This window comes from Boleophthalmus pectinirostris, unplaced genomic scaffold (genome assembly GCF_026225935.1).
Source record: "Boleophthalmus pectinirostris isolate CB_2022bp ecotype Guang Dong unplaced genomic scaffold, ASM2622593v1 HiC_scaffold_5, whole genome shotgun sequence".
In the NCBI taxonomy this organism is placed as follows: Eukaryota; Metazoa; Chordata; class Actinopteri; order Gobiiformes; family Gobiidae; genus Boleophthalmus; species Boleophthalmus pectinirostris.
In genome coordinates this window covers 6863950-7152307 of record NW_026571404.1, presented here as the reverse complement: position 1 = coordinate 7152307, position 288358 = coordinate 6863950, and the positions used below count along the sequence as shown (strand labels likewise).

General features: G+C 39.7%; 1 protein-coding gene and 1 pseudogene across 1 annotated transcript; one reads left to right on the top strand and one right to left on the bottom strand.

Moving 5' to 3' along the window:
* Window positions 1-64481: 64481 nt before the first annotated feature.
* On the bottom strand, window positions 64482-214857 carry hs3st1l1 (heparan sulfate (glucosamine) 3-O-sulfotransferase 1-like1). Its single transcript, XM_055162827.1, has 3 exons — window positions 214598-214857; window positions 131313-131367; window positions 64482-66983 (listed from the first exon to the last, which is right to left on the bottom strand). Exon 3 carries the CDS (start codon window positions 66824-66826, stop codon window positions 65894-65896), a length of 933 nt encoding a protein of 310 aa, XP_055018802.1. The 5' UTR covers window positions 66827-66983; window positions 131313-131367; window positions 214598-214857; the 3' UTR covers window positions 64482-65893.
* On the top strand, window positions 109965-110081 carry LOC129411647 (5S ribosomal RNA; annotated as a pseudogene).
* Window positions 214858-288358: the final 73501 nt, after the last annotated feature.

Here is a 288358-nt window from a genome sequence, read left to right as displayed (position 1 = left end):
TTCAAATGTTTTAAAATACTAAATAGAACCAGTTAAAAAAATTGTGCTCCCCTCCTCCAAATAACATGGTTGGCTGCCCCGGAACCTTCTTAAGGTGCTCTGGCTCCCCGGGGACTCTTTTGGCCGGAGCACCTGAGGCAGACCACACCAGAGGGAAAGTACAGTCACTTTAGAATTACTTTTACAATTTAAATGCACTTTACTTTTACCTATTTCCTTTTCTTTTTCAGGTAACTTCAATCTGCACATACATTTTCAATAAACATTTCTTAAACTTTGTTTCAGTTCCTCATTTTACCTTTTAACTAGCCCTAGGCCCAAGTAATGGACTGGCTACATTACAGAGGTATTGGATGTTTAAAGTGCAAGGTGCTGCCGCATTGCACTTTACTCTGTTGCCACTATCCCAACCAATACATATAAGCACTGTAAAAACAAAACAAGACAAGCCTCACAGGACCATTTTATACTTCCACTGCCGAGCACTAATGCCCTTAAAAGAACTGTTATCTGTTATGTACAGAGCTTTGGAACACACTCTACCAAACCTTAAGTGTTCACACGCATGGACCATGTTATAAGAAACTGTTAAAGAAATATATTGGAAATTGTACATAATTATATTTAATCGCTAGTTATGTATTGTAATTTATTGGATATATATTTAGTTGGTGTTTATGATGTAGTTACTATGGGACAGGACTTCACTCTCTCCCCCACTCTCCTTCTATCTTACTTTTTCTTACTTTCTGTCTCTTCTCTCTCTCTCTCTCCTACTCTCTTTCTGTCTCTCCCTCTCTCACCTTTTCTTACTTTCTGTCTATACTTCTCTTTTTTCTCTGCACCCTCTTCGTCTGTCTCCTTCCCTCCTTCTCTCTTTCCCTCACATTCTCCCTCTCCCTCTCACCCTCTCTCACCTTCCTTCCTCTCTCCCTCCCTCCCTCCCTCCCTCTCTCCCTCTCTCTTTCTGTCTCTCTCTCCCTCTCTCCTTTTCTTATCTATTCACCTCTCTCTGCACCCTTTTTTCTTTCCTACTCTCTCCCCTTCCTCTCTCTCATCACTCTCTCCACCACTCTTCCGCTGTCTCTCATTTTTTCTTACTTTCTCTCTCCCTTCCTCCCTCACTCTCACCCCTAATTTCATTCTCTCTCCCTCTCTCTCTCTCTCTTCTTTAATTACTTCCTGTCTCTACTTCTCTCTCTCTCTGCACCCCTCTCTCTATCTCCCTCCATCACTCTCACTCCCCCACTCTCCCTCTTTCTTTCTGTCTCTCCCTCCTTCTCTCTCCTTTTCTTACTTTCTGTCTCTCCTTGTATCCCATTTCCTCTCTCTCCTACTCTCTTCCTCTCTCTCACCTCCCTCCCTCTCGCTCCCTCACCCCCCCTTTCCCCATCACTCTCTCTCCTTCCCTCTCTCCTTTTTTTATCTATCCACCTCTCTCTGCACCCCCTTTTCTTTCCTACTCTCTTTCCCCCCCCTCCATCACTCTCCCCCCCACTCTCCCTCTGTCTCACTTTTTCTTACTTTCTGTCTCTTCCCCTCTCTCTCTCTCTCCTACTCTCTTTCTGTCTCTCCCTCTCTCCTTTTTTTACTTTCTCTCTATACTTCTCTTCTTTCTCTGCACCCCCTCCTCTCTCTCTTTCCCTCACATTCTCCTCCCTCTCACCCTCTCTCACCTCTCCCTCCCTCTCTCTTTCTTTCTGTCTCTCTCTCCCTCTCTCCTTTTCTTTCCTACTCTCTCTTTCCCCCTCTCTCTCTCATCACTCTCTCCACCACTCTTCCTCTATCTCTCACTTTTTTCTTACTTTCTCTCTCTCTCTGTACCCCCTCCTTCTCTCTCCTACGCTTTTTCTCTTCCTCTCCCTTCTTCCCTCCCTCCCACCTCTCTCACCTCTCCCTCCCTCTCTCCGTCTCTCTCTTTCTCTCACCTTGCTGGCGGTGTCATTTCTTCTGCTGGGTGCGTCTCGTGTGACACCCGGGCTCATTATTGTCTACAGCGCTCCCCGCAGCGAGGCGCAGGTGCTGCAGGCTCCTGTCACGCGTCGGACTGGAGGACGGGGGCCGAGCGGAGGAAATGTGCTGCGAGTATTTATCACACTGGCTTTGTAACACATCAGAGGTGTTACATTATGAAACTTTCCCCAGGCAGATGAGCGGCGGAGAGGGGAGAGCTGTCCCAGAGTGTGGAAGTGAAGACGGGAGAGGTTACAACCAGGAGGACGAGCTGTTCGGAGAGTTTTATTCGCAGCATTATCAGATTTGTCCATAGAAATGTCACACCAAAGTATAAGGCTACGTTCAGACTGCAGGGCTTAACGCTCAAATCTGATTTTTTTTTTTTTTTTTTGTGAAATCCGATGTTTTCGCGAGGTCGTTCACATTTCCAATTAAATGCGACTTGTACGTGATCTCAAGTGTGAACATTAAAAGAGCATTGAGCACCTGGCGATTTTAAAGTTCCTCTCGTACCGGAGCCAGAACATGTACAACTTTAAAAGTTTTGAGAAGGAGACTGAGAAGGAGAAGGACGAGGTTTTTGGCGTTCATGGCGTTTTGTGGGGCAGTCCGTCGAAAGGAACGTGCGGATGCGGAGACGTAGTGTCGGCTTTTCCAGACGTGACTTACGAGTAACTTAAAAAAGAACTCCAGGAGATGGAAAGGTCTACGTATAGAGGCTTTGCACCGTCACATGTCCCCCCCATGGCAACGGTACCTACGCCACCATGACACCAGGCACGCTATGTCATTCACTTCAGTAGCATAATTCCCTTGTTGGAGCTCCCTGATGAGTCATTTCCAGAGGAACAGTGAAGAAACGATTCGTTTTATCCCTTTCAGAGCGTCTAGAACAGGGGTGTCAAACTCATTTTGGTTCGGGGGCCGTTTCCAACCAACTTTGATCCCAAAGGGGCCGGATCAGAAAACTCATGTCATATAAACCCCAAAAATAACAATAAATTCAAATATTTGTGCAGAGAAACACAAATCTACTACAGAAATCTTTTTTAATTGATGAACTCTTTCTTTTACTAAATATTATAATATTAAGAACAACCTGAAACTTTAAGAAAAATACAATTTCAACACAAAGTTTTAACATGAACTTGTATGTAAATAGGAATAAGTCAATTTTTGTTGTAAAATCCTGCACTCGGCTCCACTTTTCTCATGTTGGACATTTTTCTGATGAGTGTGTCACGGTCAACAGTCAAAACGTCGTCCTTTAAGAGTGTTTGGAAAGAGACAAGTTTTCATTTGTGCTGCTCTGGTGGGAGGGGCCACGTACAGAGATGCTGGAGACGCTGCTGCATTTAATAAAAAATAGAATTAAAATATTTTAGTAGAAAAGCCGAGGGCCAGATTAAAGGTCTTGGAGGGCCGGATCTGGCCCCCGGGCCGCATGTTTGACACCTGTGGTCTAGAACAACCAAATACACAACAAAACCTGCCCATGTTTCTCCGATGCTGCTGAAGTCAATGACATAGTGTGCCCGGTGTCATGGCGGCATAGGTACCGTTGCTATAGGGACACGTGACGGTGCAAAGCCTCTATAGGTTTATTTTAGCACAAGCAGTTTACAGGACTAGATTCAAGTGATTACAGAATTCGGTCACCAGCGTCTCAAAATGACAGCAGAGTAGACAGCTCTTATACATGACATCTTGTTAAATATTAACTTATTGATTAGCTCGTTTTAGCAAGAAAGTTCACAGACATATTGATCAACTTGTTTTGCAGGATACTTCGCAGACATATTGATCTGGCTACTGAGTTCATGTACAACCCCTTTTGGACCTTGATTTGGGGGCAGCAACCAAAAAAGAAAACATAACAAAGAACATGTTGATATGATTCAAATAACAGTGAAACATCAACAGAAGAAAATAATTCCCACTGTAGTCAACAGTGGTGGGATAGCGATGTGCTTCGCTTCAGTGACACGGAGTTCATTAACAATTTTCGTACGACGGGAAGAAAGTTTGTGTACATTTGTCGCTTGTTGATGACGTGTAGGTGGATGAATGCGCCTTGGCCGTTCACACTGAAGTCGCATGTCAAAAGATCAGATATGTATCGGTTTCAGGAGCACATATCCAAGTGTCCTGGGTCACATTTGAAAAAATCAGATCTGTGTCGTTCAGACTGTCACTAAAAGATCAGACACAGGTCACATAGGGGCCAAAAAATCGGATTTGGGTCACTTCAGGCTGCAGTCTGAACGTAGCCTAAGACCTGATCCCACATTGTGATTCAGTGTCTCACATTTTTAGATTTTGATTCCTCATCGCAAACCTGGAGTTGTGTTTTGTTTCATTCACATGTTTAACACACAAACCCTGCACATTTAGCTGAGTTCTTCTCCATCCATCCATTTTCTTCCGCTTATCCGGGGTCGGGTCGCGGGGGCAACAGTCTGAGGAGGGTCCTCCCAGACTTCCCTCTCCACACACATGTCCTCCAGCTCTTCCAGGGGGATCCCGAGATGTTCCCAGGCCAGCCGAGAGACATAGTCCCTCCAGCGTGTCCTGGTTCTTTCCCGGGGCCTCCTCCCGGTGGGACATGTGCCCAGGAACACCTCCCGAGGGAGGCGCCCAGGAGGCATCCAGAACAGATGCCCGAGCCACCTCAACTGGCTCCTCTCAATGTGGAGGAGCAGCGGCTCTTCCCGTGTGACTGAGCTCCTCACCCTGTCTCTAAGGAAGCGCCCAGCCACCCTACGGAGGAAACTCATTTCGACCGCTTGTATCCGCGATCTTGTCCTTTCGGTCACTACCCAAAGCTCATGACCATAGGTGAGGGTAGGAACATAGATTGACCGGTAAATCGAGAGCTTTGCCTTTAGACTCAGCTCCCTCTTCACCACAACGGTCCGATACAGCGTTCTTCTCTCAAACTGAAAACACTCTGTTCCACCTTGTGATGTCATGTGATCTCAGGCTTGACTACCCTAAATTTACAACCTTTTTAAGACCACTTAAAAATGAAAATTAAAACCAATATCACACCTATCATGCAGGCGAAAAACACCAGATAAAATTCTAATAATGACCATTACTCACTGCTTTAAACAACAAAAAAATACTGTTATTATAAAGTCTCATTCAGAACTCATTTAGAGTATTATGCATTGCTTGTAAAATGGCAAAAAAAAAATCATTTTTAACATTCTAACAAGACAAACTAAGTATTGTTTGCTCATACTCCAAATTAGACATTCATTCGCGTTAAGTCATGTTTTTGTTTTAGTTTTTTTCCTCCCTCCATTTAACATTGAATTACAGCCCGGTTAAGTATATAAAAAAAATATGCTGGAGAAATTTAAGACTGTTACGACCCAGCTCGTTGGGGCCAGGGAAGTAACACAAAAAACCAAGATGTTAAATGGAATAAATTAAATAATGTTTAATTAACAGGGTTGTAAAAGGTAAGTTAACAAAACAAACTAAATTATATACAGAAAATAAAATAAACTAAGAAACAGAACAACAGTTACACAGTTTTGTGCCACAAAACAGGTCACGCAAGCTTAGACAAAAACGAGTGGTTAACTAAGGGACACACACACAAAACTAAAACAGAAGTTCCCCAAATTAAACCACATAAACCTACAAACAGAATCGAGTGACCAAATTAAAAAAGGCACAAACCAATGACATAGAGTGTCGGAGAACGGAGGAAGAAGACAAACTGAGTCAACGGCTGCTCTACCTCAGCCCACTCCCACATCCCGCTCACAAATCCAAAGAGACGTGGATGAAAGTCCGAAGCCAGGACTGGTGGAGCCGGATCGTCTGAATCGCATCAGAAGGGCAACCCAACGAGCATGCGCTGAACGACCGGAATTACTTTAACCTGTTACCACCCACCTCATTTTGGTGTGTGCACAATGGTAAGCACTACATACCCAAATGCCATAGCTTATTAAAAGAAAACCTTAGAACCCACATGCTTGTGTGAGGCACCATTTTAAAGCTTAGGCCTTCTAGTTTCTGTAGATATGTACATGAAGACTGTGAGTGCTGCCTAACCTACAGTACAGTCAATTAAAATGGAAAAAATTGTATTTTTTTGCTTTGAAAAAAAAAATTAGAAAAAAATAAAGGCCTTAGCTTGGGCATACTTCATACTAGACATTTGTGACTCACTACACTCATTGTTCAAGTTGTTGGCAACAACTGTGTAGAATTTCAGATCTCTAGGACAAAGGGTTTTGATGCTGTGAGCCTTTGTGTATAACAAAATGACAATTCGGCAGAAGATTGCCAAATTTGTGCCAAAATAATAATAATAATAATAACTTTGTTAGTGGCGAGGGCCAATAATAATATAATAATAATAATAATTGTTATTATTATAATACTAATTCTTCTGAGCTTTAGGCATGTTTTCTCAAGAAAAAAAACTAAAAGTAGCCAAAATTGTCTTCCAAGTGGAAGATCTGCCTTCTATAGCGATCGAGGAATAAAAATTAATTCATCTTTAAAATCAAAATAAACCACACACTTAGTTCGGAGTTAAGTTTAATTCCGAATAATCGTTTTCATTAGGAATTAAGTGTTTACATGGTCTTTTTAAAGCGGAATTAATTTTTATTCAGAATTATTTTTATTCGGAATTAAAGCTCTCATGTAAACGTGGCACATTCCAGGCAGAGCGAATGACATCTGCATAGAAAAGTTACAAAAAAGTCCACCAGAAGAGTTACACAATGCACCTTTAATCAATGAAAACTGTACAAACACTCTAATGACTCTTACAATTTGAACCAATTATCTCAGAAACATGTTTTTCTTTGCTCCTCCTCTGGCCAAAGTGAAAAGCGACGGTGAATACACGCTACAGCTCCTTTTCACTCTCACCTTGGTCTCCACGTGATTCAAAACGAGAGAAGAAAGACGTCTAACTATAGTAGGAGGCTGTAGTCTCAGGGCCACTGTATTAGCACATTCATGAACACAGAAGAGGACCTCTGCACATCTGATTATTAAGATGGAGAGAGTGGGGGACATAAGAGCTCTTCACAAAGCTGTTATTGAGACCATTGAGAGTGAGGTGAGTTCAAACATCTCCACTGCTCCAAGACGACACAAAACCAGCTCAGAATACCAAATATGCCTCCACCAAAAGCACCTACACTTTTAATTATCTGCAGTAGTTTATGTCGTATCTCTTTACAAACACTAATTACTCTTAATAAAGCATGAATAAAGACTATATTTTGATTATGTGGTTAGGTTTGGAGTGAGGGTTAGCGTAATATTTGAATACTAAGCCTGAGTCCTGCCTCTAGTTACTCTGTATGCTAATCTACTACCCCTTCAGAGCGTTATCACATCACAATCAGTGTGTAAACCTCTAAATCAGGGCTCATTTGGCTTTGACTGGCCAAAAGTTGTCATGGCCTATTTTCTTTAATTACTTTTTGGCAAATAATAACATGTCTACATCATTATATTTATATGAAGTATTTATATTTAAATAATACATGCATCCCAAATTTCGGACTTCCCATCCATCGTGCAATCCATACTGGGAAGAATTCTCCTAAAAAGTGAGCATCAAATCGCCATGTTTGATTTCCCAGTGGGATGTGTCTATTGGCAAAGTCGATCTTTTCAAGTCTTTTGAACCATATCGCTTTTGTTTCTGGTTCTGATATTGTCATATTTTAGTTTTGGGATTCGGACATTGTAATTGTGTGGTTGTTGGATGTTCCAACAGCGGAAAACAACTCGAGAAATGAGCTTAGGAAGTTTGCGAACTCCATAACTGCAAAATCGAATCAGATCTATGTGACTGCAAACCTCTGTTCAAACTGTTTCCCTTCCCTTCTTGATACACAGGAAGGACCTTTGGCTGTGTAAGAAATCATCCCGAGGTTGCAGCGAACATTTTGTATGCGGAGCTCAATCAACGCAAAATCCCGATCCCTCACTCAACTTTGGTTATGAATTAAAAAAGTCAACACCAAAGCGAAAGGCACCAACTGTTCACCAAGAAACACCTTCCACTGCAAAGAGACCAAGACGTGATGTTGCTGTAAAACCACAAGAACAAGAAAGTGCAGCTCAGTCTGTTTGTCTTCTGTACCTCTCGATTAACAAACGGGATTTGGAATTGCCAATCTTTACTAAACACCCATTAAACCTCCAGTGGGCAACTTTTACAGAACAAAATGTCAGAGAGCTACCTATTTTAGCAGTCACTAAGAAATTGAATAAATATAAGAGCCTCTGCAAGACTTAGACATGGAACATTTAGTTGCCTATAAAAGATAAACCAATGTTGATTTCTGTTAACCTCAACTGAACTGATTTACTCTACAGTACACTAAAATAACCATATGTTGTTGCCTTCTTACAAAAAACATTTAAGTTTTGCTTTAGTTTAGTTAAGATGGGCTCTGAAAATTTACAAAGTCTGAAGTTTCAACAATAGATATAGCTGCAAAGTTTCACAATTCCAGAGCTGAAATTGTCCAAATGATTCTAGTGAAGGTGTATGATGTTTAAAAACACAATGGAGCACTTCCTGTATTAGTGGTATTTTCTGTTTGAGAGAAGAACTGAGCCTAAATATACAAAATGCAACCAGGTAAGGTTTAGATAAAGATGTGTACTATAGGCACTTTAAATTATGAGCCAAATAATCGTTCTTAAGGTTTAGTTATTCTTTGGTAAATAAGGAGCTGTGTTTTTCTAAGGGGACTTGTTTTTAGCTGTTCAGTGTCAGGAGATCGTACGTTTCTCATGTTTTTTCCGTGGAGTTTTCTGACCTGCGATCGATGCTGTGTCGTATTGATCTGAACTGTGAGACAGCTTTAATGAAACGTGCTCAGAGCTGAATTTGAATCAACAACATCAGCAAAACATGGACCAATATCACGTCAACACGCCACCGGAGGAAATATTCAACACTGACTCTGTATACACGCAGTCGGATTTACATATCTAGTTATCAATACAGTCAAGAATGTCAACATTTACAGAACATTCAAAAGTCTTAACACCTCTACCCTATTTTTCCCATTTGAGAAAACATTGTCAGGGCCAGTACAGATATATTGTATAAGAGGCTCTTGAGGTCAAAACAAATCAGCATTCTGTCTGCATCTAATTATGCATTCTAATATCACATTACACTTGATTCAGAAAACACTGCATGAATGTATTTTTCAGACTATAAAAGAGTATTAGTCGCAAAAAATGCACAGTGAAGAAGGAAAAAAAACATATAAGTTACACCAAACTATAAGTCATACTTTTTAGGGGAAATTTATTTTATAAAATCAGAGATCAGGAACAGACATTTCACCTTAAAAGTAAGTTCTAGTAAAAACAATAGAACAGAGAACAATAGACTGTTAATGTCACATATGAACAGTTCTTCAGATAAACTATAACATAAACAACAGAACAGAACAAGTTTACCAAACTCTCCATCTCACTCCAAATCACTAAATCCATTCAATTCTTCATCCTCGGTGTCACTTCTGAGCAACTCCTCGACCTCCGGAGGTAAACAGAGCGCCGCTTCCTCTTCTGTGTTGCTGTCGTCAGACTCAGCATCAGTTCCAGTTAGAATTATTCCGGCCTTTCTGAATCCCGACAGGATGGTTTCAGTGTCATTGAAGTCCAGGCTTTGTCCATCCATCCAGTGACTTCCAGGAAAGTTTCATGTCGCATCCTCCCGGTGTCACAAGTTTCTCGCTCGCTCCAAACTTTCTTTCTGCTGCTCGATTACCGTTTTCGGCTGAATATTTCTCTACTTGCAGCTTGTAATCTGCAAAATGTGATTTTCTTTTTGGGGGCATTTGTGTTCAGTCTTCTCAGTCGTCTTTATAAGTTTGTTTAAATGTTAAATTTTCAGTGGTACAGAAGTAATGGTGCGATCGACTGACATGATACAGACAGGACAGAGTCTCTTTCTGCAGGAGACATGCACAGTAAAGTGAAGTGACAGTGGTACAGGAGGAACAGGAGCAGCAGATACTGACACACAAGCTGTCAGTGTGAAAATTTGAATATATAAGTTGCACCTGAGTATAAGTTGCAGAAAACACCCAAACCATGAAAAAAATTGTGACTTATAGTCCGACAAAGACGGTATTTATTTATTTTTCACCTCCAACTAAATAGTGGTGCATCAATTTATGTGCAAACTTCCCAAATAAGATCTCATTCTCTTGGTTTATTTTATGTTGATTGTTGTTAAAACTTTTTGGATTTGATAAAAAACTTTTCAAAGTTCTGATGTTGCTGTTTTCCTAATATTGTTTACTGCGCTGTGGCTGGGTAAAAGTGGGTCATGCCTGGATCAGAGGCCTGGCTGTAATGGGAGCCTCAGACAGAGGAAAGCAGCTCTGAGTGCACACAAGGGGACAGGAACATGAAGAGAAGACCCTCCCACTGACCTCCACAGCTATTACTCCACTCACTATATCATGCTTTAGCTTTTACTGCTCTTTATACTTTAATGTTTTGAGTTGGTGGTAATTTAATTCAGTACCCTTTAAGGACACAAGACAAACATCAGAACTCAGGCATAATACCTGGTCCATTGGGATATTCTTTTTATTTCCTATAATTACAAAAGATATTGATAAAAAAGGTGGTTCCATGGTAAAGTCCAGAGCGACGACGAGTGTCTGCGTGCACTGATGTGTGAACGTGTGTGTGAATGTGTGAGTGGTTCATTGATGTGAAGTGTTTCGAGTGCCTTGAAGATGGAAAAGTGCCGTATTATGAATGTATCCGGACCAATAGTAGATCTAGTCCCATGGTAGCCACAGATCACCACCATTTAAATGACTTCAGTTTATGGGTATATGTCTATAAATTCACCTTATCAATGGCACTGACACAAAAAGACCTAACTTTCTAAACACAGAAGTGTCCTTGGGTGATGTATTTAACTTATTTGTAAAGCCTGTCCACTGTTTTATCTTATCTTATGCATTTTTCATCCGGCTCCACTTCCATTCACCTTTTGTATTGAGAAAACAACATCCCTCTCTGGTGTTTTTATTTCACTACTTAGTCCGTAAATCAAATCCTATGTCTAATGTGGATCTGGCTCCAAATCTGCGTGAACAATCCCTCAGTCGTCCAGGTAGAATCCACGGCAAAAGGAGAAATTCAGTTTGGACAAAGGTTTATTTGGTTGAATATGTTTCGTTACGTTACATTTCTCATCCAAGCTAATCTGCGGAACGTCATCGACCAAATAAACTTTTGTCTAGTTGACAAATTGAATTTCTCCTTTTGACATGACTCCAAATCTGTTCTGTGTGAAATGAACAGTTTGGTTTTCCCGTATGTATAGAGACTGTGCAAAAAGCTGACTAAGGAGCTATGGACGTTTGAGATGCTATAGGGTTTTTACACCATATGTGACAGAAGACCTTCCAGAGGAAACACTCTGAGGGAATGAACCATTTCATTAGCAATCGAAACACCAGAGCAAAGTAAGAACGAGGCCTTTTCCGTTGTGTTCACCTGGCGCCCCCTGGAGGATGCTGTGATGCTGCAGAACACTGAGGAGGGGCACTTTTGGCTCTTCCACAGGATCTGCTGACCCTCCCTGACCAGTCCTCCTATTAAACTGTACTGAGACTTTGACTTAAACACAAAGGCAATGAGACGCACAGTGGAAATGTTGCTCCAGCAAAACTTGAATTTCCCCTGAGATCAATAAAGTATCTCTCTATAAGTGAACTTCACACTTACTTCAACTTCTTTATGCCGTGTATGATATTTATTAATTAAAGCATGACTCAGCAAAAAACCCATAGAGATATAACTGGACAGTAAGTAGTAGTGTCGTATTACTCAAGACCGCATTTTTACAGTCTTGGTCTAGTTTTGGACTCGAGCGTATTTGGACTCAGTCTTGTCTCAGTCTTGATGGCGCTTGGTCTTGGCCTTGTCTCGGACTCGAGGTCTGACACTTGACGAGTGTGATCATATTTCATTGTGGCTGGTAAATGTGCAGAGGCTAAATATCACTGCAAAACCAGTAAGAGAATGTACCTGTAAATGTTATAAACTTGAAAAAGTTCACTTGATTCACTTTGAAGTTGTTTTGTGTAAAGTGCCAGTGGAAGCAGGGTTAAAGAAGGGGTTCTCAAACTGTGGGGGAGGGTCCAAAAAAGGGGCGCAGAGTGTTTCAGTGCAGTACAGTTTGCTTGGCTTATTTTAAGCTTAAATGAACATTAATCAGATCAAATGAAGATAGATTTATAAAAACATTGATATCAGTGTGTCAAAATAATTGTAAAATACAAATAAATATAGAAAATGACAAAGCTGGTCTCGATTTGGTCTTGATGGGCTGTGATCTCGGTTTTGTCTTGGTCTCGACCTTTAAAAGTCTTGGTCTTCTCTGACTCTTGACTCTCAGAGGTCTTGGTCCTGTCCTGGTCTTGGGACCCTGTGGTCTCAGACTAGCCTGATTCATCAGTCTGACCTCGCATCATTAGGATTCGTTCGCTCGATGGTAGACGGTACTTTTTTTATTTAACCAATCGCTGCTATTTGGTCGTGACGTATGTAATGTGCCGGAACGCTCAGTGGTGTCCATCAGCAAACAAAGCAGAGAGTGAACAAGTCTGTCAACGATCATTGTCGTTTCTGTGAGATGAACTTGCGAATTAAAGGTGCAATAAAAAATGCAAAGTTTGTATTTGACAAAGGAAGTCCAGAGGAGGAGAGCGTTTGCAGTCTGTTATCACAACTCGGGTTTGTTCAGCTCTTAGCTGGTTGGCCGGTGCACGGTCTACAACTTCAAGGGTTCTTGCAAACCGTCTAGTGTATTCTGATCCCTGACCTAGTCGCTGGAGAGAAATGAAATTGAGCGGAGGCAGTAGGTGTTGCCAGCCTGTCTCGTCGTGGTCTGGTCTTAACAAGTAAGTAGTGACTCTAACAATGACCTAACCATTCACTGTGATGAGTCTGTTACTGTCTGTGGGTGAATAATTCGTCCCGATCTCTGTCATTAGAATAATTACATTTCTGTGATTGTCAGTGTATTCCCCATATGAGACTCAAGCAAAAACTCCAGAAAACAGACAAACATACAGTAAGTGAAACTACTCCCAGTTTTAATATTAAATTCCGCAATTAAAACAGCAATAATCTGTGCCTCTCCGTTGCCTTCTGAGCAGCGCCGGCTATAAATAATTCTCATTTGCCGCTGCTGTGAAAGTGAAAACAGCTGTGAGGAGAAACAATTTCCCCTTTTCTGGGCCTTTGTTTCTGTTTAATTGACTTTTTAACAAGACCGCGTTCAACTTGACCAGCTTACACCCTCCATCTCCACACACACGCTCCGCTCGTCTCCGATTGGCCGAAAAAAGAAACTCATTAAAACTGTGCTCGCATGTGGGTGCTCGCTCTCTCTCTGCCAATTTGCGAATCAATGGCGTATGCGGCGAGGAGTATAAATGAATGTTTACAGCAGCGGTCAGCCCGGTAATGCATTCTGACTGACACATGGGGAGCCTCTTGGGTGGATTTAAAACAAATTATTTTACAGGATTGTCATGAAGGAGGGAGCGTGAACTAGTGGTTTAATTTGCCGGGCAGATGTTGTGTTTAAATAACGAAGGCTCCGAGGCGAGGGAAAATCACTGCACTAAACGACTGTGTCAGATGGACAATATTTAAGTCTGCTGAGCTCCCACAGCAGCCAGTGTACTCAAGCTCAGAGCCGGGTTAAAGAGCCAAACATTGTAATTAAAAGGTTCACTGTGTAACTTTTCTGGAGAGGGTCGGCAAACTGTTTGTCTCCATGGAGATGTTTAATGCTTTGGTTTAATATCATACTGTGGACAATTTAAACCAATCTGTCTCGCATCCATCCATTTTCTTCTGTTTATCTAGGGCCAGGTTGCAGGGGCAGCAGTCTGAGCAGAGACTCCCAGACTTCCTTCACCATGGACACTTCCTCCAGCTCCTCCAGGGGGACCCCAAGGCGTTCCCAGGCGAGTCCAGAGACATAGTCCCTTCAGCGTGTCCTGGAATTTCCCCGGGGCCTCATTCCAGTGGGACATGTCTGGAACACCTCCCGAGAGAGGCGTCCAGGAGGCATCCGGACCAGATGCCAGAGCCACCTCAGCTGCTCCTCTTGACTCGGAGGAGCAGCGACTCTACTCCAAGTTTCTGCCATGTGACGGAGCTCCTCACCCTATCTCTAAGGGCCCAGCCACCCTGCGAAGGAAACTAATTTTCACCGCTTCTATCAATGATTTCGTCCTTTCGGTCATTACCCAGAGCTCATGACCATAGGTGAGGGAAGGAACATAGATTGAGCTGCAAATCGAGAGCTTTGCCTTTCAGCTCAGCTCCCTCTTCACCACAACGGTCCAATACAGCCACCGCATCACCGCCGACGCTGCAACGATCCACTTGTCAATCTCACACTACATCCTCCCCTCACTCATGAACAAGACCCAGAGATACTTGAACTCCTCCACTTGAGGCAGGAACTCTCCACCCACCTGCAGAGGGCAAGCCACCTTTTTCCAATCGAGAACCACGGCCTCGGACTTGGAGAACCTGCTCTTCATCCCAGCCTCTTCACACTCGGCTGCAAACCGCCCCAGTGCACATTCCTGGTTTGGTGAAGCCAACAGGACAACATCATCTGCGAACAACAGAGATGAGATCCTGTGGTCCCCAAACCGGCCCCCCTCCGGCTCCTGACTGCGCCTAGAAACTCTGTCCATAAATACAATGAACAGAACCGGTGACAAAGTTCAGCCCTGGCGGAGTCCAACATGCACCGGGAACAGGTCTGACTTACTGCCGGCAATGAACACAGACCAGACAGTCTAAATAAACAGGACCGACCAGAAAAAGTAAATCATATCTGAAGGAGCAGTGCAAGAAACACAAATGTTCAAATCATTTTATACGGTCAACATAAAGATTTTAGAGAGACTTTATTCACAGTGGAAAGCGTACCCAAGACTTTTACTGAAGTGAAAGTTACTTAAAACAAAATATTATTCTTGTAGGAGTAAAAATATTGTGTCTGGGACGTTACTCAAGTAAATGTAAGTGAGTAAATGAAACTTTGGGTCATTATTATTCAACAGTAGTTATGTTGCAGACACCCGGACCTTGACCGTCCCCGTAAAACACCTTCTCCTCACTCTGCAGATGTCCAAATGAAGCCAGAAAGAACAGAAACATCAAGTGATCCTTTACACCGCGAGACAAGAGCACTAACTTCGGTGAGTCCATAGAATCAGAGTTGCAGTTTAAATCTCTGTCTCCTCCGTTCTTGCATTTCCTTGCCCAAACTCTTGTCAGTTAAAATAAATGTGTTTACCTGCTTTCTATTTTACCAACGCGCCTCCTGACTTTAATATCACACCTGGCTAAAACCTCTGCTCGGTCCCGTTGTTCAGAGGAAACAGGAAATTACAAAAGTCTTGGGGAAAAAAAAAGTTGAAATGAAAAACTTCTGCCTCTCTCAAACTCCCTTCGTGTGACTGTGGCTCTCTGCTGCGGTCTGATAACACTGGGTTTTACCTCATGCCGTTTTCAGGGAGAGCCAATTATAATGTACCTTTCTCCGGTAATTATGAGATTATAGAAGGCCAGAAATGCATGATGTTTGTGGCTCTTATCGAGAATTCGCAATGTTCAGTCTCAGGAACGTTGCCAAGGATTTTAAGCGCGCTTCCTATTAATCTACGACCTTATAAACGCTGATATGGTAATAAGAAAAAAATATTATGAAAGACTGAAAGTGTGTACTGCTACTTCACGGTAATACTGCACATATATCATCAGCCTTTTCTTTTTTTCTCACTCAATAAAGTCGTCTTAGGTCTATTCAGCAATTTGATGTTTATGTCTCATTTGGACTCAGACTTAGACAAACTTTATTGATCCAAAAGGGAAATTATTTGGGCACAGTAGCTCACTTATCCCAAAATAACATAATAACAAAAAGTGAAAATATAAATGGTAATGATAAATTCGAAATAAGCAGCAAAAAAGAGCAAAAGACGGGTGTCAAATAAGATATAATTATATAAATGTAAATGTACAAGTCAAAATAAAATAGAAAAAAAAAAAGTAATAAACTATAAAATAGAAAAACAGTGCAAAAATAATATGATGATTGACAGGGTTATCTGTTACATAAATTAAGGGTGAGTTGTTGTACATTTGTAGGGACTATTATCTGTTACATAAATGTGAGTTGTTGTACAGTTGTAGGGAGTATTATCTTTTACATAAGGGTGAGTTGTTGCAAAGTTGTAGGGAGTATTACAGTATGAATGTAGTCCTGTATCGCTCACTGTTTGAGCGGAGCTATAGGAGCCTGTCCCTCTATAGTCTGGTGCAGTGTTGTACAGTTGTAGGGAGTATTATCTGTCCCTCTATAGTCTGGTGCAGTGTTGTACAGTTGTAGGGAGTATTATCTGTCCCTCTATAGTCTGGTGCAGTGTTGTACAGTTGTAGGGAGTATTATCTGTCCCTCTATAGTCTGGTGCAGTGTTGTACAGTTGTAGGGAGTATTATCTGTCCCTCTATAGTCTGGTGCAGTGTTGTACAGTTGTAGGGAGTATTATCTGTCCCTCTATAGTCTGGTGCAGTGTTGTACAGTTGTAGGGAGTATTATCTGTCCCTCTATAGTCTGGTGCAGTGTTGTACAGTTGTAGGGAGTATTATCTGTCCCTCTATAGTCTGGTGCAGTGTTGTACAGTTGTAGTACATAGTTGTAGTGGAGTATTATCTGTCCCTCTATAGTCTGGTGCAGTGTTGTACAGTTGTAGGGAGTATTATCTGTCCCTCTATAGTCTGGTGCAGTGTTGTACAGTTGTAGGGAGTATTATCTGTCCCTCTATAGTCTGGTGCAGTGTTGTACAGTTGTAGGGAGTATTATCTGTCCCTCTGTAGTCTGGTGCAGTGGGTGAGCAGGAGTGTCCATGATGGAGAGCAGTTTGTCCAGTGTCCTCTTGTCCCTCATTGTGACAAATGTCTCAAAATTTACATTTTGTTGATTGTAAAGTGCAATAGTAATCTGAAACAACTTAATGCCACACTATGTCATTTTTTTTTACCAAAAAAGACACAAAAATAAAAGTGTTTTTCATGATTTTTACTGCACTGAAAGACAGAAAAACACATTTCCATGCTGTGACACAGGGCTTGTTTCCATGGAAATTTATAATAATGGCATTATGATATAATCACCTATCGTCACAAAGTATGTTCTGAAGTATGGTTTTAACTCTCTATTACCATGGAGTCATGCAGGTGACATGCCACCTCCAGAAGGTTACATGCTGTCATAATAATAATATAGAGGATCCATTGATTTTCTGTACAAAACTGCAGAATTAGTTTTATAATTAGTCTCTGTAGTGGCACAGAGGTTTGCAGTTACAGCAGCAAATTTGGATCCAAGTTCTATATTAGGAATTAATTTATGGACAAAATTGTGAAATTAAAACACCAGGATTAAGTAGAGTGGGTTAATAGGAACATTTTAAGACCAAAATGACAAAACTCACTGCAAAAGTTACAGAGAAATGGGTGACAGTTTTTCAATGTAACGAGAGTCAGTGGAGCCGGAAGCGCCCCCATGCTCACTTCCTATTCTGGAACGCAGGTGACTTGTGGATAAGCTATGTCCATTTATATACTAATATACAGTCCATGGGAGCAAGCAGCAGATTTTCCTACTTGTTTTTATTGTTGACAAATCAGATTTTTCTTTTCTTTTTTTAATAATCACAAGTATATGGGTATCACAAGTATAATGAGTTTAAGTTTTATTATTTTAAAACTCATAATTATGTCTTTTAAACTCATAATTATGAGTTTCTGTAAAGCTTTCATTTTTATTTTATTTTATTTTTTTATTTACTGGAGGAAATGGGCTTCCATACAAATAAGTACAGAGCAGTGGGCAGTGATAGGAAATCTTGGAAGCACTCAAGAGTCAAATTGCTGAGTTCCAGATGACATGATGTTGACGTCACAAAAAGCAGATGGGGATCAGGAAGTAAAGACAGGCGCACAGAACCGTGTTAAGCTCTGTTGACTCGGTGCCAAAATGCCTCATTTCTGTGCTGTCTATGGTTTCTGCAACGGCTCTAATTGGGAGAAAGACAAAGGTTTTTTTTTCGTGTACTGAAAGTGATCATCACAAGGGAGTTATTTTTAAAAACTTACAGAAAAAAACATGACAAAAGTGGATCAACAATCGCCGGTTAAAAGCAGGAGGCACGGAAACGGACAATGCTCGAGTTTGCAGCGACCACTTTGTAACAGATAAGGACTGTGACATTTATGAATTCATATTTTCAATGCTTTTTTTTTTTTTTTTTTAGACAATTATTTAGAAAGTCAAGCATTGTAAGTGACAGGTAAACTGTTGCGTTATAGGTCCTGCGCAAGCTGAAGTTTGTAGCAGAGGGTAAAAACAGAATAATGGCACAACAAGGAGCTACAACAGCGACCAACAAGTGGGTTAATTCAAATTTATTGTAAAAATGTCTTGTCTTGCCACTTTGAAATTGGGAACTGAATGCTGCTGTGTAATATGTGTAGAAATACCTCCTCTGAACTGGAAATTGCACCTATAGGCGAGTTTCAGCTGACGTCATTGTTATTAAAAGCCCGCGTTGCATGCTGGGAAATATTTTGGTCGGAGGCAAGAAACAGGATAGCGTCAAACACAGTGCGTAACCTCACGTATTTATCCCCGATAATGGTAAATTCCTGCTGCATTATCAGATGCACAAATAGAAGCACGGAAGAAGGAAAATGTCTTTTTCGTATTCCGAGTGAAAAGAACCACTAACAGTGAATTAAACGGCTTTCAAACATTCGCAGAGCAAACGTAGAAGATCCTAACAAACCGTGGACTCCAACAAGTTCAACAACACATCGAGACTCTTGGAGGTTTTCATCTTTTCTGCTGTGAATGGCCCAGGAGTTTCCACCAAGTCATTGTGGATATCGCCGAAGTGAATATTTGTCCAGGTAGTTGGCGATTCAGACCAGAAATTTGGTTTGTTCCACCTTTTGTCGGGGTTGAAAAGGGTGATTTGGCTCCATCGATGCTTATGACCAATTTCTGGTCAAATGGTCTTGGGTCCTCTGCCGTTAGAGTGGATAAATAACCGGGATCAATACCCTTTACGTGCTTTCTCGCTCCGTCCGTCATGTTGAATTAGTGTTTCTTGCCGCCGACCAAAATAATTCCCAGCATGCAACAATGAAACTCGCCTATATCTTAGTAGATAACATAGTGGAGCCAGTTGGCGAACATCGCAGTCTTGATCTTGATCGATGTTTCTTCTGCTCGATAAATAAAGTCTGTGAAGTGATGACGTATTTTTGACAGTGAAGTCCCGTCTGTGAATTCGTATTCGTACTGATGAAAGCGTAATCGTAAATTTTCATTTCGCGATTGTAATTCTTGACGTCGTAACTTTTCAATTCGTATTCTGATGGATAAAATACACACAATATATTTTATGTGCACCTGGACTCATTTGAGGGTTTACGAATATTTATTTTAAGCGCAACTACAGTCAAATATGCACAGATTTCTATTTTATGTGCACGGATATTTCTGAAAGCTTTCTTACTCCATAGAGGATGTTCTAAAATGAACATCGTAATACAGACAATAGTCAAACATCCATGAATCAAACACTTATACAATTCATAAAAGTTGATGTTATAATCTGTCCCTTTTAATGAACTTGAAATGAAAGTAAATTACAGATCCATGATGATCTCTTAGTATAAAACTGTTACCATGGAGACGCAGGATTAACCCAAAGCCCTGAAGGTAAATCGTTCACATTGTAACAGAACTTCTGAGATACTGATCACCTCCCTGAAGTCTTACTACTGCTTTTAACACGATTTATCTGCACATCTCTGCTCCCTCGCTCGCAAAAGAAAAGACTTCACCGGGGCAGCGCTGAAATAAATTACCAACACGAAGGTGCCCAGGCAATTTGCGAAGTTTAATTAGTAAAATGCAAATGGTGGCACTAAAAATAAGGCCCTTGTCCAGATTTTAACAGTTTTGTCACACTTTGATCCAATGAAATTTGACAGGATGAAAAATTAGCATTGTCAAAATGTCGCCGTATCCCCTGCAGCCGCCCAGTCAAACAATCATTATACAGGGCATTAATATGAGAACAGAGTGGCCATTGCAATTACTAGAGAATATGACATGAACATTAATCAGTTTTAGATGTTAGAGCCATGAATTATTTGAAGAGACGAAAGCCCAACCCTGACATTAGGTAAAATTTGTGGCGGTATAATAGATTAGCGGAGACAGTGAATCCGGCTAAGTGGGAGAATCTGATTGTGGAAAGTATAATTTGGCTGTGAAATGTAATGTGCATGTAAGAAATCATGTCCTTTTGAAAGTTATTAACATAGAAACGCATAAAAAATTCAAGATCACATATGGCTGAGGTTTGCCTATGGGTATTCAACGTCCTCACCACAACAAAGTGCCCATATTGCGCTATTTTCTGATCTGTTAAAATGTTGTTGCTTCATCGAAAACATACCCGGAGTAGTGTTTTGTTTATTATTTACCACATGACATCACAAGGTGGAACAGAGTATTTTCTGTTTTGAGAGAAGAACACAGACTAAATACGAGGGTTTGTGTGTTAACACTTCCAGACCGACAGTATCATATACAATCATTTTCCAACCATAAAAGAAAGAAACACGCTGCATGATGATGTCAGGAAAATGAGTGTCCAATAGGAACTTTGTTTTCCGCCAAACTCATGTGCTCCATCCATTTTGATTGGCCCAAACTTTGCCAAAGAGTGTAGTGAGTCAAAATGGTCGATTGCTCTGAGCGTCTGTGTTCGTAACAATTGAAAAAGCTGTGCATTTAAGAAGTGCAGTTATAAGTATATAAAATAATAAGTATAAGTCCAAAATAATAAAATAATAAAATAAAATAATAAGTAAAATATTAAGTATATAAAATAATAATTTTAAGTCCAGTAAATAAGTGCAGTTATTTCTCAAATAAATGGAAAATTATGCATCTTGGTCTGCGTAATTGCACATCCCTTGCTGTTTTTATTTGAAAGGTTTATTTCACTCAAAATGTATAAATACAAATGTATGGAAATGCAGGAAGTGATGTGGCTCTATGTCCTGAACCTGACATGAGCTGTTTCCATGACTGGCACCAGTAAAGTCATGGGGCCATTGGCAAAGGAGAAATTCAGTTTGGTCGACTACATTTTGCAGCTCATCCAGGCTGCTTGTTCAATTCTTCTTTTCTGAACTGAACAAGCAGCTTGGATGAGCTGCGAAACATATTCAACCAAATAAACGTTTGTCCAGTCGACAAACTGAATTTCTCATTTGCTGTGGATTCTACCTGGACGACTCGGGAATTTTTTTTACAAATGGGGCGATTGCAAATGGGGCGATTGCACTTTTTTGTTTTTGTTTTGAGGCAATAAGGATATTTTAAGTTTACTTTCAGACTTGATATTTTACACTTTTGTAGTTAAGGCCGTAAATGAAGCATTTTTTATGTCCAAAAAGTTGTTTATACATGTTTGGTGACTGCTCTTCCAATAGCATTTATGTTGAGCAGAATTCAAACCGCCAACCTTTTATTAAACTTTAAACTGATCTTTAGTTGAACATAATCTGACCAGAATGAGCTGACATAGCTGCAACAGATTTGAGATGTGAGATGTGATCTGATTTGTGCTGTTTAAAAAGTCTCTCAGACATAAAATTACAGTTAGACAGAAGCCAGCATTAGTCACCAGTTTTTCAATTTGTCATCTTTACTTTTTAGTTGAAAATCAAACACCTAGAGGGACCACGAACACTTTTGATTGATCACACGCTCCCGAAAATGTTCTGTTTAAATCCATTTTATATTTTCTTCTTCAGTCTTCCAACCATCTTAAAACGTATTTTACCGTGATGTAGTAACGTGTCCACTGTGTCACTATGGCAACTCCTAAACATTCTACTAATAGACATACATGTAAAACACCCCCAGCATGATTTATCTGTACTGGGGCAAGTCAAATTTTACCATACCAACTTTATTTAAGTTATTTATTTAAGTGCCATACACAAACTTAGACTACAAAAGGACAGTCAAAGTCGCAATACAACTACTAAAAACATAGAAAGCAATAAGATACTCAAGTTAATTAACAACAAGAAATATACGTCTCACTTGTTAAAAGCAAAAGAAAAAAGGTGGGTGTTTTTTTTTTGTCAAATACATGCTTCTTATTGGGATACGGGGCCTTGAAGAGAACAGGCTCAAAGCTCTTGTGTTGCTTGGCGTGTCTCATCTCTCGTGTTGTGTGCATCCTCTGAGCGCCGCTGATACGCCACATCCAGCCGACACCGCTCCCCCCTCGGACGCTTTTATCCCTCAATCCTCGCCAGCAGCTCTTGTCTGTTCAAATCAAGGGCTGCCGGAACGCTGCCAGAAGGCATTTCACCGCCGAATATGAAATCCAGTCTCCTTTGGGTGCTCGCCTCAGCCCTGGGTCCCCCCTCCGAAGCCAAACAACAACATCTGAGACAGGCAGAAAAGCGTCGCGTTTCACCACTGCCTTTTGCTCCGCGTTCAGGGCCCACAGGATCCAAGTGTCAGAGAGAAGTGCTATTTCTATCCTCGGCTCTGAACGGGGAGCTGCACATGGCGAGGAGCGGGCTACAGGGAGCAGACTGAAGCGCGAGGGTCTCTGGAGCTGTGCGTCTGTCACTCGGAGAAGATTTTCACTCATGCCAAAGAAGGAAGAGGCTCTACTGTAGCTCGTTTGATCTCGAGTTGTCGGGGCTGGAAGCACAGAGGAAATAAAAAGCACAGTATTCACTTTTATAATGGAACTTTCTTATGACATTTTGTATTTGAAAATCTGCACTGTGTAACTGTCGGAGATGTTGTTGCTTTGCCTAATATCAGGGTAGCCGCGAGGTCTTAAAAGTCTTAAAAAGGTCTTAAATTTCATGTTCCTAAGGCTGCGTTCAGACTGCAGCCTGAAGTGACCCAAATCCGATTTTTTGGCCCCTATGTGACCTGTATCTGATCTTTTAATGACAGTCTGAACCACACAGATCCAGTTTTTTCAAATGCGACTCAGGCCACTTGGATATGTGCTCCTGAACCCGATACATATCTGATCTTTTGACATGCGACTTCAGGGTGAACGGCCAAAGCGCATTCATCCACCTACACGTTATCAACAAGCCACAAACGTCACTATTCTGGGCTGAAGTAGGCGAAACAGGGCTTAAAGCTCAATTCAGATTTTTTTGTGAAATCCGATGTTTTTGCAAGGTCATTCACATTTCCAATTAAATGCGACTTGTATGTGACTCCTGTGTGAACATTAAATGGCCCGAAAGTGTCCCACATGTGCACTGGAGACACGACGACGTCAACCGCAGCGAGCGTGCTCTGTGTTTACAGAAGTTGTCCAAACATGGACGTGAGCATCGAGCACCTGGAGATTTTAAAGTTCCTCTCGTACCAGAGCCAGAACATGAACAACTTACTTGTTTTAAGGAGGAGATAAAGAAGGAGAAGGATGAGGTTTTTGGTCGTGGCGTTTTGTTGGACAGCGGCAGCGACGTCTGTTGAAAGGAACGTGTGGATGTGGAAACGTAGCCAAGAGTGGTGAGTGGTGATGTGCTTCACTTCAGTGACACAGAGTTCATTAACAATTTTCGAATACTTCAGCGCAGAATAGTGACGTTTGTGGCTTGTTGATAACGTGTAGATCAAATGAAAGCGCTTTGGCTGTTCAGACTGAAGTCACATGTCAAAAGATCGCATATGTATCGGTTTCAGGAGCACATATCCAAGTGGCCTGGGTCGCATTTGAAAAGATTGGATCTGTGTCGTTCAGACTGTCATTAAAAGACCAGATACAGGTCACAGGGGCCAAAAAATCAGATTTGGGTCACTTCAGGCTGCAGTCTGAACGCAGCCTTAGTCTTCACTTTAGAAAAGCTCTCAAAAAGACTTAACTAACAGATAATAGCTGCCTGAATGATCATTGCATTGCATTATTAATAAATCATTCTCTCATGGCTTATTATTCATTAATAAATGCTCAAATGTGTACTTAAAATATGCATTTGTAAATATGCAAATGGATAGTTGATGAGTAATTTAGTAGGAAATACTTATGAGTAACTATTTACAGCACAAGCGAATTAAGCGCAAGTTAAGTGCTAATTCAGGTAGTAATTAAGTAGTTACTAAGCGTGAATCATTATTAATTAAGTCTTTGTTCATGCTTTATTAAGGCTAAATTAGGTGTAGTTATTATAAAGTGTTACCGAAATATGTTTTAAGGATGTGTTCAAAATATTTATATCAGAAGATTATTCAGAGACCATATATGAAGGTAAAGTGCAGTAAATCTTATTATTCAGCACAAGTGGACAGGTTCGGCACCTGTCAGTAAAGTCCAGAACAGTGTTTAAAAATGCATGTGCGGGCTCCTCTGGATCAGCTGGTGCACTGGTCATACAGAACAGTGTTTGGGATTCACCCGGTGTCCGTCTGTCCCCTCCCACGCTCTGCTCAATGTTTCTATGGAAAGACTATTCATCTGTAACCTGCTTTTTGAAGAGAATCACTATTTAAAGGTGCATTGTGTAACTTTTCAGGTTGGGGGTCTGCGGAACTATGGTATTAAATGTATATCAGATGCATTTATTCAATTATAGGTGTACTTATTGCTCAAAAATACATATAAAAACATGCGTTCTTACTGTGAGTGGGGTCGCCTCTTCACAGATCTCACCTGTAAATTGGCCTGGGGGCAACTAATGCTTGTTTCTATGGAGACTGAAAAGTTTGCTGCCATACTTTGAAAGATTGTAGGTAAAGTAATAACATCTCCATGCAGACAAGTAACCAGAAAAGTACCAGTACCAGAAAAGTTACAAAGCGCACATTTGCAGGGCCCATATTACATTATTTTTCTTGTCACAAACAAACCTGGAATTGTGTTTTGTTTCATTCACACGCTTATCCTTTCCAGACCTAAGGGAATTTTCTGTACATTGGATCTCACATGGAATTTTTTCTTAATTTTGCTATTAAAACTCCCCCTTTTTTTTTTTTTTTTTTTTGGTACAACCTGTCATTTCACAATCTACTGCTGTAGTTGTGTCATATGGCTTTAATAGAAGCTATAGGACCAGAAATACAAAAAAAAAAAAAAAATCTGTAGAATTTAGATGATTTCAGTCCTTAGAATTGCCAAACTCTACTGAACTGAAGGTTAAATGTTAGGGATGTAACAATAACCAAAACATCGTGATATCGTATCATCAGAGTTCTCACAATAATATTGTGGATCATCATAATACATCGAATTACAAGTGTCTTTGCTTAAATTAAGAGTTATGATGCAGCAATAGCTAAAAAAAGACAGAGGGAACTACATAGACCATGATCCTTTGCTCCATTTCAGTGCAGACTGCAAGAAGAAATAACCGTTTTAAGCACTTAGTTCTTTGGGTTAAGTCTTGTCAAGGGATTTTAAGAGGAAAAAGTCACATATTAACAATTTTGTTAGCCTCCATAAAATATAGCAATAAATATCGTACAGTGAGATTTGGATATTGTTACATCCCTAATCGTGAGCCTCCCCACAATATCGCAATAAATATCGTACCATGAGGTTTATACAGTGACGATATTGTATCGTGAGACTTGGATATCGTTACACCCCAACTAAATGTAGCTGTTAACTACCGCTGTTTGACATTGATACTGTGAAACTCTTCACTGTTTCTGTTCTCTTTCCCGTCCTTCCCGGGAAGCTGATGGCTGGAGAGTATGGTGCTTATTCTCTGCCCAGGCCACCTCATCTGTCCAGGCCAAACCAGGACTAAACCAGGACCAAACCAGGACTAAACCAGGACTACACCAGAACTAGATCAGAAGTAAACTAGGACCAAACCAGGACCAAACCAGGACTAAACCAGGACCAAACCAGGACTAAACCAGGACTACACCAGAACTAGACCAGAAGTAAACTAGGACCAAACCAGGACCAAACCAGGACTAAACCAGGACTACACCAGAACTAGACCAGAAGTAAACTAGGACTAAACTAGGACCAAATCAGGACTAAAACAGGACTGAACCAGGACCAAACCAGGACTAAACCAGGACTACACCAGGACTAGACCAGAAGTAAACTAGGACTAAACTAGGACCAAATCAGGACTAAAACAGGACTGAACCAGGACTAAACCAGGACTAAACCAGGACTAAACCAGGACTAAACTAGGACTAAAACAGGACTAAAACAGGACCAAACCAGGACTAAACCAGCACTAGACCAGAACTAAACCAATTTTGTTTCAGGAAAAGGCAGAGTTCATTTAAACCTTGTTACATCATGAAGTCTCTAGCACCTGCCTAGTCCGCCAGCTGACTCCTTTAATTTTTAGTTTGATTCATCTACACAAACACACACTACTGACCCACACTTTGACGTTATCTTTATTTAAATAAATCTGGGTAAAATTGCTTCTTGAGTAGAAACACAGAGGATTTTGAGCTTCCGAGACGTAAACAAACCAATAAAAAAGGTTTGTTTGTCCTGTAACTTGGTCTGGTTTGGTCTCTGTCTCATGAAGACAGAAAGCAATAACATCTCCGTGAAAAATGCATTTGATTGACCCTCCGCCAGAAAAGTTACATAATACACCTTTAACCCTCAGAAAAGTCAATTTTGCTTAACATTGGACTTTTAAGTGAAAGTCAGAATGCTGATGTCAGACTGATAAAAGGATCACAAGTGTATTTTAAGGATTGGAGAGACACACACTGATACACAAATATATAAAATATAAAAACCTGTGATCCATTATTTATAAAGAAGTTCAGATAAAGTATATTAAAGCGCGTTTGCCCAACACTTTTGAAAACTCAATAGTCCAATTCCACATAGACTTCAAAGTGATGAGCCAAAACAAAAATGGAAGGATAGGTGATGTATGCAAACTCTTTGAAATCTGTAAAGGAAACATTTTCAGAGATAGTGGATAAGAACACTATAACTTTTGCTGAATGACTAAATTCTGCAGAAATATTGATAGTGTTAGGTGAAAAATGTATGAATTATGTAAGAGCAAAAGCTAAGATACACTTTAATTTATCTATGGGGGATTGTACCGGCATTGTACGCACTTATCACTGTCTGATCAACCACTGTGCAAGTTTCCGTGACCTAACTTAAGTTATTTTTCTATTTTATATATCCAAAGAGATGCAGTCTGGTCCCTGGTCACATCTCCACAAGTTCAGATTGACATGATTGATAGGCGAAAAGTCTCTTCATATCAAACAAACATAATATAACATAAAAAAAGAAAACCGAACAAAAGAAAACCACAGATTTCTAAAGAACTAATGTGCAGAACTACAACTTGAGAAGAGAATAAGCTTGTCACAATAATTACTAGGGATGTCGCAATAACCGAAATATCATGATATCGTATCGTCAAAGTTCTCGCAATAATATCATGGACCATCACAATATATCGAATTACAAGTCTCTTTGCTTAAATTAAGAGTTATGGTGCAGCAACAGCTAAAAAGACAGAGGGAACTACATAGACCATGATCCTTTGCTCCATTTCAGTGTAGACTACATAATATAATAATAATAATAATAATAATAATGCAACTGTTTTATATAGCACTTTTTTGGACACTTAAAGATGCTTTACAGAGCATTATTCATTTACTCCACATCAGATGGTGATGAGCTACTATTGTAGCCACAGCTGCCCTGGGGCAGACTGACAGAAGCGAAGCTGCCAATCTGCACTATCGGTCCCTTCGACCACCATCATCTCTCATACACTCACCATTTTCATAGTAGGCAATGAGGGTGAAGTGCCCTGCCTAAGGACACAACAACAGTTTTCGCGGCTGGCGCCCCCCTGTGGCACATGATTTTCCCAGTGGTCTCCCATCCAAGTACTGACCAGGCCCAGCCTTGCTTAGCTTCTGAGATCTGACGGGATGAGGCTTTGACAAACTGGTATGGCTACATGAAGAAATAACAGTTCTTAAGCACTTTTAAGTCTTAGTTCTTATATATATCGTGAAAATATCGTACCAAGAGATTTGGATATTGTTACATCCCTAATCGTGAGCTTTCCCACGATATCGCAATAAATATTGTACTGTGAGGTTCGTACCTTGACGACATCGTATCATGAGACTTGGATATCCTTACACCCCAAATAACTACTATATTGACTTCAGGCCGCCACACGCTACAGGATTGTTCAATCTTTTTTTAAACGTGTGACAAAAAGTGCACAACACAGACATAAGGAGAATCTTATGAGATTTTAAATCATGTGAGCGCACTGCGTGCTTGCTTTGAAACTCTTAATAAACATGCTCTTGGGCACCTCTGCTTTGTCATTTCTAGTTCCATTTAGAGCATGAAATAGGCCAATTAAAGAACCACATATTATTGCAGCTTCAGTGCTCCCTGTACTAGGATCTGGGAATTAGCACTGGGAAAAGACTTTAAAGGGACGGTCTGGAATTTTGGACATAGGACCTCATTTCCTAGTGAGCCAGAGTGTTGGAGACATGAGGAGACAGTTTTTTAAATATTCCATCCAGTCCTTGTATTTGCAGAGGTCGCTGGTGCTAGGCTAGTGCATATCAATGGCCATAGTTATCCTGACACTAAAAAGTGTGGAGTCTTACCCACTCCACAAAACACCTGAAGTAAATCTATTATTACACCAGACTGTCCATGTAAATGTCTGTGTTGACAGAATAATGTTTTAAATAAATTTAACCTTGCATTGCATGAATCGTCACATGTTGAGGGACTATTTTCTCATATATTAGTCCGCCGCATATGCAAGGTTGGTTTTACTTCTAAAATTATTCTATCAACACAGACATTCACGGCGACAATCTGGCGTAATAATAAATTTTCTTCAGGTGTTTTGTAGAGGGTAAGCCTGTTTTTAATGGCAAGATAACTATGGCCATTGACATGCACTAGCCTAGCACCAGTGACTTCTGCAAATGGTGAGAATGCTGGTGGCCACTTCCTTCTATTTGCCTGAAGGGGGAGCTAACTACACTGAAACTACTCTCAAACTAACACACCTACATGTTTCGAGTTTCTGTTAGTTGGGTCTACTCAACTGCACTGAAACTGAAAGCTCCATTATGGCCCTGAATGGTTATGCTAATAAGACTCCCACACTCAGTGCAGGCCCATGGTAATATAAGCAGACAATTGTGAACATGATTTTGACGGCAGAAGTACTTTTGCAATTCTGGTGATGATTTACAAACTTTAAAACTGTGCAGGGTTTCTATTTGTGACACAGCGCCCGAGAAAATTCAAATCACACATTTTCTTTGGGTGTGTTCAGAGTTGTCATGATTTCATCCAAGTTTGAGAGTGGTTTAGTCCTGATGTAGACTTGGTTCAGTCCTGTTATAGATCTGGTTTAGTCCTGGTCTAGTTCAGGATTAGTCCAATCTATGTGTAAAAGTCTCTTATAGAGTGCATATACATGCACATCAATATCCCGGTTATGATCGGGTTTTTTGAGTATCCCCTTCATGGTGCATGTAAAAGCAGCACCCCGGTTTCAGTATCCTGGTTATTAGAAACCGGGATACTGTAGCTGGTTTATTCCGATTGTAACCGGGATACTGTGGCATGTACACGCAGTATCCCAGTTACTGCAACATGAAGTGGAGTGCACATGCGTCCAAAAGACTCTTTCCAGTCTTTTCACCGCAACAGTAGCGACATAAATAAAGTCACCAACATAAATAAGGTGATCAACATAAATAAAGTGACCATACATGAGTGAAATTACTGTAGAATAAAAAGCTGCGCTAAACCTGCACACGTACAATCTGCACTCTTATGACCTGCACGAGTATGATAGCTGAAAAGTTAAAACATGAACTATCTCTTATACGATATATGAACAAAACAGACTCACCATCATTAGCACCTCCTCTGTCACAAAAAGAACACACATAATCCACTGAGTCATGAAAGAAGCTGATCGCATCAGCGGCACAAAGAGTGAGCTGTTTTTATCAGCACCAACAGTTTATGCAAATTAGCCATGCGGTTTTAAGTTTCGTTTCTGTAAAACGTAAACAAATGTGATCAGAGCTGAATTATATGATCAAACGGGCTGATGTGGCTCTATAGTGTTTATGGTTTATATGTTGTAAAGTTGAGTTTATTTATGCTGAAGATTTTAATGAAGAATCTGTTCATGTGGATTGTGGGAGATCTCGTAGCTCCTTACCGCTGGTTAAACCTCCCAAGTTTCCTCTGCTAAAGGAGCTCATGGTTTCTATTTTTCTTGGTTTACTAAATTGATTTAAGTAAATTTTTGCACTTGCACATTTGCAAGATTATGTCAAGAAACCGGGATACTCCATTTGATCATGTCACAGTGATATGAGTGTCCCGGTTTCTCAGCGCTCATGTAAACGCAGTATCCTGAATACTGACATAACCAGGATATGACTAATAAAAGGGATACTGATGTGCATGTATACGCACTCATAGATTGTTGAAACCAGCGTGAATGAAGCAAAAGACATCTCCAGGTGTGTTTTTGATGAGATAACAATGTTTAAAAGTTCTAAAAAGTCAATGTTGTCTTCTTTAAAGTTGAACGGGGCAAATCAGAGCACCTCGACTTCAACCACTAGACCCGAGGATAACCCACAAACTCCACGCTGAAAGACCCCACCGAGGCCAGGAACTGAACCCAAGACCTTCTCAACATGTGGACCAAAACGCTGCCATTACGTTTGCCAAGAGGATTTTTAAGTGACAATTGAACCACTTCTTCCGCTCTCCAATCAGGTGGACACGTACAACAGTCCTAGATACAATATAATATTATAATCATGAATAGAGCTCTTCTCTGACCTTAACAACTAAAACTATGTGAGTGCCTCAAAGGAAAAAAATTAATTCAGTTTGAAATAAATTGACATTCCTTCTGCTTTAATCCTCCAGTTTTATTATCACAATGTCCGGAAGAGCTAAACATTCAAAAAACAGACACAAACAATAATTTATCACTACAAGCAGAGTGAGTAATGCATTTTAACGCTCCTGTACTTGATTTTTATAGTCTGCAACTTCATTTTTAAGGTCCTATATTACGCATAAACTGAGTCTTGTGAGCTTTAAGTCGTTTTATAATGTAGTTACCTCCTCAAAAAACATACCTGGAGTTGTGTTTTGTTTTATTCACACGTTTGAGTAAACCTTTTATTAATAGTCTGTCTACATCTCCAAAGCTCAAAATGCTCTGTTCCACCATAGTTTTCAAGAGATTGCGAACTCCAAATTATTCTAGTGAAGGTGAATGGAGTTTAAAAACACCATGGAGCACTTGCTGTATCATTACGATATCACAAGGTGGAACTGAGTGCTTTGAGAGAAGAGCTGGAGGGTTTGTGTGTTCCTCTAGCCTGATTCATCAGCGGGTTTCACTTCGTGGAAACCGTCTGACCTCGCAGCATTAGGACGCGTTGCTCGATGGTAGGCGGGTACTTTTTTTTATTTAACCAATCGTTGCTATTTGGTCGTGATGAAATTGCCGGCACAACAGCAAACAAAGCAGAGAGTGAACATGTCTGTCAACGATCATTGTTGTTTCTGTTGTTGTGAATTAAAGGTGCAATAAAAAATGCGAAGTTTGTATCGTCTACTTCCATCTCGACCACTTTGTTTACTGTTGTGCTGAACCAGGCGCTTGAGTTTGACGTCATGGCTTCACAGCTCTTCGCTGATTGGCCGGTGCGCGGTCTACAACTTCTGGGATTCTTGCAAACCGTCTAATATATTCCAAATCCTGACTTAGTCGCTGGAGAGAAATGAAACTGAGCGGAGGCACTAGGTGGAGCAAACCTGGTTAGTGTTTCTTACCTTATACCTCATTAATTCTGAACAAATTATTCACTGTAATAAGTGTGTTTCCTAAACTTTCAAAGACCTGTCATGGTAAAGCTAACAACAACTACTTGCATGCTAATCACATACTTCCTGATTACATACATTACATTACATCTACACTTGATATTTAGAAATCCAGAAAGCACACGGCAGATGTATTTTGACTTCAAGAGCTGCTTATACACTGTATCTGTACTGGGACAAGACAAATTTTGCTCAAATACATGGAAGAAAATCAGAAAATCAGATTCAGGGCCTTTAATATATAATTTGATCAGTTATTGTTTTGAATGACGGTATTCAAAAGGCATTTCTTCCGTGGGCTGCTTCACCATTTAGTGTTGTTTTCACAATGTACAATATCCATGTCTTTCTACAGGCTTTTGGTATTTGCAGCGATATACACTGAGAAATAGCAAATTAACCTTGAATGCCTTCTAGGTTGAAAGAGCTAAACAGAAGTGTTTTTCTTTCTGCACAAAAATGAACCTTGACGTTAAAGAAATAGTTTCATGGAATAAGATTATCCGCCTGTAACCTTGCCGTATTGTCTTGTGCTTATACTCTCTTAGCTCGCGGTGCAGGAAAGCGCGCGGTGCGCGGTGCCTTTCACAATTTTACTTTTCCCCGCTGTAAAATACCACAAGCCCTGCTCAAGTTTCTACCATTCTTTGTTATATTATCGAAAATTCAATGGTTTCTATCTGCACTTTAAATAATATACATTTTCTGACCAAATTGGCTGTTATACATGTCACAGTTTCACTAAGACCCACGATCAAAAGTCACAATAGGTAAGTCAGTGAGTGGTTTACTACAGTAATTGTGTAGAATATTGTTACACAGGGAGGTAGGTAGACGGGCAGGCATGTAGGCGCCTGGACACAAGAAAAGGCAAGTCCAAAAAGTACACAAAAAATCCGAACACTAAGACTGAGCCAACGGTTCACTAACTGGTAGAAGAAACAATAAACTGGCGAGGAGTGGTTGAAGAGCCAGGCTTCGTATAGGCGAGTTTCAGCTGACGTCATTGTTGTTAAAAGCCCGCGTTGCATGCTGGGAAATATTTTGGTTGGAGGCAAGAAACACGATAGCGTCAAACACAAAATTCCTGCTGCATTATCGGATGCACAAATAGAAGCACGGAAGAAGGAAAATGTCTTTTTCGTATTCCGAGTGAAAAGAACCGCTAACGGCGAATTAAACGACTTTCAAACATTCGCAGAGCAAACGTAGAAGATCCTAACAAACCGTGGACTCCAACAAGTTCAACGACACATCGAGACTCTTGGAGGTTTTCATCTTTTCTGCTGTGAATGACCCAGGAGTTTCCACCAACTAATTGTGGATATCGCCAAAGTGAATATTTGTCCAGGTAGTTGGCGATTCTGACTAGAAATTTGGTTTGTTCCACCTTTTGTCGGGGTTGAAAAGGGTGATTTGGCGTCCGTCGATGCTTATGACCAATTTCTGGTCAAATGGTCTTGGGTCCTCTGCCGTTAGAGTGGATAAATAACCGGGATCAATACCCTTTACGTGCTTTCTCGCTCCGTCCGTCATGTTGAATTAGTGTTTATTGCCACTGACCAAAATAATTCCCAGCATGCAACGTGCGCTTTTGTCAACAGTGAAACTCGCCTATATTGGCTCTATTCACGCTTACGTTACAAACCAGGAAGACGTTTTATTTTGAAAGATACGATGGCAACTTCCGGTGGGTTCTAGTTGTGATAGTCAGTCTGACAAAATCTAAAAATTAGAAAATGGCCCAGTTTTCTTCATCTATATGTCACTGCAGCATTTCGTTATGTTCAGATAATCAACAATTACAACTAAGGCTGAACAATCTATAGTTTTGGACCAAAAATTGTGATCGCAGACAACACGATTTTGGGTGCATCAAAAGCCCAATTTTAAGGGTGAGGTATAGTTCTGCATCGACTCAACGCACACTGCCACTGTCGCCTTGCGTTGTGGTCTACGCGCTGCGAAGTAATTCACCACCACAACACTAAGAGGCGAGGATTTAAACCGGGCGTTTGTGTAAAGTTTAACATGAACCATCTCCAACGTGATAGAAGCACAGAACAGACTCACCATCAGCAGAACATCCTCTGTCACAAGTAGAGCACATATATTCATGTCATGTCATTTAGTCTGACAGAAGCTGACCACATCAGCAGCACAAGAAGCCAGCTGTTTTTTTTAAGCACTTATAGTTTATGTAAATTAGCCATGGGGTTTTAAGTTTTCTTTCTGTAAAACGTGAACAAATCTTCACAAACAGTCCAGCGTCAAATCACCGGTGCAGGATTCTGGTGTGATGTAAGTTTCTGTGATGTTTGCAAATGTTCATGTGGACTAAAACTTGATTTGGAAAAAATAAAAAATAAAAAAAATCGTGCATGAAATTGAAATAGCAATATCTGCCAAAAAAAAATCGCAATTAAATTTTGTCTTAAATTCGTTCAGTCCTAATTACAACCTTACCACTGTGCACTGGGTACATGTAATTAGAGATGAAGAGACAAGGCGCCAAATTCAAGATGATTCCAAACAGCTCATACAATCTTCATTTTACTGCTGATCACATTTAATTCAGTGGATTTTATCACAGTCGGTCAGCGAGTACAGTGTCAGGAACTGTACTGGACGTTGTCATTGCATGTTTTCTTTCAGGTTTGTGATGTAAGGATGAATAGAGCCTATTGCAGTGATGGCATAATGGGAGACCATGTGACAAACAAGGTTCAGTAACGCCCAGGTACGATGGAGACAGACAGAACACAGAACTCAGGAGATGCAGAGGGGAGGAGAAGAGAAGATCCTGACGATACATATATCAAGCTATACAGTCGAAAGAAAATAAAAGCAATAAAGCCCCCTCATAAATGACACCAGTAAAACAACACAGTACCTTAAAATGTCATTACCAAATGCATGTTTAAATAAGAACCTGTAACTCCAAACTGTTGTTACATTGTTTTTAATTTTATATTGTTTTTTGTATGTTTTGAAATGTTACTTAAAACCAATAAAAACAAAGTTATTAAAAAAAAAAAAAAAAATGAAATGAAGCCCCACTGAGTAACTTTATTGTCAAATTTACTCATTTTGGATGCACTTAATTTTTTAGAAATGTTGTTCCTTTAGATATAATATTTCACGGTATGGTATGAATCCATGGAGAAATGTTCAGGAAAGTTCCAAAGTACGGTTTTAACTTTCTGTTTCCATGGAATCATGCAGGTGACGTGCCACCACCAGAAAGCTGTCCAATGTTGCTTTAAATCTATAACTTCACATTTTTCCATTCAAGAAAACCTATGTTATATAAACGTAAAGCAGGGTCGCCTCTTTACAAATCTGACTTGTAACTTGGTCTGGTTTGGTCTCGATGAGGATAGAAAGGTTTAATGCCATACTTTGAAACATTTGAGACAAAGCAATAACATCTCCATGGAGCAAAAAAAAGATTTGACAGACCTGCCTACATTTTTGTGTCCATGATGATGTAATTGCTTTGCTTGGAATGTTTCACAGTACGGCATTAAACTAAACCACCTCCCTTCTCTGAGCAATAAAAACATAATTGAATGAATGGTAGATGGTTAATTTTAATGCCACACTTTGAAACATTTCAGACAAAGTATTACCATCTCTATGGAGACAAGCAGGGGGCGGAACCTCTACCCAATAAGTTACACAATGCACCTTTTAAAGCTCTAAAAATATGTAAAATGAACTTAATAATCTTGGTCCCTACAGTCTCGAGCATTGACGTAACTGCGGTTTAAACTCGGTGTAAAGTTGAAGACGTGTCCAGATGTTCACCTGCGAGCACAGCTGTGGAACTGCTTTATTTAACCGAGAATAACACGAGATGTTTTTACCTCGACATAAAACTCTCTGAGCTCCAACTAAATTGATTGTGTCTAACATTTAGCTCAATTACTGTTCACATTATTGCAAAGTTATAGATAGATTTGACTATACAAAATGTGCTGCAGTTTTAGCTCTGATCTATGGCTCTTATGCATTTATATAATATTTCATTGAGATATATATATGTGCTTTTTTTCTTTGCTTCACAGTAGTCAGTGTTTTGAAAATCAGCTTTTATTGTTCGAACTAATTAGACTTTATTGTCCCTTTACCTTGCCTCACTTTGACAGCTCATGAGACTGCGATGTAGCATATTTGTTAGAACATTTTTTCGAGACCGGTCTTGATCTCGAGACCGGCCTCGAGACTGTTATTTTACAGTCTTGGCCTCGTCTCGGACTTGAGCGCGTTTGGACTCAGTCTTGTCTCTGTCGTCATGGCGCTTGGTCTCAGTCTTGTCTTGGACTCGAGGTCTGACACTTGACAAGTGCGATCATATTTCATTATAACTTGAAAAAAAACCCACTTGGTTAACTTTGAAGTTTAAGTTGTTTTGTGTAAAGTGACAGAGGAAGTGCGATTAAAGAAGGGATTCTCAAACTGTGGGTGAGGGTCCAAAAAGGGGGACGCAGAGTGTTTCAGTGTGGTACAGTTTGCTTGACCTATTTTATGCTTAAATGAACATGAATCAGATCAAATGGAGATAGATTTATAGAAACATTGATATAGATGTGCTAAAATAACTGTAAAATACAAATAAATGTAGGAAATTACAAAGATGGTCTCGATTTCGTCTTGATGGTCCGTGGTCTTGGTCTTGTCTCGGTCGTGGCCTTTAAAGTCTTCTGCTACGTTTATACGCAAAAGTGGCGTTGCGTCTTCACTTTTTATTCCGTGTTTAGATGAGCGTTTTTGGGGGGAAATCTGCGTGCATACGGTGACACAAACGTGTGTGGAATTCAATTGGGTTTGCATGCCAGGCGGCTCGGTGGTGACAGTAGGTGGTGATGTATGTGACGTAAACACATACACGACGTGAGCAGATCTGACTAGAGTTTTGCGTCTTGGGCAGTGTAGACGGAAACACTACTGCGGAGCGTATTCAACTTTTCCACTCTTGAGGGTGGTTTCAGATTTTGCGTTTTTAAGCCCCAAAAACGCCATCACCATGTAAACGAAAGGTGCTTCCGATAAAATATTATGTCGTTTTTACCCACAAGTGTCCCCTTGGCCCTTGGTCTTGTCTTGGTCTTGACCCTCGGAGGTCTTGGTCTGGTCCTGGTCTCGGTACCCTGTGGTCTTGGACTGATCTTGGTCTCGATTAGTGCGGTCTTGACTACAACCCTATGTGAAAGATTTGAGATAAAGCAGTAACACCTCTAAGGAAAAAACAAAAAACATTTGACGGACCTGAATCTTCGTTAGATTGATCAAACGTAGAGTTCCTTCACATAACTCAGTGCCCTTTTTGTCGCCCCATTTGGCACTTCCCGTACACACCTCTCCCGCTCCGTGCCAGCCGCTCTAATGTGCATCAGCTTGTCTCTAACCTTATCACGGGGCCCATTCATTCCCATCAAGGACACCTCCATAATAGACTTGTATTGTGCGACTACAGTGACCGGCTAGTTTGCAAACAGCTTAGCAGGCAGCCAGCGTCCCCCGCAGCCTCCCCTCCCTTTGCTTTGATTCTCCGCTAAGTGCTTCATCAATCACAATAGAAGACAGATCATTAGGGACTGGAGCCATGACAGGAGCAACCAAAACATCTACAGCACTGCTCCGGACCACCCCCCAAACCTTTAATTACACTGGAGTCGGCACTTAACACAGACGCATAGTGATAAGTGACTTTGTAATAGTCTCCATCAGTTACACAGACTTGTTAATGTCAAGGGCTTTTTAAATGGCTCTCTTTGAATCATATCAGAGCAAAGGCAGCAGCAGCAGTCCAAACACTCCAACACATGCGGGGAAATAGGGTTGGGTGAGTTTATTGATTTGTCCTTGTGTGGCCCGGGCGACGCCGGAGCAGAGCTGTCATTCAAACGTCACCATGTTTTAGTCAGGACTTATTGAGACACTTAGCGCTGACATTGGATCCTGTCAGAGTCGGTAATTTGGATGGTGCTAATTCACTATTCGGTTGACCTTTTTAAATCTATGTAGTGTCTAGTTGAGATAAAATGCTAAACAGAATGCATTTTTGCGTTTTTATAAGGCGTCTTTAGCTGCTGTCACACACACGCACGGACAGAGAGTTGGGGTTTCCATGCTTTTTTGGGCACATCTCATACTTACGACTTACAATATGTGACTTTCTGGAAATGATCTGCATGGACCAAAGGAAATAAATGTTGAAGGCCTCTTCCTTTAGCCTCATTTATCAACCGGTTTCACATTGTAGAAACCTTGCAGCATTAGGATTCGTTTGCTCGTTTATTTAACCAATCGCTACTATTTGGTCGTGACATACTGTATGTAAAGCTCCAAATCCCGTAGGAAGAAGTTCAATAACGTCTTTCCTCTTGATAAAATTCACCAAGCATTCTCTTTGTTCCGGCTTTAAATCCTCGATCTCGGGAATCGTTGCAAACACAGAATGTATGGCTTTTTGCTGATTGGCTGGTGTCCGGACTCACACTTCCAGGGTTCTTTCAAACCGTCTAGTGTGTTCCGATTCCTGACCTAGGCGCTGGAGAGAAATGAAACTGCATGGAGGCACTAGGTATTCACTACAGCAAATGTTGGCAAAAAGAGACATTTAAGACCAACTTTTTACCGTACGAAGTTTCAGATGACATTTTCTTGCCCAGTAATGTTTAACTGAAATGGCTACAGTTATATTTATATTGCCAACATGCAGACATCAAACATAGACTGTATATACTGTTTCCCAAAGACTGGGTCAGGACCCTCAAGTGGGTCGCAAGAGATTTTTTTGGGGGGGTCACCTTGTCACGATCTGCATGCAGGTCTGTAATATACAGTTCTACAGACTGTTTTGTTCCAATATTGCTTGAAATTCACCAAACATTCTCTTTGTTCCGGCTCTCGGGAATCTCAGGAAACGTCGCCAACACAGAATGTCTGTCTTCGTCTACATCCATTTCGACCGCTTTGTTTACTGTTGTGCTGTTCCACAAAAGGGACCCAGACAGACGCTTGAGTTTGACGTCATGGCTTCACAGCTCTTCACTGATTGTCCAGTGCAGGGTCTACAACTTCTTACAAACCGTCTAGTGTATTCTGATTCTATTCCTGACCTAGTCGCTGGAAAGAAATGAAATTGAGTGGAGACACATGGTGGCACCAGCCTGGCTACTCTTGCTCAGCTTAGCAGCAACACATAAGGGAAAGAAGGCATCAGGTCACTGTTCATATTTTGATTTAAGGATTAGAAAGGTCAATAAAAGCACTGTTTACAGAGAGAGAGGGGCAACCATTTTTCAACAGAAGTCAACTGCAACTAGAACTCGAAGGAAACACTTTGTGTCCATGCTCACTTCTTACTTGGAACGCAGTAACTCTCGTGTTTGCTGTGTCCATTTTTATACACAGTCTAAGTGGACTGTGGAATATTACAGCCAAGGAACAACATTTCTAATAAGCAGGAATAGGCCCTCCTCCAGGCCTAATAATACTCAGGTTTGTGGAGATGCAAGCCCACTCACAATAAGCATGCATGTTTGTCAGTGCAATAAACACAACCAAAATGAAAATAAATAAATACATTATATATAAATATATATATATAATATATATATATATATATATATATATATATATATATATATATATATATATATATATATATATATAATAGTACCACCACCGAGTATGGTGTGAAAAAAAAAAAAAAAAAGATCTGTAAAGCGTCTTTGTGACATATGTCTGTGAAAAGTGCTATATTCATAAAAACTTACTTACTTAAACTTTTAGACTAAAAAAGTTATATACAAACTGTGGCTTTAATTTAAACTTAACCTCAGCCTTTTTTTAAGCCATGTCAGAACTTTAAAACCCTTTTAGTGATTTTAAAAGTAGAGTATTTATGTCATGGGGTGGTCGGTTTTTGCAGGACCAAAGCACAAGTACAAAGGTTCAAATCAGGACCACACAAGTGTGAACACAACCTTCACAAGTATCTCATTTCTGCTCTTCATAACTTTTCTGGAGGAGCGCCATCTGCTTGTTTCCATGGAGACATAATTGGTTATATAAATATATTAACTGACACTTCACATACAGCCTATTATGGCGAGAAAGAGGATCTGGTTATGGAAGGTCATTTGGCATAACATCTAAATAAATGATCAAACTGTCAGAAATAAAATGAAGAGAAATAAAATTCTAAAATGAACGCACGTTGTTAAGAGATTCACTGGAAATAAATCCCCCACACACACACACACACACACACACACACACACACACACACACACACAATGCTTTTTAATGTTTCTGGTCACACTGGAAATGCTAAAGTCAAAACAAATGAGCACAGTGATCCAACAGGGCTTTGTTCTGTCTCTGAACTCTACAGCCCAGTCACTCTGGGATTTTTTAAATAATATTGTATCTAGAACATATTATGCTAAATGTTTTGAACTTTTAACAACATCAGAAACAAACCTGGAGTTGTATTTAGCTACGTTTGTGTTTGTTTCATTCATCCATTAAACCAAACTGTGTTGTCTGAGCACTGAGCAAATTATCTGTTTGCATTTTCCCAGATATAAATCCGGACTTCTCCTGTGCAGATTTTTACTCCCATAAACCATCACCAGACTCATTCTTTGGTCAAACTGTTTTCACCACAATCCCACGACTCTAACAAACCATTCACAGAGTGTTGCTGACAGCAGAAGGAGCTCGAAACACCAACATGCCTCACTGCAAACGTAGCTTTAGTTATTTTGAATTAGAAAATGTCAAGAACTTATCCCAAGGTGACCAAAGGCATTTTAAAACGGAATGAAAGCCACAACAATGCAAAGCTTTCTACCATGTTGTAACATTTTTCCCTCATCAAAAACACGCCGGGTTTTCTGAACCCTTCATGCATTTTTGATCCTGATCCTGCGGTCTCTCACGGGAACTACTCGACCCTCCTTTTGGTTAGATGTACAAGACCACACATCTTGACTAAAGCTGAGCTCACAAACTTATCTAACCAGGAAGCTGTCTGCTGCACTCCTCATGCTTTTTTTTTTTATATGTTGTTTCTGAGAAATACAGAGTTTGGCAGTTCGCTCATTATCACAGACTTTGGCTCAAAACTTATCTTTTCAGACACTTTTGACACTTTGTACAATTTGTTTTTATTCTACTGTTTAGTCTTTTGCATTTTCTATATAGCTGATTTTATTGGGAAAGCACTTTGGGCACCTTGAGAGTTGTAAAGAGCTCTGTAAATAAATAAAGATGGTGATCTGAATATGTTATGTGCTAGGAACTATTACCAGATAGAAATGTAATACACCGTCTTTAAACGAGTCGGGATGGAGCTCCTCTGACACAGACACGCGCAGGAGCAGGTGCAGATGTCCCGTAGTCGCAGGAGCACAACGCGTTGAGTAAACAGGGAGCGTAAATGAGGATGTTGCGGCGTAAGAGCACATGGCCCCTCGTCCTCCCTGCCCACCTGCTTAATGGGCGACTGTGCCGTGTCAATACATCGCACCCCTGCTAATGGCGAGGCTAATGCTGCTGATGTAAACATATCCGCTAATGTCCAGGGCTTTTACAACAAGTTTAACCCAAGACAAGACTGACTCTGCAAAAAACACAATATGCCAAAACCCCTAAGCTTGTTAAGACCCACGCTGGTAAGAAATACAAAACTGTGCCGAAAGAGAGTCTTAACGGGAGAGGTAAACATGGATAATTTGACTACTTTAACGCGGCGCTGTGAATCGAAACGTGGTATTTGTCGGGGAGAGTGTTGCTTGGTGACTTTTGTTCAAACATGAATGCGCTGTGGAATGGCTCAGAGTGTAATTCTGTGTTTGTGAATAAAAAGAAAAGAACTCAGTCAATGCATGGGCGACTTATAGGTCTGTATGTATCTTGTCTGGTGTGGTCACTCTGAAAATGTCATTTTGGGGGTGTTTGAGACCTCCTTTATTATCTGAATAAATATTGTAAAAATTATTGATCTTAAAACTGCTCTTTGATCCTTATTTGGCAGTTCTGTACTACTTTTGTTTGTGATTTAGTTCATAAATATATTCCAACGTCTCGCCTTCTCCTTTTTGTTGCGGTCTTGGCACAGGGTTTTTAGCCTGATTCATCAGTCAGTTTCACTTCATGGAAACTGTCAGACCTCACAGCATTAGAATTTGTTCGCTCAACGGTCGGCGGGTACTTTTTTTAAATTTAACCAATCGCTGCTATTTGGTCGTGACGTATGTAATGCCCCAGATCCTGTAGGAAGAAGGAAAATAGTGTCTTTCTGCTTGATAAAACTCACCAAACATTCTCTTCGTTCTGACTTTTAATTCTCGATTTCGGGAATCGTTGCCAATACAGAATGTCTGTCTTCGTTTACATCCATCTCGACCGCTTTGTTTACTGTTGTGTTGTTCCACAGAAGGGACCCAGACAGGCACTTGAGTTTGACGTCATAACTTCACAGCTCTTCTGATTGGCCGGAGCGCGGTCTACAACTTCTGGGGTTCTTTCAAACCATCTAGTGTAGTCTGATTTCTGACCTAGTTGCTGGAGACAAATGAAATTGAGTGGAGGCACTAAGTGGCACCAGCCTGACTATCTTCCTGTAGCCTTAGCAACAAATACCACTGTTGGATCAGAAAGGCCATCGAGATCCAATATCGTTGGTCTGTGGAACATAAATGGGTATTTCTTCCCTAAACAGGAACGCCTCTGGTTTTTGGCTAAAAGATATATATATATATATTTTTTTTATTTTTATTTTACTTTATGTACTTAGTATTTTCAAAACAATAGAAGGTCAACTGCTATATGTGCAATAATTTGAATACAAAAAACTGCATTCATGAGAAATACTAGTGTTACAGTTTGAGCAATTCCAGCATCATATTAAATGTACATAGCCCCGACAGCGGTGCATTACATACATCACCACCAAATAGCAGCGCTTGGTTAAATAAAAAAGTATCCGCCTACCATTGAGCATGCACGTCCTAATGCTGTGAGGTCAGAAGGTTTCCTCAAAGTGAAACCGGCTGATGAATGAGGCTACCAGGAAGAAGCCGAAACATGTAAAGCAGGTAAACAAACTCTCCTGTCTGATAAAAAATGAAGAGCTAATTCTAAGTTTACAACTGAAAGTAGAATGAACGTTTACCAAAGGTTAAAAAAGTTGATTGTGCATAATATTCCTCTTTCAGCAGTTCACTTTTTAAGTTGCCCTTCACTGAGTTCCACACTTTATAATCACAAACACAGCATTCCACACGAAGCATTTCACTCATTCATGTTGGAACAAAAGTCACCAAGCAACACTTTCTCTGACAAATCCCATGTTTTCATACTCAGGCTCATGCTGAGAATAAAGAACTCAAAAGGGTGCATGCTTTTGAATTCACTTTAATTAAAGCAGTGAGTGGTTTGTTTGGAAGGCTGTTTACACTTTTCACTTGTTAGTGTAAAATGTCATGAGAGTTGTTGTGTTTATAATGAGTTAGGCCTCAATAAAACATAAAAGAAAGAATTTAACTTGTTACGCTAACAGTTTTCTTTGTCGTCCATACATGCCAGAAAAATAACTCTGTATTGTTAACGTGATTGGGACTGTAAGAGCTTTAGTTGTTTATTGAAATCTCCCACTGTGTATATTTCAGGTTTATTTTGGTCGCTTATGTAAGACTTGTATTATTGGAATCCATCCGTCTTCTTCCTCTTTATCCAAGGCCAGGTGGAGCGTCAAAAAACATGTAAATATGAATTGTTACTGCGAGTGGGCTTGCCTTCCCACAGATATGACGTGTAACTTGGGACACGGTGCACCTTTCCGCGTTAAATAAAGCACATTTCTATTATTTAGAATTGTACAGACAGTTCTTATCTGACTGAGTGAGAGCAGAGACAGACTTATAGGCAGCTGAGAGTGGATAGAGCAGGGACAGAGTCTTATGAAAGAGCAAAGCACTCCCCCGGGACAAAGCGTGAAGTACAAGTGCCCCCTGGTGACCAAAGGTGAGGAAAAATCTGTTTCAGGATTTGATTGCTGTAGATTTGGTCTTGTCCATAGACCAATTTTTCTTGGCCCTCAGGTTTCCAGGTGAATTGTCCCAAATTAACTTAAGCAGTAGTTTTTACAGCACATTTAAATATTTCATTTGAATAGTTCACTGTATTGAGCCCCGGTCTACAGCTCTCCATCAGCCTTCTGCTTCATTTTCAGTTTAGCTCTTGGCCCTTTAAGAAAAAAGTCTGGATAACCTCGTTGAAAATATGAAGTGAGCATGGATGCAGTTTCTAGTGTTCTGTTGAAATGAGCCACCCGCATTCCCGCTTAAATCGACAGTGACGTCTATCGATTCACGCTACCCTGTCAAAATAAGCGACCTTACGTTTTCTCGTTGATGCTGTTTGCACAGGGTGATCACACCTTATACCAGGGGTGTCAAACTCATTTTGGCCTGGGGGCCGTATCCAACCAACTCTGATCCCAAAGGGGCCGGATCAGAAAACTTATGTCATATAAACCCCAAAAATAACAATAAGTTCAAATATTTGTGCAGAGAAAACAAATCTATTACAGAAATATTTTTTAATTGATGAACTCTTTCTTTTACAAAATATTATAATATTATGAACAACCTGAAACTTTAAGAAAAATACAATTTCAACACAAAGTTTTAACATGAACTTGTTTAACATTAACTTGTATAAATAGGAATAAGGAATTTTTTCTTGGAAAATCCTGCACTCGGCTCCACTTTTCTCATTTTGGACATTTTTCTGATGAGGGTGTCACGGTCAACAGTCAAAACGATCGTCCTTTAAGAGCGTTTGGAAAGAGACAAGTCTTCATTTGTGCTGCTCTGGTGGGAGGGGCCACGTACAGAGTCGCTGGAGACGCTGCTGTGATAAACACCACAGAAAATTAACAAAATTTTAATAAAAAGCAGAATTTTAATATTTTAGTAGAAAATCAGCCGAGGACCAGATTAAAGGTCTTGGAGGGCCGGATCTGGCCCCCGGGCCGCATGTTTGACACCTGTGCCTTATACCTTAGTTAAGTAAAATTTCAACTCATTTATATGAATCTGCGTACTTCATTCTGCTTAAATAGGGCTCCGACTAAAGGGAGCACAAATCGACAGGCCAGTTTAGCTGTCAAATAATGCTCCCACTGTAGAATCACCATTATTCACTCATTTATATGAATTTGGGTAGAGGAGCTCATTTTAACAGTCCTATATCGTCAATCAAATAAGGCTCCCACTATAGAAGTAAAATAAATTATTGGAAATACTGAAATCTTTATATTAAATAGTCTTAAATATATATTTTATCACAAATATCATAGGTGACAGAGTGAATTTCTAGTGATGGACGAATGGAGCTTCGTGAAGCATTGACACATTAGTCGCAATATTGTCTCAAATGGTTCGACGTGTCTGAGGCCTCGGAGAAACACTGACCTCTAGTGGACAAATTTAACCATTTAAATCGCTCTACACGATCCTGGTGTTTTTATTTGGATATTTTCTTCAATCAAGATATGAACATTCATTAACAAACAAATCAGGCGCCTTCTTTCTCCAAGGTCGCTCCTGCTAGTAACAGGTTTGATTGACAGCGCTGCCTTGGCTTCATTCAGTTCACCCCCATAACGTCTGCCTCAAGGAGCTAGTCTGTGGTTTTACCCTCTAAAGCAGAGGTCTTCAACAGGAGGGTCACGAAATCTTTGGTTAATTTGACATTTTTTTTATTTTTAATGTTTCTTCATTTTTTAACGATGAGGATGAACTGGTTTTCAGTGGGTTCTGGCTGTTCGCTCCTTCACCACGTCTGTCTCTCTCTCTCTCTTCATTCCGTTGTCTGTTGCTCCCGGTCAAACCACAAACACCTCAGTGCAGATTTTTTCATCTCTTGTTAAGGTAAATCATTTACTGTAGCTCCCAATTATGCTCATTACGCACAGCGTGTAGGGCCCCAAGTGCTTGAGGGGGCACCTCGTGAAACCTCGCAAAACTACTGCCATAGCATTCGACAGTGCGGCTCCCGGTCCTCAGTTTCAGTGGCACAGAATTAAACTCCAGGCCTGAATTAACTTTGGTCAGACTCAGGCTTATTTCTGTCATGGAACGAGTTGAGGCGTAAACGTAATACATGGACAGGTATGAGTAAAAAGGTGCATCAGAAACAGTGGATCAAGTTTTTATAAGATAAAACAAGAACCTTCAGGATTTTGGGATAGAAGCCTGGAGCTTGGTGCCTGGGGGTTTGGAGTGCTGGAGCTGGGCTGGCCGGTAACCAACTGTGATGGAATACCCCCCAGTATTGAATGTACAAGAACAGAGTAGCTGTTTATACACTAGGCCCAAATTAATATAAAACACAATTGTATGCCTTTTACTTTACTGGTCACAAACTTTAGAACACCCTCATTTTCCAGTTATTTATTGCAATTCAAGTCGTGAAAGTCCAATGAAGAGCTTGAAATGGTACAAAAGTAAAAACTGAATAGACAGGTAAAAAAGATAGAAAAGATACACAAGACCAAGCTCTGCCAAAACTACCTCAGAAAAAAGAACAAGATGGTAAAATTGAAAACATGGAGAGTCCAGCAGCACAGTGTCCAGACTTAAACCCCATGGAGCTGGTTTGGGATGAACTGGACAGAAGAGTGAAGCAACCTACAAGTGCCACACATTTATGGGAACTTCTGCGAACAGACTTGGGAAGAACTTTCTGAAGAATATTTGATTTCTGCTGTAAAAAGAACGAGCCACGAGTGTGTTCAGCTGTTATATCTGCCCAAAGGTGAACACTTTCATCAATCAAAAGTTTAGAATATATTTTGGTCTATAAATTGATTCCAAGATTTATTTTTCAACTTAAATTGCTTATTTAATCTATCCTTTCATTTCAGAGTGCAATGACACAATAGACAGTAAAAAAATAGAAAAAGTGTGATGTTCTAAAACTTTTGACCGGTAGTGTATATTGTAGGGGTCCCTGCTCCAGCTCTCCATCAGTTTGGGGATCCCTGGCCAGAAAAACTGTCCTGAAGACCCCTGATATAAAACCTTTTGGCAGCTGTTAGTTCACTTAGTTGAAAAGATTTGGTGGAGAACAACATAAACCAGGGATGTCAAGCTCATTTTGGTCCGGGGGTTCGTGTCCAACCTACTTTGATTCCAAAGGGGCTGGATCAGAAAACTCATGGCATATAAACCCCAAAAAATAGAAATAAATTCAAATATTTGTGCAGAGAAACGCAAATCTATTACATAAATATTTTTTTAATTGATGAACTTTTTCTTTTACAAAATATTAGAATATTTTGAACAACCTGAAACTTTAAGAAAAATGCAATTTCAACACAAAGTTTTAACATGAACTTGTATGAAAATAGGAATAAGTCAATTTTTCTTGGAAAATCCTGCACTCGGCTCCACTTTTCTCATGTTGGACATTTTTCTGATGAGGGTGTCACGGTCAACAGTCAAAACGATCGTCCTTTAAGAGCGTTTGGAAAGAGACAAGTCTTCATTTGTGCTGCTCTGGTGGGAGGGGCCACGTACAGAGACGCTAGAGACGCTGCTGTAATAAACACTGCAGAAAATTACCAATATTTTTATAGAAAATATAATTAATAATAATATTTTAGTAGAAAATCAGCCAAGGGCCAGATTAAAGGTCTTGGAGGGCCGGATCCAGCCCCCGGGCCGTATGTTTGACAGCCCTGACATAGACTGTATTAAGAAGTGGACTAAAGGAGTGTGATGTCAAATGAAGCTCATGATTCTTGCAATTACAAGGGACAATTTTGAGGAACAGGGATTTATTTACGGACAAAAGAGAGAAATAAAAACACTAGGATCGTGTACAGTGGGTTAATACAAAAAGTTTAATACCAAAACAACAAAGTTTACTTCAGCAGTTACAGAAAGGAGGATGACAATATTTCAATGTGAAGTGAATTGGAGCCAGAATCGATGGATCCAGAAGCACTCCCATGTCCATTTATACATACAGTCCATGGAGAAAAATGAAAAAAAAAAATCTTCTTCTATTCATGGGTTTCAACTGATATTTGCGACATCCCAAAGCCTTTTTACCAATCAAAAGATTTGCAGAATACTTCGTTTCACACAACAAAGTGAAAATAAACTACAAACCCCTGCACATCGACTATAAAAGCATCTGTTCAGGTTAAAATCTTGACAGTTTGAAGAAAGTGATTTTATTTTCAGGCCTGAGCCAAACAGCTTTCATTTGTGCAGGTCAGAGCTCCCCCTCATTAAGAGAAAAGTGAGAAAAGTTTATGTTGAACCGTGAACTTAAACTCGTGACACCATCTTGTTTTAGAAACTTTCAGAACAAGATGGAGCAAATAGATCTGGGTTTCAACACTTTTTAAATCATGACAAGAGTGGAGTTACACAGCATGATTTTTCTTGTTTGTTTAATTAAAATGGGACTAAACACCTAAACTTTGCTCACAATCAGCATGCAAAAAGAGCTGCGAAAATGAGCAGTGCCGAAGTAGTAACAGATTACATGTACTGGAGTTACGTAATCAGAGTACAAATTATGAGTAACTGTATTCAGTTACAGTTACTGTTTTAGTGATTATGTTGGAATAAATGGATTACAGAGCGGTATTTTCCTGTTTTCACATTTCAAGCTGTATCCTCAGGTCTAAACCAGGTCTAAACCAGGTCTAAACCAGGACAAAACCGGGTCTAAACCAGGACTAAAACGAGGACTAAAATCAGGACTAAACCAGGACTAAACCAGGACTAAAAAACCAGGACTAAACCAGGTCTAAACCAGGACTAAACCAGGACTAAACCAGGTCTAAACCAGGTCTAAACCAGGACTAAACCAGGACTAAACCAGGTCTAAACCAGGACTAAACCAGGTATAAAGCAGGTCTAAACCAGGACTAAACCAGGCCTAAACTAGGACTAAACCAGGACTAAAACCAGGTCTAAACCAGGACTAAAACAGGACTAAAACCAGGTCTAAACCAGGTCTAAACCAGGTCTAAACCAGGTCTAAACCAGGACTAAACCAGGCCTAAACCAGGACCAAACCAGGACTAAAACCAGGTCTAAACCAGGACTAAACCAGATCTAAATCAGGACTAAATCAGGACTAAACCAGGACTGAACCAGGACTAAACCAGGTCTAAACCAGGTCTAAATCAGGACTAAACCAGGACTGAACCAGGACTAAACCAGGACTAAACCAGGACTAAACCAGGACTAAACCAGGACTAAACCAGGACTAAACCAGGACTGAACCAGGACTAAACCAGGACTAAACCAGGACTAAACCAGGACTAAACCAGGACTGAACCAGGACTAAACCATGGACTAAACCATGCTGGACGTGTCTCCTCTTCTTCTATCAATAATATTTTTAATACGGTTCAGTAACGTCTGGGCATTTTATTTTCTTTTTGCAGACAAAACTATTTATATTACTATATCCTCGTCTTTGCTTCTCTACAGGAAATCAAGTAATCCAAAGTATTCAGATTACATTACTCACTTTAAGTAATTTAATGGATTACGTTACAAACTCCATTTTGGAGTATATAATCTGTAATCTGTAGGGGAATACATTTTAAAAGTCACCTTCCCAACACTGGATATGACATAGTACTTGAAAATACAGTGGCACACATTTGCAAATTTTGTTAGTTTACGATAAAAATTGATCAAAAAAGGATTAGGAACAGTAGACAATTCAATTAAAACAACATATACAGAGTTTTGTAGTAGAAATAATGTTAATTTATTGTTTAATTCCACTTTATTTTTATTGAATTGGCTTTTATTCCACAACAAATAACCCCAAAGGTAGTTGAAATGTTTTGCCCAATGACACAACAACAGTACAAACTTCTTGGAGCTGGAATCTAACCCCCAACTCATTTCCTAGTGAGGCAGAGTGTTGGAGACATATGGAGACACTTTTTTAAATATTCCATCCAGTCCTTGGAAAGTCTGTGTTGATAGAATTATTATTAATGTTTGAAATGGATCGTCGCACTCTGAGGGACTATTTTCTCATAAATCAGTCCGCCGCTGCCGAGTTTTCTATCAGGAAGTACAACTCGCTGCTGCTGCTCAGATATAAATCCTTCAAATACAAGGTTGGTTTTACTTCGAAAATGATTCTATCGACACAGACATTTACATCGACAGCCTGGCGTTATATTGTTTTCTTCAGGTGCTTTGTTACTGTGCAAATGAACAGCAAACATGTGTATTAAAACTATAATAAGAAAGACCTGTATTACTTTTTGTACCACTATTACCAGCCCCACCCCTCTCAATAAAATAAATGCAGGTTTTTTACTGGACTTCATGAGAAAAAAGGTTAAGGACCACAGGCACAAGTACCATATTTTTCGGACTATAAGTCGCACTTTTTTTTCATAGTTTGGGTGTTTCCTGCGACTTATACTCCAGTGCGACTTATATATTAAAATTTCACACTGAAGCTGCGAGAGGCTCTAGTCTTGTGTGTCTGTATTAGGAAAACAGCAACATCAGAACTTTGAAAAGTTTTTTTTTAATCAAATCCAAAAAGTTTAACAACAATCAACATAAAATAAACCAAGAGAATGAGATCTTATTTGGGAAGTTTCCACATAAATTGATGCACCACTATTTAGTTGGAGGTGAAAAATAAATAAATACCGTCTTTGTCGGACTATAAGTCACAATTTTTTTCATGGTTTGGGTGTTTTCTGCAACTTATACTCAGGTGCAACTTATATATTAAAATTTTCACACTGACAGCTTGTGTGTCAGTATCTGCTGCTCCTGTTCCTCCTGTACCACTGTCACTTCACTTTACTGCGCATGTCTCCTGCAGAAAGAGCCTCTGTCCTGTCTGTGTCATGTCAGTCGATCGCACCGTTACTTCTGCACCACTGAAAATGTAAGCAAACTTTTAAAGACGACTGAGAAGACTGAACACAAATGCCCCAAAAAGAAAATCATATTTTAAAGATTACTAGATGCAAGTAGTGAAATATGCAGCTGAAAATGGAAATCGAGCAGCGAAAAGAACTGGGAGGATGCACTATGCAACTTTCCTGGAAGTCACTGGATGGATGGACAAAGCCTGGACTTCAGTGACACCGAAACCATCCTGTCGGGATTCAGAAAGGCCGGAATAATTCTAACTGGAACTAATGCTGAGTCTGACGACAGCGACACAGAAGAGGACGTGGCACTCTGTTTACCTCTGGAGGTCGTGGAGTTGCTCAGAAGTGACACCGAGGATGAAGAATTGAATGGATTTAGTGATTTGGAGTGAGATGGAGAGTTTGGTCAACTTGTTCTGTTCTGTTATAGTTTATCTGAAGAACTGTTCATATGTGACGTTAACAGTCTGTTGTTCTCTGTTCTCTTGTTATTACTGCAACTTGCCTTTCAAGATGATTCAGCGTTTCAGTGTTTCCTGAACATGTGAGACGGGCCTCTACTTTGACGCTGTTTAAATCCAGGCTCAAAACAGTTCTGTTTAGTTGTGGATATGATTGAAAGGTTTTCATTTTTCATTCTGCACTCTTCTCTCTAACTTAATGTGTCTCTCTCTTTTTAATTTTATGATGATTATTTATGTTTTGATTTGATTGTATTGCGATTTTAATGTATTTCTTATTCTGTAAAGCACTTTGAATTACTTTGTGTACGAATTGTGCTATACAAATAAACTTGCCTTGCCATGAAATATCGGATCCTGGTCTCTGATTACATAAAATAAATTTCCCATAAAAAGAGCGACTTATATATGTTTTTTTCTTCTTCATTACACATTTTTGGCTGGTGTGACTTACACTCCAGAGCGACTTAAAATACAGCAGTTTCAATTAGTGCTGTCATGCGATAAAAAAAATTGAGAGATTAATTAATTATGATCTGTAATTAATTAATCTAATTAATCTAATTTTAATCTCACCTAAAAATTGCAGAGAAAAGCCTTCAATTTGAGGTATTTTCATTTAAATTCATTATTACATTATTGTGGCAGATCAAAAGACTGATATAGAACAAAAAAAAGTGACTTTATAAAGTCATTTATTGTTTAACAAATCTCTCCAAATTGTCTGTTGAGCCCAAGTCTCCATGAATAAGAAACTGTTTGCTGTAAAGTAGCAAAGACGAGGAAATCTGAACATAATAACTTTTGTTTACTTAAAGACAATAAAAAGTCCAGTCTTTCCTTAACCATATTAAAAATATTATTGATAGAGAAATGCTTTATATATATGAGATCACTGGTTTTAGTCCTTGTTTTAGTCCTGGTTTAGACCTGCTTTAGTCCTACTTTAGTCCTAGTTTAGTCCTGGAATGGATTAATCCTGGTTTTAGTCCTGGTGTTAGTTCTGGTTTAGTCCTGGTTTAGTCCTGGTTTTAGTCCTGGTTTAGTCTGGTTTACTGGTTTAGTCCTGGTTTAGTCCTGGTTTAGTCCTGGTTTTAGTTTGGTGTTAGTTCTGGTTTAGTCTGGTTTTAGTTCTGGTTTAGACCTGGTTTAGTCCTGGTTTAGTCCTGGTTTTAGTCTTGGTGTTAGTTCTGGTTAGAGGCTCACAGGAGGAAGCGCGGTTTACGCCGCGTACGCGAGAAAACACGATCCACACGCGGCTCACGGGAGCACGTCGGTGTCCGCGCAGTAACTACGGAAGGAAACGTGGTCCGCGCGTTCTCAGGTTAATGACGATGATGAAGTGTGTGTGTGTTTGTGTGTTTGTGTGTGTTTGTGTGTGTGTGTGTTGTGTGTGTTTGTGTTTGTGTGTGTGTTTGTGTGTGTGTTTGTGTGTGTGTGTTTGTGTGTGTTTGTGTGTGTGTTGTGTGTGTGTGTGTTTGTGTGTTTTGTGTGTGTGTGTTTGTGTGTGTTTGTGTGCGTGTCCCCTCATGTGGCAGGTCACTATAGGACAGTAGTGCAGACATCATGAGTCTATGCAGGTTGTTTTCACCAGTGACATTTAAGTTGTAGGTGATATTATATTTGTTATTTTCTTTTATATTTCACGTCGGGAGAATAATTTCCAAGACACGAATGCGTTTTTACCTGTGCACTGCTGCCTCTGTTCTACTGGCTCTTCCACCTCGTCCATTGTGCGACTGACGCCATAAACGTCGCTCTTACTGCGCGTGTTTTGTGTGGGTTTCCGACAATGAGTGGAATTGCCAAAATTAAAAAATGTATAAATGTGTTTTGTGTGTGTGTGTGTGTGTGTGTTGTTGTCCCAACAACACATAAAAACAGGTTTTATAATAAAGCAACTCGCAAACAGAAACACTAAAGTTAGAGATTAAAAATGAGATTAACGCGATTAAAAAACATAACGCGCTAAATATGACTGTAATTAATTAATCGCAATTAACGCGATAATTTGACACCCCTAGTTTCAATATTATAATTTATCACAATATTCTTCATTAGCAACATATCATGCTTTAAAATCTGTTATGGAGCCAGGCCTAGTATCTGGCGTGGCTTTTGACAACCCTAGAACTAGTAGTTACAAATATGGCACTGGACAGTTGTATATTTCATTCACACTTTATTTATACTATAGCGAGACTCCCACAGTACTGCATGTTCCTCTTTCTTGACTCTCCCTGTAATGAAATTTCAGAGTTGTGAAATGCTTTTGGGGGCTTTTTCTTCGCGCGGATTCTGTGGCCCCTCTAAACCTGTGTACACCGCCTTCATTTTCCACTCGCATTCTCATTTTTTCAAACCCCTGGGCTGACACCGTTCGTATTAATATTCAGTGTATTTGAAAGTAGCCGTCAGCGCGGTGCACCTCTGTATTTTAGACGCCGTGTAAGCTTCGTGCGTCGGCGCCTCGGGAGAGTTACGGAGCCTATTCCGGCAGGCATTAGGACGGAGAGATTACATGTATATCCAATCCCACCGGAGATGTAGCTTTGGCTGGTCTTTAAAGGACGATCAATGAAAGAAACATGACCCGGGCCGTCCGTCTGCGAGGAGGACAACAAGATGGTTCAGGGGAAACTGCCGGAGAGACGTGTACAGTGTGTAGGATCAAAATGATGGCGGTATAAATGATTCACGACGCCGCAGCCATTTCTGATCTTAACCCACTGATAAAATAAGAAGAGGATCACAGGTTATTACATGTTTAAGATGTGTGTCTGATAATAAAGGTACAGTGAATTTAAAGGACTCGTAGTACACTAGCTTCTGATCTATGTTATTATAATCAAAAACATAACCAGAGTGTGTTTTTTTGTTTGTTTGTTTGTTTAATTCACACAGGTTTAACACGCAACTCCTGCATCTTTAGGCTTAGTTTTTCTTTCAAATAGAAAACTGGTGATGTCATGTGGTAATACAGAAAGAGCTCCACAGTGTTTTTAAACTTTAAACGTGCACCTTCTCTAGAATCATTTGCATGATTTCAACACTGGAATTGCCGATCTCTACTGAACTACAGGTAAAAAGGTAGCTGTAAAATTGTGGAACAGAGCATTTTGAGATTTGTAAACAGATCATAGACTGTATAAAAAAGTGGAATAAGCGATTGTGGTGGCACCCATAGCATTCAGAGCTGCTCAAATGAAGCTCGTGATACTAACCGTTAAAGGAGCAAATTTGGAGCCAGGATTATGAATAGGATTTTTTGATGGACAAAATAGTGACATAAACATCAGAATCATGTATCCATCCATCCATTTTCTTCCCACTTATCTGGGGCTGGGTCACGGGGGCAGCAGTCTAAGCAGGGACTTCCAGACCTCCTTCATTCCGGACACTTCCTCCAGCTCCTCAACTTGCCCCAAGGTGTTCCCAGGCCGGCCCAGAGACCTGGTCCAATCCTCCAGCGTGTCCTGGGTCTTCCCCGGGGCCTCCTTCTGGTAGGCACATGCCCGGAACACCTCATACCCCAAGGAGGCGCCCAGGAGGAATCCGGAACAGATGCCCGAACCACCTCAGCTACTCCTTTTTACAGCTCTCCCATCAGGCAGAAGATTGCGCCACCTACAGGCCAGGACCACGAGACTACGGAACAGTTTTTATCCTGATGCCGTGAGACAGATTAATTCTGTCAGAAAAAACACTACAAAACAGCACTGACTTGGAACGCACTTTAGAAAATGGGGGCGGGTTGACATACAATATTTTTAACTATTTTATTCTTGTTATAACTATTTATTCTTATTATAACTATTTGTTCTTATTGTTATCTGTGCTGCTGTTGACCTGGACCTGAGTGCATTGTTTCGTTTGTGTGTATTTTTTATACTGGAATGACAGATAAATTTGATTCTATTCTATTCTATTTCCTCTTGACATGGAGGAACAGTGGCTCTACTCCGAGCTCCTCCCGTGTGACTGAGCTCCTCAGCGTAAGGGAGCACCCAGGATCATGTAGAGTGGGTTAATACGAACATTTAAGGACCAAAATGATGAGGCTCAGATGCTCTTCTAAATGAAGTCAATAGAAGCCAGGATCAGAAGGAGCCGGAAGAGCCACATGCGAACTTCCTATTTGGTACGTGGTGGCCAGAACGTCGGCTATGTTCATTTATACAGTCTATGAGATGGACTAATAATAAAGAATTACTCCAACATGTGTGAACTCCAGGTCTGTTTTTGTGGAGGTAACAACATTATAACATGATTAAAAGCTCACAAGAGTTGATTTTGTGTAATATATCACATTTGAATAGGTTTTCTTTGGGACACTGAAAGCTGATATAACAAAGATGTACTTGGTGGTGATAAACTCTTAGCTCCAGCTGCCCTGAGGGTGACGGACAGAGGCAAGGCTGCTTTTCCGTGTCAACAGCCTCTTCAACTACCACGATCGTTTACACTCAGGGTGGGTGAAGCGTGTTACGATGAAAAACTGTATGTAATATTGTTAGCTGGTTGCAAAGAACCAGCAGACTGTCAGTGTGTGTGGGCAACGCAACTGTTGTAACTATTATTTTTGAACTACCAGACTGACCTCTGCTGTAATACTACCAGATTGAGCTGTAGCTACTTTCCATCTGCAGTCCCCAGGCAGGTTAACAAACTCTTCAAATAGATCCAAGTACATCTACTCCACATTTGTACTTTTAAAATGACTCAAATACAAGGTCAGATGTTACTTATAAGCAGTGTTGGGGAGTAACAGATTACATGGACCGGGATTACGTCATCAGAGTACAATTTATGAGTAACTGTATTCAGTTATAGTTACTGTTTCATTGATTTGTAATTGGATTACAGTTACTTTGTTGAAATAAATGGATTACAAGGCGGTATTTTCCTGTTTACACATTTTGGGCTAAACCAGGACTAAACCAGAACTAAACCAGAACTAAACCAGAACTAAATCAGAACTAAACCAGGACTAAACAAGGACTAAACCAGGACTAAACCAAAACTAAACCAGGACTAAACCAGGTCTAAAACCAGGACTAAACAAGGACTAAACCAGGACTAAACCAGGACCAAACCAAAACTAAACCAGGACTAAACCAGGTCTAAAACCAGGACTAAACAAGGACTAAACCAGGACTAAACCAAGTCTAAAACCAGGACTAAATCAGGACTAAACCAAAACTAAACCAGTACTAAACCAGGTCTAAAACCAGGACTAAACAAGGACTAAACCAGGACTAAACCAGGTCTAAAACCAGGACAAAACCCAGGACTAAACCAGGACTAAAGCAGGACTAAACCAGGACTAAACCAGGACTAAACCAGGACTAAACCAGGACTAAACCAGGACTAAACAATATGACACTAACAGTAGAGTGAACATAATTTAAGGCAGCAGTGATTTCATACAGAAATCATTTCTCTATCAATAATATTTTTTATATGCTTAAGTAAAGTCTGGGCTTTTGATTTTCTTTTAACAGACAAAACAAAATATCTCATGTTAAGATTTCCTAGTCTTTGCTTCTCTACAGCAAACAGTTTCTTATTCATGAAGACCTGGGCTCAACAGACAATTTGAAGAGAACAAACAAGAATTTTCTGGATGTGGTTGTTACTTTCATGTCGTTTTAAAAAGCATGACAATGTCAAGTAATCCAAAGTATTCAGATTACATTACTCACTTTAAGTAATTTAATGGATTACATTACAAACTACATTTTGGGGTATGTAATCTCTAATCTGTGGGGGAATACATTTTAAAAGTCACCTTCCCAACACTGCTTATAAGTTACCACATGCAGTATGGGCGACAGTAGCTCAGTTGGCAGAGTGTTTGTCCACTGATCCGAATGTTGGTGGTTCAGATCCAAACAGGTTGGTGCTGTGATTCCAGCTTCTACAAATGAATCCTGTCGTTGTGTCCTTGACCAAGACACTTAACCCGCCTCGGCCCCCGGTGTCTGTGCACACCGGTGTATGAATGCGTGCGTGAATGGGTGAGTGGTTCCTTGATGGTCAGGTCGCTTTGAGGAAAAGTGCAAAACGAGTCCATGTTAAATGACTCATCTGTGGCTGTCCCCTTCAGCCAAAGAGCAACTGTGGTCCAAATTACTGAAAAGATTAAAGGTGCACAATGTACCTTTGCACCCGTCTCCAGCTAGACTTAGTCAGAACTAACTTAGCTGGAGGATTTGCCCTATGTACAAGCAATATATATTCATGATACACAGGGTCTGGACCTGCACCTTTAACGTTTGTACTGATGGAGTAACAGTTCTTATCACAGCATTAGGAAAAACAGAAACACGTACTCAGGTGGTCATATTGTTTTGCCTGATCACTTACTCAATACAGTCTAAATGTAAGCTCAAACCACATCACAATAAATGTCCTATATTACGCAAAATTGACTCTTATGAGCGTTACGCCACGTTATGATACTGTCAGCTTCTCAAAAACAGACCTGGAGCTGTGTTTTGTTTCATTCACACATCCTGGTTTATTAGTGTGTCTACATCTTTAAAGCTCAAAATGCTCTGTTCCAACTTGTGATGTCATGAAACAGTAGTTGTCAAGTTAACAACTTCCTTGTTTACAGGCCTTGGCCCTTTAGGTTTTTGATAATCCTGAGCTGCCGTTGCATCTTTGGTTTTTTTGTGTGTATGTATGTATCTGGACTCGGATTCGCAGGAGCTGAGACCGCAGGACGGAGGCTGGGAGTCTGATCACTCGCCGGACTGTAAAAGTTTGCAGCAAAATCAGTGGTGTTCAGATGGAGGATTTGGCCTCTGTGTGGAGACATCGGGTGTTACAAAAGACTAAGGCCACACTGAGCCAGACTAACCATGTTCTGCACTCACAGTTCATGAAAATGCCCTCTGGGAGGCGCTATGTCACCCCACAGCAAAAGACTAACCGTTACGCCAAATTTTTTATTCCCTCTGCCATAAGGATTTTAAATGGAAAGTGAATTTGTTACTGTGTCCCTGATGCACTGTGGTTTGAACGTCTGGTGTCTGTCTTTCTTTTTCTTTATTATTTATATTTATATATTGTGCGTGACCAGAGATGTGCGAACTAAATTGCCCTTTGGGATTAATAAAGTTGTTGATTGATTGGATTGGCCAGGCACCCTTCCAAGCCCACCAATCCGCAGAGGCCACCTGTGGGGACGCGGACTACAAAAGAGACCTTCTTCGCCATTTCTGTTCGGTTGTTTCATTCTGTTGTGTCTCGTTTTTCGTTGATTATGCCGGCTGGTGCTTTTTGTTATTAGATTTGCTATTGAGACACTTTAATTATTCATAGTACAACTTTAATTAGGTTTTTTTTGTTGTTGTTGTTGTACTTAGTTTATGTCTTTGTACTTTAGTAATTCCTTTTTTGTTTAAACCCCTTTATTTCACCACCACATTTCTTGGGGCTGTTTACACGAGAACGCTTGTGGGTAAAAACGACAAAATATTTTATCGTAAATGCCTTTTGTTTAGACTGTGACGGCGTTTTTGGAGCTTAAAAACTCTCCAGAGTGGAAACGTTGAATACGCCCCGCCGTAGAGTTTCAGTCTGCACTGCCCAAGACGCAAAACTCTGGTCAAATCTGCTCACGTCACATACATAAAGTAACCTGGCATGCATACCCAATCAAATTCCACACACTTTTGCGTAACGCTTGTTTTGCGGAAAAAAAATCGTCTAAACGCAGAATAAAAAGTGAAGAAGCGACGCCACTTTTACATCTTCTGTTCAGACCGTCATCAAATAAACAGTCTCAGTTTTGTTTTTAATTTCCTACTGTGTCACTTAATAAATTCACAACTTCTAGTTAAAACTTCTAACACCTTTATTTGTCTTTATTGTTGCTTCCCTTCTCCCCAAGCAAAGGTAACATAACGTTTACCTTTTGTTCATCAGAAATGGGCAAATCCAGGGGCTGAAATGATCCAAAATGATCTAGTTGAGAGAAGAACTCAGCCTAAATATGCAGGATTTATGTATTAAACATGTGTGGATGAACATTATAACATACGGTAGATCAAAAAATAGCGTAATGCGGCACATTAAACTTACTCTGCTTATGTTCAGGTGGATGGAGCTTGCGGGGCCCGTGATTTAATGACTACCTCCACACCTGTGCAAATGGTTGAACAAAGCAGAACGGTGAAAACGCAGAGGGGCCGTGCGTTGGTGCTGACTACGGAGCTTTGACGGATTTCGCTTCGGGCGCAGGCTACCTTCAATGTCTCAAACCATTAGTGATTCCTGTAGTACTAAAGCACCGCTCCAGGGCCCCCATTTCCTTGCATTAACGTCTACCTTCCACCGCAGAAAATCAAAGGCAAATCCGCACGCCGCTACCTCGCGTTGGATACACAAATCAGCCAGGTTAGAGAGGGCCGGGGGGGCTTTTTTGTCCGTCAAAATGAAACCACGAGATAAGCATCGGGTGTGTTTCAAAGCAGAACAATTTATTATCAAGAAACAATATCAAACAAGAAGGAGAGAAAAAATGTCCACTCATTTCATAAACTTGTTTTTTTGCAGAAATGTGATCAGTTCGACGCCCCCAGCTCGCACAACATGATTTATTAAGCTGGGAGATTCTTTCATTTAATCCGACGCCCCTAGTTACAATTTTTCATATTTTCTTGTGTAAATATAGCACTGTCGGTAGGTGTAGAAACCAGATCACAGCAAAGATATGAGACGCAATACAAAGAGGGGTTCCAGTGTTTCTGAGCTAAAGTGCAGTCCGCCCCCTTCAGGTTCGTGTAAGTAGTAGCTCCTCTGAGAGTCCAAACGTAGAGAGTTTCATTGGCACATGTTGTAATGTAATTGAAAATGTCAGTTTGGAGTATCTGATATTTCCATTGTGCTTGAGGAAATGGAAAAGCAGGTTGACCTGGATGCATTAATTATTCAATGTAATGATTATGGTATAGAAAAAGCCTCATAAGCACTTTTACTTGTCTGACATAAACCTGGGTAGTTCAAGCGAAATGGTATGTAGGTCAAAATGTATTCAAGATCATTTGTTCCAATAGATTTAGAATTTTAATAATGTTCAGTTTCTCATTTTGAATTTTTTAACTCTGAAAAAAGAGGTTTGAATTGTTTTTTATTCTGAATTTTAGTTGCTGTAATTTAAAGAATGCTTTTTTTTTTTTTTTTTTTAATATGTTTCACTTCAAAATGAAAATATTCAGAACAAATATTTTCAAGTCCTCAAATTCAACAGTCAAAATTCAGAGTGTAAACTTCGCAGCAATGATCGAAGACGTCAAAGCAGAAGAATCTGTGTATTATTCGTTCATTTGTTTTTCAAAATAAAACCAAAAATAAGAAATAAGAAGAGAACTATTTTCTTCATTATTTGTCTCCAAAACCAAAATTAAAAAAAAAAATGATAATGATTTGTTTTTTTCAGTTTTTGTGTTTAAATTAGTTAATGGAATAAACAATAATGGTCGTTTCCAGTTTCTGAAACTTAAACTGCGATGCCGGACTTTTGCGCCGCATACGGACTGAACTAGGACTAAAACAAGACTAAAACAGGACTAACCCAGGTCTAAACCAGGTCTAAACCAGGACTAAATCAGAACTAAACTAGATCTAAACCAGGACTAAATCAGGACTAAACCGGAACTGAGCCTTGAGATGGGCCCAGAAGTGATCAGGACTGAGATCCAGACCTGACTAGACCGGGACTAGACTGGGACTAGACCGGGACTGAGACTGGGACCAGACCGGGACTGAGACTGGGACCAGACCGGGAATGAGACCGGTTTAGTCTTCTTTTAGTCCTGGGATCGCTTCACTGCACCATTTCCTGTTTGTTACTAAATTAGATCGGATCACTTTGGATCGTTTGCTTCTGCCTTGGCATCTCAGATCTTTGGTGCGAATCTTTTTCACTGCAAATTTTACACTATGAATTTTGACTGTTGAATGAAACAGGTGATTTAATTTTTATTTATTTATTTATTTGTAGTTATTGAATTTTAAACACTTTGAAAGTGAATGCTTAAAATTTAATCAACTGCCATTCAGAATAAAAATATCTCAAACATATTTTTTCAGAGTTAAAAAATTCAAAATGAGAAATTCAACTGCATTTAAAATTCTAAATCTAATGGAACAAATTATCTTCCATAAAAATATAGATTGCAATGTTTCACTGACTCAGATAAATGTACAAATAGGAAATAGGTAGTATAATGGTGATTTTGATTGATTACAAACTGGTCTATAGTCAGACATTAGAATAAACTGTATAGCACGGTCAGCAGTGGAACGTAAAAAGTAAAAGTAGTAAAGTAAGTATGCATTTTTGTTATTGGGGGTCCTTCACCTGCTTGTTTCTATGAAAATGTCAATGCTTTGCCTGGAATATTTCACAGTATGACATTAAACAGCTCTATCTTACATTTATTCAATTACAGGCGGTGTCATCTACAGAGCCTGACATGCGCAAAAAAAGACTAAATCGTGGCCTCAAATTACTATTTTGTTCCCACCATTTGTAATTCCGACACTTTAGCCAATTTGTACACATTACTACACCGATTCTGGAGGCCTACATTTACATAAGCGTACATTTGAGCAGAGAACAATAAACATCAAAATGAAAAAAAAAGAGAGAATTTTAGCTTTACTTGTGTCTGCCAAGGTCTATATGCTAAATGAACGCAAATCTAATACCACAAAATCACGCCCTGTTTTGTATAATCAGAGGCAATTTCTTGATTTGTGGGTAAAAAATTGGCTAAAATGTGACAATAAGTTAACAAAAATGTGGGAACGAAATAGTAATTTGAGGCCACGATTTAGTATCTTTTTTTGCGCATGTCATCAAGCGGGCTCCGTAGTTATCGCTCAAAAATACCAAGAAAAACAGGTGCTCTGACTGTCACAGATCTGACCTGTAACTTGGTCTGGTTTGGTCTCCATGAAGATAGCAAGATTTAATGCCATACTGTGAAAAATTTCAGACAAAGCAATAACATCTCCATGGAGACAAGCAGACAGCACACCAGTACACCTTTAAAGTACAAATTTTAAAGTATATATTTTCAGTATCTGTACTTTACTTTACTACACTGTGCACAGCTTCTCTACCATGGAGATGTTACCTGGAATGTTCCACAGTATGTCATTACACTTATTTATCTCTACAGAGAAAGCAAGTGATGCCATAGGACTAAGTTACATGTCAGATCTGTGCAGAGACGAGCCCACTCACAGTAAGAATAGATGTTTTTAAGTCAATAAAACCACGTGTTACTGAGTAAATGCAAGATGGTTAAATTTAAAGTCACACTGGGACATTCTAGACAAAGCAACGATCATTTCCATGGAGACAAGCAGAAAACGGACCCTCCACCAGAAAAGTTACACAGTGCACCTTTAAGTAGATTTTAACGTGGATACTTATTACTTTTACTTCACTACATTTGAGAGCAGGTATCTGTACTTTCTACTCCACTACATTTTTGAAAAGTAAAAGTATTTTTGATGATAATTTGAGATGTTTTTTGCTGAAAAGGCTGAGCTTTTTTCAGCATGTTCCTAAACTAAAATATACAGTACCGTATTTTCCGAACTATAGGGCGCTCTGGTCTATTTTGAAACTTTTTTCACAAATAAACCGCACCGGACTTTAAACGAAACGCAACAGTTGGATGGGTGAGTCGGACTTTGTTTGTTTGTCTTGGTTCACGGTGACTCTGGGCTTTGTTCAGTTGTGGCGTGTAGGGAGGTGCTGTCTGGGACCGCTGGATTGTCGGCGTGTTCGCAGTGACTCAGTTGTTCAGTTGTGTCTAGGAGTGGCACATCGCATTTGCTTTTTCGGTTCGTTCCTCCGTTCCATTCCTCGTCGACACCCGAGTGGATTCGTGTTTAGGGCGCTCTGGATTGTTGGGCGCGCAGTTGTTTTTTGATGGTGTTGGAGGCTTTTGAGTGTGCCCTATAGTGCGGAAAATACGGTATTTAATATTACTAACTAAATTGTTTCTACAGAACAAAATTCAGCACAAATCATTACAAAATCACTACATTTGAAGCTTAACAAGACCTAAAAATCTGTGTAAAAATGCTATTTAAGTCAAATTTTCATGTGATACTTCTACTTTAACTTTAGTATTTTTTCGCTCCAGTATCTGTACTTTTACTTAAGCACTTACTTTAACGAAATTGGGTGCTTCTTCCACAACTGAGCACGATCATTTTCCAAATAACAAGACTTTAAATATAGAGAATCCTTTGCAAAATGTATTGAACTCTTGTAGCAGATAAAACTGTAAGGCTTTTACTGAGTTTGACTAAGTGGAAATTGTGATGGCTGCAGAATTGGGTCAGCGTATTTTCAAAACTGCAGCTCCTCCGGTCTGCATTTTCTATCAAAGTGAAAAGGAAATAGCACACAGTATTTCTACGTGTTGAGCTACAATAGCGGATTTTGTAGTTAAAGCAAAAAATACAAGTTCATCCCACTAAAGGAAAACATCTCGTCTTCTTTTATTGCCATTCAGAAAACAATACCATTATACTCTTATTCTACTCTGCATATAAAAATCCACCGAAGTTTGCTTTAAATGGCTCAGCCTCATTGATTTTCCATAAAGTCTTGGGACAGCTTATGGACAGCGCTAGACCTGCATTAATAATAGCAATTGCCAAAACAGTCGGGCAATTCATCAAATTTTAAGCAGCTAAAGTCATCCGTGATCTGCTAGGGGCTTTTTTAACTAACAGATATATAGTGGTAGAAAACGCCGGTGGTTTAGAGAAGAGTTCAGCTTTAGAGAATTAAAATTAAAAGGGCATTTTTATCTGTTAATATGTTGTTTAAATTGTCAGTCTTGTCCATGCTTATAAACCTTATATATTTAAAGCTACCATCTGTAATTAGACCGACTGACCCACACTTGTTGTAAAATATGGGCCACTTACATGCTCGATACATTACTGCAGTCTAAGGACCTGTTTACACAAGAACGCTTGCGGGTAAAAACAACTAAATATTTTATTGGAAGTGCCTTTCGTTTAGACGGTGACGGCGTTTTTGGGGCTTAAAAATGCAAAAATCTGAAACCACCCTCCACAGTGGAAAAGTTGAATACGCTCTGCCGCAGCATTTCCGTCTACACTGCCCAAGACGCAAAACTCTGGTCAGATCTGCTCACGTGGAGTACGCGTTTATGTCACATACATCACCACCGAGCCTTTCGCGGCACCATATGCACGCAGATTTCCTCCCGAAAATGCTCGTCTAAACGCGGAATGAAAAGTGAAGACTTTTAACGCCACTTTTGCATCTTCTGTTCAGACTTTCATCATATAAATGTAGCCTGATAACGCGTCAGCTTTGGCCTGACAGAAGAAAACCAGAGACAGGTATTTTTAAAAACTGAGACATTTCCCTTCATTTGTGCCCATCTTTTACACGCAAACAGCGAATTCGCCTCTGAAAATGAATCTTTCTAAAAACTCTGGCCATAGTGGAGATGCTGAAAAACTACGGTTTGGTGTTTGTGTGTAAAGAGAGATAAACGGCATTTTAGGAGCTGACGCGCCAGTAGTGTGACCAGTGTTTATCTTTGGTCTGATGATGATGATGAAGCATTCAGAGCAGCAGTCGCACTTCTTCTCAAATTTGCACACACAGCTGATGAATCTTATCCATGACCAGAGACCAATGAGGCTCGGAGGTCAGCATTTTTGCCACTTCTTTAACAGATCTGTGGAGAGGTGAGCCGCTCAGTAATGCACGTTTTTCAAGGTATTTTTGAGTAAAACTTACAACTATAATGAAAAAAAAATGCTACAGGTTTGAATCTAATCCAGGCACCGCTCAGAGGCTTGGTGTAGTTATGACGGCGCTTGATGGTGTATTTATGCAGGTTGAACTTTTTTGAAAACAATGCTGTGTGCACGATGTTATTTTGGAAAACGAAGGGAGGGAAATATTTGTTTCTCAACATACCCGGCGATGTGTAAACGTAGCCTGAACAAAAACTGGGTGTGGGAAGAGGGACCAGGTTTCACTTCTGCCATCTACTGGTGAAAAAAATAAATAATTGTACAGATGGTAGCTTTAAAGCCCTAATTAGCTGTTTTAAAGAATCAGTCAATCAGGAAAAGATCATGACTCCCTCTTTTCAAACCAAGTCGTCCAGTTCTACAAAAAAGTTTCACAACATCAACAAATCAAAAACAAATATTTTCTTTAAAAACATGATTCACAATATGTCAAATGTATAGAAATAGAAACAGTGATACTTCCAAACTGACCATTTCAATCATTTTTATACATGTACCAACCCATGACACGCCTCGGCCCCACAGAGTCCCAAGTGTCTCGTGTCTTATTGCCAGTTGAACGTGCGCCTGACCAGCCTGAAAAAGGTCCTGTTATGTTCCCTTAGGAAAGCCCTCAGCTGCTGGAGGACGGAGTTATTGACCGCCGGGTGTGGCCGTCCCTTCGACTCGTGCAGACAGCGCTCACGTCCGTCGCTCCGAATGCAGTAAAAACCTTTCGTCTGGTTGAAGTAGAAATTGGACGATACTATCCTGGGGGGCAGGTTTAGGAAGTTCTCCACTTTCTGCAGCTCTGGTAAAGGGTCCCGAATGAGCGCGTCCCCGTCTACGATATGGATCTGCTCGAGGGGGAAATGCCTCAGCCAATTTCGGATATGGATGTCGTAGAGGCTTCTTTGAATGGCTTTGTAGCGCATATTCAAAACGCCATTTCGCACGAGCAAGTTCTCAATCGCCTGCACCGGTTTGTGGTTCTCCAGGCGGTTGAAGTAGACTTGGGTGTAGTCGGAGATCACCCTTTCCGTTGGATCCCGCAAGATCAGCAGGAGTTTGATGGAGGAATTCATGGCGCAGATTCGTTCCGGAGCAAGAGCGGAGGTGAAATACCCTGGCGTTTTCTCGATCGTAATCTGGTTGGGGTAGGAGTAAGGCATCAGGTCGCGATACCACTCGAATCCTTTCGCGTAGTTCTCGTCCCAGTCGAAAAAATGGACTTCGGTGGCGGCGGCTGCGACTTCTGGATGGATGTCGAGCATTTCCAGCAACGCTCTGGTTCCACCTTTGCGAACGCCGATGATGATACTCTGAGGAGCTTTTTTGCTTGTGCCCGGCGGCGGAGAAGTTGAAACGTCCGACATGTTGCTCGCTTGGACTGAGTCAAGTTCGAGGGGGTCTACGCCGAATTCTTCTTGGAGGAATTCAGGAGGTGCACCGTGAATCTGGACGACGAACAGCAAAGCAAACGAGAGGAAGTAAGACATTTTGGGTCGGTTTAGGATCACGCGAAGACTGGTCGAACGTTGATTGTTCCTGGTTTATCCGAGTTAGTATAGTCGTATCAGGTCAGGTTGAAAACGGAGTCTCTGTACGCCATTGGAATCGAACGTGGGTTGAGACCATCTTCAGTTCATCGCTCATCTGCAAAAGAGACAAAAAGAAAAGGAAAAGGCATTCAGATTACAGGTATAGAGAGCCCATTTTACACCGAAATAGCTGCTGAGTCCATAAGTGCATTATCACAAAAGGATCATCTGTATTCATCTTTTTATGCATCGCTTTTCATCCAACCCCCTCTCCCTCCTCCGCCCTTCTCCTCTTTCTCATCGCCTCTCTTCCTTGAACTCCATAAAGTCACTTCCAATAGATACTGTAATGTCTTTGTCTGAGAAACATTTGGCCGGGCAGCGCGTTGGTGTCGAAGATTGCGAGATATGGCAACTCGCCCACGGAGCAAGGCCACAGTGCTTTGTCTTGCCTTTCCGCGGGTCAAAATTTTGGGCTAAAATCGATAGAAGTTTCGTCGGTCTCTGGTGCGTTCAATTCGAGCCTCCCCCGGTTCGGAGATAGATGCGTTTAGAGCAGGAAGCCAAATGAGTTCCCACTTCCAGGTGACTTTGATTTTCAATGAGACGAGGCAGATCAATACCGAGAGAATGAACCTTCGCAAATACAATAAGAAGGATTCGGGGTATTAAATAAGATTGGTAATATTGAAGAAGAGACTTAAATCTGTAAGAACACGGACTGTAGTGTTTGAAAACTTGGGAGACATGAAAAACTTTAAGTAGTCAAGAATTATATAAAAATGTGAGCTATTTAAAGGCTCTGTACCTGAATTTTTCTCATGTATTTGAGCAAAATTTGTTTGTCTTAGAGCAGAAATATTGTATAAGCAGCTCTTGAGGTCAAAATAATTCTACTGTGTACTGTCTACAACAAAATATAAAGCACTTTATTATTATTTTTATTATTTTTTGGGGGGGGGGTCAATTTTTTGTGATTTTTTTCAAATAACAATAGCAAGAATGAGGGATGCATTACAATATAGAAACAAAATAAATCCGTGTATCATTCGTTCATTCCTTTTTCAAAATAAAACCAAAAATAAGAAAACAAAAAAACAACTATTTTCTTCATTATTTGTCTCCAAAACCAAAATGAAAAAAACAGATAACGATTCATTTTTTTTCAGTTTTCGATTTTGTGTTTAAATGAATAATGGAAAAAAACTTAACTTAAACTGCAATGCTGGACTATTGCGCCGCATATGGACTGAACCAGGTCCGGGACCAGACCGGGACCAGGACCAGGACTGAGATCGGGACTGAGACTGGGAACAGCACCAGGACTGAGACCGGGACTGAGACCGGGACTGAGGCTGGGACCAGACCAGGACCAGACCTTGATTGAGACCGGACTGAGAGCAGGACCAGACCGGGACCAGACTAGGACTGAGATCGGGACCAGACCAGGACTGAAAATGGTTTAGTCCTGGTTAAATCCTGGTTCAGTCCAGCATCGCAGTTTCAGTCACAGAAATGGGAAACAGTCCTTCTCCGTTATCCGTATCCGTTTTTTTATTTTGGTTTAAGAGACAAATAATGACAGTTTTTTCTTTTCTTATTTTTGGATTTATATTGAAAAACGAATGATCGAATGATGATTTTAAACATAATAGTGAAAAAAAAAAAAAAGTAAAAAAAAAAAAAAAAAAGGTGTACAGGGTTTACTTTGAGAAAACCTAACACCTCAGGATGTAACGATATCCAAATCTCACAGTACAATATTTATTACGATATTTTGAAGAGGCTGATATAATTGTAGATGAGACACTTTTTTGCTTTTCAAATACCTTGACAAGATTTTGGTGTGAATTATTTCTGTCATAACCCCAAGAATTCAAGTAAAAAACATATTTCTTCATGTTTTCAGCGCTGAAATGAATCATGGGAAATGTAGTTTCTGATGTTTATAAACTGTTGCTACTATAAAACCAATAGTAAATATCACAATATCACGACACTCATGCTTTTGCTTTAGCTGTTCCTCATCTCCCACTCCCAACTTGAAAGCACTTTGTCCAGTGATCAGGAAGAGCACTGTTGGCATACTAGTTGTGGTTAACACTACCATGGTGGCAAAACTCAGCTCTCAACTCAAATCAACTTGGGATAAACGCTTAAAAAACTCATCACGGTGAATAACTAGGATGCTCTGAATGCATAAAGTAAGTGAGAAATAACTTTGGACTACTGTTTTTCGTGTTTTTAAGACAGCAAAAAAGATTTTACAGTGCCGACAAGCGACGTTACAAGGCATATTGTGCTGTGGTAAGTAACTTTAGTAGCGTCCACCACCAGGTTGTATGGTTGCCTGGAATATTTCACAATGTAGGATTGAATTTATTGGGCCAAATTACATGTCCAGTCCTAAACACACACCAGTAATTGAATAAATACAAGACATATAAGTGTAATCCCAAACACAAAGTAATAAAATATCCATATAAAGCAAGTAAGCAAGTACCATCGAAAATCTAAAATAGTTCACTGTGCATTTACTTTCTACGGAGCCTTAGTTAAACAAAGTCCTAAAAAACAAATGGAGTTGGATTAATGCCTTTTTGGCAGAGGAAGTAGGGCAGGTTGTACAAAAGTTGCCAGTTCGTGCCCCTTTCCGTTGGGAATATGTGAGTTTTTGTTACTGAGAATAGTTCATTGGTGTGAACAGAATCTGGAACATTTGCATAAGGAAAGGACTGTGATAAACACATGCCTACAGCTGTTTAACGCAAGATTTTAACAAGATTTCATACACTTTATTCACATATGCACAATTATGTTCTGTTACAATGATGTTTCCTCGTCAGACGTTGTGTTTCGTTTCATTCACATATGTTTAAAACAGATGTTCTTTCCGTAAACAGGAAACACTCTCTTCCACCTTGTGATGTCATATGGTACTAGGATCAGACCATCGACCATCAAACACTGAAGCTTATTTTACGTGACTAAAAATGAAGTTGAATGAAGAAATGATGTTTAGGTCAGAATTAATTAAAGTCTAAGCCTCAGACAGAGCAGTGCTTGCAGTTAGCGCCACATGCCCAAGAAATGTTGATGGTATCAGCCGCAAAATTAAAAAAAAAACTATTAAAATGCTCTGTTTCCATGGAGACAAGCAGGACATGTCACTCAGCTGAGTTAAAGGACAGATCAATGAAGAGACGTTACTAATCTGTGTATCATTCGTTCATTTGTTTTTCAAAATAAAACCAAAAGTAAGAAAATGAAAAAAAAAATAAAATAAATAAATTGTCTTCAAAACCAAAATGAAAAAACAGATAACAATTTTTTATTTTTTTTTTTCAGTTTTCGATTTTGTGTTTAAATCGAAACTTAAACTTCGATGCCAGACTGAACCAGGACTAAAACAGGACTACACCGGTCTCGGTCCTCGTCTCAGTACCGGTTCAGTCCTGGTTTAGTCCCGGTTTAGGACTGAGACCGAGACCGGGACTGAGACCGCGACTCAGACCGGGACTGAGACCGGGACTGAGACCGGGACTGAGACCAGAACTGAGACCGGGACTGAGACCGGGACTGAGACTGGAACCAGACCGGGATTGAGACAGGGATTGAGACCAGGACCAGACCGGGACCAGACTGGGACTAGACCGGGACCAGACTGGGATTGAGACTGGGACTGAGGCCAGGACTGAGACCGGGATCAGATCGGGACTGAGACCAGGATCAAACTATGACTGAGGCCAGGACTGAAACCATTTTAGTCCTGTTTTAGTCCTGGTTCAGTCCTGGTTACAGTAAGTCACGGAAACAGGAAACGGCCGTTATCCATTTTTTTATTTTTTTTTTAATCCATTATTCATTAAACATAAAATCGAAAACTGGAAAAACAAATCATTATCGTTTTTTATTTTTTATTTTTTATTTTGTTTGTTTTTTTTTGTTTTGTTTTTTTGTTTTATTTTGAAATACTAATGAACAAATGCTCCACAGATTCTTGCTCACAGTAAGAAATCATGTTTTTAAGGACTTTTTAAAGCAGAAAAACACTTAATAATTGCATAAACGCAGGATCTATTCGTGTAATGCCACACCGTGAAACATTCCCGGCAAAGCAATAACATTTAAAAGTATAAAACCCACGCTTCATTTATTTTAAACACCTCCATACGCCTTGCTGGCATTACTGTTTCTTGTTTTCACAACTTGTCTGAAGTGTTTTCTTCATCTCCAAGAAATAACATATGCTAAAAATGTTCTTTCATTATGTAGCAAGTGCTGAAGACTTGAATTAAATTTCCAAATGTCACAGCGGTAATTAGAGGCAAACTTTGGAGTGTGGTGCTGAGAAGGAGCAGAGAGTGCACTGAACCAGTCACAACACCGGGAGAGGTATGCAAACATGCAGCGCGCCAAAGGTCAGGGAGGGGGCGCTCAACAGGTTAGGCGTTCCCGGCGCACGATACAAAAGATTCTGTCAAAGCAAAGGTTAGATTCTGTTCACTTCATTACAAACTCTACAGTACGGGAAGTTGTTCACACTGTGGTTAATGAAGTGCTCGAATTTATTTCTAAATTGGACTATTCACGTAGCATGACTCACCGCCTGTCAGCTTGTGTTTTCAATAGATGTTAAAATATCTCTAATTTTACTGGAATGTTCTTTTGTAGGAACCACCTTGAAATCTGCGGTGGTAATAATAACAGAGATCGACGAATATGTTTTTTTGTTTTTTTTTCCATGAACGATGCTGCTAGAGTTGGAGAAACTGATGCCCCAATAAGCTCTGCCGATATTTTTGAGCCGATATGTATGGATGGTTTTAACCCTCACGCTCTCCTCGGGGTCACATAGGCCATGTTCAGACTGCAGGGCTTAACGCTCAATTCAGATTTTTTTGGGAAATCCGATGTTTTTGCGAGGTCGTTCACATTTCCAATTAAATGCGACTTGTATGTGACTCCAGTGTGAACAGTAAACGGCCCGAAAGTGTCCCACATGTGACACTGGAGACACGACGACGTCAACCGCAGCGAGCGTCTCTGTGTTTACGGACGTTGTCCAAACATGGACGTGAGCATCGAGCACCTGGAGATTTTAAAGTTCCTCTCGTACCGGAGCCAGAACATGAACAACTTACTTGTTTTAAGGAGGAGATTGAGAAGGAGAAGGACGAGGTTTTTGGCCGTGGTGTTTTGTGGTTCAGTCCGTTGAAAGGAACGTGTGGATGTGGAGACGTAGCCAAGAGTGGTGAGTGGTGATGTGCTTCGCTTCTGTGACGCAGAGTTCATTAACAATTTTCACCTACTTCAGCGCAGAATAGTGACGTTTGTGGCTTGTTGATAACGTGTAGGTGGATGAATGCACTTTGGCCGTTCACACTGAAGTCGCATGTCAAAAGATCGAATATGTATCGGTTTCAGGAGCACATATCCAAGTGTCCTGGGTCAAATTTGAAAAAATCGGATCTGTGTCGTTCAGACTGTCATTAAAAGATCAGATACAGGAACATAGAGGCCAAAAAATCTGATTTGGGTCACTTTAGGATGCAGTCTGAACGCAGCCATAGACCCAAAGAAATTATTTTTTTCCTTCCTTCTCTTTGGGGTGGGTCAATCAGACGCAAAAATGTATTTTAATTTATTTTCTCACCAGGCGAGAAAATATTCCAATATTGATGGCTAAATCATAAAGCATTCTGTGTTGCATTTTTTTGTATGAAAAGCGCTCTATAAAGTTTGATTGACAGATTGATTTAATCTCCAAACAGGTGACTTATGGATCCTTTTATTCCTGGTTCAATTACTGTTTTTCATTGATTAAAACTTGAGTAATAATTGACACGATCATTCAGTTACAATAAAATATCCTCATTAATGTTCAATAATGGTCAAATCCACCTTTATTTTGTGATTTACGAATAATGTCTATTGATGTATTAATGTCTATAACACTGCACTAAGGGAGCGTGAGGTCACCCACAGTGTTCGGCTTGAATAAAATGAAGCTCAGGATGTAAGCAGTTATATGAATGAAATTGTAGCCAGGTCTATATTAGAAATAGAGTTTTATTTACATATAAAATAGTTAAATAAAAACATCAGGATCACGTAGAGTGGGTTAATACTAACAGTTTAAGCAGTTACAAAGAGAGGGGTGACAATTTTGACAACTTTCCAATTTAAATTTAACTAGAACCATGAACATTTTTTTTATTTGGGTTCGTTATTTATCTATACAGCAACTTACAAAACAACCCAGTCACACAAATATGTATTGTTTTGTGTTTTGTTTTCTGTTTGTAAAGTGAATTTTAAGCATTTCCCATGTTTAAAAAAAATACCTATTCACCATATCAAAAATGGGACAAAATGCTAAAACCAGTCTTGGACTAGACCAGGACCAAACCGAGTCTACTTCAGGGCTAAAATAAGCTCCAACCACCTTAAGAGTCCTTACTTTGACCCCAATGTGTATAACTTTTAAGCAAGCTCAGTGGAAGGAATTTATTTTTTTATTTTTTTTTAACAAAATGCAAAACTAATTCTGGACTAAACCTGGACTAGGCCAGGACCAAATCAAGTCTACTTTAGAACTAAAATAAGCTCCAACCACTGCAAGAGTCCTTACTTTGACCCCTACTTGTATGACTTTTAGCTTTAAGTATACCTCAAGTAAAAAAAAAAAAAAAAAAAAAAAAAAAAAAAAAGGTACAAAATGCAAAACTAATCCTGGACTAGACCTGGACTAGACCAAGTCTACTTTAGGACTAAATAAGCTCCAACCATGGCAAGAGTCCTTACTTTGACCCCATACATTTATGACTTTTAGCATCGAGTGTAGCTCAAGGCAAGTAAAAAAAAAAAAAAAAAAAAAAAAAAAAGGTACAAAATGCAAAACTAATCCTGGACTAGACCTGGATTAGAACAGGACCACACCAAGTCAACTTTAGGACTAAAATAAGATCCAACCACCTTAAGAGTCCCTATATTAACCACTACTTGTATGATTTTTTGATTTAAGTATACCTCAAGGCAAGGACAAATAAAAAGGTACAAAATGCAAAACAAATCCTGGACTAGACCAGAACCAAACCAAGTCTACTTTAGGATTAAAATAAGATCCAACCACCCTGAGAGTCCTTACTTTGACCATTACATGTGTGACTAAAAGCCTTAAGTATAGCTCAGTGCAAGTAAAAAATGGGACAAAATGCAAAATTAATCCTGGACTAGACCTGGACTAGACCTGGACCAAACCAAGTCAACTTTAGAACTAAAATAAGCTCCAATCACCCTAAACGTCCCTACTTTGACTCCTACATTTATAACTTTTAGCAGCTCAGTGGAAGTAATTTTATTTTTTTTACAAAATGCAAAACTAATCCTGGACTGGACCTGGACCAGACCAGGACCAAACCAAGTCTACTTTAGGACTAAAATAAGCTCCAACCACCCTGAGAGTCCTTACTTTGACCCCTACACGTGTGACTTTTAGCTTTAAGTATAGCTCAGGGCGAGTAAAAAAAACATCTTGACAGCAATTTTACAATGAAAGCTAATTAGCACGAATGACTTATTTGTTACAGTACAGCGCCGCCGTAGAAATGAAAGATTTTGCGTCGCTAATTAAACTCCAATCACATTTGTTTTGACAGCACCTTTGGGCACACGTCAGTCACTTTCAGACCATTTGAAACAACAGGAGGAAAATATGAGCCGAGCGTGGAGAGCGCAAGGAGCAGAAGTGAGAGCGAGAGCGAGACGCAAACACAGACGCCCCGCCACGGTCCCAAATCTCATCCCAGATCCGCTCACAGACTCCAGGACAGTTCATATGGTCCATGTGCGAGAGACTGAATTAGATCTATATTATTAAAGGTGCATTGTGTAGCTTTTCTGGTGGAGGGTCCGTCAAATCATTTTATTATCGCTTTGTCTGGAATAGCGATGGGCATCATTAAGAAGTTGTAGATACGATACGTTTTTCGATACAGTGCACTTTTGATTCAGTACGATTTCATGCGATATATTTCAAATCAGTTCGATACAGTTCAGTGAAAAACAAAGGCTAAATCATGACTGTGATACTAAAAGTCTGCAACTGTATTTGTCTGACACCGTTCAGGCACCATTTAATTTTCTTTTAATCCTGGTTTAGTCCTGGTTTTAGATCTGGTTTAGACCTGGTTTTAGACCTGGTTTTAGAACTGCACTAGATCGGGTACAGACCTGGATTAGACCTGTTTTAGACCCATTTTAGATTTGATTGATTTTAAACCTGGTTTTAGACCTGGTTTTAGACCTGATTTTAGCCCTGGCTTTAGTCCTGGTTTTAGACCTGGTTTAGACCTGGTTGAGACCTGGTTTTAGACCTGGTTTTAGACCTGGTTTTAGACCTGGTTTAGTCCTGGTTTAGACCTGATTTTAGCCCTGGTTTTAGTCCTGGTTTTAGTCCTGGTTTTTAGAGTCCTGGTTTTAGACCTGGTTTAGACCTGGTTTTAGACCTGACCTGGTTTTTTTTAGACCTGGTTTTTAGACCTGGTTTTAGTCCTGGTTTTAGACCTGGTTTTAGACCTGGTTTAGTCCTGGTTTTAGACCTGTTTTAAGCCCCGTTTTATACTTGGTTTAGACCTGGTTTAGACCTGATTTTAGCCCTGGTTTTAGACCTGGTTTTAGACCTGGTTTTAGACCTGTTTTAGACCTGGTTTTAGACCTGGTTTTAGACCTGGTTTTTAGACCTGGTTTTAGACCTGGTTTTAGTCCTGGTTTTAGACCTGGTTTTAGACCTGACCTGGTTTTAGACCTGGTTTTAGACCTGGTTTTAGTAGACCTGGTTTTAGACCTGGTTTTATTTTTAGCCCCTGGTTTTTTTAGTCCTGGTTTTAGTCCTGGTTTTAGTTTTTTAGACCTGGTTTTAGACCTGGTTTTAGACCTGGTTTTAGCAGACCTGGTTTTAGACCTGGTTTTAGACCTGTTTTAGTTTTAGACCTGGTTTTAGTCCTGGTTTTAGCCCTGGTTTTAGTCCTGGTTTTAGACCTGGTTTTAGACCTGGTTTTTGAGGTTTTAGACCTGGTTTTAGTCCTGGTTTTAGACCTGGTTTTAGACCTGGTTTAGACCTGGTTTTTAGACCTGGTTTTTTAGAGCCCCTGGTTTTAGACTGGTTTAGACCTGTTTTAGACCTGGTTTTAGACCTGGTTTTAGTCCTGGTTTTAGTCCTGGTTTTAGTCCTGGTTTTAGACCTGGTTTTAGACCTGGTTTTAGACCTGTTTTAGACCTGGTTTAGACCCGATTTTAGTCCTGGTTTTAGTCCTGGTTTAGAGGCACAGAAAACACGGGAGGAGGAGCAGTCCACGTGTGGGAGGTTCTCTCTTTCGCAGTCCGGTAAAGTATCTATTTTGCTGAATACAGGACCTTTAAAGTGCTGCTGTTTATCACCTCCTTCCACTGTTTTTATTTTCATCGTAGTATCGGTGTTGAGTATCGAATCTCTTCCTCAGCACTGAGTTTGAAATGTTATTTTGACGACACTGTAGTGAACTGAAGCCGTCTCCAGGTGGTGAGTGGAGAGGGACATTGGCAGCGACAGGCCCGTCTGGTTGCCTGACTGGGAGCATTGGACTTGGCAGCTGTGTCCCGACGAGAGGCTGACAGACGAGGGGCCTGTCACAGCGAATAAGTGGCTCCTCTCTCCCTTCCTCCAGGCTCCGCGGGGCAGGACGGAGATCAGGAGCCAGGGAGGAGGATGTGGATCAATGTGCGGGGAGAGGGCCGGTGTCAGGGTCCATGTGCGAGGGCGGACGTGAGGGTGAGGGGAGAGTCCAACGCGGGTTTAGCGGCGTTTTTACATAGTGAAGAAAATAACACCACAGACACACACTTCATCTGTAGTGTCGATTTTGAAACGAAGGCGCACACTGCAAAAAAGCTTGGCCAAAATTTAAGCTATGAACAATTAAATCTATCAGAAAACGACTTAAAAGTAGTGAAATTTTCTGTCCATGCAGCAAGATCATTTTACTTCATAAGTTATCTTAAAATAAAGTACCTCTAGACTAGAATTAAATAGTCTCAGAACTAATAAGTAGATAATAAAACAAATCTGAACATCATTAACCTGAGTTTTAAAATCTTGACCAGATCAGAGAAATTTGCAGAGCCGTCTTGAGATTCAATACTGATTCTGATACCACCATGATAATACAAAAAAAACAAAAAAAACCACTCAAAATTAGGGCTGGATGTCATTAAGAAATTGCCGATACGATACATATCTTGAGACAAAGGCCACGATACGATACGTTTTTCGATACAGTGCACTCTCAATGTGATTTGATACAATATATTTCAAGTCAAATCGATACAGTTCAGTGAAAAACAAAGGCTAAAAATATCATGGCTGTAATGCTAAAAAAAAGTCTACTAAGTTTGTAGCCTGATTCACCAGCCGGTTTCACTTTGTAGAAACCGTCTGACCTCGCAGCATTAGGATTCATTCGCTCGACTTATGTAATGCGCCAAATCCTGTACGAAGAAGGACAATAACGTCTTTCCCCTTGATAAAATCACCAAACATTCTCTTTGTTCCAGCTTTAAATCCTCGATCTCGGGAACTGTTGCCAACACACTGTATAGCTCTTCGCTGATTGGCTGATGCCTGAACTCGCACGTTCGGGGTTCTTGCAAACCATATGATATATCAATATTTGAATATTTTTGTACAAGCCTACTCAAAACACACTTATGAATATGAAATCCTAGTACTTTCTTTGATATTCCCATGTGGTCTTACGTCTGTGTGATCCTTCCGTGGTCCAGGTAGGTTCCATATTGCTCCATGTGCGTACAGTATATTAGTCTACGTCACAGGTGTCAAACATAAGGCCCGGGGGCCAGATCCGGCCCTCCAAGACCTTTAATGTGGCCCTTGGGTGATTTTCTACTAAAATATTTAAATTATATTTTCTATTAAAACATTGGTAATTTTCTGCAGTGCTTAGCATAGCAGCATCTCCAGCGTCTCTGTACGTGGCCCCTCCCACCAGAGCAGCACAAATGAAGACTTGTCTCTTTCCAAACGCTCTTAAAGGACGATCGTTTTGACTGTTGACCGTGACACCCTCATCAGAAAAATGTCAAAAATGAGAAAAGTGGAGCTGAGTGCAGGATTTTCCAAGAAAAATTTACTTATTCCTGTTTGCATACATGTTCATGTTAAAACATTGTGTTGAAATTGAATTTTTCTTCAAGTTTCAGGTTGTTCATAATATTATAATATTATAATAAGAAAGATTTCATAAATTTAAAAAGATTTCTGTAATAGATTTGCGTTTCTCTGCACAAATATTTGAAGTTATTGTTATTTTTGGGGTTTATATGACATGAGTTTTCTGATCCGGCCCCTTTGGGATCAAAGTAGGTTGGATATGGCCCCCGAACCAAAATGAGTTTGACACCCCTGGTCTACGTGCTCTTAAACTTGTTCTGATACAGCTCCAGATCACTCTAAAAGTATTCAGGAAAGGTTCATTTCTATCATGTGAGTGTTAGTTTTTAGTATTGATACCTGCTCGAATGAGTGTCTAGTTTTGATACTAGTTTTAGTCTTTATTAACACCAATTCAACAAATCCCACATCAATTTAATTAGCAAAATAACATAATCTAACAAGTTACATACATACATAGGGAATAAACCAGCACACCTGGGTAGAGTGGGTTATGCTAAAAAGAAAATATTGGTGTTTTGGCAGAAAATAAAGGATACAATTTCAAGTTTTGAACCTTTCTGCAACATTCTAATCCATATTTTTAAAGAGGAGGTATTAAACTTCTATGGGGTATTAACACATAACATTTAGATCATCATGTTATCATTTATTGTTTTAAACATTCTATATTCACTAAAAACAACAAATTTACATGTTTAATAGTCGATTTTCAAACTCTGAAATTTTATGATTTAGTCGACCTTTATACTCTGAAAATCATTTCAAAGGAAACAATAATTTCCTGTCAAAATCTTTACAGAACTTGTTCAAAATCCGAAAGAGCCAATATGAGCTCAGAGGCACGGCCGTGTTTATCAAAAAGAAAATTAGAAAAATGTTGTGTATCTGTTAAAGGGGTGGAGCTGTGGAACAACTGTACAGAAAACCTAAAATTGTGCACCAGTCTCTTTCACTTTATAAAGAAGTTTAAATGTTTAACTCTGGACAGAAACATGAAATATGATACTTAGTTTGTGCTGTAGAACTTTGTTGTACTGCTTCTGATTTGTTTGTTTCCACTTGCTGTATTTATGAAGATGAACTGGTGTTAAGACGAAGCTCTGACAAAGGAATAAAGGGTAAAGGCAGAATAAGCTTAAGCTTCAGCCTGCACCTTTTCGGTCTGTGTATGTGAATTAATGTCAAAATATACCTGTGACCGAAATAAATAATCAAAGAAAGAAAGATTTTCCTCTTTGCTCTCCAAACTAAGTCACAAAACAATGAAAAATAACGAAACAACTGCACATCTCGTCAGGTTTGTGAAGCTGTCGTGTGTTGTTTTGTATCGTGCGTTTGTATATTTATGAAAAATTGTCATGTCGGAGGACGGGTGATGTATTTTGTGGGCTGAGCAGTCGACAGAATCTCGCCACTAGCCATAAGGAGGATCATCTCTCCATATAATATTACTCTATAGATGTCTTTATGCATTTTCCTGAGTGCACTTTACACTTAACATTCTGCTGCATGTTCACTCTCTCCTCTGACAGTCCATGTGATGAAGTCAGGTATGGAAATGTATGGCTCCCTATGCAGCCTCTGTGTGCCCGGATTACTGATGTGTAGGAATCAGATGTGTGGCCTGGTCCACTTGTGCGTGTGTCGGGCTGAGAGCTGCACTTGTCAGTCCATTAGCACAAACTGAGAGTGGACCGCTGCATTTGATCCACACTCACTTTAAACCTGTTCATTACAGGCCGTGCGTTCGGCTGCGCGTTGGCAGACGAGCCAGCGCCACAGGAAGTCAGGATCTCACAAATTAACCTGCGCACTGGCTCACTCTGTGTCTCCATACGCAGCAGCAGCCAGAACATAAACCTATTTTATTTTACAAGCCTATGCTCCTTATAATAACTATGCATTAGTCTTACATAACACTTTTATAGACGCTCAAAATCACTTTACAATTTGGTGCATTATTCATTCACTCTATTGTATGGCAACCACCACAACACTCACACACACACACACACCACTTTTATACAAGGCATTGTGGGTGAAGTGTCTTGCCTAAGGATACAATGCCAATTTTTGCCATTAGCGCCCCACTGTGGCACCAGCTCTCATACAAGTCCTAACCAGCCCCACCTCTGCGTAGCTTCTGAGATCTAACGAGATCAGGGTTTAAAAAGTGTGGCTGCATTATTATTATTATTATTATTTTATTATTGTGCATGCATGTTTTGATCTCTTAAATTACATTTTGTATGTATACTATGTAATTTATTTTGCTATATGTAAATATTTGTAAAGTTCTGGGGTCAATGTACAGAAGCAACCACATCATTTTTGAAACTATGTAATGAACAGGGGTGGGTTTATATAAGTTTTTCTTCTTCCCACTTCTTTTTAAGAAATGTGCTTTTCTGTTGTTTACAATGTATATGTAGTATACAGGATTATTATTTCTCTCTTAGAACAAGCGCGATATAAAAACAAATCAATCAATCAAAAGAACTGTGTTCACACTTCTCTAGATTTGGTCTTGGTTTGGGCCCAGGTGAGTTATAAAATAGATTTAGTTTAAAATGGATTATAAAAATAATACATTGGTTTTATAGAGTAATTTTCACGGTAATTCAGAGACACTTTACAATTAGTGTAACAAAAAACAAGCACAGGACAGACAAAAGAAGTAATGAGAAACAGAGTTTCCACTTTTTTCATTTTTCCATGACTTTTTCATGATCTAAAGTCACTTTTCATGACTTTAAAAGCACACTACATGTGTAGAATTGATCAGACTTTTAGGGCTAAATATGAATCTTAACGGTTTCCACTCACCTTATGGTTTGGGATTATAGTTTTTTAAGATTCAAAATATTGTCAGTGCATTTATTATCGTCTCTTTTAAACAAAATGCGCAGACGTTCAGAAATAATCACAATAGTCTCAATGAGAGATTAACAGATCTCTGTAGTTGTGTGAAAGAGATACTAAAATTTCATGACAGTGGGAACCCCAAAGGAGGTAGGTAAGCTATGTTTTTCAGATCCTGGTTTAGTCCTGTTCTAGTCCTGTGGTTTAGTCTTGTTCTAGTCCTGGTTTAGTCCTGTTCTTGTACTGGTTTAATCTTGTTCTTGTCCTGGTTTAGTCCTGTTCTAGTTCTGGTTTAGTCCTGTTCCAGTCCTTGTTCTAGTCCTGGTTTAGGCCTGTTCTAGTCCTTTTCTTGTCCTGTTCTAGTCCTGGTTCAGTCTTGGTTTAGGCCTGTTTTAGTCCTGGTTCAGTCCTGTTCTAGTCCTGGTTCAGTCTTGGTTTAGGCCTGTTTTACTCCTGGTTCAGTCCTGTTCTAGTTCCCACTTTTCCCTGTACAAGATTGAGAGCCGTCCTTGTCAGTCTATTTGCAGAACCCGAGTCGACGGCTGCACTTTTAAACCTGTTCATTACACGGCTGTGCATTAGCAGACGAGCGCCACAGGAAGTCAGGATCTCGCTAATTAACCTGCGGACCAGCCCACTTTATATCTCTATACGCAGCCGCGGCCTCACTCATCCGTATTCATCCAGCGCACCCACGCCGGCTTAAACCCAGGTATTGTACACGACAGTTTTATAGTTTTAATAGGACTCATTAGAAGAGTCAGGACAAAATAATTATTACAGCAATAAAAGTTGATTGCAAATGGAGGTTAATGGATTCGGAGGAAGTGTGTGCAAGCATATGGGACGTGCAGTTTGGGGAGTGATTTTCAGACTTCAGAGCTGGGGAACATTTGCCGCGATACAATTATATAAAATGGAAGCATCCGTCAAAACTAGATGACGATCTCTGGAGACGCGCACTGCTTAAATGAAGACATATTGTGCTTCTCTTTCGGTGCTAAACTAGAACATATGTATCATTATTTTACATTCTGTTCGTCGTAAAGCGCAATGCTAAAAATGTCCTTATGATAAAAAACAGAGTAACTTAATGTTCTAACTTCACTTCGCCGTAAGCAGTGCGTTTTCATTTGTGCTTTTACTTTTGACAAATGGATACACAGACACTTTTCAAACCCAAACGAATGACCCAGAGCCTAAATGAATTCATCTTTATTAATTAAGTAAGTGCTTAGCGTTGGGAGGAGACAAGGGATAGGTGAAAACTGGAATTTTCTGATCACTCAAGTCTCAAATGAAGGAATGTTAATGATAAAGGAACACAGTTATAACATGATTTAAAGCTTATAAAAGATCATTTTTGCATAATATGTCTCCTTTAACAAATAAAATTCAATGTACAATTTACTTTTTGACTTATATAGAGCATTTTGGACACAGATATTGATAGATATTTCATGTTATTTGGTTATTTTTTCAGACCAAGAGTTTTGTTTTCATACCTGACAGTTTTCGTCTTCCTCAGAGTCATGTGATGTTGCTGTGACGTGTCGCTCAGCTGATTTAAACAGGTTTTGGCGCTGTTTTCCTCCTGGTGGAGGCAGGACGACGGCGCCATCTGCAGTCCGACTTCCTCAGGACAGTATCCCAGGTGTGTGAGAGTGAAAAAGCCCCCTCGTCCCGGTTTATAGTCCCGTGAGCATGTTTCCGTTTTTCGTATTGGCGATGGTGTTTGTTTTCCTTGTTTGCTCCGTCCTAGTCTGTAATGTGGTTCTCTTGGGATTTTTTTTTACTCTCACACACCTGGGATTCTGTCCTGAGGAAGTCGGACTGCAGATGGCGCTGTCGTCCTGCCTCCACCAGTAAGAAGAGAGCGCCAAAACCTGTATAAATCAGCTGACCAGACACATCACAGCAACATCACGTGACTCTGAGGAAGACAGCAGGGAGAAATCCAAACTGTCAGGTATGAAAAACAAACTCTTGGTCTGAATAAAGAACCTAATAACATCAATTATCGGAAGACCAAATGAACCTCATTGTACTGTTGATAGATACTATTGTAGCCAATGGTTGCTCTGGGGGCAGACTGATGGAAGGCTGCCAGTCACACCACATGCATACTAGGCAATGTGGGTGAAGTGTCTTGCTTAAGGGCATAACAGCAATTTGCACTGACACACCACTATGACACTTGGTATTCCTAGCGGTCTCGCATACAAGTACTAACTGGGCCAAACCTCACTTAGCTTCTGAGATTTGACAAGATCAGGCTTTGACAAGGAGTAGTTATGGTCATATTTTGCTATAAAACATAAAAAGCTGTAGAAGAATTTGTTCTGTCTCCTCTAAGCTCAATCAGAATCAGTGGTTTACAATCACCGTATTTTTCAGAATATAAGGTGCACTTAAAATCCTTTAATTTTCTCAAAAATAAACAGTGCACCTTATGTATTAATTCTAGTTGTGCTAACTGACCTTGAACCGAATTTATGTGGTACACAGCGCTCAAAAATCTGTCCAAATGTTTTAGTATGACTTTGGTAAACTACGAAGCCACACCACTTGATGGACTGTCGAAGTATTACGGCTACTGTAGTCAGGAGCCTCGCGGAGTCCAACAGAAGCTGACCGCATCATCGCACAAGGAGTGAGCCGTTTTTTCAGCGCTTATAGTTTATGCAAATGAGTCATGTGGTTTTAAGTTTTGTTTCTGTAAAATGTAAACCAATGTGTGCAAAGCTGCATTAAACATATTATTATTATTGTATATTTGAGTCGTCCTCGTAGGAAATAAAAAAAACAAACTTAGATGATCCACCCACATTCACATTTATCATACACATTCACCAAGACAAGCGAGTTATGCCATGACCTGTCAATGGATCGTGGACGTCTGGGCTAAGGATCAGTCTCAAGTGTTGTCCGTTTGTTTCTCTTAATGCGCTTTACAATCCTGTGCGCCTTATGTATGAAAATAGACGAGAAAATTCAACATTACTGATATTGCGCCTTATAATCCGGTGCGCCTTATAGTCCGAAAAATACGGTAATACCAGTTTACGGATTTATAACTCAACTAGAACTACAGTGAACCCTCGTTTATCGCGGGGGATACGTTCCAAAAATAACCCGCAATAGGTGAAATCCGCGAAGTAGTCAGCTTTATTTTTTACTGTGATTTTACAATGCAATACTGAACTGCAGAATAAAACATAATAACAAACAAATAAAACCTCTTTTCAGGCCCAACATGTGTTAAAGAAATAGAAATATTAACGTTTTCTTACAAATAACTATAATAGTTTAAAGAACGGTGTTGTAAAACAATATTTTTATATAGTAATGAATACAAGGTAGGAAACATTGTCACTCGCGTATTTCACAGTCCCTCCAGCTGCGCCTCTTCGTCCTGACTCCGTTGCGCTGTAGCGTCTTTTTCTACTGAAGGCTGCGCAGGGGTCTTTCTCCGAGAGAAGAACATCGTTATGGGTAGTTGTTGGCACTCTTTCTTTTTCTGAGCAAGAAGATTTTTATAAACGGACATCCAGAACGTTTCTTTGACATTGTGGGTTTTGTCACGGAGAAAAATTGCGAACGTAAATTTGGCAGAATGTACAGAAACGAAAACTGTTGGCATGGGTGTAATGAAAAACCAATATAAACCTTTTTCACTTCTAGACAACAGTAACGCCCCTAAGCCAATCAGGATTCACTGTAAAAAATAAAGCACTGTAAAAAATTCCGCGAAGCAGCGAGGCCGCGATAGGTGAAGCGCGATATAGCGAGGGATCACTGTACTCTAAACAGGGTCAGGAAGTTCAAACTGAGCATCACTGGAGGGGACGCACATGCTCTGTGAAGAAACATAAAGGAAAGACTAAAGACATTTGATCAAGTGCAAGCAGTAATCCCTGTAGTCAGGCTAAAGTCATGCTATACACTTACACATGTGCTTTATTCACACACGCCTGTAGACAGCACTGGTGAATCTTTAAAGAAGCATTTGGGAATTTCACTATGTTTGATATAACGTAACATGAAATTTCTTTGTGGTAGAACTTTGAGATGCTTGTCAAGTTTGTAAATGATTATGGTAATGCTTCAACTTATGTTCAGTGAATTCTACAAGAAACTTAATACCGCTGGAGTCGGAAGTGAGAAAATGCAATATATGATCTCTCATTTTTTTCTCTTAAAACACAATTTGGCAAGAACTGACATAAAACTACCATACAAAATAAGAGTTTTATGAGGAAAAAATGTGGCTACAGGAGGTCACTGTTCATTAGCTCTGCCCCGGGGCTGCCTGGAGGACATGTGGTTGCCAATTTGTGCAAGTGGTCTCTGACTATCAGCATCACTCATTCACACACAGTGAAAACTCATGCACTGGCCAGATGGCAGAAGTGTCTTGCCTTAAGGATGCAATGACAGTATGCAGAATCGTTCTACTACTGACGCTATTGCCCACTAGGGATGTAACGATATCAAAATCCCTCAATATGATATTTTCACATCCACGGTTTGATTTTTATTGAGATATTTTAAGGACACTATTGCTATTTTTTTCCTTTTAAAAGCCTTGAAAAAACATTGTTGCTGTTATAATATGAAGAATTAAGATTTAAAACTGCTTAATAACAGTTCTTTCTTCATGCGGTCGGCACTGACAACACCAAAGGATAGTGGTCTATGTCAGACATGGCCTGAGGACCAAATAGATAGACTATAGAGACATTATTTATTTAAAATGTTATTATTTTATATTCTGCTTGTTCTGGATTCAGTGTTTAAGCAAAACTTTTATTAAACATTTATTTTATTAAGAAAAGGTTTAACATTAGATATCTCGAAAGAAGAGAAAACGTGCAGATGTTGTTGAAATTTTTCATTAAATATTTAGTCTGGCCCACGGCTTAGTCCCAGTTTTTAATTTTGGCCTCTGTGAATTTGAGTTTGACACCCCTGGTCTATATAGTTCCCTCTGTTTTTGTAGCTATTGCTGCAGCAAGGCAAGTCAAGGTAAGTTTATTTGTAGAGCACAATTCATACACAAAGTAATTCAAAGAGTTTTATGGCATTGTTTCCCAAAGACTGGGTCTCAGTCCTCAGGTGGGTTGCACGAGATTTTTTTTATGCTGCCTTGTCACGATCTAGGCCTGATTCATCAGCCGGTTTCACTTTGTAGAAACCATCTGACCTCGCAGCATTAGGATTCGTTCGCTCGATGGTAGGCAGCATACCAATTGCTGCTATTTGGTCGTGGACATATGTAATGCACCACTAATGGGGCTAATTGGTATATTAAGCTTTTCCCAAATCCTGTAGGAAGAAGGGCAATAACATCTTTCCCCTTGATTCACCAGACATTCTCTTTGTTCCGGCTTTAAATCCTCGATCTTGGGAATCGTTGACAACACAGAATGTATGACTCTTTGCTGATTGGCTGGTGCCCGAACTCGCACTTCCGGCATTTTTGCGAACTGTCTAGTGTATTTTGATTCCTGATCTAGTCACTTGAGAGAAATGAAATTGAGCACTACGGTGGTGCCAGCCTGGCTTGTCACGATCTGCATGTTGTTCTGCAATAGTACGTATACATACATCTCCTCGCTTCTTCTCTGAGCATGGAATCCTCTTCACTTTTTCGGCAGCACCGACTTGCCTAACCAATTTTCTGTGGGAAACACCGATTCCTATTTTTCATTGTTTAAACCTTGAGTAATACTAATTGTCCAGAGAGACACGATCATTCAGTCAACAATAAAATATCCTCAATGGTCAAAAATTTCTTTTGTGATTTACAATTTGTGACTCTTAAAATATGGGTCCCCAGAAAAAAAAGTTTGGGAAACACTGGTTTACAGAATAAGAAATACTTTAAAATCACAAAAAGATCTTAAAATCACCATAACTATTCATTTAATTGTTATTGTGATGGCCCACGATATTATTGTGAGACTTTTGACGATACGATCTCACGATATTTTGGTGATTGTTACATCCTTATTGCCCACTGTACCACAAATTCAACTTCAGCAGACTTGTTTGAGTGACACTAAGCTGCAATAACTATATTTTGTAAAATACATATTCATTCCCACAAATGATAGTCATTAGAGTGAAGAGAAATGACACTATTACAAAACGGTGGCAATTTTGCTCTTTTAAACTTTCAGTCTGTAATAGCAAAACACAAAATGACTATGTGTCCTGGGCGTCAATGAAAACTAAACTACTTTTATTGAATTGCTGTTCAAACTATTGAAAATCAGATGCTAATCGATACTAAAATGAATATCGAAACAAGCTCAATCAGAGATAGTAACCTGGTCCCCATGATGCATCAGTGGGGTCAGTTCATCACCACAGAAGCAGTTTATGAGGAGCCCAGCCCATATTACATGATCATTATATCCACAATGCAATGTGTGTATCTGTACAGGCCCATGAACATTTGTGTGATATTGGTCACATGTGAGAATGTCTGTGTTTACTAGTGTGTAAAGAAAATGTCATTTTTCATGAGTTGTGTGTATGTTAGTTGTGTGACTGTAGATCAGTGTGTTGTGTGTCACCAGAAAAAGAAGAAATGGAAATTATTTTTGTTCCAATTAGAATTTTAACGGCAAACACTGAAAGAGAAAGGAACTGTTATAATTAGTGATTACCTCAAAAACTATTAATATTTTACTAAACAAATGCATAGAATTATAAATAGATAATATTTTTTCTGAGATTTTGAGACGCTACTGTTGCTCGAGCTCGATTCTTTGCGAAGTTATGACCAAAAACGCATATTTGGTCTTGGTTACCTTGACTGGTTTCAACCTGTAACATCCAGTGCACCCCGGTTATGTGTGTGCCAACTTGTGTGATGATTGGGTAAATATTTCAGCCCGCAGATGGTTCAGAAATTGCCAAAATTGCTGATCCTTTATAATGACTTGACCATTTAATTGACCCGTGTGACCTCAAATGACCTCGGATCGTCACCAAACTTGTTTTCTGGCATCGGGCACAGGGGCTTGACCCACGTACCAAATTTGGTGACAATCGGTCCATAAATCTTGGACACACAGACACACACAGGGTGAATATAAAACCTGGTCAACCCTTCGGGGACCAGGTAACTAGATACTTATTAGAGCAGGTATCGATACTAAAAAAGTCACATTCACAACACAGAAAAGAATCTTTCCTGAGTAGTTTAGAATGATTTTGAGCTCCATCAGAACAAGTATAAGAGCACATAAAGTAGTAAATATGGACCACAGATATAAGACTGTATGGTAATAGAAAAGAAAGTTCTGATTTAATGCTGAAAATCACATTCTGAGAGTATTTAAAATTCTTGTGGGATCAGAATCGATATCTAGTTTATTCCTTAGTGTTGAAATTGAGTTTGAAATGTTAGAATCGAGACAACACTACCCTGCTGTGTACAATTTTTTGTACACCAAGCTCTCACTGTCCAAAAATCCATAAATCATCATGCAAATTTTAGCTAAGAATCACAATTTCTTCTCAGTTTTTCCTCTGTAATCTCCACATCGATCTCTCCTTATTCTATCTCTCAGCCCGTTGCTGTTAGCTGAACTTTTCTTCAACGCAATGACCCTTCCCATAATGCGCCGCTGCTCGGAACAGACAGAAACACGTGGTCCTTTTGTTCCAGCTTCACCTCCCGTGTCTTCTCCCCTTTTGGCCCTGGATCCATCTCTTTGGGTTTGGTTTTTCTCCTAAAAAGCCCTACAAAAGTACAGCAGCACCATCTTGAAATCGCTCCCACCCACATACGCACAGCTCCAGTACCTCGCTCAAACCATACACCCACGTGAAACTTCTAAATTATGGATGCGGCTCGGTTCAGAGAGGAATCCTTGACTTCGTTTTATTAAATTCTCATTGCGAAAACGAAAGGCGTGCTCGCTTTTGATGGAGGTGTAGGAGCAGCTCTTAGATACAGACACATATTAATCACTGCTATTGAAAAAAACGCGTCTGAACTCAATCATTCAGGCTTCCCCCATTCAGCTCGCCTTTACGAAAGACTGAAAAGATGTATTTTAATAACAGACAATGACTGTTTTCGATAGCATGTTTGCGCAGAGGCGAATGTTACTGTATGTGATGTAATGATTCTTGGTGATCTGGAGATTTTAACTTTAATTTAAAGAAAGATGTGAGGAAATATGCCTGGAATACATACTGTCTTTTTTTTCCATGCAATACTGCTTCACTTGTGTTATATATGCCATAGACAAAAAAATAATGTGAAAGGTTAATAATAAAGATAGTCATATTCAGGCCTGTCGACAAGGATTTGGGGAAGCACATGGGCCTCTAATATAAATTAATAAGAAATAGATTATAACACTAGAAAGCATCCAGCTGTATTACTTTTTTTTTTTTTTTTTTTAAATCTTTATATCTATCCACTAGGGGTGTAATGGTACACAAAAATCATGGTTTGGTACGTACCTCGGTTTTGAGGTCATGGTTCGGTTCATTTTCGGTACAGTATGGGAACAAAATACAAAACCATTTGCTAGTTGTTTATTTGTGTGTTCATTAAACCAGCAGTTTGTTTGTTAACATTATACAAGCGGGAAAATAACATAAATGCAAAGTGCTGCTTGGTACGGAACCCCTGAGTGGCAAGAGAAAAAAAAAAAAAAAAAAAAGGGGCACATCATTTGGGCTACGAATGACATGCCTCATTGGGGTACTGTACAACAGAACAGCGTCTTATGCCTGTAGTGTGATCAGTGATGCATCGATCTTGCTTCTCATAAAACTAATAAAAGAGAACGCAAAATTAAAACTCATGAAAAGTGCATACACACGTAATCAGGAGCAGGTGAGTCTCGAACCCCAGTCTCTCAAAGCCTAAAAGCCTAACTTCCCATCCCAAAGCCTAATGCAATGCACTATTCTTCCATGAATATACTGGGAAAACACAGTAGCAGTATTTTTTTATTTTTTCCCCCAGCCACATCAATGATAAAAAAATATATATATTTTTTAAAGAAAAATACTAATACTAATAAGTTAAATAAAATATTCTCAAATAAGCAACACATGTTTGAAATATTATTAAAAATATTCCTTGTAATTCCTTGTTTTCAAAAAGTAAAGTGCAGCACTAACAGTTCCAGCATAAAGTTTTACTCAATCTTCATATTTTTGGCCAGAAAAAAACAAACTTGTCCACATTGTCTGTAGTAAGTGCAGATCTGCGTGGGGGCAGAGATTCCGTGCTGGCAAAAGGCGAAAGTGGCGACGAGGGCAGGATGACCCTAGTTTTGCGAGCTTTCACATGGTTCGGAGGGACGGAGTCAAGGTGGGGGGCAATTTTTGTCAAGGTGGCCGCCCCAACTATAAAGCGCTGCAGGAAACACTGTTACCCCAGTCACAAACAAGTTCCCTCATGAATATTAACAGCCGAGCCTTCCGTATAGCTGCACACGTAGTGGCAGAATGTAAACACACACCAATTGAAGGAATTCACTCGTGCACAGCCCTGCACCGAACTGAACGTCCCGTACCGAAAGGGTTCAGCACGAATACTGTTACACCCCTACTGTCCACACAAACACATTTACACTTTGAGACAACCTTGAGTTTAAACAGTATTTTCAGCAGCACCTTGAGCAGCAGTAAAACAGATCTGCCAAATCCTTCCACATAAGAAGTCTGACCACAAACTGACCACGGTTCACAGAGATAATTATTCACAGGTTCAGAGTCTATAGCTGCCTCATCCTCTCATAGGGGAGTCTGCTGCTTTCATGATAAGAGCTGGAAATACACTCAAGGTCACCATTTCATAAACTCAACGATTCATTTTAAAAGGGCTTAAACTGAAAAGGAACAATACAAAAGCTAAAAGAGTGCATCCTTTAAATCCTCAAAAAAACTACAAAGATCAGTGGATTTGAAAGGCAATTTAAAGGGCCAATTTTAAGCTATTTTCTGATCTATGTTCTAATGTTTCCTCATAATAAACATATCCAGAGCTCACTGAACAAACACTGTTCCACCTTGTGATATCATCATGTGTGTCCATACACCTTAACTTGAATCATTTGGATAATTTCAGAGCTGGAATTTTCAAATATCTACAGAACAAAAGGTAAAATTTATTTGTGAGTGAAACACAAACACAACTCCAGGTCTGTTTTTGATGAGGTAACAACATTACAACACAACTTAAAGCTCACAAGAGTCCAGTTTGTGTAAAATAGGACCTTTAAAGAGATTTTTTTTTTACTTGTGAACTAAACTACAGATTGACATCAGTTTGTAGACTTTCTCGTGGATTTGAAGACTGATTTTTATTTAGTTCAAACTGGTTATCTGCGCACAGCAATGCAAATAGAAAGTACTTCTAATACTGCTGATGTGGTAATGTCTTCAATAACTACGTCTTTAATTATAATCAATGTCGTCTGCGATTTGCATTTGCAACTAAGAAATAATCCTACAAACATTGCGAAGGGGTCTGAATATAAAAGAGTTATGAGGTATTCGACTTTCCTATAGGAGCCATGTAATCGAGGTTTCAAGGTCTGCATGCTTTTAAAAATAACACAAACGTTTTGCCTGGAAAAACATGGGATAAGTCTGTCTACAAGTGGATTTGAATGAAAGCGTTTAACCTGCAAATAGTATTTTGATAATCTAATGTCCTCAGGTTTTCGCAGCCTGCTCAGACTGATCTGTGTGTCATTGTGAGCTGAGTTGTACACGTTATCAATCTGAAACGGCTCTTACAGAAAGAAATCAAAAAAGTGCTGAACATCATGACGACTGCTTGAATCTGATCGGTCAAAGCGTCACAACAGCAGGACAAGTAAAAAAAAATCAAACTTTAGTTAAATCCAGTGAAGATAAAAGCATAAACATCTTCCCTGTTCACAAATGCACTAAGTTCTTACCTTCTGCACGGTTTTCACAAATTAAAGCGTCACAATTTTTGCATTTGCATTTGTTCACCTTTGGCTTTTGCACTAACTTAAATGCTGTGACGTGATTGGTCGAACCGCCTGATTATCCTGACAGTCGGTGCAGTCCAAAATAGATTATATTAACTCAACAATATCTCGAGAATATATCTGTTAGTCTTGTAGTAGCTCTGTACTGACTTAAATCAAGCCATTTCTATTACAGAAAGATCTAAAATAGTAGTATTAACTTTATTCGGTATAGTAAATTAGTATCAAGTTACAATACTAGTTTTTACATCTATAATATTGGTGATTTTCAGATTAAACAACATTGTACTTTGGCATGAAATATCCAAACGGTAAATACACAAATGTTAAACCTCATCATTCCAAGAACTCACTGTATTACAACTATAATATTGAATCGCTCGATACTGGTGTCACGATTCGATACACATGTTTGGTATATATGCACATGTCCCTCCATGCGCATTGTGTTGTAACGTGTTTTGGTCCAAAAGAAAAACGGTTATCGCGGCATCTTCCTCAGATTCAGGAGAAAACAGCTCCATAGGAACGTACAGCTGAAATATTCCAGCAGAGTGGGTTTTATCTTTCAGTCCCTTTTTATTTTATGTTGCTAGACCCAGGAATGACAAAGGTATTAACTTTTAAATACTTTAGAATCACTTTTGGCTTTAATCAAATGTGCTTGTATACGCCCCCGTGACACGACTCACAATATATTCAATGTTTTTCTTAGACTCTATCTCATAAATTTTACTCAGAAAACAGTCTGTTGAGAAATTTCTATGAAATGTATGTTTACATTCACATAGTTTGAGTTTTCAGAAAGTAGTTGGTAGAGCGCAATGTGTCAAAAAAAAAGGAAAAGTCTGATAGTGTAATTCCCCTCGCAGTCTATATTAAGAGTAGGCTGGCTATATTAAAATAAAAATAGCCTGAGAAAAGTGTGTTCTTATTTTCACTGAATAAAAATGCTTTAAATCATTGAACCAAATGAACTGAAACTTTTCACATATAAACTACATCTTTACAGTACTATATTTTCCGGACTATAGAGCGCGTATGAATATAAGCCGCATCAACTAAATTTTAACAAAATTTTAAACTTATACATATATGGGCCGCATCTGAATATAAGCCGCAGGTGTCCACGTTTTCAAGTTCTTGCCGTCTGCTTTTATCGTCTCTGAAAGTTTTTGTCGTCTTTTTGCATTGAGTCAGTTCGTCACGCTGTCGTCGCCAAATTCTCACCATCGACTCACTGATGTCGAGTTCACGCACAGCAGCTCTGTTTACTTCTTCCACAGCCACATCAATCGCCTTTAACGTAAAAGCTGCATCATCTGCATTTCTTCGTGTGTTTTCCATGAGAGTGTGTGTATGAAGTGCAAAATAACTGTTCAAAACACAATCAAACAAGCATCTTCTCAGTGCATCACCCCGTCTCTTCCCAGGCTCTACTGCGCATGTCTCCTGCAGAAAGAGTCTCTGTTCTGTCTGTATCATGTCAGTGTCTCGGAGGATTTCAGCAGATTTCAGACTCTCTCGGGGGAGGGGTTAGTTCTGTCAATCAGGTATGAGTGGATGTCCGGCTACTGAAGTTTGAGACGTTTCTTCTCGTCATTTACACATACAGGTAAGACATATCCCCCTTACTAATGTTCACTTAGCATCATAACTTATTTTCTCACACGGCGATAAACTATTTGAATGCACTGACAATATCGTGAGCGAGTGTCGCAACTTCATGTGAACCCTAGATCCATGTTTAACCGCACAGACAGCGGCGTTTTCTGCACTCAGGCTGCACGTATCCACCGTGTTCGTCAACCGTCGACCGTATATATGAATGGACGATGTGCCAAACAAAGAATGCGTCCATAAATTCGCCGCATCGTTTTATTCGCCGAAGGATTCAAAGTGTGAGAAAAAAGTAGCGGCTTATAGTTTAGAAATTTACGGTAATGTGCTGTAATGTATGTATTTATTATTCCATTAATATCATACTCATTTGCAGAAAAAATGATGAGATTTTTTTCTTTTTGTGTCCTAAAACATTGAAATCGAATCAATATCATGACCCGTGTACCGAGATATGCATCGGATCGTGGGAAAACTATCGTCGCATCCCTAATTGCAACACAAATCTGCATTTAAACATGTTTTCCAGCTGCCACCATCTGTATTAAATATTATTGATCCAAAGAATCATCTTATTGACACTTAATGTTCATTTAAACAATTATTACAATCTGTTTTTGTCAGTTCCTTCAGCCTTTGCACAGTTCCATATTACGGTCGCCCTCTCCTCTGCTCTAAAGCCACTCCCAGCTCATTTTGTGTCTCCGGTCTGATCCCTGACGCTCATTAGAAAAACCACGGAGCGAACCAAAGCCCAGACCATCTCCAGATCTCTGCCTGTCCCATTATTGATCTCACTGCCCCATGATATCACCCGTTCATGCCTCGCGACGCATTATCCTAACCCCAATTACTTTTACTATTGGATAAAATCACAGCGCGCTCATTTGGATGTATTCTATTAATCCATGTAATGACGTCCACGTGTGTCTGACCTTGACGAGATCCACGCAGGAGAGAGCGGAGGAGGTTATGGACTGTTATGTGAATGCGGTCAGACATGTCCAACTTTGCTCCCAGAATTCCCAGGTCTCATGTTGGTTTCTATAGGGTCACTATAGGAGGAGAGCGGTGAGAACATCGGAATTCTAATGGATACAACCCAACTTGTTTTTGTGCTGTTGTGTTGAGCTCAGTGTAACACGGACAGGTGACGACTGTAGAGTAACTGAACTATTGATCAAGGTCCGCTTTTAAGGAGGAAATATGTAACTTTTCTGTTGGAGGGTCGGCCACCAGGACGTTATTGCTTTTCCCAAAGTGTTCCAGGGTACAGCATCACACACAGTCGTCCCTCACTATAACGTGATTCACCTTTCGCTGCCTTGCTGTTTTGCAGATTTTTTTTTTGTGCAATTTCGCATGCTTTTTCTTTACATCATATGAACATGCATTTTGTTCCTCCCTCTGTGTCCTGATTGGCTAAGGGACTGTAGACCATTGTCAATCTGTCTCCTCCATGCCTTGTCTCATGTATAGTACTGAATGCGTTCAGCTTGACAAATTTACATAAATGTTCGATCTTGAAGGCTGTAACAAGTAATAAAGGGTCGTGAGTATACCACATTTAATGTTTAACCACTGACATCTGATATAGGTGTTTAAAGATACTGCTGTGTAGGTTGTGTCTTTTTAAGGAAATTCTTTACAGAGCAGATGATGTAGGGTCATCCTGGCTGGCATCAAACCTAAATAGATCTGGTCATTCCCATAAACGGAGAGGCTTCAGGGAGGATCCAAGGCGTGAACCTGCTCAACATATCATTATGCATATTTCTGTGAATGTATATATACTGGGTTAAGGGACAGACGCAGGTGTTCAGACTGCCTGAAATAAGTCCTGTGTAGAAAAGGCCATCAGGGACAGTGGTTTGACCCAGAGCTCTGTATTAGAATTGTATTGAATAGAGAATACATTTTTGTGATTTTAATCGATTGATTCCAGTCATTATTTTCTACAATTGGAACACACCAACAATCTCTATCAGTGTGATTCTGAAGTGCTGTATGTTTACAAGTTTTCTCCCGGACAAAACCCACAATGTCAGTGAAACATCCTGCAGCGACAAAAGCTCCTGCAGTCACACCCAAAAAGTTAAACTTCTGGACATGCTGAAGGAAGGTAGAAGTTACACGGCTGTAGGGCTCCTTTAAGGAATAAATTAATCTTCTGAGGAAAATAACATAAGGACGACAGCAGCAATAAGTTTTAAGAAGGATACATAAAGGTTTGTAACTGTCTGAGAAAAGTGTATAAAGTGTGTGGTGAGGGGTTTTACAGTCGTAATAAATAAAGCTGACCACTTTGTGAATTTCGCCTATTGTGGGTTATTTTTAGAACTTAACCCCCGCGATAAATGAGGGACCACTGTACGGCCATGTACAAGCAGGTTACATAATTACATAAAGTTACATAACGCACCTTTAAATATAAATCATATTACAGTTAAGTATAAGTAAATTAAGTATATTTTATCTGATACTAGGTGGACAAATCCATTAGCTTACTTGTCACATTAAACAGGTTGCAAACACCACTAATATAAAATTTGCTGTAATATGCTATGAAATTCTAACCTTGCTCGGTAAGATGGATTCTCGCGATATTCGTGAGTTCACAAACTCACAAGAATGCCACCACTGTAAGGTTAAAACAAACATGGTGACGCCGACAGACGTACTTCAGCTCTTTGTGCATTTGTGGACCATAGACTGTGTATATGAGTGGACATAGCTAATGTGCTCACCACCGAGTGCCAAATAGGAAGTTTGCCAGGAGACCCTTCCGGCTCCTTCTGACTCTGGCTCCAATTGACTTACATTTGGATCTTGTGGTTCCTCTCTCTGTACCTGCAGCAGTGAGCCTCATCATTCTGGTCTTAAAATGTTTGTATTAACCTGCTCTACATGATCCTGATTTGTTTTTGCTATTTTATCTGTCAAAAAAAATCCTATTCATACCATAGAGCAGGGGTGTCAAACTCATTTTGTTCCGGGGGCCGTATCCAACCGACTTTGATCCCAAAGGGCCGGATCAGATATTTGTGCAGAGAAACGCAAATCTATTACAGAAATCTTTTTGAATTGATGAACTCTTTCTTATTATAATATTATAATATTATGAACAATCTGAAACTTTAAGAAAAATTCAATTTCAACACAATGTTTTAACATGAACTTGTATGCAAATAGGAATAAGTAAATTTTTGTTTTAAAATCTTGCACTCGGCTCCACTTTTCTCATGTTGGACATTTTTCTGATGAGGGTGTCACGGTCAACAGTCAAAACGATCGTCCTTTAAGAGCGTTTGGAAAGAGACAAGTCTTCGTTTGTGCTGCTCTGGTGGGAGGGCCACGTACAGAGACGCTGGAGACGCTGCTGTGATAAACACCACAGAAAATTAACAAGATTTTAATAGAAAATATAATTTAAATAGTTTAGTAGAAAATCATCCAAGGGCCACATTAAAGGTCTTGGGGGGCCGGATCTGGCCCTTGGGCCTTATGTTTGACACCTGTGCCATAGAGCCTGGCTCCAGATTTGCTCCTGTAACCATGAGCATCACGAGCCTCATTTGAGTGGCGCTGAATACACACTCTCTTAGTCCACTTCTTTTATACAGACTGTGCTTTTCTCTGGATGTAAAAAAAGTTTGATTTTTTGACTTGTTTCGCTGTTGTGACACCACTCAAGATTCAAATATTTGTCATGACATTCCATATTTTCTAATCACTTCAGATCCGCTCCATATTGATAAACGTGCAGAACTTCACTTCAGAGTTTCCATCAGACGTGAGTAGGGGTGTAACGATATCCAAGTCTCACAATATGATATCTTCACGGTATGAACTTCACAGTACAATATTTATTGTGATATCGTGGGAAAGCTCACGATATGGTGGCTCACGATTAGGGATGCAACAATATCCAAATTACGATATTTTGTGGAGGCAAACAAAACTTTTAATTTGCTACTTTTTCATCTTAAATTGCCTTGACAAGACTTAATCCAAAGAACTAAGACTTAAAAGTGCTTAGAACTGTTATTTCTTCTTGTAGTCTGCACTGAAATGGAGCAAAGGATCATGGTCTATGTAGTTTCCTCTGACTTTTTTAGCTACTGCTGCACCATAACTCTTCATTTAAGCAAAGAGACTTGTAATTTGATATATTGTGATGGTCCCCGATATTATTGTGAGAACTTTGACGATACGATATCACGATATATTGGTTAGTGTTACATCCCTAGAAGTAAGTCATGTTAATGAAATGCAGCGAGGAAGAAAAATGCAGTACGTATAATAATAATAATACATATAATATTTAATAAAAACATTCCCCATTCAATTATTTCTTCTTAAAGCTGCATATGTTTTCTGGTGGAGGGTTCACCATGTGCGTTTTTCGATGGAGACATTATCTCCTTGCCTATAATCCTTCACAGGCAAAGCAATAACATCTCCATGGAGACAAAAAAAAAGTGCGGAACCCCCAGTAAAAAAAAGTTCCATACTCTGAACTCTTCTCGACTCACCAGGCTGGTCCATTTATATCTCCTTCTATAGGCTCCAGAGTGAATCTCGGACACATTCAGCTCATCAGTACAAACTTATTTCCTTGTTTGGAGCATAAATTACTGTGCAGCTCTCATGCAATGCCACACGGAGCTATTTCTGTACCGCAATGAGTAAGACAATGACCTAATCTCCACCCACATGTCGGCATAGGCATTCATTATGAGCTGAGAGATAGGCCTCCTCTGTCATCCGCTGCACATCGCAAACACGGGCCTGTGATTACCGCGTTTTAGCTCCAATCGTCCAGACATTGAGTTAAACTTGCAGCAGCGATCAGCATTTTTTCACCGTCTTCTTCTCTTTCTCTTGTTGTGCTTTTTTTTGTGTTGGTTTTTTTTTTTCTTCCAGTTATGGCGGAGTTTCTGCCCACTTCCATCTGTGAACAAAGTGAGACATGTGCAACCCGACGCCAAGCATGCCAGCGCATCGTTAGCAGATACATGTTGATCCTTAAAGGGCCCATATTACGCTGTTTTCTGGGTATAATGTTGTTTTCGCATCGCAAACATAGCTGGAATTGTGATTTGTTTCATTCACACATCTTTAACATGCAAACTATGCGTATTTAGGCTGGAGTTCTTCTCTCAAACAGAAAACACTCGAGGTTTAAAGGGCACAAGAGTCAGTTTTGCGTAAATCACGACCATTTTTTAATTATGACTTGAGTTGGTGGGATAGTGCATGTAGTAAATATTTATCAGAGCTTTACATAAAGTAATTTACTTAATGGATTCGTTAATTAAATGGACATTATGTCACCAGTGACCTCTCACATAACAGAGACATGTATAAGCAATGTAAGATTTATGGCAAATACGCTTGTCCATGAATTCTCCACGTGCTCCAGTGATGTCAAAATGACACTTTTCAAATGTTTCTGCTCAACCTTGTACTGTAGACTAGGGGTGTAACAATTCACAAAAATCACGGTTCGGTATGTACCTCGGTTTTGAGGTCACGGTCTGGTTCATTTTCGGTTCAGTTTTTGGGAACAAAATGCAAAACCATTTACTTGTTGTTTATTTGTGTGTTTTTATTAAACCAACTATTTGTTTTAACATTATACAAAGGAGAAAATAAAATAAATGAAAAGTGCTGCTGGTAATACTAATAAGTTAAATTAAATATTCTCAAATAAGCAACAAATGTTTGTAATATTCTAAAAAAGAAATTCCTTTTAACGGGAAACAAAACTTTTCAAAAAGTAAAGCACAGCACTAACAGTTCCAGCCTGAAGTTTTACTCAATCTTCATATTTTTGGCCAGAAAAAAACTACTTGTCCACATTGTTTGCAGTAAGTGCAGATCTGCTGCAGTTACAATGTCCCCAGAGGTTGAAAATACACTTTCGCGAGAGACAAAGGTCAGAGGACAACAGCTGGTTGTCAAGGCGACCGCCCTAACTATAAAGCGCCACGGCAAACATTTCCACCTCAATCACAGACGTGTAGACTTATGAATATTAAAAAGACAAGTCTTCGGTGTAGCTGCTCATGTCGTGGCAGAATATAAACACACACAAATTGCCCGAATTCACTCGTCCACGGTCCTGCACCAAACCAAACATCCCACACTGAAATGGTTCGGCACAAATACATGCACCATAACTCCCTTACTGTATACTGCACATCTTTGGCACAACTTCAAGAAAAAGAGGTTTCAGAGTTTGACAGTGGCCTATAATGACTCTTGAGAATATTACTGAAAGTGCAGAGGTTTTGCAGCGCCAGTGAAATGTTTGTAAAATGTTGTGTGAGATCCTGTGTTGTCACAATTAGATGTTGCATTTATTCATTTATGTTTAGAGCCATGAATCTGAGCAATCAAATCATTTAAGCTCTAGGTGTGATTCACCTCTGACACTTTCAGTCTTGTCTGTACATTAGGGAAGTAACGATATCCAAATCTCATGGTACGATATTTTCACGGTATGCATCTCACGGTACGATATTTATTGTGATATTTTGGAAAGGCTGATATAATTGTAGATGAGACACTTTTCTGCTTTTAAAATACCTTGACAAGATGTTGGTGCGAATTATTTCCGTCATAATCCCAAGAATTGATGTAAAAAACATATTTCCTCATATTGTCTGCACTGAAATGAATTATGGGATATGTAGTTCTCAACGTTTATAAGCTTTTGCTGCTATAAAATCGTGCATTACATTTGCAATATATTGAATTGCAAAGAAACTTGTAATTCAATATTTGGTATATAGTCCACGATATTATTGTGAGACTTTTTAAGATACGATATCACAATATTTTGGTTATTGTTACATCCCTGCTGTATACATTATAACATGCATTGTATAGTTACGTTTTAATTCTTCTTATTTTTCATTTACTTACTTACTATAAACCAGATATTATGTGTTCTTAATAAAGATTGAATTGAATTAAATGATAAGTGCAAAAATATAAGAAATAGTGCTGAGTTCTAAAACAGAATCCCTCTTCCTTTGTCAACAAAATGGAAAATTCCTCCCAAAATACAGAGAATTTACACCCAAGGAAGACTTTTTTTAAACCTTGATTTAACAAAATAAAATTGACGTCATTAGTCTGAACATATAATAACTACAAGTTTTGACCCGTGTTTACATTGTGGTTGCAGGAATTATCTATATGTCGTATCTACTCCTCATGTCCAAAAAGCAATGACATTATGAACTTATGAAATTGAAAATCGATTATGAAGTTACGAAATTCGAAGTCTAACCTGTCATGTTCGCTGTTACTGACAATAAGCCCCGTGACCTTGTCTGAGTTCACACATTTATATAGAACTTTATTTTTTTTACCTAAAAATGTCACGTTATTGCCAGATCTAATTTAAGACTGCCCATAATGATATCTGTTTCCTGGGAATAATTTTCCAAGCATCAAATGACAATAGCAGGCCTCCCACCAGCGCTGGAGCTCCCAAAATAGGCAGCTCTTGTTGGAGTTGGTTTCTGTGACTCACTTGGAGAACTCACAGTCTACGGGCTCCACAAACTTTTATCCTGGATGTAATGTATGGATTCCTCACATTATTTTATGCATCCTAATCTCTATAGGCTCTGTCAGCGTCATTACCTCCTGCCCAGTTTTATTGCACATGGTTTTTTAACACTTTTATATCTGGGCCTGGTCAAGCAGAAGTAAACAACAAGGCCAAAAATTCAAGTTAATGCATCTGATATAAAAATGTATTGAACAGATACATATGTACTCTAGTTTATGAAACTGTTTACCTTTTTTCTGTACCATTTTTAGTTCTAAAGTTCCATACGTTTTAAACAGACCATGTATGAAACATGGAACAAAAATTATTTCCCAAATTTCAAAGACCTGCAAATCATGTAAATAAATGGATGTATTTCATCATATCTTGTGTTATTCCATCTTTGAACTGTTGATGAAGGTACATGATTTTTTTTTTTTATGTATTTAAAATGATAAAAAATTTGCTTGGAAGGACTGACATATTTTATAGAAATAGTTTCCTTTCATTTTGAAGTAATATTAAAGTATTCAGAAGAAAAAAGCGACAAATTATGCAAAATCCTGCACCTTCTACTTGTTTGAACAATTTTCCCTCCGTTACTTTTCCCTCCGTTACCATGACCTTTCTTAATAAAAAATCTCATTACTCAAAAAGTAAGAGGTTTTTCAACCTAATCTTGTACCATATGGTAGAAAACTATATGAAGCAAATATTCAAACCAGTTTGTTAAGGATATGTAAGTGAGAACCAAGAGTTATCACTGTTTGGATTTATTGCCCAAAAAGTGCTGCATATTTCATTCCCTCCGTTACCGACATGAGTTTTTAAATTTTTTGTCAACAACTTGAAAGAATATCACAGGTTTAACTTTACCCTGTTGGAGTGTAACTCTTTCCTACATTCTGATACTTTACTTATTTCAATAGTCCCTCTAGTTTCTGAATAAGAGACATTTGAATGTAAAAAATCTGCCCCTGTTTCCCTCCGTTACCACTTGACTGGACCCATCTTTAATCTGCTGTTGTTTCACTCTCTTAAATCTCTATTCACTGTTTCATGTTATAGTTGATGGGTGAGTGTTTTCTGCTTGTGCTTTTGTTTTATTCTGCCTCTTGGCCGGGTCGTCACTGTAAATTAGAAGGTGTTTTCAGCTGACTTACCTAGTAAAATATTGAATAAATAAAAATAAATCTCTGAAAAAAAAGAATGAATATTTAAATTTGTGCTGTCAAAAATATCATATAATATAAAAAACTATTTTAATTGTGTTAATTTTTAAAACACTTTTTTTTTTTTATTTTTTTTTATTCTGATTCGTGACCTAGTCGCTGGAGAGAAATGGAACTGAGCAGAGGCACTAAGTGGCTCCAGCCTGACTACGGAACCGAGGATCTTTCAGAGTTGCGAGTAGCTGATTTTCCGGTATGGTATTTTCATTCTTACATATGCTACCTCATATTTCAGAACAATAAACTGTATAGAGTATATAAATGGACATCTGGGTCCACCGACTCTGGCTCCATTTCACTTTACATTGAAAAACTGTTGCTCCTCTCTCTGCAACTGCTGCAGTGAGCCTCGACATTTTGGTCTTAAAACGTTCGTATTAACTCGCTCTACATGATCCTGGTGTTTTTATTTCGCTATTTTGTCCATAAATCAACTCCTATTCCCACTCCTTTATACAGTCTATGTTCAGAAATGTCAAAAATCTGAATGAAAGTGCAGGTGGTGGGTGGGACATGAGTCAGATTTTGATATTTTTCCTGAGGACTTTTACCTTAAAAAAACAAGACAAAGCCAAGATTACTCAAACCTGCATGAATCAGAGAAATCTCATGCTAAAGGAGCGATTATAATAAAGTTAAGAGCTCTTGAAAACGACAGATTTTGCAGACTTCATTGCAGTTCAGTCTGATGTGCATCTTTTAGAGCTAGTCTCCAAACGAAGGAAAAAACACATTAACAATAAAAGAGTAAAGAGAAAAGACTTGCACACTGAACAGGAATCTAATCAGACAGAGTCCTGATCATCCCCATAGAGACTCTGATGAAGCATGTCTCCTCTCCTCCATCCTTCCTGTCTCATCCCCTCCTCTCCTCGTGTCTCCTCTTCTCCCTTGATCAGCTCCTCTTCTCTTTGTTTCCTTCCTCGCCTCCTTTCCTACCTCCTTCCCTCCATCATTTTCTTCCTCCTCTCTTCTCTTCATGTTCTCTCTCTCACTTGATCCTCTCCTCTTCTTCTCCTTCTCCTCTGCTCCTCTCCTCCTTCCCTTCATCACTTTCTTTCTCTTCTCATCACCTCTCGTCTCCTCTCTTCCTTGTGTCCTCTCCTCTCTTCCTTGTGTCCTCTCCTCCCTTAATCATCTCCTCTCCTTTTCTCCCTTCTTATCTTCTGCTCTGCTCCTCCCTCCTTTCCTCCATCACTTTCTGGTCCTCTTCTCTTCCTCATTTCCTCTCCTTTTCTGCCTCCTTCTTCTCCTCCGCTCCTCTCCTCCTTCCCTCCTTTACTTTCTTCCTCCTCTCCTCTCAGAGTCTCACTTTGCTGTCTCAAAAAGGCTGACACCGTTTTGATAAAAAAACAAAAAAAAAAAAAACAACACATACAATTTTCACTTAGGGCTGTGAGATTAATCATAATTGAACTGAAATTGCAATTTGAATTAGCTGCCTTTTTTTTTTTAAGTACCATAATTTCCTTCACAAACAACAAAATCTCTTATTCTACATAAAAACTGCATAAAAACTTCCAACCTTGTAGTTTAGATCTGTACAAACATTCATTCTAAAATGTGATTCTTGCACATTTTATTTTTTATAACAGCCTAAACTGAAATTTCAAAGTCGATTTTGATACTAAGGAATCGACTTGATACCCAATACTGATTCTGATACAAAATGATAATAAAAGGTGAATGTGATTTTTGTCATGGTATGTTCTTTTATATGTCGTAGGTCCGGGTAGGTGGTCCATGGGCGTGCACTAGTCCATGTGCTCTTATACTTGATCAAAATCATTCAAAAATAGGTCGCTATTTACTCGGGACAGTCACAGTTTTGAGTCGTGTGTCCCCTGTCCCAGCAGATTTATACAAAACCAGTGATTTGTCCCAGTTTTATACAAGAAATGCCCCACCCAGGTGTCCCTATTTTTCACCAATTTGATCTAAACCAAGACTAAACTAAAGCTACGTTCAGACTGCAGCCTGAAGTGACCCAAATCGGATTTTTTCACCCCTGTGCTCCTGTATCTGATCTTTTAATGACAGTCTGAACGACACTGATCCAATTTTTTTCAAATGTGACCCAGGACACTTGGATATGTGCTCCTAAAACCGACACATATCCGATCTTTTGAGTCTGAACGGCCAGGTCGCATTCATCCCACCCACACGTCAGGCTCGGAGTCTCGTCAATGGAGGGACAGCGAGGTCAGAGAGTTCATTCATATTTGAGAGATCACTGAATTCAGGCCAAATTGGAGGAGTCTTATCGGAACCGGGCGGTTTCTGAAATGTCCGAGCGCGGCTACAGTCGGTCCTGGCTCCAATGTCAACGAAAAAATAAAGAACCTGCGAGCCAAATACAAGGAGGATAAAGACTCGCACAAACAAAGCGATCTTGGACGTGTATCCTGTCCATTTTACAAAGAAATTGATCCGTAATTTGGGAGACAAGTCCAGCGTTTAGACGACTTCCGTAAATACTGAGCACGTTCGCTGTGTGTGACGTCGTCGTGTCCTACAATGCTCATGCGGGACACTTTTGGGGCGTTTAATGTTCACACTGGAGATCACGTACAAGTCGCGTTTAATTGGAAATGTGAACGACCTCGGAACAAAATCTGATTTCACCAAAAAACCGCGACTTGAGCATTAAGCCCTGCAGTCTGAACGTAGCCTAAGATTAAATCAGGATTACATCAGGTCTAAACCAGGACAAAAACAGGACTATCCCAAATTTTGACTAATCTCATCTCCACCAACACTAAAGCAGATCGTAAATTCTCATTTGTTTCACCAAAATACAGAAAAACGTGTTTGCGAATGATCATAAAGCAAAAAAAGCAGCGACCGAAGCCCCTCAGATTATGAAGAAAACACAATGTTTACACGCTCTTTTCTCAAATTTATTCATACCAACCCAGTTTAGAAATTTGAAAATCTGAACACCCCAGGAAAGCTTCATTTCTGTCCTGTGAATGGGCCTTTTTTAGAATCGAATGAATATCTAGTCTCGATACTTGCTTTAAGACTCTATTAGTTTGAGATTTCCGATACTTTCAACAACTCTTCTTCTCCGTCTTCTCGCAGTAACACAATCTCTCCTCACCTCATCAGCATCTGCACGCGCTCCCGATTCCTCTACACCCATTAAAATAACTGCAATTTGTATCTTTCTTTCTCTCTCCGTCTCCTCCGTTCGTACGATGAGTTTGATCTGCGCTGTGTAAAGTAATTGCTTCGCTGTTCATCTCGGAGGGAACACTTTGAAACCGGGACTTAATCAAAACAAATGTGCCAACTTTCTTCGCACTTAGCCTTTTGAAAAATACAAAATCTTCTCCTCCGCCATCCCTCCTCATCCCTCTCGCCGGGGCCCGAGAATCTGGGTATACACATGCATAATACATGAGTGACGTCAAGTAAAGAGTAGCTGTAGTAATGAACAGTGTGGATAGTGTTAATTTTTGATGAGTTTATGCATAGTTAACGAAGAAAACTACTAAGAGGCTGATTACAAAGTTATTGCGTATCTGGGTTGGGAGCGTGCTGCGCGTTGAGAGGGTTTAGGCGGAGTTTTGTTTATTAAAAAGAGCGTGCGTTTTTGCAGATTTGGGTGAAGAGAAAATGGGGAATGAGAGGAAACGGGTCCCAAAGCAACGCGAGACAAAACGCAATGTCCAAAGCGTTTTTCGTAAACATGTTTTCGATCGTTTTGGGTGGATTTCAAGAGATTTGAAATGGGTTCACTGAATACGAGATGTGTTCAGAATGTCAGGGTTTATAGAAGTTGTAAGAAATGTTTTTTTAAAAGTACTTCCCTACATTATTGGTTTTTGTACAAGTTTGTTAATGTCATCGTTGATTTAAAAGTGCAGTTTGTAACTTTTCTAGAGGAGGGTCTGCCACCTGATGTTACCATGGAAATGTTATTGCTTTGTCTAGAATGTTTCTAGCCTGATTCATCAGCCGGTTTCACTTTGTAGAAACCATCTGACCTCATTCGCTCGACGGTAGGCGAGTACTTTTTTCATCATTTAACCAATCGCTGCTATTTGGTCTTGACGTTTGTAATGCTTCACTAATGAGGCTAACTGGTATATTAATCTTTTCCCAAATTCCATAGGAAGAACGTCTTTCCCCTTGATAAAATTCAACAAACACTCACCAAACTCTTTGTTCCGGCTTTAAATCCTCGATCTCCGGAATCGTTGACAACACAGAATTTATGGCTCTTCACTGATTGGCTGGTGCCTGAACTCGCACTTCTGGGGTTTTTACGAACCGTCTACTGTATTTTGATTCCTGACCTAGTCGCTGGAGAGAAATGAAATTGAGCAGAGGCACTAGGTGGCACCAGCCTGGCTAGAATGTTCCATGGTATAAATCGAACCCGCCTATCACAAGGAAGACAAGCAGGTAACAGCACTACGCTACTTTACAATTCAGATCTGCGGAGAATAGCGATGGGCATGATTAGTCGACAAATCGATAACTGATCATTAATAATTTTGTCGATCACGTTCAATTTTTAATCAACAAACCAAATGTAGGTTGCTGTGCGTAGTGTAGCGCAAGGAGATGAGGCTGAGTCTGACACAAACACTGGAGTTGTGTCTCACAGTTCCACGTTTGGGCTCTGGCTCCTTGGAGACACTGTTCCACTCAGTGAGTGTGTTTACATCACATCAGTGTCCCGGGTTTGATCAGGTTTTTTGAGTGTCCCGGTTTCATCATGGTGCATGTAAACACAGTGTCCCAGTTACTGCAACATAAAGTTGAGTCACATGTGTCCAAAAGACAAACACTTTTCAGTCTTTTCATCACAGCAGTAGTTAAAATAAATAAAGTGACCAACATAAATAAAGTGAAATGATGTTAAATAAAGAGCTGCACTAAACCTGCACACGTCTGATCTCTGAAAACATGAACCATCTCCAACACGACACACACACAGAACACACTCACCATCATCATCATCAACATCCCTCTGTCACAGAGAGAACACTCATATTCCACTGAGTCATGTCCTTTAGTCCGAGAGAAGCTGAACCGCATCAGCGCACAAGGAAAGAACTGTTTTTTCAGCACTTAGTTTATGCAAATGAGTCATGTGGTTTTAAGTTTTGTTTTCAGTAAAACATAAACAAATGTGTCAAATCTGCATTAAACACATTATAATCTCAAATGGACTGATGTGGCTCTAGAGTGTTTATGGTTTATATGTTGTAAAGTTGAGTTTATTTATTCAGATTAGTCATAGTAATAATAACTAGAAAAGCACTCAGAGAGCGCAGACCTCCGCCAAGGACTACCCCCATTTTTTATATAAATTGCGATAAAATCAGTCTTCTGGATCAGATCCGGATCAGCCTTTGGAATATGAAAGAGGATCCCATTGTCCATCCCTGAGTCAAATTTCATGGGGTTTGGTCAATAATTAACCGAGATATTGAGAAACTAAATTTTTGGCCCCATTTACCACAATGTTAACTAAAATTTCAAAGTGATCCAGAATCCAGGATTTCTTCCGGATCACCCCCAAAATTAAATCAGTTCTTCCTTTTCACATTTCCAACAAATCCTGAAAATTTCATCAAAATCGGTCCATAACTTTTTGAGTTATGTTGCTAACAGACAAACAAACAAACAAACAAACAGACAAACGCAGGCAAAAACATAACCTCCTTGGCGGAGGTAATGATGATAATTTTAATATAAAAACATTAATGATTAATCGAACAGTGACCGTTAATTGTCCTGACGATCGATTAAATTAAACTTAATCAAATGCCCGACCCTAGTGGAGAGTCGCCCGTTTCACAGAAGGAAAGATTGTATTTTTGAGCAACAGAAACATCCATAACAAATAAATGCTAGTTGGAAATGTTTCAAGTCACACTGTGGAACATTCCAAGGGAAGCAATAACATCTCCATGGAGAAAAGCATTTGACAGACTCTGTACCAGAAAAGTTACACAATGCACCTTTAAAAAATGCTTAATTGGTATTTGTTTCATCTAAAAATCGTGGTAGGATTCGGAATTTTGTTTAATTTTCTTTCCGTATCGATCTATTTAAGACTCTGTAAGTGACTTGCTCTGGTTTTGCTCAAGCGTGAATATGGAGACGCAAAAATACAGATTTCTTGGCAGCTTGAGAAACAGAACCTTTGCCAATGGAACAAAAGGCCAGCAGTACAAACATCTGCCTCTTACATTTTTACACAGTGTCACGGTGTGTGTCTTTACTGTTCTGGTGCAGGTATTTCAGGATTAGATTCAAATATTAGAATGATCATCCCCAGTTTCTCTCCCTGTGCTCAGACTATACTCACTCTACTATACTGAATCATGTATCACTGTGGAAGCTCCCATAACTAAGGATGGGTGGTAGAGCCCTTCACTGTGGGACCCGACGCCAAACAACACGGTGCAGGACACATTTTGAAAGGTAAATGCGAGTGTGGGTGGGTGGGATTATAAACTGCAGTCCCGCAAATTAAATATGAGTGTAAAGTTAAATATACAAGTGATTAATGTGTGCCTATCATACATCATTTGAGCTGGATATTTTATTTGACATTAATAAAACATTTTAAACAGCCTAAACTTGCAGACGTGGTCTAATCTCCCACACATTTTAGACAATTCCTTTCCGCTTGTCCCTGTTTGATAGAGTTTAAGAAAGCGAACGTCCCCCCCCCCAAATATCGCAGATGCAGGCGAAGTCCCGCACAGACGTCTAATGAGTGGTATATAGGTGGTATGGGTATCGGCCAGTATCAATCCTGACCATATCATCATTTGGTACAGATATTTTGTCACTGCCCCATTATTCTGAGTGTCCTTTTCTGAACAGACGATGAGTGAAAATGGAAATGGAGGGTGTATAGCTGTATTTTTATACAAACTTGTAACAATTATTCAATTTTGCAGATGAAAAAAAAAGAAAACTGAAAAGTAACTAAGTTTTTGTAAAAAAAAGTTTTGATTTAAATTTGAGGATGGAGTTGTAAATAGGAGGCCTCAGACATCATCCTTCTCCTTTTTACAACTCCTTCCTCAAACCTAAATAAATAAATAAATAAAAAACAATAATAATAGTCAGGTCAGGTCCAGAGATCTGAAAGCTCCATTACGGCCCTGAATGATTCTGTTAATATAACCCAAGCTCAGGTGGTGTCCACACGACAAAGTTTTTTGGTTGAAACAGTGTTTCGACAGTTTTTATTTGTTTTGGCCTTTTGTCCATATAAAGCCAAAGTTTTGGGTGGGTGAAAACATTGTTTTTTGAAAGCAGGTTCCGTTGCGTTGTCGTGTGGACAAATAAACCGCAGCTTTTGGAAAAGAGGAAGGACTTTATGCTCTTTGTAGTGTTGTGTATCCAGTGGCTCTGGCTGTGTCCTGTTTACAGCTCCACATACAGGTGTGGCATAATATTACATCATTTTCACTATTTATTGATCCGACACGTGTGAACGCAAATTTTTTTCAATCCGCAAAAAAAAAAAAAAAAAAATAAAATCCAGGAGCGTTGTGTGAATGTAGCCTCAGTGCAGCTCAGTAGGTCAAGCTAAATATGTGGCCATACCGGCTTGTAAAAGCCTGATCCCATCAGATCTCAGAAGCTCAGCAGACTGGGCCTGGGTAGTACTTGGATGGGAGGCTGCTGGGAATTCCAGGAGCCACAGTGGGGGCACCAGTGGTAAAAAAAAAAAAAAAAAGCTGTTGTTGTGTCCTTAGGCAAGACACTTTACTCACATTGCCTAGTATGAAAGTGTTGTGAGCGTGAGTGATGGTGGTGGTCGGAGGGGCCGATGGCGCAGACTCGCTTCCATCAGTCTGCCCCAGGGCAGTTGTGGCAACAGTAGTACTTTACCACCACTGAGTGTGGAGTGACTGAATAATGAACTGTAAAGCACTTTGGGTATCTTGAAAGGCGCTATATAAATGCAATCAATCAATCAAATAACAAAATATAAACAAATAGGGTGTTAGTTTCAGAGTAGTTTCGGTGTAGTTAGCTCCTCCTTTCAGGCAGATATAAGGCAGTGTCCACCAGAGTCTGACCAGAACTGAATTTGTCCAGTTGACAAGTTGAATTTCTTCTTTTGCCGTGGATTCTACCTGAACGACTGAGGGACTGTACACAAAACACAAACTGGGCTTTTAAATCGCAACTTTACTTCACCGTTCCAGCCCCTCGTTGACCCCGGCCGAACTGGGTCGTAACGATGTCATCCCGGAAACTTATCGCAGCATTCAAATCGCGCTCAAACTTTTCCCCTTCCCATCTATTAAATCTACACCCGCTGTACACCTCGGGCCGTCACCGCGCCAGCTCCCATTTATATAACGGAGTAAAACCTTTAGCTGCTTCTGCGTGCGAGGAGACATGTTCTGCTGACACATCTAACCTCGGACGGAGACGCGCACACGAAACGCTCCGGCCCCGCGCGCGATGCATTATGATCAGATCGCTAACTGCGCGGCGTCTTTGAATCATCGCCCGGTTTGGCAGCCGGGCCCGCGCCACACAAGGTCCAAATACTAAAAAGCTGGAGTTGTGCAGCGCTGAATACATATTTAGGATGGCAGGTCCACGGCCAGAGCATTCCAACAGAAAGTGTGTGTGAGCCAACGGAGACGAGGAGGAAAGGAGGGATGGAGGGATGGAGGGATGGAGGGGGGTGTAGAACAAGAGAGAGAAGAGAAGAGGAAAGAGAAGGAGACGAGGAGAGAGAGAGGGAGAAGGATGGGAGGGGGGTTATAGAAGGAGAGAGAGAAGAGATGAGAGAAGGGGGGAGAGAAAGAGGGAAAAGAGAAGAGAGAGAGCGGGAGTATAGAAAGAGAGAGAGAGAAGGAAAAGGGGAGAGAGAGAGGGAGAAGGAAAAGGATGGTGAGAGAGCAGAAGTACAGAAAGAGATAGAGAGAGAAGTGAAGGAAAAGGGGAGAGAGAGCGGGAGTATCGAGAGAGAGAGAGAGAAAAGAGGAGAGAGAGAGCGGGAGTATAGAAAGAGAGAGAGAGAAGTGAAGGAGAAGAGGAGAGAGAGAGGGAAAAGAGAAGAGAGAGAGCAGGAGTATAGAAAGAGAAAGAGAGAGAAGTGAAGGAAGAAGAGAGAGAGGAGAGAGTGGGAGTATAGAAAGAGAGAGAGAGAAGTGAAGGAGAAGGGGAGAAAGAGGAAGAAGGAAGGGAGCGAGGGGGATATGGAACGAGAGAGACAGAAGAGAGGGGAGAAGAGGGGGAGAGAAGGAAGGAAGAGGGGGCGTATAGAACGAGAGAGAGAAGAGAAGCGAAGAGGAGAAGGGGAGAGAGAGGGAGAAGGAAGGGAGGGAGGGAGCGGGAGTATAGAACGAGAGAGAGAGAAGTGAAGGAGAAGGGTAGAGAGAGAGCGGGAGAAGGAAGGGAGCAAGGGGGATATAGAACGAGAGAGGGAGAAGAGGGTGAGAGAAGGAAGGAAGAGGGGGCGTATAGAATGAGAGAGAGAAGGGGAGAGAGAGAAGGAAAGGAGGTGAGGGGGTTATAGAATGAGAGAAAGAAGTGAAAAGAAGAGAAAAGGGAAGAGAGAGAAAGAGAAGGAAGGGACAGAGGGAGTATAGAAAGAGAGAGAAGGAAAAAGGGGGAGAGAGAGAGCTGAAGTATAGAAAGAGAGAGAGAAGAGAATAGAGAAGGGGAGAGAGAGAACGGGAGAAGGAAGGGAGCGAGGGGGATCTAGAACGAGAGAGACAGAAGAAGGGGAGAAGAGGGGGAGAGAAGGAAGGAAGAGGGGGGTTATAGAACGAGAGAGAGAAGAGAGAAGTAGAAGTGGAGAGAGAGAGAGAGCGGGAGAAGGAAGGGAGAGAGAAGAGAAAGAGAAGGGGAGAGAGAGAGAGGGGAAAAGAAGAGAGGGGGAGTATAGAACAAGAGAGAGGGGAGAGAGAGAGGTAGAGAAGAAAGGGAGAATGGGAAAGTATAGAATGAGAGAGAGAAGGAGAAGGAGAGAGAAAGGGAGAAGGAAGGAGAGAGTGGGGAGTATAGAACGAGAGAGAGAAGGAGAAAAGGAAAAAAGAGAGGAGAGTGAAGCATGAGAGAAAGAGAAGGGAGGTATAGAGAGAAATAGAGAGAAAAGGGGAGAGGGGGAGAAAATGGAGGGGGGTAGAGCGAAAAGAGAAGGAGAAGGAAAGGAGAGAGGGGGAATATAGAACGAGAGAAAGGGAAGGATAAGGGGTATAGAAAGAAACAGGGAGAACAGAGAGAGAGAAGGAGAGAGGGAGAAGGAGAAAGTAGAGAGAGAGATAGGCAGTATAGAACAAGGGTGAGAAGGAGAAGGGGAGAGGGGGATATAGAGAAAGATATAGAGACATGAGAGAGAGAGAGAAGGAGAAAGGGAGAGGAGTGAGAGAGGTGGGGGATTGAGAGAAAGAAAAGGAGAGACTGGAAAGAGAGAGTACAGGATGTGTAGAGAGAGAGAGAGTGGAGGAATAAAGGGAGAGAGCACGTAGAGGGAGAGAGAGAAAGAGAAAGTATAAGAGAGGGAGACGCAAAAGAGAGAAAGAGACGAGGAGCGGAGAGAGAGAAGGGGTGTGTAGCGGATACAGAGAGGAGAGAGATAGAAATACAGAGAAGAGAAAGAGGGAAACAGGGAGGGAGGAGAGAGTGGAGAGGGGGAGAGAGAAAGAGAGAGAAAAGAGGGAGAGGTGGTCCAAGAAGCAGCGAGCCAACAAACAGAGCAGCTGGAGTTTGAGCCAAGGAAAAGCTACAACAAACCTGACCTCCGAGAGAAAAAGTGAAGCTACTGGAACGTGTTTGTAGTGTGGGTGATGTTTGTGTTTTATCCGACTTTTATCACGAGGCAAAGTTGTACTGCGCAAATATAGGACTTAAATAGATAAATAGCAGGTTATAAAGTCAGTATTTCTTAAAGATATGTTACGCAAAACCTACTCTTGTGATCTTTGTTCTTACCGCCTCAGAAACAAACCTGGATTCTTGTCTACATCAGAAATTCCATGGCAGAAATGATCCGAATGATTCTTGTGGAGGTGTTTGGAGTTTAAAAACACAGAGGAGCACTTTCTGTATAACCGCATCCATAAGTTTTCAGTTTTCTGTTTGAGAGAAGAAGAAATTTGCAGGTATATTTTTGAGGAGGAATATAAAAGCTTAATATGAGCCCTTAGTAGCAGTAGCTTCAGTGTACAGGACGCTCTAGGCTTGGAAAAAACTCATACATTTGTAATTCATGTTTTATATCTTACTGTAAAGTGTTTTATTTCAGAATCACAGAAGTCTTGTCGCCAATGTCAGTGAAACAAATTCTCAAACCTGGACGACCAAACTTGCTGTGAAGAAGGTTCTAATCCCAGTGGTGGAAGAAGTACTCAATTTTGTTACTTAAAGGTTGTATGAAGGATTTTTTGTTTTTGTTTTTTTTGTTTCAAGTTGTCAATGATAGATTATAGAGATGCAGTAGCCTTGTAATTATGATGACCAAAAAAAAGAGAATAAAAATTCATCAACTCTGGACGTGGTGGGGCTAAACATTTGCCAATAGATAACGACACTGCCTCGTTATCTGTGAGCTGACAGGCTGTCAATCAATCTCCCTACGTTTCTAGCGTAACTGACTTGCCTGCGCCGCCGGTACGTGGTTTACGTACGACTGTCACGCAGTCCACAGACGCAAGACGCACAGACGCTGTTTACTCCACCAACGCAACAGTTCTTAGCGGCTTTTTTTGACCTATATCTTCCTCGCAGTTCGCACAAAGTTTGTTGCAATGGCGACAAGAATCCAGGAGCAGTTAGCCGCAAAAGAAAGTCCGTTTTTGAGGTCGCTGAAAGAAGAAGACAAGGGGAAAAGCAGCGAAGCCAAACTAAGGTGATTCTTGAAGATTCATTCCAGCGATGGCGCGACTGAAGCAGACGCAGGGTCTAAAGACTGACGCACTGGTCCACAAATTACTCCTGGACAGGAAACTTCTGCTTATTATGAAAACGTACTTTATTTCCAAGAGCTAGACAAACGTTTTTCAGGACACGAAAGCGATATCCTATGTCTGAAAACGTAATTTTCAAGGCAAAGAAAGAGTCCGCTTGCTGCTGCGTGTTGTAGCTAGTTCATTCGCACTGAATCTCCGCGCACTCTTCTCTGCACCCCTTTCCTGCTCCTGTCCCCGCTGCCCGATCCACTCTTCCCCCTGCTCCTCACTTCTCCGGGCACGGAATCTCCGCTCACCGCTCCCCTCTCCTCTCTCTCTCTCTCTCCTCTCTCTCCTCTCTGCTCTCTCACTTCTCGTCCGCAAACGAAATGTCCGCACACCCGCTCCTCCCCCCGCTCCTCACTTCTCCGTCTTGCCTAACCAACACTGTAGTTAGTTGTTTACAGGTCATGTGCAGCGGCTGTAAACAAACCTGTTTCTGGCGTAAGGAGGAGGCGGGAGGAGGCGTTTCTACGTAGGAGCTGTAGGGGAGGGGGGGTGGTTTCACGCATGCGCAACATTTGAAAAAGGACAAACAGTCGCTGGATTTCTCGTTCCTTGGAAAATCCTCTATACAACCTTTAAGTAAAAGTACACATACTAGAGCAAAGAAATACTCAAGGAAACGTATCAAATGAAAAAAATCTCCTCAAGTATAAGTACATTTTTAACTGACACTTTAAGAGTAAAAAGTAAAAGTATTTTGTGTTGGTTTTGAGGTCTTATAAGGTTCAAATGTAATGATTTCGATCAAGATTTTTGCTGAATTTTGTTCAACAGAAACAATTAAATCAACATTTTTATCTTTCTGTTTGTATTTGTATATTTTTGTTTGCTCAAATTATGAATAATAAACCCTCGGCTTTTTCAGCAGGTCTTAAATTATAATAAAAAGCCTTTTACTTTTCAGTCCGGTTCAAAAATGTAGTGAAGAAGAAAGTACAGATACGTGCACTCAGATGTAGTAAAGTAAAAACACATCCACTTTAATAAATACTTAAGTCAGGGGTGGGCAAACTAGGGCCTGACAAACTTGAATAATAGTAATAATCATAATAATTTCAGTGTTTTCAAAGTCATTTCAATAAATAGTAAATACCGTCGAACTTGAAAGATGGTTATTTTGTTGTGATGCTTTGTAATGATTTTCAATTATGGGATATTTCAGTAACATGGGATATATTTTCTACATATCTATGTTTTGTTTTGTTTTTCTCCTATGAGGTGGATTACCAGAAAACTCCATCCATATGCTCCTGGTTCGGCCCTTCCGTAAAATTTTAGAACCCTTTGTGGCCCACGAGTTAAAAAGTTTGCCCACCCCTGACTTAAGTAAAATACAGATACCTAAAAGTACAGTTCTTTACTACTTTTAACTTTGTTACGTTCTACCACTATTAAAATCCTCTCAGGCTCAAATTATTTTTTAGTAACAGGAAAAATCTGATATTTGGGCAAAATTATCATTTGGTAGTAAAGTAATATACAGTCCAGACTTTTTTTTGAGAGAGACTTTCACATGCAGTGTGTTCTGGGATGTTGCAGTGTTGTGGTAAATTGACACTGAAGACTGAAAATGATATGAACGCTAACTTTATTTTTATACCACTTTTCAAAACAATGAAAACAAAAAGCACAGTGTAACAGCTTTACAGCGACAGAACAGAATCCAAAACAACTTGGTATAGATCACTTTTTCGTGTGGTGCTCCAAGAAAACAATTTTTATCCTTTGTAAAGCACAAAAGTTCTTTGCACTTCTGGCAGGTCGTTTGCGTTTAATCATTTTTGCACAGTCTGCATCGTCCACGTTTATCAGCATGGATGGGAAAAAAGGCTCCTGAGTAAAAAAGGCTCATAAAATATGGGTGTGGAGTAAGTAGGTAATTGGCATTTAGCTGTTGCAGATCTGCAACGCCTGCCTGGAGAGGGTTATAATAATGTTTTGCTATAAAACATGTGGTCAAAGGTCGGCTCAAAATACTGGACCTGTAATTTTTGCATATACAAACACAATTTGTTTGCCAGCAGGGGGCGCAAAGCATTTCAGAGCAAAAACAGCGGGTGTTTCCCAATTGCCAGGATCCTCTGAAGCACTTCGGACAGATTCACGTTATCAGAGCTCCGTCAAGTGCTGCTCCAATACCTCCCAAATCTCTCATGCCCTCCACGCTCCACTCCTCCATTTGGCTCTTTTACCGAGGATGCACGGGTGAATCCTTGGCCGCCTATGAGAGCTGCAAATTGCCCACAATGCATCATAACTTCACTTTTTTACGAACATTTTAATCAAATAAAACTGATTCTACAATAAAAATAAGTAAATATTTTGCCGTTTTAGCCGCATAGCTGTAGATCACGCAGATTATCAGATCGAATTAATTCAAATCAAGACACATGCAGCAAAATCTCTTAAAGAAGGGGATTGGGAATACAATTACAATCACCCAAAAATGTCCGTGCATTTATGTCTGTAGGCTATTGATCAGCCTAAACAACTCAATAACAGATGATTCACTCAGGCTTCATTATTCACATGTTTTAACGCGTGTGGTCGTTGGAGCGAGGATCCTGGGAATTGAGAAACGCCCGTATTCTGGTAGCAGCTATTAGCAAGAAATACTTTGTTTGTGTCCTGAGTTCTTGAGAAGGAGCTGATTTGCATGATTATTCAAACCACATGGACGAAAGAAGACACAACGCAGATACGTGTTTGATGAGAGGACGACGCAGGTTACAAGCTACAAAATAAAACCACATTCAACACAATATCTATGTTGATTAGTTTCACTGTTTATATAAATGTCAAATTATTAAACAGTAGGATTGCATTAGAAGTATTTAAAAACACAGATATAAGACCACATGGTGACATAAAAGGATTTAATGGGATTTAATGTTGAAAATAACTAGTCTAAAGAGTATTTTTAATGATGATTTTGGTATCGGAATCAGTTTTGAGTATTAAAGAAGTTTTTTGGTAGAGGGTCTGTCACAAATGTGTTTCCATGGAGATATTATTGCTTTGCCTGAAGAGTTTCACAGTATGACATTAAATTAATCCATGTTGCATTTATTCAATTTCGTGTGTTATTGGAGAAACGAAATAGCCACTTAAAAAAAGGATGAACCAACACAGACGAGAGAACAACACAGGACCTCAGTCTGATGTACAGCTCCATCTAAAAGCCTCAGGCCACTCCTTTGAGCATAGTTTTATTCATTTACTTATTTATTTTTACTTTTATTTATTTATTCATTTGCAAGAATCCTGGAAGTGTGAATCCGAGCACAAGCTGATCAGCGAAGAGCCATACATTCTGTGTTGGCAACAATTCCCGAGATCGAGGATTTAGAGCCGGAACAAAGAGAATGTTTGGTGAATTTTATCATGGGGAAAGACATTATTGCCCTTGTTCCTATGGGATTTGGCGCATTACATACATCACGACCAAATAGCAGCGATTGGTTAAATAAAAAAGTACCTGTCTACAGTCGAGCGAATGATTCCTAATGCTGCGAGGTCAGACGGTTTCCATGAAGTGAAACTGGCTAGACTCAGATATCTCCTATTTTCAACTCCATCCTCAAACCTAAATCAAAACAAGCAAAGAAAATGATAGGAGTAGCCAGGTCAGGTTTAGAGCTGTGAAAACTCCATTTCATTCCTCTTTTTTAATTTTAATCTTCATGATTATTTATGTTTTGATTTGTTTTTATTATGATTTTAATGTATTTCTTATTCTGTAAAGCACTTTGAATTACTTTGTGTACGAATTGTGCTATACAAATAAACTTGCCTTGCCTTGCCTTATGGCCCTGAATAATTCTGATAATATGGTCCCACACTCCGGCCCAGGTAACAAACAGAAACTGTAAACAAGTAGATGTGTTAGTTTCAGAGTAGTTTCATTGTAGTTAGCTCCTCCCTTCAGGCAGATATAAGGAAGTATCCACCAGCATCTGACCAGAACTGAAGAAGCAGCTTGGATGAACTGCGAAACGTATTCGACCAAATAAACTTTTGTCCATTCGACAAACTGAACTTCTCCTTTTACCATTTATTCAATAACATGTGTTTTATTGCTCAAAAACCACAGATCTGACCTGTAACTTCGCTTAGAGGCATTGTGGGCTGGTCTCCATGGAAGTAGATGAGTTTAATGCCATACCGTGGGACATTCTAGACCAGGCATGTCCAAACTATGACCCGTGGGCCAAATGCGACCCTCAGACAAATTTTTCTTGGCCCTCAGGCTTCCAGGAGAACTGGCCCAAATTACCTTGCATCAATGAAAAATTTACTTTTTATTGCAAGTTTTTTTTTTTAAATCTACCTTGATAGAGTAAATATTTCATATTTATTGTGTGGTTTTAAGGATCTTAGCATGAATACAGGACTGACGGCTTCATTCTACTGTGTTAAACATCCACATATTTCAATTATTCACTGTACTGAGCACCAGTCTACGGCCCTCGATCAGCCCTCTGCTTCGTCTGTGTTTAGATATGTGGCCCTTGATGAAAAAAGTTTGGACACTCCTGTTCTAGACGAAGTAATAGCATTTCCATGGAGACAGGTTGCGGACCTTCGACTAGAAAGTTACATAGTGTACGTTTAAGTTTATCTTTAGTATTGAGTTTGAAATGCGAGTATCGTGACAACGTTATAAAACACAGGTACCGTGGGGAGCTTAGTGTTGGACAGTAGCGGTCACTTGCTCCTGGTGCGTCTCTGGCCTGTGTCCTTGAGCGTTAACGTGTGTGTATCAGGATAGCTCATCTGCATAAGTAATTCCACTTCACATGGAGCCCATCGATTGTAACTTTATCTGAGGAATCCGACAAAGTGACGCTGAGGCCCATTCATCAAACAGGAGCCGCCAACCTGCACAGTCATGCTTCTGTTCAGTATAAACCGCTAAGACTGGTCACATTTTGTTTATTTTTCCTGATTTCAGACCATGTCAATCTTTTTTAATAGTGCAAAATGGGTTATAAACGGGATCAAATGAAGAGTTGTGTAAAGTGTCTATTTTTTGTTGAACATAATAATAATAATAATACATTTTATTTATTCAGCGCTTTTCTGGGGACTCAAGGTCGCCTTACAACAACATGAACAAGTTAAATACTGTTAAAGCATACAGTTAAAGTGGGACAGTCTAATGTGAGTGAATAGTGTGAGAGTCGATATAAAATATAACTGAACAAGTCAAATTGAACTGTTACAAAAAATTACTATACAGTTACTGTATTTTTCAAACTATAAGGTGCACTTGAAATTCTTTAATTTTCTCAAAAATTGACAGTGCGCCTTAGGTATTAATTCTGGTTGTGCTTACTGACCTTGAGCCGATTTTATGTGGTACACAGCGCTCAAAAATCTGTCAAAATGTTTTAGTACAACTTTGGTAAACTACAAAGTCGCACCGCTTGATGGATTGTCGGAGCATTACAGCTACAGTAGTTTGTAGTAAAGGGCGAAGTATAGTTCTGCGTCGGCATTTATGAAATCAAAGAAATGCTGGTATCTTCTTGTGAAGTAGCTGTTTAGTTTCTCCAATGTAGCATTCACTGCAGTCTTCACAACATTGAATGGAGTAGACCACATTGCTTTGTTTGTGGCTCGGTGTTTTGTCCTTTGGGTTGGACCAGTCTCTGTTTTAGAGTGTTTGTGGGTTTGAAATAGACCGGGAGCTCATGTTGTCTGAAAATCCTCTGTAGTTTTTCAGAAACACCAGCCAAGTAAGGAATAGTTACCCCCTTTCTCCTGGGTTCTCTGTTTTTTAGTTCTCTTGGTTTTGTTGAAGGCCCATTTTGGATATCCGCAAACAGAGAGCTAATTAGACCCCACACCCAGTACAGGTCAATAGGCTGAACTAACTAAAAGAAACTGTAAAGAAGTGTGTGTGTTAGTTTCAGTGTGGTTAGCTCCTCCCTGCAGATATAAGGAAGTGTCCACCAGCGTCTGACCAGAACTGAAGAAGCAGCTTGGATGAGCTGCGAAACATCTTCAACCAAACTAACTTTTGCCCATGTTATTAGGTTCTTTTTTCAGACCCAGAGTGTTATTTCATACCTGACAGTTTCGACTGCTCACTAGCGTCTTCCTCAGAGTCACGTGATGTGGCTGTGACGTGTCTGGTCAGCTGATTTAAACAGGTTTTGGTGCTGCCTTCCTACCGGTGGAGGCAGGACGACAGCGCCATCTGCAGTCCGACTTCCTCAGGACAGTATCTCAGGTGTGTGAGAGTAAAAAAGCCCCCTCGTCCCGGTTTACAGTCCTGTGGGCACGTTTCCGTATTTCGATTGCTTCTTTAATCCAGCGGCGATGTTTGTTTTCCTCTGTCCTAATGATGTTTGCTCCATCCCAATCCATAATGAGGTTCTCTCTTTTACAGTGGTCAGAAACGGCCGATTTGAGTTGTTCCTGTTCTGCTTTGTGTTTCGTTGCTCGTGTGCACGCCTTCGCTGTTTCCTTCTCGCATTCTGTTCTATGTTCCTTTTTTCGTGTACTGAACGCCCTCCCTGTTTCCCCTGCCTTCGTCCTGCCTCCACCGGTAGGAAGGCAGCGCCAAAACCTGTTTAAATCAGCTGACCAGACACTGTCACAGCAACATCACGTGACTCTGAGGAAGACGCTAGTGAGCAGTCGAAACTGTCAGGTATGTAATAACACTCTGGGTCTGAAAAAATAACCTAATAACATAGAATATCGGAAGACCAAATGAATCTCATTGGACTATAACTTTTGCCCAGTCGACAAACTGAATTTTCTCCTCGCCTTATAATCCGGTGCACTTTATGTATGAAAATAGATGAGAGAATCCAACAATATTGATATTGCGCCTTATAGTCCGAAAAATACGGTACATGTAGTGAAATTTGTCCTATTGCTCCATTTGTTTGTACTAAGGTCTTTTAGTTGCTTGCTCAACCAAAACTACACACTTTGACAATTCTTTACAAAGAAAAAAGAAGGTGTGGGTATGAGTGTGGGTATCTTATCTTATCTAATACAGGTGGATGTGACTGACAGATGAATCAACTAATAAGAGAAATGCATGATTCATTTGAGTCGAAACAAACATGGCAACACAAGATAAGATAAGATAAGATAATCCTTTATTGTCTCCCATGGGAGAAATTTGTCTTGGGACAGGGGGTAACATGTTTTATCAAAAAACAGGACAACACAACACAAAGCAGCACATAAACAAAACACCATAAAACAAAGTAAATATGAGACCAGTATGACCACGAGTGATGCACAAACAGGACTCTTAAATTATCCTTAACAGGCAAACCCTTGCATTCTTCTGTTCTATTAATTATTGCACATTCCCTAAGCCTATGTGCAGTTTTAGTTATAATTATTGCACATTCCCTAAGCCTATGTGCAGTTTTGATTGCACATTCCCTAAGCCTATGTGCAGTTTTAGTTATAATTATTGCACATTCCCTAAGCCTATGTGCAGTTTTGATTGCACATTCCCTAAGCCTATGTGCAGTTTTAGTTATAATTATTGCACATTCCCTTAGCCTATGTGCAGATTTAATTATTGCACATTCCTTAAGCCTATGTGTAGCTTTAATGGCACATTCCCTACACCTATGTGCAAAGCGGACTGAGAAACAGCACAGATCTCTGCAGAATTAACAAGTGAAGCAATAAACGCATATATGTGTCTAAGCTAAAAGAACTTATATATTTAGTTTTAAACGATGTGAAACTATAAGAGAGGTTACAGTGAGACCATAAACAAAAGTATATGCCCATGAACTTGTTGATTTAAAACACACCTTGAAGAATGGAAACTGTTTCTCCTGCTCACAGTGGGCGGGCTCATTTGAATATTTCCTGGTATTTTTTATTCGTACTTGTCCTCTGCCTCTTTGTGATAATGAGAAAAGTAGTGTATAATCCAGCCACCTGAGGAGTCCAGCCAGAATGTGTCTCCAATTAAAGAAAGTCTCTGCCAAACCATAAAAACCATCACCGCTTTTACCAGGCTCTGCACAAAACCAATTATTTTTAATGCCACCATGTCAGGATCCCGCCTTAACTAGCCCCGAAAACTACATCCTTCTGAACAAATAATTGAGGTGACGATTCAAGTCGCTGTGATTTCTGCGATAACAAATGCACCCACTGAAATAGACAGCGCAAAGAATTGGACTAATTTGTTTTTGACTAGTTAGGGTTGGGGACGGTGTAATGGAAGGCTGCGGAGAATTAAAAAGAGAATACAATAACAAGGTAATATTAAAGCCATAGTGAGTAACTTTTGTGCTAAAATTAAACATTTTCTTATTTAGGGGTGTTTTTATTGCACCGAAAAACAGATATAAACGTGTTGTTACTGTTAGCGGGCTTGCATCTTCGCAAACCTGACTCGTATTTGGCCCAGAGTATGGCCTCCTTCTGCTTGTTGCCATGGAAATGTTGTTAATGTGGCTATAATGTCCCACAGTATGCATCAAACTTATCTATCGCCATGGAAAAAATTCCGAAGTATGGTTTTAACTTTCTTTTTCCATGGAATCCTACAGGTGACAGAGCCACCTCCAGAAAGTTACATACTGTAGCTTTAAGGATGACATATAGAGTTGTGATCACTCTGTTATAATTTGCACATTTTTATCACAATATTCAACTAAAACAACGTAATAAAACATTAGAAAACTGCAATGTCCAATGGTCATCACAATTTTTTACTTTATTTTTATTTATTTTTTTTTGTGTGTGTGTGTGTCAAAATGCATCACCATTCAAGAAAACAAAATTAAAGAATGAAGTACAGTACTTTTTTTTTTTTTTTTTTTATCTCTAGATTAGAACCCTGCATTTGGTTCCATATCTGGCCATAATATTTGGGTCCACATTTAATGCAAATTTATTAAAATTAAAGGTTGCTCAAGACACTTTAAAACTGCCCTATACTATATATGCTACATAGCGAACTAAATAAATAGGGCGTATTTGAATAATTTGTAATTTTATTCTGCAAACACAAACTGAAACTTGCACAAAAAATACTTAGAAAGTCCATAAAAGTTACTTAGAAATTTTAATTAATCATTGCATTTATATAGCGCCTTTCAAGATATTCAAAGCACTTTACAGTTCATTCTTCATTCACTCCACACTGTGGCAAGATACTAATGTGGCCACAGCTGCCCTGGGACAGAAGTGGGGCTGCCAATCTGCGCCATCAACCACCACAAACACTTATGCACACGCCACTTTTCTTACTAGGTAATGCGGGTGAAGTGCCTTGCCTAAGGACACAACAACAGTTTTTATGACTGGCGCCCCCCTGTGGCAACTGATTTTCCCAGTGGTCTCCCATCCAAGAAGTGACCAAGGCCGGAACCCTGCTGAGCTTCTGAAATCTGACTGGATGAGGCTTTGACAAACTGGTATGGCCACAAGTCCAAGTCCATAAAAACGTACTTGAAAACGCAAAATTTGTTAATTTCCAGGAAACTTCATGCGGCTTGAGCAACCTGTAAAACTCTGTAAATCTCTTTTTTTCTTTTTCTTCCAATTTTTTTCCTAAATCATCTTTTGAATGCTAAAACCTAATGCTTGGTTCTAATTGAGGTTATCTGAAACTTTATTTTTTTACCATGGCTTGATTGACCACCCTAGTGTTTACCAGTGGTGATGAACACAGGGGTTAATCTGCAATATGGCGTTTGGAAAAATAAGCGATTACAGATGATTCAAACATGCACAAATCACTCTAAATACAACTCTGAGGGGATAAATGAGAAGGAGAAACAGCTATAAAATGGTTACAAATTCAAAAAAGTTGATTTTGCAGAAGAGCTGCTATCTGCTTCAACAAACCCAAGAATTGTCCATGTCCATCTGTCAAAGGAATTAAACATACCGTATTTTCCGCTCCATAGGACGCGCTCATAAGCCTCCAACTGCATCAAAAAACAAACGCGCGCCCCACAATCCAGAGCGCCCTTTACACGACTTCAGTAAACGACAAAGCCGCACCACCCGCAGCGCGCGCAAACACACACGGAGCAGACAGCGACCGCACAGCGAAACACACCCGCAGCCGCACTCATCACTCCACGCCGACGAGGAACGGAACGGAGGAACGAACCGAAAAAGCGAGCGCAATGTGCCACTCTGAGCCACAACTGAACAACTGAGTCACTGCGAACACGCCGACAATCCAGCGGCCCCGGACAGCACCCTTCCCTACACGCCACAACTGAACAAAGCCCAGAGTCACCGTGAACGCCACAAACAAACAAAGTCCCACTGACTCATCCAACTGTTGTGTTCCGTTTAAAGTCCGGTGCGGTTTATTTGTGGAAAAAAGTTCGAAAAATAGACCATTCAATAACAGTGCGCCTTATAATCCAGAGCGCTTAATAGTGCGGAAAATACGGTACACTAGTATTGGTTTCAACTCTCGTGGTGCCAAAAATCTACTTGACATGACTCTATCCAAACACAGAAAGAACACGCAACCTCCACACAGAAAAACTCAAAACAACACTGGAACTGAACCGACTTTTTTTGCAACTCTAATAACCCCAAAACAAAACAGCGCATTAGCAGCACTCACAGCATCGGGCCCGGGTTTCCATTTACCTTCGGCTCCCATCTTTGCACAGCATCTCTGTAATTTCCTCCTTGCAGAGTGAGACCGGTGCGCTCGCAAAGTGTTTATCTATAATAGCGATCTGCGGGTGCATTTCGGCGTGCAGTGGCGGTGGTGCTCGGGTTCAGCGGGGGGAGGGGTGACCTATCAGCGCCGTCCCGAACCCTATCATTACTCTGTTTATAACATAGGTGCTTCTCTGGCCTTTACCCAGCGTGCACCTGGCTCCAGTCACTTCAAATCATTCAGGCCGTTTGAAAAAGAGGATGCCGGCTGCGCTTTCAGACCCACGCTCCATTGACAGGCATTTGAAAATAATGAAAAGGTTTTAAAATGATTGTGGTTAGAGGTGAGTAGTCGGTAATTGTGCGTGAGCAAAAAAATGTCCAGTGACGGACTGTGAAAAGCACTGACTTAGTTTGATGGAAAAAGGAAATATAGTGCAGAGAGTCGAGTCTTTTTAACCTAAATAAATCCGACTGAAGTGTCATTTTTGCTTTTTGAGGGGAAAAAAGCAAAAATTACATTGCATTTTTATGTTATAATGTTGTTTCCTCATCACAAACAGACCTGGAGCTGTGTTTTATTTCGTTTGCACATGTTAAAACACAAACTAAGCAAAGTTAGAGTTCTTCTTTCAAACAGAAAAAGCTTTGCTCCACCTTATGATGTCATGTTGTAATACAGAAAGGGCTCAACTTTGTGTTAACCCCTTCCAGAATGGGTCCTCGCCTGGATTTTTGTCTTAATTTTGCCAATAAAACTCTAAATTTTACCCCCTAATGAAGTGTCATACGTCCTTTTCTTCAGTACAACCTGTTGCTTCACAATCTGCAGCTGTAATAAAAGCTATAGGACCAGAAACACAAATAAATAATTAAATGAATAAAATAAAATAAAATAAAAATTCGCTCTTTCATACAAAACACACAGTTAATATGTATAAACAACTTTTTGGACATTAAAAAAATGCTTAATTTAGGGTACAGATGTAACAATAACCACAATATTGTCTCACAATATCGTGGACCATCACAATATATCGAATCACAAGTTTATTTGCATAAATTCAATGTTATGGTGCAGCAACACTGTGGCTAAAAAAACTGTTGGAACTACATAGACCATGACCAGGTCCAATGTACATGTTGAAATAATAAGCACTTTTAAATCTTAATTATTTGGATTCTGATGAGAGAAAAGTATCATATTCACAATTTTGTTAGCGTCCATAAAATATCGCACTAAATATTGTATTGTGAGATGCATGTCGTGAAAAAATCGTATTGAGAGAACTGGATATCGTTACATCGCTAATTTAGGGCCTTAGCTATAAAAGTGCAAAATATCAAGTCTGTAAGTAAACTAAAAATATCCTAATTTGCCTAAAACTAAACCAAAATCCAATGTCCCCATGACTTTCCTGGTGTCAGTCATGGAAACAGCTGGTGTCAGGTCCAGGACACAGAGCCACTTCACTTCCTGCATTTCCATGGTGTTTATTACATTTGGATTTGGACTGAAATAAACATTTCAAATAAAACAGCAAGGGATGCGCAATTAAGCAGACTAAGATGCATAATTTGCCATTTATTTGAGAAATAACTGCACTTTGAGCGGCTTTTTCAATTGTTACGAACACAGGCGCTCAGAGCAGTCGACCATTTTGACTCACTACACTCTTTGGTAAAGTTTGGGCCGATCAAAATGGACGAAGCGCATGAGTTTGGCAGAAAACAAAGTTCCTATTGGACATTCATTTTCCCTACGTCATCATTTAGGGCGTGTGTGATGTAGGATAATGCCGGAAATAGCCACAACTCTCAAAAATATGTATTCTGCTTTAAAAAGGTCACGTACACACTTAATTTCAAACAAAAATGAAGTAAGTGGGTGGTTTATTCCGATTTTTTAAAGACAAATTAATTTATTCCTCAGTCATGTAAACGTTTCTTCTTAAAAATAATTCCAGTCGTCCAGCGTGTGCTCGTTGAGTCGACCTTCTGACGTGATCCGCCTTCACCAGTCCAGGCTGGTGTCACCTAGGGCCTCTGCTCAATTTCATTTCTCAGGAATTGGAATACACTAGACAGACTGTTTGCAAGAATCCTGGAAGTGCGAGTTCAGGCACCGGCCAATCAGCGAAGAGCCAGACATTCTGTGTTGGCAACGATTCCCGAGATCGAGGATTTAAAGCCGGAATGAAGAGAATATTTAGTGAATTTTATCAAGGGGAAAGACGTTATTGCCCTTTTTCCTACGGGATTTGGGAGAAGCTTAATATACCAGTTAACCCCGTTAGCGGCGCATTACATACGTCACGACCAAATAGCAGCGATTGGTTAAATAAAAAAAGTACCCACCTACCATCGAGCGAACGAATTGTAACGCTGCGAGGTCAGATGGTTTCCACGAAGTGAAACTGGCTGAAGAATCAAGCTAGCAACTGTCAGCTTTTCAAGAAAAAAAAAAAAAAAACAGTAAATTTTCTCTCTTTAATAGTTTTAAAGTTACGTGAGGTTATATAAAACATATTTTCAGGTATCGTATACAATACCGTCGGTCTGGAAGGGTTAAACTCCATACGCCTTCACTAGAATCATTTGGATAATTTCAGCCCTGCCAAACTTTGGAGATGTAAACAGACTAATAATAATGAAACAACATTCTAAAACTCACAATAATCCATTTTTGGGAATACAGGACCTTGAAAATATGGCAAAAACAATAGCTGCCATTTAGAAAAACATGACTCTTTGCAGACTCATTGTTGTGATGACGTTTATGGAGACATCTGCTCCCATTGGTCACCACAGTTTTCATTTCTTTGTAGATAAACACGACGATTTCAAATATGCAAATTATAACTATTCATGGGTATATGGCACGGGTATAAATATATATAAGCACTTTAACTGGAATCATCATAACCCCTAACCCAAAGAACTGTTCAGACTGTACGACCTGCCCATATCCACACGACATCAGTCCATTCTTAAGCTACAGTGGCATCCATTGATTGAGTCCAAGAAATGCTTCGTATTTCCAATCACAGCAGCCACACAAAGACGCGCAGTAATTACGCTTCAGAGGAAGGCTGACCACATGTATCGGCGTTCTCTGGCGTGACACTTTATACTCACATTTTACTGGCAAATGCTATGCAAAAGACACACTCTCACTTCCCCGTGAAATCAGTACAACGCACGAGTACGGACAGGCTCAAATGAACTCTAGATGTTTTAACAGTCCACATTTATCTTGCTTTAATGACCCATAACCCACATTCACTAAAATCACTGTGAATGTTTTTAAATGGTGGTTAATGTGATAATGTTACGCTTCCAGATGTGGGCAAGAAACAGTTTTCTCTATTGATGGCATTGTACTTTGCCCTGAAATATCCAAAAGGTGAATGCACAAATGTTGAACCTGATTTTTATTAGTGACTAGACTCAAGAATTCACTGAATTACAACAAAACATCTGTATTTTAACTACTTGTGCTCTGTTACGTGGCATAATGGCTTAAAGGTCTTGTACCTGTTATTTTTTATTTGTTTGTTTGTTTTTGTTTTCGCATTTTTTGTCCTAACAACATAAAAATTGGCATTGCACACACTCCTCCCATCCCTCTCCCTTTAGATTTGTGTGTCAAATGATCTCCATTTTCTTTATCTCCATTATTTTTTTAATTATTATTTATATATATATATATATATATATATATATACAAATATAAATAAGTATATTTAATTTTCAATATAGAGATTGTAGAACAGCTGGATATATAGTTTATTTTGGATAAATTCATGTTTTTCTATGTCTTATTTCATGTTCAGAGTATATTTTATTCATTTTATACATCGCAAAACTGCTCAAAGGTGGATATTTGTACATATTTTGAGAGAGAAATGCTGAATAAATACATCATGTAACTAAAAAAATAATCATTTGAATAATCATGATTTCAGTATTGACCAAAACATTCGTGATAATGACTTTTTCCATAATTGAGCAGCTCTATCACTCCCCCTTCTGAGAACTATCTCAACACAATCAAAGTTGCATCCCAAGCATCAGGCTTGTGATGTTGTTGTGTATTGTTTTGTATATTTATAAAGAATTGGAGAGATCGCTAAATTACTCAAACATGCATGGATGGTAAATGGTCACATTTTTATACAGCGCTTTTCTAACTTCAAGGCACTAAAAGCACTTTACATGAAGGAACCACTCACCCATTCACACACATATTCATTCACAGACACTGGGGGCGAGGTGGGTTAAGTGTCTTGCCCAAGGACACAACAGCAGTATTCATCTGTGAGAGCTGGAATCGTACCGCTAACCTGAATCTGACCACTCTACACTGCAAAAAAGCTAATATATTCTTGTATATACTCTATACAACACTACAACATTTTCACCCCATGTAACAGATAATACTCCCTACAACTGTACAACAACTCACCCCTATGTGACAGATAATACTCCCTACAACTGTACAGCAACTCACCCTTATGTAACAGATAATACTCCCTACAACTGTACAACAACTCACCTTTACGAAACAGATAACCCTGTCTTGACGATCATTGTGGCACTATTTTTATATTTTATTACTTATTTTTCAATTTTATTTTATTTTATTTAAAATTTTTACATTTTATTACTTATTTTTCTATTTTGTTTATTTTTTATTTTTCTACTTTATTACCTATTTTTTTTTGTTTTTATTTTTTCTATTTTATTACTTGTTTTTCTATTAATTTTTTTTTTCTATTTTATTACTTATTTTTCTATTTAGTTTTTTTATTACTTATCTATTTTATTTTCACTTGTACATTTACATTTATATAACTATGTCCTATCTCACACCTCTCTCTAGCTATCTTTTTTTGTTTTTGCTAATTATTTAGACTTTATTTTATCATTTATTATTTTTCATTATATTTTTTTGCTCTTTGTAGCTCACACATCACAATATAATATAATAACAGTGTCCAAATAATTTCCCCTGTGGATCAATAAAGTTTGTCTAAGTCTAAGTCATATAAACAATGAGTTGCGTATACATGCACATCAATAACCCGGTTATGATCGGGTTTTTTGAGTATCCCGGTTTCTTGATGGTGCATGTATACGCAGTAACCCGGTTTCAGTAACCCGGTTATGGCAGTATCCCGGTTTATCCGGTTATTAGAAACCGGGTTACTGTAGCTGGTTTATTCCGATAGTAACCGGGTTACTTGTGGCATGTATACGCAGTACCCGGTTACTGCAACATAAAGTTGAGTCGCATGCGTCCAAAAGACACTTTCCAGCCTTTCACCACAACAGTAGTCACATAAATAAATTGACCAACATAAATAAAGTGACCAAACGAGTGAAATGACTGTAAAATAAAGAGCTGCGCTAAACCTGCACACGTACAATCTGCACTCGTACGACCTGCACTCGTGTGACGCTGAAAAGCTAAAACATGAACTATCTCCTATACTCTACACACGCACGGAACACACTTACCACCATTAGTGCCTCTTCTGTCACAGAAATAACACACATAATCCACAGAGTCGTGTCATTTAGTCCAAAAGAAACTGATTGCATCAGCGGCACAAGGAGCGAGTTGTTTTTATCGCCGCTAACAGTTTATGCTAATTAGCCAAACGGTCTTAAGTTTCGTTTCTGTAAAACGTAAACAAATGTGATCAGAGCTGAATTATTTGATCAAACGGGCTGATGTGTCTATAGTGTTTATGGTTTATATGTTGTAAAGTTGAGTTTATTTATGCAGAAGATTTTAATGAAGAATCTGCACAGTGGATTGTGGGAGATCTCGTAGCTCCTTAGCTTCTTATGCTAAAGGAGCTCACGGTTTGTATTTTTCCTGCTTTATGAAATTGATTTAAGTTAATTTTTGCGCCTGCGCATTTGTAAGATTATGTCAAGAAACCGGGATACTCCATTTGATCATGTATACGCGAATATGAGTATCCCGGTTTCTCAGTGCGCATGTAAACGCAGTAACCCGAATACTGACATAACCGGGATATGGCTAATAACCGGGTTATTGATGTGCATGTATATGCACTCAATGACTTAAAAGTAATAAAATGATCTGTCCGTGCAGCAAGATCATTTTACTTGACAAGTTATCTCAAAACAAACGACCTCTAGACTAAAATTAAACCGTTTCTGGTCTAGTAAGTCGATAATAAATCTGAAAACAAGACGAATAACCTGATATAAGTTTGAAAATCAGAGAAATTTGCAGAGTACCAGTGATGCTGATGAGTTTAAGACAGAAAAAGTTTGCACAATACCTCATAGCCGATGTCAATATTAGCGCCAGAATAATTCCATCCATAACGAACTGTGCTGAAAGAAAAACAGGAAAACAAAGCGATTAGATGAGACGCAGGTGAACTTATCAGCGGTTTTAATAGCGGAGGAGATTGGTGCTTTTAAACGAAACCTGCAGACGCGCTACAGAGGGGCCCAGCTGGCAGAATCGGGTTAAAAAGACGACGAATAAAAGACGGTGTCGCCGCTTTGTCGGGCGCGAGAAAAACTGCAGCATTTATAAAACTCATTAAGACGCAGTTAATGAGTTGGAGCGCTCAAAAGGCCTGACCTATGACTCGTGATTTACAGGCTCAAAGTCCACGCGTCAATGGACTGTTGTGACGAAGCTATTTTCATCAGAGCTCGTCAGGATTCTGGGAACTGTCTTCTAATGAGCTTTTTTTTTTTTCCCCTCTGTTGTTGTTTTCTCTTCTTTTTGCTAATGATGTGTAATCTTTATTTAAAGCCGCATTGCGCTTTTCAGGTGGAGGGTTAGATCGTCTCCGTGGTGATGTTATTGTTTTGCCGGGAATGTTCTGACGTTAAACAAATCTCTAAAGGGTTACTCAAACGTGTGTGGATGAAACAGAACGACCAAAAAGTCCAGGTCTGTTTTTGATTAAAATAGCATTTTAGTGACTTAAAGTTTTTTTTTTTGCTTTGTCTGGTTTCATGTAGTCAAGACGGCACTAATCGAGACCAGGACAAGTCCAAGACCACAGGGTCCCGAGACCAAGACAAGACCAAGACAAGACCAAGACAAGTCCAAGACCACAGGGTCCCGAGACCAAGACAAGACCAAGACAAGACAAGACAAGTCCAAGACCACAGGGTCCCGAGACCAAGACCAAGACAAGAGCGTGACTTTTAAAGGACGAGACAAAAACAAGACCGAAACCACGTTCACTCGTTTTTCAAAATAAAACCAAAAATAAGAACATTAAAAAACAGCTATTTTGTTCATTATTTGTCTCCAAAATCAAAATGAAAAACAGATAACAATTTGATTTTCAGTTTTGTATTTTGCGTTTAAATTAATAATAGAAAAAACGGATAGCGGCCGTTTCCCGTTTACGTGACTTAAACTGCGATGTCACACTGAACCAGGACTGAAACTTGACTGAACCAGAACTGAACCAGGACTGAACCAGGTCTAAACCAGGAATAACCCGATCTCAGTCCCGATCTGGTCCGGTCTAAGTCCTTGTCTCAGTCCTGGTCTTAGTTCAGGTCTGGTCCCGGTCTTGGTCTCAGTCTAAGTCTCAGTCTTGGTCTCAGTCCCGGTCTGGTCCGGTCTCAGTTCTGGTCTCAGTTCTGGTCTCAGTCCCGGTCTGGTCCTGGTCTCGATCTCAGTCTCAGTCTCAGTCCTGATCTCAGTCTTGGTCCCAGTCTGGTCTCACTCCTAAACCAGGACTGAACCAGGACTAAACCAAGACTGAATCAAGATAGTCGGGACGGGCCCAGAGGTGCACCCGTGTAGACTGTCAGGTGATCAGGGCTGAAACCGGGACTGAGACCGGGACCAGACCAGGACTGAGACCGGGATTGAGAGCAGGACTGAGACCGGTTTAGTCCTGGTAGACCTGTTTTAGTCCTGTTTTAGTCCTGGTTCAGTCCTGTTTTAGTCCTGGTTCAGTCCTGGTTTAGTCCTGGTTCAGTCCTGGTTTAGTCCTGGTTCAGTCCTGTTTTAGTCCTGGTTCAGTCCGTATCTGGCGCAAAAGTCCGGCGTTGCAGTTTAGGTCACTGAACTGACTTTTTTTTTTTTTTTTTTTCATTTTGGAGATAAATAACAAAGAAAATCTCTGTTTTTTTTTTTTTTTCATTTTCTTATTTTTTATTTTATTTTGAAAAACAACTGAACGAACGACACACGGATCATTTTTGAGCAATAAAACCACCTGTAGCTGAATAAACGTAAGGTAGATCAGTTTAATGTCACACTGTAGAACATCCTAGACAGAGCAATGCCATTTTTTTTTTAGTTTCAAATTTTAGTATCGCGACAAAAGCGCCCCTCCGGTACGGCTCCGTGCATGAATGAGCCATCAGCAGAGCTCTCCGGTCGGTCTCCTGTCTGCCGGCTGCTCTCGCTGGTGTAAAAACTCAAGTGTTTATGGGAGATAAGAGGCAGAACAGGTCACGGGCCCCATAACTCCGTTTATCACCCCTCATCCGCGCGCCCAGGCCTCGTTTTATGGGTGAATTTGCAGAAGACGAATTTTTAATTAGAGAAGTTTGTGGAGCGAGCAGCACTGCCCTAATGGGAGGAGTAAAAGGAGCAAGGAGAGGACATCTGCACACGGTCATTACAGAGATATCTCACAAAATGGGCCAAAAATAAAAAATAAAAAGCGATGTTAAATTGTTATTATTATGCTCTTTTAAACCTGACTCACAACTCAGACTGGAAAAATAAAATTACACTATTATATTACACTATCTGTCAAAACAAAGCAGCGCCAGACCGTTAAGTGACTCCCGCTCAGACTAATGCGGGCTGTTGACGTGTCCTTAAGCAAGACGCTTCAGGGGCTCATGTGTCATATCTCACAAAATGGACCAAGAATAAAACATGTGAAAAGACATGTTAAATTGTTATTATTATCCTCTTTTAATCCGTGTATCATCCATTAATTTGTTTCTCAAAATAAAATCAAATACCAAACCAAATGAAAATGAAAAAAATTAATGGAAAAAAAAAAAAAAAAAATCTCCAAAACTAAAATAAAATATAATTATAAAAAAACAAAATAAAAAAAAAACATAAGAATTTTTTTTTTTTTTTCTCCAGTTCTTGATTTTGTGTTTAAACGAATAATGGGGGGAAAAAAGGGATAGTGGTGCCAATTTAGTACTGGTTTAGTCCTGGTTCAGTCCTGGTTTAGTCCTGGTTCTGTCCTGGTTTAGTCCTGTTTTAGACATGGTTTAGTCCTGGTTCAGTCCTGGTTTAGTCCTGGTTTTGTCCTGGATTAGTCCTGGTTTTGACCTGGATTAGTCCTGGTTTAGACACGGTTTAGACACGGTTTAGTCCTGGTTTAGACCTGGTTTAGTCCTGGTTTAGTCCTGGTTTAGTCCTGGTTCTGTCCTGGTTTAGTCCTGTTTTAGACATGGTTTAGTCCTGGTTCAGTCCTGGTTTAGTCCTGGTTTTGTCCTGGTTTTGTCCTGGATTAGTCCTGGATTAGTCCTGGATTAGTCCTGGTTTAGACACGGTTTAGACACGGTTTAGTCCTGGTTTAGACCTGGTTTAGTCCTGGTTCAGTCCTGGTTCAGTCCTGGTTCAGTCCTGGTTTAGACCTGGTTTAGACCTGGTTTAGACCTGGTTTAGTCCTGGTTTAGACCTGGTTTAGTCCTGGTTTAGACACTGGTTTAGTCCTGGTTTAGACCTGGTTTAGTCCTGGTTTAGTCCTGGTTTAGTCCTGGTTTAGTCACAGTTTAGACCTGGTTTAGTCCTGGTTTAGTCCTGGTGTAGACCTGGTTTAGTCCTCAGAGCAGCCTGGACTCCCTGTTCTCCAGACACTTACAGAGGACGTCCCAGAGGATTTTAAAAGTGGTGCAACATCCACTAAACTCAGAGTTTCAGCTGCTTCCCTCTGGTCCGAGGCTTTTAGTCCCAAGATCTAGAACAAATCGTTTTAATAGGAGCTTCATTCCAGGTTATGAATAAATTGTAATCTATGTATCTATCAACTTTAGTATGTTTGCATTGTGTTTTTATATATATTTAATATTTATTGTGTTTTTAGTCTAGTGTGATGGATGAATTTAACTCATTGTTTATGGAACAAACCTACTACACTTTATTTTGTAATTGTGTTTATTGTACATAATGTGGATGTATGAAATGTGAAATGCGGGACCAGCCTCTCAAATCTGCAAAACAAATTTACCTATGGGTACAAATAAAGCAACTTAACCTAACCTAACCTCTGGTGCAGTAATAGCTAAAAAAAAAAAAAAAGACAGAGGGGACTACATAGACCATGATCCTTTGCTCCATTTCAGTGCAGACTACATGAAGAAATAACAGTTCTAGGCACAAAATATTGCAATAAATATCGTACCGAGAGATTTGGATATCGTTACATACCTAGTACCAACATTATAACATGACTTAAAGCTCACAAGAGTAAATTTTGTGTAATATAGGGCGTTTAAAGTAAGTGAGGACTAACCGTGGACCACTGCAAACGGTTCAAAATGATCCAGCTCTGTTTCTCACATTTTTAAGACAGTAAAAATCTGCTACAGCACCTTTAATGACTTCTAAAACAGCTTTGTTTAGAGAAAGATTTTGTGGGAGTTCAAAGCGGGTTTGAGGTGCTGGGAAACGAATTTGGTTTATTGATTTTCTTGGAGGCTTATCTTTATTAAAGGAGTCTCTCTTGTCTCGGAATTACTGACTTTGGCCATTAAGGTGTGCTGATTCTATTTCCCATTATTGTAAATTCCTGCCTCAGAGACTCGGATGGCTTAGGTTAATAGGAAATGCAATGTTGTGTCCCGGGTTAATCGTATCACAGTCTGAGGAAATAATGCCGAAGTTTTTATCGCTCACAATATAATATAAAAGACATCAGGAGAAGGGGATGGCCTATACCCCAAAGACACGAGGTTTATTAGAAGAGAGGGAGGACGGAGGATTACTATGATCACGGTCAGACGCGAGGACAGCGGAGGCGATGGCTGTCAGGCCTGAGTGGTCTGGGCCGATCACAGGAGTGGTGCTAGTACTTTGTTTGAAATGTAAATGTTAGTTATGAGGCGCTTGTGGCAGTAGAGAGAGTCATGGTCAGGTAGATAATGATGATATAAGGGTTGGCTTTATGGCAATTTTATTCTTGTTTTTCAAGTTAAAAGCAACCTATAACCTTTAGTTCGGAGAGATTCCAAGTCTGAAATGATACAAATGATTCTAGTGGAAGTGTACAGAGTTTAAAAACACAGTGCACTTCTTGTATTACTACATGATATCCAAAGGTATTTTCTGTTTAAGCTCCCAGACCACATATGGCCCTTTGGTCGACTCTAACCGGCTCGTTTATGTCATGGTTCATGTTCTGTAGTCGTTCTTTTTGCTTATTTTGGTTTATCTTTTTTCTCTAGTGTAGCGTGCCTTTGGTGTTTTACGTTGACATTTGTCCTGTCTGCTTCTAGTTTTGAGTTTTACTTTTTTGCCCCACCCTGTGTTTTCCTCTGCCCTTTGTTGGGCCGTTGTCTTTGTCTTGTCAGTATCTTGTCTGTTGTAGTTTCTATTTTTGGATTTTTGGATTTTGTTTCTTCTGTTTTTTGGTTTTGTTACATTAAACGACTGAGGTCCTGCCTTTGTTTCTCTCATTTGGAATCACAAAATAAACATATTTTATACTTTTACCTCATGCATGGACTAAAACTGTATTGCTTTTGTTTTAGAGGTGTTTTTAATGACATTTTTTTGTAAAGCAGCCTCACTTTTTCTAGCCTGATTCATCAGACAGTTTCACTTTGTGGAAAAAAAAATGTACTGGAAGCGCACTGGAAGAGCTGGAAGGGCCGGCATACGGTGCTAGAGTACTGTCAAAAGCTTTAGAACTCTGTAATTTTTCCAGTTATTTATTGCAGTTCAAGTCGTGCAAGTCCAATGAAGAGCTTGACATGGTACTACCTCAGGAAAAAAAAGAACAAGATAATAAAACTTGAAAACATGGAGCGTCCAGCAGCACAGTGTCCAGACTTAAACCCCATCGAGCTGGTTTGGGATGAACTGGACAGAAGAGTGAAGCAACCTACAAGTGCCACACATTTATGGAAACTTCTGCGACAGACTTGGGAAGAACTTTCTGAACAATATTTGATTTCTGTTGTAAAAAGAACGAGCCACGAGTGTGTTCAGCTGTTATATCTGCCAAAGATGGACACTTTCATCAATCAAAAGTTTAGAATTTTGGTCAACGGTAAACATTAAAAAACTGGAAAAAGCGTGGTGTTCTAAAACTTTTGACAGGTAGTGTATGTCCATTCATATATACTCTATGAACAGATCTTAAACTTTTAAACCTTCCAACTTTTTCTAGACATTGGAGCCAATCTGTTCAAGTTACAGCTTTCAATATTCTCTCCATGCACGATCTCCCTTTTTGGTCATATTTACATAAGGATATTAGTCTAATTTCATTACAGACTGACACCGTAAAAGTCTTCTAATCTCTTACTTCTTCCTCGGGTTTTATGGATGGTCACCTTAGACAAATATGGAGAAGGAGCCACAGACAAATGAGCTGCAGTTTTAATTATCAGAGTTGGCGGCACATTGTACCAGAGCGGGGCAGATAATACCAGGACCCTGCGCCCAGTCACTCGTTTGAGGAAAGAGACCTAAATTAATTATCCGTTTCTCAGTCAGAGCGCGAGGGATCGGATTCAAGATGGTAGAATGTCAAGTCCATAATTATGTCCAATCCATAGAAACAAAGATGGAGGGAAGAGATGGAAAAGGGATTGTGTGAGAGCACTTCACCTAAACCAGGGTCACGTCACCAAATTATAAAATAAAACTCATGGAAAATGTGAAGGATAGAGGTGCGTGTATGGAAGATAATTTGTTCCATCAGATTTTGAATTTTAAATACCACTGAATTTCTCACTTTGAATTTTTTTACTCTGAAAAAACATGTTTGAATTATTTTTATTCTGAATTTAAAGGTTGTAGAGAGGATTTTTTAAGGGAAGAGAAATACAGTGACAGTGATTTTTCAAATGTTGTGCATGTGTGACACCACCTTCTTCCTCCACAGCTCCCTCAATAGAAACACCTCCTCCTGCCTCCTTACTCTAGAAATCATGCTTGTTTACATCCAGTGCATGTTCAGAATTACTGTTGGAGTGACCCGTCTAGAAATAATTTAGTGACCGACATGTTGGTTTTTAGACCCTTTGTCTGCTTCATTCGCGCAATCTCTGTAAGAGATCTCCAAGAATCACCTCAGACTGGCTTTGCTCCTTTTCCCCTTCTCCTCTTCTTCTTTCAGCGATCTCAAAAACGGACTTTCTTTCACGGGAACTGGTCTTGGATTCTCGTCCTCCATCGCAACAAACTTTGTGCAAACTGCGAGGAAGCTACAGTTTGAAAAAGCCTCTAAGAACCGCTGCATAAACCACGTAATCCCCGCGAGTTAGTTACACTAGAAACGTAGGGAGTTTGATTGACAACCTAACAGCCAATAGAAAATGAGAGAGCCTCGTTTTCTATTGGCTGATGTTTATCTGGCCTCACTATGTCCACAGTTGGACTTTCATTCTTTTTTTTTTTTTTTGGTCATCATAATTACCAGGCTGCTGCATCTCTGTAATGGTATTTTAAACTTTCATTGACAATTTGAAAAAAAAAAAAAAAAAAATCCTCCATACAACCTTTAAGTGGCTGAAATTTGAAGTTTACTTTCAATTAAAAAAAATTTTAATTAAATAAAATCACAGAAATTTTCAAGCCCTCAAACTCGAAATTCAGAATGTAAAATTCGCAATGAAAAGTTTCACAGCAAAGATCCAAGATGCCAAGGCAGAAGCAATCGATCATGTGAGCGAGGAGGACAGAGGCTGTTTCCTATAGACGCATCAAGAATCTCGGACTTCTGGTCATTGCACAATTCATACTGGGAAGGATTCTCCAAAAAAGTGAGCATCAAACCGCCATGTTTGTTTTCCCAGTGGGATGCGTCTATTGACAAAGCCGATCTTTTCAGGTCTTTTGAACCATATCACTTTTGTTTCTGGTTCTGATATTGTCATATTTTAGTTTAGGGATTCGGACATCGTAACTGTGTGGTTGTTGGATTCTAACAGCGGAAAACAGCTGGAGAAATGTTTTTGCGAACTCCATAGATGCAAAAGAGAATCAGATGTGTGTGACTGCAAACCTCTGTTCAAACTGTTTCCCTTCCAACGGAATTGAAAAATACTGAAAGGCGAAAGCGATGCGCAGGACTGATCCACGGGAAAGACGAAAAAAGAAACCTTTGACTGCCTAAATCATCCCGAGTTTGCAGCGAACACTTTGTATGTGGAGCGCCATCAAAGCAAAACCCCGATCCCTCACTCAACCTCAGTTTCGAATTTAAAAAGTCAACGCCAAAGCGAAAGGCACCAGCTGTTCACCAAGAAACACCTTCCACTGCAAAGAGACCAAGACGTGATGTTGCTGTAAAACCACAAGAACAAGAAAGTGCAGCTCAGTCTGTTTGTCTTCTGAACCTCTCACTTAACAAAGCAAACATTTTGTATGTGGATCCCGCTATGGATCCACATACAAAATGTTCGCTGCAAACTCAGGATGATTTAGGCAGTCAAAGGTTTCCTTTTTCGTCCTTCCCCTGGATCAATTCTGCCCATCACCTTCACCTTTCACTATTTTTCAATGCAAAAGTTCGGCATCGCAGTAACAGAAGTCACGTAAACGGGAAACGTCCGTTATCCGTTTTTTTCCCATTCTTCATTTAAACACAAAATCAAAAACTGAAAAAATGAATCATTATCTGTTTTTTCATTTTGGTTTTGGAGACAAATAATGAAGAAAATAGTTGTTGTTTTTTTTTCATTTTCTTAGTTTTGGTTTTATATTGAAAAACGAATGATACATGGATTTTAACGATTAATCGAAAAACAATTGTTAATTCTCCCGACGATCCATTAAGAAAATCTTATCGAATGCCCATCTCTAGTAGCAGGGACATTGTGAACATAGTGAGAACAGCGATCAAATAAAATAAATTTTCTCTATTTACTTATATTTTTTTAATCAGTATCAGTACATTTTCAAAATTTTCAACAATTTCAGTCCTGAAAAAGTAGATCGCTGTGAGCAAAGACTACAGATAACCCACAAATTGTCTGGAAATCAAACCTTGGACCACCTTTTCATGAGTCAGTAATTCTAAGCGCAATGTTCTTATACATTTTAACATAATGTATTCAGTTTCATTTGAACAAGCAGTAGGTACACAGTGGACAGTCGAGAGAATAAACAGTCGTGTTAGTCATACCATTACAAAAGAGCGCTACAAAACTAGAATAAAGCCTTTTCTCATTATGGTTCTTTTGGTTTTGGGGTCACGGCAGATCAGTGTTTCTGGGGGCTTTGTTAGCGCTCACATTTCGTGCCGTCTGAGCTGATCCCTGTTGAAGGCTCCACTAAATTTAACTCATAATAACACATTAGAGAGGACATGTGAAGCATCTGACCCTGTGCAGATCGCCGGCTCGTCTGCTCACAGCTGCTAACCCACTGCTCAGTCTGAGTAATGCAAAAAGAGATAAGTATTTAGAGCGGTTAAATTTTCACTGAGAATATTTGGGGCTTTGAAATGGAAAATGCAATAGAGTAAAGAGTAAAACAGATAAGTGCCGTTTGAAAAAGTCGTTAGAGGCTTGTCGTTTACCGTATTTGCCGGGCTATTAGAGGCGCTCTTAAGACTCCAACCCCATCAAAAAACGGCCGTGCGCCCCACAATCCAGAGATACACGAATCCACTCGGGTGTCCCAGTATGACTTCAGTAACCTACAAAGCCGCACCACCCACCACACAGACAGCGACCGCGCAGCCGAAAACACCCAAAGCCACACTCATCACTCCACGCCGACGAGGAACGGAGCCGAAAAAGTGAGTGCAATGTGCCGCTTCTAGACACGACTGAACAACTGAGTCACTGCGAACACGCCGACAATCCAGTGGTCCCAGACAGCACCTCCCTACACGCCACAACTGAACAAAGCCCAGAGTCACCGTGAACGCGCCAAACAAAATCCCACTGACCCATCCAACTGTTGTGTTTCGTTTAAAGTCCTGTGTGGTTTATTTGTATAAAAAGTTTGAAAATAGACCATTTTATGACAGTGCGACTTATAATCCAGAGCGCCTAATTGTTAAATACTTGGATGTGATTAATTGACTCCGTGACCTACTTTTGGGGTGTGGGTGTGGTTACGCACCGGTGTGCAATCAATAAATGGCAGCAGCTCACTTCCATTGAGTGAGTGCATGCAGGCCAAACTAACTCCATGTCATTGCTTGATTTTGTCCTCCGTATTTATCAGACTATACTTTTTCTCTTACCTCGATGGCTGCGCCAACAACACTAATAGTGTGGAAAATATAGTACTCTAAGTAGTGGTATTTTCAAAAGTCAAAAGTATTTTACTGTCTTCCTTTCTTGATCAAATCCACTGTACCAGTCTGCTGGACAAAACAGGAATCAGACCAGAATCAGATCAGACCTGAGACTAGACTCTGCACAATCTACACTTTGTATATTTGACATTATATGTTTGCACGTGCATTATATTTGAAACCTTTAGGCTCGTCTATGAAATCCAAATAATAAAAAATTTTACCAAATAAAAACGAGATGGCAGAAGCCCCACAGCCTCTCTCCCCCGGCCGCCCCCACTCCTCTGCACCGCCAACAGATCCACAAACCCACAGAGGAGCGCGCACCGCCACATCGGCCTCATCGCTCAATAGACACTTCATGCCGCTGGACGGACCCTCACCGCCAATAGCCCCAGCTTTGCTTGCGATGACGTCATCGGCTGCACAGGTGTGAACACGGGCCACAAAACCAACGGTAACAACGACCGAGCACGGCACGGCCCAAAAGTCCCAGGGTGAGTGCACCTCTAGTACAGCAGGCGCTGGGACAGACAGTCGAGCTGACTGGACGTCCCTGAGCAAATCCCGCGCCTCAGAAAAACTGTTGTGTCCTGTGTGCACTGTGTGTTACGTACATATATTATTTATCCGATACCTGATCGGCACATAATGTCCAAGTCCGGATCGAGTCCGCAGTCACGTGATCGGCGCCGATTTCCAATCACGTGATCGGATCAGGACAACCCTAACCGAAATATCGTGATATCGTATCGTCAGAGTTCTCACAATAATATTGTGGACCATCACAATACATTGAATTACAAGTGTCTTTGCTTAAATGAAGAGTTATGGTGCAGCAACAGCTAAAAAAAGGCAGAGGGAACTACATAGACCATGATCCTTTGCTCCATTTCAGTGCAGACTACAAAAAAAAAAAAACAGTTCTAAGCACTTTTAAGTCTTAGTTCTTTGGATTAAGTCAAGGCATTTTAAGAGGAAAAAGTATCATATTAATAGTTTTGTTTGCCTCCATCAAATATCGCAATAAATATCGTATCGTGAGATGTATATCGTGAAAATAGAGAGATTTGGATATTCAATGAGCCTCCCCACCATATCCTGAGCTTTTCCATGATATTGCAATAAATATCGTACCTTGAGGTTCATACCGTGACAATATCGCATTGTGAGACTTGGATATCGTTACACTCCTACTTATTATTGCTAAAAATACCTGGAAAAAACGCATGCTCTTACATCGAACAGAGACACCCATTCCACAGATCTGACCTATAACCTGTTTCTGTACACGGGGATGAATTTAATGCCATACTGTGGACCATTCCAGTCAACGTAATCACATCTCCACGGTGACAAGCCAATGACCCACTCTCCACCCGAGAAGTTACATAAAGTACAAAATCACGTCAGATATTCTTGGTCTAATTACTACACTAATTTGAGCTCGTCAAAATTACTCGAATCAAAATTAATCCTCTGAATCCGAGTCGTTTTACTCCTTTCTCTCGCCGTTTGTTTTGCCGTCTCCCGGTCCTATCTGCCTGCACTACCCCACGCTGCTACTGGTATTTAACAAAGATTAGTTTTAAATTGGCGATTAACCTTTATAATCCCGCGCGCATATTGGAAATGGCTGCCTGTGCCACGTACACAGACCCGACTCCACACAGTCGCCAGCGGAGTGAAAATTAAGCTATAAGGAACGCAAATGAGCCTGTCCTATCTGCCTGGACCGATAATGAAGACAATAGAGACAAGAGGGACGCTCGGAATAATAAGCTGGCATGATTTTGTGTGCATTTTTAATAAAACTTTACTCTGATCCTGCTATGTACGCTGTTATCTTAAAGGTGGATTGTGCAACTTTTCTGGAGGAGGGTTCGTCAAATGGTTTTCTACACCGAGACGTTATTGCGTCATCCGAAATGTTTCGCAGTATGGCATTAAACCTTTCTATCTCCATTCCAAAGTCAGAATTAATGTTTTTCAAGATATTTTTGAGCTATTAAACCACTTGTAATTGAATACATGTAAGGTAGAGCTGTTTTTTGTTTTTTTGGGTTTTTTTTACACATACATACATTTCAAAAAATTTTAAATGCAAGATTATAAGTCCAAAACATTATTAACAAGGCAAACTGATTCACATGACAAGCCAGAAGACATAACGAGACAACACAAAAAAAAAAAAAAAATAAAAAAAAAAAAAATTAATAAATTAAAAAATATAATAATAATAATAATAATAATAATAATAAAGTAAATAAAATTATAGAATAAAACATAAGTGAGAGTTCATACTACTACTACTACTACTACTACTACTACTACTACTACTACTACTACTACTACTACTACTACTACTACTACTACTATACTACAACATCCGCAGTAATTCCATTTTACCATTTTTTTTTTTTTCTTCATGGAGACCAAACCAGACCAACTTACAGGTCAGATCTGTGGAGAGATGACCCCCCCCCCCCCCAGCGGAGACTGTTTTTTCTACGAACACTCCGCCAGAACGGGCTCTCCCAGAAGCTCCTAACCAACTTTTACCGGTGCACCATCGAAAGCGTTCTAACGTACTGCTGTACATCATGGTACGGAGCTGCACAGCTGCTGAAAAGAAGGACCTGCAGCTGAAAAGGTGGTGGGCTCCTCACTCCCGAACCTGGACACCATCTACTCCTCACGTCTCCACACACGGGCCTCCAACATTTTGCAGGACCCCACACACCCCGGGAACTGCCTCTTCCACACTCTCCCCTCAGGAAGACTTCAAACTCCCCTCACACGCACAAACAGGCTGCGCAACAGCTTCTATCCACAAGCAGTGGACGTGCTCCAGGGGCACAGGCACAGATAAAAGACCTGAAGGGACTCAGTGCAATAATCTATTTATTTTATTTAATAAATGTTTTTTATTAGTATGGATGTGAGGATGTGTGTATATTTGTAAATTTTTACTGCTACAGATCTGCTCTGCTGAAGTTTCGTTGTATTTCATACAACGGCAATAACGTGTCGTACCACAATTATGCAGATGACACTCAGATCTACGTCTCTCTGGCAGCAGGAGACTATGGACCAGTGGAGTCACTTGGTCACTGCATCCAACAGATCAGTGTGTGGATGCAAAACAACTTTCTCCAGCTAAACTCTGACAAGACTGAAGTCATAGTGTTTGGTCCACAGAAACAAAGGGACAGTGTCAGCAGTCACCTCCAGTCTCTCTCTCTAAAACCTTCAAATCAGGCAAGAAATCTAGGGGTAATAATGGACTCAGACTTGAACTTTAACAGTCACATAAAATCAATAACATCTGCAGCCTTTTACCATCTAAAAAACATAGCAAAAATCAAAGGTTTACTGTCTAAAGCAGACTTGGAGAAACTTATCCATGCATTTGTCTCCAGTAGGTTAGACTACTGTAATGGTCTGCTCACTGGTCTCTCCAAACGAGCTGTGAGACAGCTGCAGAACATCCAGAACGCTGCAGCTCGGGTCCTTACTCGAACTAGGAAGTACGAGCACATAAGTCCTGTGCTCAGGTCTCTGCACTGGCTTCCTGTGCCTCAGAGAATAGACTTTAAAGCAGCTCTGTTTGTACAAGTGTCTCCATGGCCGAGCACCAAAGTACATCTGTGACATGTTAGTGTCATATGAACCATCTCGCACTCTGAGGACCTCAGGGACCGGCCTCCTGCTGGTGCCCAGAGTCAGAACTAAACAAGGGGAGTCAGCGTTTCAGGTTCATGCAGCTAAAACCTGGAACAGTCTGAACATGTGAGACAGACTCTTCTGTGATGCTGTTTAAATCCAGACTCAAAACATTTCTGTTTAACTGTGCAAAATAACTGAAAGGTTTTCATTCTGCACTCTTCTCTCCAATTTATGTCTCTCTTTTTTAATTTTAATCTTCATGATTATTTATGTTTTTATTTGTTTTTATTATGATTTTAATGTATTTCTTATTCTGTAAAGCACTTTGAATTACTTTGTGTACGAATTGTGCTATACAAATAAACTTGCCTTGCCTTGCCTTGCCTTGCCTTTCATACAATGACAATAAATAAATCTATCTATCTATCTATCTATCTAGAATGCTGGTTTTTCATAGTATTTTTGAGCTCTAAAACTTGTATCCATTTTATTCCACTTATCTGGAGCTAGAGCGTGGGGGCAGCAGTCTAAGCAGGAACTCCTGGACTTCCTTCACCCTGGACACTTCCTAGAGCTCCTCCTGGGGGACTCCAAGGAGTTCCCAGGCCAGCCCAGAGGCATAGTCCCTCCAGCGTGTCCTGGGTCTTCCCCGGGGCCTCCTCCCTGTGGGACACGCCCAAAACACTTCCCGAGGGAGGCGCTCTCAACGTGGAGGAGCAGCGTCTCTACTCCGTGCTCCTCCCGTGTGACTGAGCTCCTCACCCCATCTCTAAGGGAGCGCCCAGCCACCCTGCGGAGGAAACTCATTTCGACCGCTTGTATCCACGATCTTGTCCTTTCGGTCATTACCCAAACTCATGACCATAGGTGAGGGGAGGAACCTAGACTGAGTGGTAAATCCAGAGCTTCATCTTTGCCATTTCACCCTTTTCACCACAACGGTCCGATACGGCGACCGCATCACTGCCGACGCTGCACCGATCCACCTGTCAATCTCACGCTCCCCTCACTCGTGAACAAGACCCCAAAACCTATAACGTGTAATTGAATAAATGTAAAGTAGAGCTGTTTAACTGTGGAACATCTGAAGCAGAGCAATGACACATTCACGTAGAAACAAGCAGTTAAGCAGGTGACGGACCCTCCAGCAGAAAAGTTACACAATGCAGCTTTAAAGAGCGCCCGCTGACGTCTGGGGCCCGAGAGGAGCTCCGGTTTAGATGTCTGTATTAGGCTGTATTAGGCCGTATTAAGGGCTAATCAGACACTAAATGAGTCATTCCTCCATATTTAAGTGCTACCAGGGAGCTAATGGTTTCATTTGTGGGCCAATGAGCTCTCCCCTGCCGATTGTTGCCTGCATTAAAGCGCACGCCAAGGCAGCTGCATCTGTCGCTCTGGAAATTGGGGATTACAACTTAAGTGGAGCTGCACTGTAAAAAATAATGTCTGTTTGAGATCAGAATGTTCATCTTGAGAATTTCATTTTGTCTCTTAAAGGTTCTATACTTTGCAAACTGGATTCTTGTGAGATTTAAAGCAGCATTATGTAACGTGTGTGTGCAGTACTTTTTTGTTTGAGGGTCTGTCACCTGCTTGTTTCTATGGATACGCCATTCCTCTGCCTGGAATGTTCCGCGTTATGACATTAAGCAGCTCCACCTTACATTTATTCAATTACAAGTGGGTTTATAGCTGAAAATTACCTAGAAAATCAGGCATTCTGACTCTGAGTGGGGTCGCCTCTCCACAGATCTGACCAGTAATTTGGTCTGGTTTGGTCTCCATGACGATAAAAAGGTTTAATACCATACTGTAAGCAAAAACAGACAAGCAATTGATGGACCTTCTACCAAAAAAGTTACACGATGCTCTTTTAAGCAGAGATGTAACAATAACTGAAATATATATATCGCATCGCCAAAGTTCTCACAATAATATCATGGACCATCACAATATGTCGAATTACAAATCTCTTTGCTTAAATTAAGAGTTACGGTGCAGCAGTAGCTAAGATAAGACAAAAGGACCTACGTAGACCATGATCCTTTGCTCCATTTCAGTGCAGACTACAAGAAGAAATAACAGTTCTAAGCACTTTTACGTCTTAGTTCTTTGGATTAAGTCTCGTCAAGGCATTTTAAGAGGAAAAAGTTACATATTCACAGTTTTGTTAGTCTTCACAAATAAATATCACAATAAATATCGTACCGTGAGGTTCATACCGTGACGATATCGTATCGTGAGACTTAGATATTGTCACACCCTTACTTTTAAGTTATCTTAGAATTTTGTTACCTCCTCAAAAACATACCTGGAGTTGAGTTTTGTTTTGTTTTTTTCATTCACACACGTTTGGAGATGTAGACAGACTCATAATAAACGATTACTCAAAGCTCAAAAAAATCCGTTCCACCTTGTGATCTGCAGCCTGAAGTGACCCCTGATTTTTTGGCCCCTATGTGACCTGTATCTGATCTTTTAATGACAGTCTGAACGACACAGATCCGATTTTTTCAAATGTGACCCAGGCCACTTGGATATGTGCTCCTAAAACCGATACATATCTGATCTTTTGAAATGTGACTTCAGTCTGAACGGCCAAGGCGCGTTCATCAACAAGCCACAAACGTCTCTATTCTGCGCAAAAGTAGGCGAAAATTGTTAATGAACTCCATGTCACTGAAGCGAAGCACATCACCGCTCACCACTCTTGGCTACGTCTCCACATCCACACGTTCCTTTCAACGGACTGACCCACAAAACACCACAGCCAAAAACCTCGTCCTTCTCCTTCTCAATCTCCTCTTTAAAACAAGTAAGTTGTTCATGTTCTGGCTCCGGTACGAGGCTTTAAAATCGACAACTTCCGTAAACACAGAGCACGCTCGCTGCAGTTGACGTCGTTGTGTCCTCCAGTGCGCATGTGGGACACTTTCACAAAAAAATCTGAATTGAGCGTTAAGCCGTGCAGTCTGAACGTAGCCTAAGTGAACTTTTACGTTTAGTTCAGTAGAGATTGGCAATTCCAGGCCTCAAATTATCCAAAGGATTCTAGTAAAAGGTGCATGGAGTTTAAAAACACATTGGCGTACTCTCTTTATTACCATTTTTCTGTTTGCAACAAGAACTCAACCTAAATATTCAAAGTTTGTGTGTTAAACATGTGTGAATGAAAAAAAACACAACTCCAGATTTGTTTCTGATGAGGAAACAACATTAGAATAGACTGAAAATAGCGTAATATGGGCCTTACAAATTGTCTAGCGGTTAATGTTTTCATTGTTTTCTCAAAATGATCTTGTGGAGTAACTGGTGTTGTCACGAAACTAACATTTACAACTTGACTTCATCACTAAAGAAAAGGCTAAAAATAAAACCTGAGCCCACAGCCAAACAGTGGATCAAAGGAAGAGTTGTCAAGTGTAATTATTTCAGTACGAAAACAGAGTGACCTGATTTTAATAAGAGAAAAATCAGAACAAATGTTGGAGAGATTTCACCTTGACCAGGGCGTCCGAGCAGCGAGTGCAAGGATCCGCATTAATGGATACAACAAGTGTGTGTGAAATGGCCAGATAAGCAACATTTTATAAAAGAGGATGGAGCAAAACTGCTGCTGTCTCTGTTTTCGCTCTGCCTCCTTTAATATAATGAAGCAAATGACACCAAATTAAGTCAAAATGGAAATTTATTTGCAATTAAAAAGAGCGTGTTTAGTAGGCACCGGCTGTCACAAGATAATCTGATTTTGGAGATTCTTTTCCCTTTGTGTCTCCATTCTCTGGAATGTTTATTCTATTAAAATTAACTTATTCAATTGCAGGTGTCATTATTAAAATACAAACATAAATGTATATTTAAAGTGAGTTGGTTTGTCTGTTTACAGTTCTGAGCTGTAAACAATGATGTACCGATTCAGCTTTTTCACTTCTGATACTGATACTGGTACTTTGACTTATCTGTCGATACCCAACATCGACCGATACTAGGGGTGTAACAATATCCAAGTCTCATGATACGATATTGTCAAGGCGCAAATCTCACAATACGATATTTATTGTGATATCGTAGGAACATTCACTATATGGCGGGGAGGCTCACGATTAGGGATGTAACAATATCCGATAACACTTTATAATAACTACACCTTATTTAGCCTTAATAAAGCATGAACAAAGACTTAATTAATAATGATTCACGCTTAGTAACTACTTAATTACTACATGAATTAGCACTTAACTTGCACTTAATTCGCCTGTGCTGTAAATAGTTACTCAATACTTCTTAATTACTCATGAACTAACCATTGGCATGTTTACAAATGCATATTTAAGTTCACATTTGAGCATTTATTAATGATTAGTAAGCTATGAGAGAATGATTTACTAATAATGCAATGCAATGATCATTCAGGCAGCTGTTATCTGTTAGTTAAGTCTTTCTAAGAGCTTTTCTAAAGTGAAGACTAATTATGTTTATTAAGCATTTGTTAAGGTTGGTCAAATTCCAGAGAAACAATAATGCATTACTAGTAAATCATTCTCTCATGGTTTACTAATCATTAATAAATGTTCAAATTTGTACTTAAATATACCTTTACAAATGCACACACAAATGGTTAGTTCTTGAGTAATTAAGTAAGAAATACTTATGAGTAACTATTTACAGCACAGGCGAATTAAACGCAAGTTAACTGCTAATTCAGGTAGTAATTAAGTAGTTACTAAGCGGGAATCATTATTAATTAAGTTTTTGTTCATGCTTTATTAAGGCTAAATAAGGTGTAGATATTATAAAGTGTTACCCAATATCCAAATCTCTCGGTATGATATCTATTGTGATATTTTGTGGAGAAAGTGCGAGCTCAGTCTGCTCGTCTTCTGTACCTCTCGCTTAACAAACGGGATTCCGCTTTGATGGAGCTCTACATACTAAATGTTCGCTGCAAACTTGGGATGATTTAGGAAGTCAAAGGCTTTTCGTCTTTCCTGTGTATCAATCCTGCTCATCGCCTTCGCCTTTCACTATTTTTCTATCCCGTTGGGAAGGGAAACAGTTTGAACGGAGGTTTGCAGTCACACAGATCTGATTCCCTTTTGCATTTATGGTGTTCGCAAACTTCCGAATTCCATTTCTCGGGCTGTTTTCCGCTGTTAGAACCACACAATTACGATGTCCGAATCCCAAAACTAAAATATGACGATATCAGAACCAGAAACAAAAGAGAAATGGTTCAAAAAGATTGCAGCGATATCCAAGTCTCACGATACAATATTGTCATGGTATGAACCTCACAGTACGATATTTATGGCGATATCGTGGGAAAGCTCATGATATGGTGGGGAGGCTCACGATTAGGGATGTAACAATATCCAAATCTCTCGGTATGATATTTTTTGCCGTATTTTGTGGAGGCTAACAGAACTGTTAATGCCACTTCAAAGAACTACGGCTTAAAAGTGTTTAGAACTGTTATTTCTTCTTGTAGTCTACATTGAATAGGCCAGGAATCAGAATATAGGAATATAGACAGTATCGCAAAAACGGTTTGCAAAAACCTCGGAAGTGAGAGTTCGGGCACCAGCCAATCAGCGAAGAGCCAGACAATTCTGTGTTGTTAACGATTCCCGAGATCGAGGATTTAAAGCCAGAACAAAGAATGTTTGGTGAATTTTATCAAGGGGAAAGATGTTATTGCTCTTCTTCTTATGGGATTTGGGAAAAGCTTAATATACCAGCGGCACCAGCAACTGGTAAAATAAAAAAAAGTACCTGCCTACCGTCGAGCGAACGAATCCTAACACTGAGAGGTCAGACAGTTTCCACGAACTGAAACCGTTTGATGAATCAGGCTACATGAATCGTGCTCGACTTGCACTAAAATCACAAACCACCACTTTTCATTCAAATCATTTAAATGAAACCACTGCTCTCTTCATCCTCTGAGGCGTCTGACCTACACCATGACACGCCCAGGACCGAGCTGCGTGTGGCGGTGCAGACGCAGATGAAACGCGGAGTTTTTGCGATGCTTTAAACCTGTGTTCTGTCACTTCAAATGGCCCCAGATAATCCCCAGAGCGCCCGGACCTACTCAGATCACACAGCCCCGTGTAATCCTACTGCTCTTTATTAAACCTCTGATCTGACAGCAGACTCCATCTGACACAACAGGGACTAGAGCAGAGAGAGTAGTGCAGGGCTAAAGGCACTGAACTCGATTTTTACTGTAATAAAAACACAAAAAACAGAACTAGATCATTTTAAAACAGTTTGCAGTGGTCCAAAGTTATTCCTTATTTACTTTATTTCGGAAGCCGAGAGGGTCACAACAAACGCAAACGCCGCAACAAATACAAATGTGACAACACAACAAAAAGCCACAACAAACCAAAAAAAGCCACAACGGAAATGACCGCGGGACTCGATTTTAATGCAAACGCCGGAACAAATACAAACGCCACAACACATTAAAAAGCCACAACACATTAAAAAGCCACAACAAAAAAAGCCACAACGGAAATGACCGCTGGACTCTATTTTAATGCAAACGCCGCAACAAATACAAACGCCACAACATATTAAAAAGCCACAACACATTAAAAAGCTACAGTGGAAGTGACCACAGGACTCTGTTTTCCGACGGACTGATCAAGCGGCAAGGAACGGAGAAGTTGGAAACGTAAGTAAGTAAAAGTAATTTGTTTTATCATTATTCATTTCACGTTGTAGTTCTTCTTCTTTACTTGCCTCTTGATCAGTCCGTCCGGAAAATAAGAGTCCTGCGGTCACTTCCGTTGTGGCTTTTTAAGGTGTTGTGGCTTTTTAATGTGTTGCGGCATTTGCATTTGTGTTGTGGCGTTTGTATTTGTTGCGGCGTTTGCATTAAAATAGAGTCCCGTGGTCATTTCCGTTGTGGCTTTTTTTGGTTTGTTGTGGCTTTTTTTGGTGTGTTGTCGCATTTGTATTTGTTGCGGCGTTTGTATTTGTTGTGACCCCTCTCGGCTTCCGTACTTTATGCATTCAGAACATCCTAATTACTCACAAAGATGAGTTTATAAAAGCTTTTTACAAACTTTTTTCAGATACCAGAATGGAGTTTTGCTGTAATAAAGTTAACAACAACTAGCATACTAATTGCACTTTATGATTATCAGACATCGAAACACTTTCTAATGATACTACACCAGGGGTCTCCAACCTTTTTCCTCCGGTGAGCTACTTTTAGAAAATGAAAATGCCAGAGAGCTACTAGTTTTAGAGATCACAAGAAATTGAGTAAATGTAAGAGCCACGGTCTTAGATGAAGTACGGTTAAATGAAAAGTACTTTATTGGAAAGAAAAAGAAAATAATAGTTGATAGTAGAGATGGTACAAGGTCGTGCACACATGAGAAAAATGATCTTGTGAGATTTTTTTATACGTGTTTACATTTGGATTGGTAAGTTACATCCAAAAAAGCAGAACTGGAAACAAAACTATGAAATACTGAACAAAAGGTAAAAGTTAGAGCTGACAATGTGAAAACTACCACTACATGACAGCACAAGGTGGAACATAGCTTGGGACGCACAAATACCGAAAATAGAATTTGGTATTGGCCCGATACTTCCTTAATATTCTCGTACTTTTAATCATTTGCCGATACCAGACACTGATACCACTATTACACAACACATTACAAGGGATCCTGGTTTCAGTACCCCAAATAAGCCAGTATCCCGGTTGTGAGGAACCGGGATAAATAAAGTGACTGCACATGAGTGAAATGACTATTAAATAAAGAGCTGCACTGCACACGTACGACCTGCACTCTATGATCTCGGGAAAGTTAAACATGAACCATCTCCAAGACTCAGACTCACCATCAGCAGCACATCCTCAGTCACAGAGAGAACGCTCACATTCGTGTCCTTTAGTCCGACAGAACCTGAACCGCATCAGCGCACAAGGAAAGAGCTGTTTTTTTTAAACGCTTATAGTTTATGCAAATGAGTCATGTGGTTTTAAGTTTCATTTCTGTAAAACCTAAACAAATGTGCTCAAAGCTGCATTAAACACTTTTCCTAGTTTATTAAATATATCATTTTTGCGATTGTGCATTTGTAAGATTATGTCAAGAAACCGGGATACTACATTTGATCACGTACACAAGGATATGAGTATTTCGATTTCTTAGCACGCATGTAAACAGCAAATCCCGAATACTGCCATAACCAAAATATGGATAATAACCGGGATACTCATGTGTATGTAAACAAACTCAGTGTATGTCCATGGGCGTGGGGGTTAAAGTATCGGTATCGGTACTCAGTATCGGCAAATACAGAAATTATTATACACGTACTCGTATCGTATTACTCAAACATGTGTGAATGAAACAAAACACAACTCCAGGTCTGTTTTTGAGGAGGTAACAACATTCTAACATGATTTAAAGCTCACAAGAGTCAATTTTGTGTAACATTGGACCGTTAAGCAAAAACAGGTCATCTAAGTCCACACACGCTCAGTAATTATCAACTCCCAAATTCATTCTGAACGCATTTTATTGTCTGCGCGATGATCCAAACCCTATGCACACAGACTCAGTAAGTAATAACGTTTCTCATTTACAAATAAACAAAAGCTAATATTGACTGAGCCTCAGATTAAATCACAATTGGAGCTAATGAAGGCAAACATGGAGGATCTTTGCGCGAACCGCTAATTTCCAAATCACTTTTCTCTTCCCTTAAATCCTATTAGATAATGGAGCCTTTTCACTGTCTATGGAAATGATAGCGACTAAATGTGTAAATAATTATGATTGTGGTCTTGGAGGAGAATTAGCGAGACTCACTGTTATTAAGAGTTCAAACCAAACAAATTTAGTGAGAAACATGTGGCACATCTGCTGCAGTCTCTATCCGAGCCATAAACGATGCTTTAATGAGATTAGAACAACAACGCAGTGTAAATGCGGGACGTAACACAGGATATTGCGGCCCCGATGAGACCGGGGAGCTGTAATCTGGGAATAAAAGATAAGCAAATTAACTCATCTAAATAGGTAAACATAATATTATCACTTCCTTTCATCAAGTGTGTTTTAATTAAAGGAGTTGCACCTGATTTTTGCTGTCTTAAAAGTGTGAAAAACAGAGCTAGATCATTTTAAAACAGTTTGCAGTGCTTTACCTTATGTTTTTGCAACGTTCAGAGAGCAGAGCAGAGTTTACTGTCACGGTAATCCTAAAGACAACTACCATGCCGAGTGCACTTCCTGATCGTTGGACAATAAATCCAATCCAATCCACTTTATTTCTATAACACATTTCATAAACATATTGTGCTGCACAATACAAATTAAATATATCCAATAGAGCTTAGTAATAGCTCAATTTAACTCCACTAGTCCTCGTTAACGCAATAAAACTAGTCAAATCAAATAATAATAATAAAAATAAATAAAAAATCAATAATAATAATAATAATAATTTAAAAAACAAAACAAAACAAAAAACAGGAAAATAAAGACACAGAGGACCATACAATAAAACATATCATATTTACATAAACAGCACAAACTGACATATTTTGACTTCAACAGATGCTTATTGAATTTATCTGTTCTGAGGCAAGACCATTTTTACTCAAATACATGGAAAGATTTGCTTTAATTTGACCATTAATGAAAGATAAATATGTAGGGAGATCATAGGGTGTACTTTTTACATATATAAATATTAGGGCCCAACTGATACAGATTTTTTTATTTATTTATTATTTTTGATACCGATAAAATGGGACTTGGAAGTGCTGAAAGCCGATATATTAATGATGTAAAAGTTCACTGTAAATCTTCAGTTGATTATAAAATTTAGATCTGGCTCTACTGGGTTTTAAATTGGGTTTGTTTAGGTGACATTTATTGTTATTCTGCCTCTTTACGGTTATGTTTAAAGAGATAAACAGTAGGTAGGACTAATGACATTTTACCCAGTACAGAAAGAAGTTAAACTAACACTATCAGCCTTTAGGGGTAAAAGTGTGCACTCCACGGTGTAAATGTGGATCATTCACACCTCTGTTCACAGCAAATTTACATATCAATGCAGATCCAGTAATATGTCAGCCACTACAGTCCCTTTACACTAGGCCAGTGTCAGAGAAAACAGGCTGTTTATGTGTAGAACATTTGCAACACTCAGCGCTCACACAGGCTCCTCTCAGATCACAAGTCTTCACTAATAAGTTTGATAAAAACAAGCAGTAGTTTGCGCTCAACTTCACTTTTGTTTATCGTCAGTATCATGGTTGAGACATAAGAGCACATAAAGCCAGCGCCTCAGTGTTGTGAAGAGTTTGGGGCCGGCTACAGAGAAGGTCCTGTCCCCCCTGGTTTTAAGTCTAGTCTTAGACACCATGAGCTGGAGCTGGACCTCGGACCTCAAAGTGCACGCAGGGGTGTAAATTTAGAGGAGGTGGGGCCGGTCCATTCAAAGCTTTAAAAAACAAACAATAAAATCTTAAAATCAAGTCTAAAACTACCTACTGCTACCGTTTTTTGGTCCCAGTTAAAAGGCACACAGCAGTCTATATTGACCGCTCTAGTGACCACCGATGCACACTACTTTTCAAGATGCACTGTGGGAAATCTTGAGTGCAGCAGTTTTTCACCAACTGGACATTCGGACAACCGTAAAAATGGCGTGACCCCTAAACCAGGGGTCTCCAACCTGTAGCTCGGGAGCTATCAGGAGCCCTCCACCTCCTTCAGAGTAGCTCACCAAGAGATTCTTGGATTCTTGAATTCTATGTTTTGTGCTTTGTATTTTGTAAAATTTTATTAATTACCATGGTAAATGTATCATGTTCAGGCCTAACTTTGTGCACTGGTAAATGGATAATGGTTTATGTTTTATAGGCATCTAACTGTAACTATAAGTCACTTTTTTTTCATGGTTTGTGTGGTTCTGTGACTTATACTCCGGTGCGATTTATGTATTAAGGGCGCTCTATCTGCTGCTCCTGTTACTCCCGTACCACTGTCACTTCACTCTACTGCGCATGTCTCCTGCAGAAAGAGCCTCTGTCCTGTCTGTATCATGTCAGTCGATCGCACCATTACTTCTGTAACACTGAAAATTTAACATTTAAACAAACTTATAAAGACGACTGAGAAGACTGACCATAAACCTCCAAAAAGAAAATAATTTTTTACGCATCATTACACATTTTTTGGCTGGAGCAACTTATAGTCCGAAAAATACAGTACTAAATTTCTTTTCGACTGCTAAAATAGGCAGCTCTTTGGCATTTTTGTTTTGTAAAAGCAGCTCACTGGAGGAAAAACGTTGGAGACCCCTGCCCTAAACAGTGCCCTAAGTAGGGAATAGTGTGGACATTCGGACACAGCCTTGGTTCCAAATTCGCCCCTATAACTCCCAGCATTGATGAGCTTCATTTGGCTGGACCTGAACACTGCGAGTAACACCACACTTCCAGTCTGCGATCAGGACACAGAGAGAGAGAACAAGCAAAGAAAAAGAAGAAAGACCCCACGAAGCCCCACAATATGAGTAAAACCGGAAAGACATTTGACATTTTAAGCTTTTTAACAATTTCTATTCACTTTTCTTCAAACTAAATCCAGGTGCAAAACTCTGAAAACAATCCCTCTCTCACGCGGCCGCCCCAGAGTCGCGGAGTTGTCTTGTTCGCATCACAAACATAATGAGAGGGATTACATTCGCACCTCTGACACTGGCGCGCTAATGAAGACGTCTGCGCGCCCATATAAGGAGTGCGCTTCCTGCTCTGAGTGACTGGGCTGAATCAGAGCGTTAGAAAAAGGTTATAAACAGAACACAGGGTTGACTCGCTCGCGGTTCAAAGTGGAGCGGTGACAACGGAAAGAGACGGCTTTGGATAATGCCACGCAGACGGCAGGGACACGAGAGGCTGGGGGCGATAAAGAAAACAGGACGGAAGAGTATGATAGTGATACTTATGTACTTTAAAGGTCCTAGATTACTCAAAAGTGACTCGTGTGAGCTTTAAGTCATGTTAGAATTTTGTTACCTCCTCAAAAATATCAGAAATTGTGAGTTTGACTAATCTGTTTACATTTCCAATGCTCAAAAATTTGAACTCAGAACATATTTATTAAGGTCTTACATGTACAGTAAGAATTTGTACAGGATAAAAACACTATCTTTTGTTATTTGCAAACAGAATTCCATTATATAAATCATTTCCGAGATGCTGGACTTTTCAAAGACCTTTTCTTGAAGCTGTATTACCTGATTTTCAAGCTATTTAAAGGTCCAATATTATGCAAAATTGACTCGTGTGAGCTTTAAGCCATGTTAGAATTTTGTTACCTCCTCATAAAACTGTCCAGAGTTGTGAGTTTGACTAAATTGTTTCTAATGCCCCAAAATCCAAATTAAAAACATTTTTTGCTGAAGTCTTGCAGGTACAGCAAGATTTTGTACAGGATAAAAACACTACCTTTTTTATTTGCAAACAGAATTAACTTGAGATAGAATAATTTGAGAGGTATTGGACCGTTCAAAGACCTTTTCTTAAAGCTGTATTACCTCATTTTCAAGATATTTAAAGGTCCAATATTATGAAAAGTGACTCTTGTGAGATTATAGTCATGTTATAATGTTGTTACCGCTTCAAAAACAGACCTGGAGTTGTGTTTTGCTTCATTCACACATGTTTGAGTAATACTTTGTAATAATTCTGTTTACATCTCCAAAGCTCAAAATGCTCAGATCCACTTTGTGATGTCATCAAGTTAAGAGCTACATTTACATTTTGTTTGGTAGAGACTGGACAATCCAGTCTAGTGAAGGTGTATTAAACTACTGTTAGTTTTATAGCTTAAAAATACCTAGAAAAACAGGCATTCTGACTGTGAGCGGGATCGCCTCTCCACAGATCTGGCCTGTAACTTGGTCTGGTTTGGTCTAGATAGAAAGATTTTAAGGCCATTCTGCGAAACATTCCAAACAAAGCATTAAGCATCTCCACGAAGAAAAGCATTTGATACGCAATCTACCAAAAAAGTTACAAATAAAAAAATAAAAAATAAATAAATAAATCCCCACTACCTCCTTTCTACAAACAATAAAAAACAAACTAAGCAAAATCAGCATTCTCTACCGCATTAAAGAATCAGAATCAGGATGCATTAAACACGCCGCACGTTAGTAAAGCATGTGAAATATGCGCTGAGGTTATATATAATGTATAGAACGCAGTGGCACTCTCTGTACTCTGAAGCCTGTGCCATTAGTGTGCCACGGTAAAAGCTCCCGCAGAACATTCTCGTCCTCTATTATCCACGACAATGAAGCCTTTTCTTACTGACAAGTGGATTCAGATTATCCAGTGTACTTACAAAAAAAAAGAGCTGGTCTGTAACGTGCGCTCAGGTCGAATAAGGATATATAAAGGAATATATTGGAATGAACGGTTTGGGGGGAAAATAAAGAATTGTGAATTGTGTTTTAAAGGTCCCTATATGACACAAAATTGACTCTTGTGAGCTTTAATCCATGTTATAAAAAAAATATCTGGAGTTATGTTTTGTTTCATTCACACATGTTTGAGTAAGTCTTTATTATTAGTCTGTCTACAAAAGTCTCTAAAGCTGAAAACGCTCCGTTCCAACTTGTGATGTCATGAAGCAGAGGTGGGACCAAGTCGTTGTTTTGCGAGTCTCAAGTCTTTGACCTCAAGTCCGAGTCAAATCCCGAGTCAAAGACAGGCAAGTCTAAGTCGAGTCACGAGTCAATGGCCCACGAGTCCAAGTCAAGTCCAAGTCGTCTGATTTGAGCTTCACGTCATTTCAAATCTTTAAACCAAATTACCAAATATATCATAGATTTTTGCAGTTTATACAATTTTTAAACTAAATAGTACTTAAAAAGTCCTGGTATATTTATATATGAATATTTATATAAATGTTGTAGACATGTTAATTTTTCTTTTTTAAATGTCTTGACAAGAGTTTGAATTATTACGGTCAAAACGAAAAGAATTAAGATTTAAGAGTGCTTAATAACAGTACATTTGTCAACAATTGTCAAGCATCAAGTCTTCTCAAGTCACAGGGCTCAAGTCTGAGTCCAGTCCCAAGTCACTCACCTTCAAGTCAAAACTGTCAAATTGTGTTTTCGATTTGATTGTGACTAATTCTGTAGCCCCAATATGTCACAAAAGTATAAGATTTAGTTCAGGAGAATGAGACAAGATCAAATTTTTACATCATTTACAATAAATAAACTGCACCTTTAAGATTAAGATTGCCTCACAATTTATTATTATTTTTTTAATTTGTCTATTTTTTATGACATTTTAGTATAGCTTTGAGGAGCTACAGTAGTTTCCCAAGATATGTAACTCGCCAGCACTTAACTTTTTTTTTTGTCAAATGTAAACAACAACAACAACAACAACAACAATCAACAACTCTTTTATTTTGTGAGATCTTTTGGCATAAGCTCTTGTCTGATCCTTTAAGAGAGGAAGATAAGTATAATTATTACATCGGTATTTTCTTTATCGCAACTTTTGTTTATTGTCCTTTGTCTAATTGAAATTCATGTGACCTGTCATGTGACTGGTTGCTAAGGATATAACAATAACCAAAATAGTCGTGATCTTGTTTCATCAAAAGTCTCACAATAATATCGTGGACCATCACAATATGTCTCGATCTCAAGTCTCTTTGCTTAGATTCACTGTTATGGTGCAGCATGAGCTAAAGGACACAGAAGGAACTACATAGACCATGATCCTTTGCTCTGTTTCAGTCAAATTTACACAATGAAATAAGTTATTAAGCTCTTTTCAGTTTTAAGTCTTTGGTTTAAGACAGAACCAAAGTCTTGTCAAGGCATTTTAAAAGGAAAAAGTAGTATAATCACAGTTTTGTTGCCTCCACAAAATATCGTAATAAATATCGTATTGTAAAGAGAAATTTGGATATCGTTACAGCTCTACTGGTTGCAGGTTTTATTTAAAAGTATCAGGCATCCTTTCAGAGTTTTATTATAGTATTTTAGATGATTCATGCGTATTTGAGTTATTCTGTATTGTCCTGCATTTGAGACTTCTCTGAAAATGTTCGTTTCACTGCCAACCGGTTCTGGTGCATCCAAAAATGTATGCACAATATTTTATTTTGTGAGATCTTGTGGCATAAGACCTTGTCTGAATCTTTAAGAGAGGAAGATGAGTGGATGAGAAGTTAAATGTTATGTGTCATTGCATTTGCAATTGTATTTTGAATCTGCCTTTAGAAGGTTATGGACATATCAAAGTGTATATGACAGTAAATTATTATTACTACATAGGTATTTTCTAGTTCATGCCATATTGCAAAGTTTGTTATTTGTCCTTTGTCTAATTGATATCATGTGACTGTTTACTGGTTCTAAAATATATATTTGAATTTATTCATGGAAAGCCCCTTGAGATGCAGCATCTCATTTTCAAGGGGGACCGAGAACATACAACATACAGTTTACTCTCTCTTACAGACACATAGTCTAACACTAACCCTAACCCAATACAATACATACAACTAGTGGTGTAACAATATCCAAGTCTCACGATACGATATCGTCACGGTATGACCCTCACGGTACGATATTTATTGTGATATTTTGTGGAGGCGAACAAAACTATGAATATGCTACTTTTTCCTCTTAAAATGCCTTGACAAGATCAAAGAACTAAGACTTAAAAGGGCTTAGAACTGTTGCAAAATGGAGCAAATGGAGCAAAGGATCATGGTCTATGTAGTTCCTTCTGTCTTTTTTTTAGCTCTTGTTGCACCATAACTCTTAATTAAAGCAAAGAGACTTGTAATTCAATATATTGTGATGGTCCACGATATTATTATGAGAACTTTGATGGTACGATATCAGGATATTTCGGTTATTGTTACATCCCTACATACAACAGAATTAACAAGACAATTTTGCTCACATCCACATCCAGCCATGACTCATGTCCAAAAGTGGGTCAAGAATTCATGCTTGCAACTTAACATAAAGAAAACTGTCTGCATGATGTTCAGCAAAAAAACAATTGATCTACAGCGTCCAATGTCTTTCTGGACGGCGTGGAACTCAGCCTTGTCAAAGAGTTTAAATACCTGCGACTGACGTTGGACCCGACATTGACATTTAAGAAACACATTAAGCGCCTTACAAAAACTGTTCATTTTGAACTTAGTGAATTTTAGACAAGTAAGACCTTTTATGACTTTATATGCGGCACGAATGTTTTTACACTCCATGATTCTGTCCCATATAGACGACTGCATAACCACATGGTCACTCGCTGCTGCGCAACACTCAAACACATCGAATCACTTTTTTAAAAAGCCATAAATATATTGGACAAGAAACCATTCTCATTTCACCACTGCACTATTTTAGACAAGTATAATTTGCTTAATTTTAATAATTTTATTGGTTTTAAATATGGATGTTTTGTCTATAAAGTTCTGCATGGACTTGCCCTCCTCCATTACAGGATTTTATTAAAGTAAAGACTGTGAGTGGGATGGGAACTAAACTTCAACTCTTGCCACCTTCAAGTCCTCCTTAAAAGAGCGGCTAAAGAAAAAACAGACTTGTGGACACTTTTAGTATAGATTTGTTACTTGTTTTTGCTTTGTTTAAATTTGTGGTGTTACCTGCCAAGGGACTACAGATGGAAATGAGCAGTCTTGCTATAATCTGGCATATTTACACTGCAATGTTGTAGATGTTCATTAATATTGCACTGTCCCTATTAAATAAAAAAAAAATAAAAAAAACATCCCTCCCCACCTCCCATATGTTCATCTTATATAGTCATTAACACAAACAGTGTTAATAGAATCAACATCAGTGACAGTTTTCAGATGAGTTAACAGAGCCGTTCAAAGGGGCCGAGAGAAGTCAGACACGTCAGTGATGGAGGCAGATTGTTCCAGTCTGAGGCGGCCTTAAAGCGAAAGGAACTCCGACCCACCTCCTTACGGATGGAGGTACAGTAAATATTAGATATTGAGAATGTCAAATAGAATAAATTGTAGTAGACTGGGCAAGAAAACATTTCATATATGATGGAAAGTCAAAATAAATACATTTAAAGATAAACTGAAACTGAAAAGTGATATTGTCGTCTTTTTTCAGGCTGTAACCAGGCAAGATGATCGTATAACGCACAGTGACGAGTTCTACATGAATATTTTAAGATGAAGCTACATAATGTGTTGAACAATACATTTAATGTCCTGATGAAGACCCCATGAGTGCCTCGGATTCTTTTTTTTCGTTTGTTTTACCTCGTCCAATTCTTATTGCTTATCATTTGCAGAGTTTTATTTTAGTATTTTGGATGATTCATGCGTGTTTGAGTTATTCTGTATTGTCCTGCATTTGATACTTCTCTGAAAAAGTTCGTTTCCCTGCCAACCGCTCGGTACTTACTTGTGGTTCTTCCAAAAAAAAAAAAAAAAGTGTTTTTCCCAAAAATGAAAACATTGTAAATTATCTCCGCCGCTGCATGTTACAGTGAAAAATGTCACTTTGAAAAGGCAGTTCCAACAGAGAATCAGCTCTGTACTTCTGAACAGAAACAGCCTCGTTCAAAACATGAAACAGCTTTGTCAACATCACGCGGCTGCTTTTTTGCATTCCCAAACTGGAAATATACTCCGAAAAATCCAGCAAACGGAACAATTCATCTGTAATCTAAGCTCTGTATCTTTAGAACCGTGTTTACACAATTCTGAGCTACATCAAGAGCCCGAGATCTTTAAAAAGTGTGTCAGCATTACACCAAACAGAATCCTTTGACTTTGGGAGCTCGTCTTAAACTGTACATTTTCAGAGCGGCGTTAAATTCCCCATCTGCGCTCGCTTTGACGATTTCAGACGGTTCGGTGACAGCTCCGCGTGTCTTCTCTCTGCCTCCGAGCAAAAAGAGATACGGCAAAAGGGGGGAGGAAAAAAGGCACATTTCAAAGTTCAATTTGGAGTTTCAGATGAGCGGTATTCCCCTCTGAGGTGCGCGGCAGACGAAAATCTAAGAGCCGCCTCCCTCCCTCCCGAACCGCCAGCCAGGCAGCCAGCGTTTGAGGAGAGCGCCACGGACAGCTACAGATATTAGAGTTCAGGACCACGGAGAGTTCCACCGAGACCCAAGCAAACTGACGGGGCCCGGCCGACGGAGGGGCCATTAACGCAGATCAGGGTTATTTCTCAAGAGAGAGGACGGGAAAAGGTGCGGTGTTTTGGCGAGAGGTTTCGGAACGGTTTGCGCAAAAATATCTCGTCGCCGTTTAGGTTTTAATGGGGCGACTCTGCTCAAAGTTCAGATTTTTAACATATCCTGAGGCATTGATGAAAAGATTGAAGTACGAACTGATAAAATAATACAAGAATCATATTTTGTACAGATCTAAACTACGGGGTTAGTCGTTTTTATGCAGAATTTTGCTTGAAGAGGAGATTATGGTGCTTCAAAAATTGCAGTCTTTGTGATTTGTGTCCATTTCAATTACAATATGCCATAATTTTGACTTTCTTTAGCGAATTAATGATAGATTTTTGATTAATCATTAACGTTTTTATATTAAAATTATCATTATTATTATTACTATTACAAATCTGCATAAATGAACTCAACTTTACAACATATAAACCATAAACACTCTAGAGCCACATCAGATTATAATGTGTTTAATGCAGATTTGACATATTTGTTTACGTTTTACAGAAACAAAACTTAAAACCACATGGCTCATTTCCATAAACTGTAAGTGTTGCAAAAAACAGCTCTTTCCTTGTGCGCTGATGCTGTTCAGCTTCTCTCGGACTAAAGGACACGACTCAGTGGAATATGAGTGTTCTCTCTGTGACAGAGGGATGTTGATGATGATGATGATGGTGAGTGTGTTCTGTGTGTGTGTCGTGTTGGAGATGGTTCATGTTTTCAGAGATCAGACGTGTGCAGGTTTAGTGCAGCTCTTTATTTAACATCATTTCACTTTATTTATGTTGGTCACTTTATTTATTTCAGCTTCTGTTGTGATAAAAAGACTGAAAAGTGTTTGTCTTTTGGACACATGTGACTCAACTTTATGTTGCAGTAACCGGGATACTGTGTTTACATGCACCATGACGAAACCGGGACACTCAAAAAACCTGATCAAACCCGGGACACTGATGTGCTGTAAACACACTCACAGTTCCACGTTTGGGCTCTGGCTCCTTGGAGACACTGTTCCACTCTGTGAGACACAACTCCAGTGTTTGTGTCAGACTCAGCCTGGTCTCCTCACACTACACACAGCAACCTACATTCAGTTTGTCGATTAAAAATGAACGTGATCGATGAAATTCTTAATGATCAGTTATCAATTAGTCGACTAATCATGCCCATCCCTAGTCCATAGTGTTTCTTACAAGACAAATATGTAAGTAAATCAGTGTACAGCTGGTAAAAATTAATAAATGAGAAATATGACAATAGTAGTCTCTAGAATTATTAGCATTTACAGTACCTATTCTGTTTAGTTTATAATTTCTTTTTGAGTTAAATCAGTTAGTTAGACGTTTATTGGCATCTTTCATGGTATTTACAAAAAATACATGTGCTTAAATCACAGGTGTCAAACATAAGGCCCAGGGGCCAGATCCGGCCCTCCAAGACCTTTAATCTGGCCCTCAGCTGATTTTCTACTAAAATATTTTAATGATATTTTCTATTAAAATCTTGTTAATTTTCTGTGGTGTTTATCACAGCAGCGTCTCCAGCGTCTCTGTACGTGGCCCCTCCCACCAGAGCAGCACAAATGAAGACTTGTCTCTTTCCAAACGCTCTTAAAGGACGATCGTTTTGACTGTTGACCGTGACACCCTCATCAGAAAAATGTCCAACATGAGAAAAGTGGAGCCGAGTGCAGGATTCAGGAAAGTTTCAGGTTGTTCATAATATTATAATATTTTGTCAATCAATCAAAAAAAGATTTCTGTAATAGATTTGCGTTTCTTTGCACAAATATTTTAACTTATTGTTATTTTTGGGATTTATATGACATGAGTTTTCTGATCCGGCCCCTTTGGGATCAAAGTAGGTTGGACATGGCCCCCGGACCAAAATGAGTTTGACACCCCTGGCTTAAATGAAAAGTTATTGATGTAAGAAACACATACTTAATAAATACTTTAATACAGTACAGCAAAAAAAAAAAAAAAAGAAAAAAAAAAAGACATAAACATGTTAATTCAAGTTCACTGAAAGCATGAATTTTGTTATAATTTAGTATATTTGCTATTTAAAAAACATATGTTACCAAAATTGAGTTGAAATAGTTTCCAGAGTAAATTAATCAATGTTCTTGTTTTAAAATGTTTCCACTGCAACAGCTCCTTGAGTTACAGACTATAACTACTATAACAATCTTTTCTACAAATACAAGCAATCTTCTGTGACATACTGTATGTTGTAGTGCTGTTCACAGTTAAAGATATATCCATTTATGACCTTGTATGTATAGTTTGCTAAATTAGTTTAAGTCCATGTATGTCCAGCCTCCTATAGTTAGAACTTTCCCTGAGAAGCTGCTTTGTGAGACGTGTACGAGCCTGTGTGAATCTGCTGTGTCTGTGTGGACCTTCACTATTCTGACATCAGATAGAGAAAATAATAACTATAGAAACGTATTGACATTTTGCACTGTATTATATTTACATTATATAACAACACGGGGGCTAAAATGATTCTTTGGGATAAGAAAACGACATTATTTAAATAAAAAAGGTGCATTGTGTAACTTTTCTGGTGGAGGGTCAGTCACCTGTTGTTTTCTCGGCTTTGTCAGGAGTTTTTCATGATCCGTGTATCATTCGTTCATTTGTTTTTCAATATAAAACCAAAACTAAGAAAATGAAAAAAAAAAAAAAAACTATTTTCTTAATTATTTGTCTCCAAAACCAAAATGAAAAAATGGATAATGATTCGTTTTATCAGTTTTTGATTTTGTGTTTAAATGAAAAATGGAAAAAAATGAGATGAGATGCTGGACTTTTGCGTCTCATACGGACTGAAACAGGTCCGGGACCAGACCGGAACCAGACCGGGACTGAGACCAGGACATAGACTGGGACCAGACCAGAACTGAGACCAAACCTGAACCAAAATGGGACCAGACCAAGATCAGGACCAGGACCAGGACCAGACCGGGACCAGGACCGGGACCAGATCAGAACTAAACCTGGACCAAACCGGGACCAGACCGAGACCAGGACCGGGACCAGACCGGGACCAGACCGGACCAGACAGGGACCAGATCGGGACCAAACCTGGACCAAACTGGGACCAAACTGGGACCAAACTGGGACCAAACTGGGACCAGACCGAGACCAGGACCGGGACCAGACCGGGACCAGACCGGGACCAGACCGGGACCAGACCGGGACTGGGACTGAGATCAAATTGGGACCAGACGGAGACCAAGACCGGGACCAAACTTGGACTAGACTGGGACAAGACTGGGACTGAGACCGGGACCAGACAAGGACAGAAAACAGTTTAGACCTGATTTAGACCTGGTTCAGTCCTGGTTTAGACCTGGTTTAAAACTGGATTAGACCTGGTGTAGTCCTGGTTTAGACTTGGTTTACACCTGGTTTACTCCTGGTTTAGACCTGGTTTAAATTTGGTTTAGACCTGGTTTACTCCTGGTTTAGACCTGGTTTAAATTTGGTTTAGACCTGGTTTAGACCTGGTTTAAATTTGGTTTAGACCTGGTTTAGACCTGGTTTAAATTTGGTTTAGACCTGGTTTAGTCCTGGTTTAGTCCGGCAGGAAACGTCCGTTATCTGTTTTTTCCATTTTTCATTTAAACACAAAATCAAAAACTGAAAAAAAAAAAACAAAAAAAACATTATCTGTTTTATCATTTTGGTTTTGGAGACAAATAATGAAGAAAATAGTTGTTTTTATCAGTTTTACCTTGTTTTACTTTTCTATCTTCATGAAGACAAAACCAGATCACGTTAAAAAAAAGGAACAAATCAGATCTGTGGAGAGTTCGAATGTCTGTTGGGTTTTTTTTTTGTTTTTTTTGAGCTATAAAACCACATGCAATTGAATAAATGTAAGCTAGAACTGTTTAATGTCACACTGTGGAACATTCCAAGCAGAGCAATGACATTTCCGAAACAAGAATGTGACAAACCCATTATTAAAAACTTACACAGCGCACGTTTAAAAACAGATTTTTATTCATTTTGTTGGTTTAGAATTTCCCAAACTTAAATGTGCATCACGTCATATTTTTTTTCCCACCAAATCTCAAAGTATTATGAGAATTTAGACGTGCCCAACGCCGCAGACAGAGCGAGATTGGAGTTCAGCACCTCGGACAGCTCCGCAGAGCCCGCCGCACTGACAGAGCCCGACCGAGACGCCATTAACACCAATCACTATCATTACTCTGGAGATCTGTGTGTCTGCTGTCTGAACCACACGGGGGACTGAGGTAATCACCGACCGCCAGCTGCCCTATAGCATCTACAAGACACTTAAGACTTCAGTGGGAGATCTGTGCTTCTGTGGTATGAATTTAAAGACAAGAAATGACCTACTTTTTTTTTTTTATATAGAAGTGCATCTCACGTACATGTGGAAATAAGAACGGACGATGCACATCCACGTATCATTCGTTCATTCGTTTTTCAAAATAAAACCAAAAATAAGAAAATGAAAAAACAATTATTTTCTTCATTATTTGTCTCCAAAACCAAAAAAAAAAAAAAAAAGGATAAAGATTTGTTTTATTCAGTTTTTGATTTTGTGTTAAAATTAATAATGGAAAAAACAGATCATGGTTGTTTCACATTTACGTGACTTAAACTGCGATGCCGGTCTCAGTCCCGGTCTGGTCCCGGTCTCAGTCCCGGTCTGGTCCCGGTCTGAGTTCTGGTCTTGGTCTTAGTCCTGATCTGGTCCCAGTCTGAGTCCCGGTCTGAGTCCCATTCTGAGTCCTGGTATGGTCCTGGTCTCAGTCCCAATCTGAGTCCCAGTCTAAGTCCCAGACTGAGTCCCGGTCTGGTCCCGGTCTCGGTCCCGGTCTGGTCCTGGTCTGAGTCCCGGTCTGGTCCTGGTCTCGGTCCTGGTCTGGTCCTGGTCTGAGTCCCAGTCTGATCCCTGCCTGAGTTCCGGTCTCGGTCCCGGTCTGGTCCCAGTCTCGATCTGGTCCTGGTCTTAGTCTTGATCTGGTCCCAGTCTGAGTCCCGGTCTGAGTCCCGTTCTGAGTCCTGGTATGGTCCCGGTCTCAGTCCCAATCTGAGTCCCAGTCTAAGTCCCAGTCTGAGTCCTGGTCTTGGTCCTGGTCTCGGTCACAGTTTCGGTCTGGTCCTAGACTCAGTCCCGATCTGAGTCCTGGTCCCAGTCCTAGTCTAAGTCCTGGTCTGAGTCCTGGTCTTGGTCCTGGTCTCAGTCCCAGTCTGAGTGTTGGTCTCAGTCCCGGTCTGAGTCCCATCTAAGTCCCGGTTTGAGTCCCGGTCTGGTCCTGGTCTCAGTCCTGGTCCGAGTCCCGGTCTCAGTCCTGATCAGTCTACATGGGCACACCTTTGGGCACACTCCTGGTTTAGTCCTGGTTTAGGACTGAGACCATGACTGGGACCGGGACCAGAACCAAGACCAGGACCAAGACTGGGACTGAGACCAGTTTAGTCCTGGTTTAGTCCTTATGAAAAAAAAAAAAACTAGTTCGCCGTTTAAAAAATTTACACCGTTAAAACTGTTTTGCATTAACTCATTAATAACAGGATATTTTTATTTGGCAGCACTACAATCTACAAAAAAAAAAACTGTGTGTAGCGAAACATCTGAACAACCAGCGTAAAATAAATCACAATTTCACTTCAGAACCTGCTCCTCTTTTCATCGCGACATTCACTGAGGGGGACTTGACTGATGGGGACTTGTACCTGCCCTAAAAACCAGACGGACGTTTTCCTCCCTTGTCCTATTTTTAAGAACATTCCAAGGTTATTTTAAAACACCCTTCCCAAAATAAATCCGACCCGACGTCTGAATAAGCTCGCGTTTCTTATCCGAACCGCCCCGTGCGTCCGTCTTTGATACAAATGTCAAATGTTGCTCGTGGTGGTGGCGGCGGCGGCGGCGTGGGGGGGGGGGGCGGGGCCGGGAGCAGCGCTGGTCTGACATTTGGCTCTCCTGAGTATTCATACGCTGCGGTCAAATTACTACCAGTCATGTGTGAAGCCTGGAAGAGAGAAAATAGTCCCGTTCGCTCGCGGAGTCTCCGATGATTAACATCCACGAGGCCTGAAGACATGTTAGCGAGATATATTTGAACTTTTCTTTGTGGAGCAGTGGCACGAACCAGAAACATGTTAATAATGAGAGAGTGCGTTTGTGGAAAATACGGGACACAGGCTCTGGAGAAAAACAGAGAAAATTTGGTTCACAATGTTCTAAAACTATTTATAGAGATGGTTGATGAGAAGTTTGAGTCTGTATCTTGTCTGTCTTTAAGCGCCTTTCAATCGGGACACAAATTTTACGGTATTTTCTGATCACCGTTCGCAGTCTCGCAGATTTTTTTAGTCCAATTTCGCATGCTTTTTTACAGCATATGAACGCGTATTGCACATTATAGGCGGGTAGTGATGACACACGGGTGGGTCAGGACTAAACCAGGTCTAAACCAGGACTAATCTTGGGCTTAAGAGAGAGAACGTCGAGCAGGTTGTCCGCAAAGCGCGATCGGGTGAGGTTCGACGCGCTCTGTGGGTCCTTTCTCCTGCGGGCATCTCCGAGCCTGTCCTGACAGTGAGTCCTGTTTCAGTTCTGGTTTAGTCCTGGTTTAGTCCTGTTTAGTTTAGTTTAGTCCTGGTTTAGTCCTGGTTTAGTCCTGGTTTAGTCCTAGTTCCATCCTGTTTAGTCCTAGTTCCAGTCCTGGTTTAGTCCTAGTTCAGTCCTGGTTTAGTCCTGGTTTAGTCCTGGTTTAGTCCTGTTCCATCCTGGTTTAGTCCTAGTCCAGTCTGGTTTTAGTCCTAGTTCAGTCTTGGTTTCGTCCTGGTTTAGTCCTAGTTCTGTCCTGGTTTAGTCCTGGTTTCATCCTGGTTTAGTCCTGGTTTAGTCCTGGTTTAGTCCTGGTTTAGTCCTGGTTTAGAGTCCTAGTTTAGTCCTAGTTCCGTCCTGGTTTAGTCCTGTTCAGTCTCTGGTTTAGTCTTAGTTCAGTCCTGGTTTAGACCTGATTTTAGTCCTAGTTCCGTCCTGGTTTAGTCCTAGTTCAGTCCTGGTTTAGTCCTGGTTTAGTCCTGGTTTAGTCCTGGTTTAGTCCTGGTTTCAGTTTCCTGGTTTAGTCCTGGTTAGTCCTGGTTTAGTCCTGGTTTAGTCCTGGTTTAGTCCTAGTTCAGTTCCTGGTTTAGTCCTGGTTTAGTCCTGGTTCAGTCCTGGTTTAGTCCTAGTTCAGTCCTGGTTTAGTCCTGGTTTTAGTCCTAGTTCAGTCCTGGTTTAGTCCTAGTTCAGTCCTGGTTTAGTCCTAGTTCAGTCCTGGTTTAGTCCTGGTTTAGTCCTGGTTTAGTCCTAGTTCAGTCCTGGTTCAGTCTTAGTTCAGTCCTGGTTTAGACCTGATTTTAGTCCTAGTTCAGTCCTGGTTTAGTCCTAGTTCAGTCCTGGTTCAGTCCTGGTTTAGTCCTGGTTCAGTCCTGGTTTAGTCCTCGGTTTTGGACCTTTTTTATTGAAGATATTATAAGACCTTTAATTCGTATAAGAAAACATGTAAAAAGAACATTCGGAAAGGCTGAAAAGACACAGCATTAAACATTAAACTCTCCAGTAACTACCAGAATTAAATCCAGACTAGACCCGGACTAAAACAAGACAAGACCAAGACCAAACCAAGTCTATATTTGAGCTCAAACTAAAATGTGTGTTGATCCTCTCGTTCCAAAACATGTTTAGTATCGATCTCGGTGGACACAGGGGCAGATCGAGTGTCTTTCACCAAAACCTCAACCATCAAGACAAGCAAACGGAGCACTTCTGAACATTAACTTTATCTGATTTTCAAACCATGGAAGGACTGAGTATTTATAGACGAAGTGTATTTATTTAGAAGTGTATTTTAGGCTTGAGTGCTCAGTCAGAAAAAGTCGGTTTTCCCCCAGCCCCTGTCCCCGACCATTAAGGCCACAAGACCTCGTGAGACAAAACGGCAAAAAGACTGAGCCCACACGAGAAAAATGATCTTGTGGGATCTGTTTTGTCCGTGTGTTTACATTTGGATCAGAAAGTACATTCTAAAATGAAAAAAAAAACAAAATAAAATTAATAATGTACCGTATTTTCCGGTCTATAGGGGGCACTTAAAAGCCTTTAATTTCATCAAAAAACGACTGTGCCTTATAAATCCGTGTAGCATTCGTTCATTCGTTTTTCAATATAAAAGTAAAAATAAGAAAACGAAAAAACAACTATTTTCTTAATTATTTATCTCCAAAACCAAAATGAAAAAAACGGATAATGATTTTTTTTTTTTTTTTTTTTTTTTTAGTTTTGATTTTGTGTTTAAATGAAGAATGGAAAAAACAGATAAAAGCCGTTTCCTGTTTCCGTGACTTAAACTGCATCGCCAGACTGAACCAGGACTAAACCAGGTCCGGGACCAGACCAGACTGAACCAGAAAACAGGTCCGGACCAGACCAGAAAGAGACCGGGACTGAGATCAGGACTGAGACCGGGACTGAGGCCAGGACTGAGACCGGGACTGAGACCAGGACTGAGACCGGGACTGAGGCCAGGACTGAGACCGGGACTGAGACCGGGACCAGACCAGCACTGAGACCAGGACTGAGACCAGGATTGAGACCGGGACTGAGACCGGGACTGAGACCGGGACTGAGACCGGGACTGAGACTGGGACTGAGACCGGGACCAGACCAGTACTGAGACCGGGACTGAGACCAGGACTGAGACCGGGACTGAGACCAGGACTGAGACCGGGACCAGACCAGTACTGAGACCAGGACTGAGACCAGGACTGAGACCAGGACTGAGACCAGGACTGAGACCGGGACCAGAAGTAAGACCAGGACTGAGACCGGGAACAAGACCAGGACTGAGACCGGGACTGAGACCGGGACCAGAAGTAAGACCAGGACTGAGGCCGGGAAAAAGACCAGGACTGAGACCGAGACTGAGACCAGGACTGAGGCCACGACCAGACCAGGACGAGACTGACTGAGACCGGGACTGAGACCTGGACCAGACCAGGACTGTCCTGATTCAGTCCTGGTTCAGTCCCGCATTGCAGTTTAAGCCACAGAAACAGTTGTTTTCCTTTTTTTTTTTTTCCCCATTATTCATTTAAACACAAAACCAAAAACTGAAAAAAAAAAGAAAAAAAAAAAAAAATCATTATCCATTTTTTTTCATTTTGGTTTTGGAGACAAATAAGTGAAGAAAATTGTTGTTTTCTCATTTTCTTATTTTTGACTTTATATTGAAAAACGAATGAATGATATTTGGATTCAGACAGATTCTAGAAACAAAAATTAAAAATCGATTTCATGATGTAGATATGAGCATAGACAGAGAGATTTGTGCTACAGATGTTCACAGCAGAGTTTCCCGCAGCTCTTTATAGTTTATATAGTTTAGGCCTTGACTACGTCCCTCCAAACCACGTGAATCCTTGAAAAATTACAGTCGTCGCACAGTCAATATTTTAATACTACACACCAGAAAAAGCACAACAGACCTTTTTATATAAGTAGATGTTAGACCCGTCCACTCTCCAGCACAAGGCTCCATATCCAAGCCCAATTTGCACCCGGGCCCGAGCGCAGATGTGGCTCGTACTGCATTTCCGAGCTCCACGTGTGTGTGTAAATGAGCTCTTTCCTTCAGTCGGAGAGGTGCAAACGCCTCCGCTCACTTCAGTGAAACCGTGTGACAGAGCCAGACACTCAAATCAAAGCGGATCCAAGCGCACATGACGGGGCCGCGACCCCAGTCCCACACTGACACCACATACGCCATCGCACACGTGTTGGCTCTCCTGTGATTTGCGGGAACATTACGTTGACTTGCATTAAAGGTTGTATGGAGGATTTTTTTTTTTTGTTTTTTTTGTTTCAAATTGTCAATGATAGATTATAGATGCAGTAGCCTTGTAATTATGATGACCAAAAAAAAAGAGAATAAAAATTCATCAACTCTGGACGTGGTGGGGCTAAACATTTGCCAATAGATAACGACACTGCCTCGTTATCTGTGAGCTGACAGGCTGTCAATCAAACTCCCTACGTTTCTAGCGTAACTGACTTGCCTGCGCCGCCGGTACGTGGTTTACGTACGACTGTCACGCAGTCCACAGACGCAAGACGCACAGACGCTGTTTACTCCACCAACGCAACAGTTCTTAGCGGCTTTTTTTTACCTATATCTTCCTCGCAGTTCGCACAAAGTTTGTTGCAATGGCGACAAGAATCCAGGAGCAGTTCGCCGCAAAAGAAAGTCCGTTTTTGAGGTCGCTGAAAGAAGAAGACAAGGGGAAAAGCAGCGAAGCCAAACTAAGGTGATTCTTGAAGATTCATTCCAGCGATGGCGCGACTGAAGCAGACGCAGGGTCTAAAGACTGACACACTGGTCCACAAATTACTCCTGGACAGGAAACTTCTGCTTATTATGAAAACGTACTTTATTTCCAAGAGTTAGACAAACGTTTTTCAGGACACGAAAGCGATATCCTATGTCTGAAAACGTAATTTTCAAGGCAAAGAAAGAGTCCGCTTGCTGCTGCGTGTTGTAGCTAGTTCATTCGCACTGAATCTCCGCGCACTCTTCTCTGCACCCCTTTCCTGCTCCTGTCCCCGCTGCCCGATCCGCTCTTCCCCCTGCTCCTCACTTCTCCGGGCACGGAATCTCCGCGCACCTCTCCCTCTCCTCTCTCCTCTCCTCTCCTCTCTCCTCTCTCCTGCTCCGCTCTTCTTCCCTGCTCCTCACTTCTCGTCCGCGAACGAAATGTCCGCACACCCGCTCCCCCCGCTCCTCACTTCTCCGTCTTGCCTAACCAACACTGTAGTTAGTTGTTTACAAGTCATGTGCAGCACCGGCTGTAAACAAACCTGTTTCTGGCGTAAGGAGGAGGCGGGAGGAGGCGTTTCTACGTAGGAGCTGTAGGGGAGGGGGGGTGGTTTCACGCATGCGCAACATTTGAAAAAGGACAAACAGTCGCTGGATTTCTCGTTCCTTGGAAAATCCTCTATACAACCTTTAATTTCCTGGAGACTAGACTAGACTGAAGATCCTAAGGTTAACCAGGAATGTGCTGATCCGATACTGGAATCAGATATTGGTACCATTGTTTATTTATTTACAGCACATATTCATGAACACTTGAAATGTAAATATGTAAAGATTATAACCACGTGCCTAATTTCCATCTTCAGTCCCTCGGCAGGTTGATGTCCCCAACTCCCGGGCGGTGGACGGGTACCGGGCCGAACCACCTCCCATACACGCACCTCTAAACCAGAACTCAAACCGGGACTAAACCAGAACTAAAACCAGGACTAAAATCAGGTTTAAAGCAGGTTTAAAACAGGTCTAAAACAGGTCTAAAACCAGGACTAAACCAGAACTAAAACTGGGACTAAACCAGAACTAAACTCAGGTCTAATGCAGGTTTAAAACAGGTCTAAAACCAGGACTAAACCAGGACTAAACCAGAACTACAACCAGGACTAAAAACAGGTCTAAAGCAGGTCTAAAACCAGGACTAAACCAGAATTTAGCCAGGACTAAACCAGGTCTAAACCATGACTAAAATCAGGTCTAAATCAGGTCTAAAACCAGGACTAAAACCAGATCTAAAGCAGGTCTAAAACCACGACTAAAGTCAGGTCTAAAGGAGGTCTAAAGCAGGTCTAAAACCAGGACTAAACCAGAACTAAAACCAGGACTAAACCAGAATTTAGCCAGGACTAAACCAGGACTAAACCAGGTCTAAATCAGGACTAAACCAGGACTAAAATCAGGTCTAAAGCAGGTCTAAAACCAGGACTAAACCAGAACTAAAACCAGATCTAAAGCAGGTCTAAAACCAGGACTAAAGTCAGGTCTAAAGGATCTAAAGCAGGTCTAAAACCAGGACTAAACCAGAACTAAAACTGGGACTAAACCAGAACTAAACTCAGGTCTAATGCAGGTTTAAAACAGGTCTAAAACCAGGACTAAACCAGAATTTAGCCAGGACTAAACCAGGACTAAACCAGGTCTAAATCAGGACTAAACCAGGACTAAAATCAGGTCTAAAGCAGGTCTAAAGCAGGTCTAAAACCAGGACTAAACCAGAATTTAGCCAGGTCTAAATCAGGTCTAAAACCAGGACTAAACCAGAACTAAAACCAGGACTAAAGTCAGGTGTAAAGTAGGTCTAAACCAGGTCTAAAACCAGGACTAAACCAGAACTAAAACTGGGACTAAACCAGAATTAAACTCAGGTCTAATGCAGGTTTAAAACAGGTCTAAAACCAGGACTAAAGTCAGGTCTAAAGGAGGTCTAATCCAGGTCTAAAACCAGGACTAAACCAGAACTAAAACTGGGACTAAACCAGAACTAAACTCAGGTCTAATGCAAGTTTAAAACAGGTCTAAAACCAGGACTAAACCAGAATTTAGCCAGGACTAAACCAGGTCTAAATCAGGACTAAACCAGGACTAAAATCAGGTCTAAAGCAGGTCCAAAACTAGGACTAAAATCAGGTCTAAAGCAGGTCTAAAACCAGGACTAAAGTCAGGTCTAAAGCAGGTCTAAAACCAGGACTAAACCAGGACTAAACTAGAATTTAACCACGACTAAACCATGCCATGTGAACCACGTCTCCTCCCGTACGTCACATGGACTGTGCCTGCTCCCCCCTGGTCTGCAAAATACCGTCGGACATAAAAACCCGTTTGAGGATTGAGGACCACTGATCTACAGGACAGAGAAAAGTACAGCAACAATCACACAAAAGTACATAACACCAGCAACTCAAAGTCAAGAGTTAAAGAGTTAAACCAACAACCCTCAATATAAAAAAGTGATAATTTTGTTAAATATGGTGACTAGGAATGTAACAAATCCAAATCTCTCAGTACAATATTATCACAATATACATCTCATATTTATTGCAATATTTTGGAGAGGCAAATTTTATTGTAGATAGGCCACGTTTTTGCTTTTAAAATACCTTGATAAGATTTTGGTGTGAATTATGTCCGTCAGGAATTCAAGTAAAAAACATTTCTTCATGTTGTCGACGCTGAAATGAATCATGGGATATGTAGTTCCCTATGTTTATAAGCTGTTGCTACTATAAAACCATGTATTTAAAGGTTGTATGGAGGATTTTTTTTTTTAGTTTAAAATTGTCATTGAAAGTTTAAAATACCATTACAGAGACGCAGCAGCTTTTAATTATGATGACCGAAAAAAAAAAAAAAGAAAGAATGAAAATCTATCAGTTGTGGACGTAGTGAGGCCAGATAAACATCAGCCAATAGAAAACGAGGCTCCCTCTTTTTCTATTGGCTGTTAGGTTGTCAGTCAAACTCCCTACATTTTTTGTGTAACTGACTCGTCGGCGCTCGGGGATTATGTGGTTTATGCAGCGGTTCTTTGAGGCTTTTTCAAACTGTTGCTTCCTCGCAATTCGCACAAAGTTTGTTGCGATGGCGGACGAGAATCCACGACCAGTTCGCCGCAAAAGAAAGTCCGAAGGGTCTAAAAACTGACGCGTCGGTCGCTAAAATATTTCTAGGCAGGTCACTTCAGCAGTAATTCTGAACATGCACTGGATGTAAACAAATGTGATTTCTAGAGTAAAGAGGCGGGAGGAGATGTTTCTACTGAGGAAGGTGGTGTTACACATGCATTTGAAAAAGGACTGTCACTGTATTTCACTTCCCTTAAAAAATCCTCTATACAACCTTTAAGCAAAGAGACTTGTAATTTGATATATTGTGACAGCCCACGATGTTATTGTGAGACTTTTGACGATACGATATCACGATATTTCGGTTATTGTTACATCCCTAATGGTGACAAACTTGTCCATTGAACAACCACAGTTTCAAAGCTTTAGAAAACGCTGCAGTGCTGAAAGTTCTCGTACATGAGCAGCTCTGTGTTCATGTTTGAGCTGCTCGATAAGAAAAAGAATCTGTCCAAAAGCACTTTTCCTAAACGGCACAGAGCAGTCGCCTCTAGAGCTGATCTTGTTATCTGATTTGAATTTCTTTTCACAAACTCCTTTAGAGGAGGTGAAGCAAAATTATTAAAAACTCTGTATGCCCAAAATTAAATCTGCATATTTGATTTTTTGGTTTGTGTTATCCCAATTAAGACAATTTGTATATGTCAAGTATTCTACAGTAGTGATAATTAGTGGGCTTTTTGTCTAATATGTTAAGTGCTTTTTTATAAATAGTTTCAGTTTTGCTTGTCAGAGTCCAACTAGTAATGCAATAATTTAGATGCGGCAAAATCATTTCATTTAAATACATAATTGCAAAGTTTGTTGCTATTATTTCCAACACTAAAACATTTGCTGGATCAGATATCAGCTTCAAAATAACAGTTCAGCTGATCTAACGGTGGGACATACACATTAGGGCTGTGCCAAAATCGAAAATTTGACGCACTTTGGTCAATCTCAATGATAAGGCATGTGCATTTTAATCGACAGGTCTACAGCCAATCATGTGGCAGGAAAAGCGTGTGTTGCACTGCTCTCTTGTTTTGGTGAAAGCTCTGAGTCAAGAACACAGCGCGTCTCCTTACGTTTCCTCACGTTTCAAGTTTGAACTTAAATCTGCACAATTTAACTAAAACTCCAGTCTCTCTCTTCCGTCTTGCGTCCGTCTCTGCGTTTGCAACAGTCTCTGCGTTTGCAATAGTCTCTGCGTGTGCGTCCGTCTCCGCGTGTGCGTCCGTCTCTCGCGCGTGCGTCTGCGTCCGTTCTCGCGTGTTCTCGTCTTTGCGTCTCTCTCGCGTGTGCGTCCGTCTCTGCGTGTGCGTCCGTCTCTGCGTGTGCGTCCGTCTCCGCGTGTGCGTCCGTCTCCGCGCGTGCGTCCGTCTTCGCGTGTGCGTCTACCACTGCATGTGCGCATGCATTTAGGCTTAATATATTGTTCAAACTCATTCCAACTTTTGTTGGATGTGAATTTCTCCAGAATTATTGGTCCTATCAACTTGAAATAAAAACTGCAGTGATCCTGACACCCTGCTCTTTAAGTCTGCCTGAAGTCTACATTTTCAATAAGGTGGAAGAAGATCGAATCAAAACTCGAGATCAGTCAATATTGGGAAAATAAATTGTGATATTATTTTTCCTATATTGCCCAGCCTTAATATATACATTGATGTAATAAGACAGCTGGCCCAGAAATTCTCAGTATGAATTTATATTTATACAAACACTGTAGTTACGTGAGAGCTAGATAACACCTGCATAACACATTTTATTTTAGTTTTAAAGAAAGAAATGCTGTTTTCAGATCATTCAGTATCCTAACCCTTAACCATAGTCATGACTTTCCAAACCTTAACCTAAACCCTAAATCTATTTCAACCCACATCTGAATTTTAAACCATTTTGTTGATTTAACGACAAAAGGTTTACATCATATTGGCCTGATTTTGTCCACATAAGGAAGGCAGGTCCCTGTGATATAAGTGTGTGGACAGATTTTGGTCTTCACAATTCACACACACACACACACACACACACACACACACTGAGGCAGAGGATGACACGCAATCAGCTGTAATGAGTTATGTGTCTGGTGTGTGCTCAGACTGTGCTCACTCTGTAGGCAGCTGCTAACATGAGGAAGCATCAATAAGACACAGAGGGGAGATGAATCCACTTATGAGCCTCGGTGTCACCGGGTCTAGACACGACCGAGACGGATGGACGGAGGAGGCAGTTGAAAATAGGGCCGATTCGGGAAAAAATATCGAATTGTGATTTTTCTGATTGCGATTAAATGTGCGTTTTAATTAGAGGATTCTGCTCAAAGTTCACATTTTAAACAGGTATAAAAAATTTAAAAAAAGAACTGACAACAGCACTGACAGTATTTGCTAAATTGCGATTTCAATTTGATGGTTAAATGGCAAACGGTCACATTTTTATATAGCGTTAATAGCACTTACAAGGCACTCATTCACACACAGTCTAGGCAGACAATCGGGGCGAGGTGGGCTACGTGTCTTGCCCAAGGACAAAATGACAGGATTCGTATTTGGGAGCTGGAATTGTACCGCTCAACCAGTTGTGCGTATGTCGAGAACAGGATTTGAACCACCAACCTTGGAGCTGTATTTGAAAGTAGTGTCCAACAGTGTGTGGTATTTTTATGCATTCATAGGTTTCTGGGTGATGAGAAATGAGGGCCGTTGCCATAGCAATAGCAAATAACAACTAAATGTTATGTATGTCGAACGGGTCTTTAAAATGGTGAAACCCATGAATATACTGTACACTGTATTGCACTGTTTCCCAAAGACTGGCTGGGACCTTCAGGTGGGTTCCAAGAGAGTCGCCTTGTCACGATCTGCATGTAGCTCTGCAATATACAGTTTTCATACATGTTGAAATGTTAAGACATGTTTTGAATAATTTCTAATGTTTTTGTAATTATTTTATTGACTATTTTGTTCCAATGTTGCTGGTTCAGTTGAATGTTGAAAAGAAAATGGTAAATGGTCACATTTTTCTAACGCTTTTCCACCTTCAAGGCACTCAAAGTGCTTTACAACAAGGAACCACTCACCCATTCACCCATTCACACACCAGTGTACACAGACACTCTGGGCAAGGTGGGTTAAGTGTCTTGCCCAAGGACACAATGACAGCATTCATCTGTGGGAGCTGGAATCACACCAGTCAACCTGTGGGTCAGTGGATCTGACCACTCAACCTGTGATTTTTTTTTTTTTTTTTTTTTTTTTTTTTTATGTCGAAGAACTGGATTTGAACCTCCAGATCAGTGGGCGAATGCTCTACCAACTGAGCTACTGCCGCCCCGCGGAAAAAGAAATGTTGCGACTTATGGATCCTTTTATTGCTGCTTCAATGACTGTTTTTCAATGTTTAAAACTTGAGTAATACTAACTGTTCAGAGACACGACCACTCAGTCAACAGTGATTTACAAATAATGTCTGTTGACTTGAGTCGCGAAGGTTTGTGACTTTTTAAATATGGTTCCCAGAAAACATTTTTTGGAAACAGTGCTGTATTGTATGGTTTGTTAAAGGTGCACTGTGTAACTTTTCTAGTGAAGGGCACATCATCTGCTCATATCCATGGAGATGTTATGCTTTCTATGGAATGTTTCACAGTCTGGCATTATGTTTCTCCATGATAAAGAGCAGGTGGCCATGTTATAAAGCAGATCCGTGGAGAGGCGTCTCAGCTAACAGTTAGAGCACATGTTTTGCGAGGTATTTTTTAACAAACAGGGTTCCCGCTCTTTTTCGCTGACAAAATTTCAAAACTTTTCCATGACTTTTTCATGAGCTAAAGGGAATTTTCCATGACTTTATGGCACCTACATGTGTAGAATTTAGAGCTGTCGCGGTTAGGGATTTTCTCCTGCGGGGGATATAGCGGCTCAACAGCGCGGTATACGATGATACCAGGTTAGTCATGAGTTAGTCCTGGGTTAGTCCTGGTTTAGTCCTGGTTTAGTCCTGGTTCAGTTCGTGGCGTGTACAGCATCTTAAGCAATGTTTCTTCTGCTCAGTACATAAAGCCTATGAAGTGATGACAGTCGAGTCGCGCCTGTGAATTCGTGTTCGTAATGAAGAAAACGTAATTTGTAATTCTTGAAATCGTAACTTTTCAATTCGTAGGCCTATTCTGATGGATGCTTCAGTTAGAATGATTTTTATTTGTGTGTGATTTATCACGGGCGCGGGCAGGTAATGGGTAGAATATTAACAGGTCCGGGCGGGTGCGGGTCTCTAAAAATGAACTTGTGCAGGACTCTGGGTCGGGTCACATTGGTCATGTGCGGTGATCGCGGTGACCCAACATGCAACACGTTGGGCCTCTTAGTACCGTGGTGATTCATTTTAGCGGTTATCACAACAGCCCTAGTTAAATTTGGCATATTTTTAGGGATAAATATGAAATGTTAACCCTTTCCACTCACCTTATGGTTTAGTATTATAGTTTAACATTCAAAATACTTTTAAACGAAAGGCGTAGACGTTCGAAAACAATCAAAATAGACTAATGAGAACTTAACAGAACGCTGTAGTTTCGTGAAAGAAATACTAAAATTCCATGACTTGACAATGACATTTTCTGTTTCCATGACTTTTCCAGGATTTCCATGACTGTGGGAACCCTGAATAAATCACCTGTAATATAATAAACTGAAAATAGATTTAATGCTGCAGTATGGAACGTGTAAATCGAGACTCAAAACTGTGCTCGCCTTTGTATGAGATTTCCAGTGGTTCTTTTCAGGTAGATTGGACTGAAGCCATCCACATACAATCAGTGAATTATTTACTATAATGGTATGAAATATGAATGGCCTGTGCATGTATTATAATATGGCTTTGATTTATAAAGGGCTTTTTATGCATTAGTTAGTCCGAGTGTGTGGTGGTGCTTCTGTAGCTACAACAGCAGGGTGGAGATGCGGCTGCTTTGTATGAACTGAACCAACAAACTCCTGTTAAGTGGGAAAACTAATAAATCTACTGTAAGTCAACTACTCCTGCTCCAACTCAACGTCAAGTTTAAGACAATGCCAGACTACACTGCAAAATCTTGGTCAAAATCTAAGATATAAACACTTAAATCTATCAGAAAATGACTGAAAAGTAGTAAAATTATCTGTCCATTCATCAAGATAAATGTACTTGACAAGTTATCTTAATAAAATAAACCACCTCTAGACTAGAATTAAGCATCTCAGAACTAGAAGATAAGTAGACACAGATAATAAATCTGAAAAGAAGATAAATAACGTGATATAGGTTTCAAAATCTTGGCCATATCAGAGAAATTTGCAGTGTATAAAGTCTCTGAAATAGATCTAGATCCTTCAAAAACTTTGCACTAAGGTTAATTTTGAGTTTAGTCCCTTTTTTTGATGAATTGACTTGTGTGAATGCCGCTTTAGTATCGATTATTTTCATAACCTTTAGCTTGGACAAAAAAAAAAGAGTTAAGAGATGGTGAGTTATGCAATTTAAGAAGCTATAGTTTCAAAAAGTAGTTCTACAATGAATCAAGTATTACACAAAATAAATAAAAACAGAAGCCAAATTTGTGAAAATGAATGCACTGCTTATTTATTATAAATTCTGTCAAAATCTTGTCTTCTCTCATCCTCGTGGACTCATTCTCGTGGTTCTTTTCATCTCATGAAAATTGTCTCACCCCACCCCTAAATTATGTACAGTATATGGTATTACAAAATCAAAATAAAAAGTATATACATATATCAATATTTCAATAGTTTTGCACATACCTACTTGCTACTATAGCTCTGAGTATGTTTTTAGTTTTCTCAGAACTAGTAAGTAAATAATAAATCTGAAAAGAAGATGAATAACCTGATTTAAGTTTTAAAATTGTGGCCAGATCAGAGAAATTTGCAGTGTATAAGGTCTTAGTTTACTACTTCTGAAATAGATCTAGATTCTTCTAAAACTTTGCACTCTAGTTTTTTCTGCTCATGTGAAGTTTAGTTTAAGGATTCATTCACCATTTTAATTTGAGTCCATTTTAGTCCTGATATGGAACTGGTTTAGACTTGTTCTTATCCTCGTTCCTCGTCTGGTAAAGGGCAACAGTAACTTAGTTCACAAATGAATGCTGTCGTTGTGTCCTCGGGCAAGACACTTATCCCCTCTTGCCCCGAGTGTCTGCGTACACTGGTGTATGAATGGGTGAGTGGTTCCTTGATGTAATGTGTGTGCCTTGAAGGTGGAAAATATGAATGAATGTTCATCATAAAGGTTTAATTTCCAGTTGAGTTCTAGATTAGTCACATTTTTTGTGATGAATTAAGTTGTGTGAATGCAGCTTTGGTATCGATTATTATTTTCATACAAATCACAATGAAATATAATTATATGTACTAGGGATGGGACAAGATCTTAAGATTGTACACAAATTAATTAAACTTTGGATTGGACAAGGGATGGGCATGATTAGTCAACTTATCGATACTTAAGAATTTCGTTGATCACGTAAATTTTTTATCGACAAACCAAATGTAGGTTGCTGTGCGTAGCTTAGTGCATGGAGACAAGGCTGCGTCTGACACAAACACTGGAGTTGTGACTCCAAGTCCCACGTTTGGGCTCTGGCTCCTTGGAGACACTGTTCCACTCAGTGAGTGTGTTTACATCACATCAGTGTCCCAGGTTTGATTGGGTTTTTTGAGTGTCCCGGTTTCGTCATGGTGCATGTAAACACAGTATCCCGGTTACTGTAACATAAAGTTGAGTCACATGTGTCCAAAAGACAAACACTTTTCAGTCTTTTCATCACAACAGAAGCTGAAATAAATAAAGTGACCAACATAACCTGCACACGTCTGATCTCTGAAAACATGAACCATCTCCAACGTGACACAAACACAGAACACACTCACCATCATCATCATCAACATCCCTCTGTCACAGAGAGAACACTCATATTCCACTGAGTCATGTCCTTTAGTCCCACAGAAGCTGAAAGCATCAGCGCACAAGGCAAGAGGGTTTTTTTTTTTTTTTTTTTGTTTTTTTCAGCACTTATAGTTCATGTACATGAGCCATGTGGTTTTAAGTTTTGTTTCTGTAAAACATAAACAAATGTGTCAAAGCTGCATTAAACACATTATAATCTCAAACGGGCTGATGTGGCTCTAGAGTGGTTATGGTTTATATGTTGTAAAGTTGAGTTTATTTATGCAGATTAGTAATAGTAATGATAATGATGATCATTTCAATATAAAAATGTTAATTCTCCCAACGATTGATTAAGAAATTTTAATCAAATGCCCATCTCTAGCTTGGACAAAAAAAGAGTTCAGAGCTGAGAAGCTGTAGTTCCCAAAAAGTAGTTCTACAATGACTTCAGTATTACAAAATAAATAAAAACAGAAGCCAAAATTGTGAAATGGATTGCACTGCTTATTTATTATAAATTATGTCAAAATCTCATCTTGTTTCATTCTCACGGACCCAATTTCTCGTGAAAATTGTGTCTCAACCCTCCCCTAAATTATGTACAGTATACGATTTTACAAAATCAACATAAAATCATATCGGTAATTGGAATAGTTGACATTTCAGAAATTACTCTATGTTCAAAACAGTTCAAACTCTACTTCTCGTGTCATCAGATTCGAGCCTCTCTCCCCGACGGCCCTCCTCCAGGCTGTGAGATGAAGCCGTGGCCGCTCTGTGCATTGCTTTGGACAGCTTGTGTTCTGTCTGAATGCTGTTCCTGCTCCGCTCCCTGCACATGGTAGGTGGCATATGGCCCAGGGTGGCTCTTGCATCATGGGTGGCTGCCTTCTGCACCTTCATGAATTATGGACTTTGGCACCGATATGCAAATGCGGGCACTAGCCTACTTCCCCCTCGCCACTACTGTAACTCGGAATGGCTTATCTATTATGTATGAACACAGGGGTGGCAGTGAAGAGGTCCTAAAACCAAATTGCCTGGCATCCAAAATACACACTCCAATACTTTACGGAGATGTGAGTCTGGTCACTGGTGAGTCTCTACGCGAGGTCCATCGGAGTGAAAACCAATGCGGCTGCTTGGAAGGACAAAAGAAAAGAACCTGGACTAAAAAAAACACAGATTTCTGCAAAATTAATGACCACTAAATTCTGTTAATCTGTTAATTCTGAGAGAAACTGGCTCTGAAAACCAAAAAATATAAAATAAACAACCTATTCAAACTCTAATTAATTAAAGTAAAGCCAGCGCAGTTATTTTTAAATATAAATTACTTCAGTTTGTGGCGTTGTTTTAATATTTATCATGCATAGAGTGACCAGACGTCCCTATTTACTCAGGACAGTTCCGAGTTTTGAGCCCTGTGTCCCGGTTTTGTATAAGAAATGTCCCAGGTGTCCTTATTTTTGACCAATGTGATACCGTAAACAGTAAAGAGCGGCATAAATTGGCATATGTTTTGGTAAAATACAGAAAATCAGCTTCAAAATGGCCAAAACACAAAGAAAATGTGACTATACTGACTCACCAAGTGCATAACAATTTTCCTTATGTACTTGTGTCACAACTTTATTATTACCAACCACCCCAAACAGAGTGTGTCCCAGTTTTTGATTTTGATTATGCATCAAAATTAGGATTAGCGTTGCACTGAGGTACAAACATCTACCTTTCAAAACACAGAAGTCTCCTCCAATGAAGTATTAATTGGATTTGTGTACCACATTTTTCGGACTATGAGGTGCACCGGATTATAAGGTGCAATATCAATAATGTTGAATTCTCTCGTCTATTTTCATACATAAGGTGCACCGAATTATAAGGCGCATTAAGCGAAACAAACGGACAACACTTGAGACTGATCCTTAGTCCAGCCGTCCACGATCCATTGGTAGTTTGTGCCGTAATTTGCCCGGCGTTACCTCCCTGTCTTGGTGAAAGTGTATTATGAATGTAAGTGTGTGTGAATAATTTAAGTTTATTTATTTATTTATTTTTATTTCCTGCGAGGATGACTCAAATATACATTGAGTAATAATGTGTTTAATGCAGCTTTGCGCACATTTGTTTACGTTTTATAGAAACAAAACTTAAAACCACATGGCTCATTTGCATAAACTACAAGAGCTGAAAAAACAGTTCGCTCCTTGTGCGCCAATGAGGTCATCTTCTGTCGGACTAAAGGACACGATTCACTTACTCTACGAAGCTCCTGACTCCAGCAGCCGCAATGCTCCAACAATCCATCAAGCGGTGCGGCTTCGTAGTTTACCAAAGTCATACTAAAACATTCTGACAGATTTTTGAGCGCTGTGTACCACATAAAATCGGTTCGAGGTCAGTAAACACAACCAGAATTAATACATAATGTGCACAGGATTATAAGGCACACTGTCGATTTTTGAGAAAATTAAAGGATTTTAAGTGCACCTTATAGTCAGAAAAATACGGTAGTTTTTAACATGTTGTCAGTGACTTCCAGCTACAACTGGCTGTCCAATGCCTTATCTTTAAATATTTATTAATTTTAGCAAAACTCAATGTCAACAATTTGACATTAAAGGTTGTATAGAGGATTTTTTCAGGGAAGAAAAATACAGCGACAGTCCTTTGTCAAATGTTGTGCTTGTGTGACTCCACCTTCCTCCTCCACAGCTCCTCAGTAGAAACATCTCCTCCCGCCTCTTTACTCTAGAAATCACACTTGTTTACAGCGAGTGCACGTTCAGAATCACTGTTGAAATAATTTAACAACCGACGCGTCAGTTTTTAGACCCTTCGTCTGCTTCAGTCGCACCGTCGCTGGAAGGAATCTCCAAGAATCACCTCAGTTTGTCTTCGCTCCTTTTCTCCTTCTCTTCTTCTTTCAGCGACCTCAAAAACCGACTTTCTTTTGCGGCGAACTGGTCGTGGATTCTCGTCCGACATCTCAACAAACTTTGTGCGAACTGCGAGGAAGCGACAGTTTAAAAAAAAGCCTCTAAGAACCGCTGCATAAACCACGTCATCCCCGCGCGCCGAGAGTCAGTTACACTAGAAATGTAAGGAGTTTGATTGACAACCTAACAGCCAATAGATAAAGAGGGAGCCTCGTTATCTATTGGCTGATGTTTGTCTGGACTCACTACGTCCAGAGTTGATAGATTTTCATTCTTTTTTTTTTTGGTCATCATAATTCCAAGGCTGCTGCGTCTCTGTAATGTTATTTTAAACTTTCAATGACAATTTGAACCTAAAAAAAAATCCTCCATACAACCTTTAAGTAGTGATGCCAACAGTGTGGATGCTTTTGTTCAAAATGGCATGTGACCAATGAAATCCTTCCTCTCACATCATCATTAAAATAAACAAATCTGATTGGACGAACATGTTTCATTCTGACTTGACGCTCAATTGAGGGTGACCAGACTGACATCCCTCTGTATAAACAAATCCAGAGATATAATTTTAAGTGCACCACACACAAAAAACAAATACATACTGTAGCTAGAAGACTTTATTCTAATCATGATAGTAGTAAAAGCAAGTGTGTTTGAAATCCCCAAGCGTCATTAAGGCGCGTTTGGTCAACATCGCCTCCCTTTGAAGCTGATTTTGACAGGGTACGCTCCACTAGCACTTTTCCTGAATGGCTGGAAGTATTTTAAATTGGGCCCTCCTGATGCCGAGTGCAGATGTTGGTGTTGAATATGGATGAAGCACAACAGCTCTAGAGTTACTCGCTGGAGTTGGGGGATGTTTTGTCTGTAGTTGTTTTAAAGCTCTGTTATTACTTTATAATGTGGGTTTGCTCCACTTCTTTTTTAATGCTTACACAGGATCTTGAGCGAGTTTCAAGGTTAGGAGGACCAAACAGAAGTGAAGTGGAGGTGAAACGTGGGGCACAATACCGCTGAGATACTCTATTTCGACACCAAATTGACAAAAATACTCAATACTACAAAATAAAAGGTTATTTTCAACACTAACTGAATGATAGTTTATTCCATGCGATCTTTTTTGGTCTCGCTTCTACGGTTGGGACTCACAAGGTCCCTCATGATTCGATACGATACTCGGCTCATGATACGATATTATCACTATATGGAGATACATGCGATAATCAATATATTGCACAAAATACTCCAACCAAAGACATTTTAGCAACAATATTTCTTTGTTAAACCACTGCTTGTGCAAATTTAATATAAAATGTGTCTATTTTAATAATCAAAACAGTGAATATGTTCAGTTTATTGGCAACTAAATAAGCAACAAAACTGTAGTTCGGTCACAAAAAAATTGCTAAAAGATACCAAAACATTCTCTTGGCGATGTATCGATACTAGGGATGGGCATTCTTAATCAATCGTCAGGAGAATTAATGATCAATTTTCGATTAATCATTAACGTTTTTTTATATTAAAAGTATCATCATTATTACTATTACTAATCTGCAAAAATAAACTCAACTTTACAATGTATAAACCATAAACACTGTAGAGCCACATCAGCCCGTTTGACATTATAATGTGTTTAATGCAGCTTTGAGCACATTTGTTTACATTTTACAGAAATTAAACTTAAAACCACATGATTCGTTTACATAAACTATAAGCTCTGAAAAAAACCCATCTCTTTCCTTGTGCGCTGATGTGGTTCAGCTTCTGCTGAACAAAAGGACTCGACTCAGTGGAATATGAGTGTTCTCTCTGTGACAGAGGGATGTTGATGATGATGATGGTGAGTGTGTTCTGTGTGTGTGTCGTGTTGGAGATGGTTCATGTTTTCAGAGATCAGACGTGTGCAGGTTTAGTGCAGCTCTTTATGTAACATCATTTCACTCACTTTATTTATATTGGTAACTTTATTTATTTTGGCTTCTGTTGTGATGAAAAGACTGAAAAGTGTTTGTCTTTTGGACACATGTGACTCAACTTTATGTTGTAGTAATCGGGATACTGCGTTTACATGCACCATGATGAAACCGGGACACTCAAAAAACCCAGTCATACCCGGGACACTGATGTGCAGCCTCATCCCCTTACGCTACACTACGCACAGAAACCTACATTTGGTTTGTCGATTAAAAATTAACGTGATCAATGAAATTCTTAATAATCAGTTATCGATTAGTCGACTAATCATGCCCGTCCCTAATCGATCCAGCTGCCCATGATAACAGTTCTGTATCACTGAATTTAGTATTACGATATAATGAGATTTTGACATTTTTGCACACCCCTACTTACTGTTATACCTCTATGTTTTTAGTTATTATTCAAATGACTCTGTAGTTTTGTTACTCTTTCTAGTATCTGTTTTTTGTTTTTGTTTTTTTTTGACAGCCCCACCACAAGCTCTAGACCCCACTTTTATTCAAATCTAATCTGAAATTCTCCTCCAACCTCGCTAACCTTACTTGACTCCAGCACCAGCACGCCTCGTATCCATGATGGGACATTACCATCGCCATAGCAACCGCTGTCCTCGCGCCCGAAACCGCCGAGAGCCGCGCGGAGAGGACTGCCGCTTCAAACTGTGCATCCAGAATTGAGTTTGCCTCCCCACTCAATTGCCAAGCTCCTTAAAATAACAATGGCGTGTGCAGGATTTAGAAAGCGCCGCTGGCTACGGGGGGAATAGCATGAAGTTGTAGCTAATCCTCTAATTTCACCCCACAAGGCAAAGGAGCTACACCGGCGCGATCCGTAATCAGACCACGGGGGAGGCTCCAAATCCAGCCAAAAACGCCGAATCCAAACACGGCTCAACTATTACCATCACAATGTGCGACGAGAGCTGTTCTGACCCAACACAGCGGTCTAAGTGTACAAACAAGCAGCCGGAATCCAATTTGGAGGTCAAACAGAAATTCGATGTTCTACTCAATTGTGTGTGTTAGGCTAATAAATATGGATCCCGCCAATCTATTCCAGCTCAGATCCATTAGAACACAAGGCGGGCTACATGTGTCGGTACTTTAAAGGTCCGTGTTCGATGAGTTGGTTTGTTACGTCAACCACTGCTTCAATTGGACTAGAAACCGAGGTTAAGAAACTCAAAGGGGACATTTTACGCTATTTTCTGACTTATGTTACAGGGGTGTAACAATATCCAAGTCTCACGATACGATATTGTCACGGCAGAGTCCTGCACGGGTCCATTTTTGGAGACCCGCAAACCCACACCCGCGCAGTTCAGCACCACACCCGTCCGTGAATATGAATTGAAAAGTTACGACTTCAAGAATTACAATCACGAAATTAAACGGTTACGCTTTCTTTAGTACAAATACGAATTCACAGACGTGACTCGACCGTCATCACTTCACAGGTGTTATTTACTGAGCAGAAGAAACACTGACTGAGATACCGGACTTTGTGCCGCACACGCCACAGATTGAACCAGGACTGACCCAGGACTGACCCAGGACTGATTTCAGGACTGAACCTGAACTAAACCAGAACGGAACTAGGATTCATTGTCGGGACAGATCCCGAGGTTTGCCCACGTAGTCCGTCAAGGGACCGCCAGCGAAAAGACCGGTTCAAATTTCCACGCCGCACCGAGGTAAGTGCAGCTGTCAACCGATCGTGCTTTGCGGACACCTGCTCCACGGGCTCGAGGTTCTCTCTCTCTTAAGTTAAGATTAGTCCTGACCCTCCTGTGTGTAATCACTACCCGCCTGCAAAATTCCAGAACAACCCGCCCGTTTCAGCAACTATTTGGCGGTGCAGGACTCTGTGTCCATATCGTGAGCTTTTCCACGATATTGCAATAAATATCGTACCGTGAGGTTCATACCGTGACGATATCGTATCATCAGATTTGGATATCGTTACACCCCTATTAAGGACATGTGCTTTTCCATTTTTTTCTTTTTTTTTCAATAAACACAAGCAAAATAAAAAAGAAAACATGCTTTTTTTATCTGTAATTTGTCTAAAAGTTACATATTGTGGCTTTAAATAACTCACTTCAACAATGTCAAAATTAAAACCCAAGAAACCACGTTGTAAGCCTGCAGCTCTTCTATCCAACACATGCTGTACACCACAATGTTTTGCCATGAAGCCGTCTCTCCTGTACATGAGTAGAAATGTAATATGTGTGAGGAGGTTTGAGGAGACACAAACACACGACAGCTGACAGCTCTGGTTTATGAGCCCGCTCTGATACCCCATATATACACTGTAACAGGAACATGTCAGTCTATATCAGAGCGGGTTTATTATAGATGCATCAGGGACGTTATTAAAACCAGTGACAAGTGATCAGCACAGAATATGTTTTCATCGTGGCATCTGTGACGGGGACAGTCAGCAAGTGAACAATCAGTCCTCAGAGTCCACATTTTTACAGCGCGAATCGCAATCGTACATTGTTATCGTTTTTAGCGTGAACAAGTTAGATCATAGAAAAATCAGAAGAGAAGAGAAACTGTAGGGTCAGGGTGTAATGTACTGGGCGTGTTCACATTCCCGATTTGTTTCTGGTTTAGTCCTGGTTTAGTCCTGGTCTAGTCTTGGTAGTTAAGGCCTGGTTTTGATCTGGTTTAGTGGGTTAATCCTGGGTTAGGGATATTTCAGAGTTGGTTTGGACCATAGATACCATAGGCTACTTTTACACATCGCCGGGTATGTTGAAAAACAAATTTCCCTCCCTCCGTTTTCAAAATAACATCGTGCACACAGCATCGTTTTCAAAAAAGTTACTGTTTACATCAACCCGCATAAATACGCCATCAAGCGCCGTCATAACTACACCGAGCCTCTGGGCGGCACCTGGATTAGATTCAAACCTGTAGCATTTATGTCATTACAGTTGTAAGTTTTACTCAAAAATACCTTGAAAAACATGCATTACTGAGCGGACTCGCCTCTCCACAGATCTGTTAAAGAAGTGGTAAAATTGCTGACCTCAGAGCCTCATTGGTTTCTGGTCATGGATATGAAACATCAGCTCTGTGTGCAAATGCAAACACATTAAAAGTGAAATTCGACTGTTGCTCTGAAAGCTTCATCATCGTCATCATAGTAAAAGGGAAACATTGGTCACACTTTTGGCACGTCAGTTGCCTAAAACTCTGTTTATCTCACAAATGCCAAGCTGTAGTTTTCCAGAATCTCCACTCTAGCCAGAGATTTTAGAAAGATTTTTTCAGAGATGGATTCGCTGTAAAAGATGGGTACAAACAAAGAGAAATGTCTCAGTTTTTAAAAATACCTGTGTACGTGTAAACGGAGCCTAAGGGAGTAAGACATCACACATAGCGTCAAATAAAACTCATCGAGGCTGCTAGTTATATTAAAAAAAAGTTATATAAAATAAATGAGGAGCCAAGTAAGTTCATACCTAGATTTATGGACAAAATAGCGACAGAAAAAAAACAGGCTCATGTAGAGCGGGTTAACATGAACATTTTAAGACCAAGAGTCAGTCAGTGGAGCCAGAAGCACACCCATGCTCACTTCCTATGTGGAACACGGCAACTACCGAGTTGGTTTGGACCTGTTTTATGACCTACCGTATTTTCGGCACTATAGGGCGCTCTGGATTTTAAGACGCACTGTCATAGAATGGTCTATTTTCGAACGTTTTTCACAAATAAACCGCACCGGTAGTCCAATGAGATTCATTTGGTCTTCCAATATTCTATGTTATTAGGTTCTTTTTTTCGACTGCTCACTAGCGTCTTCCTCAGAGTGGTCACGTGATGTTGCTGTGACGTCCACCGGTAGGAAGACAGCGCCAAAACCTGTTTAAATCAGCTGACTGGACACGTCACAGCAACATCACGTGACTCTGAGGAAGACGCTAGTGAGCAGTCGAAACTGTCAGGTATGAAATAACACTCTAGGTCTGAAAAAAAGAACCTAATAACATAAACCGCACCGGACTTTAAACGAAACACAACAGTTGGATGGGTCAGTTGGACTTTGTTTGGCGCGTTCACGGTGACGCTGGGCTTTGTTCAGTTCTGGGACCACTGGATTGTCGGCGTGTTCGCAGTGACTGTTGTTCAGTCGTGTCTAGAAGTGACACATTGCGCTCGCTTTTTCGGTTCATTCCTACATTCTGTTCCTCGTCGGCGTGGAGTGATGAGTGTGTCTGTGGGTGTTTTTCGCTGTGCGGTCGCTGTCTGCTTCGTGTGTGTTTGCGTGTTTTGCGGCTTTGTAGTTTACTGAAGTCGTGCTGGGACACCCGAGTGGATTCGTGTATAGGGCGCTCTGGATTGCGGGGCGTGCAGTCGTTTTTTGATGTGGTCGGAGGCTTAAGAGCGCGTCTAATGGCCTGGAAAATACAGTACTTTAGACCTGGTTTGGTGCTCCTCTGTTCTGGTGTTTCTTTGACTTGACTTTGACTACTGTAGCTCAAATTGCTGGTTTTGAAACACTAAATAAATCAGACCACACAGTAAATTGGAGGTACTGAGCTGGTGGTCACAATGTTATGCTCGCTGTCTGAGATTTGCAATAACTGCTTTGTTCGTAAGCTGTTCTATGCCCAGAGGGACGCCTTTAAAAGAAACAAAAAAAACAAATTAAAGAAAGAAATCACTGGAATTGATTAGCATTTTTAACAAATAGCCCTCCACGCCCGCAATAACAGTCTTCACCCTTTCATTTGGCAAACACAATCTCATCAAAAATTAATCCTAGCCTTGTTATTTCCTATTGCCGTTGATTACAGACTCTCCAAAAACAGAAAGGCGCTGTTGTGATTCTGTCCCCTCCCTCCCGCACCCCGACGTCTGCTCCGGTGGGTCGGTCCATTAGAATAATACCAGCACCTTTCAGAGAATAAACACACCTATTTGGGTTTTCTTAATACTTCCCAAAGCAACACATTGTCACAAACTAATCACTTGACAACATAAGAGTACTTTCAAAAACGAGCACTGTGACTGTATTGTGTAAACTCAAGTATCTTGCTTACTGAGCCAACCACTGGTCTATTTCAGAATAACGATTATTAGGGATATTCAAATCTCTCGATACAGTATTCTCACGATACGCATCCCACTAGGGGTGCGCAAAAAAATACAAATATTGATGTATCGTATCGTTTAATGCTGTGTTTCCCAAACTTTTTTTCTGGGAACCAATATTTTAGAAGTCACAAACCTCCACGACCCAAGTCAATAGACATTTTTTCAATATTATTGTTATTATATTATTATTATATTATTATTATTATTATTATTTATTTTATTTTTTTTGGAGATTATACTTGTGATGAGCACTGTAAAATAATTGCCTTTATGTATCTGTTGATTACTGCATAATAATGCAATTTATAATTTATTGCATGACAGAGCAATTTATCTTTTATGGAAATATCCGAATAAACTTATCATCAGCCAAATCCTGAATAAATGCATCATGTAACTAAAAAAAAAAAAAAATTCAAAATTGATTGTGATAATGACTTTTTTCCATAATCGAGCAGCCCTATTTCCTCTCACATTGCTCTCCGTGCTAAGCCACTCATCCTTCAGAAAACTCAATCACAACACAATAAGTGTCCAGCCCACTGATTAAACTACAGCACATTGCATCAGATTTGTGAAGTTATTGTGTAGGGATGTAACAAAAACCAAAATATCATGATATCGTATCGTCAGAAGTCTCATAATTCTATCGATGTGTTGTACTTTAGTAGGAACAGCTAATAAACATCGAGAACTACATATCCCATGATTCATTTCAGCGCAGACAACACAAACCTTCGCGACCTAAGTCAAGAGACATTTTTTCGTAAATAACAAATTAAAAAAGTGTTTTTCACCATTATTCAACATTAATGAGGACATTTTATTGTTATTGTGTCTCTCTGAACAATTATTTGTATTACTCAAGTATTAAACATTGAAAAACAGTAACTGAACCAAAAATAAAAAGGATCCATAAGTTGTCTATTTGGACATTTTCTTTTCAACATTCAACTGAACCAGCAATATTGGAACAAAATAGTCCATAAAATAATTACAAAAAGATTAGAAATTATACAAAACATGTCAACATTTCAACATTTCTAATCAGATAGGTGGGCCTGTCTGTGTTTTTGTAGCGAGTTCCAGTCCGGGCTGCAGGAGAGCATAACATGCATATCACGCGACCCCAAAAAAAATCTCTTACGACCCACTTGAGGTTCGCGATCCAGTCTTTGGGAAACAATGGTTTAATATGTTGATACAGTATCGATATCGTGGGCTACTGTATCGATATATTGCCAAGATTATTTGGTATATTTAACAAAATTATTTTGTTACAGTGCTACAGTTTTGTTGCTTTGTCAGAGGAAGGAAACTCATTTATGCACATTTGACATTTTCAGTGTTCTGATGATTAAAATGTGCATGTTTTACATGAACTTTGCACAAAAAGTGGTTTAACAAAGACTTTTAATATCACAGCCATGATTAAGCCATTTTTGTTTTTTTACTGAACCATATCTAATCGATTAGAAATATATCGGAATATATATCGAATCGAAGCTCACTGTATGAAGATATGTATCGTATCGGGGCTTATATATCGAGATATGTATCATATTGGCAACTTCTGAATGATATGATTGTGATATTTTATAGAGGCAAACATACAAAATAAAACTGTGAATATGCTGCTTTTCTCTCATCATAATCTGAATAATTACGATTTAAAAGTGCCTAAGAACAATTATTTCAGCATGTAGATCGGACTGAAGCAGCAAAGGATCATGGTCTATGTAGTTCTCCCTGTAGTTTTAACTGTTGCTGCACCATAACAATGAATTTAAGCAACGAGACTTGAGATTTTATATATTGTGATGGTCCATGATATTATTGTGAGACTTTTGACGATACAATATCACGATATTCCAGTTATTGTTACATCCTTAATGAACAGGCTTCTCTCAGGATCGGTAGACTTAGTTAAAGTTAAAATTAAGGTCATATACTTCACTGTGGAGAGATGAAGACTACATGAGCGGCTATACAATGTGCACAGTCTCAAGTACTAATAATTTGATGAGAGAAGAAAATCTGAGTGGTTATAATAAGGCTGGGCTGTGCAATTAAATTATTATTTTTTTAAATATTATTCTCTTCAATTACTTTCTGTTAAGAGTCATATGCACGCTGCTTCTGCCTCTCAAAGCCTCTAGCAAATCCAATTTTGTAATTAACACAGACTTTTTATGAGTCAAGCATTACTAATATTATAGTAGTGTAAGTATTATATAGACTCTCGCCGTCTGAAAAGTCAATTTGGCATAATAGTTTTGTTTTAATATGTTTGATACGTTTTTTTTTTGTTTTATGACGCTTGACTTTCCCCTTAAGGTTGTGAAATGAGTCGAATTTTGATTGCGATTTCAATTTGTGTCAACCAATCTCCAGACTCATATAATCGAGTTGAAACCATTTAGCTTAACAAAGTTTATTTTGGGATATTTTTTATATAAATGAGCGTATTTATACATATTTTGTTGTTGAGATTGTAGAACAGCTGGATATATAGTTTATTTTGGACACATTTATGTTTTTCTATGCCTTATTTCATGTTCAAACTATATTCATTTTAATTTTTATATTTTTTTATAAGGTTCATATTTATATTTATTTTCAATTTGGAAGTTTTGTGTAAATTATCAATAGCAAACTGTTATTTTGAGAGAGAATTAATAATAATAATAATAATAATAATAATAATTAATTATTATTATTATTATTATTATTATTATTATTATTATTATTATATCAAAATAAATAATAATATTATATAATAATAATAATAATAATAATAATAATAATAAATAATAATAAATATAATAAAAATAATAATAATAATAATAATAATAATAACAATAATAATAATAATAATTATTATTATTATTATAATTATAATAATTATTATTATTATTAGTTTATTTAATAATTTTTATTTATTTTTTATTATTATAAAACATTTTTGGAGATTATACTTGTGATGAGCACTGTAAAATAGTTGCCCTTATGTATCTGTTGATTACTGCATAATAAAGCAATTTATAATTTACTGCATGACAGAGCAATTTATCATCATTTATGCAAACATCCGAATAAACTTATCATCAACCAAATCCTGAATAAATGCATCGTGTACCAAAAATAAATAAACAAATAAATTCAAAATTGAGCGTGATAATGATTTTTTTCCATAATCGAGCAGCCCTATTTCCTCTCACTTTGCTCTCCATGCTAAGCCACTCATCCTTCAGAAAACTCAATCACAACACGATAAATGTCCAGCCCACTGATTAAACTACTGCATCAGGTTTGTGAAGTTATTGCGTACAGTTTTGTGTAGGGATGTAACAAAACCCAAAATATCGTGATATCGTATCATCAAAAGTCTCACAATAAAATCGAGAGCTGTCGCGATATATTGAATTACAAGTTCCTTTGCGTAAATGTGTTGTTCTTTAGTAGGAACAGCTAATAAACATTGGAAACTACATATCCCATGATTCATTTCAGCACAGACAACATGAAGAAATATGTTTTTACTTGAATTCTTGAGATTCTGACAGTAATAATTCGCACCAAAATCTTGTAAAAGGTATTTTAAAAGCCAAAAAGTGTCTGTATCTAGAATTATATTTGCCACACAATAAATATCGTAATAAATATCGTACAGTGAGATGCATATCGTGATAATATTGTACCAAGAGATTTGGATATAGTTACATCTGTAGTTTTGTGTCATGTTTTTAGTTTTTTTTTTTTTTTTTTACATTTATGGAGAGTTGTCGTGAATCAGGCCCAGGATAGATTGCAAAAAATGCTCAAATATGCACCTAAACCTAATTCCCGTCTCTTAAAAAAGCAAAATAAAACAAAATAAACTGTGCATTAAAGAGTGTAATCGCAGCAGGAGCCAAAGTCCTTCTGCTGTGTGGACTGAGCCCTGACCTCTCAGTGTAATGCGCTCTTCACTCGACCACTATCTGTGACATTTTCGGTTAGTTCCGGGGCACAAATTGCAGATTGGACACGCATTTGTTTCTGTTGTTCAGTCAAGTATGAAAATAATGAGATGAGCTCTTGTCCACACTCAACTTTCACCCTCTGAGCTCAACATTTGGCCTGTTTGAGCCACATTACATTTGCTTTTAACTGTAATTAGCTGGTTGCTTTTATCTCATTTAAGGAAACAAAGTGGTTCTCAAATTGCAGTTTAAATAACTTTGGAAGAGGGCGGCAAGAGTTTGTGACAAGTATTGCATTTGTGTTCAAAGTGCACACAGAAAACAACTCCAGACACAGGATATTTTTGGTGTTTGGTGTCAACTCAAATTGCAATTTCGATTCAGTTTGAGATAAACTGTGCAGCCCGACTTTGGAAATACAAGAGCGTTCTAATTGTAGTTATGATATAGTAAAGTAGTTTAATGCAAAGTTGGTCTTATTCTTGCGTTAAAGTCCCACTGTGGAGCATTTCTGTCACCTGAAATTCATGGTAATAGAAAATTTCATTGCATATCAGGAGTCTAGATCATTATATTTAAGATTAAAAAAATTTGCCCAGTGTCATCAGTATGAAACTGTTAAACAAAACTCTCTACTTACTTGCGATTTTCAACGTACTTTTCAACTTTAAAGCGATATTCTCCATTGTGTTAAACAAAGTTAATGCTATACTGTGGAACATTAGAAGCAAGATGAGCAGGTGGCGTAAGATCGATAGATCACGATCTCTACTTTGGTCGATCTCGATGATAAGATGAGCACTTAAATAAACATCCAATGTCTCTCTATCTCTCCCCTCTCCCTCTCGATGTGTACGTGTCTCTGTGTGTGCACCTGCCTGTGATTCTTTTATCTTACTATTATGGATAGCACGATCAGTTGACTAATAGATAATTGATCATTAAGAATTTTGTTGATCACATTCATTTTTATGTTATTAGGTTCTTTTTTCAGACCAAGAGTTTGTTTTCATACCTGACAGTTTCGACTGCTCACTAACGGTCTTCCTCAGACTGGTCATGTGATATTGCAAACTCTTGGTCTGAAAAAAGAACCTAATAACATAAATTATTGGAAGACCAAATGAACCTCATTGGAATATTACGTTCATTTTTAATCGACAAACCAAATGTAGGTTGCTGTGTGTAGCGTAAGGAGACGAGGCTGGAAAGGAAACACTGGAGTTGTGTCTCACAGTTCCATGTTTGGGCTCTGGCTCCTTGGAGACACTGTTCCACTCAGTGAGTGTGTTTACAGCACATCAGTGTCCCGGGTTTGATCGGGTTTTTTGAGTGTCCTGGTTTCGTCATGGTGCATGTAAACGCAGTGTCCCGGTTACTGCAACATGAAGTTGAGTCACATGTGTCCAAAAGACAAACACTTTTCAGACTTTTCATCACAACAGAAGCCAAAATAAATAAAGTGACCAACATAAATAAAGTGAAATGATGTTAAATAAAGAGCTGTGCATGTATAGTTCATGCAAATTAGCCTTTCTGTAAAACAAAGCTGCATTAAACACATTATAATCTCAAACCGGTTGATGTGGCTCTAGAGCACAGGAGTCAAACATACGGCCCGGGGGCCAGATCCGGCCCTCCAAGACCTTTAATCTGGCCTTCGGCTGATTTTCTACTAAAATATTTTAATCATATTTTCTATTAAAATATTGTTAATTTTCTGTGGTGTTTATCACAGCAGCGTCTCCAGCGTCTCTGTACGTGGCCCCTCCCACCAGAGCAGCACAAATGAAGACTTGTCTCTTTCCAAACGCTCTTAAAGGACGATCGTTTTGACTGTTGACCGTGACACCCTCATCAGAAAAATGTCCAAAATGAGAAAAGTGGAGCCGAGTGCAGGATTTTACAAGAAAAACTGACTGATTCCTATTTACATACAAGTTCATGTTAAAACATTGTGTTGAAATTGCATTTTTCTTAAAGTTTCAGGTTGTTCATAATATTATAATATTATAATAAGAAAGAGTTCATCAATTAAAAAAGATTTCTGTAATAGATTTGTGTTTCTCTGCACAAATATTTGAACTTATTGTTATTTTGGGGGTTTATATGACATGAGTTTTCTGATCCGGCCCCTTTGGGATCAAAGTAAGTTGGATACGGCCCCTGGACCAAAATGAGTTTGACACCCCTGCTCCAGAGTGATTATGTTTTTTTAGGTTGTAAAGTTGAGTTTATTTATGCAGATTAGTAATAGTAATAATAATGATGATAATTCCAATATAAAAACATTAATGATTAATCGATCAGTCAATCAATCAGTAATTCTCCCGACAATCGATTAAGAAAATTTAATTAAATGCCCATTCCTATTTCCCTTTTTACCATCTTATTTGGCTGAAATGTTACACAGTGAGACTATTTCCTTTAGGAGCATTTTTAACAAAACTTAAGTAAAAGTTGATATTTGTTACAGCTTTTCCATGGAGAGATTATTAACGCTAAATATTTAAGGGGAAAACACCATAAACTATACAAATGTGATGTGTCATTAAAACCAAATCAAACGTAATAAAACCATTTACGGCTATAACTACTGCGTCCTGATAAATAGATGAAGCTCTCCGTGTTGTCTTATGCCTCCGAACTGCTATAAGATGTTTCGCTAATGACTCTTTAATGTGCAATGAAAAGCACATTAGCATTAATCACTTTTGTAATTTCAGTTCTGTCAAAACATGACTCTTCGGAAATGTTTCGGGTCAGAACGGTGAAGAAGTTCAGTAATCATCAGCGATCCTGCTTCTACTTTTTGTTTAAGCCTGGTTTCCTCACGAACACTGGGAGACAAGTGGAGTGTACTTAATTAGACATGAACTCAGGATTACGTAACTTCAGTTCAAGCTCGATATTACATCGTCTACCTTGTTCCTGCGTCAACTCTGCTTCTGCCAACAATAACATCACAACATATAAAAGCACTTTCTCTGCGCTACACCATTTTGGGATTCCAGCTTCATATTAGGGATGCTTCTTCTGTTCCGATATCAAAGTCGATACTTATCTGCCGATATCGACCGAAACGAGGGCAAATGATTTCCTTTAAACACAAACAGCGTAAGGTAAAACTGATCCAAATGTGTTTTAGAAAAGTTATTTATCATTTAAAGGTGCACCGTGTAACTCTTTGGTTGAGGGTCTGTCACTCCTCTGTCTGGGATGTTCCAAAAAATGACATTAAACAGCTTTAACTGTAACATTTATTCAATTACAGGTGGTTTTATAGCTCAAAAATACCTAGAAAAGCAGGGATTTTGACTGTGGGAGTCGCCTCTCTACAGATCTGACCTGTAACTTGGTCTAGTTTGGTCTCCATGAAGATAGAAAGGTTAAATCTTGTAATACTGTGAAACATCAAGACAAAGCAATAACAGCCCCATGGAGAAAAGCATTTGATGGACCCTCCACCAGAAAAGCTACAAAATGCAACTTTAAAGTAATAACAGAACAGATTGTAAAAGTACAAGTGTTTTATTATGAGACATTTTGGGTTAACATCATCTAAATTGTCTTATTGTACCAGTTTATCAATGACTGAAGCTGATATCAACCAATATTTTCAGTATCGGTGTTGATTTTGGATGGGCATGATTAGTCGACTAACCGATAATTGATCATTAAGAATTTCGTCAAACATGTTCATTTTAATCAACAAACTGAATGTAGGTTTCTGTGTGTAGCGTGAGGAGATGAGGCTGCGTCTGACACAAACACTGGAGTTGTGTCTCACAGTTCCACGTTTGGGCTCTGGTTCCTTGGAGACACTGTTCCTCTCAGTGAGTGTGTTTACATCACATCAGTGTCCCGGGTTTGATCGGGTTTTTTGAGTGTCCCGGTATCATCATGGTGCATGTAAACACAATTAAGCCCTGATGAAGTCCAGTTAAGGTTGAAACATTTTGGCTTTGGCCATTCAAATAAAGGCCTTTTAACAATATTTTTCCTTGTACGATTTTTTTTACTTTTTCTACTTTTTTGGAGTGCTTGGAATCCATTGTGTTTTAGCAGTATCTTGGTTACTGCAACATAAAGTTGAGTCACATGTGTCCAAAAGACAAACACTTTTCAGTCTTTTCATCACAACAGAAGCCAAAATAAATAAAGTGACCAACATAAATAAAGTGAAATGATGTTAAATAAAGAGCTGCACTAAACCTGCACACGTCTGATCTCTGAAAACATGAACCATCTCCAACACGACACACACACAGAACACACTCACCATCATCATCATCAACATCCCTCTGTCACAGAGAGAACACTCATATTCCACTGAGTCGTGTCCTTTAGTCCGACAGAAGCTGAACCGCATCAGCGCACAAGGAAAGACCTGTTTTTTTTTTCAGAGCTTATAGTTTATGCAAATGAGTCATGTGGTTTTAAGTTTAATTTCTGTAAAACGTAAACAAATGTGTCAAAGCTGCATTAAACACATTATAATGTCAAACGGGCTGATGTGGCTCTACAGTTTTTATGTTTATATGTTGTAAAGTTGATCTTATTTATGCAGATTAGTCATAGTAATAATGATGATGATGAATCGAATGCCCATCCCTAGTGCCGATAAACGTTAAACTAGCAGGTTTAGTTCTTTGTTTTTTTTTTTTGTTTTTTTTATATTTACACCTTCATAAGAACAGTCATTCTAAGAGCTATAACTGAAAAACATATTTGTCTCTTGAAGTTTTGATTCCTGGTGGTAGGGCAATTTGGCTGCTGTCACAACCCCCAAAGCAAATACAACAAAAACAAACCTTAAACCTTAAAGAAAACTCCGCTCTGTGATTTCCATAGGGCCCACACCCACAGAGGCCTAAACAAATGCACTGGTCACATTTGCATCAGTGACATCAGGGCTTTTCCTATGGCACCAGCACGAAGTATCATCAAAACTCTTTTAACCTTGAAGTCATCCTCACTCTATCCTGTTTCAGCCTTGTGCATGTACGATGTGCTCTCGATGTGAGATTACAGGCTGATGTTAAACTTTATAGCGTGTAGTTTGGGTTACGTTTATGGGTCTTTACTTCATTTTGTAGGAGAAAAACGAAAGTCTCTCCTTTTATATCTACATATTGCAACAACATAGTCATTCAGTTTCTTCTAATTTGTGATATTTTGTGGTTGTTCCAATTATAAGTAGGCAATTTATTGGTTAATGGTCATGTATTCGAGCAAAATTTGCCAGTACAGATAATTGTATAGTAGTTGCTGAGGTCAAAACAAATCTTTTGTATATGGTCTGTACTGTCTGCATCTAATTCTATAGTACAGGGTCATTTTTTACATCACTAAATATATCGGGGGGGTTTTATATCGGTGCCTCTAACTCCTGTTTTATCAGTATCATATCAGCCACAAAAAAAAATTTAAAAAATAAAATCAGTTTGGCCCTAGTTAGCATGCTAGTTGTTCTGATTTGGCTTATAAACTCATTGTGGCGAATAATTAAAATGCTTAGAATACATAAAGCAAGTGGGATATAACTTTGGACCACTGCAAACTGTTTAAAATGAACTACCGTATTTTTTGGACCATAAGTCGCTCCGGAGTATAAGTTGCACCAGCCAAAAAATACGTAATGAAGAAAAAAACATGTATAAGTCGCACTTTTTGAGGGAAATTTATTTTTATAAAATCAGAAACAAGGAACTGAGTGCAACTTATAGTTCAAAAAATACGGTGCTTCTGTTTTTTCACGTTTTATTACAGTAAAAATCGTGTACAGAGCCTTTAAGAACGATGTTAGTTGTGTTTGGATTTTAAATATGACTTGAGAGTTTTTCCTCATGTTGAGCATTGACAATTATTGTGTCGGTTTTCTTTTCAATTGAAATGTGATTTAATAAGGTTCAAGAACGCTGACAACACTGACATTTGAATGAACTTCAACTTAATTAGCAAACGAATGCTTTCCGCTTCAGTACGTTTCACCACAAAAAGACAAAATACAAGCATCAGCCGTAGACCAAACTCAGCTCCAAACCGCAAGAAACTGAAGAGCAACATTTTATTAGAATTAAATGAAAATGCATATTATTAACAGTCCTGCTTAGAGTTTTCAGATTTTAGAATGTGATGATGTCATGCTCAGATAGGGACAAGAGACAGTTTTCTCTATTGATCACATTGTATTTTACAATCACATATCCAAAAGCTAAATGCACAAATGTTGAACCTGATCATTTCTATTTTAGTGACACATCACTGCTCTATCTAAGGTTTGTTAGACTTTAATCTGAGCTTTATTTCAACTCAATCTGACCAGAATAGTGCTGCTCGATTATGGAAAAAAATCATTACCCTGATTATTCTGGTCAATATTGAAATCACAATTATTCAAATGATTATTTTTTTTTAGTTAAATGAGGCATTTATACAGCATTGCTCTTTCTCTCTCTCAAAACAAAACAAAACAAAAACAAAAAAAAAACACTCTGAGTGTATAGGGCCATAAGGCATAGAAAAACATAAATGTATCTCTATATTAAAAAAAAAAATATATATATATATATATATATATATATATATACATAACCACACACCACACACATCGTTTGACACACAAATCAAAATCGTGCAGATCAGAATTCAATTAATTGCACAGCCTTAGACCAGAAAGAACCGATTTGGTTGGAACTAAAACAGATGAGCAGATTTTCTCTCATGTCTCTCTTGTCTCTCAGACAGCATTAGTCAACAGTTAGTCACTCTGAGCTTTTTGTTGAAATAAAACACCTATACAGGATCATATGTGTTGTTTAAATCTTTTTTTTTTTTTTTTTCCCAGATGATCTGAAACTTTTTTGTGTCACCATGGTAACTGATGAACATTCCACTAATGGACATACATGTCGAACCCCCCCCCCCCCAACTGCAAAGTATCAATAGTAAGTTTAGGTTTTTTTGTTTTTTTTTCTATAGCACTTGTCACAAAGACACTTTACAGATCATTATTCATTCACTCCAGACCTGGTGGTAGCCACAGCTGCTACTATGCCCATCAGTGCCATCGTCCCTCTGATTACTCACATACACTCCACTTTCATACTAGGCAATGTAGGTGAAGTGTCATGCCTAAGGACACAACAACAGTTTTTGTGACTTGCGCCTCCCCGTGGTTCCCGATTTTCCCAGTGGTCTCCCATAAAAGTACTAACCAGGCCCGACCTCTGAGCTTCTGAGATCTGACGGGAACAGGCTCTGACAAACTGATATGGTTATAAGTAAAAGAGACCCACAAAGTCCCTGTGTTACAACAAAAACATGAATTTAACTGTATTCATTTTAGATGCCTGCAACTGTATAAAGTGTTACAGGCCTATAGAATATTGTGATGTTATCTGAAACCAGCTCTATTTTCAACTTTGTGATAAACTTGCTGCATAAGAAAACGCGGTTGACGTTTTTTCTGACAGTTAACATAGGCTGTTGAGGCTGTTGAGGTTCTTGACAGCTTTAGTTCACACTTCATGGTTTTATAGGCGGGATCAAAAAAAAAAAAAAGAAAAAAAAAACTTACAGAAATGAAAAGCTTTCAAGAGAATGGTCAAAATGTCAACTTCTGAGTCAAAGAGCGAACTTCACTCTCCAACATTGAAGTGTCTGTGCCAGAATTTTTTCTCTGTGTAATTGAGCATTGCCCCAGTACAGATATATTGAATAAACAGCAGGAATGTAACGATATCCAAATCTCTCGGTACGATATTATCACGATATGCATCTCACGGTACGATATTTATTGCGATATTCTGGAGATAGGACATGTTTCTGCTTTTAAAACTTCTTGACAAGATTTTGGTGTGAATTATTATCGTCACAATCCCGAGAATTCATCTAAAAAACAAGTTTCTTCATGTTGTCTGTGCTGAAATGAATCATGGGATATGTAGTTTCCTATATTTATAAGATGCTGCTGCTATAAAACCATGCATTTAAGCCAAGGAAGTTGCAATTCGATATATTCTGAGACTTTTGTTGATACGATGTCACGATATTTCGGTTATTGTTACATCCACATAAACAGCGCTTGAGTTCAAAAAGTCAAAAAGCTGCGGACTTAGTGATGTGATGTGACGTTTGTGAACAGGCCGGCTCTTCTGAACGGCTACTTAATGTGAGCGAATGGAACCGGATCTCAGTTTTAAAGAACCGAATCTCTTTCTTTCCAATTTTTATGCACTTTTACTCTGAACCAACACAAGAATCAGTACAGAAACAGATTAAAGGTCATCACACACTACAGGATTTTTCAGTCTTCAACAGGATCTCAATTTTTAAAAGGAACAGAATATTTGTCCTTCTAATTTTTATGCACTTTTACACTGAACCAACACAAGAATCAGCACAGAAACAAAGTAAAGGCCGCCACACACTACAGGACTTTTCGGTCTTAAACGACTTTTTAAATGTGCAACAAAAACCACACACCACAGACACGAGGAGAATCTTGCAAGACTTAAAATCTCCAATTGCAAAGACTGTAGCAGGATATGACTGCAGACTACAGGATATAAAGTTGTGAGTGTGATCATGTCCGCTGTTTCCTGTTTACAGTAAAACGAGTTGCTTTGAGACTCTTAAGTGTTCAAAAGATCAGAGCTCTGCACTTCTAGTTTAGATACAAGTCAAAACTGTGTTATTATTATTTGCAAAATAAACAATAAACTCCACAGGAAGCATAGTCTTGATCGCTAATCTGCAGCTTCACCTCGGTCCGTGCGCTGTGTGGATGTAAACAGACACACGTGAGGAACTACTCTTGCCTTTTTACTTTCAAAGAACACCTCAAACTGGATTAATAGCACAGTTTTGTGGACTGGATGTCTTTATTTACGGACGACAATTCAGGGATTTCAACTCTTTTTCACTGACAAAATTTAAAAACTTTTCCACGACTTTTTCATGACCTAAAGTGAATTTTCCATCACTTTCTGGCACCTACATGTGTAGAACTGATCACACTTTTAGAGCTAAATATGAAATGTGGTGCAAAACTTCACATACATGATTTTTAAAGCATAAAAGGCTGACGATAAAGTCCACAGGAAGTAGAGTCAGTATCACTAATCTACAGCTTCACCTCGATCCGTGCGCTGTGTGGATGTAAACAGACACACGTGAGGAACTACTCTTGCCTTTTTACTTTCAAAGAATGACTCAAACTGGATTAACAGCGCTGTTTTGTGGACTCGGTGTCATTATTTGTGAAGGATAATGTGGATGAGATGCTGCAGTCTAAATTTGCCACTTTACGAGAGGTGAGGAATAAAGTGTTCTCATTGTTTTCACTCTATCTATACTCGTTGTTACTGTGGCGTTGCTGATGTTTAGTGATTACATTCTGACAGAGAAGCTCAGAGTCACACTGACACCGCACACACGAGGAGCACAGCGGCTTCAAAATCACACACGAAGACACAAAGTCGGGTCACACCTCCCCAAACTCACGAAGAAGCAAATCGCAGCCTAAATCGGGCAAATTCTCCTGTAGCGTGCGGCAACGTGAGTGAACATTTGTGCATTTTAAACGTATTTCGTATCATAGTAACAGTCTATAAATAGTTATTATTGTAGTGCAACGTTTTATTGACATTATCCACCATTCAAAAAGGTCAAAATAGTTTCAGTTTGAACCATTTTAAACACATCCGACCCTTGGCCATTTCTATTTGTGATTAGTTTGTAGTCTGTCGAATAAATACACATAAAAAAGAGCCAGATTTTGAACGAGTTTTTGACACGAACAGATCCAAAAGATTCAGATCCCATCAAGAAACTGAAATTTGCATCTATACTGTGTACCATCTGTGTCTTCTTTGAATCAGGAAGTGCACTATTCGCATGCTGGTTGTTGTTTGCATTACCGAGACACCACTGGGCCCAGTCAAGCAGAAGTAAACAGCAAGGCCACAAATTCAAGTTAATGTATCTGATATAAAAATGTATTGAACAGATACATATGTACTCTAGTTTATGAAACTGTTGACCTTTTTTCTGTACCATTTTTGGATCTAAAAGTACATATGTTTTAAACAGACCATGTATGAAACATGGAAAAAAAATGTTTTCCCAAATTTCAAAGACCTGCAAATCATGTAAATAAACTGATATATTTCATCATATCTTGTGTTATTCAATCTTTGAAGTCTTGAAGAAGGTACATGATTAAAAAAAAAAAAAAAAAGTATTTAAAATGATAAAAATTTGCTTGGAAGGACTGACATATTTTATAGAAATAGTTTCCTTTCATTTTGAAGTAATATTAAAGTATTCGGAAGAAAAAAGCGACAAATTATGCAAAATCCTGCACCTTCTACTTGTTTGCACAATTTTCCCTCCGTTACTTTTCCCTCCGTTACCATGACCTTTCTTAATAAAAAAATCTCATTACTCAAAAAGTAAGAGGTTTTTCAACCTAATCTTGTACCATATGGTAGAAAACTATATGAAGCAAATATTCAAACCAGTTTGTTAAGGATATGTAAGTGAGAACCAAGAGTTATCACTGTTTGGATTTATTGCCCAAAAAGTGCTGCATATTTCATTCCCTCCGTTACCGACATGAGTTTTTAAATTTTTTGTCAACAACTTGAAAGAATCACAGGTTTAACTTTACCCTGTTGGAGTGTAACTCTTTCCTACATTCTGATACTTTACTTATTTCAATAGTCCCTCTAGTTTCTGAATAAGAGACATTTGAATGTAAAACAAATCTGCCCCGTTTCCCTCCGTTACCACTTGACCGGACCCACTCTGACCGCTGAAAGTTATGAAAAATGCTCAAAAACTACTTAGGACGCTCTGAATGTGTAAGGTAACTGAGAAATAACTCCGGACCTCTGCAAACTGTTTAATATGAACTAAGTGCAGTTTTTGAGTAAACCTGACCTGACACCTCTCAACGGCCAATTGAAAAAGTTCAACCGCAAATCACTTTCAATTTGTTTTCAGGTGTTACGGGCACAGCATGAATCTGAAGTGGGGCTGTGCAATTAATAGAATTTTAGTCAAGAATTTCAGACATTTCTAATCGTCAATGCTTAGTTCTTTTTAAAGTCTACAGTCAGTGCTCTGTTAGTGAAAGGATGTTTCAAAGCAGAGTTCAGACTTTAGTGGAAGAGATTTTAAGTAATAAATTATTATATTATGCGAACTTGTGAGCTTTGAGTCATGTTATAATCATAGACTGCATGTATAAATGGACAAAGTCAATCTCGCTTAGTCCACTTTTTTTATACAGTCTGTGGTTATAATGTTATTTCCTCATCAGAGTTGTCTTTTATTTCATTCACACGATACATATCTCGATACAGTGAGCTTCGATACGATATATTTGGTTCGATGATGGGTCTTGAAAACCACCGAGCTGCCTTTTGCGCGTTACAATGTGAATGTAACAGAACGCTCAAGAAAGAGAAAAGAAAGTCGTTCTGCAGGATTCACACCGATTTGAACGGACGCAATCAGCTCATCGTAACGGCTGCAGTTTTTGAAGTGCCGTAATTCCCTGCTCAAATAAGAAAATCTGCATAAAAAACGCTGATCCCGTGCATAGATCTGTACAAACGCATTCAGAAATGTGATTCTTGTTAGTTCACGTTTGTCAATTCTGTGAACTGTGAACATTAAACAGAATCATTTTGTTGAAACATATTGAAAATCGAATCGCAGTTCTCGGAAAATCGCAATTGGCAATCCTATTTTTTACAAAATCACTATAAAAGAAAGAATATTTGCAGCTTTACGATACTTTTTTTTAGTGTGTTAGTTAAAGTTTCAGATATTATAAGACCAGGTTTGTTCTAAGTAAAAGACAGTAGGCATCTAAGTGTGTTTTTGTTAAAACTGCACTATGTAACTCTTCTGTTGGGGGTCCATCACCTGCTTGTTTCCATGGATACGTCATTTCTCTGCCTGGAAAGTTCCACAGTATCACATTAAACAGCTCTGCCTTACATTTATCCAATTACAGGTGGTTTTATAGCTCAAAAATACCTTAAAAAAACAAGCATTTTGACTGTGAGCGGGGTCGCCTCTCCACAGATTTGGCTTTTAACTTGGTCTGGTTTGGTCTCCATGACGACAGGAAGGTTTAATGCCATACTGTGAAACATTCCAGGCAAAGCGATAACATTTCCAAGTAGTATTTGACCAGAAAAGTTGCATGGCAGGTTGACAAAAATACCAAAATATCAGTATATCGTATCATTTAATGTGATGATACAGTATCGATATCATGGGCTGCTGTATCGATATATCGGCAAGAGTATTTTTTGGTATATTTTACTAGATTATTTTGTTACAGCTACAGTTTTGTTGCTTGTTTAGAGAAAGGAAACTTATTTATGCGACACATTTGACATTTTCACAGTTTTAATGATTAAAATTGGTGTTTTTCATATTAACTTTTCACAAGAAGTGGGTTAACAAAGATTTTTAGTATCACAGACATGATTTAGCCTTTATTTTTTTATTGAACTGTATCGAATCGATTTGAAAAATATCGTATTGAACCAAAAGTGCACTGTATCGAGGTAAGTATCGTATCAGCAACTTCTTAATGATACCCAGGCCTAGTGGCAGGACTTTTTTTTTTTAATATTTGGACCATTTCTGTTCTTTCTGAAACAGTTTACATAATCACAGTTTACTTTTAGTTTAGAATATTTTTATGGAGCTCCACAGAGACCGCCCACTCCGAGTCCAGAAGTACATTTTCCATTCATTTTTGCCTTCTCCTAGACACAGAAAACTTCAAGTATTACAATTTAAAGACGGAGTTTAAGCCAATATGTTTTAACTATATCAAAATGTGGTTGTTTATAGTTCAAAAAGCGCATTTAAAACAAAGATACAGTGGAAAGTTTTAGTAATTTAGCAGCAGAAGTGGGACCAAGTCGTTGTTTTGCAAGTCTCAAGTAAGTCCCAAGTCCGAGTCAAGTCCCAGGTCAGGTACAGGCAAGTCCAAGTCGAGTCTCGAGTCACTGACCCAGAAGTCCTGATACAGTGAGCTTTCGATTTGATACGATTCAATAACTCGTGTCTGTCTTTGTTAAACCACTTCTTGTGCAAAGTGAATATCGAACACGCCCATTTTACTCATCGAAACAGTGAAAATGTCAAATGTGTCGCATAAAAATGTTTCCTTCCTCCAAACAAGCAACAAAACTGTAGCTGTAACAAAATAAGTATTAAAATCTATTGTGACGGAGCAATATCGTTCATTTGTTTTTCAATATAAAACCAAAAATAAGAAAACGAAAAAACAACAGTTTTCTTCATTATTTGTCTCCAAAACCAAACTGAAAAAACAGATAATGATTCGTTTTTTCAGTTTTCGTGTTCAATTTTGTGTTTAAATGACAAATGGAAAAAACGGATAACGGCCGTTTCCTGTTTACGTGACTGTGATGCTGAACTTGCATCAAAAACTGAACCAGGACTGATCCAGGTCCGGGACCAGACCGAGACCAGACCGAGACCAGACCGAGACCAGACCGGGACCAGACCGAGACTGAGACCAGACCGGGACCAGACCGAGACTGAGACCAGACCGGGACCAGACCGAGACTGAGACCAGACCGGGACCAGAATGGGACTGAGACCGAGACCAGACCAGGACCAGGCCGGGACCAGACCGAGACCAGACCAAGACCAGACCGGGACCAGACCGAGACCAGACCGGGACCAGACCGAGACCAGACCGGGACCAGACCGGGACCAGACCGGGACCAGACCGGGACTGAGACCAGACCGGGACCAGACCGAGACTGAGACCAGACCGGGACCAGACCGAGACTGAGACCAGACCGGGACCAGAATGGGACTGAGACCGAGACCAGACCAGGACCAGGCCGGGACCAGACCAGGACTGAGACCGGAACTGAAACTGGAACTGAGACCGGGACCAGACCGGGACCAGACAAGAGGCTGAGGCTCGGACCCCGCAGAGGCTCGTAGTCAAAGCTCGGAGTCCGCCCTGATTCCGCTCTGGTCCCGCTCTGGTCCCGCTCTGGTCCCGCTCTGGTCCCGCTCTGGTCCCGCTCTGGTCCCGCTCTGGTCCCAGACTTAGATCAGTCCTGGTTCAGTCCGTATGCTTTGCAAAAGTCTGGCATCGCAGTCACGGAAGTCACGTAAACGGGAAACGGTCATTATCCGTTTTTTCCATTATTTATTTAAACACAAAATCGAAAACTGAAAAAAACGAATCATTATCCGTTTTTTCATTTTGGTTTTGGAGACAAAGAAAACAGTTGTTTTTTCGTTTTCTTATTTTTGGTTTTATATTGAAAAACTAATGGATTCAGAGTGCCCGTGTTGCCCAGCACTCTTACCTGCGGCGTTCTCTGGTTCGGGGACCAAAACCGAGGCACTTCCTGCTTGTGCTTTAAATAGCGCATAGTGACGCCCTAAAGGTGGACATGTGATCTCGGACTCGATCACTGCGGTCTATTTGGGGTGTTATTTAGTTTTTTTAAGTTATTTATTTGAATTTAAGATAACCATATGAGGGATTCTTTAAGTTATTTTTATTATGTTTATTTCCAAGTTGATTTGTGTTCATCAGTACAGTTCTGCTCATGTTAATTCCTTTAGAACCCCATTTTTCGTTAATTGGTTTAGCCCAGTGGGAGGGGCTAAGGGGTATATAAGGAGGAAGCTGCAGTCATTTGTCTGTCTGTTTTTGGCCTTGGTAAGTGCGATTACTGTAAATATTGTTGTAAATACTTCTTTTTTCTTTTTTTTTTAACTCTACCACCTCATTTTTCACTGTAAATATTCCACTCTGCACATTGGGCTGTGGTGTGAATAAAAACGCACTTAAGTAAAGTTTTTTTTTCGACGAACCCTTGACTTCTATCAAAAATACTCTTGGCTAGGGCTGCTCGATTATGGAAAAAAATCATTATTACGATTATTTTGGTCGATATTGAAATCATGATTATTCAAACGATTATTTTTTTTCATTACACAATGCATTTATTCAGCATTTCTCTCTCAAAAAAACACTTTGTTATTGATAATTTACACAAAACTTTCAAATTCAATATAAATTTAGGCTACAAATATGAACCTTAGAGCAGTTTTGTGACGTATAAAACACAAAATGAATAAAATAAACTTTCTCAAGTGTCTCGACTCACTGACCCATAAGTCCAAGTCGAGTCCAAGTCGTCTGCTTCGAGCTTCAAATCATTTCAAGTCTTTAAACCAAAAAAGTATCAAATAGGAGATTGGGAGTTTAAGGAAAAAAAAAAATCGATTCAGTGATATATCGTGATACTTCATCTCACAATTCTCAGATTGATTTAAAATGCATCCGAATCGTTTTTTAAAATAATATTCTTCACAAAAATGCATTAGTTACGCTCGCTGTTCTCATGATTTAAAAGAAAATAATCAATTATATTTCATACATTTGTGTTTTCTTGAAGGTGTAGAAGTAATTATTGATAAATTGCAATATATCGTCCATTGTTTTAGTATCGGGATGTATCGTGATATATTGAATCGCATCGTCAGACTCAAGGCAGTGCACATCCCAACCAAATATAGCTCAGATTTTTGCAATTTATATACATTTTAAGATAAATTGTACTTAAAAAAACATAGTATATTGATATATGAGTATTTATAGAGTATGTAAGAGTTGTACAAATGTTATTTGTTCCTTTTAAATGTCTTGACAAGATCTTAGTGTGAATCATTATGCTCCGAAGAGAAAGAATTCAGATTTAAAAGTGCTTCTCAAGTCAAGTCTGAGTCGAGTCCCAAGTCTTAGTCCATTTTATCAAGTCAAGTCTCAAGTCCTAAAAATAGTGGCTCAAGTCTGACTTATACAAGCGGCTTATAAAATTTCAGAAACAGACTTTAAATAAAATTATCGGTGGTTATTGCAGTCGTTCGTTAACATGTCGCTGATTTTCCCGGTGCAAGATTTCGGGCTTTAAATCTAATCTTTTTTTTTTTTTTTTTGGAAAGTCTATAAGAAAAATGAATGAAAAAATGAAAATGAATGAGAAATTTAGTTCCAGAAATACGAGGTGAGCTCCAGAAAACTGGCAACTCCATTTGAAAAAATAAAACCTACTCAACATGACATAAAGAAATATCTATTTACTTCCAAAAAATGTACAAATGCAAACCAAAACACGTGCATACTAACTATTTTAAATCGTATTTTCCATGTCAATTATTTAAAAAATGTTAAAAAGCAACAATAAAAAGTCATCAATCGTGCAAAAATGTTTACTGGCAACTTTATAGGTAAAAAAAAACGTGCATTTCCTTAATCAAATCTTACGCAAACCACGTTCCTTTTCACGCAAGTCTAAACTTTAAGTGAGCAGCGTGTCCTGTGGAAGTACCCGGATTCCCTGTGGAGCGCGTGCAGCTAATTTATTGCATATAGCGTTTTAATTAGCGTGATCGATACTCCGATTAGAGAGGATTTAGGTGGGAAGAGAACGCAAAATCAGACGGAACACTTCGCACTCCGCAAGCCCCCTGCTCTTAAATAATTGATACCACGAGACGATCCGGTGGAGAAACGCGATCGCTCGAGAGTTCGTAGCGCGGCTGTCAAGTTGGGGGGAAAAACGCGATCGGATTTTTTTGGGGAGGGGGAAGTCGGTGTTACCTTTGCGCGGCGATCCTCGGGAATTGGGTTCACTTTGGCTGCACGCCGGTCCACGTTGAACCAAATCCCGCGCTCGTCTTCCCGTGGAGGTGGAGGAGGTGGAGGTGGTGGTGGTGGTGGTTTTGAGAGTGGAGGACGTGGAGTCTCATCACTGACGCATCGCCAAAGCAAAGAAGACGCCGAGCGAGAGGACGCGGCGCGGAACTCCGAGGCGCTTCGCTGTTCAGGTCTGAAAGCGCAGGAGCCCGAGCTGCGCGTGTTATTGTGGACTGGAGGAGAGAGTGAGGAGAGAGAGGACAGGAGAGAGGAGAGAGAGAGAGAGAGAGAGGAGAGAGAGAGGAGAGAGAGGAGGGATGGTGACGCGACAGAGGGAGAGAGAGAGAGAGAAAGAGAGAGAGAGAGGAGGGAGGAGAGAAAGAGGAGGAGCAGTCCGGTGCCATCAGCTGAACAGCGAAGGTGTGTTTTTTTGTATCGTTTTTTTTTTTTTTTTTCTTGTTAATTTTATTATTATTATTATTATTATTATTATTATTATTGTTGTTGTATTTTGTTAAATTATTTTTATTTATTTTATTATTATTTTTTGTTTATTATTATTATTATTATTATTAGTAGTAGTAGTAGTAGTAGTAGTAGTAGTAGTAGTAGTAGTAGTAGTAGTAGTAGTATTTTAATCTTTATTATCTTTTTTTTTAAGAGGAAAGAGGAGGACCAGTCTGGTGCCATCAGTTGCCATCGTATTTATTTATTTATTTTATTTGTTTGTTTTTTTTTTTAGTTTTTTTTTTTTTCAAATAATTTTTATTATTATTTTTTTTCATATCAAGTAAAATTATTATTATCATTATTATTATTATTATTATTATTATTATTTTATATATTTTTTATTATTTTATTTTATTATTATTTATTTTTTTTTTAAGAGGAAAGAAGAGTATCATCAGTTGAACAGCGGTGTTTTTTTGTTTGTTTGTTTGGTTGTTTTGTATTTTTTCTTTATTTTTTATCTTTTTATTTTTTATACTTATTTCTTTTTTCTTTTTTTTAATCTTTTTTTTTTTTTTTTACCTTTTTTCATCTTTTTATCTTTTTTTTTTTTTTTTTATTATATATTGCCACCTTTGCACTGCAACAAGGACTGCACTCCATTTCGTTGTGTCTTAGTGTCGTAGTCAAGACGACACTAATCGAGACCAAGACCAGTCCGAGACCACAGGATCCCAAGACCAGGACAAGACCAAGACCTCTGAGGGTCAAGACTGAGACCACGGCCCATCGAGACCAAATCAGACCATTTTTGTCATTTTCTACATTTATTTGTATTTTGGCACATATATATCAATGTTTTTATAAATCTATCTCCATTCTATCTGATTCATTTAAAGTTAAAACAGGCCAAACAAACTGTACTGCACTGAAACACTCTGCCCCACTTTTTTAGACCCTCACCCACAGTTTGAGAACCCAGTTTTTACAAGTTCATAACATTTACAGTTACAATATTTTACAGGTTTTGCAGTGATGTTGAGCCTCTGCACATTTACCGACTGTAATGAAATATGATCACACTCGTCAAGTGTCAGACCTTGAGTCCGAGACAAGACTGAGACCAAGAGCCATCAAGACCGAGACAAGACCGAGTCCAAATACGCTTCAGTAAATAAGCAGTCTCAAGGCTGATCTTGAGTACTGCTCCACTATTGTATCTGTCTGTACAATGACAAATAAAGATATTCTGTACTATTCTGTTGAGTTCTTTATTCTATTCATTCCTGCTGATGTGCAGAGTCGTCCTGCAGCCTAAACTCAAACATGGTAGTGATTATTTTAATAAATTCTTGAACTAACAGGGCATTTCTACTGTACATTGAGATTTTAACGACTTGTTTTTAAGTGTGAAGAATCCCTCAGTCGTCCAGGTAAAATCCATGATGAGGAGAAAATTCAAATTTGTCGACTGGACAAAAGTTAGTTTGGTTGAAGATGTTTCACAGCTCATCCAAGCTGCTTCTTCAGTTCTGGTCAGACGCTGGTGGACACTTCCTTATATCTGTCCACAGGGAGGAGCTAACTACACTGAAACTAAGGCTGTGTTCAGACTGCAGCCTGAAGTGACCCAAATCCGATTTTTTGCCCCTATGTGACCTGTATCTGATCTTTTAATGACAGTCTGAACGACACAGGTCCGATTTTTTCAAATGTGACCCAGGCCACTTGGACATGTGCTCCTGAAACCGATACATATCTGAGCTTTTGACATGCGACTTCAGTGTGAACGGCCAAAGCACATTCACCCACCTACACGTTATCAAAAAGCCACAAACGTCACTATTCTGCACTGAAGTAAGCGAAAATTGTTAATGAACTCCGTGTCACTGAAGTGAAGCACATCACCACTCACCACTCTTGGCTCCGTCTCCACATCCACACGTTCCTTTCAACGGACGTCACTGCCGCTGCCCCACAAAACACCACGGCCAAAAACCTCGTCCTTCTCCTTCTCAATCTCCTCCTTAAAACAAGTAAGTTGTTCATGTTCTGGCTCCGGTACGAGAGGAACTTTAAAATCTCCAGGTGCTCAATGCTGCGTCCATGTTTGGACAACTTCTGTAAACACAGAGACGCTCGCTGCGGTTGACGTCGTCGTGTCTCCAGTGCACATGTGGGACACTTTCGGGCCATTTAATGTTCACACTGTAGTTCACATACAAGTCGCATTTAATTGGAAATGTGAGCGACCTCGCAAAAACATCAGATTTCACCAAAAAATCGGAATTGAGCGTTAAGCCCTGCAGTCTGAACGTAGCCTAACACATCTACTTGTTTACAGTTTCTGTTTGTTAGTTCGGCCTGTTGACCTGTACTGGGTTTGGGGTCTAATTAGTAGAATCATTCAGGGCCATAATGGAGCTTCCACACCTCTGGACCTGACCTGGATACACCTGTTGTTCTCTTGTTTGGTTTGATTTAGGTTTGAGGATGGAGTTGTAAATAGGAGATAGATTGGTGTCTGAGGCCTTCATTTCTGTTTAGAGGAGGATTCTCTTTCTTAACAAAAATGGCTTCTTTCACTCCCCTCTCAGACCAGTTCTTTTCTCTGGCTAAAATCTGTACCTCGCTGTCCTCAAATGAGTGGCCCGTGGCTATTAAGTGGAGATATACAGCAGACTGAGGTCCTGTGTTGCTCTCTCATCTCCTCGCCATGACTTGTTTTGAACTAAATACAGGTTAAAATAGTGACTGGGGGATTCTGGTTTAAAGGTCCTGTATTAATGTAAATATTCTTGTGAGCCATGTTATAATGCTGCCTCCTCAGAAACATATTTTGTACTTCTGTTTTGTTTTATCTGTACAAATTTGAGTAATTCTTTATTATTAGTCTGTCTATGTCTCCAAAGCTGAAAATGCTCTGTTCCACCTTGTGATGTCATGAAGTGGCAGGCTAGTTTTCAAATTAACATCTGCCTTTTACCTTTTGTCCAGCAGAGATTGGCAATTCCAGGGCTGAAATTATCCAAATTATTCTAGTGAAAGTGTGTGGAGTTTAAAAACACAGTAGAGCACTTCCTGTATTACCACATGATGACATCACGAGGTGGAACAGCGTGTTTTCAGTGTGAGAGAAGACCTCAGCTTAAATATGCAGGATTCGTGTGTTGAACATGTGAGAATGGAACAAACCTGATGAAGAACCAAGATGATAACTTTGATCAGAAAATAGCATAAAACAGTTCCTTTAATGCCATACTGTGGAATATTCTGGAGAACACAATAACATTTCGATGGAGACAAGCTGAAAAATTATAGTTCACCTTTAATCTCCAATGAAATATGCATTTGGCAAGAACCACCGCCCGTAATAAACTGTGCAATTTTATCACCATTCTCCCTGTAGCCGGAGCTTTTACATGATTGGACGATGACTTGAGTGACTTGACAGTGAGAATGAAAACATACGAAAGCTTATATTTTTATTTTATTTTGTCATAAAAGACATATCTAAATAGAAGAAACAGAAAATCTGACACTGCAAGTCTTGTCTTTTTTTTTTTTTTTTTTTTTTTTACTTATTTTTTATCTTGTTAAATTATCTTTTATCTTTAAAAAAAAAAGATTTATTTTTATCTTTATTTAAGAAGAAAAAACAGTGAAAGGTGCATTTTTTTTAAATAATTAAAAACATATTTTTTTTTAAAGAGGAAAGTGGAGGAGCAGTCCGGTGCCATCAGTTGAACAGCAAAGGTGCATTTTTGTTTTTCTTTTTGTTTGTTTGTGTTTCATTTTTATTAATTATTTTTTTATCTTTTTTTTTTATCTTGTTAAATTATCTTTTATCTTTTTAAAAATCTATATTTTATTTTATTTCATCTTTTTTTAAGAAGAAAGAGGAGGAACCACAAAGGTGCATTTTTTTCTGTCTTTTTTTTTACTTTTTTTTTTTTTTTTTTAAATCTTGTTGAATTATTTATCTTTTTAAAAATCTTTCTTATCTTTTTTTTTAAGAGGAAATTGGAGGAACAGTCCGGTCCCATCAGTTGAACAGCGAAAGTGCTTTTTGTATCCTTTTTTAAATCTTATTTTATTTTTTTAATTTTTTTTTAATTTTTATTTATTGATAGATTTTTTTTTCTTTTGGTCAATATTCATAAGTATAAAAGACATATCTAAATAGAAGAAACAGCAAATCTGAGACTGGAAGTCTGTAAGTTTTACCTTCAATCAAACGTGACAGATTTGCACCATAAACAATGTTAGTTTTTTCCATTCTGTTTTCAAAAGCCCTGTTAGTTTCTGTGCGTTGCTCAAGGACAGAGCAATGTGAACGGGGAGGAGTCAGACTTGAACTCACCTTGACCCCAGCTCCATGGCCCACTGCACCACCACTGCAGTGTTTGGTCAGAATGAGAAACAGAATAACTTTAATATGTGTTTATACCAGCAAAGAACGAAAAGGCAAGTCGAAAAGAACAGGAAAAGGGTCCAGTTTTGCCTTACAGTGTAATGGTACCATATGGAAATTTCAAACTAGGTTCCTGAAGTAAATTCCTCATTAATTTTTCACTGAGACATTCGGAAAAAAAATAATTTTGAAAACCTGGAAAGCTTGCTCAGGGCTAATCAGCTCTGAGGTAACTAATGAGCCCAAGACCTATAATAAAAATCTGTTTCTGAAATGTTAGAAACCACTAAGTTATTAAAACATTCCACAGAATCTTGCGTTTTAAGTGTGTTTTTTGGACGTAAAGCAACTGTGTTATTATGGATATTAGTTAGTGTGCATCTGACAGGGCTCCTCCATGTCTTTGAACTCTTAATTTTTTTTTTTTTACTGCCTGTGGGAAAAACGAATGGTAAATTTACTTTTGGACCAAAGCTGGTGATCGGTGTTTCACAAAGGTCACAACAACAGTTTCAAGTGGGATCAGAAGACGCCAACCTTAGATTAGGCTTTTATAACTGCTTCTGGACACATTAAGATTTCAATTTATTACCTATGTTTTTGCCGGCGTTTGTCTGTTTGTTTGTTTGTTTTGTCTGTTAGCAACATAACTCAAAAAGTTATGGACCGATTTTGATGAAATTTTCAGGATTTGTTGAAAATGTGAAAAGGAAGAACTGATTTCATTTTGGGGGTGATCCGGAAGAAATCCTGGATTCTGGATCACTTTGAAATTTTAGTTAACACTGTGGTAAATGGGGCCAAAAATGTTGTTTCTCAATATCTCGGTTAATTATTGACCAAACCCCATGAAATTTGACTCAGGGATGGACAATGGGATCCTCTTTCATATTCCAAAGGCTGATCCGGATCTGATCCAGAAGACTGATTTTATCCTTGGCGGAGGTCTGCGCTCTCTGAGTGCTTTTCTAGTTTAGTATAAAACATTTCAAAAGCTCCAGAACGGACTGGAATTGGACCTTAGAACGTGGAAAAATCACCGTCCAAACTTGAGATGATCCAACCACAGCTGCTAATCTGTAGTAGCCAGGCTGGTGCCACCTAGTGCCTCCGCTCAATTTCATTTCTCTCTAGCGATTAGGTCAGGAATCAGAATACACTAGACGGTTTGCAAGAATCCTGGAAGTTGTAGACCGCGCACCGGACAATCAGTGAAGAGCTGTGAAGCCATGACGTCAAACTCAAGCATCTGTCTGGGTCCATTTTGCGGAACAGCACAACAGTAAACAAAGAGGTCGAGACATTCTGCGTTGGCAACGATTCCCGAGATCGAGGATTTAAAGATAATTTTTGGTTAATTTTATCAAGAGGAAAGACGTTATTACCCTTCTTCCTACAGGATTTGGTGCATTACGTCATGATCAAATAGCAGCGATTCGTTAAATAAAAAAAGAACCCGTCTACCACAGAGCGAACGAATCCTAATGCTGCGAGGTCAGACGGTTTCCACGAAGTGAAACCGGTTGATGAATCAGGCTAAATCAGTAGCACGTGCAGAAAACATCTCCCCTGTTAAATTCTCATATCATTCAGAACAAGAAATATAACTTCTTTTACCTGAAATAAGTTATAGTTTGTTGCTTCGATTGCTGATTCTGCTGATTTCTCAGTCGTCTATGCAGTTTTATCCACTTTTTTACATGTAAACCACCATGTTCGTTTTAATCTGCCTGTCAATCACGGCCTTTGAAATCGGGGAGACAGGACACGGCTCCGGATCAACTCGTCTTATGTAAAGTTTTATCAAAGCTGGTCAGATAACAAGTGAGTCTGAACAAATGGCTCCTTAATGTCTTTGAACTTTTAATATTTAATTTTTTTGAAATGTCTGTAGGAAAAATGAATAGAATATTTACTTCCAGACCTAAAACTGGCCATCACTCGCCTGATTCATCAGTCGGTTTCACTTTGTTTCATTTCGTAGAAACCGTCTGACCTCGCAGTGTTAGAATTCCTTTGCGTACTTTTTTAATTTAACCAATCACTACTATTTGGTCGTGACGTATGTAATGCATCAAATCCCATAGGAAGAAGGGCAATAACGTCTTTCCCCTTGATAAAATTCACCAAACATTCTCTTTGTTTCGACTTTAAATCCTCGATCTCGGGAATCGTTGACAACACTGAATATATGGCTCTTCGCTGATTGGCTGGAGCTCGAACTCGCACTTCTGGGGTTTTGCGAACCGTCTGGTGTATTCAGATTCCTGACCTAGTCGCAGAAGAGAAATGAAATTGACCGGAGGCACTAGGTGGCACCAACCTGTCTAGGCGATCACTGTTTCTTGTACAAAATAGTGCTTTCTTTTTTTTTTTTTTTGCCATGAGGTCTTACAATCTTTCTGATAAAGCTCTAAAAATCATATTAAAACTGCTCAGGAAAGCTCAAATTTTGTCCTGCTGATGTCATTTTTGCAGTATCAGTACTAGTACTACTACAGTTTAAAAACTAGTCATGCAGTTTGCAGTGGTTGCCGGTTCAGGTTTTTTTTCTTACAGTTATTTTAAGAGCATGAGTAATACAGTCTTCCAGGGACATGGGCTGTTATTACATTATGACTCTGAGTCTGGTGAATGTTTTTCCCGTTTGTGATGACGTGAGCTTCCTTTTTCCTTCAGAGATGCTGTCCGTGTTACTGAAGTCTGAAGGGTGTCAGCTTTGGCCGGACAGAAGAAGACCAGAGAGCACAGGTGAGACTGTCGGACCTGCCACTTCTTTCTATATTCTGTTTGAATCCAGAAGCGTGTGGAATTAGACCACAGAGCAAGAAAAACCTTTGTCCAAACTTGAGACGATCCGACCACAGCCTCTTTTTTTTCTCTCACTTTCTCATAAGTCTCTGTACTGGCTTCCTGTGAGCTTCAGGATAGATTTTAAAGTTATTTTATTGGTTTATAAATCTTAGTCTTATTTATTTATCTGATCTGCTTTTATCATATGAGCATCTCGGACTCTGAAGTCATCACGTCTCATCTTTTAACTGTTCCAAGAGTCCAACCTTAAAACTCACGATTTACTTTTTATGGCTCCCGTCTGCAGAAGTCGACCTGAGAATCTGAAGTCCACCACGAGTGTTCATATTTTTAAAAGTAAACTCAAAACGTATCCTTTTAATCAAAACCAAATCCACTTTATTTCCATAGAGCATTTTACAAACAAAGCAGTTTCCAAAGTGCTGCGCAGAGATCATAAAACGAAGACAACAAAAACATAAATTGCTAAAATTTGGTCATACCAGTCCTCAAACAATAAAACCAATAAAAGCAAATAAAAGCAAAAACCATAAAAATCATAAAATAGCAGTAAATTGTAAAATGAATAAAATAAATTAAAGACACAGAGGACCACACAACTTGCACGGTGTTGAAATCCAGAGAACAAGTCGGCCTTAAGATGAGATTTTTTAACTTTTATTTCACGTTTTTAGTCATTCGAAATTAAATTATTATTGTTATTTCACACAAAAAAAAGGTAAAATTATTCTCATTTTACTCAGTCTTCACTTTATTTGATCTCTCACTCTTTTTTTTATTTTATTTTACTATAACCTTTGGTAGCTTTATGTGTTTATGTTTCTGTCTAAGTTGAGACCATGAGTTGGGAGTGGGGGGGTTGCTGTTGTTTTTAATCTTTGTAATTTTTCTTTTCCATGTGAAGCATTTTGTGCTACATTTCAAATTTATGAAAAGTGCTACACAAATAAAGTCTGATTGATTGATTCCTGTCTCCCTCTCTCTCCCCATTTGTCTATCTATCCTTTGCCAAATGGTTATTCTTTTCACTCAGAGGGCGCCCAAAGCACTTAAGACCAGAAACCTTTCACTCGTGCTTTCACAGACTACATATTGTTGGCAGCGTGGCTGAAGTGTCTTGCCAAAGGTCACAACAGCAGTTTGAAGTGGGATCATACGCCAAGCTTAGATTAGGCTTTTATAACTGCTTCGGGACACCTTAGGATTTCAAGTTATTTAGTATAAAACATTTGAAAAGTTCTAGAAGGGACTAAAACCGGACCTTAGAGCGTGGAAAAGTCACCGTCCAAACTTGAGACGATCCAAACACAGCTGATGAGCCTGTAGCACGAGCAGAAAACATCTCTGCTCTTAAATATTCGTATCATTCAGAACTAAAAATATAACTTTTATCTATAATATCTTCATCAGGGCTTAATGAAGAAGACCAGTTAAGGTCGAAACATGTTGGCTTTGGCCATTCAAATAAAGACCTTTTAACTATATTTTTCCTCATGCGATTTTTTTTTTTTTTTTCACTTTTTCTACTTTTTTGGAGTGCCTGGAGCACAGGTGTCAAACATGTTATGTTTATGTTTACCTTTTTTTTCCAACGATCCCTCATTTCCCAAGTGCTTTTCACTGACTTTCCTATTGCATACCATTGAAATTGCATTTTTCCTACAGGTTGGTTTGTAAAAGAAAGTTCATCAATTAAAAAGATTTCAATAGATTTTGTTTCTCTGCACAAATTTTGAATTTATTGTTATTTGGGGTATATATGACATGAGTTCTGATCACAAAAGGTTGGATACGGCCCCGAACCAAAATGAGTTTGACTTGGAGTCTGTTATGTTTAACTTTTGATCCTTTTTCCTCTACCTGCTCCTACTGATTGGAACACCTGCAGCAAACAGCCACATTTTTGTTCTTTCTGCACAAAAAATATAACTTATTTTACCTGAAATAAGTCATAGTTTTGTCATGAGCTTTGGGTAATGACCGAAAGGACGAGATCGCGGATACAAGCGGTCGAAATGAGTTTCCTCCGCAGGGTGGCTGGGCGCTCCTTTAGTGATAGGGTGAGGAGCTCAGTCACACGGGAGGAGCTCGGAGTAGACACGCTGCTCATCCACGTCGAGAGGAGCCAACTGAGGTGAATCGGGCATCTGTTCCGGATGCCTGGAGAGGTGTTGATGGGTTAGAGTTGGGCATGTCCCACCACGAAGAGGTCGTAGGGGAGACCCAGGACACACTGGAGGGACTATGTCTCTGGACTGGCCTGGGAACGTCTCAGGATCCCCCTGGAAGAGTTGGAGGAAGTGTGTGTGGAGAGGGAAGTCTGGAACTCCCTGCTCAGACTGCTGCCCCTGCCCCGCCCCGGATAAGCGGAAGAAAATGGATGGATGGAAGTCATAGTTTGTTACTTTGGTTGTTGATTCTGCAAAAATCAGTGCTGTTTCTCTTGTGCTTTATGGAGTTTTTTTCCCACTGTTTTTAAAATGCAAACCACCGTGTTCATTTTAATTCACCTGTCAATCACGCCCTCTGAAATCGGGGAGACAAGACATAGCTCTGGATCAACTCATCTTCGTAAAGTTTTGTCACAGCGTGTGGTTCTGGCTGGACCGGTAATAGGTGAGTAGAGGGAGGAGTACGGAAGCCGAGAGGGGTCACAACAAACGCAAACGCCACAACAAATACAAATGCGACAACACAACAAAAAGCCACAACACACCAAAAAAAGCCACAACGGAAGTGACCGCGGGACTCTATTTTCCAACGGACCGATCAAGCGGCAAGTGAAGAAGAAGAACTACAAAGTGAAACGAATAATGATAAAACAATAAATTACTTTTACTTACGTTTCCAGCTTCTACGTTCCTTTACTTTTCACGTTGTAGTTCTTCTTCTTCACTTGCTGCTTGATCGGTCCGTCGGAAAATAGAGTCCTGCGGTCACTTCTGTTGTGGCTTTTTTGTGTTTGTTTGTTTTGTGATTTGCGTTTGTGTTGTTGCATTTGTATTTGTTGCGGCGTTTGCATTAAAATAGTCCCGCGGTCATTTCGTTGTGGCTTTTTTGGTTTGTTGTGGCTTTTTGTTGTGTTGTCGCATTTGTATTTGTTGCGGCGTTTGCGTTTGTTGTGACCCCTCTCGGCTTCCGTAGAGGAGGGAGGGGGAGCAGGTTTCACTTTTTCCATCTACTGGTAAAAATAAATCAGATGAAGTTACAGTTGGCAGCTTCAAAATGGACGATAATGAAACACAACACAAGCATACCGTATATTCTTAATGCAAGTGTCCAAAAAAAGACAGATTTGAACAACCTGGCCACTTTTATCTACTCTAAACCTCCAAACAGTAGATCCAAAAGAAGTGGAAGACATATAGCTCACGCACTACCACCCTTCAACTCATTTCCTCTCACTTTTGAGGTGACTCAGAGCATCTCAAGCACCACTCAAACTTTCGAACGTGAGTCTTCAGCACAGCCCGTGGCTCAGAATACATCACCTATGGAAAAAGCCCCATACATCACAGTACAGCTGCATTATTCATTTCATTCACTGTAATCAAATCTTCACTAAACAACCCGCTCAGTAGGAATCCTGCGTCACCGTGGACTTCCAGGCCTGGAGCGCTGGGACACGGCTGCATTTAAAGTTCAGATTTGCATGTCCTCCTTACACTTGACTGGATTTCCATGCCAGTGTATCTACCGTAAAATATCAAATACAGTATTTTTCGGACTATAAAGAGCACTTATAATCTGGTGCGCATTATGTATTAATTCTGGTTGTGCTTACTTCAAATCAAGCAAGAAATCTAGGGGTAATAATGGACTCAGACTTGAACTTTAACAGCCACATCAAATCAATAACATCTGCAGCCTTTTACCATCTAAAAAACATAGCAAAAATCAAAGGTTTACTGTCTAAATCAGACTTGGAGAAAGTTATCCATGTGTTTGTCTCCAGTAGATTAGATACTGTAATGGTCTGCTCACTGGTCTCTCCAAACGAGCTGTGAGACACTGCAGAACATCCAGAACATCCAGAACATCCAGAACATCCAGAACATCCAGAACGCTGCAGCTCGGGTCCTGACTCGAACTAGGAAGTACGAGCACATAAGTCCTGTGCTCAGGTCTCTGCTCTGGCTCCTGTGGCTCAGAGACTTTAAAGCAGCTCTGCTTGTACAAGTGTCTCCATGGCCGAGCACCAAAGTCCATCTGTGACATGTTAGTGTCATATGAACATCTCACACTCTGAGGAGCTCAGGGACCAGCCTCCTGCTGGTGCCCAGAGTCACGACTAAACAAGGGGAGTCAGAGTTTCAGGTTCATGCAGCTAAAACCTGGAACAGTCTGAACATGTGAGACAGACTCTTCTGTGACGCTGTTTAAATCCAGGCTCAAAACATTTCTGTTTGACTGTGCATATAACTGAAAGGTTTTCATTCCGCACTCTTCTCTCCAATTTATGTCTCTCTTTTTAAATTTTAATCTTCATGATTATTTATGTTTTGATTTGTTTTTATTATGATTTTAATGTATTTCTTATTCTGTAAAGCACTTTGAATTACTTTGTGTACGAATTGTGCTGTACAAATAAACTTGCCTTGCCTTGCCTTGCCTACTGACCTCGAACTGATTTTATGTGGTACACGGCGCTCAAAAATCTGTCAAAATGTTTTAGTACAACTTTGGTAAGATACAAAGCCACTCCGCTTGATGGATTGTCAGAGTATTACGGCTACGGTAGTCAGGAGCCTCGTGGAGTAACGGGCGAAGTATAGTTCTACGTCAGCATTTATGAAATCAGTGAAATCCTACAGAGAATATATGTACATTCATATACACGGCCTATGCATGTGCAGACTTATAATCTCTGAAAAGTTTAACATGAACCATCTCCAATGTGATAGAAGCACAGAACAGACTCACCATCAGCAGAACACCCCTCTGTCACAGAAAGAACACTCATATTCCACTGAGTTGTGTCCTTTAGTCCGACAGAAGCTGAACTGCATCAGTGCACAAGGAGCGAGCTGTTTTTTTTTTTTTTTTTTCAGTGCTTATAGTTTATACAAATGAGCCATGTGGTTTTAAGTTTTGTTCCTGTAAAATGTAAACAGATTTGCGCAAAGCTGCATCAAACACTTTATTACCCAATGTATATTTGAGTTATCCTAGTAGGAAAAACAACAAAAAAACAAACTTAAATTATGTTTCTTGTTTTTTTTCCACTGTTGATATGACTGATGATGAAAAAAAAAGACACAGCTTAAAGATCGTGTTTTCCAATATATTCCTGTAAATACTAAACTTCAGTGCTGGCAAACCAGTGGAAGATTAGCTGATGGTGTTAGACTCCAGGTTAGGACGTGGGAGGCCGGGGGTTCGAATCTCATGTGCTCCTGATTATATGTGTATTCATTCTGGCTGATTATTGCTCCAGGCTGGAAGTCAGAACACTGCACTGCCTCTGTTTTTAGTGGGAATGTGGTGCGCCCTGACGTGGAGAGTGGTTGGGTTTCCCAGGAGCAAACATTTTGCGCATTCTTATTGCAATGGAATTTGTGTGGATATTTGTGTTATTACAACATTCACCAGCGACTTTTGGAGCTGTCCGTAAAACTGCTCCTGTCCAACACGGGAGTAGGGTACGCTCCAAGCAAACATGCCTGGCAAGAGGAGCTCATGGGGATTTGGGGACAAACATGTGGCATATACTTTCATCCAGCATCGGCACCAGGGGGATGGTGGGCGTGGTACGTGGGGTATGCCGTCCACCCACTTCTCAAACCGGAGCCATTGACAATGGTGAAAACAACCTGCAATAGGCTCATGATATCTGCAGTACTGTCCTACAGTGACCTGAGACATGAGGAGACCAGGACTAAACCGGGACTAAACCAGGGGCTCTTTGAGCGCCACTCCACGAGGAAAATACGAGCAAAGACAAAAAAAACAAGTCATCTACCTTAAAACTCAAACACCAACCTCTTTACGCGATAGTGCAGCCCTTAATTAAACAGGAGCACATCAACAAAGTACAACAGCACAATTAAAATACAATAGAAAAACAGTGCCTTATGCTTGTACTGTGATCAGTGATGCATCGAGCTCTCTAAAACTAAAAACTAAAAGACTATATTCAGCAAGAATGAATATGCACATAACCAGGAGCAGGTGAGTTTTGAACCTTGGCCTCCCACATCTTAACCCAGTGCCTAACGCCAGGAACTAATGCTCCACCAGTTCACCAGTGCTGAAGTTTGGTATTTACAGGAATATACTGGGAAAACACTTAAGCTTTGAGCAGTGTCATGTATGGGCATGAGATAGATAGATAGATAGGTAGATATATAGATAGATTACGGAAGCCCTGAGAGGCAAGAGAAAGAAAAAAAAAAGGGGAAAAAAAGAGGCAGGTCATTTGGACTGTTTTTTTTTTTTTTTTTTTTTTTTTCACCAACTCAGAAAATAAATAAATCTTTTTTCTACAAAAAAAAAAAAAAAAAATCCTAGAATTTTTTCTTACATTTTTTTTTCTCTTGTGTTTTTTTTTCATCAGCCACATCAATAGTGACAAAAAATAAAATAAAAAATAAATAAAAATAATAATATAATAAAAATAAAAATAAATTAGAAGAAAATTCTAGGAAAACATTTTTTTTTTGAATTTTTTTTTTTTTTTTTTGAGTTGGTGAAAAAAAAAAAAAAAAAAAAAAACACAGCCCAAATGGCCTCTTTTTTTTTTTTCTTTTTTTTTCTCTTGCCTCTCAGGGCTTCCGTAATCTATCTATCTATCTCATGCCCATACATCTCAGTACATTTGCATTATTCATTATTCATTTCATTCACTGTAATCAAATCTTCACTAAACAATCCGCTCAGTGGGAATCCTGCGTCACCGTGGACGTCCGGGCCTGGAGCGCTGGCACACGACTGCGTTTAAAGTTCAGATTTGCATGTTCTCGGTGGTTTGTGGTTTGTCCGTTCGCGGTGCTTTGTGTCGGTCCAGGTGTGTGTGTTTGTGTGTGTTTGTGTGTGTGTTTTCGGTGGTTTGTCCGTTCGCGGTGCTTTGTGTCGGAGCAGGTGTGCAGTGTGGGGCTGCGGGGCACGAACGGGGCTCGACTCAAACTACAATAGAGTCGAGTGTTTGAGTTTCATTGTCGGTGGCAGCAGCAGCAGCCCTCAGTGTTTTATTTAACTCGACTGGATTTTCATATTTAGTCTGGTTTTGGTTTTGGGGCAGGGTTTTGTTTTGTTCCCCGAGCAACAACCCGAGAAACTAACAAACCAACGAGCTACACAGACAAGTAACTATCACTAAGAACTCACTAACTACTAACTGACCAAACTACAAACTAATCATCAATCAATAATCAGCCAATCAACTATTCTCTCTCTCTTTTTTTCTCTCTTTCTCTTGCTTTCGCTCGCTTTCTCTCATCCTCATCTCTACCTTTCTTTTTCTCTCTCTCTTTCTCTTGCTTTCTGTCTTTCTCTCTCTTCCTTGATCTTTTTTTTCTTTCTTTCTCTCTAAGTACATCTTCAGAGCTCACGATGCTTTCTCTCCCTCTCTCTTTCTTTCTTTCTTTCTCTCTCTTCTCTCTTTCTGTCTTTCTCTGTCTATCTCTGTTCTTCTCTCTTTTTTTCTGTCTCTCTTGTTTATCATTAGTCTGTCTACATCTTCAAAGCTCAAGATGATTTTTCTCTGTTTCTCTTCTTTTTTCTTTCTCTCTCTGCCTCTCTCTTTCTTTCTCTCTCTCACTTTAACTATCTTTCTCTTTACCTCTCTCTCACTTTCTCCCTCTTTCTCTTACTTTCTCTCTCTCCCTCTTTCTTGCTCTTTCTTTCATTCTCTCACTTTCTCTCTCTCCTTTATCATTAATCTGTCTACATCTTCAAAGCTCAAGACGCTTTCTCTCTCTTCCTCTAATTTCCTTCCTCCCTCTCGCTTTCTCTCACTTTCTCTCTCTCCCTCTCCATCTCTCTCTATTTTTCTCTTCCCTCTCTCACTTTATCTCTCTCCCTCTCTTGCTTCTCTCTATCTTTCTCTCTCTTTCTCTCTCTTTCTCCCTCTCTTTGCCTTGTTCTTTTGTTTTCTCTCTCCTTTATCATTAGTCTGTCTACATCTTCAAAGCTCAAGATGCTTTCTCTCTTTTCCCCTCCTTCTTTCCCTCTCTTTTTTCTTTTTCTCTGTCTTTCTCTCTCTCTCTCTCTTTCTCTCACTTTCTCCCTCTTCCCCCTCTCTCTCTCTCTATTTCTTTCTCTTTCTTTGTCTCTCTCTTCTCTCATTTTCTCCCTCTGAATCTTTATTTCTCTTCATCACTTTATCTTTCTTTCTCTCTCTAACTTTCTCTTTCTCTCTTTCTCTCTCTCTCATCTTTCACTCTCTCTTTGTCTTGCTTTTCTCTCTCCCTGTCTGTTTCTCTTTTTCTTTCTTTTCCTTTGTGTCTTTCTCTCCTCATCTGTCCATCCATCCATCTCTCTGTTGCCAAACGGTCTTTCTTTTCGCTCCGGGCGTTCAGAGCTCTTAAGCCCGTAAACCTTTCGCTCGTACTTTCTCGGTCTACATATTGTTGGCATCGTGGCTGAAGTGTCTTGCCAAAGGTCACAACAGCAGTTTTCACCGTTTCAAGTGGGATTATACGTCAGACTTAGATTTAGACTTTTACAACCGCATCTGGACACTTCAGGATTTAGTATAAAACATTTCAAAAGTACAGACTCTGTTCACGTTTACATCACAAAGCAGAAAGACGTTTGGAAAAATGCGATTACAACTTCCTGCGGGTTCTGTTCTAGGAAAAATGAGACACTGGAACATCCCTGTTTTTTTTTTTTTGTTTGTTTGTTTGGTTTTTTTTGGTGGTAACAATAAAACTGTGAAAGGAGTCCGTAATTCCCCTAAAGATTACAGATTACATACCCCAAAATGTAGTTTCTAACGTAATCCATTAAATTACTTAAAGTGAGTAACGTAATCTGATTACTTTGGATTACTTGATATTGTCGTGGTTTTTAAAACTGCATGAATGTAGCAACCACATCCTGAAAATCCTTGTTTGTTCTCTTCAAATTGTCTGTTGAGCTCAAGTCTCCATGAACAGGCAGTGGTTTTCTGTAGAGAAACAAAGACTGGGATTTCTTAACATAAGATTTTTTTGTCCTGGTTTTAGTTCCTAGTTTAGTCCTGGTTTAGTCCTGGACTGGTTCAGTTCTGGTTTTAGTCCTGGTTTAGACCTAGTTTTAGTCTTAGTTTAGTCCTGGTTTTAGTCCTGGTTTAGATCTAGTTTTAGTCTTAGTTTAGTTTAGTCCTGTTTTAGTTCTGGTTTTAGTCGAACAAGTCAAAGCAGCAAACTGCATTTGTAGTGGAACCAGGTCTTCACCAGGTCTAAACCAGGTCTAAAACAGGACTAATCCTGAACTTGAGCGAGAGCAAGAGAGCGAGAGAGAGAACCCCCCCAAAGCGCGATCGGGCGACAGCTGCACTGAGCCCCATGTGACGCAGAACTTTCTTCTGCGGTCACCCGACAGTCTACGTGGGCGCATCTTCAGGCCTGGTCCAGTCCTGGTTTAGCAACAACAGATGCTTTTATAACCTTAAAATAGTTATTAAGGGGTGGATTGTTTCAGACAGAGCACAGTCCACCACTAGTAACTAGTAACCCAAACTTGAAAAAAAACAAAAAAACATTGATAGTTCAGCGTATGCCAGCGTTTTAGGAAAATTCTGTAATATAGGACCTTTAAAAAAACGTGTCTGTTTAATAATCACATACCAACTCTACTGCGTATAAAATGAACATCGTGTTATTACTTTAAGGCAGTGACATTATCCGAGTTCTAATCTGTTCTGACACATCTCGTAATAATACTTTTCACTATTGTCCAAGAAGTGACCTCTGCTACAATCTCCTCTGAGTCTCTGCGGGCCACAGGACTCACTGCGGCAAGACGGAGAGGAAAAAAAAAACGAGCAGCGCCGTATCTCCCGCCACACTCCGGGTCAGATCTGCCTTCAGGTAATCTCACATCTCACATTCATAATACAAGTGTGTCTCGGGCCTCCCCATTGACTCTGGCTCTGTCTCCTGCAGGACGGTGTCTCAGAATACGCCCCGCTTCAGCCTCGTGTCTGAAAGAAGGCCACGCACGAACACATGCATTTTTCAGCAGCACATTTAGAGGGAGCACAGAGACACCGAGAGACACAGATCATATCAGGATGCTTAAAGCCACAGTGAGTAACTTTTAAGATAAAAATAGACAAAAATAAAAGCATGTTTTTTTTCTTTTCTTGTTTGTGTTTTTTAAAGGTTCTATATTACGCAAAATTGAGTCTTGTGAGCTTTTAGCCACGTTATAATCTCGTCAAAAATAAACCTGGAGTTGTGTTTTGTTTCATTCACACATTGAGTAAACGTCTTTTATTAGTCTGTCTACATCTCCAAAGGTCAAAATGCTCTGTTCCACCTTGTGATAATTAATATTAACAGCTACCTTTTATCTTCAGTTCAATAAAGATCGGCAATTCCAGAGCTGAAATAATACAAATGATTCTAGTGAAGGTGTATGGAGTTTAAAAACACAATGGAGTACTTCCTGTATTACCACATGACATCACAAGAACTGTTGTCAGGATGGACAGAACGGTGCTGGTTCCCACACCAGTTCCATTGGGAACCAAAGTTCTCACCAGTGAACAAACCGCATTCAAACCATTTACGTGAACCCATGACGCGTCATCGACAGAGGATGTGGATTTACCACCAAATAAAAACAAGACCAGATGAAAACAGATGTCACAGGAAGAAAAATAACAATCATGGATCGCATCATTGACACCAGCAAGTATTTGTGTGCTGAGCTCTGCTACAACATCGATCTGCTGTGGAGAAGACGACAGTGACGTCTAATCCAAAGATGTCTTATCAGGCGAACATGGAAACATGCAAGACCAACGGTACGTAATAGTTTTTGTAGACTTAAAACTTTTAATTTCATACGTGATCAATTGCTCATCGTTTGTTTATTTTACCATGTGTGACCCAGATGGACATACTGACGTCTTCTGTGTCGTCACAGTTCATTTAGAAAAAGCAAGTTTTACTTTTGTCACTTCCCGAACACTCTTTCGGTGTGAACACGTGAGTCGGTTCAAGATTAGGTGCGGGAACTGGCACTGGCATGATTCTCTGTCGGCCTGAAAACGCCTAAGGTAGAACAGAGTTTTCTGTTTGAGAGAAGAACAAGCCTAAATTTGGTCTTGTACGTGTGTGAAAACGCAACCCCAGAAACTCAGAAAATAGCCTAATATGGGCCCTTTAATAAATTTAGAAATACACGTGTCTCTTCTCTGAGTGAGCTTGCAGCTCCACAAACCTGACTGTTTTTTGGCCTCCTCCTCCAGCTTGTTTCCATAGAAATGTCATCCCCCATTGGCTATAATCTTCCACATTATGAACTAAATTGTTTCTGCATCACAAACAGACCTAAAGTTGTGTTTTGTTTCATTCACACATTTAACACACAAACCCTGCATGTTTAGGGTTGCACTTTGTGATGTCATGTGGTAATACAGGAAGCGCTCCACTGCTTTTAGACTCCACACACCTTCACTAGAATCATTTTGATGATTTCAGCCCTGGAATTGCCAGTCTCAGGGTTCCCACTCTAAAATTCCATGACTTTTCCCAAAGTTTCACTGAACATACAAATATCTTTGACTTTTCCAGTATTCCCATGACTGTGGGAATCCTGCAATCTTTACTGAACAAAAGGTAAAAGGAGCTGTTAACTTGAAAACTACCACTACATGACATCACAAAGTGGAACTGAGCATTTTGAGAAAGAATTACAACATGTGTGAATGAAACAAAACGCAACTTCAGGTCTGTTTTTGATGACGTAACATTGTTCTGAAGGGGCTAAAAGCTCACAAGAGTCAATTTTGTGTTTATGGTTCGATAATCAGGAAGTGTGTTATTGGCATGCTAATTACAGTGTCTGAAAAACTCTATGAAACATGATTATAAACTCATTGTGGTGAATAATTTGGATGCTCGGAACGCAAAAAGTAAGCGAGGAATAACTTTTGGACGACTGGAAACTGTCTAAAATGGACTAGTTCTGTTTTTTTTTTTTTTCTTTTTTAAGATAGTAAAATCAGGTACAGTGTCTGCGTGTTGTTTGTGAAAAGCAGAATACAGTGACTGAATGTTCTTTGCTGAAACGGGGACAGTGGATGAGTCAGAGTCTAATCAGAGACAGACAGTGTGACATGGGAATCCAAATCTAGGGGAAAAAAAAGTTTAATTGAGTGAAAATGAGAACTTTAAAGTGGTGCTTTGACAGTTTGGGGAGAGAGCGGGGAAAAAAAAGAGCGTTTAATAAAATACACTGTGCTACATAGAAGAGGGACCCGTGGGTGCGTGACCCTGGTTACAGACTGCAGGGAGAGAGAGACGAAAGAGGAAGAGGAGCAGCTGACGTGGAGTGGTAGACTATTTGTAAAAGCTGGATTTTATCATGAATATCACCCAAACCAGGACAGGAAATGTCAGGTATGAGGAGAGGAGGATTTTGGCTACTCTAAATATTACCATAACAATGTAACTGCGTGACTCAAAAGCAAAGCCGTTCTCTGGTTTCCAACGGAGTTCAGTAGTGTTTTTTTCTTTTTTTTTTTCCCTGCAGCATCAAAGATAAAGGCTTATAAATAAATAATAAATGCAGACAACTCATTTCTTTTGTACGTTACTTTAAAATTAAGTGTGGTCTGTGAGTGTAATCCCAGTTTTCCAATGTAGAAAAGGGTCCTTAAGAGAGAACAGACGGTTTCACTTTGTAGAAATCGTCTGCATTAGGATTCGTTCGCTCGACAGTAGGCAGGTACTTTTTTTATTTAACCAATCACTGCTATTTGGTCGTGATGTATGTAATGCTCCAAATCCTGTAGGAAGAAGGGCAATAACGACTTTCCCCTTGATAAAATTCACCAAACATTCTCTTTGTTCCCACTTTAAATCCTCGATCTCGGGAATCATTGCCAACACAGAATGTCTGTCTTCATCTACATCCATCTCGACGCTTTGTTTACTGTTGTGCTGTTCCACAAAATGGACCCAGACAGACGCTTGAGTTTGACGTCATGGCTTCACAGCTCTTCGTTGATTGGCCGGTGCAGCGGTCTACAACTTCCGGAGTTCTTGCAAACCGTCTAGTGTATTCCGATTCCTGACCTAGTCGCTGTAGAGAAATGAAATTGATCGGAGGCACTAGGTGACTTAACAGAGTCAACTGCAGCTTAAATGACACTACGATGCTCAGAGCTCCTCACTCCTTACACCTTTTACACCATTTACAAAAGTTAAGATTAGTCATTAGAGAATGTCGTCAGTGATCCTCTTCTACTTAACATATTCTGACCTTACGTTTCCATAACCATGAATTGAAGTGGGATTTAGATCTACAAAACCTCTTTCTCAAAGCAGGACATCTGTAGCCACATCTGTACAGCTGCGGCTACATCTCACCACCACCAGGTGGGGACTAAATAATTAATGCACACAATTGTAAAGTGACTTTGAGCACCTGGAAAAGTGCTGCTTTAGACCAGTGCCTTATTATCATTATTAATAAATACTACATATTGAAATACACAAAATAGGTTATTTTATTACAGTATTATTTTCTCTAGCTGTGATGTGTTAGTTTTTAAAACACACTAATACTTGTGCGAGGGGAATTCATATCCCGTGTTTTCTTTCCTCAGACCCCCAGCTGAGCCAGGCCCAGGTTTCCCACTGAGCTTAAACTATCAGAAGCCCCGTGCAGGCGGATGAGCCGCTATAGGTGTGTGCCTGACATGGACAGAGATGACTGACAGTTTGAGGCTACCTCAGTTTAATAAAATATAAAATATATGCAGCAGGGGGGTGACAAAATATTGACTTTCCAGTATATCATGAATCTGGCAGCACAGCCAGTCTGTTTTTATACCGGAAACACCCAGTGATGCACTCCTATTTTTACTCTTACTACCATTTGATTGTTTATTTTGAGGAAGTTTATTTTTGAGAATATTTGTACACATTTTTTCCCATGTAGTTGAGCAAAATGTGTCTTGCCTCCTAAAGATATATTATATAAGTATCTCCTGAAGTCAGAATAAGTCTGCTGTATTGTCTGCATCTAATTATAAACTGTTTTACTGTCCCATAATCAGGAAGTGAATGGTTTAGCATGCTAGTTAGTACTAGATTCACTGTGGGGGAAAAAATGAGGAAAATTGTAAAAAATAATTAGGATGCTCAGAATGAATAACGTAAGAGAGCTGTAACTAAGGTTACGTTTACACTGAAACAAATCACCATATCGGAAATGATTTACGTCCAGATACATCATTTCTGTGTCCACAAACCTTCCCTATCCACACAGCTTTGCTCATATTTGTTTACGTTTTACAGAAACAAAACTTAAAACAACACGGCTACTTTGCATAAACTAAGCGCTCAAAAAACAGCTCGCTCCCTGATGCTGCTCAGCTTCTGCTGGACTAAAGGACACGACTCAGTGGAATGTGTGTTCTTTCTGAGACAGAGGGGTGTTCTGCTAACCGTGTCTGAAGTTGCAGCAGCCGATTTCGAGCCGAGGAAGATTGCAAGCGTGAAAATAGTCTTTTCATGGACCGTGTACAAGCAAGTAGTTCTAGCTACGCTGTTTCCTGTTTGTCTCTGGTTTGTTTAAACTGTTTTCTGCAATAGCGTCACATGACCGATGTCATGAACCCAGCGAATCAGGAAGGCACAAGTCACAGTGACGTGGTCCAATAAGGACGCGACTAGAGCTCCTTCATCAGCGCATCAATGTTTTCAGGCGTCCACACAGTGCAGAGCAGATCAATACTCTCCGTCTTCCATCAGATTAGTGTGGAAGAACACTGCATCCGAAATGATAATGACTCCAATATAAACTAGTGTGGATGGGCCTAAGTGGCAACTGTAGCTCAGTTGGTGGAGTGTTTATCTACTGAGCTAAAGGTTGGCAGTTTGAATCCCGCTCCCACATATGATTGCTGTCGCTGTGTCCTTGGCCAAAACACTCAACTCACCTCGCCCCAGTGTCTGTGTACATTGACGTATGAATGTAAATGGGTGAATGGTTCCTTGATGTAAAACTCTGAGTGCCTTGAATACGGAAGCCGAGAGGGTCACAACAAACGCAAACGCCGCAACAAATACAAATGTGACAACACAACAAAAAGCCACAACGGAAATGAACGCGGGACTCTATTTTAAGGCAAACGCCGCAACAAATACAAATGCCACAACACATTAAAAAGCCACAACAGAAGTGACCGCGGGACTCTATTTTCTGATGGACCAATCAAGCGGCAAGTGAAGAAGAAGAACTACAATGTGAAACGAATAATGATAAAACAATAAATTACTTTTACTTACGTTTCCAACTTCTCCGTTCCTTTACTTTTCACGTTGTAGTTCTTCATCTTCACTTGCCGCTTGATCGGTTCGTCGGAAAATAGAGGCCCGCGGTCACTTCCGTTGTGGCTTTTTGATGTGTTGTGGCTGTTTAATGTGTTGCAGCATTTGCGTTTGTGTTGTGGTGTTTGTATTTGTCGCGGCGTTTGCATTAAAATAGAGTCCCGCCGTCATTTCCGTTGTGGCTTTTTTTTTTGGTGTGTTGTGGCTTTTTGCTGTGTTGTCGCATTTGTATTTGTCGCGGCGTTTACGTTTGTTGTGACCCTTCTCGGCTTCCGTACTTGAAGGTGGAAAAGTGCTACATAAAAGTGTGACCATTTTCCAAACTGCATAACGGAACAAAATCTGTTCTTCACATTTTAATCCGGTAAAAATCAGGTGCAGCACATTTACGTTTTTAGTTACTTTCAAGCGTTCGTCAGGGGCAGCCAGTCTTCTTGGAGCCTGTACCCAGGTTTCCCCGCTATCTCCGCTCTGCCTTCTGTGTGCGTGTCATTGATCCCGGTTTGATGTCATTGTATTTTGCCTTTGTACGTGTAACCAGAGACCCGAGCTGCACCAATGTTCCTCGGTCTCGTCCTATTTTGGCCATGGCATTTCCATTGAGCAGTAGTTTCACAATTCCCTGTAGGGTTGCATCAGCTTGTTCCAATATCAAGACGTATTAGCTGCTCTGAGATGCTAAAGGCTAAGGGAACATTATGGATGGTGGTTTGTGCTGTAATAGCTTTGAACGATGCCGTCTTTACCCCGGGTTTCAGGTTTCCTTCGGGGATTTCACTGCCCTCTGCTGTCAATATGAGACTTGTTCATGTTTGATTAGACGAAGCGCTGAAAATTATTGACAAATGTGGATCGATTACCCATTTTACATTGTGGACAGTTGCAGCAAGAAGAATTGCCAGATTTTTTTTTTCTGTGTATTTGATCAAAATGTGTCTTGCCCCTGTAAAGAAGCTCTTGAGGTCAAAATATATCCTATATGTGTGCTGTTATTATACAGTTGCCCCATTTACATGAGAGCTTTAGTTCCGATTGAAAATAATTTAATTTGGAATAAAAAAAAAAAAAGACCATGTACACACTTAATTCCTAATGATTATTTGGAATTAAACTTATTCGGAAATTAAATTTAAATCTAAATTAAGTGGGTGGTTTATTCCAATGCTAAAGCCGAATTAATTTATTCAGCTTTTAAAAAAAATAATAATTCTGGTTGTTCAGCACATGCACGTTGGATCAGCCCTCTGACATGATGACGCACTGGAAGACGGTGAAAAAAGTTTGGATCATGTTTGTGTCCACGTACCTCTGTTCCCCGGTGCCTATGTAATTGTGAAAGGTCCAGAGGTTCCCCATTGACAACGCGAGCCGACCTCATCCCAAGTTATCATCATGAACTCATAAAACAGCAGCATGTAGCCTAGAACTTTACACAACTCACTGTGCCTCACAGCCCGGAGCAGAAGCACTGAGTTCGGGTAACAGCAGTAAACACATGGGAGCACTCACCTTAGTACAACAAGGGACTCCTTGGTCTTGTGTCGTCCTCCGAGTGTGTTGGTCAGACAGGTCCATAATCTCCGTCCTCATGTGCTGGTTCCAGATGGGGGCGAGCAAGACCACGGGATCCGTGTGGCGAAAGTGAGAATGCGTGTGGACTACAGGTCCGGGCGGGCTGCTCCTGTCCTCTGTGCTCGAGGAGCTCGGCTGGTACCGAGGTGGTTCAAAACATCCAGACAGAAGCGTGAATCCTGTTTGGTTCATTATATCTTGTTCTGAGTGTCTGTCCTCCGTGCTCTTGGTTCTTCCCCGGGTAAAGCTTTTATCAGGCCGAGGTACCTAGCACCACTCCCCGCTCCAGCTCATCTGGTCCAGACCTGAACTTGAGCTGCTCCGCGCTGGTTCAGGAATCTGGGTTCGGATCACTGTTCCCCCGCCCATACAAACTGGGGAACAGCGGTCCGAACCCAGATTCCTGAACCAGCAGGAGCAGCTCCAGTTCAGGTCACATCCCCACGTGCAACGACAAACCGAGATGACAAAAAAGCCGGTAGCAGCTCAAGTGTGTATTTTCTTCCGGTCGACGTAAATACGTTCATGTCCCTGTCCAATCAGAACCCTTCCCCACTCCCAGACATTGGCCGATTTAATGTGTTTTCCATGTAAACCTTAATTCAGAATTATTATTTCCATGTAAACTTGAAGGAGAATAATTTAATTCCAAACTACTGAATTCAGATAATTAATTCAGAATTTAAAAAGCATCATGTAAACATGGCCAGTGTTTTATTGTCCGATAAGCAGAGAAAAAGCAGAAAAACTTTGCTGTGGCCTTTAAAAAGCTCTCATAAACTTATCATGGTGAATATGTAGGATGCATGTAATGCATATGTGAAGAATAATCTTGGAGCAATGCAAACTGTAACCAAGCAAACAAAATGAACTAGTTCTGTTTTTCACATTTTTAAAAGAGTAAAAATCTGGTATAGCTGCTTTTATTCACCTTCTATATATTCTGGTTTTGTCTGTGATTGTGCAGTGATGTGGACAGTTAAACCAAATGTCACAGAAGAATTTTTTTTATTTATTTTACAAACTGAAGACAGTGCACCTACTTCATTAACTACACTACAAGCGAGGATTAAACTGTGTCACACACTGCTCCGAGTTGTTTAATCCGCTTATGCCATGGTCCCACCGACTGAAAATAGTTTTAAATCTGACACCCTTTTGGCGGTCCATGGATGTTCAAAGCATTTGTTATTTGTTTTATTGAAGCTCGTCCCTCCAAACACTATTTCATTTGTTTACCTGTTGCTATGATCATACTCACAGTGTATTGATACAGAAGAGTGATTAAAGAGACATTAAACATCCTCCTGAAGCTTTACTCTGCCTCAAAGCAAAAATCTGAAAAAACCTCCAGAGTGGGCGGTGCCTGCGGGTTGGGGGAAGCAGGTGTGAGGCGGGTTCTGGAGCGATAATTGACAGCCGACCGACAGCCAGACAGAGGTGCCAGGTAGGTCCGGGGCTACCGAACACCAGTGGCTGCGCTCGTCATGTAATAATCTGCATCCATGGATCTATTAAAATAACTGGATAGGGTGTTGCTGTTTGTAGCTGCCTCGAGACGTAGTGACAGTGGAAAAAATCCAATGGACCAAGAAAGGATTTTTCTCATAGAGCACAATGTAATCACAAACTGCTCTTGTTCGGCTGACAGGGCACCAACAACTTTCAAAAATGTCGGATTTTGTGGTGCTTTTTATCTACTTTTAGATCATAAACTTTATCTCAGCTCAAAATCCTTCAGTTGTCTTAAAAAAGGCTTTATCCTCTCACTCTGCTCTAGCTCCTCTCACTCTGACTGGTCAAAGCGATCACGTGATACGGGAGACTGCGCTTCCTGCATGTGCCTGCGGGAGAAAAGAGCACTACTGCGCATGCTCGATTGCCCCACAGCCATGGGAAATACCTCGCCGGGCTGAGCTAATCTTGAGTCATGCGCCATTGAGCTCGGCCCATTGACTTGAATGAGCGGCCATTTTAAAATCCCGGGGCTCGCCTGCATTTGACTCATTGGCGTCCGTTAGTCAAACCCGGAAATTCAACTGCACTGAAAAAATGGTCCGAGAGGGGTTGCTCAAATTGCAAAAACAAATTTGACAACAATAACATCACTTTTTTACGTTTCTCTGTCAAGCATGTTTAAATCTTACAAACATCGCTTGATTGTGGCCGATGTGAAACCTGCATGTTTTAATCATGTTGAGGAAACATGACTTTATTCTAATTTCTGGGTGAGGCTCCTCCCTCTGGAATTCTCCTCCCCAAAACTTTTGGAGGGAAAATTCAAATGTAACAGGACACAGGACAGATCCAGGAGCAGAGACACACAGTGTGGAGCAGGAGGATTATGAAGCTGATCTGGAGGTGAGACTTTTCAAAGATTTTATATGCTTCTCTGGCCTAGAATGTCGTCATTGTTAAAACATGTTTGTGGTGTTTTATTTGAAATTAGAGTTAATGTAAGGACAGCTTGAAACAAATTGTTTTTGACTGTCCATCTACAAGAGTGTGACAGTGTTTGAATGTGTTTGCTTCCAGAGTCGTCTACAAACACAGAGTGACGTCCAGAGCTTCTGCTGGAGCTGTGGGGAAGTTCATGAATGTTATAGTTGATGTTTCAGAAAAAAGGATGTTTGAGAACCAACAAAACACAAAACACAGATGAACAAAGTAAGTAAACCAACTAAAATTATTTCAATTTTTTTCAAAATGAACTTCCTATTGAAACTGTTATCGTACTTGCACAAGGGTGATGTGGCATTAGGAGACTTTATACCAGATGCCCTCCCTGTTACTGTGTTTAGAGGAAGAAAAGCAGCACATGGTGAGTTTTTGTTTCTGCAGATACACTTCTAATGTTCTTGTGATTCTGTTCTGGTCCATTATTGTAGTAATAAGTGCTTTAAATGTATTTAAACATGTACAACAGAGTGGATCATCAGAATGTAATCATCATGTGTTATTCTGTGTCCACAGGCAGAGACCAGAGCTTCTTCACTGGAATAAATCTTCACACTGTCCAGCTCCAAACTGTGTGTCTCTGTCCCTGTGTGTCTCTTTGTGTTTGATTCTGTTTAAGACAAGACAGAACTGTGGAAAACTAAAGACTGTTTTTGTATTCTTTTACAGAATTAGATCAATTAAATTAAATTATACATACTTATACATTTCATGATAAGGTACCATAAGATAAATATGCATATTCAGCATGATTTGTTCAAATTTCATCAACATGAAAAAGTGATGTTCATGTTCCGAGAAAAATATGTGTAGAGGGGTTCGAAAAAAGTTTCAAAGCCTAAACATAATTTTATTGCGTGCAACCGCTGTCCATAACTTTTTTACGCAAATCCAGCAACTTTTTTTTTTCAGTGTGTCCTGGCCGTAGTTGATCCTAAAGAGGCCGTTACAGACATGACTTTGACCCAAAAGTCAGATCTTTAACAAAAATGTGCTAACATGACAAAATAAGGCCAGAGATATGTACAGTGAAGAAAAAAAAAAGGTCACTGGATTTGAATAAAAAAATATATATATGGAAACCGGTTACATGCAATTAAATCATGTTTAGGCTTTGAAACTTATTTTGACTCTCTCTGCACATAATTATCTCAAAACATGAACATCACTTTTTCGTGTTGATTAAAGGCTGTATAGAGGATTTTTTTAAGGAAAGAGAAATCCAGCGACAGTCCTTGACACCACCTTCCTCCTCCACAGGTTCCTCTAGAAATAATTTAGAGACCGACACCTCAGTTTTTAGACCCTTTGTCTGCTTCAGTCGCGCAGTCACTGAAAGGAATCTCCAAGAATCACCTCAGTTTGTCTTCGCTCCTTTTCTCCTTCTCTTCGTTATTCAGCGACCTCAAAAACGGACTTTCTTTTGCGGCGAACTGGTCGTCGATTCTCGTCCGACATCGCGACAAACTTTATGCGAACTGCGAGAGCCACAATTAGAAAAAGCCTCTAAGAACCGCTGCATAGTTACCTCAGAAACGTAGGGAGTTTGACTGACAACCTAACAGCCAATAGAAAATGAGGCAGCCTCGTTTTCTATTGGCTGATGTTTATCTGGCCTCAACACGTCCACAGTTGATAGATTTTCTTTCTTTTTTTTTTTTGGTCATTATAATTACAAAGCTGCTGCGTCTCTGTAATGGTGTTTTAAACTTTCATTGACAATTTGAAACAAACAAAAAAATCCTCCATACAACCTTTAAATGTGATCAAATCAGGCTGAATACACATATTTATCTTACGTTACCTTATCATGAAAATTTCCCACTTACATGTTTAGATTTTTTTATGTATAATTTAATTTTATCTACACTTTTATCAATTATTTTAGCATGCAACTTCAAATGTCCTTAAAGGGTTTTAAAGTAAAAGAATACAAAAACAGTCTTTAGTTTTGTACAGTTCTGCATTGTCTTAAACAGAATCAAACACGCAGAGATCACAGGTTCAGTGTTTGAAACTGAGAACTTTTCCAGTGAAGACGCTCTGGTCTCTACCTGGGGACAAAGGAATAACACATGATTACGTTATGATGATCTACTTTGTGTTGTGCATGTTTAAATATAGCTGAAGCCTATTATTCTCTAATATAATACTGGAACAGAATTACAGTGAACATTAAAATTGTACATGCAGAAACAATACTCACCATGTGCTGATTTTCTTCCTCAAAACGTAGTAGGGCATCTGGTATAAAGTCCTCCTAGTGCCACATCACCCTGTAGAAACATGATAACTGTTGCATTAGGATGTATATGTTGAAAAAATATAATTCTGTTATTAAGTAATTTTAGTTGGTCTGTCTGCTTTGTTCGTCTGTGCTCTGTGTTTTGTTAGTTCTCAAACATCTTCCTTTTTTTCTGAAAGATACAGAGATTTTTTATTTTGTTTAAGTTTATTTGAACTGATAGCCTCACTTTCAGAATGTTGCAAAACACGACTAACTAACATCAATATTATATTATTCTTATATAGTATTCATGGATTTACCCACAGATACAGCAGGGCTCTGAATATCACTCTTGTTTGGCACATCCCATTAGCCACTCAATCTCATTTCTCTCCAGCGACTAGGTCAGGAATCAGAATACACTAGACCAGGGGTGTGCAAACTTTTTTCATCAAGGGCCACAAATCTAAACACAGACAAAGCAGAGGGCCGATCGAGGGCCATAGACTGGTGCTCAGTACAGGGAATAATTGAAATGTGTGCATGTTTAACACGTTAGAATGATCCATCAGTCTTTATTTATGCTAAGATCCTTAAAACCAAACATTAAATATGAAATTATAGCTTTATCAAGATAGATTTTCAAAAAACTTGCAGTAAAAAAAAAAAAAATTAATTGATGTAAGGTCATTTCGGCCAATTCACCTGGAAGTTTGAGGGCCAAGAAAAATTTAGCTGAGGGCCGCATTTGGCCCCTGGGCCATAGTTTGGACATGCCTGCACTAGACGGTTTGCAAGAACCACGGAAGTTGTAGACGATGCACCAGCCAATCGGCGAAGAGCTGTGAAGAGCTGGAGGTGAATGAAAGACTTCTCTCATGACAGGATTCAGATGTTTCCATTTCTGACAACGCAGTCGACAGTGCATTTTGCATCAAGGACTGAATAACAGAGTGCAAAGCCGGGGACTGAACCTCTTTGGTGAATGTCTGCACTCACCGTGTTAATAAAACCGCATACCGCTTGAACAAACTTCTCTCATTAGATGGATTCTTTACTACTTCCTGACATATCTCCCGTTTTGAGATTACCAATGCGCTCGTGAACTTTCTCTCATCGCCTCTTGTTGGTATTCAGCGCCGACGCAAATGCACTGTTTTCAATCAAGCATTCCCAAAACGCGTTTCAAAAATTCTCATTTCAAACATGTCCAGATATTTTCCTAAGAAATTTAATATAATTGACTGTTCCATCGCTTTGGGCTGTGAAAGTCTTGCCAAGCACTTGCAACTGTGGCATATGCTTCATGTTTATTTAAAAGCTTGGAACCAGAAGTCCTCTCATTAACACACTGGAATGATATGATGTTTTCAATTAGTTTGTTGACAATAATAATAGTCCACTTAAATCATGCTAATTAGTTTTAAAGCTCAATGATAAACAGAACTTGGAGATGTGTGTTTTTCATGTTTGTTCATTAAAGATGAAAGAATAACTGCTTCATCATCATAAAATGTTTACTAAGAGTTTTTTTTTTTTTTTATAAATATTGTATGAGTGGCTATGGGAGCAGAGCTATAAAAATGCATGTGTTTAGTCGTTAATCCAGTCCCAGAGAACCAAACAATGCAATAAACACTTTTATGGTTTTAAACGTGCCAAAGATTTACACTGACAAACGAGTTGCTACGGGAAAAACAGCTCCTCATTTTGAATTTACAGTTTTGGACAATGAGATGCAGCAGTGGTTTGTTGAGTCTGACCAGCAGGTGGCAGGTTCAAATGTCATTCAGGATCCCACTGCAGGCGATGGGTAGCCAGACTGCCGCCACCTAGTGCCTCCACTCAATTTAATTTCTCTCCAGCGACTAGGTCAGGAATCAAAATACAGTAGACGGTTTGCAAGAATCCCGGGAGTTTTAGACCGTGCTCTGGCCAATCAGAAAAGAGCTGTGACGGAAAACTCAAGCGCCTGTCTGGGTCCATTTTGTGTTACAGCAAAACAGTAAACAAAGCGGTCGAGATGGATGTAGATGTAGATTTGTGAATGTTGCACATGTTGGGTAAATGCTGGTCTTTAATAACCATTTTGCCAAAGAACTCCCTTTTTTTTTTCGCCCACTGCTCTGTACTTTCTCTGTGATTCAGCAGTGTTGTATGGTCATTTTTACACAGGCTGGCACCACCTATTGCCTCCACTCAGTTTCATTTCTCTCCAGCGACTAGGTCAGGAATCAAAACACACTAGACAGTTCGTAAAAACCCCGGAAGTGCGAGTTCAGCCACCAGCCAATCAGCGAAGAGCTCTATGTTCTGTGTTGGCAAAGATTCCTGAGATCGAAGATTTAAAGCCGGAACAAAGAGAATGTTTGGTGAATTTTAACAAGGGCAAAGATGTTATTGCTTTTCTTCCTACGGGATTAGGAGTGCATTACATACATCACGAAAAATAGCAGTGATTGATCAAATATGATTAAATAAAAAAACAAATCCGAGCGAATCCTAATGCTGCGAGGTCAGATGGTTTCCACGAAGTAAAACGGGTTGATGAATCAGGCTGTTAGTTTGTGGCTGCAATATGATTAAAAAAAAAAAAGAAGAAGAAGAAGAAGTACTTAAAAAGGAGTCTAAAAACGTTTTAAGGCGACTGTAGAAGCTTGCTCATTCATCAGTAACTTTTTACATTTACTAGATTTTTTTTTACTTCTACTTGAGTAGCTTTTTGCTTGTGTATCTGCACTTTTACTTAAGTAACAAAACTGAGTACTTCATCCAACAATGCCACAAGGTAACAAGTTTTAAACCTCATGCAAGACAATCTACAACGTTAAGTCTACCGTCATTTGCTTTGAAATGAATGAACCATGGCTTTCTCTGATTGGTTAATCCACCTGTCAATCACCGCCACTTAGTAAAATAAGACAGAGGCCTAGAATAAACCACAGTATAAGAAAAGCATAAAAACATCTACTGTGAATGGTCGCACTAACTAAAACGGTTGATTTCTGATCCAAAAAGGGCATTCAGTTCTACAAATACTGAGCCTGTTCTAAAACATTATCTTTCGTGCCATCTGGACCTTGTCTGAAACGACCAAATGGTTCATTTTTGTGCAGTCAAAGTTTTAGTGGAGCAGATTTGGACATTTCAGTGTTTTCTCAGTGAAGATGGTCAGTGCATTTGGCTGCCAACGAATACAGACAGAATGTTCTTTTAGTGTTTTCAACTTTAGCAACAATGAAATGTGTGTTGTGGGGACCGACCGCGGAAAATTCATACATTTTTCAAACAATTGTGATGAGATGTCAAAATATTTTCACAAGAATGCTATCGAAAAAAAGGAGCAACTGTATGTGTTTGTGTTAAAGAATAAAACGGAGTAGCCAGAGAGTTGAAACAAGAGACATGAGGCTGGAGTTGTAACACAGGAGAAGTTTATTGACCATCAGTAAAAAAATCAGCACCTGGAGACATGTGTTGTCCATTCCAGTGTGGTGCAGTCCAGTCTGGCTATGCTTCTGTCGTAGGGAGTATTATACCTCTGATAACGTAGGCCAAAATCACAAGGACGGAGCTGGAAGAACAGAGAAATGCAAATGCTCAGTGATCAGTTTATGTGGTTTGAATGTTATATACATGCTCAAAAATATTTTAAAAGTTAAGCAACATTTTACCTTCTTAGTAGGGAAATGTGTCGTTTGCATTTGACCCATCCTTCAATGCTGCCAGGTAGTGTTTTAGTGAAGATCGCACTAATCGAGACCAAGACCAGTCCAAGACCACAAGGTCCCAAGACCAGGACAAGACCAAGACCTTTGAGGGATGAGACCGAGACAAGTCCAACCATTTTAAAGGTCCAGACCAAGACCTCGGTTTATCAAGACCAAATCGAGACTGTAATTTCATACATTTATTACCTCCGCCAAGGAGGTTATGTTTTTGCCGACGTTTGTCTGTTTGTTTGTTTGTTTGTTAGCAACATAACTCAAAAAGTTATGGACCGATTTTGATGAAATTTTCAGGATTTGTTGGAAATGTGAAAAGGAAGAACTGATTTCATTTTGGGGGTGATCCGGAAGAAATCCTGGATTCTGGATCACTTTGAAATTTTAGTTAACATTGTGGTAAATGGGGCCAAAAATTTTGTTTCTCAATATCTCGGTTAATTATTGACCAAACCCCATGAAATTTGACTCAGGGATGGACAATGGGATCCTCTTTCATATTCCAAAGGCTGATCCGGATCTGATCCAGAAGACTGATTTTATGGGGGAAAGTCCTTGGCGGAGGTCTGCGCTCTCTGACTGCTTTTCTAGTTTGTATTTTTTTGGCGCACATATCAATACTTCTAATAAATCCATCTCCATTTTATCTGATTAATGTTAATTTAGGCTTAAAATAGACCAAGCAAACTGTACTGCACTGAAACTACTGAAACTCTATGCACCTTTTTTGGACCCTCATCCACAGTTTGAGAACCTCTTCTTTAATCCCACTTCCACTGGCACTTTACAGAAAACAACTTCAAAGTTTATCAAGTGTTTTTTTTTTCCAAGTACACAACATTTACAGTTACATTCTTACAGGTTTTGCAGTGATATTTAGCCTCTGCACATTTACCAGCCGTGATGAAATACGATCGCACTCGTCAAGTGTTAGTTAGACCTCGATTCCGAGACAAGAACCGAGACCAGGCACCGTCAAGACCGAGACAAAACCTTGAGATAAGCTTTGTTTCCCCTGGTTTGTTTTGGAGTGGATCGTGTCTCCACAGCCTAAAGTGAAGTGTACCGCCCTTTTTGACAGGTCCGGACCCTGGAGAGTACAAGACTTGGTGGCACAACAAATGAAATGGCTGGACGAGAGAGAACGCAGACGCAAGACGGCAAAAAGCAGCTATAAACATAAAATGGTAATCCCTCACCAAACGCTGCCTGGATCTTGTGATAAACCACCATGTTCCCTTTTATGGCAATTTTATACGTTGAGCCGAAGTGCATCACAAAGCAAAGCTAGCGTCCTAACAACAGCTGTTTCCTATTTATCACTTCACTGCACTCATGTATAAAGAAAATATACAATTTCCAGAGCATAATGTATCTGACGTGAGCCAAAACCAATTTGTTACATAAAGCGACGCTAAAAAAATAAAAATAAAATTCTGTTACCTGGATGAATGTTTTTTGAGTGAAAACAGAATGAGCTTGTTTCTGTTTCTTTTGAGTGATTGAGGGATTACAAAGACGTACTAAAGAGACACTAAAATGAAAAACTTTTCCCTATAACAGAGTCTCCAACCTTTTTCATCTGGTGAGCTACTCTTACAAAACGAAAATGTCGGAGAGCAACTTGCAAAAAATTGAGTAAAATAAGAGCCATAGATGAGGTACAGTTTGATGCCTTTAAAACATTTACACAACTATTATCCATTTATTAGTGCACAAAGACAGACATCAGAAAGATTTACAATTTACAACGATACATATGATTCAGAAATCATTTGGCGACTGATTTGGGTGGAGAGATACTGGTGGCTCCTGGAGACCACTGCCCTATAAAATATAATCAGTGTTGGGGAGTAACAGATTACATGTACCAGAGTTACGTAATCAGAGTACAAATTATGAGTAACTGTATTCAGTTACAGTTACTGTTTCAGTGAGTGGAAATTGGATTACAGTTACTTTGTTGGAATAAATGGATCACACGGCGGTATTTTCCTGTTTTCACATTTGGGTTATATCCCCTTTTTTTTTCTTTTTTTTTTTCTGTAATTTCACTCATTGCCAGAAACTAAACCAGGTCCAAACCAGGTCCAAACCAGGTCTAAAACCAGGTCTAAAATCAGGTCCAAACCCAGGTTTTAACCTAGGTCTAAAATCAGATCCAAACCAGGTCTAAACCCAGGTCTAAACCCGGGTCCAAAACCAGGTCTAAAACTAGGTCTAAACCAAGGTCTAAACCCTTGTCCAAAACCCAGGTCCAAACACAGGTCTAAACCCAGGTCCAAAACCAGGTCTAAAATCTGGTCCAAACCAGGTCTAAAACTAGGTCTAAAATCAGGTCTAAACCCAGGTCTAAAACCAGGTCTAAAACCAGATCTAAACCCAGGTCTAAAACCAGGTCTAAAACCAGGTCTAAAACCAGATCTAAACCCAGGTCCAAACCAGGTCTAAAACCAGGTCTAAACCCAGATCTAAACCCAGATCTAAACCCAGGTCTAAAACCCGGACTAAAACAGGATTTAACAGGACTAAATCCTGCTGTGTGGACGTGTCTCCTCCTTCTCTTCTGTCAATAATATTTTTAATTTGGTTCAGTAAAGTCTGGTCTTCTTTATTTTCTTTTATCAGACAAAACATCTTATGTGACTGTATTTGGATTACTTGGTTTGCTGTAGAGAAGCAAAGTATTCAGATTACATTACCCACTTTAAGTAATTTAATGGATTATGTTACAAACTACATTTTGGGATATGTAATCTGTAATCTGTAGGGGATTACATTTGAAAAATAACATTCCCAACACTGGATATAAGTAGATTGATTTGTATAAAATGTTCAGTGTTCATGTGCACAGTTCATGTTCCAAGGGCAACTTCCTGACCAAAGTGGATAATACAAACTCTTCATAACAATTGTTGAACTAAACTCTGACATTGAGACATCCTTACTGTTTTGTTGCAGCTGAACTACACTTCTAGATGCACATAACTTGAAGCTAACAGATGAGTGTCTTGGCCTGAAGCCAGCACCTCTTGTTTGTGGATGACAGTACAGTGCCCTCTCCTCTGCTCTCACTGACCCAGTCGCGTTGATCCAAACACAGAGATTATTCTGTGAAAGTCCAAGTCAAACTCTGGGCTCAGATCTGACCTGTGAGGGGAGAGACATTACACTGTCACTGCAGAGGACAGGGGAACAACGAAAAACTGTGAGAAAACTAAGTACAGTGGTGCAAACCTTCCATAGGTTCATAGTTACAAGTCCAGAGCTGTGGCACTGGGTGTAGGGGAAACTGTTGCTGTGTTCTTAGGCAAGACACTTCACCCTCTGTTAGGTCTGCCTAAACATTGTAAACAAGAAGAAAGACAAGAGATTAATTCAGTTTTACTCGCGAGGAGAACGGGCAGAGAGTGGGCATCAAAACCAACAGTCTCCACACGTTCTGATGCCTCAAGGCCGCTCTCCTCTTTTTATTTCATTAGGAGGCCCTAGTTACAGAATGATAATTCTCAAGGGGAAGGGGAAACAGCAAAGACATAATAAGAACCTAATGAAGCTATGCATAGTACAAACACATAAAACATGATTAACAATCAGGAGGTGCCTTAGGTCAGACACCATCATAACTCTTGCATGTGTGACAGTGGGAGTTGGCTTCATGTGAGGAATCATCTCGAGGTTCACAAGAGCGATAGGACACTGCACACAGTTGTCAAACACAAAGAGGTTATTCATTTTCATACAAGTGATTGGTACATTATAAATCAAAGAATTGTAGTTACATAAATGGTTAACTCATAGGCCTAGAATATCACACAAGTATTTAGCAAATATGGGATAATAAAATTATTCTGACACCCTCATTGTCTAGTATGAATGTGTTGTGTGCATGAGTGTTGGTTTTGGTCAGAGATCGCAGAATGGCAGCTTCTTGTCTTGTAGGTTGTTTTACTTGGTTTTGACAGGACTGCATCACATGTGCACTAAAATGGCAAAGGAGAAATTCAATTCAATTCATTTGCTCCTTTTGAAAATAAACTGGACAAACATTTATTTTGGTCAAAAACAACCAAAACACGGCTCATCCAATCTGCTTCTTCAGTTTTGGTCAAAATGCTGGTGGACACTGCTTTGTATCTGTCTGAAGGGAGGAGCTAACTACACTGAGGCTACGTTTATATGATAATGGTCTGAAGAGAAGATGCAAAAGTGGCGTTGTGTCTTCACTTTTTATTCTGCGTTTAGATTAGCATTTTCAGGAGGAAATCCACATGCATACGGTGATGCAAAAGTGTTTTGAATTTGATTGCGTATGCATGCCCGGCAGCTCATTGTTGATGTATGTGATGTAAACGAGTACACGCCGTGAGAAGATCTGACCAGAGTTTTGCGTCTTGGGCAGTGTAGAAGGAAACACTACGGCGGAGCATATTCAACTTTTCCACTCTGAAGGGTGGTTTCAGATTTTTTTGTTTTTAAGCCCCAAAACACCGTCACCGTCTAAACGAAAGGCACTTCCGACAAAATATTTTGTCGTTTTTACCCACAAGCGTCCTCGTGTAAACAGGCCCTCAAACTACTCTGAAACTAACACTCTGCATGTTTACAGTTTCTGTTAGTTAGGCCTAGTGAACTGCACTGACTGTGGGGTCATATTAGCAAAATCCTTCAGTGGATACTTTCACACCTCTGGGCCTGACCTGGCTATCCTTATTATTTCTTTGTTCTGATTTAGGTTTGAGGATGGAGTTGTAAATAGGACAGATGATGTCTCAGGTCTCCTTGTCTGTTCAAGGCTGGATTCTCTTTCCTAACAAAAATAACTTCTTTAACTCCCCTCTCAAACCAGTTCTTTTCTCTGGCTAAGATCTGTACCTCACTGTCCTCAAAAGAGCAGCCTGTGGCTTTTAGTTGGAAATGGACAGCAGACTGAGGTCCACTATTGCTCTCTCGTCTCTGTTTCTGTGTTTTGTTTCTCCAATGTAGCGCTCACTGCAGTCTTCACCACACTGAATGGAACAGACCACACTGTGCGATAAAATGTACGCTCCCTCACCACGATTCATGCTCCTTGGACTTCGTTTTCGAATCTCGACAGTGGTATCTGTTGCTAAGACTACACAGATACGGAAGCCGAGAGGGGCCACAACAAACGCAAACGCCGCAACAAATACAAATGCGACAACACAACAAAGAGCCACAACGGAAATGACCGCGGGACTCTGTTTTAATGCAAACGCCGCAACGAATACAAACTCCACAACACAAACGCAAATGCCGCAACACATTAAAAAGCCACAACACATTAAAAAGCCACAACGGAAGTGACCGCGGGACTCTATTTTCCGACGGACCGATCAAGCGGCAAGTGAAGAAGAAGAACTACAACGTGAAACGAATAATGACAAAACAATAACTTACTTTTACTTACATTTCCAACTTCTCTGTTCCTTTACTTTTCACGTTGTAGTTCTTCATCTTCACTTTCCGCTTGATCGGTCCATTGGAAAATAGAGTCCCGCGGTCACTTCCGTTGTGGCTTTTTCATGTGTTGCGTCATTTGCGTTTGCGTTGTGCAGTTTGTATTTGTTACAGCGTTTGCATTAAAATAGAGTCCCACGGTCATTTTCCGTTGTGGCTTTTTGTTGTGTCGTCGCATTTGTATTTAAGCAAAAGATGTTCATTTTGTCTTCTTATATACTTTAACTTCTTGGGTTCTTTTTAAAGAACCCAAGAAGTTATCGCATTTGTATTTGTTGCGGCGTTTGCGTTTGTTGTGACCCCTCTCGGCTTCCGTACGCAGAAGTGGCCAAAACACAGAAAGCAAGTAACCAAACTCTCCTGTTTGACAAAAAGAATCACTACATCTAAGTTTAAAACCTGTACCAAATAAAAAACTGCAACAAAAAGAAAAGGCCTACCTGTTTTAAACCATTTCCATTTCTGTTATTTTGAATGATTATCGCCCCGTAACAGCTACAGCAGAGAATCATTTCAACCCAGTTAATATGAATGAAAGGATGTACTTACAACAATGAAAAATGCTTCCAATCTACAGCTAAACCACATTTTCTATTATTTCATTGTATTTCTCAAATCCAATTGCACGGTTTAGTCAATCTGCAGCAACACATATTCATAGATTCCAGTGACTATACGCTTTATTTCGCGCCGAATCGCTGTTATAAATAGTCACGTCTTGCACAAAGGCAGTTTCCTCTCCGTTTCTCTCGCTGTGTGTCCGGCGGAGCAGCTAATCGCGATCCCGAGCCGAGCTAATACGGAGCAGGTGATGTGAGGAAGTTCTAATTGTGCTTTTGTTCACACGTTCGCAGCTGACAATGTCCCCACCTGCCTCTGTGTGAAGAGCGCTATCAGACCGCCGCGCCTGCACACTCACCGAGCGCCGGAGTCACTTTATCCACCGAACAAACCAGAAATACTCCAGCTACACGCTCCTAAATAGAGGACGTTCACAGTTGGGAGCTTTTCTGCTGATGTTTGTATGAATGTATTGTGTGCTGGGGCTTTCAGAGTGTAAAATGAGATGACGTCACACTCCCAGATGGCAACAAAAGACAGTTTTTCGTATTGATTGCACCGTGGTTAGAATATTCAAAAGAGAAATACACAAATCTGATCGTTTATCGTGGTTAGGAGGGGCGAACTTGATCTCTATTTTCCCTGAATCTTATGTTCCCTCATTTTTTAAATTTTTTATTTTTTTCAAAAAATTAGGCCCTATGTTCCCACATTTCCTTTATCATCAATTTGCATCAGAATTTCTCCCAATTTGGTCGTCAATTACACCCAAACTATTCTCCAGCATCAGTTGACAATCGATGTAATGTAGAGGTCATGGTGCAAAGTATCAGAGGTTGAAATGACTCTGAATTATCCCTTTAAATGTGATATAAAAATTAAAATGACTTGATTTTGAGTTTAATTTTGAGAAAAAATCTTAGACATAAGAGAACATAGGGCTTGACCCCGCTATGTCTGCCTATTAAATGTCCTGTATTATGCATAAAGGACTCTTGTGAGCTTTAAGGGGTGTGCAAAAATATAAAAATATCTATATATCGTATTGTTTAACGTGGTGATGCAGTATCTATACCGTATTGATATACTGCCACAAGTATTTGTTGGTATATTTTGTCTCAGAGCTACAGTTTTGTTGCTTGTTTAGTGAAAGGAAACTTGTTTATGTGACACATTTGACATTTTCACTGTTTTTTGATTAAAATTGGTGGGTTTTATATTAACTTTGCACAAGAAGAGGTTTAACAAAGACTTTTAGTAGCACATGATGTCATGATTTAGCCTTTATTTTTTATTGAATCAATTTGAAATACATCATATCGAATCAAAAGCTCACTGTATCGAGATATGTATCGTATCGTGGCCTGTGTATCGAGGTATGTACATATCGGCAACGTCTTAATGATATCCAGCCCTAGTTATAATACAGTCTCATCACAAACAGACCTGGAGTTGTGTTTTGTTTCATTCACACATGTTTGAGTAACACTTTTATTATTAGTCTGTCTGCATCTCAAAAGCTCAAAATGCTCTTTTCCACCTCGTGATGTCATTAAAAGGGGACGTTTTCAAGTTAACAGCTACATTTTACCTTTAGTTCAGTAGAGATTGGCAATTTCAGGACTGAAATGATGCAAATGACTCTAGTGAAAGTGTATGACAATTAAAAACCCTGTGGAGCACTTCCTGTATTACCACAGTGTTTCCCGTTTGAGCTTAAAAACGCAGGATTTGTGTGTTAAACATGCAAAAAACACAACTCCGGGACTGTTTGTGATGAGTAAACCATATTATAGTATACTGTAGAAAATACACTATCAGAAAATAGTGTAAAATTCTGATTATGGCAATGATACGAAACAGTTCTGGCTTCAAAAACAGAACACTTGGGGCAAACAGGCTACAGTAAATGACATTATGAGTCTCATCTGTGCACTGATGGTTCATTTTCCACTGTCTCAAACACACTTGTCCTTCAGAGCAGACCGAGCTCCTGCAGACTCTGACATGTGAGAAGAGGCTCTGTGAAGTCGACGCTGTAACATATGGAGGTAATGAGCAACACGCTGCTTTCAAACAGAATCACAACAACGCCTATGGTATTTTGGGATAGAAGGAGGCAGGTAACACGTCGGCTGCTAATCAGGATTTTTGCACGGTTGGATACATAGTTCTGCCACAGAATTTCAAGGGATAACGGCGGTACTGTAATTCCACATAACGCACAAGTAGTCAGGAAACAGTGAAATCACAACAATAACATTATGGGATATTTCAGTAACATGGGATATATTTTCTACATTTCTACATATTTTTTTCTCTTATGAGGTGGATTACCAAAAAAACTCCATCCATCTGCTCCTGGCTCGGTCCTTCCGTCAAATTTTAGAACCCTTTGTGGCCCACGAGTCAAAAAGTTTGTCCACCCCTGCTGTAGATTGTGGCTAACTTCATATAAAACAGACTTTTCAGATTGTAACCATAAAATAAGCATATTAATACTTACTTTTAGTTTTGGTGGCTTCTTTGTATTAATGAATGTATCAATGAACTCTTTCTACACTTCAAATTAATAACATGTCTTGTATACATTATGTAGGCCTATTTACATTATATTATTCACTTCAGTGTTTGAAAAATAAGTTCTAAAAACATGAATGCACCCCAGAAGTCTTGGTGTAAATATTAAAGAGTGGTATTATACTACTTTGAATTACTTTGTGTACCAATTGTGTCATAGACATAGAAACAGAATAAAAATATAGAAAACTTGCCTTGCCTTCTATGAGATATTCATTGTTAAAATATTTACATCTCCATGTTACCTTTGATTTGTTTTTGCTGTATTAACCAGAGACATGTGCATGGTTTGTGTCCTGCTCTTATTATTATAAACTTGTAGTATAAGTATAGTATGAGTTGTGACTTGCACTCGAGTCAGACTTGAGGCACTAGTTTTTAGGACTTGAGACTTGATTTTATAAAATGGACTAAGACTTAGGACTTGACTTGGACTTGAGAAGACCTGATGCTTGATGCTCCCTATAATAGATATGTTTTTAGAAAATACTTTTCTCATTACAGTTGATACATGCGGTGCTGAATTTTACAAGAACAATCTAGATCAGGGGTGTCAAACTCATTTTGGTCCGGGCGTCGTATCCAACCGACTTTGATCCCAAAGGGGCCGGATCAGAAAACTCATGTCATATAAACCCCAAAAATAACAATAAGTTCAAATATTGGTGCAGAGAAACACAAATCTATTACAGAAATCTTTTTTAATTGGTGAACTCTTTCTTTTACAAAATATTATAATATTAAAAACAACCTGAAACTTTAAGAAAAATTCTATTTCAACACAATGTTTAACATGAACTTGTATGCAGACAGGAATAAATCATTTTTTGTTGTAAAATCCTGCACTCGGCTCCACTTTTCTCATGTTGGACATTTTGTTGATGAGGGAGTCACGGTCAACAGTCAAAACGATCGTCCTTTAAGAGCGTTTGGAAAGAGACAAGTCTTCATTTGTGCTGCTCTGGTGGGAGGGGCCACGTACAGAGACGCTGGAGACGCTGCTGTGATAAAAACCACAGAAAATTAAGAAGATTTTAATAGAAAATATAATTAAAATATTTTAGTAGAAAATCAGCCGAGGGCCAGATTAAAGGTCTTGGAGGGCCGGATCTGGCCCCCGGGCCGCATGTTTGACACCTGTGACCTAGAGCATGTCCTTCCCACTTCTGTTTGTTTGTTTGTTACTTTGGATGTAACTGAAGTACTGTGATATGTATCCTCAAATGTACTACAGAAATACACAGTACAATACATTAAAACAAAAGGAACTATATAGAACTACATGACCAAAAAACTGTAATTAAGCAAATTTAAATCTGAATTCTTTCTGCTCTGACCATAATGATTCACTCTAAGTGTCTTGTCAACTCATTTAAAAAGGAAAGATTAACATTTCTACAACTATTATATAAATACTCAAATACGCATATATAAATATACCATGACTTTTGAAGTACAATTTAGTCTAAAAGTTATATAAATTGCTAAAATATAAGCTATATTTGGTACTTGACTTGGACTTGTGGGCCAGTGACTCGAGACTTGACTTGGACTTTGCTGTATTTGACTTGGGACTTGAGGTCAAAGACTTAAGACTTACTTGAGACTTGCAAAACAACGACTCGTTCACACCTCTGGCTGACAATGCAACAAAAGAGGGTTCGAATAGGGCCTAGAAAAGATCTCTAGATGACTCTAACATGCACGGATGACTTATGAAACCATTTTAGATTTTAGTTTTCTGTAACAATGTGGAAAAGAGTTTGAAAAGTGAATAATAAAGCAACGTTTTCACAATCCGCCCTTGGTCTGCCTGCTTCGTCTGAACGCAGTTAATGTTCCGGTGCCAGATGCACACAGCCTCTTAACCCGCTGTGAACTGGCTGCAGCGTTCGACATGTGAAATGGAGATCTGCAGTGAGTGGGAGAGGCTCATCTGGTCTAATGTGAACGTGTCCACACCAGAGGGGCTCGTTCTGACGGATCTGTGGACGTGTGAGAGGTTCAATACACTTACAATACAGTGAACTGCGCCTACCATCCAAACGCCTGCACAAAACCGGAGAACGCATGATTAAAACAGGAGCATTTATTGATACTTTGCAGCTCATGTCATTAACATTTCCCCCGGGGTGTGATGCCAACTTAAAACACTGCTCTGTCTGTTAATTTGAGGTATATTTGAACACATTCTGACCAAAAAAGTGACCCAAATCCAATTTTTTCACCCCTATGCGACCTGTATCTGATCTTTTAACAACTTTTTTCAAATGTGACCCAGGACACTTGGATATGTGCTCCTAAAACCGATACATATCCGATTTTTTGACATGCAACTTCAGTCTGAACGACCAGGTCACATTCATCCGACCTACACGTCATCAACATGTGGCAAACGTCACTATTCTGCGCTGAATTGGGCAGAAACAGGAAGAAAGTGCTCACAAATGTACACAAAGTTCTTCTCGTCATATGATAATTGAGTCTGAACTCTGTGTCAGTGAATCCCTCCACTCTTGGCTGCGACTCTGCACCCGTGCGTTCCTTTCTGTGGACGTTGCTGCCACTGCCCCACAAAACACCACGGCCAAAAACCTCGTCCTTCTCCTTCTCAATCTCCTCCTTAAAACAAATAGGCTGTACATGTTCTGACTCCGGTACAACAGCAACTTTAAAATGGCCAGGTGCTCAATGCTGTGTCATAGGTTTAGATGAGTGGAAAACCCCTCAATGGTCCAGACCATCGCAAAGGAGAAATTCAATTTGTCAACTGGACAAAAGTTTATTTGGTTGAATACGTTTCACAGTTCATCCAAGCTGCTTCTTCAGTTCTGGTCAGATGCTGGTGGACACTTCCTTATATCTGTCTGCAGGGAGGAGCTAACTACATTGAAACTACTCTGAAACTAACACCCTACTTGTTTACAGTTTCTGTTTGTTAGTTAGGCCTATTGAACCGACCTGAGCACTAATATGACCCAACACTCAGTGCACTCGACCAAATAAACTCTGTCCAGCTGACAAATTGAATTTCTCCTTTGCTGTCCATGTTTAGGCGACTTCCATAAACACTAAGCTCGCTGTGTGTGACGTCGTTGTGTCCTCCAATGCACTTTTGGAGCGTTGAAAGTTCACACTGGAGATCACATACAAGTCGTATTTAACTGGAAATGTGAACGACCTCGCAAAAAAAATAAATAAAATAAAAACGGATTTCACAAAAAAAATCCAAATTGAGCATTAAGCCCTGCAGTCTGAATGTAGCATTGGTTGGAACTACAATAGTTGAGATGATTTGTGCGTTTAAACGTGTCTCATACACTTTAAATTAGAGCTCACAGTTTTTGAGTTAGTCACACTCACTTTTTTGCTGAAAATCAAACACCTAAACGGGATCAATCATCTGAAACCGGTTTAGTCCTGGTTTAGATCTGGTTTAGTTCCAGTTCATTTCTGGTTTAGACCTGGTTTAGTCAAGGTTTAGACCTGGTTTAGTCCTGGTTTAGTCAAGGTTTAGTCCTGGTTCAGTTCAAGTGTAGACCTGGTTTAGACCTGGTTTAGTGCTGGTTCAGTTCTACTTTAGTCCTGATTTAGACCTGGTTCATTTCTAGTTTACTCCTGGTTTAGTCCTTGTTTAAACCTGGTTTGGTCCTGGTTCATTTCTGGTTTAGACCTGTTTTTTTCCCGCATCACAGTTTAAGTCACGAAAACTAAAAAAAACGAATCATTATCCGACAAATAATGAAGAAAATAGTTGTTGTTTTTTCGTTTTCTTATTTTTGGTTTTATTTTGAAAAACTAATGAAACTCGATGTGTCTGCACCCCAGTGATTTTTTTTTTTATTTTTTACACACAGGTCACAGATTTCTCCTCACGCAGACATAATTTGCTCGCTCGCAGTTAATATCTACACATGTAAAATAACACAATATGCCCGAATGCATGTTTTATCGTGCGTGTATATTATGGAACTATTTTAATAAACAAAACAATCTGAAAATTATGCAGTTTTTGAAAGTGATTTTCAGAAAGTGTTTGTAAGTGAAGGTCTGTCTGGATCGGCTTATGAAACTGTCTGCTCTCAACAGATGTTTACTGAGTATTTTTCATTTATCAAAGTCTTATTTCTAAATTGTAAGACTGGGTAAATTAATTTCAATAGAATCTTAAATGAAACTGAGATTCCACGTATTCTAATTAACACAATAGCCTTGAGTTTTTACCAACCAGTGTCTATGTGTAAAATGTGGTTTGGTTTGGAGCAGAGTTCAGAATTTAAAGGAAGAAATTAGAATTTTTTTGTAATTTACTGGGGATTCTCATTGTTTTTAATTAGACAAAGTAAAATGATGATTGCTCTGTGATATTCTATACACACACTGCATTTACTTATTGAATAAAAAGTAAATAAATGAGCACTAAAGGACAAAGTGGCACAGTTGGTTTAACGTTCTCCCCCTAACCAGAGCATCACAGGTTTAACTCTTTCCCCCCTGGACGCCTACTAGGAACAACCCATACATATGTTACTAGGGCTACACCCATAGAGCATAACTGCATAAAAGAAAACAGACTTCCACGAGTGATTATAAATGATTTTTACACTCATGAACTTAATTGTAACACAGACATATTTGTATCTCTGGAAACCTTAGACTCTGAACTATTCATTTATGGATGTTTAAATGTGATTCAACTCATTTATAGGTGTATAACAGCTCACTGAAAATGAGAGTTTACCTGGTCAGGTGCAAAATCGAAAAAAAAAACTACATTCAGCATCTGATATCTGCATGTTCTGAGTACTATATTCATAATAATATGTAAAAAATATACTTTGTCAAATATTTAAACAGATTTCATATCACCAGATACAGTATAGCCAAGTGTGCACCTGTTTTTACCTGTTGTTCACCTGTGTGCACCTAATTAATTTTTTTCCATTTAATTTATTCAACTCATTTAGCTTATTCAACTTATTTTATTTATTCAACTCATTTAGCTTATTATAATATAATAATATAATAATAAAACTCTTCCCCGTCAGTGTGTGTCCAGTATTTGTCATCTTGGCTATTTTCTCGTGTGCAGAGCTCCGCATAAGCGTTTGTTTCTGTAGCGATTCTGTTATACATCGCATCTTGGAAAAAAAGACTGAAATATTTTAAAGGACTGGCCTGGGCAACATCCAGATTTCAGGGCAATTTTGGTTCATAATCGAGTATAAAGCTCAGATAGTTTGATATCGCAGGACTCCACACAGACGCATCAGCGGCGTTCTCACCTTCTCCCCGAAAGTCCGTCGCTGTCACTGTTTTCCACTTTATAATCAACTTCAACATCATCACTTTGAAATCTATAAAAGTCACTTTCTCTAAACTTATCCATAAAATACGTCCGCTCCTCATTATTTCTAAAACTGTGCGCCGCAGCGCCGCGATCTTTCCATTACACGTGTTTCGTGTTGTGTTTTTTCCGGAAGCTACCATCGTCACTATTTCGATTAACTTCGGAAAAAATCGGCGAAAACATATCCTTGAATCCTATTGGTCAGTCTAGTGTGGGTTGTAGTGGCCCCCACCTATCACAGTCTCTGTTTAAATGTGAAAAACCGAGCCGTTTCTAAAGGTCGTCAAATCTCGTCTTTAGTGATACAGCGGAGGAGTCAAAAGTCGTCATCAAGGGTTCAGGGGGGTCGTCAAATGTCGTCTTCATGGGGGAAAGATTTAAAACTCACACATCACATTTATAGTTATTTTGTATCTGAGTAAGACACATCGCCGATATTACACAAGTCGCATGGTGAGGTCATATTAAAGATGCACTGTGTAATTTTTTTGGTTGGGAGTCCGTCACTGCTTGTTTTTGTTTCTTCAGCACACGAGCTACTTATAAAAGACCAAGTTAAAATGATCGACCTACTTCAAAAATGCAAATAATTTCTTTATTAATATATTGGGAATCACCAAACCAAACGCACCCATATGACAAACGGGTGGCAAATACAGATACATTTCCCTCTCCTCCCCAGTCTTGTCATTATTGTCTGTACTGTGTTTTTGGTGTATGTGCTGATGTTGCAGAGAGATTTCTTCCTTTTTTCTCTTTATGTACAGGTTCCCAATAGTTAGTGTCCCAGATTCCAGACAGTTAGTTGTAAAGCGATGTTAGATTCCAGATAGTTAATAGAAGAAGTAGAAGTAAAAGATAATTATGTTACAGATGTCTCAAGACCCAACTGTTTAGCTCAGCTTTGTGTGTATGTATGTATGGGGGGTGGGTGGAAGGAAATGTGGAATTGTTTTTAATCACTTTAAAGCGCTTTGTGATGCAGTTTTGTATGAAAAGCGCTCTATAAATAAAGTTTGATTGATTGATTTGTGCACTTTTATTAGGCAAACTTCAGCCACATGTCTCGGTAGGCCTGCACTGTGTCAACACTGTAACATAAATTTAGATTAGTTTTTGCTTTGTGTTTCGAGTTGCTCTTCTAATCAGCGCATTGAGAAGGAGCCTGTGTGTGGTGTACGCAGGGAGGAGAGAGCGTGGAAAAGGCGAGGTGCGACACGATGACGTGAGGCAGATGGACAGGTAAGATGTTGTGGGAAATTATGTGGTGGTCATGCTAATTCACCTAATATTATGGACTTTGGAATGACAACAGGGTGGAAAACACGTATGACTATCTATAGGTCTATATAACATGTTTTTTCTGTACTCTGAGTGCCATAAAGAACATGTTTTTCTGGACTTTGAGATGCCACGAAGCAGAAAAACTGACATATGTGGTCCCTGTGGCATGTTCCCACCCATGATAAGGTGCACTGGGTCAGCAGTATTGTTCATTTTCTTGCTGTATATGCTAAATCAACAAGTTAATGTTTTGTCAAGATGTAGTATAAAGCTTCCCCTGATTTTGAGTTGGTCAGAGACGTCGTCCGGGGTGGCAGTTGTACTTGGTAATCAACTTGAATCTCTCTCAATGGAAATGCTGAAATAAAGTGGCCTGTTCTCTCGGATTCTCCATCTCCTGTGCTTCTTTTTAGGACACGCATTGAACCTTCCGAAAAAACCCACAATGTTTTAAAAAGTTTAACCTGCCCTGTGAAACACGCTGGTACACGAGTGTCTTTGGGATGTGCCGTGCAGTGTCCGCGGGCTCCAGACCAGCGCACAGACTGCAGTGAGACGCCCCGCGCTCCCGCCAGAGGTTGGGACTTGTAAGTCGTGACTTGGACTCGAGTCAGACTTGAGTCACTATTTTTAGGACTCGAGACTTGACTTGATAAAATAGACTAAGACCTGGGACTCGACTTGGACTTGAAGGTCAATGATTTGGGACTTGAGGCCTGTAACTTGAGAAGACTTGAGAAACATTTGTATTCTTTCTATTCTGACCGTAATGATTCACATTAAGATCTTGTCAAGACATTTAAAAAGGAAAAAAATTACTAAATTAAAATCTAAAACTCTTACACTATACTCTATAAATACTCATATATAAATATACCACAATGATTTTTATTTTTTTTTAAGTACAATTTATCTTAAAACTCATACAAATTTCAAAGGTCTAAGCTCTATTTGATGCTTTGGTTTAAAGACTTGAAATGACTTGAAAGCTCAAAGCAGACGACTTCGACTTGACTTGAACTTACGGGCCAGTGACTCAAGACTCGCCTAGGACTTGCCTGTATTTGACTTGGGACTTGACTCAGACTTGAGGTCAAAGACTACACCGGTACAAGTTTATTAGCGACAGCAGCGGCCGTAATAAAATATGATGGCCCTTGTCGAGTGTCAAACTTCGAGTCCGAGACAAGACTGAGTCCAAACGTGGTAAAGTCCAAGACGAGACAAAGACAGTAAAAAAACGGTCTTGATACTATGACACTACCTTGGCGTACCACACTACATATCGACATATCGGGCACCTCTGGTCCACAGTATGACATTAAACAGCTTTATCTTACTTTATCTTATTCAATTACAGGTGATTTTATTGCTCAAAAATATCTAGAAAAACAAGAATTCTGACTGTGAGATGGGTCGCCTCTCCACAGATCTGAGCTGTCACTTGACTTGGCCATGAAGACAGAAAGGTTTAATACCATACTGTGAAATATTCCAGACAAAGCAATAACATCTCCATGGAGAAAAGAATCTGAAAAGTCCCACAATGCACCTTTAAGTATTTCTAATAAAACTGTTGTCTCTTGTTGACTTAACGCAACTTTTCTTTTGCTCTGAACAATTACAGAGAAATTTCTCCAACTCTAACGACATTTTGAGCTGGGAGGGCATCTGACATTTTAAAAAATCAGCATACCGCTCTTCATTTGGCTGCATTCGCCCTGACGCTGGTTCAAGAGTCGTGGCTGTGCGCTGCTCTCGCTGTATTAAAACGCCTCCACACAGCTGATGACCGCCAACCAGGAAGTTTAACTCATTCTCACTCCCACATGCTCCGAGCGCAATGTAAAGAGCCCGGCCTCATTTAAAAACATACTGTTCTGTGGAAGGACAAACTGGTTCAGGGGGCCAAGGGAACATAAGAAAATGAGCTCCAAATATGTTAAACTGTAGCTGGTATTGTTTTCAGCTGTAACATGGAGGTCTGATAGTTTCTAGGAAGATTATTGTGAATCTAAGGACTAAATCTGGACTAAACACAGGGTCAATCCGATCGAAACTAAGGTTATGTTTATACGATGACGGTCTGAACAGAAGATGCAAAAGTGGCGTCGCGTCTTCACTTTTTATTCCCCGTTTAGACGAGCGTTTTTGGGAGGAAATCTGCGTGCACACGGTGACGTAAAAGAGTGTGGAATTCGATTGTGTATGCATGCCAGGCGGCTCGATGGTGACGTACGTGACGTAAACATGTACGCGACATGAGAAGATCTGACCAGAGTTTTGAGTCTTGGGCAGTGTGGACTGAAACTTTATGGTGGAGCATGTTCTACTTTTCCACTCTGAAGGGTAGTTTCAGATTTTTGCATTTTTAAGCCTCAAAACGCCATCACCGTCTAAACCAGCGGTCTTCAGTCTTTTTTCTCTGGTGAGCTACCTTTGCAAAACTCAATTTTATTTGCCGCAAGAAACTGAGATGATCATAAGAAAGAGGGCAAACCTTTGGGTACAATTAAATGCCTAGAAAACATGAACATATTAGTAAAGTTGGGCTTCAAAGTTATACATATACAATGTTAATCGGCATGTAATTAACCAAATTTTTGATGTTCAGCACAATGAAATCTCTTGGTGAGTTACTTTACGTTTTTACATGCAAGCCTTCTCGTGTGAGACTAAACCAGGTCTTTACAGATGAAAAATAACCTCTGATTTTGGTGTATTTACATAAATGCTGATTAATCTACATTGTCCCTGTTAAATAAATCAAATAAATAAATAAATACATATCGACCAAGACCACTAACAAAGAAGAAGAACCTGGGATTGTGGCACTCATAGAACTAAACCAGAACATAAACCAGCACAACTACTACTAATAATAATAATCATAGTCCCTTACATGGGCAACTAGCTCAGGTGATAGAGCATTTTGTTCACTGATTCAAAGGTTGGTGGTTGGAATCCGGCACCAAACACCGTAGGTTGAGTGGTCAAATACACCGACCCACAGGTTGGCTGGTGTGATTCCAGCTCCCACAGATGAATGCCGTCATTATGTCCTTGGGCAAGACACTTACCTACCTCACCTCCAGTGTCTGTGTACACTGGTGTATCAATGTGTGTGTGAATTTAATTAATTTATTTATTTATTTGAGACAGGGACAGCGCAAAATTTTTACATTAACCTTAGCAGGAGAGATGCATTGTACCAGGTTGTAGCATCAGTGCTAATTTCCACCTGTCGTCCCTGGGCAACGGGTGAGTGGTTTCTTCTTGTGAAGTGCTTTAAGTGCCTTGAAGGTGGAAAAGCGTTGTATAAAAATGTGACTATTTACCATTACCATTTACATTTGCAATGTGTTTACAGCCTTGTTGAAGCTCCTCAAAGCACTAAACTGTTGTCATTATTCATTCGCACACTAACACAGATACTATCGTCACCACAGCTGCCCTGGGACAGAGAAACGGAAGTGACCTCCAACCACCACCAACACTCACATAGGCAAGGTGGACAAAGTGTCTGGGTGAGGTGTCCTGCCTAAGGACACAACGACAGACTTACTAAATAAGGCTGGGGGATTATAGAGTGCTATCGTGTCCAGGATAAAAAATGAACTCAATAGGAGCTAGTTTGTTAGCCACCTAGTGCCTCCGCTCAATTTCATTTCTCTCCAGTGACTAGGTCAGGAATCAAAATACACTAGACAATTTGCATAAACCCCGGAATTTATAGACCGTGCACCGGCCAATCAGCAAAGAGCTGTGAAGTCTTGATGTCAAACTCAAGCATCTGTCTGGGTCCCTTTCATGGAACAGCACAACACTAAACAAAGAGGTCGAGATGGATGTAGACGAAGACAGACATTCTGTGTTGGCATCGATTCCCGAGATCGAGGATTTAAAGCCGGAACAAAGAGAGTGTTTGGTGAATTTTATCAAGGAGAAAGACGTTATTGCCCTTCTTACTACGGGATTTGGCGCATTACATACGTCACGACCAAACAGCAGCGATTGGTTAAATAAAAAAGTACCCGCCTACAGTCGAGCGAACGAATCCTAATGCTGCGAGATCGGACGGTTTCCATGAAGTGAAACTGGCCGATGAATCAGGCTACTCGTTTGTGCCTGCACTGTGATAAAAAAATAAATAAATAAAAAAAAAAAGGCAAAGAAAAGGGAGTCTAAAAACTTTTTAAGGTGACTGTAGAAGCTTGTCACAGATGTTGGTCATCAAAAAAATTATTTTTGGACTTAACACCAAAATGTCCCTGGTGTCCATTAGAGAGGACATGTTATACAATTATAAATGAAAATAAAATGAACAAAATCTAAATGCTAAGGTGTTCATTTACTTTCAAATAGAGAGAAAAATCACCAAAAAAACTATATTGCAATACACTTTTTTTCTCCGGGTTCCAGGAGGTTAAACAACACACGAACCAGGACCAAACCAGGACTAAACCGTAAATAAAGCGTGACTGTTAGTGACGTGATTGGCTGAGTATTTAAGTGATGTGAGGTGCATGTTTTCCCACTTCTCCACACAGTCCTCGCCCTCCTCTTCCTTCACAGATTGACAGGGCCCACTCGACTTGACTGGAGCTATGCTAATGCACGCCTCCTTGACTCCAGTGTCAAATCAAATCTATGCAGCGCTGTGGCTTTTGGCTCATTTAAATATGCACACCAAAGATGTTTTGCAATTTCCACGGAGGTTACATGCCGGCTTACAAAACAGCTCAGGTATTCGCTCTTTTGTGTAACGTGTAATTGTTTTAAAATGGAGAGATCCTTAGTACAGTTTATTAGAATTCAAAATAACCTGCTTAACCTTTTTGAGATCTTTTTTTTTTAAATCTGTTTTCCCCTCGTCAATCAAATTAGATATTAAAATTAGAATGCCAAATGTGTTTATGTCGTCCTTCAAACAGGGATATTATCTGTTTATAGTTAAGTTAACCCTTCCAGATCTAAGGGCAATTTTAGTACATTTGCCCTCGCCTAGATTTTTTTTCTTAATTTTGCTATTAAAACTCAAAATTATACTCCCTAATAAAGTGTTATACATCCTTTTTTTCAGTACAACCTGTTATTTCACAGTCTGCTGCTGTAGTTGTGTCATATGGCTGTAATAAAAGCTACAAAACCAGAAATACAAATGAAAAATTTTAATAAAATTCACATTCTTTCATACAAAATGCACAGCAAAGATGTATGAACAACTTTTTTGGACATACAAAAAAAAAGAAGCTTAATTTAGGGGTTCAGCTACAAAAGTGCAAAATATCAGATCTGTAAGTAAACTAAGAATATCGTTATTGCCGCAAAACAAAAAAATAAAGTGCAATAGCCCCATGACTTTCCTGGTGTCAGTCATGGAAACAGCTGGTGTCAGGTCCAGGACACAGAGCCACATCACTTCCTGCATTTCCATGGTGTTTATTATTACATTTGGATTTGTACATTTTGACTGAAATAAGCCAAGACCAAGATGCATAATTTGCCATTTATTTGAGAAATATCTGCACTTTGAGTATCTGGGTTTGTAGCAATTGAAAAAGCCGCCCTGAGTATTGACCATTTTGACTCACTACACTCTTTGGCAAAGTTTGGGCCAATCAAAATGGATGGAGCGCATGTGTTTGGCTGAAAACAAAGTTCCTATTGGACACTCGTTTTCCTAGCCAGGCTGGCGTCACCCAGTGCCTCCACTCAGTTTAATTTCATCTCCAGCAACTAGGTCGGGAATCAGAATACACTAGACGGTTCGCAAAAACCCCAGAAGTGCAAGTTCGGGCACCAGCCAATCTGCGAAGAGACATACATTCTGTGTTGTCAGCGATTCCTGAGATCAAGCATTTAAAGATGAAATCACAAGAATGTTTGGTGAATTTCATTAAGGGGAAAGACGTTATTGTCATTCTTCCTACGGAATTTGGGAAAACCTTAACGTACCATATATATATTACATACGTGACGACCAAATAGCAGCGGTTGATTAAATGATAAAAAGTACCCTCCTACCATCGAGAGAACGAATCCTAACGCTGCGAGGTCAGACGGTTTCTACAAAGTGAAACCAGCTGATGAATCAGGCTGTCGTTTTCCCAGAATGCCGGAAAAATGCTCAGAAAGCCGCTTTTCTCAGCTTTTCATGGGAAAAGACAGTAAGTTTTTATCTTTTATGGTTGGAAATTTATGCTCGGTTATATAAAACATTTTCCCAGGTATCGTGATACCGTCAAAGTCAAAGGTGCACTGTGTAACTTTTTCTGATAAGGGATCTACCACTTGCTTGTTTCCATGGAGATGTTATTGCTTTTGACTTGATCTTGTATTTACTGAATTACATGTTCATCTATTGCTATAAAATACCTACTATAACATGCATGCTCTCCACAAATCCGACTTGTAACTTGACCCCGTGGCGTCTCTCGGAGCTAAATTTAATGCCATACTGTTGAACTTTCTAGACGAAGCATTAACATTTCCATGGAGACAAGCAGTTAGTCCACTCTCCCACAGAAAAGTTTCACCGCGCTGCAGATCCTCGTCTTATGTTTATACTTATACTCTCTTCTCCTCTGAGTATTTGCTGGAGTCTTTCTGTTTTTCTCTCGTTTTCTCTCCATCTTTCCGGGGGTCATCTCTCTCGACCTGTCCCACTCTGATGCCCCCGTCTCTGGCCACGCCTCGCTGGTTTCTGCTGCCCCGGGGTGGAAGGGAGGCTTAGGGTGAGTACAGGCTCTTATAGTTGTTCTCAGTTTGAATGGCCACAGTAGAACGTTGCAAGAGCTGGTCATGTTATTTTCCTTTTTTTACTGCTGCTTATTTAGAAGTTTATTACAATTTTTGATATATAATTTTTATTTTTACGCTTTGCTTTTGTAATATAATGTGAGGTGTGAGCTACTGTGTCCAAGTAATTTCCCTTGTGGATCAATAAAGTTTGTCTAAGGCTACGTTCAGACTGCAGGGCTTAAAGCTCAAATCCAATTTTTTTGCGAGGTCGTTCACATTTCCAATTAAATGCGACTTGTATGTGATCGTCAATGTGAACTTGAAACACCCCAAAAATGTGCACTGGAGGACACGACGACGTCACACACAAACAGCGAACATGCTCAGTGTTTATGGAAGTCGCCAAAGCGTGGAAGCGAGCGTTGAGCACCTGGAGATTTTAAAGTTGCTGTCGTACCGGAGACAGAACATGTACAACTTATGTGTTTTAACTCTTTCCCCCCTGGACGCCTACTAGGAACAACCCATACATATGTTACTAGTTCTACCCATAGAGCATAACTGCATAAAAGAAAACAGACTTCCACGAGTGATTATAAATGATTTTTACACTCATGAACTTAATTGTAACACAGACATATTTGTATCTCTGGAAACCTTAGACTCTGACCTATTCATTTATGGATGTTTAAATGTGATTCAACTCATTTATAGGTATAGAACAGCTCACTGAAAATGAGAGTTTACCTGGTCAGGTGCAAACTCGAAAACAAAAAACTACATTCAGCATTTGATATCTGCATGTTCTGAGTACTATATTCATAAAAAATAAAAAAAATATACTTTGTCAAAGTATTTAAACAGATTTCATATCACCAGATACAGTATCGCCAAGTGTTCACCTGTTTTTACCTGTTGTACACCTGTGTGCACCCAATTAATTTTTTTCCATTTAACTTATTCAACTCATTTAGCTTATTCAACTTATTTTATTTATTCAACTCATTTAGCTTATTCAACTAATTCATCTTATTATAATATAATAATATAATAATAAAACTCTTCCCCGTCAGTGTGTGTCCAGTATTTGTCATCTTGGTTATTTTCTCGTGCGCAGAGCTCCACATAAGCGTTTTTTCTGTAGCGATTCTGTTATACGTCGCATCTTGGAAAAAAAGACTGAAATATTTTAAAGGACTGGCCTGGGCAACATCCAGATTTCAGGGCAATTTTGGTTCATAATCGAGTATAAAGCTCAGATAGTTTGTTGGGATATCGCAGGACTCCACACAGACGCATCAGCGGCATTCTCACCTTCTCCCCGAAAGTCCGTCGCTATCGCTGTTTTCCACTTTATAATCAACTTCAACATCATCACTTTGAAATCTATAAAAGTCACTTTCTCTAAACTTATCCATAAAATACGTCCGCTCCTCATTATTTCTAAAACTGTGCGCCGCAGCGCCGCAATCTTTCCATTGCACGTGTTTCGTGTTGTGTTTTTTCCGGAAGCTACCATCGTCACTACTTTCGATTAACTTCGGAAAAAATCGGCGAAAACATATCCTTGAATCCTATTGGTCAGTCTAGTGTGGGTTGTAGTGGCCCCCACCGATCACAGTCTCTGTTTAAATGTGAAAAACCGAGCCATTTCTAAAGGTCGTCAAATCTCGTCTTTAGTGATACGGCGGAGGTGTCAAAAGTCGTCATTAAGGGTTCAGGGGGGTCGTCAAATGTCGTCTTCATGGGGGAAAGAGTTAAGGAAATTGAGAAGGAGAAGGACGAGGTTTTTGGTCGTGGTGTTTTGTGGGGCAGTGGCCGCGACGTTCGTAGAAAGGAACGTGCGGGTGTGGAGTCACAACCAAGAGTGGTGGGACTGACATGTGCATCAATGCTTCACTGACACGGAGTTCAGACACAATTTTCATACGGCGAAAAGAACATTTGTGTACATTTGTGACGTGTAGGTGGGATGAATGTGACCTGGCCGTTCAGACTAAAAATGGAGAGATCCTTGATACAGTTTATTAGAATTCAAAACGCCAAATAACCTACTAAACCTTTTTGAGATATTTTTTTTACTTTTTATTTTTGTATCTGTTTTCCCCTCAATTAAATTAGATATTAAAATTAGTATGCCAAATGTCAGTAGTTATTTTATGTCTTTCTTTAAACATGGGTATTACCTGGTGATAGTTAACTCTTCCAGACCTAAGGGCAATTTTAGTACATTTGTCCTCGCCTAGATTTTTTATTTTTTTTCTTAATTTTGCTATTAAAACTGCTGATTTTACCCCCTAATAATGTGTTTATACATCCTGTTTTTCAGTACAACCTGTTATTTCACAATCTGCCGCTGTAGTTGTGTGATATGGCTGTAATAAAAGCTACAGGACCAGAAATACAAATGAAAAAATAAAATAAAATTCACATTCTTTCATACAAAACACACAGCAAACATGTATAAACAACTTTTTGGACATAGAACAACTGACACGGAGTTCAGACACAATTTTCATATGACGAGAAGAACGTTTGTGTACATTTGTGACGTGTAGGTGGGATGAATGTGACCTGGCCGTTCAGACTGAAGTCGCATGTCAAAAGATCAGATATGTATCGGTTTTAGGAGCACATATCCAAGTGTCCTGGGTCGCATTTGAAAAAATCGGATCTGTGTCGTTCAGACTGTCATTAAAAGATCAGATACAGGAGCATAGGGGCGAAAAAATCAGATTTGGGTCACTTCAGGCTGCAGTCTGAACGTAGCCTTAGTCTAAATCTAATTAAGTCTTACTTGATTTTAACCCTAAACCTCTACACACACACGTTTTGAAATACATGCACTTTTAGCAGGTTATATTTCATAATTCTCTCAAATGTAAATGTTCCTAGATAAAATGGAGGTTGTAAACTGAATCTTGATTTTAAAATAAAATTGGCTATTTATTTATTTTCCCATCTATTTGACCAAAATGTGTCTTTCCCCAGTATTAGATATATTGTTATAAGCAGCTCTTGAAGTCAAATTAAGTCTGCTGTGTGTTGTCTGCGTTAAGTATAAGGTGTTTTTGTGTTTCAGAGAATCTGCTGTTAGCATGCTAGTTGCTGTCCATTTTTGCCATCAACTTTGACAGCTGATGAAATGATTTTGGATTTCAAACCAACAAGTTTTTTTTTTGTTTTTTTTTTCAAAATAACACCAAAACAAAGCAAATTTTACTTCTACTGAGGACAGGTTAAACAAGTGGAGCCCTGGGTCAGTAGAGGGTAATTGTCAAGGAGTCTCGCGGAAAACTGAAAATTGTAAAACAGAAAATGCAATTCCAATGAGCGCGGATTTGCGAAGAGGCTACAGGCAAACTAAAACACAATTTAATACGCTATACTGGATACAGCCAGAAAAATAAGCAATAAGCTACGAGTGAATCTGGAAGAATTGGACTGGAAGAAGTTCTCAGATTTATAAAAAGTAGGTCAATCAAAGAAAAGGGATGATGCGTGTTTAGAAAAACTTCAACTTTCAATGTCAGGACTAAGTGGTGCAGACTTGCTTTAATAAATACATTTTATACTGATGATGCTAAGGAATTGAGTAGCGACGTTGTATTTGTAAGAATCATAAAGGTCTGAGTGGTTTGGACTTCAGTACTTACATGGGCCTCAATTTAATATAAATTAATATGTGTTATGTTCCCTTTGCTAGGGAAGAAGGGAAGCAACAATAAAAACCAAGATGTAAAAATTGTGAATTTATTCATTTATAGTGTCAGGAAAAAAAACAAAAAAAAAAAACAATTAAAGTTGTACTACATGAGTAACAAAGTGTCTCAAATCAAATAAAAAAGGCATCAGCCAACATAATCGACGCAAAATGAGCTACAACCGAAAAACAACCAAACAAAACTGTCGAGCTGTCACGCAGGTGTCCAGTCAAGATGAGCAGGTGGAAGAAGGTCCCTTTCGTAGTCCGTGCCCCCACAGGTGGCCTCTGCATATTGATGGGGGCGGAAAGGTGCCTGGCCAATCCAGCGAGCGGTCAGACTCCCAGCCTCCGTCCGGCATTCTCAGCTCCTGTGAATCCAAGTCCAGGGCTCACGGATCAGATTTACATACACACAAAAAACAAAAGAAGCGGGAGTATGGGATTATCAAATACCAAAAGGGCCAAGGCCCAAAACAGTAAGAAGAAGGTCCAATTCTGGGTCTCAAAAACCCTGGGGCCTGGGACAACAGACCCTATAGTTAACGTGTGTCTACTGTCCTGAGTACTGGGTAAAGAACAGCGTGACCAGGACTAAACTAGGCCTAACAAAGTGACTAAATAAAAACATACTGCACCAAGGTGTTTGAGTCACAGTCCAATTAAATTCATTAGGAACCTATTTGTTTCATACCTTGACAGTTTTGGCTGCACTCCTTCCTCACAAACGCCACGTGATGTCGCTGTGATGTAAACAGCTGATTTAAATAGATTTCTGCAACTTAAATCTGCAATACCAGACCACTACAAGATGGAGTGGGACAACGCTAAGGTCGTAGGTACAGAGAACAACATGTACCATTGTTGGATCAGGAAGGCCACTGAGATCCAGAAATGCACCCACCAGACCGTGAACGAGGATGAAGGTGCATACCAACTCTCTCACACCTGGGGTACAGTTCTGTAGAAGCTGGACTACAGATGATGCTGACGTGGAAAATGGCACCAAAATCTTTCTAAATCAGATGAGCAGACATGTCACAAACCCCAACAGCAAGGACTAAAGACTAAAAATTGTCAATGGGTGTAATCACCTTTGTAAACACATCACAATTGGGACTAAACCTGGAACAAAACCTGGACTACACCAAGAGTAAATCAAGACTAAAGGACTTTGGAATATTTGGACTAAACCCTGAAGTTATCTTGACTAGACCAGGATCAAACCAAGTCTACATGTGGTCTTAGGATCACAGGAGATCAATATGAAAGAACCCTAAATAAAACCATTTCCAAAACAAGACTAAACCAATAAATGAAATGAGTAGAACATGACAGATCTCAATGTCTTATTTTGAAAGATCTGAGAAGAACCATATGTTACTTCTAAACTCCACTAATCGCTGCTCATTAGTCGTATGGTCTCTTTCTGACAAACTAATGACCAATTAATGCCTGCGTTTTGCTAAAGAGAGGTTTTGTGCAGGGACTAAAATAATTTTCTTCTATCTCTCCGTGTTGTTGCCAAGTGATCAGTGGGGAGTCGCTCTGGAACTGCACCAGGCCTTCTGCTGTTCCACACCAAAGCTTGTATGTATAAATAAACTTCATTTGACGACTTGAACCAAGGTTTTATTGACTATTTATTTACTACGCCTTTACCAAAAGCAATGCCAAGTTTTATTTTATGTATTTAAGTTATTTTCAGATATTTCTGTGATTTTTTTTGGTTACATTAAGTGTAAAGTTTCACCTGCTTGTCTCTTAAAGGATTTATATTACGCAAAATGGACTCTTGAGGGATTTCGGTGGTGTCCACACGATGATTTTTGGTCGAATCTGTGAAGTTTTTATTCGTTTTGATCTTTCGTACACATGGAGCCGGCGTTTCAGGTGGGCGAAAATGGTGTCTTTTGAAAACTGGTTCGAAAGTGGAGAAATCTGAGAACGCCGGTGTTACTTTGTCGTGTGGACAAGCAAACTGCAGCCTTTAGAAAACGATGATCTCGCGACCCAGAGGAGAACCACGCGCAACAACAACAACAACAACCAACAACCATAACAACAACCACGGCGGACAGTGGAGTTGAGTTTGTGCTGCGGACGCTTCTAAGTTTATTTGCACTGTTGCATCAAAACCTCTTAATCTACTGTTTGTTGCGGAAGAGGAGGGACTTTATGCGCATTCGCTCTTTGTAGTTTTGTGTGTCCAGTGGCTCTGGCTGTGTCCTGTTTACAGCGCCACATACAGGTGTGGCACATGTATTACATCATTTTCACTCAGTGCTCTGTTGTCGTCTGGACGTGAATATTTATTTATCCAACGTGTGTGGACCCATTTTGTTTTTAAACCTGAAAATTATTATTTTTTTAATCCATGAGCGTTGTCGGGTAGATGTAGCCTTAAAGCCATTTGTCATTTACACATTTGAGTAATCCTGGATTATTAGTCTGTCCACATGTCCAGAGCCCAAAATGCTCTGTTCCACTTGTGATGTTATGAATCTGTAGTTTTCAGGATAACAGCTCCTTTTACCTTTTGTTTGGTGGAGAAATTCCAGGGCTGAAATTATCCAACCCATTGAAGGTGTATGGAGTTTAAAAACACAGTGGAGCACTTTGTGTATGACATCACAAGGTGAAACAGAGTGTTTTCAGTCTGAGATAAGAACTTGAAGATTAAATATGAAGGATTTGTGTGAGAATGAAACAAAACACGACTCTAGGTCTGCTTGTGATAAGGAAACAACATTATAATAGGTCAGAACATAGTGTAATATGGGCTCTTTAACTAGGGATGTAACAATAAATGTCATGATATCGTATCGTCAAATTTCTCACAATATATTGAATTACAAGAATCTTTTCTTAATTTCATTACTACATGAATAGTAGTAATGAATTTAGTAGCATATTACCAATTATTTTAGTCTCCACAAAGTATCCTGATAAATATTGTTCATGAGATGCAGATCACAAGCCTCAGATATTCTGCGTGTATCACAAATTAAGAGAATTGAATTGGAGAATGGAGAAAATAAAGAACAGTGGGCGTGTGCCAGTGGCGGTTAAAATGGGAGATCTTCGGCAAAATGGCTTCTTGATAATAAGCAATTAAAGACGAACATTCACCCAACATTCCCGAAACACTCCACATGCAACTTCAGGTGAGTAAATGGTTAGTGGAAACAACTACAACATGGTTAAAAGCTCTGAAAAGTCAAATAGAGCGGCTTTAAAAATGCCATTGCTTCGGCTGGAATGTTGCAGTGTAATTGAAAAGCTCTTTAATTTGTTCAACTATAAGGATTTTTATTGCCAAAAATACTTGTTTTTTACAGTCACCTGCTTGTCTCCACGGAGATTGCCAAATTTAGTGCCATTTTGTTGAAGCAAATTACAATCATTATTAATACCTCACTGTGCTGAACATGTTTGTGGAGAAAAAAAAGGTTGAAAATAGGAATAGATTTTAAAAATGAGTCATGCTGGCTTGTGTGCACACGTTTGACACAAATAATGGAGGAAAATAAACACATTTTTAAGTGTTTGGAAATATGTTCAAACTTGGCTGAGGGGCAGAAATCACCTCGCAAAGAGTGAGGAGAGAACTGCCCGTTAAACTGACTGAACATTGTTAAAGATGCTCTGAGGTTTGCCACGTATGCCTCTATGACGATGTTGCTTTGCCTAAAATATTTCTATGTCTTACCCACTTCATAAAACACCCGAAGCAAATCTATTATTACACCAGACTGTCGATGTAAATGTCTGCTTTGATAGAATAATGTTTGAAATAAAAATACGGTAATTTCTGGACTATAAACCTCACATTTTTTCTCAAACTTTGAACCCAGCGGCTAACAAAACGATACGGCAAATATATCGACGGATTCTTTGTTTGGCACATTGTCCGTTCATATATATGGTCTATGGTTTATCAAAACAGTGGAAAATGTCACTGTCTGTGCGGTTACACGTGGATCTAGGGTTAGGGTGACCATATTTCCATTTGTGAAAACCCAGACGCCTTACCGGGGGTGGGAGGTGGGGCCTCAACATTGAGCTACAGTTGTCCCTCGCCATATCGCGGTTCACCTTTTCGCAGTCTCGCAGATTTTTTTTGTGTGCTTTTTTTTGGTGGTTTAGACCAGGTCTAAACCAGGACTAATCTTGGACTTAAGCGAGAGAACGCCGAGCAGTTTGTCCCCAAAGTGCGATCTGGCAATTGAGCTGAGCGGGTCCTTTCTCCTGCGGTCACCTCCGAGCCCGTCCCGACAGTGAGTCCTGTTTCAGTTCTGGTTTAGTCCTAGTTCAGTCTTGGTTTAGTCCTCCTCTTCAGTCCTGGAATCAGTCCTAGGTTAGTCCTGGTTTAGTCTTGGTTCAGTATGTGGCATAAGCAGTGCAAAAGTTTGATATAATCTGGGGGTCTAGAAAAATGCTGCTGGACTCTGCGCTGTTGGGCTCCATTACAGAATAAATGAATCTTCGGTTCGTTACATAAAGAAGGAGGAAAATAACAAAAGGACGACAACAGCAATACGTTTTAAGAAGGATACAAAAAGGGTTGCACTTGTCCTGTCTGAAAAAAAAGTGTATAAAGTGTGTGTTAAATGCGCATTTGTGCTTCGGCATGTTGCAGTCTGTTTGCTCGCTCCTTCTGAGTACAGAGGGAGCTACGAGAGACGCTCAGTTTAATCGTCTGTGTAAATGACGAGAAAAAACGTCTCAAACTTCAGTAGCCGGACGTCCACTCATACCTGACTGACAGAACTAACCCCGCCACGAGAGAGTCTGAAATCTGCTGAAATCCTCAAAGACACTGACATGATACAGAAAGGACAGAGACTCTTTCTGCAGGAGACATGTGCAGTAGAGCGCGGGAAGAGACGGGGTGGTGCGCCGAGGAAGATGCTCTTTTGATTGTGTTTTGAACAGATATTTTGCGATTCATACACACACCGCCTTATGGAAAACACACAAAGAAATGCAGACGATGCAGCTTTTAAAGTTGATGGCGATTGATGTGACTGTGGAAGAAGTAAACACAAGTAAACTGCTGCACGTGAACTAGACATCTGTGAGTTGATGGCGAGATTTTGGCTACGGCAGCGTAACGAACTGACTCAACGCAAAAAGACGACAAAAGCTTTCAAAGGCGATAAAAGCAGACGGCCCGAACTTGAAAATGTTCTTAAAGACGTGGACACCTGTGGCTTTTATACATATGTACAAGAAATTTTGTTAAATAGTCCAATAGTCCTGAAATTACGATAACCTTGCATCGGATGAATCGTTGCATGTTGAAGGACTATTTTCTCAGCAGCAATGGAATTTTACTTTGCCGGTAAGATAGGTATTTAAAAAAGTGTCTCCACATGTCTAATGTGTACTGATTACTTGGAGAAGTTACAGGTCTGATCTGTGGAGAGGTATGAATGCATGTTTTTCACAGATTTTTTTGAACAAGAAAAACTCTTGCATTCAAATAAGTGCTTAGTGAATACTTATTTAATATTATACCAAATAGATAGAACAGATCTTTAACTCTTTCCCCCTGGACGCCTACTAGGAACAACCCATACATATGTTACTAGTTCTACACCCATAGAGCATAATTGCATAAAAGAAAACAGACTTCCACGAGTGATTATAAATGATTTTTACACTCATGAACTTAATTGTAACACTGACATATTTGTATCTCTGGAAACCTTAGACTCTGAACTCTTCATTTATGGATGTTTAAATGTGATTCAACTCATTTATAGGTGTATAACAGCTCACTGAAAATGAGAGTTTACCTGGTCAGGTGCAAAATCGAAAACAAAAAACTACATTCAGCATCTGATATCTGCATGTTCTGAGTACTATATTCATAAAAAAATAAAATATATACTTTGTCAAAGTATTTAAACAGATTTCATATCACCAGATACAGTATAGCCAAGTGTGCACCTGTTTTTACCTGTTGTACACCTGTGTGCACCCAATTCATTTTTTTTCCATTTAACTTATTCAACTCATTCAGCTTATTATAATATAATAATAAAACTCTTCCCCGTCAGTGTGTGTCCAGTATTTGTCATCTTGGCTGTTTTCTCGTGTGCAGAGCTCCGCATAAGCGTTTTTTCTGTAGTGATTCTGTTATACATCGCATCTTGGAAAAAAAGACTGAAATATTTTAAAGGACTGGCCTGGGCAACATCCAGATTTCAGGGCAATTTTGGTTCATAATCGAGTATAAAGCTCAGATAGTTTGTTGGGACATCGCAGGACTCCACACAGACGCATCAGCGGCATTCTCACCTTCTCCCCGAAAGTCCGTCGCTATCGCTGTTTTCCACTTTATAATCAACTTCAACATCATCACTTTGAAATCTATAAAAGTCACTTTCTCTAAACTTATCCATAAAATACGTCCGCTCCTCATTATTTCTAAAACTGTGCGCCGCAGCGCCGCGATCTTTCCATTGCACGTGTTTCGTGTTGTGTTTTTTTCCGGAAGCTACCATCGTCACTATTTCGATTAACTTCGGAAAAAATCGGCGAAAACATATCCTTGAATCCTATTGGTCAGTCTAGTGTGGGTTGTAGTGGCCCCCACCGATCACAGTCTCTGTTTAAATGTGAAAAACCGAGCCGTTTCTAAAGGTCGTCAAATCTCGTCTTTAGTGAAACAGCGGAGGAGTCAAAAGTCGTCATTAAGGGTTCAGGGGGGTCGTCAAATGTCGTCTTCATGGGGGAAAGAGTTAAGGAGCAAAAATAGTTCACAAAAATAAATCATAAAAACTTACATCAGTGTCCTCTTTATATTTAGAAACTTTATAGCGTCTTCTTTTTATAAAGCCCTTCTAAATTAATACAATTATATTTGAAATGGCGTTATAAAGCTATTTATTCGGCTCAGTACAGTGCGATTGTCAGTGACAGTATCTTAGGGCCATCAAAGCGAGCTAATCCTGTACATTGTCACACTGTCACAGACACAGCAGTGCTTTGGTCGGTCTGATTTTACATTCAGTTTGAAGTCTCCTGAAGCTGTTCTAACCTCACTACATTAATCATGATTGGGATGCCAGTTCTTTAAAAAAAAAAAAAAAAAAAAAAGTGTGATGTGTGTTTTAAAGTGCGTTTGACAGGTTTTCATGTTTTTCTAATACCTGGTCTGGTGGGATAGTGTCTGTGGTAAATATTTATCATAGTTTTACATCAGTTAAGTGTCATTTTGTGGAAAAAAGTTGAGAAGAAAACGAAATACCTCTGCCTATGTCATCAACACAGAAAATTCCATCCAAAACACATAATCATCAATTTTTTGGGGTAATAAAAGACAATATCGTAGGAGAATTATGCTACGGTCAGACTGCAAGGCTTAACGCTCAATTCGGATTTTTTTCGTGAAATCCGATGTTTTTGCGAGGTCGTTCACATTTCCAATTAAACGCGACTTGTATGTGACTCCAGTGTGAACTTTAAACAGCCCAAAAGTGTCCCGCATGTGCACTGGAGACACGACGTCGTCAACCGCAGCGAGCGTCTCTGTGTTTACGGAAGTTGTCCAAACATGGACGCAGCATCGAGCACCTGGAGATTTTAAAGTTCCTCTCGTACCGGAGCCAGAACATGAACAACTTACTTGTTTTAAGGAGGAGATTGAGAAGGAGAAGGACGAGGTTTTTGGCCGTGGTTGTTTTGTGAGGGCAGTGGCAGCGACGTCTGTTGAAAGGAACGTGTGGATGTGGAGACGGAGCCAAGAGTGGTGAGTGGAGATGTGCTTCGCTTCAGTGACACAGAGTTCATTAACAATTTTCGTATGATGAGAAGAAAGTTTATGTACATTTGTGGCTTGTTGATAACGTGTAGGTCGGATGAATGCACCTTGGCCGTTCACACTGAAGTCACATGTTAAAAGATCGGATATGTATCGGTTTTAGGAGCACATATCCAAGTGTCCTGGGTCACATTTGAAAAAATTGGATCTGTGTCGTTCAGACTGTCATTAAAAGATCAGATACAGGTCACATAGGGGCCAAAAAATTTGATTTGGGTCACTTCAGGCTGCAGTCAGCCGTATTTACCTTATTGACATATGACATTATAAAGCTTTTTAATGATATTGTCAGTGACATTATCTGAGACCCACACGTCTCTGTAGGAGGCTCCCAGGTGTCTGAAAGGAGGAACGCTCTGCCATCTTGGTTGATGGTGTCTGTGACCTGTTTTTTTATTTTTTTTTTATCTCAATGGCTCCATGATCCAGTGTTTGAATGTGTTGTTCTCCAATCCAATGACTCCATGGATCATGAAGATGATTAAAATCAGAAAACATGGCACAGATGGACAGTTTTGCATTAGTTTTGGTCTTTATTTACAGTACTGTATTTTTTGGACTATAAGGCACAACAGATTATAAGGCACATTAAGGCCCCATCCACACTAGTACGTATTTGAGTCATTTCCATTGCAGATGCTGTGTTCGTTCACGCAAATCTGAAGGAAAACAGCTCCAGAGATGGAACAATCTGGTGCCTCCAGCTCCCACGAACTCATCTGAGTACAGATCTGATCTGTGTGGATGCATGAAAACGTTGACAGACTGACGTAGGAGCTCTAGTTGCATCCTTATTGGACCACGTCACTGTGATTTGCACCTTCCTGATTCACTGGGTTCGAAAATCGGTTCGAGGTCAGTAAGCACAAAAATTAAGACAGTAAGCACAGAATTAATACATAAGACGCACAAGATTATAAGGCGCACTGTCGATTTTTGAAAATTAATGGATTTTAAGTGCGCCTTATAGTCCGAAAAATACGGTATGTTTACTAGTTAACAGTTCTGCGGTTACTTCAGTCACATCTGCTGCCTGTGTCCAAACAGGAAAAAATAAATAAATACAAACTAATAAAAGAAACACTAGGAAAACTAGGCAAGCTTTTTGTAAAATGCTATTACAGTAGACAGACTATGTTACAGTGAAATGTGCAGCCTAACCCGTCATACGCTGTTAATACAGTGACTAGCTGAAAAGTCGTCTCTATATATGTACATTCTTCGTTGTTTATTCAGTCTATAATTATTTAATGCATCTAAATATTTAATCCCATGTAAAGGCTGTTTATGGAAATGCCGAGTTTGCATATATATTTGCTTTTAAGGCTTTGGACAAACAAGACGTGTGTTGATGTTTGGCGGCCGCTGGATTCAGTAAAGTGGCGATTACGTGGGATGGAAGCAGTCGTTTTGCAGAAATGGACCGGTCTTGCTTCTATCGCTCATTTCTTCAGACTGTAATTTAGCAACACAATGCACAAAGCTGGATGCAAATGCAGACATAAGGGAGCAGAGGTCTTTGATGGATTCTCTGTATAATACGCTCACGACGTCCTAATTATGCCGACTGCAGCTGTAAGTGCGGGCGGGCCGGGGAGGGCTCGGCGAAACAGGTTTTCAGCGAGATGTGGACGCGCCGGCTCCAAGTGACTCTGCCGTCGACTCGGATGAATATAGAAGAGATGACAAAAGTTGTGTTCAAGTATTTTTATGTAAAATAGTCTTGTGTCGGTAAAGAAAGAGCTCATCAAAATAAAGAAAAATACAGTAACACAAAATGAAATGAAATTGAATTGAAGTTTTAAGGGTACAGTCGTCCCTCGCTCTTTCGCAGTTTATCATTCGTTGGTCTCGCTGTTTCTCGCTGCATGTGTTTTGTTTTTTTTTACAACGTATGAGCGTGTATTGTGTTCCTCCCCCCCCGTCCTGATTGGTTAAGAGATTGTAGGCCGTTGTCAATCAAGCTCCTCCGTGCCGTGTCAATCAGTGTATCATTCGTTCATTCGTGTTTTCAATATAAAACCCAAAATTTTAAAAAATTAAAAAACAACAGTTTTCTTCATTATTTGTCTCCAAAACCAAAATGAAAAAACGGTTAATGATTTGTTTTTTCAGTTTTCGATTTTGTGTTTAAATGAAGAATGGAAAAGGCGGATAATGCTTACGTGACTTCGGTGACTACAATGTCGGACTTTTGCTCTGCATACGGACTGAATCAGGACTAAACCGGAACCAGACCAGGACCAGAGCGGGACTGAGACCAAGACCAGAGAGGGACCACAGCGGACTCCGAGGCTGAGGCTTGGAGTCAAAGCTCGGAGTCCGATGTGGTCCCGCTCTGCTCTCGGTCTCAGTCCCGGTCTCGGTCTCAGTCTGGTCCAGGTCAGGTGCTGGTCTGCTCCGGGCCTGGTCCCAACCTGGTCTCAGTCTCAGTCCCGGTCTGGTCTCGGTCTCAGTCCCGGCCTGGTCTCGGTCTCAGTCCCGGTCAGGTCTCGGTCTCAGTCCCGGCCTGCTCTCGGTCTCAGTCCCGGCCTGGTCTCGGTCTCAGTCCCGGTCAGGTCTCGGTCTCAGTCCCGGTCAGGTCTCGGTCTCAGTCCCGGCCTGGTCTCGGTCTCAGTCCCGGTCAGGTCTCGGTCTCAGTCCCGGTCAGGTCTCGGTCTCAGTCCCGGTCAGGTCCCGGTCTTAGTTCTGATCTCAGTCTCGGTCTGGTCTCGGTCTCAGTCCTGGTCAGGTCTCAGTCCCGGTCAGGTCTCGGTCTCAGTCCCGGTCTCAGTCCCGGCCTGGTCTCGGTCTCAGTCCCGGTCAGGTCTCGGTCTCAGTCCCGGCTTGGTCTCGGTCTCGGTCTCAGTCCCGGCCTGGTCTCGGTCTCAGTCCCGGTCAGTGGTCTCGGTCTCAGTCCCGGCCTGGTCTCGGTCTCAGTCCCGGCCTGGTCTCGGTCTCAGTCCCGGTCTGGTCTCGGTCTCAGTCCCGGTCAGGTCTCGGTCTCAGTCCCGGTCAGGTCTCGGTCTCAGTCCCGGGGTCTCGGTCTCGGTCTCAGTCCGGTCTGGTCTCGGTCTCAGTCCCGGTCAGTGGTCTCGGTCTCAGTCCCGGCCTGGTCTCGGTCTCAGTCCCGGCCTGGTCTCGGTCTCAGTCCCGGCCTGGTCTCGGTCTCAGTCCCGGTCAGGTCTCGGTCTCAGTCCCGCTCTGGTCTCGGTCTCAGTCCCGGTCAGGTCTCGGTCTCAGTCCCGGTCTGGTCTCGGTCTCAGTCCCGGTCAGGTCTCGGTCTCAGTCCCGGTCTGGTCTCGGTCTCAGTCCCGGTCAGGTCTCGGTCTCAGTCCCGCTCTGGTCCTGGTCTGATCTCAGTCTCGGTCTGGTCCCGGTCTGAATCTATCTATCTCCCCTCTCCCCCTGTACCTCTCTCTCTCTCTCTGTCTTTCTCTGTTCCTCTCTCTTTTTTCCTCTCTTAAACTTCTATTCTCACCCCATATTTTCTCTCTCTGTCTCTGTTTTTCCTCTCCCTCTCTCTCTCTCTCTCTCTCAAGCTTCTCTTCATATCCCACATTTTTCTCTCTCCATCTCTTTTTCTTATGTATCTCTCTCTTTCTCCCTCTCTCTTTTTTTTTCCTATCTGTCTCACTCTTTCCCCCTCTCTCCCTATTTCTCTGTCCCTCTCTCTTTTTTCCTTTCTCTCTCATGCTTTTATTGTCACCCCACATTTCTCGCTGATTTCCCTCCCTCTCTCTCCCTCCTTCCTTCTCTCTCTCTCCATTTCTCTGTACCTTTTTACTTCTGTACGTCCCCCTCTCTCTCAAGCTCCTATTCTTTCCCCACATTTTTCCTCTCCCTCTCTTTTTTCCTATGTATCTCTATATCTATCTCTCTCTTTCTCTCTCCCTCTTTCACTTCTTCTCCCTCACTCTTTTTTAATCTCATTTCCCCTCCCTTCTTCTTTCTCTCTCCCTTTTTCTCCTTCTCTCTTGCTCTTTTTCCTCCCTCCTACTCTCTCCCTCTCTCTTTTCTCCTCCCTCCTTCTCTCTTTCCTCGAAGTTACAGTTGCCCGTTAAAACCTCTCGTCTCACATCTCGCCTGTCGACTTTCTGAAGTTTTCCCGTTTCCCGCGGCGGCGAAACAAACGTGGAGAGCGCGATGTCTCGTCTCTCCGCTCAAACATCCCACTTTTGTTTCGTCTCTTTGTCGATATTCCCTCTTGTTTTGATGTTTTTTTGGAAGCCGAGACGGTAGCGGGGGCCCGGGGGACTCGCTCGCTCGCACGATCGCGCTTCGTGGGGTCCCGGGGTTCGAGTGGTGATCAAAGGAACAAAGTGCGAACTGGAAACTACAGACGAGCCGTGGAAAAGCGCAGAATCGGCGTGTCCCTGCGAAAACGAGCTGTGACGGCGTTGTTTACAGTGAATATTTTCTGGTGTGATCGGTTTTGATTTCGCTCAAAGTGTTAATAAAACTTCATGAAATCTGAATCGGGGAAAAAGGAAACAGAGCTCAGAACCGCTCGCCGCTCAAATGTTTTCTTAATTAGGAAAAGACAGATTTGGGGATGATGAAAATAGCTCCGAGCTGCAGTCACAGATATTTCAGAATTTGAGAAGAAAATTGTTTGTTTTGGTTTAGAAAATGTAAGAAACTCTTTACTCCTTAGGCCAAAATCGAGCTCACTATTTGAATTTTTCATAGTTCTTAAAATAATATGTTCGTATGTTATTGAATGGGTAATTTAAGTAGAGTTTGAGTGATTTACTTTGCTTTATTTTGAGTGTGACGTCACCCACAGCGTTCAGCTCCAGTCAAACGAAGCTCACCAAGGCTGGCAGTTATAGGATGGTCTGGTCAAGCGGTAACGGAGGGAAACAGAGGCAGTTTTTTTACATTCAAATGTCTCTTATTCAGAAACTAGAGGGACTATTGAAATAAGTATCAGAATGTAGGAAAGAGTTACACTCCAACAGGGTCAAGTTAAACCTGTGATATTCTTTCAAGTTCAAGACAAAAAATTTTAAAAATCATGTCAGTAACGGAGGGAATGAAATATGCAGCACTTTTTGGGCAATAAATACAAACAGTGAAAACTCTTGGTTCTCACTTACATATCCTTAACAAACTGGTTTGAATATTTGCCTCATATAGTTTTCTACCATATGGTACAAGATTAGATTGAAAAATCTCTTACTTTTTGAGTAATGAGATTTTTTACTAAGAAAGGTCATGGTAACGGAGGGAAAAGTAACGGAGGGAAAATTGTTCAAGCAAGTAGAAGGTGCAGGATTTTACATAATTTATCAGCTTTTTTCTATAAAATATGTCAGTCCTTCCAAGCTAATTTTTTAATCATTTTAAATAATTTTTTTTTTTTAAATCATGTACCTTCATCAACAGTTCAAAGATCAAATAACACAAGATATGATGAAATACATCCATTTATTTACATGATTTTTGGGTCTTTGAAATTTGGGAAAAAATTTTTGTTCCATGTTTCATACATGGTCTGTTTAGAAGGTATGGAACTTTAGAACCAAAAATGGTACAGAAAAAAGGTGAACAGTTTCATAAACTAGAGTACATATGTATCTGTTCAATACATTTTTATATCAGATGCATTAACTTGAATTTTTGGCCTTGATGTTTACTTCTGCTTGACCGGGTCCAGGAGCGAATTTGGAGCCACCTTTCATATCAGGAACAGGAACTGATTTAAGGACAAAATAGTGAAATAAAAACACCAGGATCATGTAGTGTGGTTTAATTTTAAGATCAAAATTACAATAAATAGATTTGCATTGCTATGTTGGCTGGAAAGTTCCACAGTGGCTTTTTAATGTGTTGTGGCTTTTTCATGTGTTGCGGCATTTGCGTTTGTGTTGTGGCGTTTGTATTTGTTGCGGCGTTTGCATTAAAATCGAGTCCCGCGGTCATTTCCGTTGTGGCTTTTTCTGGTTTGTTGTGGCTTTTTGTTGTGTTGTCTGTATTTGCTGCGACGTTTGCGTTTGTTGTGACCCTCTCGGCTTCCGTATTTGTTGGTGCTTTGTCCTGACGAGGGGAGTGAAGAGGTCGGCGTTGGATGATCTGAGACGGCGGGTAGGACGGTGCTGATGGAGAAAGTTCCAGGTTATAGAGGGACTTGTACATTGCCTTGACTGTGATATTGCACGAGGAGCCAGTGGAGTTTCTTGAGGACAGGAGTGACGTGGTCTCTGGAGCCGCTGTGGGTCTTTAGCACAGACTCCAGGGCAGCTGCGGCTACAGAATTAGCATCGGGACCACGGAGTCTGGAACTCTATTCAAGACTGACGCATTAGTGCTATTATACAAGTTCTGACATCAGATGGGATAATGAAGCACTTCACCACAAGAGGCTTTTAGTCTAATGAACCCAGCTACATGATTAAAGGCTCTGTACCTGATCACGACTGTCTAAGAAACTTGAAAAACAGAACTAGTTCATTTTAAACAGTTTGCGTTAGTTTCACAACGAGAGACGAGCCATAACTGACTCCCTGGGGATAAATCTCTTCATAATGAGATGATGCAGACGGCGTACAGCAGTCTCATCTCTTCAATAAACGCTGCTTAAACAACAGACTCTATTCACGCTTACGTCACAAACCAGGAAGACGTTTGGAAAGATGGGATGACGACTTCCGGTGACGACAACTTCCCGACACTGGACTCGCCGACCGACTGTGATCAAACCCACTGAAGTAAATGTGATCAGCGGTAAAAGCGGTAGAAAAGCGGTAGAATCTTGAATTTGGCGCCTCGTGTCTTCTAATCTCATGTACCCAGTGCGCTCGGAGTTGTGCGTCAGCGGAGAAATGACGAAAACTGAGGTATGGTTTTAATTGTTGATTAGTCAAACATAACGGAACGCTACAATGACGTGGACTAGGACGTTTGCTCATTGTTCCTAGATTTTGTCAGACTAACTGTCAGAATAATTTTATTATCCCATATTTGCTAAATACTTGTGTGATATTCTATGCCTGTGAGTTAACCATTTATGTACTACAATTCTTTGATTTATAATGTACCAATCACTTG

Coding starts and splice junctions, on each gene's coding strand:
- hs3st1l1 (XM_055162827.1), bottom strand. CDS start 66,826: ATGTCTTACTTCCTCTCGTTTGCTTTGCTGTTCGTCGTCCAGATTCAC.